General features: G+C 42.0%; 16 protein-coding genes across 32 annotated transcripts in view; 6 read left to right on the forward strand and 10 right to left on the reverse strand.

The window, feature by feature from the left end:
• Positions 1-9460: 9460 nt before the first annotated feature.
• On the forward strand, positions 9461-38128 carry tmem91 (transmembrane protein 91). 2 transcript variants are annotated; one of them, XM_039824246.1, is made up of 5 exons: positions 9461-10095; positions 14816-14894; positions 21960-23554; positions 34679-34825; positions 37875-38128. In XM_039824246.1, the coding sequence occupies exons 3-5, from the start codon at positions 23114-23116 to the stop codon at positions 38028-38030; spliced, it is 744 nt and encodes a 247-aa protein (XP_039680180.1). In that variant the 5' UTR covers positions 9461-10095; positions 14816-14894; positions 21960-23113; the 3' UTR covers positions 38031-38128. The 2 variants fall into 2 exon arrangements, with proteins under 2 accessions (XP_039680180.1, XP_039680170.1); XM_039824236.1 differs by lacking the exon at positions 14816-14894.
• A 3805-nt stretch (positions 38129-41933) lies between these two features.
• On the reverse strand, positions 41934-58238 carry exosc5 (exosome component 5). Its single transcript, XM_039824258.1, has 6 exons — positions 58088-58238; positions 51588-51701; positions 50077-50198; positions 49591-49731; positions 47751-47840; positions 41934-42134 (listed from the first exon to the last, which is right to left on the reverse strand). The coding sequence occupies exons 1-6, from the start codon at positions 58185-58187 to the stop codon at positions 42039-42041; spliced, it is 663 nt and encodes a 220-aa protein (XP_039680192.1). The 5' UTR covers positions 58188-58238; the 3' UTR covers positions 41934-42038.
• A 152-nt stretch (positions 58239-58390) lies between these two features.
• On the reverse strand, positions 58391-66133 carry bet1l (Bet1 golgi vesicular membrane trafficking protein-like). Its single transcript, XM_039824274.1, has 4 exons — positions 66055-66133; positions 63179-63264; positions 62799-62855; positions 58391-61938 (listed from the first exon to the last, which is right to left on the reverse strand). The coding sequence occupies exons 1-4, from the start codon at positions 66071-66073 to the stop codon at positions 61771-61773; spliced, it is 330 nt and encodes a 109-aa protein (XP_039680208.1). The 5' UTR covers positions 66074-66133; the 3' UTR covers positions 58391-61770.
• A 1144-nt stretch (positions 66134-67277) lies between these two features.
• On the reverse strand, positions 67278-74147 carry psmd8 (proteasome 26S subunit, non-ATPase 8). The gene is made up of 7 exons (XM_039781949.1): positions 73997-74147; positions 72620-72692; positions 72417-72519; positions 72141-72306; positions 71090-71190; positions 69795-69906; positions 67278-68082 (listed from the first exon to the last, which is right to left on the reverse strand). The coding sequence occupies exons 1-7, from the start codon at positions 74099-74101 to the stop codon at positions 67945-67947; spliced, it is 798 nt and encodes a 265-aa protein (XP_039637883.1). The 5' UTR covers positions 74102-74147; the 3' UTR covers positions 67278-67944.
• Positions 74122-76781, forward strand: nup88 (nucleoporin 88). Its single transcript, XM_039781939.1, has one exon. The coding sequence runs from the start codon at positions 74147-74149 to the stop codon at positions 76373-76375; it is 2229 nt and encodes a 742-aa protein (XP_039637873.1). The 5' UTR covers positions 74122-74146; the 3' UTR covers positions 76376-76781.
• Positions 76782-81581: 4800 nt separating this feature from the next.
• ehd2b (EH-domain containing 2b) lies at positions 81582-93886 on the reverse strand. Of its 2 annotated transcripts, none has more exons than XM_039785285.1 (7): positions 93477-93886; positions 91788-92276; positions 90697-90873; positions 88233-88348; positions 83876-84288; positions 83039-83203; positions 81582-82642 (listed from the first exon to the last, which is right to left on the reverse strand). In XM_039785285.1, exons 2-7 carry the CDS (start codon positions 92006-92008, stop codon positions 82094-82096), a joined length of 1641 nt encoding a protein of 546 aa, XP_039641219.1. In that variant the 5' UTR covers positions 92009-92276; positions 93477-93886; the 3' UTR covers positions 81582-82093. The 2 variants fall into 2 exon arrangements, with proteins under 2 accessions (XP_039641219.1, XP_039641226.1); XM_039785292.1 differs by having other exon boundaries at positions 88251-88348; positions 93477-93885.
• A 1877-nt stretch (positions 93887-95763) lies between these two features.
• Positions 95764-111900, reverse strand: bicra (BRD4 interacting chromatin remodeling complex associated protein). 6 transcript variants are annotated; one of them, XM_039786362.1, is made up of 15 exons: positions 111787-111900; positions 109062-109107; positions 108928-108973; positions 108316-108381; positions 106001-108073; positions 105680-105808; positions 103029-103646; positions 100579-100765; positions 100382-100479; positions 99277-99417; positions 99118-99167; positions 98874-99022; positions 98688-98782; positions 98482-98602; positions 95764-97636 (listed from the first exon to the last, which is right to left on the reverse strand). In XM_039786362.1, the coding sequence occupies exons 2-15, from the start codon at positions 109100-109102 to the stop codon at positions 95841-95843; spliced, it is 5610 nt and encodes a 1869-aa protein (XP_039642296.1). In that variant the 5' UTR covers positions 109103-109107; positions 111787-111900; the 3' UTR covers positions 95764-95840. The 6 variants fall into 6 exon arrangements, with proteins under 6 accessions (XP_039642296.1, XP_039642286.1, XP_039642278.1 ...); XM_039786352.1 differs by having other exon boundaries at positions 98482-98584; positions 105620-105808; XM_039786344.1 differs by having other exon boundaries at positions 98482-98587; positions 105620-105808.
• A 2710-nt stretch (positions 111901-114610) lies between these two features.
• On the forward strand, positions 114611-128876 carry napab (N-ethylmaleimide-sensitive factor attachment protein, alpha b). 2 transcript variants are annotated; one of them, XM_039786384.1, is made up of 12 exons: positions 114611-114837; positions 117474-117491; positions 117757-117836; positions 118088-118204; positions 122372-122418; positions 122564-122641; positions 122775-122830; positions 123037-123121; positions 123220-123324; positions 125174-125242; positions 128555-128605; positions 128762-128876. In XM_039786384.1, the coding sequence occupies exons 1-12, from the start codon at positions 114740-114742 to the stop codon at positions 128861-128863; spliced, it is 906 nt and encodes a 301-aa protein (XP_039642318.1). In that variant the 5' UTR covers positions 114611-114739; the 3' UTR covers positions 128864-128876. The 2 variants fall into 2 exon arrangements, with proteins under 2 accessions (XP_039642318.1, XP_039642327.1); XM_039786393.1 differs by lacking the exon at positions 117474-117491 and having other exon boundaries at positions 114613-114837.
• b3gnt2l (UDP-GlcNAc:betaGal beta-1,3-N-acetylglucosaminyltransferase 2, like) lies at positions 128870-135720 on the forward strand. The gene is made up of 2 exons (XM_039786370.1): positions 128870-131335; positions 134225-135720. Exon 2 carries the CDS (start codon positions 134369-134371, stop codon positions 135632-135634), a length of 1266 nt encoding a protein of 421 aa, XP_039642304.1. The 5' UTR covers positions 128870-131335; positions 134225-134368; the 3' UTR covers positions 135635-135720.
• A 3677-nt stretch (positions 135721-139397) lies between these two features.
• On the reverse strand, positions 139398-148764 carry bckdha (branched chain keto acid dehydrogenase E1 subunit alpha). Its single transcript, XM_039786405.1, has 8 exons — positions 148472-148764; positions 145971-146147; positions 145785-145871; positions 145590-145698; positions 143912-144073; positions 143610-143816; positions 143373-143514; positions 139398-140357 (listed from the first exon to the last, which is right to left on the reverse strand). Exons 1-8 carry the CDS (start codon positions 148580-148582, stop codon positions 140015-140017), a joined length of 1338 nt encoding a protein of 445 aa, XP_039642339.1. The 5' UTR covers positions 148583-148764; the 3' UTR covers positions 139398-140014.
• Positions 148765-155507: 6743 nt separating this feature from the next.
• LOC120549471 (tripartite motif-containing protein 16-like) lies at positions 155508-157463 on the forward strand. Its single transcript, XM_039786418.1, has one exon. The coding sequence runs from the start codon at positions 155614-155616 to the stop codon at positions 157282-157284; it is 1671 nt and encodes a 556-aa protein (XP_039642352.1). The 5' UTR covers positions 155508-155613; the 3' UTR covers positions 157285-157463.
• Positions 157464-158089: 626 nt separating this feature from the next.
• On the reverse strand, positions 158090-199487 carry LOC120549478 (E3 SUMO-protein ligase ZBED1-like). 3 transcript variants are annotated; one of them, XM_039786428.1, is made up of 11 exons: positions 199271-199487; positions 193342-193844; positions 192832-193019; positions 189301-189405; positions 188411-188603; positions 185225-185772; positions 169697-169836; positions 168362-168486; positions 167213-167293; positions 163872-164184; positions 158090-158199 (listed from the first exon to the last, which is right to left on the reverse strand). In XM_039786428.1, the coding sequence occupies exons 3-11, from the start codon at positions 192869-192871 to the stop codon at positions 158128-158130; spliced, it is 1617 nt and encodes a 538-aa protein (XP_039642362.1). In that variant the 5' UTR covers positions 192872-193019; positions 193342-193844; positions 199271-199487; the 3' UTR covers positions 158090-158127. The 3 variants fall into 3 exon arrangements, with proteins under 3 accessions (XP_039642362.1, XP_039642372.1, XP_039642382.1); XM_039786438.1 differs by lacking the exon at positions 199271-199487 and having other exon boundaries at positions 193342-193482; positions 193574-194171; XM_039786448.1 differs by lacking the exons at positions 158090-158199; positions 199271-199487 and having other exon boundaries at positions 164051-164201; positions 193342-194171.
• Positions 199488-205491: 6004 nt separating this feature from the next.
• Positions 205492-213395, forward strand: spred3 (sprouty related EVH1 domain containing 3). Of its 3 annotated transcripts, none has more exons than XM_039821774.1 (6): positions 205492-205681; positions 207360-207525; positions 207676-207844; positions 207937-207998; positions 208132-208290; positions 212376-213395. In XM_039821774.1, exons 1-6 carry the CDS (start codon positions 205671-205673, stop codon positions 213393-213395), a joined length of 1587 nt encoding a protein of 528 aa, XP_039677708.1. In that variant the 5' UTR covers positions 205492-205670. The 3 variants fall into 3 exon arrangements, with proteins under 3 accessions (XP_039677708.1, XP_039677717.1, XP_039677723.1); XM_039821783.1 differs by lacking the exon at positions 205492-205681 and adding an exon at positions 206140-206677; XM_039821789.1 differs by lacking the exons at positions 205492-205681; positions 207360-207525; positions 207676-207844; positions 207937-207998 and having other exon boundaries at positions 208005-208290.
• Positions 213396-219221: 5826 nt separating this feature from the next.
• Positions 219222-248990, reverse strand: dhx34 (DEAH (Asp-Glu-Ala-His) box polypeptide 34). The gene is made up of 16 exons (XM_039786248.1): positions 247942-248990; positions 247329-247640; positions 240115-240369; positions 239907-240009; positions 238779-238996; positions 237459-237633; positions 235168-235361; positions 234088-234189; positions 233548-233811; positions 231725-231898; positions 230922-231027; positions 230248-230354; positions 227949-228215; positions 225773-225964; positions 220368-220512; positions 219222-219499 (listed from the first exon to the last, which is right to left on the reverse strand). Exons 1-16 carry the CDS (start codon positions 248635-248637, stop codon positions 219357-219359), a joined length of 3453 nt encoding a protein of 1150 aa, XP_039642182.1. The 5' UTR covers positions 248638-248990; the 3' UTR covers positions 219222-219356.
• Positions 248991-249794: 804 nt separating this feature from the next.
• st14a (ST14 transmembrane serine protease matriptase a) lies at positions 249795-278936 on the reverse strand. The gene is given in 19 exon segments (XM_039787634.1): positions 249795-250792; positions 251887-252023; positions 253978-254296; positions 254409-254530; positions 254714-254848; positions 256306-256422; positions 256529-256636; positions 256747-256851; positions 256934-257064; positions 264900-265012; positions 265838-265941; positions 266026-266168; positions 269027-269261; positions 269722-269757; positions 269858-270024; positions 271078-271148; positions 271290-271420; positions 274247-274406; positions 278423-278936. Coding segments are annotated over 19 exon segments (2535 nt in total). The 5' UTR covers positions 278465-278936; the 3' UTR covers positions 249795-250633.
• Positions 278937-283649: 4713 nt separating this feature from the next.
• aplp2 (amyloid beta (A4) precursor-like protein 2) overlaps positions 283650-288358 on the reverse strand; it is a 109350-nt gene continuing 104641 nt past the window's right edge. For all 5 annotated transcript variants that reach the window (XM_039787683.1, XM_039787665.1, XM_039787675.1 and 2 more), the window contains 2 exons: positions 285681-285836; positions 283650-285356 (listed from right to left, as the gene is read on the reverse strand). In XM_039787683.1, coding sequence (XP_039643617.1) covers positions 285255-285356; positions 285681-285836 — 258 coding nt within the window. In that variant the 3' untranslated portion in view covers positions 283650-285254. The remainder of the gene's footprint in view (positions 285357-285680; positions 285837-288358) is intronic.

A 288358-nucleotide genomic window follows, 5' to 3' on the forward strand; every position in this document is an offset into this window, starting at 1 on the left:
ATATATATATATAGCATTAATTCAGTAAGAAAGTATTAGGTATTAGGTATAAATTCATTTTCTTTATTTGAAAGTCTGGCCGCCAGAGTGCTTAGAAAAATTCTGGAAAAAATGTAGTTGATGATCCCTGCTGTAGACTCTCTGTCCAGTCAGAGACATATATTGTGTAATTGATGTTTTCAGTTCAATTAATTAAATCCAAGTAAATGGAACACTCTCAAGATGTCACCAAAATCACTCTGTCCCATTTAAATCTTTCAGAAAATGATGTAAGTGTATCGAATTATATCGAATCGTATCGTTGGCTGAATATCGTGATATATATCGTATCGTGAGCTGAATATCGTGTATCGTATCGTACCGTGAGATTAGTGTATCGCTACAGCCCTAGTTAGGATAGGGTTAAAACGCAGCATCCAAGATGGGCATGGGCACAAGAGCACTGGCAATGCGAGACTACTCAGTGGAAGACACATGACAGTCCCTGCACCTAAAGGACTCTCAGCCTGTGAGAAACAAGATTCTCTGGTCTGATGAAACCAAGATTGCCCTCCATTACAAGCTGCAGCATAACATAATGTAGAAAAAAAAGAAGCACGAAGGCGTCTGAATACATTTGAATGAACTGTACATCAAACCCACATCTCAAGTGCAGGAACACAATCAGTGTCATAAAAAATTGCAGCGGAGTGGTTTGCAATAGAGAGGAGAAGTCCCTCCCCTTCCGTTGAACCACATCCTAGCTTTCTCTCTCGCTAAAGCTACGATGCGTGTTCCATACCAAGATATACTCACAGAAAACTAAATGATACTACGACAAACCACAAACTGACACTTTGTTGACTTGCATATTTATCTTTATAAATTGATAAACATCATGGGCCCTATTTTAACAATCTGAAACGCAAGTATCAAACGTGAAACGCAAGTAGCTTTGTGGGCGGATCTCGGGCGCTGTTGCTATTATAACGGCGGGATAAATGACTCTATCTAAAATGGGTTGGTCTGAAGTAGCTAGGTGTGGTTTGGGTGTAACGTGCAATAAACCAATCAGAGCATCATCTCACATTCCCTTTAAGAGCAGGCGCGCTTGTTCCATTGCGGATTGCTATTATGACGGCGGATTTGCCTGGCGCACGCCAGCGGGAGCTGTCCGAGATGTGGCAAAGTAACAAATGCCCGTCTTGGCCGGGTGGCGATGTTGCTGCGGCCTCTCGGGCGCATCTCCTCAAGTCTGGAGAGGATTGCTGCAGCCATGGAGCGTGGGCCTCCAAACGCACCACCTGCACCTGTTGTGCCCCTTCCTCCTCCCCCCACTCCATCTCCGTCCACCCGCTCCACCAGGAGCACATCGCGCATTGCCACTCCCGGACTCAAGTGTCCAATCCCGCCGTAGTTCAACATCACGTCTCCTTAAGTCCTCTAATATTTCCTCATTTATGTCATCAGCACATCCATGATTCATGGAAATGTGTAAAACACAACAAGCCACAAAGAATGCTGCGACTTTTTGAGGACTGTACTGTAAAGTTCCTCCTGATCTATCCAAACACCTAAAGCGTATTTTCAGTAATATTTTTCTTTGTAATTATGTATGTTTTGCAAAAATGGGAACTGCTCCGTCCATGTAGATGAGAGAAGCAAAGTGTATGCGCGTTGTGCACGCTATATATGGCCAAGCATCCTAAAATAGCATCTGAATAACGCGCCACTGACTTTAGACTAGCACCACTGACCACAGACCAGGTTTTTCCTGGTCAGTGGCGGAATTGTTTTCTGAAACTGCAAAATAGCACCAGGGAACGTTTGCGCTTGAACACGCCTCCTCTTTTCGCTGAACCGCCCCCGGGAGCGCAAATACATTTCCTAATTTACCGACGTGCGTCTGTGGAAGGAAAAGTCCGCTGTGCGTCGGGAGCAAAATAGGAATGATACATGCGTCGGTGTACAAAGGCAATTGCGCTGAGTGCAAGATAGGGCCCAAGATGTGTAATTGATGGCACCTGAAAGCCTTTCAGTTAAATACTCTAGTTTTGTTTGTTGAAAATAACCATCTCATATTGTATAATCACATTGCAACTGCACTAGCATCAATCATGATGTAGCTAGGATTGTAATGTAGTTGTAAGGTGTGACAACCTTAAAGCCAGCCTCTTCTTTTCATCTCAGGCAATACAGAATCATTTGATAGACACTTCTGTTTCTGCCATGGATGCTGTCCTTGGTTCACAGGTGTCTCTGCGGGCATCATGGTGATGAAACAGTGATCCCGCTGGAAGTGTTGACATCACAACAAGCTGCCGTTTTGACTTGATGGTCCCCAAACGCTCCTCCTCAACAGAACATCACTTTTTGCCCCCCTCACACCCTAATCAATTTACTGGTACATTCATTTCTCTCCTTCTGAGAAAACCTTGGCCTCCCCCCCCCTCTATCTCTCTCTCTTTTTTTTCTCTCTGTCTGTCTGTCTGTCTGTCTCTCTCTCTCTCTCTCTCTCTCTCTCTCTCTCTCTTTCTCTCTCTCTCTCTCTCTCTCTCTCTCTCTCTCTCTCTCTCTCTCTCTCTGTCTCTGTCTTCCCTAAGGTCTCTCTCCTGTTAATTCATACAGACCAGCGCTCCAAATATAGAAAACCAAAGCTGTAAATGATGACACTTTTTCAGGCACCCATGATCACTGAACCATGCATCCATATTCAAACTGTGTGTGTGTGTGTGTGTGTATGTTTGTGTGTGTGTGTGTGTGTGTGTGTGTGTGTGTGTGTGTGTGTGTGTGTGTGTTTGTGTGTGTGTATGTTTATGTAAACGTGCCTGCATGTGTGTGGGTTTGTGGTGATGCCTGACATGTGAATGTGCGGGGGCGTATTTGTGTATCTCACGCTGAGCTCTCTCCATTTTGATTGTCCTCGCATCCCTTTGCATTTCTTCCCTTATGTAAGACAGATCACTCAAGAGTGGAGGGAGAACATTCAAGGAAAAGATGAAAGAGTCGCTTCCCCCCACACACACACACACACTTCCTCCATCTATTGTCTTTCGGGGAAGGACGGAGTACAAAGGCTGCATTTCCTCTGTAGAGGCGCATAAACCTCAGCCATACTTTAGCACGCGCAGCACACACAAACCAGCCCTCATCAGCTGTGTGCAGCCCAGACAGGAGATTGAGCTGCTGCATTTGTATTTCGCCCAAAGTGCTTGGCACACAAACAGGATCTCTTGTTAGCCCCTTGTCTGTAACAGAGATAATAGATCACGTCTTGCTATAATATTGATATGTCCCTCGGGCCTGTTTCACAGCAACAACAAACAACCGCGCAGGCTTGAGAGAAGAGCACCCCGGACACTTCAGCACACGTTTTTCATAACTGAATTGAATAAATGAAATGTTATGTTATAAGACAGCCACGCTTTCTAGCAATAATTATGTTTTAGAGCTCCAAAGTGATTGTGTTTCCCCTCCTCAGTGAGTATTGGATTAGCTGTGTTTTCCCTATTGAGCTACTTACCACCTCAGGCATTCTGCTAATACTACATCCCCCTACTCCCCCTCCTGAGGTGGCCATTCATGTAGAGCTGTTGCAGCCACAGCGCTCCAAAAGGGGGAAAACACAAGCTTTCTGCTTACTATGAAGCCTTGCTCTATTTTCTTTTTTTCCATCTCATCAAGAATGCTGTATATATGCATTGCAAGGTGGTTGTTTCAAGTCTCAATCTCAATCCCCGGTTGGCTCATTATTCTCTAATCGGTTTATAGAAGATGATTGACGGGAAAGGAGATAAGGGTCTATTCTTACCTTGTGACACGTCCCTCAACATCAGACAGTGGCATGCAGCACATGCACGTACACACGCATACACACACACACAGGACTCAGACTTGTCCTTTTTTGGACAGTGATGGATGATTAAGGCCTTCACAACAGCTAATTACTGCAGATTATTTTGAGACAAGAAGGAAAAAGTTAACCTGACGCGCCAGATGTTTTCTTAAAGTTCCAGTGTGTAACGTTTTTAGTTGTTCATTATCAAAATCTGTGTTGCCCGTTTACAAACTTGTATTTTTTCATGAATATTTACCACCACCATCAATTCCAAGTATTCCTATGAAAATTTCTATTGAAATTTTACATTTGCGTTTGTATGAACTGTTGGCTTCACGCGCCATCTTGAAATACGTTAGCCGGTAAGGGACATACAGGATATACTGCTCCACCTTTCGCGTTTTTGCTGTCACATGCTGCCGTGCAAGGTAATAAAAATAATTTATTTGATATAGCACCTTTCACAGACAGAGTCACAAAGTGCTTCACGTGATAAAAATTTGTACAAAACATAGTAAGTTATACAACTAAAATGACTAAAAACAGTCATTAAAAGACAACATTTTACATACAGGAATCAAAAGCAAATTTAAACAAGTGCGTCTTCAGCTGCTTTTTAAAAGCTTCAACAGAGACTGCAGAACGTAAGACAATAGGAAGAGCATTCCACAGGTTTGGAGCCACCGCTTCAAAGGAACGGTCACCTCTAGTCTTTAAACGGGTGCGTGGGACAACCAGTAATCCCTGGTTAGAAGACCTGAGGGGCCTATTCGTAGTGTATGAATGGAGCAGGTCCGAGATATACGCCGGAGCCTGATCATGCAAAGCTTTATAAGTCAGAACCAAAACTTTAAATTTGATCCTGAAGTAATGAGTATAAAATCGGAGTGATGTGCGACATCCTGCTAGACCTGGTTAGCAGCCTTGCAGCAGAATTCTGGACTAGTTGTAAATGGTCCTGGGACGATTTGCTGAGACAGGTGAAAATAGAGTTGCAGTAATCAAGCCGAGATGAAATAAAAGCATGAATAATCATCTCAAGTTCAGAATGTGAAACAGCTCCTCTAATTTTGGCAATGTTTCTTAACTGAAAGAAACATGTGCGGGTCAGAGATTTAATATGTTGATCCAAGTACATGTTATTATCAAATATTAAACCAAGATTTTTCAGTTTGGACTGAACAGCTGAGGACAAGGAGCCCAGCAGCTGACTAATCTTGGAAGCTATAGTGTCCGGAGCAACAATAAGGACGTCGGTCTTATTTTCATTGAGCTGTAGAAAGTTGTTTGCGAGCCAATCCTTGATCAAATTGAAACATCTAAGCAATTTCAACACTTTGTCAGTGTCTTCTGGCTCAAAAGAGACATACAGCTGGATGTCATCTGCATATAAGTGATAAGAAATATCTCCAACTTGGCTAATTATATGTCCCAGGGGTAGCATGTACAATGCAAATAAAAGCGGACCTAACACAGAACCCTGCGGCACCCCAAAGGTAAGGAAAAAGACCCTTCATCTCAAGAATAGGGACCAAAACTATGGCTTATAAGAGCGTCACATACTCTACTGAGTATGCTAAACTACTGAATTGGGAGGAACAAACTATCAGTACTTTTTCGACCCGTTCACATTATTTCACCTGTATATAAAAGAGCGCTGTAGCGTAATGAGCAATGATGAGTGATGGCGGACGCCCTAACAGCAACGCTGACCCAGTCACCTAGAAGGATGTTGACGCTCTACTCAGTAAACAGCGAGATAGCATTAAAGAACACTAAAGCACTTTTCCCGCTTCGGTCCCCCTACAGGTTGGAAGCGGAATTGTCCATTACTGCTGTCGTAATGTCTCATTATGTCTCATTCGAACTACAGATCCGCTTCCCGATCTGGCTAACTTGCATAATGTAATTTAATGGACAATTTCGCTTCCAACCTGTAGGGGGACTGAAGCGGGAAAAGTGCTTTAGTGTTCTTTAATGCTATCTCGCTGTTTACTGAGTCTACCACAAAATGAAGAAGAAGAAGTTTAAGTTCATTTCCGCCCAGTATTTCTGCTCTGTTTGCACACGACAGGTGTCAACAAAGACAGATGTAAGTGGACGAATGAGGAGACGAGAGACTTTTTGAATTTAATTTACGAGCAAAATATAATGGCTATTTTAGATAGCAAAACTCTAAGAAATCAAGTTCAAGTTCATCTATTTATATAGCACATTTAAACAGCCGCTAGACAGACCAAAGTGCTTTACAGAGCAAGCATATAAGAAAAACACAAAATACAAACAGCAAAGATAAGAGCAACCTTAAAATACAGACAGAAGTGTAAAAAAGAAGAACCAACCTAAAAAGGAGATCAATATGCTAATGAGAATAAATAGGTTTTTACCAACGACTTGAAGATAGCAAGGTTGGGGGCCGTTCTAATCTCTATAGGCAGGGTGTTCCACAGACGAGGCCCTGCCACCGCAAAAGCGCTCTCCCCTCTACGCTTTAGTCTGACACCAGGGACTACCAGCAGAGCCTGGTCGTTTGACCTTAGGCTTCTGGGAGGAGTGTACGGATGAATAAGTTTGGATAGGTAGACAGGAGCTAAGTTATGTATAGATTTAAAGACAAAGAGAAGGATTTTGAAATCTATTCTCTAGAAATGCCATTATTTATCAGGAACTCGCGAAGGAAATGACCAACAAAGGTTACGACAAGCCGTGGGACGTCCTCCGGAGTAAATGGAAGGAGGTCAAACAGTGATACATGTCTCAAAAAAGAGAGTTGGTCACAGCGGTGCCGGAGGGAAAATAAAAGGCAAGTTCCACCTTTTTGATGAGCTGGATCAGATCCTCGGCCAAAGGCCCATCGGAGCTTCCTCGGCTTCTTATATTAACCACAACTACTTTTGTCTAGCAAAACTTTGTTCGCAAAAGTTTGCTTGAATGTTATGCGATTCAGTGCGAAAATGAATGGAACACCTTAAAATGTCTCTAATCAATTCGATATACCAATTTAATCGCAAAACAGCATGTGACGTCATTACACACAGGTTTTTATTCGCTTTAAAGCTGTTGGATGGAAACACACTTTCACCAGCTTTATTTGCATGAGTTTTTTTACCGAACTTCAGATAATTCGATTGACAAGTGGATGGAAACTTAGCTAGAGTTGCTTTACAGCTGACATTGCTATCCAGATACAACAATCAACAGAATCCCATTCGTGTCCCGTTCTTGTCCCGTGTGTCACTGAAACGTACCTTTGTAATCCCACCCACCATCTTTCCCTAAACCTAACTGTCCCGTTCCTGTGCCCCATGTACGTCCCGACCCCAGAGCGTCACAAAGTGACGCCAAGAGCCCCAACCAAGCGCGTCTAAAAGTGACGCCAAAGGGCTGGACGCTAAAGGAGACTTTCTGTGTTGCTTTTTGATGGGAAGCTTTAAACGTTGTGTTGACACCGTGTGCAGAAATGGTTATTTATTCCCAGGACGTCAAATAATGAGGAGGAAAACCAAGGACAGTATTGCCTTTGCATCCTTATTAGCACATTGAGGAATGTTGTTTGATTGAAAGTCACCATTTGCCCCCAAAGCATCTTTATTGCTCAAAGACATAATCAAAATAATAAAATAATTAAGCCTTGAGAAAATAAGTACAACTTGAGGGGCTTTGGGGACATTTTAATCAGTTTGTGGCCCTATGATTTATTACATAGTCAAACAAAAATGTAAAACCAAAAAGGTCCTTTACTATATGTCCACTGTACCTGGTAAATTAATAAATTAATTTATCAAAAATGAAAGACTGTTTGATTTTGTCAGTCCTTCTTTTGTTGAAATTTTTGGCGACATTTTCTTCTGACAGTAGCTGCACCTCTACGCACGTACACATTTATGGTTCTGTCTTTAATATCATTCATCTTTAATATCCTTTCTATTTTGTCTTAAGCAGAACGGTGTTCATGTGAAACTTACATTTGTCTGCTCCATTAACTGACAACATAACATGTTGCCAAAGTATTACAAAACATTACATTTGGAAGTTGGAACAACACTGAAACCATGAAAATGAAATTGTACTGCAGGTTTTTATGTGTTTTTGGTCAAACCTCAATCATATCAGAGGTGCACAACATTGCTTTTGTGTTCACAACGATCAATACCAGTCCGACATTAACAAAGCCATACATCGGACATCACCCTGAGCAACATCATTAGTGCCCTCATTTCACTTTCCCCTCGCCAAATCAATCCTCCTATCTCCTTCCATGTCCTCTTTTACGCTGGGGGTGGGGGAAGGCAATAGCCGGAAGAGAGAGGGTGAGAGAGAAGGAAGAAGGAAAGAAAATGAAGAGACGCAATATAGAGTGATGGGGGGGAGGATGTGCACAGACTAAGGAGAGTGTATCGATCCCTCCTTCACGATGGACTGAGAGGCCGCTTGTCACTCTGACAGTCAAAGGCAAATGGACCATCACATGGGGCAGCTTTGCGGCTGTGCTGACCGGCTGGAAAGAACAAAAAAAACAAAAAAACAACAACAACAAAAAACCAGCCCAAAGGTTAAAGCGTTTCTGAGGGAGGGGGGATTCTAGCTAAAAGCAGTGCACCTCATTAAATACTCAGCGTAAGCCCTGTGGATTTCATTGATTGCTGGTGTCCAGCGATGCCTGAGGTTTATCCCCCCCCCCCCGAAAGAGGCAAAATGAGCATGAAGCCCGAAGCGGGGATGATTGTTTTTTGCATCTTGAGTCTATTTCTGATGTGGAGATCTTAATTTGGGCTGGCCCGGGCAGCTAAAGTGGGTCATAGGGTGAAGCAGACATGAGAGGGGCAGACGCATCTCACTGCCTCCACTCTGGTATACCACACCAACAACGCCCCTTAGTCTGCCTCATACAGCAGCATCAGTGAGATTATCATCTCATACTTCCCGCTACATCCAGTCACTGTTCCATTATTAATGTGACTACTATCGCCACTGTTCATCACACCCCCAAAACCCGGGCTCACAGAACAACGCCTACCAAGAGCCTGGGTCTGTCCGAGGTTTCTTCCCAAGAGGGAGTTTTTCCTCGCCACTGTCGCACTGCTTGCTCTTGAGGGAATTACTGGAATTGTTGGAATTGTTGGGGCTTTGTAAATTATAGAGTGTGGTCTAGACCTACTCTATCTGTAAAGTGTCTCGAGATAACTTATGTTATGATTTGATACTATAAATAAAATTGAATTGAATTGAATTGAATACTTGCGCCTTGGTGCACACTGCGGATACTGCATGTGCAGCTTTGCCCAGAATACTAGGGATCCACTTGCATCCCAATGAACACAATTGTTGCTGAGGCTCACCTTACATCCCCCTGCTGAAGTCTTAACCCCAATCCTGATTCCAGCCCAAAGTCAAGCTCTGACCCTACTAATCCTCTTAAGGAAGTAAGAAAAGGCAAAATGTCCTCACTTTGCATGTGTGTGTTTTTTCTTTCTATCCTTATGAGGACCTTAGAGTAATTGAAATACAACACACACATGCCTCAGTCGGCTTTAGGACCCAGTATTGCCGCCGTAATAAGGTAGTAGAATTGAGGAAAGGCAAAAGGGAGAGAGAGAGAGAGAGAGAGAGAGAGAGAGAGAGAGAGAGAGAGAGAGAGAGAGAGAGAGAGAGAGCTGTGTTTGCGAAGTCGGAGAAAAGCTGAGAGTGGCAGAAGAAAGTTGACACCGTGTAGACGCAGCGCAACCGCAACAAGGATTAATCAGATAGGCTACTTTGTCCTGTCTGCGAGGACAGAGAGCGAGCCGAGCACGATGCGAGAGAGGATGCTGTGCAGGGGGAAGGGGGCTCTCTGACAGAGCATGCACACCACCACTACCACCACCCACACCACCGCTGCACAGGTGGAGGCTGAGACAGGGGGGGCATCCGCATGCATTCACCGCCGCATCAGCGCCGCTCGACGGACGGACGTTTGACTCTCTGTGACTCAGCGCGCGCATTCCCTCTCTCACCTAAACACGTGTAGGATACATATACAATCCACACACACGCGCGCACGCACACTGATACACGCACACACACATTTTGCACATGCCCACGCCAAACGCAAGCAAACCAGTGGATCAGTGTGGAGCAGTCAGCCGTGTGTGGATGGTATAAACCGGATTCCCCGTGTCTTCTCAAAGGACTCGACCCGAGGACAGGACAGGACAGGACAGACCTGAGGACAGGACAGGACAGGACAGACCTGAGGACAGGACAGGACAGGACAGGACGGATCCGTTCCCAACGTAAAGGTGAGGAAATAGTTAAAGGAGCCCATATGAAACCCTGAGCTGTGTTCTGACTGTTTTTGTTTCTTTGACAAATCTTTGACATTTCATTGGTAACGCTGCATATTCCAAATGTTTTTGTTATTGTTCCCCCACCCCCTCCTCCTTTGTGAAACAGCATTCGCAAATCGTAATGATAACTTTCACATAAAACAAAAATATGAAACGTGAAAGCAATGCTGTTACCTTCATAAAACCGCTAGTCTACCTGTTCCATAACAATAGCCTACAGATTATTGATTAGTGTAATTGCTACAACCAAGCAAACTATTCTTCTTCTTCCATTTCTTCTTCTTCTTCTTCTTCTTCTTCTTATTATTATTATTATTATTATTATTATTATTATTATTATTATTATTATTTAGGAGAGTATTGCTGTTATTGTGCATTGTCATCTCTTATAGTTCTTTAAATATTCTTTTTTTATGAATATCTTTTTTGGGTGGAGAGTGCCTACAATCCTCATCTCAAATACTATAAGATAAGATAAGGCAGCAGCTCAAATGCAAACACAAGAGACAAGACAAATACAGATTCAATGGAAATTCTAAGATAACAAAAACACAACACTTTTTCAGTTCACAGTTTCAGGTGATTATACATCTAATGAAAACAAAGTTATGAATATTATATTCCATTTCTGCCAATAGATCTCCTTAAATCCTACACCCTGCTCCTTTAAGGGGATCTCTGTTTTGACATGAAACCGTTTAATTATTGATTCAAGGCTAATGTTTGAGAAAGGGGGTTTATTCATCATGGTTGTGTTTCTGATGTCAGTAATCTAAATTGGTGTCTTTGCGAGTGAGACGCATTTTATATTACTGTAATATTGAAAAAGAGGATATGATAGCACCTACTGTACAGTGCAGAAGTGACAGCTCCTCAGATCATTATTTTATAAAACTGAAGATTCATTTTCTCTGTGTATATTTATGAATATATACAGTACAGTAAAGGATATGCTGCTTTGGAGTGGAACCCCAATAGCAGCAGAGCAACCCACTCTTTACAAACACACACACACACACACACACACACACACAGCTCTGCTCCATTGTTTATGTTGCTATTGCTATTTCCTGCTGTAGCACAAGCCTGGAGTGTAGGAATATAAAACCGACGCACGCTCATGCAGCATTCCTGAAACGTGATTGAATGTGATTTGTGTGATCACGTGTGAAATGTAAAATGTATATCAGGGGATAGTGTAGAAAAAAGCGACACGCATTCCTGATTAAGAGCAGCTCTTTTCTCCGCTGACTGTGCTCTACTTGTTTAATGACCTGTGTGTGTGTGTGTGTGTGTGTGTGTGTGTGTGTAATAGATCATCGCTCATGTAAAGATCTGTGAGAGGCTAATTGATTAATTAAACACACACACACACAGACGCACGCACACACACACACACACACACACACACACACACACACACACACACACAGGTCATTACACAGATAACAGACTAGATGACATCAGCCTTTGCATTGTTCCTGTTTAGCCTCTTTTCAACATTGTGGCAGTTCTCAGTGTTCACATACATTTCCACAGGCTTTACCAAATTACTACGATTAAACTGATATATATTCAAACAATAACAGGCTGGTGTAAGCCACCATTTTTTATAAAGAGTTTATTGCATGAATATAAGTTTCACTCAAGTCAAGAATATAGGGTGGATAAGAGATTAAGATGGATTTTATTGTCCCAAAGGAAATTTGTCTTGGACAAACAATATCTGCTGTTTAAAGAATTCAACACAACACAACATAGTGCATACATACATACATACTGTACATACATATATACATACTGTACATACATACATACATACATACATACATACACACATACATAAAGTACACAGACACAGACTGCTGCATCACTCTGCATGGACATGCTCATGTTGCATGCAGAGACTGCCACTGGCCAACAAAATTGCACACTGCCCGTTGTACAACACATCATAATAGTCGTTTCTGGCTGTACAAAAATGTCTACGTTTATTTTTTATTTAATTTAGAATTAGTCATCATTTAGCTACGGCAACTCTGGGCAGAGCTTTTTAACATTGTGTTGAAAGTGACAACAGCAAAATCTTCTTAAATGTATTACTTAAAGGCCCAATATGTAATATTGAATGACTAAACGGATGAATATTAATAACCACCTGTGTTGCAGTGTTTTACCATGCACTTTGTTGTAAATCAGCGTCATCAGATCTTAGCAATGTGTAAAACATGAAACCCTCCCAACAGAAATGTACACATGTATACAACCAGCGTTTATGTAAGTAACCGTGTATGACATGGTCAACATCCACATACAAGCATTCACATCCATCCATGGAAACCCTGGAGAGTACTGTAAACAGCAGCTGTAGAAGATACTGAAGCACACGTGACACGCACACACACTCGCACACACACACACACACACACACACGACTACACGACCAACACAACATTGTGAGATATAGCCAGTCTCTGTACAGTGTGTCCCATGATGCTCACAGATGCACATAACAGAACACTGAGTACAGCATACAACACACTCTGCAGAGATGCTGGAGCCATTTTCAACACATTGCAGATGGGTAACTTCTCTTTCCTCGGGCCTCATTACACACAGGCACCAGCTGTGTGAGCAGTTTGTGTGTGTGTGTGTGTGTGTGTGTGTGTGTGTGTGTGTGTGTGTGTGTGTGTGTGTGTGTGTGTGTGTGTGTGTGTGTGTGTTTCAGAAATGCAGTAAAAGTATGTAAAGGAGGCAGGGCATGGAGGGGTTTGTTTACTCTGTGTGTGTGTGTGTGTGTGTGTGTGTGTGTGTGTGTGTGTGTGTGTGTGTGTGTGTGTGTGTGTGTGTGTGTGTGTGTGTGTGTGTGTGTGTGTGTGTGTGTGTGTGTGTGTGTCTGAGGTTAGAGCAGGGCATACCGTGGACTGATATATGAGCTCACACTGTCACACACACATTCTGCACAGAGGGGTTCAGCGCCCGGTGTGACTGCTCTCATGTGTTATTATTATTCTGTGGAAATGATCCATCCTTTGCAGTCTAATGTGACATCGACACATCCTTACTGAAAGTCAGGGCTACACTGGAATTATCCCATCCAGTTATTATCAAGCCAAGCCGAGGAACAGTACTGAAATGGCAAATTAGCCTCTGCTTCATTTACCCTGCAGTGAGCACTCCACTCCATGGTGAATTTGTTTCCATAGGAACATGATGTTACTTTGGGCTTCACGAGCTGTGCAACGCGCTTCACGCCGCTGCCTTTTTTTTCTCGCTTATCTTTTCTGTTCAGTTTCCTCTCTGCTCTTGTCAGTCACTCCACACAGATCAAGGAGGGAGATATAGTGAGAAAAGGGTTTGGAAATACAATCAATAGCACCACTTGGCTTTTTAAAATTTGTGTTTGGCATATCTCGAAGCCTGCTCTGGTCTTATCAGCCTGACATCGCTGTTATTTTTTATTAGAGCCTACAGGCATTTGCAGCTCCAATTTCCTACAGCCACTATGCCATTTCTTTTCTTCAAGTGTGTTCTCTGTATCTGCATCGCCTTAATCTGTATCAGCTGAAATATTACAGAAATACTTCCAGCTCTGTATATCAGTGTGTACGTGCTTGAGAGGCGGTGTGTGTGTCAAAAAGACTGCAGAGTTGCTGAAAATCTATATAAGAGTCAGCAGCAACAGTTCCCTGCTTTTTGCGACGGGGTTTAAAGCAATTTTTCCACTTTGGTTGCACATTTCCACGTCTTAAGAACAAGCTTTCTTTTCGCGCAGCAAGCAGAAAATGTACAGAGAAAAACAGGTTTTAAGTTTGGTACAGTGGCTTTGCTTAAAGTATTGGCTGGATTATGAAGAACGGAAGGAGTCAGATCAAAAGCGAAAGACGAGGGGTAGAAGTAACGGAGGGAGCTGAGTAAATGTGTGGTTGGGTATGTCTATGACAAAGCACCAGACTAGAAAAGGAGAGAGATAGGGAGGGAGAGAAGAGCCACTCTTGTAAAAGTGTCGGCGGTGATTTGCAGCGACGTCCTTGCAACCTTCCCTCTACCTGACTGGATGTTTTATGAGCGTTGCAGAATCAGAAGAGTAGGCCGGCTTATAATACAGCTGACAGAAGTCTTTTTTATGGTGGATGGGCAGAGGTGCAGGAGGGAGGGTGGGCTGTAATAAAGCTGAGTGCATCTCTCCGGGAATGAAGCTGCAGCGATTGGGAGGGAGGGGGGGCGGAAGAGAAAGGGAAGGCTGCTGAAGTGCTACCAATATTAGTGAGCATGAGTGCGTGTGTGCAGTATGCACCATATGTCCAGATGTGTGTGTGTTATGAGGGGGAGGCAGTTTGCTCAGAGCGTTGGCTGACGTCAGTGTGTTGAACGATCACTCAGCGTGTTCAGTGCGAGAGGTACTAGCCCTCCATAAAGAGCGGGTGAAGAGGAGAGGGGGGTTGTTGCACGGCGAAGCAGTGTCAGCGCGCAGAGCAGAATGCAGCTCTCAGCACCACGCCAGCCCAAAGACACCCAATTATTCCCGTTTTTTTCTCCTCCGTGCTGTGCAGCGAAGCGTGCAATAACAAGTCATTGAATTGATCTGGAGCCTGTGAAGCACTCTGCCATGCAGAATGAACTTACTGATGAGATATTATGTTTGTTGAAATGACTGTTTCTAATTCCACAGGGAATGAAAAGACCCTGAACAGAGACGTTTTTCATCTCTTCTCAGTTGTCAGCTCACAGTAGAATTTCGCCACCTCTCAGTTAAGTGCTAATTTTAGATCTCCTCAGTTTGGAATAGAGCCGCAACTAAGGATTGTTTTCATTGTTGATTAATCTGTCGATTATTTTCTAGATTAATGGATTACTTGTTTGGTCTCTATAATGTCAGAAATATGTCAAATGTGTGTTTCAAATATGTTTCAATGTCAGAAATGTGGATCAGTTTCCCAAAACCCAAGATGACGTCCTTAAATGTCTTGTTTTGTCCTCAACTCAAAGATATTCAGTTCACTGTCACAGAGGAGAGAAGAAACTAGAAAATAGTCACATTTAACAAGCTGACATCAGACAATTTGGACAATTTTTGTCCATGACAAAGGACTCAAATCGGTTAAAATTGATTATCAAAATAGTTGGCGATTAATTTAATAGTTGACAACAAATCAATTCATCTTTTCGGTTCTAGTTTAGGACACAGGAAGTCAGTCTTATGTGAGTTTACCACTAGGTAATGTTTTAAGTCACTTATCACTTCTGTGTTATGGGGCAGTCAGGTGCATATGACCAACCATTCATCCATTTTCTAAGCAGCTTATCCTGTGCAGGGTCACTGGGGGCTGGAGCCTATCCCAGCATGCATTAGGTGAGAGGCAGGGTACATGCTAGATAGGTCAGCACTGCAAAGACATACTGTATACACTAAGCTGGGCAAATCTGACAACATAATTTACATGTCAATATAACGTAGCCACACTACGCAGGGCCTATTTATAAAGATCTCCATCGACACTGAAATGCCTGAATTGCAAAATGGAAAATGCCAATATGAAAACAGTTAAATCTCTTCTTCTTCGTCGTGTGATGGTGATGGCCCAGTGGATATGACACATGCCTTTGGTGTGGGAGACCTGGGTTAGATTCCTACTGCGATACATCAACCAATGTGTCCCAGTGCAAGACGCTTAACCCCTAGCTGTAATGTTTCAGTCAGCAAACAAAGAAACTGCATTGCAGCCAAGGAGTGAATACTCTGCTGAGTCTCAGCTGATTAAACCTTTTTGTGGGGCTTGTAGGAAAAAAAGCGACCGATTCTACTCTTGCTCTAAAAGCCAGAGTCTTTTAAGAACCACCGGTCACTTCTCAAAGTTTCCCCTTTACTTATTGTGTTCGTTGAAAGGCAGACCAAGAAATGAATACTCAGGATTCGTTCAGTTAAACTATAACAATCTTTAGTAAAATGATATTGCAAACAGATCTTTCATATGCATATGGATCAGCCGCTCCTTTGAGACTTTCTCTCCCTAGCCACCAACAAAGTCTTTCCGGGTCTGACACCGGACCTTCCTTTTCCCTTTTCTTTTATTCATCTTCAGGTTCCTCCTCTCGCCATTGCGTGTGGGCCGCCACTTGGTTGGATATCACTCAGACTTTCTGTCTCCGAGAAGATAGAGCAGTTGCGCGCTAGAGATTGTCTGTTCCTTTAAGAGATTTCATTAGGTGCTTTCTGTTCCAATTGTTTATTAAACAAATGAGGAGCACTCTTGCTCCACTAAATTTGAACCCGTCTTATCTTACACATGCCAGACAGGAGGAGACAGTGAGGCCATCCCAGGCTACAGCACATTCTTATTCTAAACCCAATATATTTCTACAGGCTCCAGCCCCAAATCTTTTAGGTTCTTAAAATAACTTTTTTTGTCTCAGTCTCTCTAACTGGACCAGCCAATCAATGGAGCAAAGTTCTATTACTGAGGAAATCTCGCTATTCGTTCTATATCATTAGTAACACTGTTATGTGACTTAAAAAATAGAAACGTCAGGGGGCGCCTGGTTAGCTCAGTGTTAGGGTACTCCGTGTACAGAGTCCTTGTCGCAGCAGCCGCGGGTTCCCTTCTGACCTGCGACCATTTGCTGCATGTCATTCCCAATCTCTCTCCCACTTTCCTGTCTTACTCTGTCCTATCAATCAAGGTAATAAAAGCCAAAAAAAATCTTTAAATAAATTTATAAAATTAGAAACGTCAGACAATTTTTGCCCCCTTTTAAGGTGGCAGCAGCACAAATTAACCATCCTCTCAAACCTGCTGTGTTCTGGTTTCAGAAAGATGAAGACAGTTGGAGAACAGTTAGATACAAAACAGGATGTCAGCTCTACAGGATGATTCTTTCCCTTGGCAACTATCATGTTTTCCCAAATCATGTACAGATTTTAGGATTTCCATTATCAAATGGCTTGAAAAATAGTGCCTAAAGCTGCCGTAAATGGAGCGTGCCCCTGGACCCTCTCTAGGTTTGGGCCGAATGTTTATAATGTCTGGCTCCGACCCTGCTCTGTGTCTGCTCTGGCTCTCTGTAATTTAATACACCCAAATTCACCATTTAGTTGTTCTCATTCCCACATTTCTTTGTCTCTGTTGTAAACTATTTTAAAACAGTGATATGTTGTTTTATTCAATTTTTAGTGTGCCATTTTAACAACTGGCCAATGGCTTGACGTTATCCTTTTAAGCTGTAACTGTCCCTGTAAAAATAAGATAAAAAAGTAACTTGTTCGATGTTATGATTGTCAAGTCATCGCAGAATACATAAATACAGCTTAATGCTAACAGCTGTACTGTGTGATCGCTGTACTGACATTTAGGGACCTATTTTAACGATCTAAGCGCACGGCGTGAAGCGCATGGCGCAGGTGCGTTTAGGGCGTGTCCAAATCCACTTTTGCTAGTTTGACGGCGAACAAAAGGGTCCGTGCGCCGGGCGCATGTTTCCAAAGGGTTGTACTTAGTGTCTTCATTAATTCATTGGTGTGTTTTGGGCGTAACATGCAATAAACCAATCAGAGTTGATTTGCACCGTTATATTTTTATTTGTAATCTTTAGCATGTGTGTGTGCTGCTGCGCTTCGCTGCGTGTGTGTAACAAGCATAGTGTGTGCGCGCTGTGCACGAGCCTAGGTGCATTTTACTAATTTGCTGTTAAAATAACAATGACAGGCTGCGCTATTGACTTCAGACCAGGTTTTTGTTGGTCAATGGCGCAATCACTTCCCGCTGCCTCAAGATAGCAATACGCCAAGAATGTACCTGAACACACCTCGATGTAAGACCAGCACGCCCATGGGCGCAAAGATGGGCGCAGGTGCATTTGCTATTTAAATAACGTGGGCGCTGGACGGGAAATTGACAACTGCGTCGGTCTAAAACTAGCAGACACTTTGGTCTTTGCGCTGTGCCGGGTGCAAGATAGGGCCCTTACTGTAAAATGAATGATCCCAGAGAAGTTTATTTTATACACTCTGGACATATCAGCTTTTCAAGTAAGAAAATGGCCAGCGTAGTGTAAACAGTGGGCCAAAGTGTAGAGAAAAACGTGCATTTCAACCTGCATAGTGTCAGCCCTCACTATTTCACTTCAATCAGCAAGTGCAGACCACTTTAAACATAAGATGAAATACCCGTTTGATTGTTACTGACAGGATTTCTAAGCAACCAGAATGTAGAAAAAAATTAAATGACATTTTCCATTAGAAACCTAGCATCAGTCAGTTTAGAAAGCTGTAAATGTTACATTGGCTACAGCTGCGGCATACCAGTCTTTTTGGATATCATAAATGCTCAGGCCATTCAGGCACTGCAGTAACTAAGAACACGCCGAGTTATGGTGTGTCCCACGTCCAGTGTCCCTGTCTGCCGTGACGTCAAGTTAGTTAGCAGTTCTCTGGAACATCAGGGACAGGCCTTCCTCTGAAACATACTGAGCTGTGTGCCAGGCAGTAACACTGGTACCTACTTTACTACACTGTACCTTATTATGTTGTACTCTGTATTCTGGTACTATGAATATTACTGCTGAAATAAACTACAAAAAGTTAGGCACACTCATTCCTCTGATGGAGTGCTGCTTACTGATATTATGATGATTACTGATCATATTTGTGAATGTTTTGTGTGTGACTGTATTGTCTTGCAGTGATGTTGTTTATGTAATTTGTTCAGATCATGACCTCAGTGAGACTTCCTGACCCTTGTTTTGATACATGATGCAGTTAAGCAGATTCTGCCATAAATATGATATGGTTTGAAAGGTTGCATTATATAGTAAAAAGAAATTACTTTGCAGGGAATTCATACATTAGACTGTGAGATTTGGGTCCCTATAATTTGAATCAGTGGTAGATAAGTGTAGCATTCACATTAATTAATGAAACGTCATTAGAGCCCCAGTCTGCTTTTTGTTTGCAGCGAGATCCATTGGCTGGAGGAGAACAGTTCCAAGGTTTTAAATCAAGGTAGCTGATGTAGGAAAAACAAGTTTTAACTCTTTCAGATTAACTGATTTCACACAATACATATACAATCAGGCTCCCCTGTTCTTGTATTAGTAACGTTGTGGGACTCACCTTCCTTCTGGGGACATAAAGCTGGTCCCTGCAAAGTTAACCATTTATTTTTGGGTAGTTTTCTTTTTTTCAGGTGCACTCCATATTGTTATCTCCACGTGAAGTCTTTCAAATCACACTAATCTGCTAGGTGTATTTATTAACTATATATTTCATGATCGAGCAGGGTCCACAGTTTCACACTGAGATTCCCGGCTTCAGTTTGAGAATTTCAAGCTATGGTAGGCGACGGATGTTTCTGTATACTACTCATTGAGCCCTGCTTTGAATTTGTGATATTAGTCAGCCTGTTAAAGACAATTTGTCCTGTCAGCACCTCTGGAGCTGTGCTGCCTGTAAGGTGTACCTTCTGTGAAGGGTAGAAGGCAGTAGGGATAGGGCTGCACGATTATGGCCAAAATGATAATCACGATTATTTTGATCAATATTGAGATCACGATTAATTATCACGATTATTTGTTGATTTTAACCAAAACAAAATGTATTGTCACATTGGCTAATTATAACTGCTTTTACATCCATATTGTGCTACATTCCTCTTCCTTTATTGAAGGATACTGTGAAGGAGTATGCCATTTCAGCTGTTGTGCGACCGCTTTCCACACCTGCACGTTTGCCGTGAAAGATACAGGCAACGCAATTTTCTGTTCACGTTAACGGCGCATGTGGTGCCCGGTATCTACCTGACGAAATAGCAACGCGGATTTCGGTGGCTCATTACGCGGCCACTTACATGTCTGCGTTGTGCTCTGATGCTCCGAAACCCACGTTAGAGGCAACATAAACATTGCTGAATGTCACGCTAGTAAACACTAATAACACGTTACACAGCAGCTAACGTTAGCCTACCGTTAGCCACAGTAGTAACTGGATTAAACACGGCTAAAATGCTGACAGCTAAACTGTGTAGTGTGACTGTATTTCACTGTAGAGGATTCCAACTGCGGGACGTCCAACAGTCTGCTGCTAAAGCTATGAGCTAAAAGACACAAACTAGCACTGGTCACCAGAGGTGTCAAAAGTATTCACATTCATTACTCAAGTAGAAGTATAAATACTAGGGTTTGAAAAGACTTCTGTAGAAGTTGAAGTATCAACTCAAGCTTTTTACTCAAGTAAAAGTGTAAAAGTACTGGTTTCAAAACTACTTCAAGTATAAAAGTAAAAGTAATGTCTGTTCTGTATGTTCAAAAATATAAAACAATAAAAAGTTGATCTTAAAAAAAAAGGAGCACAAGGCGACATTAAAGAACGGCTTGTGTATTGCTAAGGCCACAGGTCAATCAAATGAGTTATTAAAAATATAATAACAATAACTTATAACAATAACTTATTTCAGGCTGAGTCTGTGTTTTTCAGACAACGGCAGCTACAGTCTGGTGTTAGAATCCTCCACAGTGAAATACAGACACACTTTTACACCGTTTAGCTGTCAGCATTTTACCCGTGTTTAATCCAGCTGCTAGCTAACGCTAGGCTAACGTTACCTGCTGCCAACTGTAGTGTTAACTAGCGTCCCGTGTGGCGATGTTTCAGTTTCCTCTAACGTCCGTTTTCGGAGCATCAGAGAGAAGCGCAGGCATTTAAGTGGCACCTAAATAAGGCACCGAAATCCACGTTGCTATTCGGTCGGGTGGATAACGTTATTAACGTTGTTAAGGCACCGGTGCCGTATTAGCACCGGGATTGTGCAGGTGCGATGTATCAGTAGGGTGTCGGAATGGTATAGCTATGTTTATACTTCTCATCCAACCACAATCAAATTCACTCTATCCGGATGGCGCGATTTATCTGGATAGGGTTTTTTGTGTGTGTGTGTTTTTGAACGATGACAAGTCGGAATGATAACAAGCCGAACTGAAATAGGACTAACGAGGCTATTTTTAAAATGTAAGGAGTAGAAAGTACAGATAATTGCGTGAAAATGTAAGGAGTAGAAGTAAAAAGTCTGCTGTAAAATAATTACTCTAGTAAAAGTACAGATACCCAAAATTTCTACTTAAGTAAGGTAACGAAGTATTTGTACTTCGTTACTTGACACCTCTGCTGGTCACTGCTGTTGTCTGAAAAACAAAACAGACGGGACAAAATGTTGCATTTACTGCTAAACTGGTAAACATCGTGACCAACTTATGATGACCGACTGCTACCCGTTGTGGATTGGCTCATGGAGGCACGTGATCAGACAATGGTTTATGGAGCGTTAGATTGGCTTTGCAAAAACTTTGATAAGGAGCATTCTATGAACGCAATGACGCATTTTAAATATCGCTCAATCACGTAAATTTGATCGTGGGAAGCCAAAATTGATTAAAATTCGATTAATTGTGCAGCCCTAAGTAGGGATGCACAATATATCGTTTTTTTATAGTCATGGGGATATCAACTGGCGCAATAAACATTGTGAAAGGCTGTGACATATCGTGAAAGACACTCAGAGATTTTTTGAGTTAGTTGAAATAAAATATCAGCAGAAAACTGCACTTTATAATGAAAATGCCATTCTTCAACTGAGAACACTTTAATATCTGTTTATTTATCGCAATTGTGATATTCAACAGCGTTATCGCATATCACATATTTTCCTCATATCGTGCAGCTCTAGAAGGCAAGCATGTGTGTGTGAGGAATAATACCTCTCTGGTCCAAACTGGAGTTAAGCTGTGAAGTCTAAATATTTTGTGTGACCTTTTTCTTCTCTTAACAGACCTCATCGTCCTTGTCACACTGGACAAAGAGCTGGCTGACTCCTCGTCTGTCCCGAATGGAACCCTCTTAAGGTGGATGGGGTACATTGAAAATACATGTCCCAAAGGAGCGCTGCCGCGGCAGGCAACAAACCCACGGCCATAAATCAACAGTGGAGGACTTTGATTTCTTCATTATCGCTTCCTGCAACAACAACAGAGGACAGGCATGTTGGCAGGCCGGCTGACCTGCCGATGTGCACCATAGGATTCTATTTCTGGAGCTTCATTGCTTTTACAGATTAACTGCCCTCAAATATGGCCCCAATCCGTTCATTGTGCCACTAGTTTGACTGCTGCCGGAGGTTGTGCATATTCAAGCTGCAAAACACCCCACTGTGCATCACTACAGTCATTTGAAGACGGGCTGCCTTTGGCCTGTAAAAGTCAGTGCAAAAAAACAACAACACACGGCTGTATGTCACAACAGACTGAAAGTCATTTTTGTTTTTCTCCTTACAATCATTTCTCAACTCATTGGCCATTTCCATCCAGAACAGTTGCAGGGAAAGATTGACATCCTGAGCTTTCATGCTAATAACATGACATTGTGCTTAGATTAAGACTTTACATGTGATTGCAAGAGACATTTTTCATGAGTCGCTGAGGGCAAATCACACTGAAAATCCCATTGCCCAGTGTTTTCATTAGCCTGTCTGGGGCTAATCAAGGTCCTCCATCATCGGAATTGACATTTCCATATTGAATGAGAGAGAAAGTAGCCAGCATTAGCATATTCATGAACACTGACGCATTCAATCATGTGAAATGAAAGACGTGGGGCGGCCATCACAGCCCTGAAACAAATAGTTTATGACTTGAATCCCCTTACACAATTTCAGCACATCCCATACATAGCACACTGGAGAAAGCTACCACTGGATATTTTATAAACCTGGCGTGTGTTGTTGGCCTCTTGACCAAGGCCTATAATAACATGAAAATTAAGGAACAGGATTAAAGATGGATTATCACTGAAACACTAAAGCCACCAAAGCAGCTGCCATTGCATAAATCCATTGGGCGCTCTTTAGGGAGACGCTCCACACATTGATTTGAAGATTACATTTTGGTTGTTGATGTAGTGGCCTCTTGTTGGTATTAAAAGATAGGGATGGAGAATTTAGATGAGGTGGAGCACCCTCTTTTGGGAGAAGGCCCCAATAACAGCTGTTCATCAGCTCCGGGGATGGGGCTGGGCCCCGTGACCGGACAGGCCCCTGGCGGGACGTTTAAGGGTGTCTTGGTTAGGTGTGAGGAGGACAGGGCCTACCCTCCGTTAGCGTGGAGGAGCTATTGTGGACATCCTCCGGAGCTTCAGCAGCAGCAGCTACTGGACCCTTGCTCTTTACCTCGCACACTGGAGTCCTTCTACCCGGCGGCCCCCATCTGGGGACACTCAGACTCCCTGCTCAGCAAAGACTACCTGGAGACCACCTTTGTGGACATTCGGCCCGGCTCCACCCTGGAGAGGAAGCTGCTGGCTGAGACGCAGGACTTCCACAGCGAGGCGTACAGCGTGGACGATGAGGATGACCTGCTTCCCGACTCTGACGTAAGACATCCATCCCACTGATGTGATGTGGACCACATTCTCAAATTCCAAATTGTAAAATCAAGCATTCGTTTCAAACAAAATGATGACAATTTTGTGTAGGAAATAGGGCTGGGCATCGCCAATGATTTATGCATATGTGATTAGTACTTTATTTGACTCTGAGTCCCAATTCGATATCAATTACGTTAGGGAAAGTTCAGTTACATTACAAATGTTGCTTGGTTATAAAAGAGATTTTTAGAGAACTTAAGCTGTACATTGTACAAGCATAAATCAACGCTCAAATATTTTTACATTAAGAATTGACCACAACAAGTTTTTTTAAGTACTTTTTACTTGTACATCCATGGTTAAAAGGCATATATAAATTATTATTATTATTATTATTATTACTATTATGGAATTTTAAGATTTTATTAATTGATATCAGATCACTCAAACACATTTTTTTATTGGAGAATAATTTTTTTTTTAACCGAGCCCTAATAGGAAAGCAGTGCAACCCTTTCCCTTCCTGCAGATGTTCAAGAGAAAGACTAGTAACACATAAATATTGTTGAAATTACCAATTATTGTCTTGCCTATTAGGCGTCAGGAAATAGTGAAAAACTACCAGTATAATGTCCCAGAGTCCAAGCGGACATCTTCAAGTGTATTGTTTTGAATAGGTTGGCATTAAGGATGGATAAATGACTGAAAAGATTAAATGAATTATCAAAATAGTCGCAGTTTCATTTCTGTCGATTGACTAATCAATTCACTGGCTAATTGTTTCATCTCTACACATAAATAATCATCATATCTCTCCATCTAATTCACTCACATCCTTTTTATTTTTGTTTTTTGTTTGATGGAGTTTTGCATAAAAAGCAAGTGAGATTCATATTCTCAGTACTGACTCTGGGAAAAAAATAGACATATGAGAAATGCATTTCAAAGGTAGGCAGCACTTGAATGCTTGCTGTCAAACAGGCAGATTACATAAAGCTGCTCTCCTGCTGCGGTGCAGGTCAGGACACTACAGCAGCGATGGAGGATGCCAGTTCTATTTCATAGATCACTGAGCAAAGCCCACCCTAGAGTGAAATGTAAATTAGCTTTAAGACTCACTACAGTGGTCATTTGATGTTTTGGGGAAATGAGAACGTATATGCTGTAAATGGCACAAGTAAGTAGCCGCTGGTTGTTTAGATTATTATGAAAAGTCTCTCCGCAAGGTTGTATCAAAAGGTCTAACTACCCACTGTGAGCTAAAAGGATAAAAACTGTTTTACCATTATTACTTCGATTTAGTCTCACATTGCCAGCTCTATCTCCACAGCGTTGTGGAGTAAGGTCTGGCTACACCACGGATGCATTTTGGGATAGTAGAAAAAAAAACACTCCACTTTAAACCAATCACAATCGTCTTGGACGGCGCTAAGCTCCGGACGTAGTGACGGTGGCCCTGCAAAATAGTCTCGGGAAGGAACTTGTTTTGGTGGAACGTTTGCACCCTGAAAAAGAAAACGCCACATACAATATTAAATGTTAAAGTTAACTGTTGACCCAATACAATAGAAAGAACCAAGCAGGCCTGCCTTGTTGCACCATCCAAATTCTCTTCTTTTCAAAATCATCTTCTATTTGTTGCTGTTTGTGACATTTTGATGTCAAGCTTTATCCTGGAAATGTACTTCCGTTGATCCAGACTAATTTGATTAAGAACACAAGCCAGTGGAAAAACAGTAGTACCGAAGTACCGCAAACCATTCAAATCAAGAGGCTGCTGCAAAGTTCACGGTTAGGAGTTTGCTCCACAAGGACAAAAGAACAGCACATGAAATACCAAGCTCATTGTGAATGCTGGCAGTAGTGCAGGGAAGCACAGCCGCAACCCTCTGGGAATAAAACTTTGCAGTGACCTCAAAGAGTCACAACACAGCATCTCCTTCTCCTTTGTTTCACTTCAAACACTTTAGTCAGACGACTCAAACTGGAGCCCAAAACGGCTTCATCGCGTCATTCTGTGGAGCTAATCAATACGATACGATGCCAAGGCAGGAGAGAAGACCTTCGGAGTCCTGAGTGACTTTACATATTAACACAGTGGGCCCTATTTTAACGATCTAAGCGCACGGCGTGAAGCGCATGGCGCAGGTGCGTTCATGGCGTGTCCAAATCCACATTTGCTAGTTTGACGGCGAAAAAATAAGGGTCCGTGCACCGGGCGCATGGTTCAAAAGGGTTGTACTTAGTGTCTTCATTAATTCATAGGTGTGTTTTGGGCGTAACATGCAATAAACCAATCATCAACTCCCATTCCCTTTAAAAGTCAGGCGCGTTTGGACCTTGGCGCATTGCTATTATGATGGCGGATTAGCACCGTAATATTTTTATTTGTAATCTTCTGCATGTTTTGCAGCTGCGCTTCCCTGCGTGTGTGTAACAAGCATAGTTCGCGTGCGCTGTGCATAAGCTTAGGCGCATTTTACTTATTTGCTGTTAAAATAACAATGACAGGCTGCGCTATTGACTATAGACCAGGTTTTTGTTGGTCAATGGAGTGATCACTTCCCGCTGCCTCAAGATAGCACTACGCCAAAAATGCACCTGAACACACCTCCCTGTAAGACCAGCACGCCCATGGGCGCAAAGATGGGCGCAGGTGCATTTGCTATTTAAACGACGCGGGCGCTGGACGGGAAACTGACAACTGCGTCGGTCTTAAACTAGCAAAGGCTTTTGGCTCAATTCGAGATTTCACTGTCGACATGAGGACTGCATCATGTCGACAAAAAAATGCTCCAGAAAGATCACTCCTGATCAATGGTGGAATGTAGCTAAGTACATTTACTCAACTACTGTGCTGAAGTACAAATGTTGAGGTACTTTACTTGAGTCTTTTCTTTTCCCGCCACTTTCTACTTCTACTCCGCTACATTTCAGAGAGAAATATTCTACTTTTTACTTATACAATGCAATGTTTCATTATAAATGAAACTAGCCAACAATATAAGGGCCTACAAGTCCAGCTGACATGATTCGACCATTAAACACACAACTGTTTGGCACTTCCGGTTTGGCGTTGGTAATGGCAGCAGCATAGAGTAACAGCTCTCCGATTAAAGTTTTAAAATACCCCCTCTCAGATTGGAAACATCAAAATTAGAATATTATAGGAAGGGGGTAAGAGCATGACAAGAGGGAAAACAAAGAAGACTGGAAACAACACTGGAGATATGGGAGACGTCGAAAATCAGTCAGGACTAGCAACGAGGCAAACGTTAGCCGAGGACGAAGTTAACGTTAGCAAAGCCACGAGCAAAACAGACGAGCTAGTTCGGCAGAATTCATCTAATAATATGGCAACTCTGGACATTGTGCTGCAAGAGATCAGAGATTTTCGCAGTGAGAATGGCGGAGCGGCGCATAACGGAGTCAGAAGACCGGATTCAAAATATCGAGGACGCCACTTTGGAGCTTTTAGAGTTACAAAATCAGGTTGCAGCTAAACTGACGGATCAAGAGGGCCGCATGAGAAGGGACAAACATCAGGATTCACGGATTAAATGAAGGAGTGGAAGAGGGGGCTCAGTCGATGGTCGCTTTCATCGAGACCCTCCTGAGAGAAAAGCTCGAATTACCGCCGTCACTGGAACTCACCATTGAACGAGCTCACCGGTCGTTGGGTACGTTACCCCCAAAAGACGCACCACCAAGATCAGTAGTGGTGAAGTTTCGCAGTTACAGATGCAAGGAAGTAATCGTGAAGACAGCATGGCAGAAAAAGGGATTCGAGTATGAAGGCATGAAGATCATTATAGATCAGGGCTATTCAATTACAAATTCAGTTGGGCCAGATTTTCAAACCGAGAAAGGTTAGTTGGGCCAGTCATTTCAGCGGCGAAGCAGCTCGTAATGACAAATTTTAAAACCAACACAAACAAATTTATTGAAAAACATGTAAGGTTTATTCATTGTTTCTCTTTTAACTTTGGTCAGTTTGCACAGCAAAAGGTGCATAGAAAACAATAAAAGAGCTAACTGAACAGAATCTGAGGTAGCTCCTACTTTTTCCACTTACAAAAGAAAAGAAACTGACCTAGGCACCTCTTGCCTACATATCTGACCTATCTGATCACAAAGTGCATAAAACAAAATAGTGCACAGTAGGCAATTCGCAATAACATTAAGTTTCCTTTTGAAATAAAATAAACATCTTGCTCATATTTGACCCATGCAGGAACATCTCAAAGTGCATAAAAATAAAAAGTGCACAGTATTCACAACTATAACTAACTACACAAGGTGTACTACTGCACATTGAGGGAAAATATTTTAAATCACCACCATGTGTGATTATGCATGCCTTTGTTACACATCCCACATTATATTGATGTAGGTAGGCTACATTTACGCTGCTGACTTAGTGGGAGAAGTGACATTTTTGTTTTGAACTAGAGCAGTGACGTTAAGCTCGTAAGTTGTCAATGCAATCCGAAGGCATTGATGGAGAGTACGGTCAGTCAGGGAGCAACGAGAGTTGCTTTTTATGGAGTTCATGTGTGAAAAACTTGACTCACATGTGTACGTTGATCCAAACATACTGAGCATGACGATCGCTACTTTCTTAATGTTAGGGAACTGATGTACGTTGACATCAGTCCAAAACATTGCAGGCCCGTTAGTGCAAAGCTCCTGTGCCATGGTTACAGATGACTGCATGTCAACAAGTTCGAGTGTAAATTTCCCCTCGTCAATGGAAGGGACCACTTCCTTTGCTCTGGCGGATAAGTCCCCTTCTATTGCAACAGTGAACGGGTCTCTGGCAAAAACGGCCACTTCTGTGGGCAGAACAAGCATTTGCGGAGTGTCGGAAAATGCAGCATTCGGCCTGTGCTCAAATCAGTTGCGAAAAGGTCCAGTTTAACTTGGAATGCGCGCATCTGTCCCACAAGGTCGATGACAGTTTTGTCTCTGCCTTGTAGTCCCAAATTGAGATCATTCAGGTGTTTGAATATGTCGCTCAGAAAGCAGGCATCAGCCATGAAGTTGTCGTCCAGTATGCGACTCAAGTGCTGTTCTGCCTTTTTTTGCTTGCTGCTGCTGCTGCGGAGGAGGAAAGTTATGATCTCCTCTCTGACACCACAGAAACGCTCCAGTGCTTTGCCTTTGGACAGCCACCTCACGTCATTATGCAAAAGCAGGTCTTGGTGCTCAGCAGACATTTCTGACAGCAACATGCGGAATAAGCGGTGTTGGAGGCTTGATGTGGAGCGAATAAAATTAATTGTAGCCATCACGCTGTCCATTGTCGTTTTGAGCGTCCCGCTTAGTTTTGCGCACAACACCGCCTGATGCACAATGCAGTGTAAGGAGATCAACTGAGGTGCTACAGCGGACCAACGTGCTGCCAAACCATTCACTTTCCCTGTCATGGATGGAGCCCCATCTGTCACAAGCATGCACACACGCTTCATATCCAGACCATTGTCTTTAAAAAAAGCAGAAATTTTCCCAAAGACTATATCGCCAGTTGTGTGGCCCTTCTAACGGCAGTAGAGTGAGCAGCCCTCTCGGAAGCATTTGCCGTCCAAAAACTGACATATATGCACAACTGAGCAGTATCAGTTTTGTCTGTGGACTCATCTACTGCTATAGACATGGTGTCAGCTTTCCTCAGGTCTCCTAACATCGTTTCACACACATCTGCAGCAAGAATTTCAACTCTCCGACTGTTGGAAGTATCTGACAGGGGTACGTTTTTATAGCAGATGCCACGCTGCGTTTTAATTTTATCGTCATTTACCACCTCATCCACGATGGCCAGCATACAGTCCTTCACGGTTTCAGAGTCTGTGAATGGCCTTTTCTTTTGCCAATATCCAGGAAACACGAAGGGATGCCGCGGTAGCTCTCTTTGGGCTGTAAATGACCGTACCATGGTAACACTGCTCCGGTTGTAAGATGCAATCAAACTCTGCACTTTTGCAGCCCTCTCTTGAGATCCCTCGGGAAAATTGGTGCGGAAAGTCTGGTGTTTCTCAACGTGGTGCCGCCGCAGATTGTAATCTTTAAGTACTGCAACGCACTCATTACAAATTAAACACATCGGTTTGGCATTTGGATGTGGCGGTAAAATAAACAAGTATTTGTCAGTCCAGGCAGGGTTAAACTGACGGTTTTCATTGTCAATTTTACGTTTCAGTGTTGAGAAAGACATATTGATAGTAATGTAGGCTACTACCGGCACAGCACGCTCTGCATTGTTTACATGTTGGTAGTTTTGGCGGGACGCAAAATTACCAATCCCACTATGGCCACGCTAAGACCCGCCCTACGAAGCAGCTCGATTGGTTGGGGTTAGGCTTTTCTCCTCGAGTGGTTAAGGTTAGGGTTAGGGGATTGGTCAGGGGATAGGACATCTGGCCAATAGTAGTGTGTGAATGCTATTGAAGGGCGGGTCTTGGCGTGGCCATAGTGGGGGAAAAAATATCGCTGGCGGGACTCTATTTTCCCTTTTATACTGTCTATTGCGGGACCACGGGCTGGGCCACTCTGAGGTTGCTTCCAGGCCGCATGTGGCCCGCGGGCCGCCAAATGAATAGCCCTGGTATACGTTAAACGCACTGCAGGGGCTCAATTTTCTTAACTTTCTAGGGGGCGCTAGCGAGCTAGATATAGATATTTAGAGATATTTAGAGGAGAACGATAATGGGGAAGTGTCCCCACCAGTACTATGGGACGCGTGTAAGGCGGTGTTAAGAGGGAAAATAATTGCCAAGGCTGCTTATTTAAAAAAATTTAGACAAAGGAATCGTGCTGCATTACAGTTGGACCTACAGAAATTAGAACAGGAACATAAAGAAAGGCCGAATGATAAAACTTAAAAAAGTTACTGTTCACAAAACAACGGTATTATGAAACAGGTAGTAAATCAACAAAATTACTGGCATACAAGTTAAGAAAGCAGGAGGCCAGAAGTAATATATATAAGATTAGGGACTTTCATAATAAAACAATAAGGTATAAGACAGAAGACATACAAAAATGCTTTGAATTATATTATAAACAACTTTACGACCAACCATTCACTGATAAAAAAAAAGAGACATAGAAGCCTTTTTAGATACGCTTTCATTACCAAAGGTAACAGAAGAACAAAATTCATGCTTGATATCAGAGATTATCGCTCAGGAAATAAGATCTGCGATTTCAAAACTCAAAGTGAATAAGTCTCCGGGAGCAGATGGATACTCCTCAGAATGGTACAAGTTGTTCAGGGAATCATTAATCCCAGTGTTAGGAAAAACGTTTAACTGGGTGTTAAAGAAAGGGGAAATACCATATTCATGGCGGGAAGCTATAATTTCAGTAATCCCTAAAGAGGGCAAGGATGAATTGGACTTTTCCAGTTATAGACCTATTAGTGTCCTGAATTAGGACTATAGACTTTTCACTGCAATATTGGCTAGGTGTATTGAAAAACTCTTACCGAGTATTATTCAGTCGGACCAGACGGGATTTATTAAAGAAAGACAAACGCAAGATAATATAAGAAGGGCTTTATATGTGTTGCAGCATATTAAAGAAAACCATACTGAAGCATGGTTATGGGAATGGACGCGGAGAAAGTGTTTGATTCTGTCAGGTGGGATTTCCTTTACAGTGTGTTAGAAAAATTGAACTTCCATGATATAATAATTAGGACAATAAAAGCCTTGTATACTGATCCAACGGCTAGGATTAAGATTAATGGTAGTTTATCAAATTCTATTTCATTAAGGCGCGGATGTAGGCAGGGTTGTTCGGCTAGCCCCCTTCTCTTCGCAATTTTTTTGGAACCACTTAGCCAATCCATAAAACAAAAAGCACAAATACAAGGCATAGAGATAAAGGGTACATGTCAGAAGCTTGCACTTTTCGCAGATGATGTTCTAATATTCTTATCTAGTCCTGATACATCCTTGCCAGCACTCATGTCAGAATTTGCAAAGTTTGGTCAAATGTCTGGATACAAAATTAATGTACAGAAAACACAAGTTCTCACTTTTAACTATAGCCCCTCCGAAGCTGTTTTTTATTATGATATTAAGTGGAATTTAAAATCAATGAAATATCTTGGAGTTAATTTAACAAAAGATATTGGCCAACTGAAATCAGCAAACTACGACCCATTAATTTCCAAAATAAAAGAAGACATTACAAGGTGGAATTTAATCCCCTTTATGACTCTTACAACTAGAGTAGAGGGGATCAAAACCAATGTTCTTCCCAGGGTGTTATATCTATTTCAGAATCTACCAGTGGAGATACTGGACAAGGAATTTATAGAATGGGATAAAATTATTTCAAGATATATCTGGCAAGGAAAACAACCTAGAATAAGATATAAAACACTACAACTGTCTAAGGTGAAGGGGGGACTAGCTCTCCCGTGCTTAAAGAGTTATTATCAACCAGCGCAAATAAAGCCTTTGTTGAACTTATGTAATCCCTCCTACTCTGCTAGGTGGAAAGAAATTGAATTGAAAATGTCAACGGAAGCTCCAATTCAGGCATTATCGGGGATAATAAACTCAGGCACCAATCGGAAAATATACCCAATCCTTGGATTGACATTTCACTTAAAGTGTGGTTTGAAATTGTTACAAAGAATAACTTGACACAAAATAATAAGCTGTTAAGGTGGATAGGATATGATACAGAATTTTCCCCTAATAGAAGAGATAGTAGATTTAAAAATTGGGAACAAGGCCCTCATATGTTTTGGGAACTATTAGAAAATAAGAAGTGTAAAAGTTTTGAAGAAATCAAAGAACAGTTTGGTCTGGTAAATCAAGATTTTTATAGATTTTTGCAAGTGAGGCATTATTTAGAGCATGATATAAAAAAGGAAAATTTTGACGTTGAGTTAAACATTATAAAACTCTTTATTTCTGCATACCAATCTAAACTAAACAGGAAACTAATTTCAAAGATATATGTAGGGATAGAAATTTTAAAAGGAGACGATACACACTACATAAAACAAAAATGGGAAAAGGAGGCAAATATAAAATTGATGGATGAAGAATGGGAAGATCTCACTCAACAAATATGGAAAGTGACATCATCCTTAACTTGGAGGGAACATGGGTGGAACAACTTAGTGAGATATTTTAGAACTCCAGCTCAGACAAAATATCGGGATACAAGCTGCTGGATGTGGGGAAAAGAATGCAAATCATGTTCATATTTTCTGGAGTTGTCCTTCGATGGAGAAATATTGGATGGAACTCAAACAATGTATGGACAAGATATTACGGATTAATCTCCCTTTCAATTTTGACACATTTTATTTGGGAAGGCAAAAAGAATCCGAATTGTAAAATGTTTAAAATGATGCTACTAGCAGGAAAAAAGGGAATTACTTGGAAGTGGCTAAAGGTGGATGTGCCAAGTAAGGAAAATTGGGTGGATGTGATGCATGATATATACATTATGGAGAAACGGACGTTCACTATTAGATTTGAAATGGATAGGTTTGAGAGGCAATGGATTCTTGGAATTTATTAGGCCAATAAGATCGGACTTTGTGTAAAATAGAATACCCGGGACACTCCCCTATTTTGTTCTTGCTACCAGTATATTTTAGTTTAATCTTTTTTTTTTTTTTTTTCTTATTGTGGGTGGGGTCGGGGGGGTGTTCATTTAGTTCTGGGGGAAAAAGAAGACGTTGTAGGACAAGATAAAAAATATGTATTATATGACCAAATGTGTATTCATGTCTTGTAACATCAATAAAAAAAAAAAAAAAAAACACAACTGTTTGGATCCTTTCCACTTTCTACAATGGGAGGATTTTTCTGCATTGAGAACTTTTACTTTTAATACTTTAAGTTCATTTTCGTGATGACACATACTTTTACTTAAGTACCATTTTAAATGTAGGACTTTAACTTGTAACAGTATTTTTGACAGTGCGGTATTAGTACTTTTAATGTAGTAAAGGATCTGAATACTTGTTCCACCACTGCTCCTGATATATGATAATAATTCCAGACAGGAAAAATCAGAGAGAACAGGCCTATGGAGTGAATGACAACAGGAAAATGAAAATCACCTTGTGAACTAATCTTTAAAGTACTGTGTGTAATAATAATGTGCTCTTCTTTAATGGTTAAAATCAGAGAAAGATTTTATTTTTTATAAATTTTTTTAAAGGGTGCAGGTCTTTGAAGCATTTGCTCAAATGTTACGGGAGCATCTTTGGAAAGAAAAATGCACAATTATTTCACGCACAAAATAAAACAAGCAGAGTAATATGACAGGGTCGGAGTGAGAGAGGAAGTCAGGTTGAATATGCAGCTGTTTCAAAAAAGATGCGTGAGTCACGTATGGCCTGCGGTCAGCAGAGCTAGTGCACAGCCACACTAACCCCATTCAGTCACATTGTCTTACAGGCACCAGCAAAGTTTTACAGTTGTTGTGGAGGACATGAACGCAACAAACCAAACAAAAATCACATTTTGAATGCTTCCGTAAAACAGCGACTTAGTGTTAGAGCATATTATCTTTGTATGTTTAATGCAACTTTTAAAATAAATAATACTCAACACTATGAGTCCAATTACAAAAAATTTCTCACTTATCCTTATAGCGGTATCTAACTATCGTTTTGACTTTGCTTGTTTTACCTCGATAAAAGTGATACAAGCAAGTGGGCAAACTCACAGTATTATTAACTCTACACGATTCAGATGAAGAGCAATGGGCTGCCACAAAGTTGAAAGGAATTTTAAAAAATGACATTTTAAAAATGTAGCATATATTCAGCATGTCTTTCCGGGAATCAGTGTCCCAGTTACTCTGGATAGCCCATAGATCTCCGAACTGCTTTGAATAAAATATGTAAAATGGTTTGCAGTGTGTTATGTGGAGTGTCTAGAGTTAGGGGGACATTTTTTATGTTTTTCTTTTAAATATGATGTTCAATTGCTGGAAAATCAATCTCCAATTCATTTGTGTGGAGGCAAAAATGTTAAAACCCGGGCAAACAAAAGCCAAACTACCTGCATAAACAGGTAACATTAACATTTTTTGGGAATGTTAATATAACCTGAACTCAACCTAATATGCGCTCTGTTTGAACCCCAGGACTCGTCTATTGATGACTTCAGTGATACAGACAGTGAGAGCAACTTCCCTCTGATGATCCCTCAGGACTACCTGGGTCTCGCCTTCTTCTCCATGCTCTGCTGCTTCTGGCCCCTGGGCATCGCTGCCTTCTACCTTTCACAGAAGGTACACACACAGACAGAGAGACACACACAGACAGAAAGACACTCACAGACACACACAGAGACACATGCACACACAGACACACACACACACAGACAGAAAGACACACATACACACACACACACACACAAACACACAGACAGAGAGACACATGCACGCACACACACACGCATGCATGCATACACACAGACAGAGACACACGCACGCATGCACACACACACAGAGACACACGCACGCACATGCACGCACGCACGCCCACACACACACACATACACACACATGCACGCACACACAGACAGAGACATACACATGCACGCACGCACACACAGACACACCCACACGCACCCACCCACACACACAGTCTGTCCTGAGCTGACATGATACAACGTGGCACTGTAGTTCACAGCCACGGGGGATTTCTTCCCCTCTGCAGTGTGTGTGTAGACTAACGGGTCCAGTTTCTTAAGTGCTGCGCAAGTGTGGCCATGGAGTTGGGTTAGAGTTGAGACAGGGAGGATTACACCTAGATTTGAAAGATTATGCCACAAGAGCTTTCAAACAGCACAGAGCTGTCCAATATGCATCGAGGAATTTTTTTACATTTACATTTTAGAATCACAGTCTCTCTGTCCCATAATTCATACTGAGTGTTCATACATAAGCTTCATTTAGATGTTTAAAAAAACTAGGGCTGTCCTTGATTAAAGAAATTCTTAGTCGGCTAACACTCATATCATTTTGTCAACTAATTGATTAGTTGATTTAATCGACAGATCTGCAAAACTACAACAACAAAAAAGATTGCAGATTTTTTTTTTTTAAACTCAGAATGTTAACATATCTCCACCTCAAGCAGAAAAAACGCTAAATGCCGCAGATTTTCATTCTGGTTCACATCTGAAAACTGTAAAAAGAAAAAGAGAAAAAAAAATAGCAGATTCCATTTGGGCCTGCTTATAAGTTTCATGGAAATATTACATACATACATTCAGCATGAAAAAGAATAAATAATGATTAATGAACTAAAGAAATCTTAGCCGACTAAGACCGAAACGACCAATAGTTGACTAATCACTAATATAGAAAACACAATTTATTGTCTACATTTGCAAAAAAAAAAAAATCATTAGAGATATACCCAACAAAGAATGTTTTTTCTTTTTGTGTTGGGGTTTTTCAGGTTGACAGAGTACGTTAGTACATTTGAACCACAATTCAAAAGGAAACAGTCAAGTGTGTCTGTAGCAGATCCAACTTCATATTTAAAAATTGATTTAACAACAATCCAAAATGATGGCTGGAGCCCCCTGGTCTATACACCGGCCTACTGATGTAAACCCCAGAATAATGGGAAAGATATGGTTAATAACAGTATAATTGTTTTGTCATTAACAGTATATTTCCCTTTATTCTTTGGTTTCCATCAGAGAGTGATTCAGAGACGGAACATAATGTGGGCATCATGCTGGAATGTAACTAAGTACATTTACTCCAGTACTCTACTTAAGTACAAATGTTGAGGTACTTGTACTTTACTTGAGTCTTTACTTTTCATTTCACTTTCTACTTCTACTCCACTACATTTCAGAGAGAAATATTTTACTTTTTAAACCACTACATTCCTCTGACAGCTTTAGTTACTAGTTACTTTACACATTAAAGGTCCCATGGCATGAAAATGTCACTTCATGAGGTTTTTTAACATTAATATGAGTTCCCCCAGCCTGTCTATGGTCCCCCAGTGACTAGAAATGGTGATAGGTGTAAACCGAGCCCTGGGTATCCTGCTCTGCCTTTGAGAAAATGAAAGTTCAGATGGACCAATCAGGAATCTTCTCCTTATGAGGTCATAAGGAGCAAGGTTACCTCCCCTTTCTCTGCTTTGCCCGCCCAGAGAATTTGGCCCGCTCATGAGAGAGAGACATCATGGCTTTCAAACGAGCAAAGTGGCAGTTGGTCAAGGCCACACCCCCACCCTCCACCTTGCCCCCCCCCCCTCCTCAATAGCTACAGACACAGAAATGGCACATCCTAAGGAAAGCTCATTGTGGGACTGGCTCTAGTGGCTGTAGTTCTGCACCAAGGCTGAATTTCGGGAAAGAGACTTCAGATACAGTATTAGGAGACCACTAAGGTCTATATAAAAGAGACTTCAGATACAGTATTAGGGGACCACTAAGGTCTATATAAAAGAGACTTCAGATACAGTATTAGGGGACCACTAAGGTCTATATAAAAGAGACTTCAGATACAGTATTAGGGGACTACTAAGGTCTATATAAAAGAGACTTCAGATACAGTATTAGGGGACCACTAAGGTCTATATAAAAGAGACTTCAGATACAGTATTAGGGGACCACTAAGGTCTATATAAAAGAGACTTCAGATACAGTATTAGGGGACCACTAAGGTCTATATAAAAGAGACTTCAGATACAGTATTAGGGGACCACTAAGGTCTATATAAAAGAGACTTCAGATACAGTATTAGGGGACCACTAAGGCCTATATAAAAGAGACTTCAGATACAGTATTAGGGGACCACTAAGCATCCAAAAAGAAGCATGTCATGGGACCTTTAAGATTTTTGCACACAAAACACATGTAGTTATAAAATCTGATGTTTTATTATAAATGAAACTAGCCAACAATATAAGGGCCTACAAGTCCAGCTGAAATGATTAGACCATTAAACACACAACTGTTTGGATCCTTTCCACTTTCTAAAATGGGAGGATGTTTCTGCATTGCGTACTTTTAAGTACTGTACATTTTCCAGATGATACTTAAATTCTTTTACTTAAGTAACATTTTCAATGCAGGACTTTTACTTGTAACAGAGTATTTTAACAGTGTGGTATTAGTAACCTACTTTTACTTAAGTAAAGGATCTGAATACTTCTTCCGCCCCTGGTGGGGCTTAGCGTGTGACAGGAATGAGTGGAAGAGGAAAGTGGAGGCCAGGGAGAACAGTGACAATTGATGATGAATGCCCCTCTCTCCTCTTCTTTTCCCCCCGTCTAATCCTCATCTCCCTCTCCTTTCTCCTCCAGACCAACAAGGCCTCGGCTCAGGGGGATTTCCAGGGCGCCAATGCCGCATCTCGCCAGGCTCTGTGGCTCTCAGTGCTCTCCATCGTGTTCGGAATCATAACGTACATCTGTGCCATCGCTGCGTTGATTTCCTACCTGTCTGGAAAGCCATTATAAAAGCAACTCATGCACACACAAAAAAATAAAAACAGACCTCATACGTACATGTCATATTATCAACACAACGTATCACCTGTAAATGTGAAATAATCACAGTCTTTGTCTGTTGTCATGTTTTATCTACAACGAGCTGGAAAAAGAAATTGAAAACAACTGGAGAGCTGGTGTATAGAGCTCAGCAGCAGACTGATCTCAAGTAGTGGCGTATGTATGACACGCCAATTCGTATGCCATTTTGGCTCGTTAACAAGACGCATAATCCCTTTTTAACGTGTTTATCAACGCCATTTGGCCTCTATTGACTTACATTACCTTGCGATTGCGTAGGGAGATTGGTTGGGGTGGTGGATGGGTCAAACACAGGACTTTCACCCAGGAGGCCAGGGATCGTGTCCCGCGTGTCACGTTTCCTAATCCCAACCATCGCTTTCTTCTTTTCCTAAACCCAACCCTGTTCGCTGTATACGGATTTGGATAGCTCCAAATGCAACGTCCCGTTGTGGCATAGACATACACGCGGACAGCTCAAAATGCGTACAGATAACTCCCCACTTGGCTTTAGAAAAGTGGTGTGTATGTTTACGCGAAGCCATGATATCACTATATCGTTGCAGAGTAATAGCCCGTTCATTTTCTCCAAAAAGGATTTTTAATAATTAGCCGTAATGTCTAAACCATCCGAGGTGGACCAGCCAGGAAGCTGTGAGGTTGGGAAACAAAGGTTTCTGTTCCTGTCGAAGATAGAAGTCCGAATGAAATCAACCTTGTTTATTCGCGAAGTCACAGAGAAGTACTACACTACCCACAATCCTAAGCTTAACAGTGATGTTTTTGCTGCTCCCACTTAAGCTTATGATCGTTTGTGTACACAGTAAATACCTTTTGCCTTTTTATCAGTTTTCAAAATGTTTTTTTTTTTTTAACCCTAATCAAATAAGCATTTAATGAAACGTCAATGGAGCAATTGAACAGGGGGAAAAAAATCACTTTTGGAACCTGAGCGGTTCAAAAATTGGCCGGTCAGTATTGAGATCTATAGATTATAGTCACTTCTTATTGGATAAGGACATAATTCAGCTCAGAGGACATTCCTGGCACGTTAAGGGAAATTATTGAAAAAGAAGTTATACAGTATCACTCCATTATAGAAGATACAGTCTGTGAATGTGATTTGTTTTGTCACCCGAAGACTTCAGTTACCTGCCATCCTTTACATCTGTGTTAAACGTTACTGAAGTCAAAAACAAAACTGTGGCAACAAAATGCAGATGTTGTAAATACACTGGAGATATCACTGACACAATAACAAAGGGTGGATAATGAGAAGCAGAAAAGAGGCCGCAGCAAGGAAGCGGCAACAGCTAAATCCTGATGGACCTTGCTGTTTGGAGCGCCCGAGCTGCCGCGGCCGCTGTGGGGTGAAAAAAGCTGGGAAGCCCCTGAGCGTCTGTTTTTTATTTTATTTTTTAAATGAAATCGAAACAATATTCTCTCAGAGGACCCAGAATTTCTTGCTAAACCTCTGGCCAGAGCAAAGGACCCACATGGAAACACGATTGGTTACGTACTCTAAGCGAAGAGACAGGGGCTTCATCCCGGATTTTAAATTGCATCCCCGCTTCCTCCACTTGCTTCCCTTCCTCGAGGAAGCACGGGAGAGACTCGAGGTAATCACGCGAGGAGAGAGGAAACGAGGAAATGTGTTTTTAGAGGGAACTGACGTCCTTTCCTCTGAAGCGTCACGTACATTTTTATTTTTCATGATATTTTGGGGCATTTTAGGCCTTTATTTGATACAACAGCTCAGACATGAAAGGGGAGAGAGAGAGGGGGAATAATGTGCCGCAAAGGGCTGCAGGTCGGAATTGAACCTGCAGTCGCTGCAGTGAGGACTGAGCCTCTGTACATGGAGCGCACGCCTCTACCAGGTGATGAGCTACTCAGGCGCCACCCTAGCGTCACGCGATTTGTTCCGCTGTATGGGCGGCGTTAGCAACGGCTTCCAGCTGCACGGCTTCCCGGAAGGCTGCTCTCTCCTCGCTCATAGCTCCTCGGAGATCCCTCCTCCATCCTAGCTCCTTGGGGCAGGAGTAACAGCTTTGAGACGGCCTTCGCGAAGGAGGGCCAAGAACAGCTCCCAGTTTCAAGCGAAGAGATATCAAATAAGAGAAGTGAGATCCATCTCTCCGGCTTTTAGGCCGCTCGGAGAAAGTTCCGGTCTAGCTACCAGTGATTCCACCACGCCAGTTCTATAGATAACCATGGGGGCGTGGCCGGAAAAGCCAGTGTGTCCTAAAGAAGTATCCACGCACCTGACCTCATTGGGGATTATTCCCCTTACATACAGTGGAGAGACGGTCTCGATACGATAGAGAACTGCACCTGTGCATCATTCATCCATCCTGATTTCACATTCAGCATCATTCATTGTTTTTACCTGCAGAAAGGACTGATTCTGCTTTGTTTGATGCCAAGTTCAGTACCTTTATGTTGAAATACACAAAAATACATATAGTGCCATTATATAACAAAATTAAACACAAATGAGGGGTTTTCAAATGAAATGCAAGGTTGTGATGTGAAACACTGGCTCTAGATATAGAAATAAAGGAGCCGCTTCTGTATACAGTGCTAGGACATCATGACATGGGCGAGGAAAAGTGCCAAAAAAATATGGGGAGAAAAAAACTCAAAGAATGAGCCTTTTATGAGCTGTTCCATTAAAAGAAACAACCAGGCTGCTACTTCCATGCTCTCCAAATATAGATTCTGCTGGTTTCTCCTCCCAAAAAAATATTTCAGGAACTTGCTTCTTGCAGTATGGGCAAACTTGAAAAATGAAGTTGTCTCCTTCAACTTATGTAGGCAAACACAGTTTGCACACTTTGTGCAGACGAGCAAAGGGGGGTTAAAGAAATGTTGCAAAAAGTAATCTGGCAAGACATCTCAGTGCTCAGCCCGTGATGCATGAGTCAGCAAAATCTCCATTTGGGTCACGACAGAAACCTGCACGGCCAGTTTGTAGTTTGCCACGTACAAACCTGCTCCAAGCTTCGATCACTTCCTTCATTTGGTCCTGGATTATTGCAAAAAAAAAAAAACAGCTTTGATAAAAGAAGGAAAAAGAGAAAACTCCGGCCATATTGGTTTGAGCTTAAATGTGCCAATAACAAAGCAGTGAAAAAGTAAATATAAAAAAATAAAAAAATAAAGATAAAAGTTGCCATTTTCTATTTAGATATATAGTTTTTATAAAGTCCCCAGCTGAACTGCAAATAACTCAAATACTTAGTTTTCTGCTAACCCAGTGTTGTATCAAGACTGAGCTGATAATATGTTCTGGGGACTCTAAGTGGTGTATGTAGAGACACCTGTGCTATCTCAGTGTCTAACCCTGGTCAGCTACAGCATCACTGCTGACGTGCTGTGATCCAGCTGCACTGACTCAGTGCTGACAATCCACTGAACCATCCTCTGTCTCCACTGGACAAATGACTAAATGACCTCTTTGTTGTCACAGCTGTCCCCCCCCCCCACCCCGAACCCCGATTAGTGATTTACGTGTGATCATTTCGTGTGGGTTGCCTCGACGGGACTCCGGTCGGATCTGTCTCATCACTTCTTTAGGTAGTCCATTAAGGTTAAAAAGGTTTAGGAGATTTATTAGTCCAAGAGATATTCAGTTCACATTCTTGTATTAGATGTAAATATTAAACTGAAAGAAGAAGAAGAAAAAAAAAAAAAAATCAACGAATCCCAATAAATGCACTTGTTTGACATTCATCTTTCCTCGTTGTATTTCGCACCCTCACTTGACTCATTCAATCTGGTCTTCTGACAAATGTCCAAATGTAAACCTCACTTCACCACACAACAACTGAACTGAAGCAAAGGCAGCCCAAAGTGGTTACTTCACATTTTATTAAAACATCAGTATTTGTATGCATCGTTTAGAAAATACAAGTGAATAAAAAAAAAAAAAAAAAAAAAAGGAGAGCTGCTTCTTCAGAGGGTTTTGGAGTATCGCCGGCGGACTGAGTCTCTGTAGAACTGGAAGATCTTCTCTGATGCTTTCTGACTGACTGCTATACACTGCTGCAGCTGGAGGAGAAGAAAAACTAAAATGTAAGACTTCAGATAAAAGACCAAAAATCATCACCCATCACCCGACCTGAAGCAGATCACTGACGGAGCTCGCACAGTGACGACAAAAGGCAACTTTCCTGGAACAACAAATCTGGAAAACACATTAGACAAGATCACAAGCCCTAATTAGGGCTGGGCGATCCATCGATATTTGACCTTATATTGATATATTTTCAAACGAGATATGACATTACACAATATGTTATATCGATATAGTCCATGGCATAGTCCATAAGGTCCCATGGCATGAAAATGTCACTTTATGAGGTTTTTTTAACATTAATATGAGTTCCCCCAGCCTGCCTATGGTCCCCCAGTGACTAGAAATGGTGATAGGTGTAAACCGAGCCCTGGGTATCCTGCTCTGCCTTTGAGAAAATGAAAGCTCAGATGGACCAATCAGGAATCTTCTCCTTATGAGGTCATAAGGAGCAAGGTTACCTCCCCTTTCTCTGCTTTGCCCGCCCAGAGAATTTGGCCCACCCATGAGAGAGAGACATCATGGCTTTCAAACGAGCAAAGTGGCAGTTGGTCAAGGCCACACCCCCACCCTCCACCTTGTCCCCCCCCAGTGTTGTAATGTAACGGAGTACAAATACTTCGTTACTGTACTTAAGTAGAAATTTCACGTATCTGTACTTTACTTCGCTATTTAAATTAATGTCAACTTTCACTTTTACTCCACTACATTTCCACTACATTTCCTAGATAAAATGTATACTTTTACTCCGTTATATTTCCACTAAGCATCTTCGTTACTAAAAAATAAAATTAGAAGAAATGTGTGTGACTGCAATAAGGGAGGTTTGGCGAATCACTGCTCCTAGATTGCATTACGCGCTCCGCCGCATCTATTTCATTACGCTTGTTTGTTGCTAAAAGAGGAGGACGACAACTTAAACCGCCGTGGAAGCACGAAGCACCTACTGGAGGACCTCCCGTTATCGTAGACCGACCCGGCCGACATAAGCAATGGCCCGATGGCCCGGGGCCAGAATAAAGCATGTCGGGCTGGTTGCAGCCACAGTCACTGGTGTTATGCGTTACTTCACGCAGCACATGTACTGAGTGGAAACGTTACCGGGATTATTTACGCCCCGATGCGCGCAGATGAACTAACGCTACACTCGTTACTGTAAGAAGGTAGCCTACAATAAAACCTCCATAATTAAAGAGTCAATACTTATCAATAACCCACCTACCTGTTCTACAGGCAGAAACACGTAGAAACCATATCTCAGTCGCGCTGCCCACTCTCGTCCACCGGCTGTACCCCAAGCTCTACTCTGCAAATAGCGACTTTACAAACGAGCTAAAATGAAAGAAGTCAGTTTGTAGTCTAACTGTTTGTCTTAATTTGCAACCAATCTTGAACTTTGGACAAACTCTTGTAAACGTAGCTGCTGTCGCAACGCGCCATCCTCTCCGCTGGAGCGGTATGGATGTATTATAAGACCAAAACAAATACACGTGGCTACTTAATATGCACGTGAATGACGCAGCGTTCTACATTCTTGACGATGTTGCCGGTTGTATTATTTAGCAACAGAATTGTCTTATTTCAAATTAGGCATACAGGACTAATCGGAGATCATTTTCTAGTTAAGTAGCCTATCTAGTTATCATTATGGATTTTCCATGTTTTTAGGGGTTTGCTTGCTAATGTAAAAAATATAGCATTAATTTAGTAAGTAATATCAAACAAGATGATGTGTATTAGGTATAATTTTATTTTCATTATTTGAAAGTCCGGCCCCTGGAGTGCCTGCTTAAAAAAATTCTGGCCCTTGGAAAAATGTAGTTGATGACCCCTGGTCTAGCTTTGCTGCTAATGGCACAACATCCAGTGGCAGTGGCTAGCTGGTTAGAACCATTTTCTAAAGCATAGGTGCAGCGTATATTTTCCTGCTTTTTTATCCTTTTCCAATCATACCTATGATATTTCTTTCAGGGCCAGTAAAAATGTAGAAGGGGCCAGCAAAACTCTGATCTACTGGCCCCGGGGGCCAGTGGGGATTTTTTTTTATGTTGAGCCCTGCGACCACCCCGACGATAGTGGTGAACTCGGTGAACAGGGTAGTGGTGAAGATAACGTCATACACCTGTGTTGCAAGAAATGTTTCTGTACATTGATGTCAGCTCTAAAAATCTGCTGTTTGTTCTTTGAACTTAAGATAATTGTGCCTGAAAAGTCCTAGAAAAGAATGTGATTTTGATTTGATGAGTGAGATTAAGAAGATATGGGAACCCTGAATATGCTTTATGCTTTACTATAAGAAAGCCACAATAAAAGTTCTAACCGCTTGCTTTTAAAAAAAAAAAAACTTTTACTTTTACTTCAAATACTTAAAGGGGTGATAGAATGCAAAACCGATTTTACCCTGTCATAGTTGAATAACGACAGTTCGGTGGGTAAATGGGACATACATAGAAGCTCAAAATCCCATTGACACCCCTTTACTATGAAAATCTCATATTTTGAAACTGCCGCTGAAAACGGGCGAATCTCAACAAAGCTGGAAGTTGACGTCAACCTCCCAAAAACCGGAACCTTTGTCAGCCCATGGGTGTATTAAGAGAACAGTCACGCCCCAACATTTACATAGGCTACACAACTGACCTGAGATCAGGTAGTCTTCTGAATCTAGCTAGGTCACGCAGATCTCTGCTATTCCATTACAAAATTCACTTCTGAAACTGTTTTATGCGAGAAAATCAACCATATAAAGCTCAAATATGGGCCGCTTTACGAAAATGGATGGCTAGTTGCAAATTTTCTCCGACTGTGTGTCAGAGTTTAGTGCCGGTGTTGGTGCTGCCTGGGTTGCTACATCGCCGCCCTGACCGCAGTGTCAGCGAGCTTGTTACGCCCGCAATCTTTTACCGCAGCCCGCAGGTTCCAGTTAATCTTATAATGGGTATGTGTGTTGAGTTATTTAAACAAACAATCGGGGAAATAAACGCCTCTTGTCCGCGAGTCTCATTGAGAGCTAGCTAGCCTCCTCCTAACTCTGACATTCACAAAAATACATTCAATTGAAATCCGAAATCGGACAAGTGTTAGCTAAGCTTTGTAAGACCTTGAGGAACCTGTAATATTCATGGCGTGACGAAATTCAAACTGTAAATATACTTTAGTTATGCGAAAGTGAGCAAGCTGCGATATTTCCCCATTGTAATGAATGGGATATATAGCAAGCAGCTGCTGGTCCTACAAAGACGCCTCGCGTTCATAAAAATGCCTTAAAATCAAATCGGACACAACGGTTAGCTTTATAAGACATTGGGGAATGATGTTATATAAGTGGCGTCGTAACATTTCAAACCGTAAATATATTAGTTATGCCGGCAGCTGGCCGCGGAGCCCCGTAATGCAGTATCCACAAAGGGTGACTTTGCGCTGGGTATGGAGGCCCAGCAGGCTGCCGCTTTCGTCAGACTGTGTGGAGCTCCTAAAGTCCGACACGTCTTACCAAATTTGCAATTAGCCATCAATTTTTGTAAAACGGCCCATATTTCAGCTTTATATAGTTGATTTCTCGCTTAAAAAGTCTCAGAAGTGAATTTGGTAATGAAACATTGCAGTGTCTGGAATATGAGATTCTGTCGCCTCTAATGTATGTGTATTGGGGATTCGCTCAACCAATCGAGCGTGTCTCTAATGTCGGGCGTATGGCAAGTCGCTCAACCAATCCGCAGCGCCAGCTCATCTAAATATTCATGACCATACCATATTTGGAAGAAAAGCTCTTGTTACAAATAGGGCCAAAACACAGGGATGCATAAGGGCCAATAAAATATCAACCAGGCCATTTTCAGCCCAACCAATGTTACATACCCCATTAGGAGACCATAAGGGACAGTGTGAAATACCCTATATAATCATTCTATCACCCCTTTAAGTACATTAAATATCAGAAAATTACTTTTGATACTTAAGTACAGTATATATCAGATACTTTAAGACTTTTACTTAAGTAATATTCTAAAAGGTAACTTTCACTTCTACCAAAGTCTTTTTCTAGTATGATACTTGTACTCAAGTATTGCTTTCTAGTACTTTATACAACACTGGTCCTCCCTCTCTCCTCCTCAATAGCTACAGACACAGAAATGGCACATACTAAGGAAAGCTCATTGTGGGACTGGCTCTAGTGGCTGTAATTCTGCACCAAGGCTGAATTTCAGGAAAGAGACTTCAGATACAGTTTTAGTTTAGTTTTAATGTTGCGTTACGTGACCCATTTCTTCTGTAAAGTCTGTGTGCATCTCTCCTCTCACACGAAAACGGAACACAACAGTTACTGGATGCGAATATCTTCAGTTCTAGAAGTAATAGTGTGTGAGACGGCGCCTGCTGGACCCGGGCTAGAGATGTGACCCCCATGGCCAGATCGTAGTTTATAAAAATGCAGCGCAACGACGATACATACATTACATACACGTAGTCTCGCTTTACCAGACCCTCGCGCTGGAGGAGGGCCTGGCTACTCCACACAGCATTCTGGGATGGGAGGAAAACGTGCTCTGGTTTATTGGCATTTCTTTAAACCAATTGCGATCGTCATGGGCGGTGCTAAACTCCGCACAGAGCCGCTGCAAAATAGTCTTGCAACAGAAAACTCAGATTGGACAGATAGTCTAGCTAGCTGTCTGGATTTCCCCTGCAGAGATCTGAGGAGCAGGTAACCATAGTCCTCACAAATCCACCGCAGTTTAGAACGCCAACACAAAGAAAGAGGAAGGTGATGGAAAATACACGCGTCCGGAGCAAGTGGAACACTGTTAGAAAAAAAAAACTCTTCTTTTTTCTCTGTTAATATTAAACGGTTTGCGTGATGGAAGTCATAATACTGCTGACATTCTCACGAGAAAAATCTTGGGAGCCACTTCCTGACTTTGTGGGAGACGACAGCAGCATTTCTTATTATGACTTAAGTTGTACTCGTAGAAAGCAGCTGTAGAGGGTTTTCGTCAGTCATGTTTCTGTACTTTGCTGTAAAAATTTGAATGACGAAGCGCATTCAACTCGCGCTGGACACGTTCATAATAAGTCGGCCGTCACTCAGTGAGTAGAGACTCCAGTGGATAAACCAGAGGATTGTACTGTAACAATGGGCTGCATGATCAAAGAGAGCTGTTGTATCATACACTTCAGACCATCGGACTTCCTCTGTCGCTCTTTGAATCAAGTCTGTTATTGTTGTTGAAAACAGCTACAGGATCTGTCTGAGAGATAGGGCTTTTTTTTTTTAATATAGGCTATTTAGTTTAGAGGTTAGATGTACTGCAGCTGTATATTTTCAAACCTATTTTCAAAAGAAAACCCTGTCTTTGCATTTTATTTTGATTACAGTCTGTTTTAATAAAAGTGCGTGTGACATCTCACATGTGGCTTTGGCTGAACAACTGAACATTTAGCCCACTTTGTAAAAAAAATAATAATACAGAGATACATATATTGTGAAACGCCATTCAGATGAAAAATACTGAGATATGATTTTTTGTCCATTTTGCCCAGCCCTAGCCTATATTTGACAACGTTGTACATTTGCTCCTTCATTTACAGACCTCGTGAACGGAAAATGATCCTCTGGTTGATGACATCATCACTCGGCGTTCTGTGGCGTCAATGGCAAAGGTCATCAACGCTCGACTTTCCTGGAAACCGATGAGAACACAAGTTAACACATTGAGTGCGCGTCACAACAGTGCTGACTTTACTGAGAGGACATGCACCACAGTTGTTGCAAAAGTTAAGTCATACAAACACATTCCCACAAAGTGACTAATTCAGTTACAGGTCACCAATCCGTCATGCTCGCTGTATTCCACGAGTCATTCTGTTATGATGCATTAAAGTGTCAATGTTGGTACATTTATTGGTGTGGCCAACTTCCCCTGAATCTGCCTCATCTGACTCCATTTCAGGTAGACTTCTACATGGACTCCACGTGTCTCTTCACATGTAGCACACAGTGGAGTAATGCAAGGTTTAGACAGAGTTAAATCCACAGTTTTTTAGTATTACTTTAAAGCCCTTTTCATGCGGAAATGGGCTTGGAGTAGACTGGCCGTGAGTGAGAAGGCTATCAAACTCATTTTAGTTCATGGGCCACACACAGCCCAATGGGATCTCAAGTGGGCCGAACCAGTACACCCACTCCAGCAGGGTGCAAAATCCTATCTGCCACAGAGTCAGTGGTGGAAGAAGTATTCAGATCCTTTACTACTTAAGTAAAAGTACTAATACCACACTGTAAAAATACTCATGAAATACTAAGTGAAAGTTCTGCATTGAAAATCTTACTTAAGTAAAAGTCTGTCAGTATCATCAGGAAAATGTACTTAAAAGTATTCAAAGTAAAAGGACTCAATGCAGATAAATCATCCCACTGTAGAAAGTGAAAAGGATCAAACAGTTGTGTGTTTAATGGTCTAATCATTTCAGCTGGACTTGTAGGCCCTTATATTGTTTCATTTATAGTAAAACTCATAAAAATCTGATTTTATAAAATACGTGTGTTGTGTGTGCACAAATCTTAATGTAGAAAGTAGCTAGTAGTCTATATCCTCGACGTTCCACCGGGATTGCTCCGGTGCTACAGGAAATTCCACCGGATGCATGTCTTTTCGTTGATGTCCAGTTACCTTCCTCTTTCTTTGTGTTTGCGTTCTAAACTGCGGTGGATTTATGAGGACTATGGTTAACTGCTCCTCAGATCTCTGCAGGGTAAATCCAGACAGCTAGCTAGACTATCTGTCTCGCACGACTATTTTGCAGCGCGGCGCTTAGCACTGCTCAAGACGATTGGGATTGGTTTAAAGAAATGCCAATAAACCAGAGCACGTTTTTCTCCCATCCCGGAATGTTGTGTGGACTAGCCAGACCCTCCTCCGCCCGGCAGCGTGTGGATGGTCTGGCAAAGTAACTAAAGCTGTAACAGATGAATGTAGTGGAGTAAAAAGTAGAATATTTCTCTCTGAAATGTAGCGCAGTAGAAGTAGAAAGTGGCATGAAAAGAAAAGACTCAAGAACAGTACAAGTACTTAAGTACAGCCCTTGAGTAAATGTACTTAGTAACCTTCCACCACTGCTACAAAAGGAATCGATTTATGTAACTGTAGTTCCTGAGGAGGGTTCTACAACCACACTTAGTTACATTCCACCACTGCACAGAACACCTCGTCAGGCTGATGTTGGCAGAAGCCAGTCGCTTGTCACGGCACACTGCAGCCTTCAGCGTGTCTTCACAAACTCACCCTCAGAGTACGGCTCTGATGCTGATGCCATTTCCTTAGCTTTAAAAGGTTGCCAGCTTTCACAACTGCATCAATAATCTCTAGGCTACGACTAAAAACAGACTGATGCACCTTGACATCAAGACGCAAACACAAGCCTCGGACGTACCTTTTCCTGAGCTGCGGTGGGGTCTGTGATAATTTGACCGTCTGCGTCGATGGCACAGGTCACCCCGCAGAACAGGCGACTCATGGGCAGGCCCGCGTCCATCAGAGCCACACAGGCAGCGTTCAAAAAGCAGGACAGGAGCTGAGGAACCGGTCAGGAACAACATTCAAAAAGTATACATTTTTAAAAAGTCCCTGTGTGGACCAAATTACGGAGTGTGGAATGGTAGCTGAAGAGATGCCAGTTCACCTCCTGGACACTGCCAAGGTGCTCTTAAGCAAGTCACCGACCCCCCCCCCCAACTGCTCGGGGCGCCTGTCCAGCAGTCGCAGTCCCCTCCCTCTGACATCTCTCCATTAGTGCATGTATAGGACCTGAGCATGTGTGTGTGTGTTTTAGGCCTGTGTGTGTAGTGTGCTCCAACAATGAATAAAAAATAATTATGTTTCTTAAAAAGGATAAAAGTCTACATTTAGTGAAGGATACTGAGCCGTCATCATGTATCAGCTGAAGAATGAGAGTGAGGGAGGAGCGAGGGTGAAGGGACAAGAGCAGAGATGCCTCACAGGTTTCCCGCACACATTGCTCTTGCGCTCGCTCCCTTACGCCTGGGAAAATAAAGAAATGTTGGGGTCAGACTGGAAACAAACTGGCACACTCATTCCACCTTGTGGTGTGTTGTGGTATGGCAGCTTTTGCACAGTAAAATTGGAACAGCTGTAAAATGAACAACTACTAGCCTCCTAAAAGCCCAAAGTGGGAAAACCTGTTGTTTTCCCATCAAGAAGCTTGTAGAAACAATTCTTTCTGACCTGCATAGCATGTTTTCATGTATATTATACACATGCTTTATAACTACAGCATTCAACTTATTATGGGTGAAATGGACCTTTACCACAGCAGACATTCACCGGGGGCGGTGACAAAAATCCGCTGTCAAGTCGGACAGTTTCCAGCTGATTCCAGCAGCCTTCAGGCTGAACAGGAAGTCACAGAAACACTGTGGTCCGATTCAGATTTAATAAAATGTGATCAGACCCATATATCAGCTTGTACACAGTCTCCAGTTGTTTTTATTATGACAGAGTAGCTCTCAAAATGCTCTACGTGCGATCTGTTGCTGATTTTAATTAACAACACACTGTAGATGATCCGTAATCTGAACAGATTTTGTCTCTGACTTCTAAACATAACTATCAGCCACACAACACGTTCTGTACAGAATAAGCCTTTAAATCAGACAAATAGCAGTTAAAATCCCTCCAATTCAAAATCAATAAAAAGTTTATATAAAACGTCATCATGTTGAGTCGATTCTGAACCAATCAGCTGTTTGATCAGCTGAGAGGCCGGCGTTTCCCAGCATGCCCTGGGTCTTGCAGTCGGTGAAAAGCAACCGCGCTGCCCGAGTCTCAGAACTGCGGCCGCCTTGATCTTGTGAGGTTATCGTTGCCCACGTGTGCATGACGTCAGAGCAAGTCGGGATCAAGTCGGACACAAATCTAACCGGCATGCCTTGGGCGGCGATCGCTGGTGACCGATTCTGCACAGACCTCATCTCGAACGAGCCCATTTTGACTTGTCATAGTAGGAGAAGCACAGCTGAAACTGATAACCTTAACAATGGCTCAGTTCCATGAAGTGTCCCAGTAAGATATTTCAGTGAGTCAGCATGCACAATACCAGGACCTCTCCTAAGTGGAATGCAGCCATCAGTAATGGTTTTGAATACACCTGTGCTTTTCCTACTATGACATGTCAACATGTCTGCCGTGAAAAAGGTCTATAATCAAACTGGACATTAAATAGTTCATGTTTGCACCATTACATCAAAAGAAAAGTTCTACATGTCAGGTGCCAAATAAATATTGTACGCGTCAAAAGTACTTCTTTAACAAGGCTACAAAATGCTAGAACAGTAAAGAATAAATGATCGCTGCATTGGAGTCCCAATAAACACATCCAATAAAAGCTGATAATGAGAGATAATCACTTACCTGGCAGTCCCACTTTGGGCTGTATCAACACCTCCAGTGTTGCCCGGTCATAGATTTCTTTACTGACTTTGACCTCCGCTGGTCCGTACGCTGCAGCCAACACACTTGTGTCTCCTTCACATGACAACAAAAGACAGCGTTATGCACCTGGACATACATCATTGATCCAGATGGGGAAATTATAGTTTGTCGTGAGCGCAACTTAAAAACACCATTATTATAGACGGTAACAAATAATAATTTAGAAGGGAGAAAAGCACAGAACAGCGGAAACTTTTCACTGTTTATTGCGCTGAAAAGGCCTGCCACTGAGGAAATAGTCTCGCGTTGCCAGACCTTCCTCTACAGTGCTGCGGAGGAGGGTCTGGCTAGTCCACACAGCATTCCGGGATGGAAGAAAAACACGCTCTGGTGTATTGGCATTTTTTTAAACCAATCACAATCGTCTTGGGCGGTGCTAAGCGCCGGACGGAGCCACAGTGCCTCTGCAAAAATAGCCTCGGGAAGGAACTTGTTTTGGTGGAATGTGTGTACGTTCAAAAGTTGTTTTAGTCGTGCGACAGAAAACTCAGATTGGACAGATATATTGTAATTCAAGTGGACTGAGAGAAAACGAGACTTCTGCACCCACTCTTGGCTGTTTTCAGGCTCTCAAAATTCTAGCCGTGACAGGAGACTTACCGTGCGTTCATGGACATCAGAGAAACGTTTTTCCGAGTGAAAACGTCACCATTCACGTAACGTCCTGTGGGAATCAGAGGAGGGAAACTCGGGCTGGATTTTGCTAACCGAGTTTCCCAGTTGGTGACGCGTTGTTGACAACTGACGTTTGATGGAGGCCACTTTGGTTCACTGAACATATTTCAATGACAATAAACTGTTTATTGTGGACGAACGCCTCTGCCAAGAAACATACACAGACATGTTTAAAATTATTCATAAATAGGCCTATGTATATAAAAAAAAAAAAAAAAAAAAAACACACATTATCCGTGTCTTTTCCCGTTGGTTGTCCTGCAGATAACACAAACCAACACCTGGTGATGTGCTGTTTGGATGCTTGCATAACAAAACAGCAGAAAATATTTTGTTATTGTGGCCTCCATGTTTTCACACACCTGATGCTCTCGGCTACGGCCAACCGTTGGTGGCAGTCATGCAAAAAGTTGTTATGCCAAACGCCAATATAACAGAAGAAGAAGAACGCGCATCCCGACCATGTGAACGCTACCAGTCGGAAAAACAACGTAACCAGATGGGCGGTGCCTGTTATTCCGAGGTGGCATGAACGCAGCATTAGGCTAATCACAGGTCATGTCAGCGAGAGAAAGAGCGTTCTATTGGCTGTTCTGTGCATGCATTGCCCATGTGTTATTTGCTTTCTATCTTCTGTGATTTAAACATTTAAAAACAAGTTAACATTGAAAGCCAAGGGTTTTACAAAATATTCCAGATAAGATGAACTGAAACCACCTTTTAGGACATTTTCCTCTACTGCTTTTAAAGTGATGGTTCGGAGTAATTTCACCCTAGGGTCCTTTGCACCATGACCTCGAGCCAAACACCCCCCCAGAAGCTTTTTTCACCTGGGTCGAACATTGGGAAAGTTAGCGTAGAGTAGCGTTATCAGCTGAATAGCTTAGTGCAGGGGCTAATGGATCAAGGTGTCATTACTTTTACCCACTAATAATGCCCGAAATGATACCAAACGTCTACAGTAGTACAAATAGGTTATGCACTCATAAAACGATGGATTTGAAAGTTTGTAAGTACACCAGAAGTTTATGAACACTTGCCTGCTGGCTTCTGCTCTCTGCTGCTGCTGCTGCTACCTGCAGTTAGACGAGTGCTTAGGGCCGTCTACAAATTACAACACCGAAAAGAGTTACAACAAAAATATTTATTAATTTAATGATTAAATAAGGTAATGTCTCCAAACTTACCTCAATTATAACTTGTCTCCTGCTAGTTATACTACAGCACTTACTTAAAAAAAAAAAAAGTTAAATTAAAAAATATTTTTGTTGCATCTCTTTCGGTGTTGTAATTTGTAGACAGCCCTAAGCACTAGTCTCACCAACAGCTAATAACAACAGCAGAGAGCAGAAGCCAGCGCAGGCAATTATTACATAAACTTCTGGTGTACTTACAAACTTTCCAATCCATAATACGTAACTTATTTGTACTAATTGTAGACGTTTGGTATCATTTCGGGCATTATTAGTGGGGTAATTTACGAGATACAAACGCGGATCCATTAGCCTCTGCGCTAAGCTATTCAGCTGATAACGCTACTCTACGCTAACTCTCCCAATGTTCGACCCAGCTGAAAAAAGCTTCTAGGTGAGTGTTTGGCTCGAGGTCATGGTGCAAAGGACCCTAGGGTGAAATTACTCCGAACCATCACTTTAATACCAAAGTGAACTCCAGTCATAGTTATACAAAATATAAACCAACTAATAAATTATGATATATTATTATAGGTTAAGCTACCCAGTAATATACAAATTAATTAACATTAGCTCCACCTTTACCAGCTGCAACATTAAAGTCATGTAGCCTACACATTAATGCATCAATACTTTTAATCCAGTAATATATGAACATAAAATGGGCCATTCTGCATAATGATTACTTTTGGTAATTTAAGTAGATGCACGACTTTGAACGTGAAGTTACTTGTAACAGAGTTCTCACACACACACACACACACACACACACACACACACACACACACACACACACACACACAGATGGTAAGTCATAAAGACTACTGTATCTGGCTGAGGTTAAGCCACATTTGGAGTCATTAGACAAATATTAGGGCTGTAGCGATACACCAATCTCACGATACGATACACGAAATTCAGCTCACGATACGATATATATCACGATATTCAGCCACCGATACGATTCGATATAATTTGATACACTTACAACATTTTCTGAAAGATTTAAAGGGGACAGAGTGATTTTGGTGACATCTTGTGAGTGTTCCATTTACTTATATTTAATTAATTGAACTGAAAACATCAATTACACAATATATGTCTCTGACTGGACAAAGTCTACAGCAGGGATCATCAACTACATTTTTTCCAGAATTTTTCTAAGCACTCTGGCGGCCAGACTTTCAAATAAAGAAAATAAAATGAATTTATACCTAATACTTTCTTACTGAATTAATGCTACATTTTTTTATTTTTATTTTACATGTATTAGTGTGAGCAAACTCCTAAAAAACATGGACACTCCATAATGATAACTGGCTCTTTAACTAGAAAAAGATCTCAGACTAGGAGGCAGTTCACTGAGGAGTGATGGTTAAAGTCTGTGATTATGGAAAAATTATTGTAGTATGCAGCATCCTGATTGGTGGAAAAGGCTTGCAGAAAGAAAGGCTGTTGTCAGGTAAACATGTCACTGTCAAAGAGGCTGAAGCAAAAAGTTGACATGGAAAAGCCCAGCTTTAAAGGGGTGATAGAATGATTATATAGGGTATTTCACACTGTTCCTTATGGCCTCCTAATGGGGCTGAAAATGGCCTGGTTGATATTTTATTGGCCCTTATGCATCCCTGGGTTTTGGCCCTATTTGTAACAAGAGCTTTTCTTCCAAATATGGTATTCTCGTGAATATTTAGATGAGCTGCGCGCTGATTGGTTGAGCGAATTGCCATACGCAGACATTAGAGACTCTCGCTGATTGGTTGAGCGAATCCCCAATACACACGCATTAGAAACGCACAGAATCTCATATTCCAGACACTGCAATGTTTCATTACCAAATTCACTTCTGAGACTTTTTTTATGCGAGAAATCAACTATATAAATCTCAAATATGGGCCGTTTTACAAAAATTGATGGCTAATTGCAAATTTGGTAAGACGTGTCGGACTTTAGGAGCTCCACACAGTCTGACGAAAAAGCGGCAGCCTGCTGGGCTCCATACCCAGGGCAAAGTCACCCTTTGTGGATACTGCACTACGGGGCTCCGCGGCCAGCTGCCGGCATAACTATAATATATTTACGGTTTGAATTTCGTCACGCCACTTATATAACATCATTCCCCAATGTCTTATAAAGCTAACCGTTGTGTCCGATTTGATTTTAAGGCATTTTTATGAACGCGAGGCGTCTTTGTAGGACGAGCAGCTGCTTGCTATATGTCCCATTCATTACAATGGAGAAATATCGCAGCTAGCTAGCTACACTTTCGGCATTACTAAAGTATATTTACAGTTTGAATTTCGTCACGCCATGAATATTACAGGTTCCTCAAGGTCTTACAAAGCTTAGCTAACACTTGTCCGATTTCGGATTTCAATTGAATGTATTTTTGTGAATGTCAGAGCCATAGGTCTCCTTAGGAGGAGGCTAGCTAGCTCTCATTGATGGACTCCAGCTCACCGCGGCGGACAAGAGGCGCTTATTTCCCAGATTGTTTGTTTAAATAACTCAACACACATAACCATTATAAGTTTAACTGGAACCTGCGGGCTGCGGTAACAGATGGCGGGCATAACAAGCTCGCTTACCGCACTCTCAGTCACTCACCGGCTGGCCGGTAGCAGGAAGAGGGGAGGGAGAACAGCGAGCTGCAGGCCCTGGAGCTCTGTCAGGGCAGGGGCGTGTGGTAGTTCCAGTCACCCAGGAAAGGGTGAGTTTCCGCGGGTATTGAGCACTGGGCCGCCGGCCGAGCTCAATCGAGCTCACAGCAGGCCGGGGTCTGTGACGGAGGACAGGCAGGGCGGCGATGGAGCAACCCAGGCAGCACCGGCCGCTGAACTCCGACACACAGTCGGACAAAATTTGCAATTAGCCATCCATTTTCGTAAAGCGGCCCATATTTGAGCTTTACATGGTTGATTGTTCGCATAAAAAGTTTCAGAAGTGAATTTTGTAATGGAATAGCAGAGATCTGCGTGACCTAGCTAGATTCAGAAGACTACCTGATCTCAGGTCAGTTGTGTAGCCTATGTAAATGTTGGGGCGTGACCGTTCTCTTAATACACCCATGGGCTGACAAAGGTTCCGGATTTTGAGATGCTTACGTAAGCAACTAGCTTTGTTGAGATTCGCCCGTTTTCAGCGGCAGTTTCAAAATATGAGATTTTCATAGTAAAGGGGTGTCAATGGGATTTTGAGCTTCTATGTATGTCCTATTTACCCACCGAACTGTCCTCATTCAACTATGACAGGGTAAAATCGGTTTTGCATTCTATCACCCCTTTAAAGATGAATGGACTGATAAGCAGGCTATGCACTCGTCATGTATGCCTCATTTGCAATGAAACGATGTTGTTGCAAAATAATACAACCAGCATCATCATCATCACTCGAACATAACGATCGCGTCATTCACGTGCATATTAAGTAGCTCCAGATTGTCCGCTCTAGCGGAGAGTTTGCTTTGTTCAGCCAGCAGTGAGGTTTACAAGAATTTGTCAAAATTTCCAGATTCCCGGTGTTGTGCCGAAAAAAGACTGCCTGCCGGTTAATATTGGTGCACATAACTATTTAGACTGACCAACATTGCCCTCTAGCGGCGTGCAGTCGTATTTCGGCAGGCAGTCTTTTTTCGGCACAACACCGGCAACCTAAGATAAACAGTTAGACTACAGACTGTTTGTAAAAATTTGCTATTTGCAGAGTAGAGCTGTGTTTGCGTAAAACAGCGCGGTGGACTGAGCAGATTGAAATATCGCTTTCTACATGTTGATGCCGGTCTACACAGGGGAGTGCATTGATTAGTATTGACTTTCTACTCACGAAGGTTTAATTGTAACCTATTTACAGAAAAGAGTTCATCTGCCCCAGCGGCCGTTGGTAACTCTGTATCGTTCCCAGTCAGGTGCTGCGTGTTTTAACGCACACACCTCTCGGCTCAGCTGTGTGTGTGGAGCTCGGGCATCGCTGTACAGAATCCCGGCATGTGAATAGGGATGTAAATACAGGGGGCTGGGTTTTTGCTCTAAATGCTTGAAATGATAAATAACAGCACAAATTTCTCCTCTTTACATTTTGTGAATTCATGATTATTCTGCGGGCCAGACTAAAAGCTTTGGCGGCGGGCCGCCAGTTGACGTTGGCTGCTCTACAGCGACACTAGCGGCTGGCTGACCAAATCGCTCTTCCTGCAACGTGAACGAGGGTAAACCCATTTGTCAATGGGGTAAACACGGGGGATTTGAATGGGACTTATGTATCGATACTCGCGGCTTAAAAATCGATACTTTCTTGGGGGGGGGGGGGATATCGATTTATATCGCAGAATCGATAAAATTACTCAGCCTCAACCAATATAGGGTTGAATAAGTGTTGAACTACAGTAAACTAACGTTACACAATCTTCTGACTTGAGTGCACACATGCTACTTCTGCTTTGCCTGACGCCGTTCGTCATTAAGCATGCTAACAACAGCCAGAGTCCGGCTGCTAGCTGCTGCCTTTTACAGCCGGAACACCGAGCGGCTCGGAGTCCTGTTTCTGAGTCGTTACCTTGTATGAAGGAAGCTGAACCGTCGGGTCGAGACAGTAGGCTCTGTTCACTGCCAAACTCTCTCAGAGTGACATTTGAAGAGCCGCACACTTCCATCATGCTGCCTACTGCGCTGCGAGATTACTATGTCGCTGGCAAGTGACGCAATCTGTTTTCCTACTTAGGGCCCTTCCTGATGACATAAGAAGAGGCGGTCTTTGGACCAGAGAGCTCAGAGAAATGAGTAACTCTCATACACTGCAGTTTGTTTCTGTAATGACATTAAACCTACTAATCATTTTTTTTGTAATGCAAGACAAAAGTCAAGTCAAGTCATCTTTATTTATATAGCACATTTAAACCAGCATAAGCAGGCCCAAAGTGCTTTACAATCAGGTCAGATGGGGTGAAGTATGCCTCGATACATAGATGAAATGGGGTCAGCCCTGTGTCCCCACAGCCCAATGTTCCCACCTTTCTAAGAATTTTTTTATTTCACTGAAAATTAGGACCTATGTTCCCACATTTCTAAGAATTTTTATTTACACTGAAAATTAGGCCTTATGTTCGTTCCCACAGTCCTATGTTACCACATTTCTAGGACATTTTCAAAATTAGGTCTTGTGTTCCTACATTTCCCTTAAATTTAAGCCCTCTCCTCCCACAACATGTTTTAGGGTTAGGGGGATAAAATCTGATACAAATTTAGGAAAAAGGAAATGTGGGAACATAGGGCCTAATTTTGGAAAAGAAATCTTTCCAATGTGGGAACATAGGGCTGTGGGAACATAGGGCCTAATTTTCAATGAAAAAGAAAATTCTTAGAAATGTGGGAACATAGGGCTGTGGGAACACAGGCACGCTCCCAATGAAACAACATCAGGCTATAGTACATAACAAACACAACATGATAAAACAACTTGCATGGTAAAACCAACATCAAAAAAGAACAAAGTTAGAACAGTGAATTAAATGACCAATAGCTTAAAAGCGGTATAGGGAGTAAAAAAGACGGAACAGGAGGTGGCTTGACACAAGCCAGGCAGCCAAAGGACCAGGGCTCGTCTTTTTTTGTCTCTAAGTTGCGAACCTCTTGTCATGATGAAATTTGCAGTTGGACAGCTGTAACAACTGATAATGATCATTTGTGTGTGTTTATTTACATAATTAAGAATAATGAAATAAACAGTGTGGTTAAAGGGATTGTACATCTCTGTTGGTAGATCAGTTATTTAATAGAGATGACCTTATCTGTAAAGTTTTTTTTTGTCAGAATATAATATCCCTGTAACGCCTCTGGAGTCTGTATAAATCTCAGCCGAGGTAAAGCTTGTTACAGTATCTCCAACATATACTCTGATGGGCAAAATTGGGTTTTCCAGTTATTCTAGAAATAACAACATAACTATAAAAACTCTTTTCCAAAGCGATATTACCGGTACATTTGTATATATGTCATTTCATATGGGAATCCATTTGTGTACGATGTGGCATGGCAGAAGGCCCTGGCTTCTTGCAAACCAATATTTAAATCACCAATAAAGTTGAGAATTCTTTTAAACTCATTCATAAACTCTATCCAGCTGAAAAAAACGACATTAAAAAAGAATATGAGAGACATTGATTTAAATTTCTGTTGTGGTTGTCAAGACACTGTTGTGCATTTATTTTTGGCGTTGCCCAAATTTGAAGATTTTCTATCAAAATATGCTGAGAATATTGGTGAGTTTTGTCTCGCTTTTGGAGCAATGTGTTGTTCGGTCTCCTGGAAAATAATCCACCGAAATACATATGATAGATAGTTAGATCGTTTTTTTTAATTGAACACTGTAGCATAAATGTGCAAGTCATAAATTATTGTTAGTAAACCTCACATAATACCTAGAACCTAAATGAATCATGTAAAAAGGAGCAATTAAAACCATGTCCAGTTCCACAATTAAAACCATTTGATACTTCTGTATTAATGATAATAATAATAAATGTATGCGATGTCTGATTAGCAGTCCAGACTGGAATGTTAACTTAAGATATATAAACTCTTTTGAACTCTCTTAAATCTCCTCCAGTCCCTTTCGGCAGTGATCTGCTGTGCACAATGAGACTGAACGTGGGATAAAAAAATGAAAATAAAATACAAAATGTGATCATTATACAAAATGTCAACGTAACGATAGGTCCAACATTTAATATGAAACAGACGTTACACATACTGAACTAAAACTGCTCATCAAACTAAAGTAAAACAACTGGACACAGTGATGTTTAGGGGTTAAAAAAAGAAAAAAGGAGAAACAGAATCATGTGTTACAGTATGCGGTGTAACAGTGCGTTCCATTTACCTCGGAACTCGGACCGGAGCTGGGAATGACGGCACACCCGAGTTGAATGCGTTCCATTTAATAAGTTGATGAATAAAATGTATTAAAAAGAGAAGAAGAAAAACTAACAAGTCAGATTTTTTATTGTGGGGTTGCTGTATCCAGGTTAGCTATTCTAAGCAATACCAGTTTATAATAACGCATTAAAATGCAAAAAACAGCATACCAACATGTCCACAGATACAAGTTGGACAGGACTGTGTTTAAGACACAGCCTTAGCGAGACTCAAAAAAAGACCGAAGTCTTAATAAACTGTATGCTATACCGCTTTTACTGCTGTTGATGCACGGGGCAGCCATGTCGTCTGAGTTCCGGGCTCAGAAATCCGAGTTCAGGGGGCGCGTTCCCGACTTTGACCTCGGCAAAATCCGACTTCCGCGTACAAATGGAACAGTATTTGCCTGTTGTCAATCGACTGCAGGAGCAATAAAATGAGATGGTAACAAGAGCTATCTGCTAACGCAAACAATAAGACATGAAGATAAAACAGTTGACTGACAGTCCTTCAACACATGGTGACATCACCAGGTGCTCCGAAGACCAGCCAATAGCTACTCTCTAATGAAACTGATATTTTGGGGGCAAGTTTGTCTTGATTGACAGGTTCATCAGACTATCACACTCGAGCTGGGATGAGTGCTTCCTCACCGCCACCTTCTCTTTGCCCATTTTACCACTTCCTGGAGGCATCGGACGTTAGTCTCGTTCGAGATGAGCTGCGCCTCGCCTGTTAAAGCGGACGGGAGATGATCGGTAATCTGAACGTATGTATGGAACATCCCCGTCAGGCACACAACATGTGTTCTGTTAACCCTTGCGTTTTCCTTGGGTCAAATTTGACCCATTTAACGGTTTTTTTTAATATCAGAAATATGGGTTAATTTCAACCAAATTGCCAAAAAAAATAACATGGATGCATGGGTGTACGTTGTATGGAAGCCATTCAACATTCTTCGCAGGTCAAATTAATGATTACTTTCATTGCATTTTGGGTGTTTTATTCATCGATTCTGCGCAGGCCTGGCTCATCTCCAACGAGTCTAGTAACAAAGGTGGTGCAGAGTGGAAAAGCCCAGGCATTTAATTTTTTTTTTAAATAGACTCCAGCATCTTTGGTATGAACACGCCCACCCCCCGTTTACCCCCGCTAAGGCCGACACCCCCCTGCTGGTCACTTTCAATGCTTCAACTAAATGTTTTCTCATGGGGACGCAGAGAAAAAACATCTTTTCCCTGTGCAGGACAACCACAGAGATGATTTCAACCTATCAGATATGAGTCTCTAGTCTCAGCTCCTGGCTGATCCTGGGTTTCCCCCCCATCAGCGTTGAATCCTGGAGACCATGTAGTAAAGCAGGAAGAAGACCAGGACCAGGCCCACGGAGACGTAGCAGAGGATGCGGCGGTTGTCTCTGCCGGACCGGACCATGGTCGAGAAACGCTTCACGCTGCCGCTCAGCAGGCCCGTCGCACTCAGGAAGTTTGAGTCCTGGAAGGAAAAGGACAAAAGAGAGGGAAAAAAAGATAATGAAGGGACTGTTAGAAACCTTAACTGGAGAGAGAGATCGGCCTATATTTGAGACAACCTGTTATTATTACATCCTATTTAGCTTGAACATAACATAACCCTTTCACATATTTAAAAACTGCATTCAAATCCAGAGGAGCTGTGTGGAAATACGCTTTTTAATAGAATAGAATACACTTTATTGTCCCAAGGGAAATTTTGTCCTGGGCATAGTGCTACAATCTGTTGCCTCACAGCACAAACCATACTAAAATAGACATAAAATCAACATACGACATCTTAGGACACGAGGAAAGGACACATATGTCTGTACAGACAATACAACACCTTAAAAAGTGACTGTAAGAATGAAAGTGCTGCGTGCAAAAAGGGCTGGTGTATTTATTGCACAAATGCCAGTCACTTCTGACAGAAAGGATGCACTTTTACTTTATCATATTTAACAATCCACACAGACTCAAAACACGTCACTACTCCTTTTTCACCGTTTAGATGTTCTCTCCCTCTTTACACACTCCAGTCTTTATGCTTTTTATTGTCTAGTATGGTCTGAAAGTCACACCTTGTAGACAGAGGCTTTTTTACGAAGATAAAAACTAAATTATTTGGTTGCCATTCAACAACTTCATCTCCTATGAGGCTTCAAAAGTGTACTGATGAATCATGGGATATGTTGTTGTGGTTGAAATGCTAAAAAAAAGTCAAATCCCCTGAGAGAAAGTACAGATGATGCATATGATTTAAATGGACACCTGTCAGCCAATCAGAAACCAGCCCTCTATATATCTATACGTATATCTTCATAGACTGGATGGACTCACCATGCTGTCCAGATACTCGTTCTGATCGTCAGCCTCTCTGTCGATGTCGTACGCCAGCTGTCAGAGTCAGACACACGACAGAGCAGTTCAAATGGCAGTTTTCATTATTGTTTTAGAAATAGAATGATTAATGACATTAAATTAATCTTTCCATCACCTCAGGCTCAATTACAGACAGAAGAGAGGACATTAAAAGCAGATTTTGAGAAAGAAACATACAACAATGGATGGTACAGGATAGAAAAAGCAGAAATCTGCCTCTCTGTTGGTCACACTGAATCAACAGTCTGAAGAATCCCTTTTGACTAAAAACCATTAACAGGTGTATTAGAAGTGATGAACCTGCTGGATGACGAGAGGGACCGTTTTCTGGGACTTACAGATTTCAGTCTGGAGACTTTGGTGGCCAGGTTCTCAGCCAGCCGTTTGTTTTCAGCATCCAGCAGGTCGTCCACAGAGCCATGACCTGGCAACGCACAAACACATTGGCTTAGAAAGGACATTGGAAATGTGGTTGGTGCAGAGATGCTCACAAGTCTCTGAGCTAGAGTCCAAGTCAGGTCTCAAGTATCTGAGTCAAGTCTCAAGTTTTTGAGCTAGAGTCCAAGTCAAGTCTCAAGTCTCTGAGCTAGAGTCCAAGTCAAGTCTCAATTATCTGAGCTAGAGTCCAAGTCAAGTCTGAGTCAAGCCTCAAATCTCTGAGCTAGAGTCAAGTCTCTGAGCTCTGAGTCAAGTCTGAGCTCTGAGTCAAGTCTCAGAGCTAGAGTCCACGTCAAGTCTCTGAGTCAAGTCTCAAGTCTCTGAGCTCTGAGTCAAGTCTGAGCTCTGAGTCAAGTCTCAAGTCTCAGAGCTAGAGTCCACATCAAGTCTCTGAGTCAAGTCTCAAGTCTCTGAGCTCTGAGTCAAGTCTCAAGTCTCTGAGCTAGAGTCCAAGTCAAGTCTCAATTCTCAGAGCTAGAGTCCACGTCAAGTCTCTGAGTCAAGTCTCAAGTCTCTGAGCTAGAGTCCAAGTCAAGTCTCAAGTCTCTGAGTCAAGTCTCAGAGCTAGAGTCCAAGTAAAGTCTCAAGTCTCTGAGTCAAGTCTCAAGTCTCTGAGCTAGCGAGTCCACATATTTTGAATTCAGCCATTCTTTTGTTTGGGCCCTGTTGTGAAACGTTTTTAAAGCCAAAGCTTCTGATGAATGGCACAGCAGCTGCCGATGTAGCGCAGCAGATACAGTGTTACGTTTTAAGTGTTACATAGGTGGGTTTACAGGTTACCGTGAGCTCATCAGACGTTTCCTAAAAATAAAGACTGTTTACGAGTCCTGCATCAAGGGTTAGGGTTATCTCATTTTATCTTCAGTAGACTTAACCACTTTAACCGTTAGTCATGCTTTCTGTCCCCAGTCAGAACTGAACATGGAGAAGCAGCGTTCAGCTTTTATGCTCCACATATCTGGAACAAACTCAGTTTGGACTGAGTAAAACTTTATTTATAGTAGTCAAAACCGGTGTGATATTAGAACAGCTAACCCTACAATAGTGGACAAACAGCTGAACTCCTCAGCTAACGCTAGTTAGCTAGCTAGATAAGACCATATGATAAGACCAAGGTTCAAAATTAGCACCATTCACTAGCCAAACGCTGGTAAAATATGCAATTGGTTGGTAGATTCCCTTCACTCACCAGTCGAAAAAACAAACAATGGTAATTTCTTAAGTAGCAGGTCAAATTTAACATTTATTAGCCATTTGACTGGTGGACCAAAAAAAGTTAACTTCGAACTAGGGCTGGGCGATATATCGATATAAACAAATATATCGATATATTTTTAAATGAGATATGGAATTAGACCATATCGCATATATCGATATAGTTCAAATGTGATCCTTGCTCCCATAGATATGTCGCCGTGAGGTTCTAAACATACGTCAAAACCCGCCGCCATCTTGGAACAGGGGTCCGAAGCATTCAGATCAACGCTAAAGATGCCGGACTTTTGTACTGCTTAATTATGTTCGATAGAGGAAATGAAAAGAACAAACCGCATGGATAACATTTAACAGGTGACAATTTGTGTTTTATGATTATATATGCCGCCTTCGACCAGCAATCTGAGCTCCAGCGGAGGCGGAGAGCCCCGGGCCGGGCCGCAGCGTCTCTTCCCCGGGAAAAACACAGCTTCGCTGCTCGGGCTGCGGGTCCCCGCTGATCCAGATCGGACCAGCCAAAGACAGAGTGGTGATCGGTAGGATCTTACACGTAGTCCAGGACGAACTGTATGTCGATATCGGGCGGAAAGTTCCACTAAGTTTGCCGGGCGGCAGGCGGACTGAAAGAAGCTACAGCGGGGCAGCGAACGCTGCGGCTGCAGGATCTGGAGCTCAGTGCCCGTTAAAATTACATGTAACGCATAAATACATACAGAAATAAATAGTGGAGGAATGAGCCTGGACATTTCAGTCTGTTTAAACTTCACCTTGAAGCAGAAACTCTTAGTTCAGAAGGGTGAAGTTTCCGTTTGAACTCAGATCTGTGAACCGATCATAATAAATATTCTTTGTATTAACACATTAATTAGTTTCTTTGTTTTGTAGTCGATAGTTCATCTTTTAGTTTACTTAAGTGGAAGCAGTATCAAGTGGAAGAATGGGACTATAACCTAGGCTTACAGGCATGAGGCATTACATTTTGAACAAAGTAGATTATATTAATATCAAAAGCTTAATTGACCTTTGGAACGAATCACAAATAGCCTATGGAGCTTTGATTTCAAAAAAGTTACTCCTGTTATACAGTATTTAGGTTTACATTTTATTGTTATTTGAACAGCTGAGCATTTAATCATGAACCAGGTGAAGAAACCGGTTTATTATTTATTTGATTTTGCAACTGTTTCTATGAAACTACTTGTGACATGTCATATTTGATTTGGGCTTTGACTGAACATTTGCTCTCACTTCGCGGAAAAAAATATCGGGATATATATCGTATATCGATATTCAGCCAAAATATAACGGGATATGACTTTTGGTCCATATCGCCCAGCCCTACTTCGAACCCTGGATAAGACTAGCTAGCTAGCTAGCTAGCTAGTGTTGGCCTCTAAGTGAGGTAACGTTGGCGTACGTTAACGTTCGTTAAACACTCGGCTGGTCTGATGGGTGTTCAGGTTATACACTCCGTCACACCGCTGTAATTTTAAGTATGTACTGCTGGACACTGTTAATGGCTGAATATTTACAAGTGAGTACGTGTCAAAAGAAAACATACCTCTATTCCAGTCCGCCATGTTGACGAGTGACGTCACGATCAGCTGTGTACCGGTTTGATAGATTCACGTGACTTCGGCCACTCCCCCCCCCCCCAACACCCTGAGAACAACCGTTCCAGTTTGTCTCCGAAGTTTCTCCATCACATCCAGTCAGCATATCTCTAGTCAGACTCAGTTTTCGGATTTAACTAAGCAAGTACATTTACTCAAGTACTAAATTTAGAAAGGCGACTTGTACTTTACTTGAGTCTTTTCTTTCCATGCTACTTTATACTTCTAGGAACCTTCCTTAGGAACTGCAGTTACATGTTTCTTTTTACAAGTGGTGGAATGTAACTAAGTAGCTTACATTTACTCAAGTACTGTACTTAAGTAGGCCTACAAATGTTGAGGTACTTGTACTTTATTTGAGTCTTTTCTGTTCATGCCACTTTCTACTTCTACTCCACTACATTTCAGAGAGAAATATTCTTTTTACTCCACTACATTCATCTGTTAACGCTTTAGTTACTAGTTACTTTACACATTAAGATTTCACATTAAAAACACATGTAGTTTATAAAATCTGATGTTTTATTATAAATCAAACTAGCCAACAATATAAGGGCCTACAAGTCCAGCTGAAATGATTAGACCATTAAACACACAACTGTTTGGATCCTTTCCACTTTCTAAAATGGGAGGATTTTTATTCATCAGAGTACTTTTACTTGTAATACTTTAAGTACATTTTCCTGATGATACTAACATACTTAGTAGTTCCTTGGGTCCTCACAGCAAGCTATCAGGCTCCTCCCCTGTGGAACCAGCTCAAAGTTTCAGTTCGGAAGGCAGACACCGTCTCCACATTTAGGAGTAAACTTAAAACTCTCATCTTTGATAAAGCTGCTGTGGTCCTGCTCAACGCCCACTGCTACAATTATTATTCGTCTGTTCTATAATAACTGCTATTATTATTGCTAGCGTTCATAATGCCCCATTATACACACTGCTATGGGTATTAGTCATAGTTCTTAAATAGTTATTATGGTTGCTGCGTACTGTATCTTCCCCTCTCTAACCGGTCACGGCAGATGGCCGCCCACCTAGAGCCACACTTTGTTTCGAGGTTAGTGCCTGCACCAGCTGCATGCTGTTGTAAATTTATAAGTTCCTAAAAACTGATTTGCTTCCTAGGAAAGTCAGTCGTAGTGTAAACACTTGAAACGAGTCGTTCAAAAAGTTTATTTTAGGTATTGTTTATTGCAGACAAAGCTTTGCATTTAGAAAATTCGGTCAGTTGCTAGGATACATGGCAAGGGCAATACATTTATGTGAGCTCTACTAAGGACAAAATAACTTTGTATACAAAAAGAGTTTGTGTGACTTTGGAGAGTTGATGGTTTTCTGTGACACAGAGAGTCACATGGTGGGATGTAATTAACTTCCTTCTTCTTGTTTAAAAAAAAAAAAATAAAAAAAAAATACTGAGCCCCAAAGGTATTAAATGTAGTAGCTGGACTCTTGTTTTGAATAGCTCATAAAAAAAGCCTCAGATTTGATGTTGTACAGATGGCATCTTGGATGAAATAATTAACTAACATTGAAACCCTTGAATGTATTCAATAATGGCTGACGTGTAGCAATTGCTGAATGGTGACCTGTGATATCACATATTTTTAGTATCGTTCCCCATCTTTAAATTAAAAGCTAACTTCCAAACAGGAAGACCTACAGATAAGTGGAATACAGGAAAAAAAAAATACATGTGGATTGATTTCTGAGGTATGGGCAATAAATCAACCACCCTGGTTATCAATAAAGTCCTATTCCTCAGAGGAACTGCATTTGAGCTGACTGGGTGTATGCTGGGTCAGCGGCGTGTGTGTTCCGGGAGGGGGGGTGGCGCGTTACACAATCATTTCCAGCTGTCGTGCATATTCAATGACCTGTTGAGCCAGCTCCGTGGATGGGATGGTCACCTCTTCTGTCCGCTGCTGCTGAGTGGTGAAAGAGTAATAGCCATCTGGGCTCAGACTCCATCCCCTCTGAAATGAAAATGAACAATCAGTTTGGGCTGTTTGGCATTTTAATTCTTTGTAGGCAAGAATCAAGAATGGAATGTTGCTTCAATTATGGAAATTAAATGACAATAAAAACTTGCTTGAGAACAGCTGAAAGTTAAAGGGCTCATATTGTGCTCATTTTCAGGTTGATAATTTTATTTAGAGGTTATATCAGAATAGGTTTACATGGTTTCATTTTTTTTTTTAAACACCATATATTTGTTGTACTGCACATTGCTGCAGCTCCTCTTTTTACCCTGTGTTGAGCTCTCCGTTTTAGCTACAGAGTGAGGCATCTCACTTCTGTACCATCTTGTTGGGAGTCGCACATGCGCAGTAGCTAGGTAAGGACTACTAGCCAGTCAGAAGCAGAGTATGAGGGCGTGCCACGCTAGCAGATAGGCGCACGCACACACACTCTATCAAACTTGAATTTGAGACCAATATAGGTCTTCCTGAAGGCATTTAATGGTCAAAATATTATTTATATACCCCAACAGGCTGTTGCGACTATTTTTCACATTTGTAAAATGACACGTATTCAGGTTCTGCCAGCACAAGGTAAATACAAATTGTATCTGCTGTATACGGAGTATGAAAAACCAATTTTAATGACACCTACAAAGTGAAATCTTGCTAAATTGGACTCAGTTTGCATTAAATTGTTAGTGTGTTTTAGGGACCAACCCTCATGATAACCTGTCATTTCTTCAGATAAATAAAATCCCAATAAGTCAGTTGCCTATGACTGAGAATATAGGTGGACACTAGGGATATTCGGGCACCGAAAATTTTCGGCCGAAAATGGCCCAAAAGGGCATTTTCAGTTTTCGGCCGAAATACTTTTATCACAGAAACAATACGGCCGAAAATGTTGTGATGATGCAAACAGAAACCGCGACCTGCACGTGTGTCAGTACCCGATCCGTTCCACCTGCAAAGCGTCTCCTAGGCAACGCGGTTGAGACGGACCACGGAGTGAAAACAATGAAAAGTACGCTCTTAGAGTCTGTCAGCACACGTTTCACTGAGATCTATTCGGAAACTCTGCACTTCATCGCAACTGTACTTGATCCGCGTTATAAACACCATTACTTGGATGCGGAAATAAAGCAGGGCGCACGAGAAATGATCCAGGCCGCGATGGATGCGGAGAACCCGCGTGGAGACGGAGACGGGCGGCCGCCGAAAAGGAGTTCAAAAAAAGACTTGTCTCTCTGCACCAGATGAGGGGCATGCACCCTCGTTGTCTGATATGTTCAGTGAAATCCTGCAAGAAAGTGCCTCAAATAATAATAATAATAATAATAATAATAATAATAATAATAATAATAATAAGTAAGCTATTCTGTTCTTAGGCTACTATATACTGTATGTGACTATCAGATTGTAGCCATATTTCTGCTAGATATTTCTTTAATTAAACTTTAATATTAATTTATACAATTGCAATGCCTTGATTTTAGTAAAGTTAGTAGCCTACACAGTCATAGCCATAAATGCAATGGTACTAATAATTGGCATAATTTATTTCGGTGTTTCGGTCTTGTTTCCTCTTTTTCGGTTTCGGACAAGAATTTTCATTTCGGTGCATCCCTAGTGGACACAATTTCATGTTTTCTTCTTGTAATCTCTGCATACTACTTAAAATAAAACATAATTTATGTTTGCTTCCCAAATTCAAATATACATACCTTCTTGGCATACTCTGTCATCTTTTTTGGGGAACTGAAGAAAAGCACACGGGTGGCTTCACTGAACTGGATCTGCTCATATGCTTTCTCTATGCAGCCTGCGATCTCATCACTGCAATTGAAAAGGTTAGTTTTAGTTCAAGTTATCATTAGAAGATAATGTCATTTTATCACGTTTTTTTACACCCTGCTGATTACAGCAAAATCATGATTAAAGATAATAAAATAAACAGAGGTGTCCTTCCTGATAAATGAAAATTACTGAGATAGAGTTTCCTTCGCAGAGTCCATCATGTTCTATATCAAGACACCTTACCACTTATCATGGGAAAGAAAACGGACACTGTATTTCAATTGGCACCCATTTGTTTTGGTCAACATGTTGAGTTAACTAGTAGGGCTATGTTCACACTTGAAAAAAAGTTGACTAGGGCGCTTTTGTAGTGAGAAAAAAAAGCTGGCAGTGTTTTTATTCCAAAAAGCAGCAGAGAATGTCTTTTGTTGCTATAACAGCTACTGCTACAGAATCCTAGCTAGAGCGCTACGTGGAGTGCTGCTAACGATAGATAAAACAAAGTGGTGGAGCGAGCTAGAGAAAGAACACAGAGACAGACAGACAGACAGACAGACAGACAGAGAGAGAGAGAGATGCTAACATTAGATAAAACAAACAGTTCCCTGAACAGGGAGCACCCGGTCATATCATATAACTCGCTGTGCTCCGACTCCATTTTTTCTTGTTGTTATAGAAACGACAGGTCTGGCTACTCCGCTTGTCATTGGTCGGCTGTCAAAAAAGTACTTGACATAGGGCGTTTTTTCAGAAAAGTTGAACGTTTTTTTAGCTTCAATAACACGCTCTGAGCTGCAGAAAAGAAGTCTGCTTTTTTGAAAACACGGTTTACTCCACAGGATTATAATGTAAAACAGACGCTGGCAGCTTAATAAAAGACGCCAAGTGTGAACATAGCCTAGTAAAGCATAAACCACATGTTCTGTTGCCGTGGTTACCTGCAGCTAAGCATTGTCACAAATTTTGAATGGTGTTTAAACTGCTGACCATAACTATGCTGAAGGTGTCCCGATATAGTTTTCGTGGACTGTCGGCCAATCGTGACATACACCAGTATGTATAAAAAAAATAAAATGTCAAAACCACAAGATGTTTTTGGACTTTGACCAAAATATACAAATTAATTAATTTTAATTAATTGGCTATAAAAGCACACGTAAATGGCTATCAATGAAACCAGTGCAGAAATGATAGTAGGCATGGTTACCATACTGATTCTTACCGAATTGTGTCGAGCAGAATATCTATAAAAAAGTTGTAGCTCTCAGCAGGGATGTTGCCTTTGGCGAGAAATACCTTGTTGTAGCTTCCCTCCATCAAGTACTGAAAAGGCCAGGAGAGGATATTAAACATCATGCGGGTATTTACACAAGTTATTTTTTGACACAAAGTTCATATTATATGTAAATAGAGAATTCCACAGAGCCCTGCCTACCTCTGGGGGGTAAATGTTGATAATTTGTGGCGATTAATTAGTAATTTGAATTAATAATTTATGAGTAAAACATATCACAGATAGCAACATCAATGTATCTCAGCACAAAGTCAAACTGTAATAAATTTTAGTGACCCATTTAGATTGTCTATGACCAGATTTTCAACATTTTGCAATGCATTACAGAGGCATGTCTACATATAGCAGTCAAACATGGCCCGCTAAAGTAAACATGGAGTACTGAAACGTCGGGATGTGAGGTTCAACCATGTATCCAGCTAATTTAAATAACTCACGTCACTGTATTGTGTCAACAGTTAACTTAATTTAATATTGTAAGTGGCGTTTCTTTTTGCGGGGTGCAAATGTTCCACCAAAACGAGTTCCTTCCCAAGACTATTTAGCAGAGCCACCGTTGTTGCGTCTGGAGCTTAGCGCCGCCCAAGACGATTGTAATTGGTTTTAAAGAAATGCAAATTCCCCCGACTGTTTTTTCTCCTATCCAGGAGTGTATACTTCTATTGCTAGACCTTCCTCTGCAGCGCTGTGGAGATAGGTCGGCCACTGCGGGACTAGGGTGATGTGATAATTTGAAGGAATGAATTCCATAATCTGAGGGTAGCCTGCCAATAAACTTCTAGGTGCTCCCCACCTAATCGACTGGACACCCGACAACCAATTCCTACTGCACCAACAATGTGAAGATACTGATTTGAGGGTACAAATTACTAACTGGATGCACCATTTTCATTTTACCCTTGATTCCCCGGTCACAGCAGAACAACAAGGCAATATCAAACGCTGAATTTGTGCTTTGTCGAGGGGTAAATTGCAGCACCTGCTCTAGGGACACTGGGTGTCTGATGTATACGTTGGTCTGAATATCTCGTGCGCTCAGTCGCTCCAGTTCTGTGTGAAACTCAGACACGCGGTTCTGTGAGAGCAGGAAGAGCAGGTTGAGTCCAAGTAACTGGTGCATGTAGGCAGCTTCAGGGAGTTCTTCCCTTAATGACAAAAGGAAAAGAAAGAGCCATGTTAGAAAAGCCCAGTGAGTACTCCTATGTAGCTAAATCCCAAACTGTACACATAAAAAAAACAAAAAAGGTGACATTACTTGTAATCAAAGTAGTAACATTTTAGCTGGGCCATGTATCTTTCAAAGGACGGGATGTCTTTCTTGAGGATACTCCACAAGGCTCCAATTTCAAGGACATCACCTGGAACACAGACACAGAACGGTCCAAATTAGAGACATCTTCTCCTACGCCAAACACTTATACATGATTAATATGAATGTTGTCTGTCAGCTTTACTCACGAGCTAAAATGAGCTGCTGCTTAGTGAGCGCGGACCCACTGGTAGGTAAGAAGTTCAGCTCCAGTAATGAAACCTGTAAAAATAAGTTTGACATCATTTTCTACAAATCTTAAATGTGTCGCTTGTGTTATCTGAATTGTTTGTCATCATAATTCTCCATCAGTGGTGGATGGTAACTAAATACATTTAATCAAGTTTTTGTACTTAACATTTTGAGGTACTCAAGTTTTTTTTCCCCCTTCTAGTTAATGCTACTTTCTACTTTTACTCCACTACATTTGAGGCAACATTTTTACTTTTCACTCCACTACATTTGACAGCTTTAGTTACTTTACGGTTTCATAATATTAATACAAAATGAACTAATGAATTATGATATACTGTATATATTGTTTGGGTTTTTTTAAGATTATTTTTTGGGGCTTTTCTGCCTTTAATTGATAGGACAGCTAGGTGAGAAGGGGGGAGAGAGAGGGGGAAGACATGCAGGAAATCGTCACAGGTCAGACTCGAACCCTGGACCTCTGCGTCGAGACATAAGCCTCGAAGTATATGCGCGCCTGCTCTACCCACTGAGCCAACCTGGCCACAATTATGATATTTTTTTATATAAATGTAGTTACCCAGCAGTGTATTAAGTAATTAAAATGACCCCCACTATTACCAGCTGCAACATTTAAGTGATGTGAACATAAGGGCATCAATAATTATAATACAATAATATATTATTCTGAAACAGGGTCAACTTTATAATGAGTACTTTTAAGTATATTTTGATACTAATACTTAAGTACGTTTATTTAAGTAATAACATTACGAAAGCAGGACATTTACTAGTAAAATACTATTTGTACACTGTAGTACTGCTACTTTTACTTAGCTAGAACTGAATATTTGTCTTTCATAACTGAATCAAACGTGCTGTCAGCTCTTCCTTTGACGGCACGATGTTTTGGAAAATAAAACATAATCTTAACAATTTCAACAGCAATTATCTTACGCTAAGATGTCAGTTCCAGGTTGAAACTAGTTGGACAATGAATTATCCAACGGTACGTTAACGTCACGTTAGCAACACTGACTGTTTTCTGACTGTCGTGACAGAAATCTTAAAATCATTAAATTGACTTATCAGCCAAACACTAACACGTAGTTAACAAATGGAAACGCATTGTTATCATCCTGAAATTAATAGTATTGTAGGTGTCTAAAGTTTAACGTTACCTAATAGAAAACTCTACACACAACGTTAGCATGGCTAGCCTAAGTTAGCTAGCTTAGCCAGCTACATTTGCTAACAGCACTGGCGCTTCTAAATAGGCAGTGTTCCTGGTTGGACTCCTAGAAATAAAACGACGATTTGATGTGAGACTCTACCTTAAGTTTGCTCAGAAGTTCTCCACATTTACTCAGGTTTGGGGTTTTCTTGTTCCACTCTGCTTTGAGCGTCTCATACAGCCCCGCAGTCTCTTTCAACGCCATGGTGATTCTGCAAAATATACGACACCGGCCACCGTAATACGTTAAATGACTGTCGTGAAGCACAGTTGTTGCTATGGACGGACCGGTTTACTTGAGACCAGACGTTGGATCAAGATGGCGGCAAGCAGCACGGAACGGTGGTTGAACGACTTACCAAATCATACTATTTTCCAAAAAATACGAGGGAAGTTGGATCCGAAAGCCAACGCAAATGAAAGAGGGTTGGCTAAAAACCTCACCTTTTGTTTGGGTGGGGACTTGTTCGTGTGGGACGACACAGACCGCGTGTTTTACACGACCAACTTGCGACAGCTGAACACAGATGAGAGTCTCGGCAGCGGGAACTACCAGACCTTGCTGTGCATCAACCCTCCTCTCTTCGAACTTTGCCAGGTGTTGCTGAGTCCAACTCAGCGCCACGTCGCGCTAGTCGGCCAGCGGGGCGTCTCGGTGCTGGAGCTTCCTCAGCGGTGGGGCAAGAGGTCCGAGTTCGAGGGCGGACGGAGCCAAATAAACTGCAAGACCATCCCGGTGGCGGAGCGCTTCTTCACCAGCTCGGCGTCGGTGAGTCTGCGGCAGGCGGCGTGGTACCCCAGCGAGACCGACGAGCCCCATCTGGTGCTGCTCACGTCCGACAACACCATCAGGTTTTACGGCTTGAAGTCGCCCCAGACGCCCGCCAAAGTCCTGTCAGTGTCCCAGTCGGATGATGACGGCAGCGGTCAGCCTCCGGTCCGCTCCTATGCTGCGTCTCTCGGCGAGATAGCCGTGGCGTTCGACTTCGGGCCGATTTCGTCCCCCCTTCGGCAGCTGGCGGCGCAGCGCTCCAGAGAACAGCTGGTCTACCCGCTGTACATCCTCTACGAAAACGGGGAGACCTATATGAGCTACACGAGCCAGGCAAATGGTGTGAGTCTAACCAAACCCGTCGGACCCCTCCCGATGTATCCCGCGGCAGAGGATAACTATGGCTACGATGCTTGCGCCATCCTCTGCCTGCCCTGTGCGCCCAGCATCCTGGTCATCGCCACAGAAACGGGCACGCTGTATCACTGTGTGGTGCTGGAGTCTGAAGAAGAGGAAGAGGCAGGGGCGGTGGAGAAGTGGATCCGAGGCACAGAGGCAGTGCCGGCCCTCTATGTGTTTGAGTGTGTTGAGCTGGAGCTCACCCTCAAAGTAGCCACAGGGGAGGACGAAGAGCCTCAAGAGTTTGATTTCACCTGCCCAATCAGACTGCACAGAGACCCCCTGTGCCAGCACCGGTATCATTGCACCCACGAAGCAGGCGTGCACAGCGTGGGGCTCATCTGGGTCAACAAGCTGCAAAAGTTCCTCCAGTCAGGCGAGGAGGATAAGGACAGTCTCCAAGAGCTGGCTGCTGAGAAGCGCTGCATTGTGGAGCACATTCTGTGTACCAGACCGCTCCAAACCAGCCAGTCGGCTCCAGTTTGCGGCTTTCTGATTGTGTCCGACCTTTCCTTGGGTGCCACCATGGTCTGCATCACCAGCACCTACGAGTGCATCCTGTTGCCGCTGCTGAGCTCCATCCGCCCTCCTTCCCCTCCCCTGCTCTGTTCCCATCCGGGTCCGGGCTCGGGCAGCTCCCCCCTGCGCGGGATGGCCGACGACTCTTTCGAGCAGCACATCCGCAACATCCTGGCGCGCGGCTCCACCAACCCTCTGGTGCTGAAGGCCGGGGACAAGGACACGTCGCCGCCGCCCCCGGAGTGTCTGCAGCTCCTCAGCAGAGCCACGCAGGTCTTCCGCGAGGAGTACATTCTCAAGCAGGACATGGCCCGCGAAGAGATGCAGAGACGGGTGAAGCTCCTGACGAGCCAAAAGGCCAAGCAGCTGGAAGAGTTGACTGTGTGCAGGGAGGAGAGGAAGAGTCTGAGAGAGGCAGCGGAGAGGCTGGCTGATAAGTACGAAGACGCAAAGTATCGCCAGGAAGCCATTATGAAGAGGGTTAAAAACCTGCTGGGCAGCCTGCAAAGCCAGCTGCCCATACTGTCAAACAGTGAGAAGGATATGAAGAAGGAGCTGCAGAGCATCAGCGATCAGCTGAAACACCTGACCAACTGCATCAGACAGGTGAACATGAAGATGGAGTACCAGAAGACACAAGTGGACAAGGATTCACCTGCGGCCAGGACCACAGTGTCCCTCAACGCCAGCCAGAAGAAGGTTGTTCAGGATGTCCTCAGAGAACAGGGACAGCAAATTGGGGATATGATGAAACAGATCAAAGACATCAAAAACCATTTCAGTTTCTAAGTGCTGGAGAAAACCCGTAGACATGCATTGCAGAAACATAGGGAACATAGCTCAAATGTTATTAAATCCGCCTTTTTGTGACAATGTGACAAGAAGCTGGAGTGGGTGCCCCACTCGTGAGTTAATGTGCCACGTGTGGAATGCAGTGTTTGCATAGAAAGATATTTTATATTCGCTGATATAACTTTACCTTTGATACTACGTGTTTGTCTCTTAATAGGGATACGATCAGTTTCGACATGTTGCATATTTCTTACATCACTGTTTCTAAATGTTAACGTTTGAGTGCTTTATCCAGAGCAGAATATGCCATGGATAGGCTGGTACAATGGGACATGTTTTGAGCTTTTCAACATGTATTGCTTACTTTTTGGATTAAATAATAAAAAAAAAATTAAAGATCTCAGTAACTGTCTTTACTCATTTGTGACACATTACTCCAATAACTATTGTACAAGTGAATTTAAAACACCAAAAAAATCAGAGAAAGGAAGGTTGAAGGATAGGTAAAGACCTAACCTTCAACCTTTTTTCAATCAACTTTTTTAGTCTTCCAGTTATTTTGAATTGCTAACAATGCATGCGTGTGTCAAAATTCACAAAGTAAGTGAAACAGTCTGAGTACCAACCTGTCAATCATTTTTATTGGTTTCACACAAACTGCCTTTTAAATGTCCACATTTACCAAAATCCATGAACTCTTTTGGCATTCGTACTCCACCACCTGCAGCACCTTGTTCAAATGCTAACACACTGCTTTCAAATTGGTTAAAACACACATACTAAATGATTGCATTTTTTTCATTAAAAAAATATATAGAACATCTTAGCAGAATATTTACAATCAAATGAAATAATCATTCCAAGCAGCTGGTTTCAGCTGTTAGAGCAGAGGTAAGATGTGACGCTGATGACAACTTGTGGCTAAATGCAGATGAGAGGGAGGAACCCTCCCAGTACTGAACAGTATCAGTGCTGAGACTATAGGCTACATGTTAATGTGGTTTTTTTGCAGCTATTATTGCAGGTTTGGAATTTCAGGAATAATATTTTTGGTTCAAGTTTTTATTTTTTTCCACAAATAAATTGCTATATGCACAGTTACAAATAAAAAAAAAAGCATATTGAAACAAATTTCTGATTCATTCTTGTTCCATATACTTTAGTACAGTCAAGGTGAAAAGGTGTTATTCATGTTCTATAATGAAATACTGATTTGTGTGAACAAATCATTCAAACTTTAAAGATAAAAGTAGATCATTTATGTAATGCTCCCTGTTGTTAGTGTTTCTCAGGTCAGTAGGTTGTGAGCATAGGTGTCATTTTTTGGAGGGGATGAGGGGGTTAAAAAAAAGAAAAGGAAGAAAATAAACACTCAGACAAAGACACTTCATACATATATTCCTAAAATGATATAACAAATTACTGCCTAGCTGATCCAGTTTAAGGTGATTTCCTCGTTTCATAGGTTTAACTGACATAAGCCACAACAATGTTAACATTAGTCACTACTCATCAATCCTCTTCATCTACTAGCTCCATACTTTTCACAAACATATGAAACAATCCCCAAACCTGCTAATAAAACAAGGCTTGCTTCCCTTTTTGTTCATGTTGTTTTTATCCCGAGGAGAAGTTGTTAACATTTTCCAAACCCAATATGTGTATGTGCTGGTCTTCTTCCGAAATAATGCAATTGATTTTTTTTTTTGCATGCAAAAGACACATATCTATCATGATTTGTCCACTTTTGGTGTACTTGTGATCAGTGGTGGAATGTAACTAAGTACATTTACTCAAGTACTGTACTAAAGTACACATTTGTACTTGTACTTTACCTGAGTCTTTTCTGTTCATGCCACTTTCTACTTGTACTCCGCTATATTTCAGAGAGAAATATTCTACTTTTTACTCCACTACATTCATCTGTTACAGCTTTAGTTAGTTACTTTACACATTACGCTGCTTGTGATGTTTTGGAGTCCTAAAATAAAAAGTGAACCTATCCCTTTGAAAGCACACAGCTGCATGGCTCCAGTCTGCCATCTACAGTTGGACACTGCTGTATACAGTTTAACCCTCCTGTTGTACTCGGGTCAAACGTTTCTAGAGTAGAAAGTTTTCTTTCAACCAAAATGTATAAAAGAATAAGATGGATGGTTCCATGCTACGCTCTTTACAAGTCAAATAAATTATCAGTCCACTACTTCTATTGAATGTGGGTGTTTTATTCAATTTTATAACAGTTGGAGAGAAAAAAAATTATAAAAGAACATTGAAAAAAGTGACAAAAATGAAAAAATGTTGGCAAAGACGCAGAAAAAAAAATCATCCAAAAAATGGAGAAAAAAACAAAAAAATGGACAACATTGCGAAAAGTGACGAAAAAACTTGAGAAAAAAAATGACAAAAACGTCAGGAAATTCTTTAAAAAAAACATCTGGAAAAGTGACAAAAGCTAAAAAAGAAGTTGCACGTTCCACGGGAAGACAACACAAGGGTTAAGTTGTTTGCCGTGGAATCCTGTCTCCACCAGATGTCTTGGTGACCTCAGTTTGTCTTCCAAGGCAGGTCTGCTAGTGAGGAATTCCCCAGTAAACACTGAGTGACGTATATGCGGAGACCCTGGTTTTGTTGAGTAAGCTACATTGTTAGGGACGCCTGATGCTGATCCCCCACCCCAATCGAATGTGGCAGCACCATTGAGCAAACAAATAGTTGAGATGGTCTATGACTCAACACAGCCTAATTATGTTACAGGCAGGCATCACTTAAACTGCTATGGGGATTTTATTGATTTTTTTTTAACTCTATACTTTCAAAGGCTTTTGGTAGCAATGATTAAAAAAAAAACACCCCAAAAAGCCACCACAAGTGATTTTCTATTGAATTTTACGTCCTTACTTGACTTTTCTTCACATATGATTTATCTCTTTATCTCTCTCAGCACACACACACACAGTGTGAGGTGTGGTGCGCTGCAGGTCTAGCTCAGGAATTTCCCAAATAGGGGGCTGTTGTTTAAGTCTTTCATAAAGGTACAGTGTCTAGATCCTGTGTAGGAGACTGAGGAAACTTAGCCGACCCTAGGAAAGGAGATATTAATAACTCTCGGGCCAACCCACCGCATTCTTCACATGTGAGTCACTGTAAGCCAGAGAGCAGGGAGGAAAGGGCTGCAGCGCCTCTGTTTCTCATTTGTGTTTCTTTCCATGGAGGAGTAGAGCAGGGAGGCCAGCCCTTTTTCTTCTTCTACTTCTGAGAACCTTAAAAGCCCTATGTGAAACACACACACACACACACACACACACACACACACACACACACACACACACACACACACACACACACACACACACACACACACACACACACGGCTCTACACGGGACACATATATTTCTGCTTATACAGCATACTGTACCCTGGATCAAACTAAAACCTTTACAGGCATGCTGGTGAGGACGTGAATGCAGAGCCGAACAGGGATAAAGCGGGACGGACTGTTTAACCGTGTGAGGGAGACAAATAGGCTTCAGATGGTGGGAATGAGAGGGGGAGAGAGCATCGGAAAATGGTGGTATGGGTACTTGGCAGCGGAGAGTGTGACTCACTGTTTATCTGCTCCGTCATAGAGACCAAGTGAGCTTGATAGAAAAGAAAACCTTGTTAAAAAGAGTGCCGTGCAATGCACTCAGCTATTAGTTCTGTACCATGCACTTCATGTTTCATTTTAGACTTTTTTGTTTTCCAGTTACTCAATGCTTACTAACTCCTTATTTCATTTACTTATAAATAAATTTATAAACTTATATTAAGCCCATCTGAGGGTTTTTAACAGCATCTCTCCATCACATATTTCATTGATTATGTGTATATTTATCTGTAGTATTTGTGTATGTGTAAACCAATACACTAAACGAAACTAAAAAGGTCACTAAAGAGACAGAACACAGTCAGGGAACTTTATTTGGGTTAACATAAGAACAGTCGGTGGAGCGGTGTACAGTAGTCAGTAATATATCAATCAATCAATTAAAAGTTCATCTCAGAATGTCATGTTCTTGTATACAACTGAGGTCTCGCTCCTGCACATAAAAAAAAAAAAACGACAACAGCAACAATTACAAAAATAATATGTAAAGTTTATGCACAAAAGTGTGGCATGTGAAGCATCAAAAGTGAAATGCATTCAGGCTATTAGTTGTGTGCTGCCAGTTTAAGTAAAAAAAAAATAATAAAAACCCACTATAAACAAATCATTTAAGCAATATGATACCCTCACTAGAATGACCAGACTCGAAAATGGCATTATCCTACAAATGATCACCAAGATAACACTGTGCCACTCCAGTCTAGTCATTGAAGGAATGTTCAAATTTAAAGGTTCTAATACAGAAAAGTTAAGCTCTGTATTCTTTCAAAATATATATGCTGAATACTGCTCATTTAAGAGGGCGCCGGCCTTTATTTACTTCTGCTCTGCAAACACAAGTAGATATATTTTGAAAGCTCGCCATTAAAAGCTAACTTTGAGGAGCCAAAGAGAAGAAGCAACCAGACCCGTGTGACTTCTTAATACACAATCTTTTTGCAGTAGGTCCTTGTAATAGTCTCAAAGCACTGACTTACACTTTGATACAGTATGTTCCATTGTGCGAGACCGAAATCAGTCTCAGAGAAAATAAAGTTGAACGCATTTAGGGCTGCGACTAACTATTTTCATATAGTACAGGCCAAAAGTTTGGACACACCACCTCATTCAATGCATTTCCTTTTTATTTTCATGACTATTTACATTGTAGATTCTCACTGAAGGCATCAAAACTATGAATGAACACATATGGAATTATGTACTCAAAAGAAAAGTGTGAAATAACTGAAAACATGTCTTATATTTTAGATTCTTCAAAGTAGCCACCCTTTGCTTTTTTATTAATAAGGGAAAAAAACTTCCACTAATTAACCCTGACAAAGCACACCTGTGAAGGTAAAACCATTTCAGGTGACTACCTCATGAAGCTCATTGAGAGAACACCAAGGGTTTGCAGAGTTATCAAAAAAAGCAAAGGGTGGCTACTTTGAAGAATCTAAAATATAAGACATGCTTTCAGTTATTTCACACTTTTTTGTTAAGTACATAATTCCATATGTGTTCATTCATAGTTTTGATGCCTTCAGTGAGAATCTACAATGTAAATAGTCATGAAAATAAAGAAACACATTGAATGAGAAGGTGTGTCCAAACTGTTGGCCTGTACTGTAGCTGAATCAATCTGTCGATTATTTTCTCGGTTAATCGATTAGTTGTTTGGTCTCTAAAATGTCAGGAAACGGTAGAAAAAATGTCAATCGGTGTTCCCCAAAGCCCGACATGACGTCCTCAAATGTCTTGTTTTGTCCCCAACTGAAAGATATTCAGTTTACTGTCACAGAGGAGAGAAGAAACTAGAAAATAGTCACATTAAACAAGATGGAATCAGAGAAGTTTTCATTTTTTTTCCCCCCATAACAAATGACTCAAACCGATTTATCGATTATCAAAATAATTGGCAAATGACTTAATTAGTTGACACAACTAATCGATTAATCTTTGCAGCTCTAAACGCATTACATACAAACGTTTTGACGTGGGTCTGGGGAGAAGACAAGAGCAATTACAAACGGTGGCACAGCCCGTAGAGAAGAGTCTCTCTCAGCTCCAGGGACTTGTGTCATGTCTATGCATCCGAACCCTTCTGCCTGCGTTTGGAGGGCGGGATCAGGCGCGTGGGAAGCTCTGGGGGCAGGCCGTGGCCCTCCAGCTTCACCTCGATCAGGTGGCTGGCCAGGGCAAACTCTTCGTCATCCAGCATGCCGTCGTGGTCCACGTCGGACAGCTTCCAGATGCGACCCAGGACCGAGTTGGGCAGGCGGGAGCTCTCCATCCAGTCCTTGGCCTTGTTGCCGCTCAGCTTCCCCTCGCTGGGAGCCAGGTTGTAGAAGATCTCGTCATACTTGGGCTTGTCTTTGGTCACCACCCAGTCTTCCTCCTCCTCGCATCCCTCTCCGTTCTCCAGAGTGAAGGGGTCACCCTCCCCGAACGGCCCGGCGCGGGTCCCGATGAAGGCCCCGCCCTGCACGCCCGGCTGCTCGCCTGCCTCCAGCTCCTCCTGCCGCAGCAGGGGCATCAGCTTGGAGATGTCCGCGGAGAGCAACTCGTCCAAGGCCATCATCAGATTGGGCTTCAAGGTTTTGAACTTGGAGAAGTCGTGAACCATCAGTTGCTCCTTTAGAAAGGGGAATGATACAAATGTGTTAGCCAGTAGATCAGGGGTCTTTATTGGGTTATTTTAAGCCATGGACCCAATAACTGAAAGAGAGACAGAGCAGGGACCCCCTACTACATATAGCCTATTATATACAATTAAACTGGGCCTACAATAATGTGTAGGGCGGCTTAAAGCCTTTATACATACCTTTTTAGTGCATGGAATACACTATTAAAATAATAGTTGTTGGCATGATTTTATAAAACATGTTTCAGTGTTAAACATCTCTGCTCTCTGAACTATTCAGACTTCAGGGCCAACGTGCCTGTTTATTTAAGCAGGAACTGCCCTCACAGTAGTTTGGGAGAAGTATTTCCGTCATTGGCTCCCAGATGTGCCCAGACTCGGACTAACCTGCATCTTGGCACAGTCTGGGAAGTCTCCGGGAGAAATGTTGTGCTGCAGCTGGATCTTCGAGAAAATCACTGGCAGCTGGTAGATCAGATTCTTCTTTTTGTTGTCCTTCCTGAAGACAGAAGGCATCTCCTGCTTCAGATAGCTGATGATGTGGGCATGGACCTGGGAGCAAGAAAAGCAAAGCATACGTACCAAGGTTTTTAACCAGGGGCAGAGCCAGACATTGTAGACATTTGGGGCTCAGCGCAAACCTGGGGGGGGGGGCAATTCTCCATTTACAGCAGCTATATGCACTATTTTTCAAGCCATTTGATAATAGAATGCATGAAAATCTGTACATCATTTTGAAAAAAACATGATAGTTGCCAAGGGAAAGAATCATCCTGTAGAGCCTTCATCCTGTTTTGTGTCTAACTGTTCTCCAACTGTCTTCATCATTCTGAAACCAGAACACAGCAAATGTTGAGAGGATGACTAAATGTCAATGCTGCCACCTAAGAAGAGGCAAAAACTACCTGATGTTACTATTTTAAAGTTACATAACAGGTAGGGTAGGAATTCGGCGTTAACAGCATTACTGATCTTGAAACCTATCTTAAGCAGAGTTCACAGAATGAACAGTGCTATTTCCTCAGTAACAGAACTTTTTCTCCGTTGATTTGCCGGTCCGGTCAGAGAGACTGAAGGGGAAATGACACAAAGTTGTAAGTAATTTTAAAAAGCCCCAGAGCCCCGCCCCTGGTTTTAACACAACTAACAGGGTTAAAGTGCACTGATGTCAACCTGTCCATAAACATTTAGTGAACACATGTTGCCGTGCCAATAAAAACCCACCCTGACCAGACGCGCCCTCTTGACCAGGTCATTGAGCTTGCGTAAAGCTGCGTTGCGAGGGAGGTTTTGGATGTCGGCGAACAGATCCTCCTCCTCCAGCTCAAACAGCTTCCGGTTGTCGGCCACCATCAGCGGCTCGGACCAGAAGGAGCCGATGTAGACGCGCAGAACCTCCGGGGTGCCAAACACCTTCCCCAGGGACCACATGAGTGCGCCGTACACCCTCATCAGCTGCTGGGTGCCCACCATGTCGGCCTTGTTGAGCACCACGCGCAGCTTGTCCTCGTTGCCTTTCAGGGCGCCGATAGCCTCGGAGAACTCGTCCGAGATCTCCAGTTTGTGGGCGTCAAACAGCAGGATGATGCGGTCCACGCGCTCGGCAAACCAGCGCAGCACCGCCGGGAAGTCGTAGCCTGTTTTGGATCGGAAAAAGGTTGATTAGAGCTGCACGATATATGAGGAAAATATGCAATAACGTTGTTGAATATCGCGATAACGATATTACTTGCGATAAATGAACTTAAAGTGCACTGAGTTCTCCCTTTCTGCTGCTTTCATTATTCTGCTACAAACAACCCATTGCTTGTTGAATTTAAAACAAATGAAAGGAAATCATTTCTAACGTTCTTTTTTGGAACAAATTAAACATTGAATTGAATTTAAAATGCAGCACTAAAAAAAAAAAAAGAATGACTACTGATATTTCTACTGATATTGTCTTTCAAATGACAAAAAATCTCGGTGTGTCTTTCGCGATATGTTTATTGCGCCAGTTGATATCGCGATGACAATAAAAAAATTATTTGTTGTGCAGTAGAGGATGGATACCCGACCCGAGCCTGACGGGACCCAGCGGGCCGGGCCGGGCATCGGACAGATATTTAGAAATGATGTTTGGGTTTGGGTTGGGCTCGGTCACATCAGCGCAGTAAGGCATTCAACATTTTAAATTTAAATTTAAATTTTAAGCGAGAAATAGGCCGTGCAGTTGCTGAATCTGTCTTCATTTCAGATCAACAAAGGTCAGTTTAAAAGATTTTCGTCAGATTTTGAGAGACTCTAGTCACGCTCATTCCACTCCCCATTTCAGGGTTAGCACTCCACCAATCAGATGGGTCATTTGAGTCCGACTGCCGGCAGTGCCCGCCCCGCTGATTATACATGTCAAATTGGCCAAAATGAAGGCCGACGGCCCCTCGGACGGACGACGGCACGGAACACACTGAACAGACTCGAGTCACCGACCTCGCCGGACTGTCCAACGACCGATTATCGGCTTGGTGCGTCTCGGGCTTTAGGCTACATGTGGTAGCGCAACGATGGAAGACGTTAAAAAGAAGTTGGCCTCAAGAGATTAACGTGGCTTGTTGCCCCGTGTGCGCTGATGCGCTCATCTGTTGACATTTCCGAATGCCTTCCTACAGTTGGTTAATAAAAGCGGGATTTCCACACAAACAAACGTACATGTGTCACTAGCATGAGATTTTAACTGTGTCGGGCTCGGGTCGGGTTCAGTTACCGCTCTGTCGGACGCGGGCCGGGCTCGGACAGAAAAACACGGCCCGATCCGCACTCTAATGTGCAGCCCTAAGGTTGAATAACTAAAATATTCAGAAAACCTAAAGCAGAAACAAAAAAGAAGCAGGAGAGGGGGTGGGGGGAGGAGGTCGACACAGACACAATCCCTTCACAACTCTTCTTATGTGTGTGTGTGTCCAAACCAGCTGTATGCTCAGACACCACCAGGGCTCATTAAACATTAAACTATCCTTTATGGAAAAGATCAGTCTACAAGTCCAACACTGGAAAGTAACTAAGTACATTTACTCCCCAGCACCACTTGACAGGTCACCCACATTTTCAGGCATTCATTTCTTAATGTTTTTTTTTTTAATGTAGAGGATTAAGTTTTCCACACAAGTTTAGCTTGATGATTACATTGCACAGGCACAGATGTTTAGTACTTTTTTCACCAGACCAAATACACGCAGGAAAAATACTGAAAATGCGTGAAAAACTTTCTGACCAAAAGAAAGAGAGAAAGTCAGTGGTGTAATGTAACTAGGTACATTTACTCAAGTAGTGTACTTCAGTACAATTTTTTAAAAGGTACTAGTTTACTTGAGTAATTCAATTTTATGCTACAAATACTGTACTTTTTAGTCCATTTGATAACTTTGCATATTCAGATTGCTAATACAGATTCTTATCAACAATTACAATATGATAGTGTTATAGATTAAGCTATACAGTAGTATAAAAACTCATTAAATTAGCCCCGCCTTTAGCCGCTGCAACACAGTAGCGATATGTACATTCATCTATCAATAATTATCATCCAATAATATGATGTATTATTCTGAAATGGGCCATTCTGCATGATAAGTACACATAGTTTTGGTACCTGAAGTACATTTTGATGTTTTTTTGTACATACAGCACAGGCCAAAAGTTTGGACACACCCTCTCATTCAATGTGTTTCTTTATTTTCATGACTATTTACATAGTAGATTCTCACTGAAGGCATCAAAACTATGAATGAACACATATCGAATTATATACTTAACAAAAAAGTGTGAAATAACTGAAAACATGTCTTATATTTTAGATTCTTCAAAGTAGCCACCCTTTGCTTTTTTGATAACTCTGCAAACCCTTGGTGTTCTCTCAATGAGCTTCATGAGGTAGTCACCTGAAATGGTTTTACCTTCACAGGTGTGCTTTGTCAGGGTTCATTAGTGGAAGTTTTTCCCTTAATTAATAAAAAAGCAAAGGGTGGCTACTTTGAAGAATCTAAAATATAAGACATGTTTTCAGTTATTTCACACTTTTTTGTTAAGTACATAATTCCATATGTGTTCATTCATAGTTTTGATGCCTTCAGTGAGAATCTACAATGTAAATAGTCATGAAAATAAAAAGGAAATGCATTGAATGAGGTGGTGTGCCCAAACTTTTGGCCTGTACTGTACATTTAGAATGCAGGACTTTTCCTAGTGTATGAACAGTGTATTTCTACAATGTGGTATTGTTACTTTTACTTAAGTAAAAGCTCGGAGTTCTTCTTCCACCACTGTACAAGTCTAACAAAACCAAGTTTGATATTTCTATGTGATCAACATGATTATCCTCAAAAGGTCAGTTCACCCAAAATGACAAAAGCAGCATATTTTCTCACCTACCTTCTGTGGTAGAGCCATAAAAGACTTTTTTTTTTTTTTTATCTATCTAGGTTTTAAGATATCCATCTCTGAATTGTCCTTCTAGGGAAATTGTTGGGTCTTTTGTAAATGATAGGGTCTAGACCTACTCTATCTGTAAAGTGTCCTGAGATAACTCCTGTTTATGATTTGACACTACAAATAAAACTGAATTGAAATGCTGTTTGTGGTGCTCACAGAGCGGCATCATCTTTTCAAAAACAACGTCCCAGTTACTCTGGATAACCAACAGACGTCAGTTAGCAGTTGGACCTGGAACTACTTCTTACCAAAGAAATAATTTCGGATTATCCAGAGAAACTGGAAAAAAATGTTTTTCTGGAAAGACATGTTGAAGCTGAGTTTTTAATTATTGCATTGCTGTGAGCACCACAAACCACATTCCGTTCACCTCCATTGTATGGGGGGTGGGGGGGAGAGGAATCTCACAGACAGATATTTTAACACCTCTGCAGATAAACCCAAAACCATCTGCGAGATCCCACCAGTGGGTAAGTGAGGAAATATGTTTTTCACAGTTTGGATGCACTGACTCGTATTAATTGCTCATGCAGATTGACTTGAGTAATAATGGGTTACTTAAAGCGTGGATGAATAGAAAAGTGGAAAAACTACTGTGAGATGATGATGATATTATTATGTTATTTCGGTTACACTTTACTTGAAGGTATCTACATAAGAGTGACACGACACTGTCATGAACGTGTCATAAACATTATAAACAAGTCATAAACATTGACATAAAGCTTCTGATGACATTAAGTGTCATTCGGGTTTTTTCATAACAAGTTATGGTTAGAGTTAGGGTTAGGGTTCATGACAGTGTCATGTGTTCATGACAGTGTCATGTCACTCTTATGTAGATTCCTTCAAGTTAAGTGTTACTCTTATTTCTCAACAGAACATTCCTTCCGATATGCTGGCAGGCGTTTTCTCTGTACCGTCTCTGTTCCTGGTTAGGGTTTTATGGCTGCTGCTAAGCTGTTTTCTTGCCCCGGCTGCCAAGTGTTATTGTGACAGAGTAGACCGGTCCCATGGGTTAGCCAGGCGTGCCAAGGAGATGAGTTTGTGAGCCGACGTTGGAGGATGTGTGTCTCTGCAGGCTCCCCCCGGCCCCCCCATTCCCTCTCCTCACCTTTGTCGCGTCTCTCACCTCTGCTCACTCTCTGCTTGGCCCCGGACAGGATCCCCGGCGTGTCGATGATGCTGATGCTCTCCAGGACCTGGTTGGGCATCTGGGCGCACTGGAACCTGGTGTTTCCATCAGCACACAAGGAGACAAGCGGCATAAACTCGTGGTTCCCAAACTTTATTCATGTTAAAGATTATATTTTTGCGGAGGGCATTTTTGGCCTTTATTTGATAGGACAGCTTAGACATGACAGTGGAGAGAGAGAGAGGGGGAGTGACGTGCACTGCGGCGAGGACTGAGCCTCTGTACATGGGGCGCACGCTCCATCAGGTGAGCTACCCAAACTTTTTCACGTCAAGGACCCATAAGCTGCAGACCACGGCTCCCCATTTCAGAAGATTTCGTCCCAGGGCACCGCACCTGATAGGAGTTTGCTTTTGGATGTTTTATTACAGAAAGTATATATGAAACCCATGACCAAACTAGTCATACGTTCTGCCATTGTGTTACTTATGGATGGAATTGGAGTTAAAGGGCTCATATTATGCTAATTTTCAGGTTCATAATTGTATTTAGAGGTTATATCAGAATAGGTTTATGTGGTTTAATTTTCAAAAAAACACCACATTTTTGTCGTACTGCACATTGCTGCAGCTCCTCTTTTCACCCTGTGTGTTGAGCTCTCTGTTTTAGCTACAGAGTGAGACATCTCACTTCTGGTCCATCTTTGTTGGGAGTCGCACATGCGCAGTAGCTAGGTAAGGACTACTAGCCAGTCAGAAGCAGAGTATGAGGGCGTGCTACGCTAGCAGTTAGGTGAGCATTATAACGTGTGTTACAAAGTGACGAGCATTCATCACAGAAGTAAAGGCTGGACTACAATAGAGCAGTTTGGAGCAGTTTGTGAACAGTGTTTTCTGTTGGAGATGGTCAGTGCCTTTGGGGGGGACTTTGGGCTTTTTCACTTTGGAAGCCTATTATGTGCACAAAAAAGATATATAACACAATAAAGGAAAGGGCAAAAGCCAAAGAGCATAATATGAGACCTTTAACAAATGATTCCCTGTTTTGCTGGGGACTTGCTGGGACCCCTTCAAGTAGAGTTGGGCGATATGGAGAAAATGAAATATTGCGATATTTATGACCAGCGGTGACGGTTGACTATTTGTGCTTTCTTAAAAATATTTACACAATGAGATTTGAGATAAATAATCATCAGTAATGTGGATATAATGACTAAGTGGGTAAAAGGTAAATAACAGAACAGCTACAACAGTCTGGTAAGTTCAGAACATGACATCACTTTACTGTAACGCAGCTCTTTAAAACCAGGAAAAGACAACACTTGTGTCATATCACGATATTATGATATCCAAAAATCTAAGGCAATATCTAGCCTCATATAGCGATGTATTGCTCAGCCTTACCCTCAAGGACCCCTGGGGGGTGGTGGTCCCCGGACCTCATTTTGGGAACCAGTGTCATAATAACATTAAAGACTCAGTTCAGAGAGGTCCGTTTTGTTTGAAAACAGTGCAGAAGCAAATCATCTAAATCATGTGAAAAATAGTTAACTCTTATCAAAGAAGGCAATGTGATCTAGGCAGCAGATTGGAAGCTGCCCTCTCCACCCCCGCAGGCCATTGTGTTCAAGCAGGCCTCTCATTGCGGAGGGCTTCCTGAAGGAAAATGAGCACCACTGCCAGAATCAAACAATAAGACCCGCTAACGATGTACGGCTTACAACAACAACACCACTTCCTGCGACTTATGTGCTTAACGAGCCCGCCGGTCCCAGAACGGGAAGTCAAAGCAAAAGGAGAGACGCAACTGCATTCACGAACACACCCTGCGGAAGGAGCGAGGGACTCTGGAAAACTGGCATCACACATTTCACGTTAGAGCTCCATCAATAGTTGGACTGTATGTTCACATCTAGCCTGCGTGTCCATGTGCCTAACAGGTAACAGCCTGTTAACAAACTTCTTTTTTTTTTTTTTTTGTATAAACATGTGATTTCTCTTCAGTGGAAAAACATACACAGAAATCTGGCAGCCCCGACAGTAAACAGAGCAGAGGAAAGAACTTCAATGTTTTCATTCAATGCTTTCTCGGGTTTCCTGAACCTCACAGAGTCTGTGACTTCATTTGTTTGTCTTTGCCCCGAGGGGCTATGGAAGCCCTCTGACCTCGTCTTTCAACTATCTGAGTACATTAGCTTTCATCACCCTCTCGGGCAACGTCGCTCCCTTTCTCCATTTTTCCACAAATAAGGCAAGAGCCTCCCCGCTCTGAAATTTGGCACAAGGACTTGAAATTCCAAAGAGCAAAAAAAAACAAAAACGTTCCGTTATCTCTCCTTCTTGGGTTCTCTCACACATAGTCTGTCCATTTGATGCAGATATCTCTCTGGCTCCCTGAGTGGAATCATTACACAACGCGCTGGGAATAAAAGCCCTGCTCTCACCTGTTGAGAAAGGTGTTTCCGAAAGGGTTGAGTTTGCGGAAAGGCTTGTTGGGGTCTACGATGAGGGCGTTCCCGGGGATGACTCCCTCCACCTCCCCGTGCATGATGGCAGTGAAGCAGTCGGTGGTGGGTTCGGGTCCCACCCTGCTCCCAGGAATATCCTGCTCCAGTAGATACCTGTCAATCACACATACAGTATATCTTGAGATTATTTCGGTACTGGTTCTTATATAAATTTAGCAATCGCACACAATGTTAACAGTGAACAAAGTGGTCGATGCAGAACTGTTATATTTCCTCGCCGCTGTCGCACGAAATGCTTGAATTGCATCGAAGTATTGAAAGCTTTAGTGCGTAACTTTTTGATATTAATGAGCGTCCGTTACATTCAAGCCATTGCCAAATGAGTTGCTGCAAAGCTAATTAAGACCATCAGCTCCACACAACTCTCTCTGGATTTCTCAGTATGGATGTGTTCAGAAGATTGTGGCGTCCGGCGACTTTCCCGCGCAGAAACTCGAGTGAAGATAATGACCTCTTCTGAAGAGTCCAGCATGGTTTTTTTTAATCCTCCGTGTCCTCCTTGGCTACTGCTGCTGCTGTGCCCGATCACGGAAGGCTTGTATCATGTATCATGTTTTGTTGTCATTAGGCTACTTAGAATTCCTCATGGGAGTGGCAGAAACTACACACTATAGATTTAATTCCAATTCCAAATGTACCACTTTAATCTCAGAGAATATCAGAGTTCTTTCTCTGTAAATTTACGACTTTAATCTTAGAAATTCTGAGTTTTTTCTCTGAATATTACCCCTCTCTCCCAGGTCCGTAACATTATCTTTTTTCCTACTACGGCCTTAGGACACTGTCGTAAAAGAAGCAACTTGTGTTTGCCAACATCAAGCTGACAAGAAACTCTTTCTGGAGAGGTTTACTGGTCTGGCCCACTTGAGATCAAATTAGGGGGAATGTGGCCCATCAACTAAAATGAGTTTGACACCCCTGGTCTAGACCTACTCTATCTGTAAAGTGTCCTGAGATAACTTCTGTTAGAATTTGACACTATAAATAAAATTGAATCAAAGTCTTACTTGATGAACGTTGTCTTTCCAGTGGAGTACTGTCCCACCACCAGCACCATAGGCTTGTTATCGAAGTCCGCGTCCTCCAGACTGAGAGAGTGGAAGTCATGGAAACCATAGTACTCCTCCAGAGGCAGCAGCTTCTTGCGATACAAGGACTTGAGCCCTTCTGTCACGGTGCGGATCACCTCAGGGGCCTTCTTCACATCTTTTCTCCCCCAGCGGGACATGTTGATTGAGCTTCTTACAAAAAATAAAAAATAAATAAAAAAATATATATATATATATATATCAGTGTCAGAGTGCGTCTGTTGTTTGGAGCTGTATTTCCTGTGGCTGGAACCTTGGAAAACCTTCAGGTGTTTCCTGTATTTGTGTGAACGCTGCTCACTTGTCCTTGAAACCTCCTGCGCACACGCCGAGAGGAACGATAGGGCCGATGTTCTGTTTCAAGTCTCTCCCTTCGACAACAGTTGCCACACTGATCACTTTTAGCCCCTGTAATGTGGACAGAAAAGTAGGCAGGTTGAGGTTAATCCAAACAGAAAACGAGAGAGCGAAAGAGAGAGAGAATCTAGTTGACAAAAAAAAGTTGCGTAGGGTTCTTGCACCTGGTGATCAAAGTCTGTCACAACCTAGAGTAAGGATGTGGAATCTGGAGTGAGCTTCAGCCCACCAGGAGTCGGCCAAGCGTCGTCAGTGCATGCCTGGAAAAAGTTGGTGTTCAACGCTGGAAACCCTGCAAACCCAACCCTGCGTCAGGATTTGCACAGGCGCAGCCCATTTTCTTACAGTGAAATGAGTAAGACATTCCACTTATCCCCTGCAGTTCCTTTTAGTGGGACATGGAACGTGCGCATGGCTTAATTGTTCATTTAAGGGGGGGGGGGGAGAAAATCTCATGGGAGGGTGGTCAATACATGGAAAGACAACGGTAACCCTTTTTGTTACTGTAGTCTACATGAATGGAAAACACCGGATTAGGAATTGAAGGCACAGCTCATTATGAGAAGCAGAATGACACAAAAGGCAAAAAAGGTGAGATACGTGTCAGCAGACAATCACTCATCTGTGGAGAGCTTCCCTCTTGCAAATCCCTTTTAAACAAAAAAAATTAATAAATAAATGAATCTGCCCAGAGGAGAATAGGCAACACAGTCCTGACATGTCACAAGACCAGTGTGGAAAGACTTCTTGTCAAAATGGCGAACTCTGAGATATCTACAGGAGAGAAATTAAATGTGGTTTAACCACCATGACATACAAAAAGCACAGTGCCAGCCAAGCTGTACGAGTTAAAAAGTTGCTCTACGGGCTCCCGGTGAGAATCAAAAAGGTTTTGGTTAAGGCTCTGGATCAACTTGGAACGTTTAAGGGTGGTGGAAAATGCCTTGTGGGTTTGTGCACCACAATTGCAACACAGTGTTGGCCTTAGAACCAGAAATGTAACATGCAGGAGCAACAAGTAGCACGGGAGTCATACTTTAATATCCAAATGAAGAAATGAAAAAAAAAAAAAAAGCTGTTAAAAAACTTAAAACTCATTAATTCCGCAGCCAAGTTGTGACATTTGCACACAAAATAGAATCGAGTCTGAGTTTCCACTACAGTATACCAATCTGGATAATATTTGAGTACAAGGCCAAACACAAGCTGATTATTATAGCCAATGTTAAAGTTAAAAAAAGGAGTATTTACCAAGTTATTATGGAGAAAGCACAGCCTTCAAGCGTCTTGATCTCTCTCTCTGCAGTCCTGCCCTCTGGAGCTTGGAAAATATTTGGACTTGAGGAGACAGAAAACAGTCTCTTGGAGGAGCTGCTGCTACATGTATATACACCTCTTTGACGGCAAATAGGAACCCTCAGTGGAGCATCAACGCAGCCAGATTACAGGCGATCCTTCTTCTCCAGGGGTTTAAATGGATTTCAGATGAGCTCCAAATCTGGCAAAAGGTTCCGTAAGAGCACAAGGAAAACAGTGAGACACAGACACACCACACTGAGGCCAACTTCTTCACTCTCCCCTGGCTTGCTTCTCCAAATTTAATGCACCTCCTCTTCCAGGGATGCCTGGCAACACTGTGGGCAGCACCAACACTCTGCTCAGGGCAGGGATGAGCACAGCTGTGGTCAGAGGGCGGGGACCTGGAGGAGGAGGAGGAGGAGGGGGGGTTGAATAAATAATTTGGGTGGAGTTGTTTTTTTCTCTCGTTTTTTTAAACATGACATACCTTCAAGTGTTCTTATGCGTATTTTGAACGATAACACAACCTTGTGATGCACCCCTCCAGTTGTAGCCTCGAACTCTATGATTTTCATTTGGGTTTTTTCCTACCAGACCTACTGTAACATGTCATACGCCTAAAAGATGTGACACTATTCCCCCCCCCCCATCAGTCTAACCTCTCTTGCTCCTCCCAAAACTCTGAACCTTCAGGCGATGAAGCGCACAAACCAGCCCTACTTTTCCACTTGCATGCTCCGCCTGCTGGCCGTCTGTTAGAAAACACACCCGTCCACATCCCCATCACACAAGGCACTCCTCGGTCGTCATTAGTCATTCAAAAGAATGTAACCCTGAAGCTAGACAAAATGACTAGAGGACGTGTGATGTTTCATAAAAGAAGCAAGGTTTAATTTACAGTTTTACTAAATGTACATTTCTTTTTAAAAAGTGTCATTATACACAATAAATACAATACAAAATTAATCTGTAATACTATACTTCAAATTCTCTTACGGTCTTTTTGTACATTATTATTGTTCCTTTTTTTCCATTTCAATGCTTGTGCTGCGTTTGTGTTTGAATTGTCCACCAGGCTTAAAAAAATAATAAAAAGACACAAAAAAACAAACAAAAAACCAAACAGATGGGAGGCAGGGATACAATGGCAGAAAGATGAAACAAACTGAGAACATAGAAAATCAACAGTTAAAACTGGCCTGCCCCCTGCTGACTGAAAGCATAAAGTCCTAACCTGGCAACAAAAGCAACAGGGGGACAGGTCTGTCTGTGTGTGTGTGTGTGGTCTAAAAACAAGAACCTGGAAAATCGTCATCAGCATTATAAGCAGAGAAGAACTGAATTTCCTTACAACATTTCATTTACATCTTGACAGCACAGTACGGCAGTACCCAAGAGAAGTCAAAAAGGAAACCAACTTCACAATTTTTCAAAAAATGATTTTCTCGACACGTTTTACTTTAAAAAATGCATGCGATATGAAATGCAGGTATGATGGAGGTTTGCGGCTAATTGATTTTTAACAGACAAAGAAGAGTTGCCTTGTGAGCAGTGTAACTACGGAAATGGATTCTCGATAAAGAGGTGGCTGGGTCAATTTAGCGTGTGCTGTTTACATCTGTAGGGCAGCACTATCTTTGTGACAAGAGAATCCCATTTGGCTAGTAAGGGCAGACACTCTGTATTATGCCGTTCTGCAGTATGAACCTGGTCGTATTCCCTTCTGTCTCTCAGCTGCAGGTAGCCAAGTTATAAAAGAATAAAAATTTAAATAAAAAAAACGTTGTTGACTTCTTAACTGTTTAAATGAGCTGCCGGATGCTCATTGAGACACCGTTTAAACCAGCAGATGAACCGCTGTGGATAAGAGACTGGTGCTCAGGCCACATGAAAGGAATGTAGGAATACTAAATGAGAATGAGAGAAAAGAAAAGATCCAAAACTGAAAAAGGAAGAAAGAAAACGAGAACAACTTCCTCTGACAATTACTGACAATCTTGTTAATCGAGCTTGGCTGAGGGAACGCATACAAAAAGCCAGGCGTCTTCAAGTCTGCAGTTCATAAATACAGTTTTACCGTTGACCACCCTTCTCTTATCATCTTATTTCATCACGGCTCTACCTTCGGGCTGTAAATGACAAAGAAATGTCTGGACAATTCAAATGGACAAACAAAGCCAACACAACTTGACAGAGTAGTACAGTGATACTGTTTTCACAGTGCCCCCCCACCCTCCCCATCCCTCCTTCCCCTGCCTCCAACATCTGTCTCTCAGTTGCTCCCCCTTGTCAGTCTGGCCTGGGGCTGAGGGGCTGTTATCTGCTTTGAGTCTGGGACACCAGGCTGCCATTGTGGCCACGGCCACCGACCTGAGGGTGCTGGGCCAGGGAGGAGGACGCGGAGGCAGAGGAGGGTGGTGGTACTGAGGGTCTGTGGGATGAGGCTGCCGAGCCCCCGGGGCGCTGGCTTTGGTGTTGCTGGGACCTGCTGTGGCCCCCTTTAAGGTGGTGGCCGCGGGCGGAGGGCTCCTGCTGTAGGTTCAGGATGCTGTCGATGGCGCACTGCAGGTGCTCGTTCAGAGAATCGTCCGGGGGGCTGCCGCTGGAGAAGCTGGCGTTGTCCATGTCGGGGGAGTCCGACTTGCAGCGTTTGGCAGGAAGCAAAGAGTCTCGCGTGAAGGAGGACTCTGGGGAGGGAGGCCCCGGGGCATGCTGGTCCATTCTGAACGTCCCGCTGGCCCTATGTCTGTTTTTCCCACTCGCCCTCTTGTATTTACTTACATCTGTCTCTTGGTCTGGGCACTCCTCCCCTCGCTCCCTGGCCCCCTCCCGGTCAGGGAGCTGTGGGTGATGGTGGTGCTGTGTGGTTTTGATACCACGGGTGAACACCTCGTCCATTTCGTCCAGCCCCTGCATTGCACTCCTTAAACGGCCCGTTTCGTGGCCCGGCTCCGTGTGAGCGTGCGAGGCGTCCCGGCCTCGTTTCTCCACCTTCACACTGGCTATAACTGTCCGCTCTGAGGGGGGGGATGAGGCCTCGTGCTGTGGGGGTGACGGGGTGGGCCTCGGGTAGGACAAACTTTCGTCCCCTCCCCCTGGGACACCAGGTCTGACCCGGGGACTAATGTTCTCCCGGTAGGTTTTCCGAAGGGGGAGACGGCATGTCGTCTGCGAGGGCATGGCAGTGGAGGCAGAATTGTGTTTGACCCCACCCCCGTCGTGGTGATCCAACGACCCATTCACTTGAGTGGAAGAGGAGGAGGAGGAGGACAACGACGACCAAGTGTGGGAGGAAGAGGTAGAGGAAGATGGGGCTGCGTTGGGGGGAACGTTACCTCTCAGTGGCGGGTTAGACTGAGTTGTTGCTGTGGTGACCAATGAGGCAGAGGAAGCAGTGCATACGGGAGACTGAGTTCTGATTACTGTGGGAGGGGGCGTTGACAGGGGGCGGGGCTTTGGGTGCAGTGCAGCAGCTTGGCCCTGGGGCTGAGTCTGAGGCTGGGACGTGGACTGGCCGCTCTGCTGGGGCTGAGGTGTGTGCACGGGGTCTAAGGCAGTGTTGTGGACCACCTTGCTGAAGCCAGTCTGGTCCTGCTTGATCTTCAGCTTCAGGCCAATTCTCCGGCGAGCCTCGTAGGTCTTCATAGGCGGCTTGCTGGTTCTCTGCGGGAGGGCGTCGTCGTCGTCGTCGGGCGACGCCGCCGGAGCACGACTGAAGGAGGAGCTCTGGCCGGCGGGTTCGGCCAGCCTGCCTGCCGCAGTCGGAGGCGGGGGGCCGCCGCTGGACCAGGACACAGATGCTCCGCCGCCGCCGTGCTTTATTACCAGTTTGGTAGGGGGGAAAGGGGTGGCGGTGGGGGCGGGGGCGGGAGGAGGCGCCGGAGCTGAAGCCGGGGCAGGGACCGGAGCTGAAGCAGGCGATGGGGACGGGGTGGGAGCAGGAGGAGGGTTCGGGGCGAGGTTTGGGAGAGGGGCTGGGGCCGGAGCTGCAGGCGCCGGAGCAGGGGAAGCAGCGGCTACGCCTCCACTCGCTGACGTGGGCTCAGCAGGAGGGGCTTTCTGTTGGGATGAAACCACACTCTCCAACATGCGCGCATTTGCCACAAACTCCTCTGCAATGAAACAAACAGAATTCATATCGTTAGCATACACCGAATTTAGATCAAGACAACCACAAAACAAGGGTTGGGTATTTCTTATTTTCTCCCCCCCCCGATAGCAGTGCTAAACAGTGCCTGAACCGACACTTACCAAAACAAAAAAAAATAACGAGAATGGCTTGTTCATTGCTAAGGCCATAGTAAGCCAAAGGGTAAATCGCCATTTCTACCACAAACGCTGTGCTTGAGCTATGTTACTGGTTGCACGGCGTTCGTCGTTCGACTGGTCAGGACTGTTTTCCTTAACGCATGTAAACCTGAACGCTACGGTCTTTATAATCTGTCTTTTTAATAAACCGTCTGTACACAAAGTTGTCAATGCTTCGGTTTACATGTAGGGACCATCATTATGCTACCGTGGAAGTGTGGTGCTATTTTGAGCCTTGTTAGTGGTGTAGGTATAGCTATTTACCCTCTGCCCCTAAAGGTAGCGTTGGCAGCTAATCACCGGTTGGCGCTAGCTTGTTTCAAGCTAGAGACACATTCGATTAGCATGAAAACATGTCCCAGAGAACGGTCGACTCAGTACACATATGTTATTAACACCTAGGTTCATTTTGTGCCTGAATTGTCCTTTAACTAGCGTCACATGCAGTGATGCTTCTGTTGCCTCCAACGTCCATTTCGGAGCATCAGAGGACAGCACAGGCATTTAAGCGGCACCGACATTAGGCAAAGAAATCTGCGTTTCTATTCGGTCCGTCGGACGTTTAAGAACCATAACCAATATTGGCGCCGGGTTTCGCTACCCAACCCTACACAAAACCAATGTATGGCCAGAAACAGTGCTAGGGTACCTGGTCTCTCCTTGGCCAAAATCCTGTCCTGGCTCAACGCAATCTTCTCCTCCTGAATGAACATCCGGTCAATCATCACCATCTCTGCCGAGGGGCCCAGTCTCTGCTCAGGTTTAAACGCCAAAAAACCCATCGGTTCAATATCAATTCAGGACAAAGAACGCTACAGGAATGCGTATGGTGAGAAGGCTGGTTTATAAACTTACTTTTGACTCTGCAAAGAGCAGGTGACGATACTTATCCAGCATTGCCTGGGTCCTTTTCAGCAGATGGCAGGAGACCGTCTCAAATTCATCATCCACTGTGCGAGAGAAACAACGTGTTCATGAAGATTGTGATATAGGGAAAATATGGTACCAAACTGTTGCACTGGAAGCTATGGAGTGCATTACCTTTCTGATAGTCTTGAGAAGAGTTGGCAGTTCCCTGGTAGAGATGGTAAGGCAGCAGTCTGTGCATCGTGTCCTCAAAAGAGCAGAAAGGAGCACTGTAGTTTGGGTGAAGCACTGAACCCTGCTGTTTCCTCAGCTGTTCCAGCATCCTGCAGTGAGGCGTGTATGAAGAAATACAGTTTACAAAAACTGCGTTGCGAGACAGGGTGATGTTAGCCAATAAAAATGCATTCGCGGCACACACCTGGCTTCTTTGCTGGGCTCTGCACTGAAAGGCATCTTCATTGCTGTGGTCTGTGACGTGAGCAAACGTTAAACAAAGAGATTACACCTTCAGGCTGAAGCTTAAAAGTGGGAGGCAGTTTTCTTAGGACCTTGCTAACATGCAGTGACAATCCTTTACCTGAGTTTGCACTGGAGCTGGAGCTGGGGGCTGTGGAGCAGGCATTTGAGTAAGACTAGTACCTAACACCTGTATCTGCATCCCACCTTTCCCCAGAGTCATCCCTCCCACTGAGCTGATCACCCCTGGCTTTGGCTGAACCTGCAGGGGAAAAGCAGGAGGGTTACGACACTGACGAAAGCACACATTTCTAAAAACCTTTTTAAATTCAGTATTGAATGGTGGGAGATTGTAAAACAGCTAGCACACAATGCACAATGACCACCACGTAGAGACGGGCAATATATCGATATTATATCAATATCGTGATATGAGACTAGATATCGTCTAAGATTTTAAATATACTAATATGGCATAAGTGTTGTTTTTTCCTGGTTTTAAAGGCTGCATTACAGTAAAGTGATGTCATTTTTTGACCTTGCCAGACTGTAACTGTTCTATTATTTGCCTTTACCCGCTTAGTCATTATATCTAACCTGACTCCGCCAGATGGATTGCTTCGCATTTGCTCGGCATATCCATCTGGGAACTTTCCGTTGCAGAACTTTTGGGAAGGGGTGAAAATACTGGTTAGCTGATTGGATAAACCATCTGTCTATCACCACCTATGTTGGTGATAGACGGGCCAAATCAACCAATCAGATCAAACTCTTGTCGGGAGAAGAGCAAAAACATCTTTTCCTCTGAGAAAAGCCTCCACTGCCGTTTTTTGCTCTTCTTTCAATACTTACTAATTCGGATAAAACCTGCGCGATAGCTACGCTCATCTCATCCGTGGAAGCTCCCATGTTGTTTAGACTAACAGTCGCTTCTCGTTGCGTCACACCTAAACCCGCCTCAAAACCAACGCTGATTAGTCGGTCGTTTGGCGAACGGCTCCAAATTTTCTCTATCTCAAGATGCCAGACTGATCTGCGAGTGGAAAACTGGAGCTCGCGAGATCAGGACGGTCTCACAAGGCTACATTATAATCCACAAAATCGTTGAGGTATCGATATCTAGGTATTTGGTCAAAAATATCGTGATATTTGATTTTCTCCATATCGCCCAGTCCTACCACCATGCATGGCCTAGAAAGGAAATGGCTTTGAGATGTGATTTGTACCTGTGCAGGCTGGGTAAGGCTGGCAGGAGTGACAGTCTGATTCACCATTGCTCCAGCTGGCCCTTGGGCTCCTGAGAATACCTGTAAGTCACTTGATGCTAAAACAAGAGGAAACAAGCCATTAAAAAAAGGGAAATACTTCAAGGCGTGCACAGGGTCCTGCCGTTAGGCCTCGCTGGGGATCAACTGTGTCTAACCTGTAGCAGGAGTTTTGACGAGCACCGACATCTGCTGCAGCACTGGGGGAAGCTGAGCAGGCGGACCAGCGCTGGCCGATGACGTAACCGCCACTTTATCAACAGGCACATCTTGCTGGGAGCTGAAGGGACCGCTGGCTTGAGGCTGAGCAGCCTGCTTGGCCTGCAGCACGATGCTCTGCTGCACCTGGAAACACATCGGGACAGTTTGGTACAAAAGAAAATCCTGGATGACCCAGTTTGGTTTCCTAAAGCCTATCCGTCTCTCCTGCTTTGTACTGGTAAGTTGATCAAGCCTATCATCAGCTGGAGATGATGCTCACTAGGGCTGAACGATTCACCATTTTCAAATCGACATCGCGATTGGAAAGAATGCGATTAGCTAATCGCGAAGACCGTGATTAATCGAATGTGAATTATTTAGTTGAATGTTTGGTGTAACATTTGGTTTAACATTTTTTTATTCCTCTTTTCATTATCATGTCTACTGTTTTTTCATAAGATAAATGATGGAATAATGTTACATATCACAGACGGTTTACAGAAATGTCCTATTTTCAGTGGCTCTTTCAATTATTTTGTATTGCTTGATTTAACATGATCGTAGAAGGTCTAATATTTAGATAAAACACAAACTGAATCGTAATCGCAATATCTGGCAGGAAAATTGCAATTAGATTTTTTCCTCCCCCAAATCGTTCAGGCCTACATCGCACCCATTCTTTCTATTATACTACACTATTTTAAAGATGCAGTAGGTAAGTCTTATAAAACTAACTTTCTGTCATATTTGCTGAAACTGACCCTATGTTCCAATAGAACTACATGAATTATGTAATATAAAAAAAATCCAACTCTGGCACCACCAACAGCCTGTAGTGCGATTGGCAAAATTCCCCCGCTCCCGGTTGATTTTCTCCAATCAGGGCCACAGGGGGTGTCTATCCGCCTGTCAATCACTGCTCAGGCACGCACACACATATAATAGGGTTCTCCCCTCCCCCTTCCCCACGCACGAGCTGCAGAAAGGTTTCCCAAAACTCGGGTGAATATCATAGGAGTGGCTTTTCAGAGGTGGCGTGAGCTCCGGGATTTTAAAGATCTGAAGAACGATGCAGATGTAGCCACATTTCTTCTTGACAGGTAACATAATTACCATGAATGATTTATCTTTCACTTGGTTATTAGTAGTCAAAAGTCCACAAAGCTAGGTTGGTGAGGATAATGGTAATGTTTGCACAGTGGTCGGTCAGATATGATGCTGAAATGGCTAACGGTAGCCTGCTAGTTAGCATCGTTTTACTGTTGGTGAGTAAAGTTAACATTGTGTTTAGTTATCGAAAATGTTGTCTGACATGCCGGCCGGCAGTTCTGTCAAACTCCCTTGTGTGGGAGGCGCTTAGGAGACGGTTTGGGCTGCAGCAGAAAGGGGGGGAGGGACTGAGAAGTTGTCGATGTTCAAATTTGTTGGCAAAGTCCTGGATCTTCACAATCTTACCTACAGCAGCTTTAATATGTTTCATTGACCATTGCAATATATTCTGTTATATTAAGATTATATTGCAGTATATCTGCGGCTATTAATCACACCACTTTTTCGTGTCACCTATCTCCAAATGCTCTACATGGTTTATAGTTTGTTTTTTATTCTATTCTATTTTAGTTTATGTTCATCTCAATATTTATTGCCGTTTCTTTCTATACTTCTGAATTTATCTCTGCTGTTTCTGTCGTACTGCTGCAACAACATCCTAGTGTCCCCCTCTGGACACAATATACGCGTATCTTATCTGATCGCCGTAAAGGAGTAGGAAAACATATCAGGTATACTATCCTATTGCAAGTAGTAATTTATGGGATGTTTTTGACCTCTTTGCAATATAAAGAAACTCATTTGAATGGTGGAAAATATACACAGCCACATATATGCATTGCATGTATTACATTCTACAACAGTACGAGCTGTATCAGATAAAAACACACTGTACAGTTAATGTTCAGAATTTTTGAGTAATTTTTTAATGAAAGAAAAGTTAAAATTCTCTGATTCCAGCCTGTTAAATGTGACTATTTTCTAGTGTCTTCTCTCCTCTGTGACAGTAAACTGAATATCTTTGAGTTGGGGACAAAACAAGACATTTGAGGACGTCATCTTGGGCTTTTGGGAAACGCCGATCCACATTTCTCACCATTTTCTGACATTTTAAAAACCAAACAACTAAATGCTTAATCGAGTAAATGATCGACAGGTTAATCGACAAAGAAGAGTCATCGTTAGTTGCGGCGCTACCGCGCACATTTACTGGCATATAGCAGAGATTAATCAACTGGTGAAATACAGCAGGGTGAAAAAGCAGCATGGGAAGTCAAAATACACAAGACTATTTTACTGGCAAGACCACTCATTGCATGCATATTCCATAACAAGTTTTCATGAACTGGGACAATACCTGGTGTAGCTTGTCCAGCAGCTGTTTCTGCTGAGGCGAGGGCTGGCTGATGGCCGACAGCGTCTGAATCTGCGCAGCGACTAGTTGCAGGTGGTGCTGGTGCTCTGCTGTCAGGCCCGGGATTGGAACCTGGGCTTTGACTACAGCAGCGGCAGAAGTGCTGACAGGAGGAGCAGTGAACTGGTGTGGTGCGGGCGGCGCAGGAGGAGGAGGCTTGGGCGACTGGGACAGCGGAGGCATGTCTTGTTGATAAGGGGCGGGCTGAGAGGCCGGCCGCGGCTGAGGCTGCAGCTGCAGCTGAACCTGAATGTGTGTGTGCTGCGGCTGGCCCTGCGGAGCCGGCTGGGGGGACTCCGCCATCTGGTTGTGGACAATAAAGAGCTGGGGGTGAGAGGAGGGGGTGCATGAGCGGGAGGGCGTTTGGGACTGTGGCTGAGGCTGGGAGGGAGGACGCGACTGCTGCTGATGGTGCGGTGACTGGATGTGCTGGCTCAGAGTGAGAGGAGAGTGGGAAGGCTGCGGGCTGACCGCCACTGGGGGCGCCGAGGCGTGAGTGGACAAGGCCGGGGAGGGGGACATGCCCTGGATCAGGGACTGCTGATGTCCACTGGAGGGCACCTGAAGAAGTGGAATTACTTGTTTAGCTCAAGAATGCAGACAAATCTTTTAACACAGGATGAAATCAGAAGATCAAGCGCAAAAATCACACACTCCAAGTTCTGCATGCACACAGTATATAGTAAATATGATTAATAGTACATGGTTCAACATTTGACTAGATACTTAAAGGATAAATCCGGCACAAAATGAACCTAGGGGTTAATAACGCATGTGTGCCGAGTCGACTGTTCTCTGGGATAGGTTTTCATGCTAATTGAATGCGACCAGTTTTAGCGCGAACTGCTAATTAGCTTGTAATGCTAGTCGTCGGGGCACTGGTACAGTAAAAAAAGAAATCGCTATTTCTATACCACTAACAAGGCTAAAAATAGCACCACACTTCCACAGTAGCATAGTGAGGGTCCCTACATGTAAACCTATACGTTTATTAAAAAGATAGTTTAAAAAGATGTATACAGGCGGGCGCGACAGTCACGACCAGTCGAACGCTGTGCTTTAGCTAGATTACGGATTACCAGTTACACGGCGTTCGAAGTGTGGTGCTATTTCGAGCCTTGTTAGTGGTATAGAAATAGTGATTTCTTTTTACTTTCGCGTGGCCCCGACAACTGGCGTTGTAAGCTAATTAGCGGTTTGTGCTAAAACTGGTCACATCCGATTAGCATGAAAACATATCCCAGAGAACGGTCAACTCGGTACACATGTGTTATTAACCCCTAGGTTCATTTTGCGCCGGATTTGTCCTTTAATAGGGCTGGGCGATATGGCGCAATATCAGAATCTTAACTGGAATCAAAATATATTTTGCATGATTATATGTTAAATTCCTAAAATGATGTTTAATACGATGACTAAACACTCCATTGTTATGCATTTCATAAGACATAACTCTTGACACATGTAAAACAAACCCCTCAACTTATTATTGTTGGGGTGTAATCATAATTTGCTTCAAATTGTTGATTTTGCACAACGGTAAAACGGTAACACATGATCAATATTACCACAATTCCACTGAAAATCAATATATGGAATTATCGCCCAACCCCCGATAGAAAAATCACACAAACGTGGGTAAAACGACACCAAACAATACAAAAGCAAAGTGTTAGACTTTAACATCTAGTAGTTCCTGAACTAAAAGTAGTAAAAGCCCACTGATGTTTTTTTTCCTAGCGTTTGAGGAGGATTACACATAAAAGGGGAGCGGTGATCAGTTGGCGAGCCAAAAAAGAAAAACAGTTGACAAAAGCAAGAAGTCAAGAGATCTGCGGGCCTGTGATGGTGATCTGAAGACTTCAGGGACTGGGGGCAAGGAGCGTGAATTATCGTTTGGGGGTACAACACTAGTCCGACTAGAGGTCACAAGGGGGAGTGGCACTGTGAGCACATGAGAGTCTAATCGATGAGTGCGGGGTTGAGAGGTGTGGTTGATTGATCAGTAATGCAACAGATGAAGGTGAGCTGATTGATTCTGATTGAGCAGAGTGTTAGTAGAGAGGTGAAGGAGTTGCACTTGGCATCTTGGGAGCTCTACTATTAAAAGCATGAGCATGGTTTTTGTGTTCTGTTACAAAATACATAAAGTAGAATGGATGAAAAACGTACCAAAATTAGTTTAACAATTTCAGTTAAAAACAAGAACTGGAATTTGATTGACAGTTCCACATTCTATAGGATGTGCACACAGCTATATGTCGAAAAAGGACAGAGACTGACACACAATACATGTGGAAAATTGGAATGACCATGCCTTTACATATAACAGAGCGGTGTTAGAAACACACAGAAGCTGCAAGCGAGACATTTTTGAGCTTAGGAATTGCATAGCAACTGTGAGAGCCATGGAAGCAATGACTGATGCAGAAGAGAAGGACAGAGCGATGACAAGGAAAGGTAAGATGCCCTAACATTGTGGCGGCAGCAGCAGCAACAAGTGGGTGGGGCTTAACATAAAGGGGCATTTCTACCTGCTTTACCACTGCTGACATGTGGGAGGGGCCAGGGGAAGGGCTGTGGCTCTGACCCACCCAAGAGTCAGTTAATTGGCTGTCATGGACAGAGGGGGCCGGAGCAGTGACGCTGTTGCTGCTGACGATTACAGACGCTGGAACGCCAGCAGAGGGGGTGGACTCATTCTCTGTTTGGTGGTGCTGCTCCTGATAGGAGTACATTTACCATTTCAGGACGAGGGAGGGAAAGGAGGAGGGGGATTGGAGGGAAGGGGGGGGAGTAAAATAGTAAACCAAAGAGGGTCAGACCAAGATAACACTCCGTGCATGTTATTTTATTTAAGACAATGTTAAAACTGTACACAATTAAAGCACACATGCAAAGAGTGGAACACCGACCTGTTGCAGGAACATCTGCAGAGACTCCTGGCTCAGGATCATACTGGAGCCCTGGTTGGTGAACAGTAACCTCCCTGGACTGTGCTGAGCCTGATGGGGGACCAGCCCCACTGCTGTGACAGAGGACGAGGTGGGCACAGAGATGGACGGAGAAGAGGAGGGTACTGTGGTAGCCGTGGACACAGAGGATGCCGTTTGCATGGCGAGGATAGAGGATTGAGTTGCATGCTGCTGGGTGGGATGAGCAGCCTGGTCCGTGGAGCTACCCAGCACAGTAACGCACTCTCCGGGCTGGCCCGGAGCCATGGTCGCTGCTCCTGTGCTGCTGGGGACTCCGCCTGGCTGAGGCTGCAGGGCTGGCTGAAGGCTGACTGCGGGGCTCAGCCCCTCCACCTGACTGAGCATGGTCAGGGAGTTCTGGATGGGCATGCCCTGTATGACTGTCTGGGCATGACCTGAGACAGTGTGGGTCTGTGTCTGGCTTTGACTCTGGGCCAACGAGACGGGCATCTGAAAGAGGGTGGGCGTGCCCATCTGGCCAGGCTGGAGCTGGATAGATCCAGAGAGGATGTGGGCAGCCCCGGGGTGGCCCTGTGAAGTCAACACCTGGCCCAGGTTGATGTTCTGGTTTGCAGTCAAAATCTGGTTTGCAATGAGCTGTCCACCAGGACCCTGACTAGTTATGATGTGCCCCCCAGGGTGCTGGGTCAGGATCTGCCCACCTGCTTGCAGTTGTGGCAGGAGAAACTGGTGGTTCTGACCTTGCAGAACTGTCTGAGAGGGAATAACGATGCTGCCCTGTTGGTTTAACAAGTGTACACTAAGAGGCTTGCCCGATGGTTGTGCTGCTTGTTGCTTGAATAAGGTTTGTTGAAACTGAGGGCCTTGTGTTGAGGCCTGAGTAGTCAGGACAACGTTAGAACCTGGCTTTCCTGTCAGGAAGGCTACATTCTGAGCAGCAGAAACTGGAATTTGCTGCAGACCTAGAGCCTTGTGGGCATCGTTTTGCAGCGGTTGGGGTGCTGTTTGTGGCTGCTGCTGCTGTTGTTGCTGTTTGAAAAGTTTCGGTTGGATGGCTCCCCCCTGAGGGGGTTTAGGCTGAATGGGTGTTGGTGTGCGCTGGATGATCACGTTCTGCATGATTTGGCCTTGGGTTTGCGTCTGGTGTCCAATTCCTGAACTTAGAGTGGTGCTGCCAAAGCCCACAAGCCCAGCAGGAGTCATTGTGCCGCCGCTGCTGCTGTTTGTGCTGCTGACACAAACAGCCGGTCCATTTAAAGCTGGAGATCCCAAAGTGGCCTTGTTACCTTGGATCAGAAGTCCACCCCCTGAGCCTCCAAGCCCCGCCTGAGAACCAGCACCTGATACATCTGGCCCAGACTGGTGCAGCTGGTAACCACCCATGGCCTTAGCTAGGATTGGCTGCCCAGACTGATTGATAGTCATGACTGTAGGCTGACCCACAACCTGAATCTGTCCGATACCCAAATGTCCAGACTGACTCCCATTAGGAAGAGCTTGGAGACTTGAAATGGGCTGAAGTGTCACATTTCCCAGGCCCACAGGCTGCATAAATGGCTGAACACTAATGGCCTTGTTCATCACCTGGGATTGGAGTTGAAGGCCCTGCTGAGCAAGCACTGACCCCAGCATGTCAGCTGCGGCATTGGGAGGCGTAGCAGTGGTGCTCGGGCCTGACCCAGGGAAAATTGCTGCTGCTCCCCCAACACCTATGCCTACACCAACAGCAGCGCCTCCAGCCCCAGAGAGGCTGGGATCAGGCAGTGTCTGTACCACCTGCGTAAGGCCTGGAATTCCAAAGGAGCCCAGGTCCAGCTCAGCCTCTGCCTCCTGTAAGCTTTGCTCGGTGATGTTTGCTTCAGCCAAGCTCTGCTGCAGGATGTCGCATGGCTCGTGATTTGTCCCAATGCCATTGCTCCCACCTTCACCACCAGGGGATCCTCCCAGGATGTCATCATCCTCCAGGAAGTCCAGGTCAACACTGACTCTGGGTAGGCCGGCCGGCTCACTGGCCGACAGCTGGACTGCAGGCTGGACCTCTGGAACATGGCCCTTAAAAGGAAAGCAGGAAAGAAGTGAAACCAGGTGACAGATGAATTTGATGGCTAGATGTGATGGTGAGAAGTGTACCTGAGTCAACACAGAAATGCCGACATGAAACCCCCACAAAAAACCTCTTGCAAATCAAAGCTTGTAGAGTGTAGATATGTTAGTGGAAAGGGAGGGTATTTGGAGATGCATGCTACACAGATGGATAGAAAACAGAAGGAGGAGGATTGGGGGATTTTACTCACCCCAGTGGTAGAGAAGAACGAGCTGGAGGGGTCACTCGAACCATCCAATAGGTCGTCAGTGTCCAACTACAGACACACCCACCCAGGATAGGACAGACAGAAACCAAAGGCACCCAAACCAGCAGGCAAAAGCCACCAGGACAGAGAAACATACAGACCATCAAACAGAGGAGGAGGGCAAGGAAAGGACAGAAAATGGTCCAGAGAACCCAGATTGTAAAGAACCAGTGAAAAGATAAGCGACAGAAGGGCAAAATGAAAGGAATAACACAGAGTTGGGAAGCGTTAGTATCAGCATTTCTCATTTTGTGAAGTAGCCTTATAAAAAAGGGAAGGCAGGCTGAAACCATAAATGGTGCAATCAAAAAGCAAAGACAACCATTAAGCCGAGGAAGCAGTAACAAAAAGAATAAATGAAAAAGGCAGTGAGGGAAGTGGGTTTCAGGGTGCATCATGTAATCCCGAAAGTGACTTAAATACAAAGTCATGGAGCCCCAACTAAAATGCACACAATTAAGACTCCTCATCACAATTACAAACCCATTTTATGAACCTATAAATCACAAGCCTAACGTGTCTTTGTTCAGTTTTTTCTCTCTCTCTCATACTCACATGGGTCTCAGATCCATGAAGAAAGTCATTGAGAGCTTCCGGGTCACTGCAGGAGACAACAATGCGATTCACAACGGTAAGACACGACTGTTAAATATAAAACTGAACTTGCAATGCATCACACAACAACTTACCAAATTACATCTAGAAGGCACCTGCCATCTTCATCATCCATGACAACTGTTAAGGATTAAAAAAAGGTTTTAAAGTCCATTGACAATTTGTTTTCATTATCAATACTTGAAAAACACAAAACATTACCCCGTCCCCCGAATTAATATTTCCAACTAGATGTTCACAGTTCTATTTCTATCATATTACAATTATATATTCTAACACTTTTTTGTGTGCTAGTCTAGCTAGCTCCATATTTAGTTATTTGGTTGTTTAGTGGGACAGTTAGGTGCTGATTTAGAAAGGAGTTACCCACATCTGATGATGAAAAACAAAAAAATGATGATGAAAAACAAAAAAAACTGCTAATGCTCCTCTGTCTCAGTGTGACAAGGAGGGATGTCACATGGTTATACATGACCAAAAATCATTTTATAGTCAAGAATTAAAATGACATTTGTTGGATTCTTCACGGAAAGTTCTGCACAATACCATTATATATCATCATCATTATTATTATTTTAGCATGGATGGTTTTCTTTCTGTTGCTATGTTGATGCTATACTGATCTTGTACTAGTAGAGCTACAAAGACGAATCGACTAACTGTCAACTATTAAATTAATGGCCAACTATTTTGATAATCGATTAATTGGTTTGAGTCATGTTTTATGAAAGAAAAGAAAAGTTAAAAAAACTTCTTCTAAAATTCAAGATTCTAGCTTGTTAAATCAGAACATATATTCTAGTTTCTTCTCTCCTCTGTGACAGGAAACTGAATAGCGTTGAGTTGAGGACAAAACAAGACATTTGAGGACGTTATCTTGGGCTTTGGAAAACACTGATTGATATTTTTTTTCACAATTTTCTGATGAAATGAAAATAATCATTAGTGGTAGCCGTATGTACTAGAACTACAAAAAAAACACCCAAACTACCACAGAAGACGATATTATGTTCGAAATAACTTTTAATTAAGCTTCTTAATTACTCTTAGATAGTATGGCGTACCAGTAGGTTAATTAGCTGATACCAAGTACCGATCTGATACCAGTGTTTAATTAATAAGCTTCAGTGTGTGGAAGTGACTGGGACAATTCTTATATGTGTAAGGCAACATCAGGCAATGTTGCCTTACACATTCACACTTTCCAAAATTTGTAAAACAAAATGTAACAAATAAAGATATAGACAAATGTACGGAATTGTAATTTATTATTAAAATAATTTACTTGTGCACCAGAAAGTTGCTATTTTTTTCAAAATGAACAGGAATGATAATTTAACAACAAATTGTTCAAAACTTAGCCAGGAATTAAAATTCCAATATACAAACATAGAATTGAATAGATCGGCCCATTGTCACTGATATACCCGACCCCAGCTATTTGAGTCGGTATCGGCCCAATATCTGATGTCAGTATCGGATCGAAACATCCCTAGTTTATATTTTGTTTATTTGTATCGTTTCCCACTTTGTACCGAAACTGCTGTAGGCCTACAATTATATTTTTTTAAATCCACAACTATGTTTTTCACATTCAAAAGATGAGTAATAATGACTCAAAGCATTACATCACGTAGGGCCTACTGCTGTCACACATCTCTGGAGCTTGCAGTATGTCTTGTGAGAATTAAGCAAGGAAAAGAGACAACTATGCAACCACATGAACACGTATAATTGTTGCAGTAAAATATTGGTTCAGATTTAACACCTAAGACCATCTTTATCATCAGTTGTAAGTTAACATGTATTTCTTTGTATGCACACACTCAATAACAAGAAAACCTTCTAAACAAACCTGCTGTTATGAACTCAAGAGATCAAGCAGCAGTTTTGTTTGCTACAACTGAGAAAACAGCGGCTGGCAATAGACAACAAACTGAAAACGCGCGGTTTTCACACAGCCTGAAAATATTTAGAGTGCGGGCTCTCGCTTTATTAAACACCAAGTCTTAACAACTGGCCATAGCACTCCCAGCTAAACCAAGACAACAACATGCCCAAACACAAACATAACCGTGGTTATGAGGGGGGCACATCCCTAGTTGCCGCTCTAAAAAGGCAGTGGATTGTAGCCATTACTCGGTCAGAGCAGTCAGTGCGCAGGATATGAATGGATACTGCAAGCGGCTTGCTACATGCTAGCTAGTGTTTTCAAAAAGCGTTTGCATGCATATTTTGCCGATTCGTTACAATACGCAGTATATAACGGCTACGCGACTGACTTAAGACTCTAATTTGATTACACGTTCAATTTCAAAACCCTGTTTCACCTCCATTTCCAGCATTTTGATGCATCTGGGTTGCATTTCGTTAGCCTAGCTAGCTAGCCTGCTAAGCCAACCCAGCTATCAACAATATTCAGACGCACAGCTAGCTTGAGCCTTTGACATTCAAAACAAACCACCGAGTGACACAATTTTAACACTCGTATTGCACAGCGGCACCTCGATTCAGCCGAAACGCAACAGTACTGTTTGCTTAGAAGTGTAAACGCAATTGCGTAGCGAGCTATCTCTCTCCTTGCAAGCAAAATATGAGTAAATGTTGGAATAGTCTTGGATGAGGGGGTATGCTTGGGAATTCGGTTGAAAATGGCTATGTTTGCCGGGACGTGCAGCAACGTGGCGTTTCGGTCGCGATAGCGGTGCAGTTTGCGGCGTCGCTGCAGTGCGCGAATATTGCAGCTTTGTTACAGTTATTTGGATTAATAGAGAAATCTCTACATTGTAACAAACTCACCCGAGACGATAGAGGTGCAGGCAGCGCGGGGTCTCCAGGACAGCCTCGCACGGGCTGCTGTACAGGACCCAACTACAGGCAGGAAACAGGAGACTTCCGTTTTGCCTGAGTGAAATCTTCTACTTCTTCTGCCTTGGGTTTTAACTGTAGCTTGCATCCTTAATGTTGCACTACTGACATCTTCTGGAGTTAGTTAACTCGTACAGTGTCCAGTCATAATAAATCCATGGTCCAGTATGTCAGATTCCCCTCATTATGAAGCTAACCAAACAGCTTCTGACTTGTCCACTTTCACCACACCCAAGTAGGCCTATGTTCTTTCCTCTGCTCCTGTTTTCCAAATAGTTTCATTTCTTCCAACATGTCCTGTCTTTTATACATATTTCCTGCAACCAACAATCTCATGCTCTGCAGTTTCTGTAGAGTATAAAGCCCAATATTTCTCTCTGAAATGTAGCGGAGTAAAAGTGTAAAGTAGTATACAATAAAAAAAATACCCAAGTACTGAAGTACAGTACTTGAGTAAATACAATACATTCCACCACTGACTTTCTTAGAAAGTTTTTCATTCATTTGAATATTTGAATATGTTTTAAGTGAAGTTGGTCTGGTGTGTTTTTTATAGAATGCTATCTGAGATAAAAAAAAAAAATACAAAACATCTGTGCTTGTGCAATGTATTGTTCAAATTATTTTGATACCGATACGATATTTTTCCTGCATGACTCTACAACGTGAAATGTTAGCCAATCAGCAGAATTATTAGATCTTGGTAGAGGCATGCTGCATGCTTATTGGCTCACTGACACTGATGAGATTGACTCCTTAGGTATATTGACATTTGGTATTCAATGACAATATGTCAGATACTCGATAATATGGAAGCAATTTGGTCTGTGAAGTATCGGAGTTTCGTACCCAGCCCTGTAACTGCCAGGCCTTGTTTGGGTTCCCTAATCAATGGTAAAATGTCAAGACATTATCATCAAAGAGGACATTAAATATGTTTCTGAGAAGCTATGGGGACAAACTTGCACATACAGCACTTAGGACGAAATGCTTGCTCAGTTTTTAAGTCTTTGTGGACAAACTGTCCAATTAGACAAGGTTTGGGACATTGGAAATTTAGGGACTTTTCCTCATGATGGCTGTCAAGCTAATGATAGTGTTTAAAACCATAACAGACTGTACACTGCCTGCAGAAAGTCATCCTGATCCAAAGCTTAAACTGGAGTGTTGAACAACAGAGGCTGGCCAGATAAGTCAGTACAGGCAGCTTTTTAAAGACAGCATGACTTGTGTAAGATTTTGCATCTCCAACTATTTTGGAAATGCTTTGCCGATCAGCACCTGATGGAATCATATGTTCAGGAAAAGTCTCCTTTTCATGCTGGAGGGTGACTCAATGCATGTCATCTGGTAAAAGGCCTCCATAATCTATACTACAATCACAATTTCTGGTCACTTTCAGAGCAGGAAAGTATTTGGCCATCTGACACAAAATACAACAAGATCATGTTTGGTCCTATGGCATCAATATATTAGGTATGTTGTGACAAGACCCTAAATAACCCGATGATGCTTAAGCTGAAATGGTAGGCCTACAACAAACATATTTGACTACACTGAAAAATATCACGATTATCATTTAAAAGAATCACAGCACAATTACGAATCAATGTAACAAATTATCCTTAACCAGCAGGTGCTTTGCAGTCATCACTTCTGATCAGCTGTAGGAGGCTACATTTTGTTCTCCCCTTTGACTTTGTTTGACTTCTTTACATATTTTGTGCATAAAACGTAACTGTTGTAAGATGATCTCCCTATATAGTATCATAATGGATTATTAAGCAGGGCCGAGAAACAATAACCCAAAGTCCCATAGATTCAGCAGAGTTGATAAGCATCCTGAGAGGAAATAAAGACAACGTAGTCTACTTCTACAACTGTCTTTAAATATTTTACTTATCCAAATAATCATTACATGATATATAAGCCTAATAGGACAACTTGAATAATATTACAGTTTAATTCACAACAGGAAGGTTGGGGTTGTCAGCCCTGTCACTGACTCAGCTCCCCGCAGCCTTTCAAAGGGTAAGCAGGTATATAGCCAATGGCAACTCAAAGACAAAATATAAAAGTATAAGCATAACCATGAGAACAAAGCATAAACTACAAATATAAAAATACAGTAGCCTAGCCATCAACACAATGTACAATAAACTAAATTCATACTAGGCTCTATATCCTTTTTTCTTGTCCTTTCTCACAACAATTTTGGACGTATGCGTATTACAATACCTAGTATTACCATATACAGCTTAATAGATGTCTTATTTTATTTGGGAAATCTTAACAGCCATATATCTTCTGTAATTAATACAGTATGTGTAATAGGAAAGCATCATATCCATATACTGTATGTACTAAGTGGAAAAACAGAAAGCCTATTCCATTGGGTTTATTAATAAAATAAAGCCATAAAACTACTGCAAAACTTGGAGGATCACATTTTGTTATAACTTATAAGAAGTCATTTCCCAGGATGTGAACTGCTAAATATCTTTTAAAAGGCTATGTGTATGTATATTTCTTATATGCTTCATATAGTCCCCTGTAATTTTAGCTTATTTTTTATATAGTTTACTTACTGTTACGATTTTCTTTTAGATATGTTATATGTGATGATTACATTGTCATCATTGTTTTTATTGTCCCAGTCATGTTTTGTTCTTAAATTAAAAATTTAAAAAAACACAAAAAAGTCCATTCACCAAACATTTACGAAGAGCACCTGAATGCAGCAGCAGCTTTCGTGTGAAATGACAGGACACGTCAGGTGACGTGACAAACCAAAACCCGCTGCTGCTACTAGCACCGATTAGCAAGTTTGTTGACTTTCGCATTTTCTCGTTCTTCCCCTCAACATAACAGCAGTGACACGAAAATGGACAATAGCGGAAAAGATAAAGAAGCAACGGCTTTAGTGGCCGAGGCTGAAAAGAAAATGAAATCTTCGCAGTCGTTTTTCGGAGCGATGTTTGGGTGAGTATGTCCGTTAGCTTCTGTTTAGCTCATTTCGTCAAAGCTAAAAGGCCAACTAAGTGGAAGATAGCTAGCTAGCTGACCGGTTACCACCAGATACGGAGGCAGCAGGACCAAAACAAATGAACGCCACTGTACCACTGGGCTTCTTCGTATCTAACGTTAACGTCAAGTTGTTGTGGTCAGTGTTGTGCCAGTGTGGTCAATGCTGCAGTTTATCTATCTTGATATGTGTAACGTTAACGTTATATTCGTTCAGCTCACCGCTGGACAGAGAATAACTTAGCTAACTGTTGTAAGTCTAACAAACGAAAAGCGGCATGCAGCAGGGAACTAGGCTCAAATGCCAAGTGTTGACATATCTTTATAACGCCGGGTGCTGATGAGGTTGTAATCGAAATGATTCGTGTAACATTTCAAGTAATTCGCACTTAATGTACACTGACTATTCGCTTGAGTGATGCTGCCATAGCGCCATCTATTGGGGAAAATCTTGCAAGGTCACTCAGTCTGTAGGTGCAAATCACATGTCTGCATCGCATTTGTTTACAATAGCAGAGAGAGAAACGGGTTTGTGAGTTGCATCAGATAGTAAGTTAAGCCCTCACCCACCAACACAGCTGAGCGTGGATGTAACAATCCAGACTCAGATTCAATTATTACAGTGGGTTTCTGTTTAACTCCGAAACGTGCGCGCATGACCAGAGTTAGCTAAGATAGAAGATAAGTCTTTATTGATCCCCATCAGGTGTTGCAGCAGCACAAGGACCGAAGTACAGATAGAGGAGTAAAAAAAAGTCTTCAACAGACACCAGAATAATATATAGTGTGTTTAAGGAATGATACCTAGTGATGTCTATATTCATATCAGAATTAGAATCCGGTTTGTTGCCAAGTACTGTACGGCCGTTTTCACATACAAGGAATTTGCTTTGGAGTTTTAGTGCATAACATAAACATATTAAGAGAAAAGGAAATTAACAATAAAAGAAAGTAATGCAAAAGTAAAGAGACATAGAAGAGAGAGAATAAAAAAGATGAAATAATACTATAAAACGTGTACGAATTAAAATGAAGGCACTGTGCCGTTTTTAGTAGTAGTAGTAGTAGTGTGAAGAAATGTGCAAAGTTGTCCATGGAATGTGCAAAGTTTCACAACATAGTAGAAATATAAGCAAGTAAGTAAAATGTATTTATAGAGCATTTTTCACAGGTGAAACTTACAATGTGCTTTACATAAAACATACAAGATGATACATAATAAAACACAATTAAAATCCCTAAGTAATACAGAAAAAATAAGTGCAGACAGGTCAACCAAAGGCCTGTGTAAAAAGGTAGGTCTTTATCTGATTTTTAAAAGAGTCCGCAGAAACAGCAGGTCGTAGGGATGAGGCAGAGCGTTGCCCAGTCTCGGTGCTGCGGACTCAAAAGGTCCATCACCACGGCTCTTAAACCGATTGTGTGTGTAACACTCAGTAGGTTTAACCTAGGTTTAGACCTAGAGAGTGTGCGGACGGTGTGTGGTGACAGTAGGTCGGCCACATACTGTACGCAATGCTCTGTGTGTTAGCGTGAGAATTCCTTTGGTACAGTCGGTATAGTAATGTGTAATATATAGGCTAATGCTACCAAGCCCCGACGTACGTAACCGCGACGTGTTAAATTTTTCGAGGGGTGCACGTCAGGCTACGGCGTAGCGTCCGGCCTAGGTTTGTGTCTCTACGTACGTAGCCACGGTGTAGATTTTACGCAGAAGTGTAAATCACGCTTAACTCATGCCATGGATCTTTTTCACAGCAGACATTTTGACTTGTCATAGGAGAAGCACAGCTGAAATTGATAACCTTAACGATGGCTCAATTCCATTCATACTACGTTTAGACGTGGCCGGCTATTTTCATAAACTGACATTTCAACCTCTCCGTTTTAAAAAATAACATCGTGCACAGCTGTCAGTTTTCAGAAAAGTGTTCGTTTACACGTACCCGTGTATATATGCCGCCAATGCCTTCAAGAGCACGCCAAACCTGTAGGTGGTGGTGTAAACGAGAAGCTCAAGCCCACGTTAGCCAATCAGAATCCCGAAAATAGCAACAACAGCAACGAATCACTTCCTCTTTTTCTCTCTCTCGGCTGCCCTGCCTAAACCTCCGTTTGTCTCAGTTTACATGCTAAGAACAAAGTTTTCCAAAATCTCCACTCTGGCCGGAGGTTTTTAGAAAAGAATTGTTTTCAGAGGCACAAACGAAGGGAAATGTATCCGTTTTTCAAAATAACCATGTACGTGTAAACGGGGTATAAGTGTCCCAGTAAGCTATTTCAGGGAGTCAGCATGCACAATACCAGGGCCTCTCCTAAGTGGAATACAGCCATCATTAATGGTTTTGAATACACCTGTGCTTTTCCTACTATGACATGTCAACATGTCTGCCGTGAAAAAGGTCTATTGCCCGTGACTTAGGGACTGGCTGTACAACTGGAGTTGGTCCCCGGGCTATGGCTGCCCACCACTCCTAATTACTTAGGATGGGTTTAATGCAGAGAACACATTTCACTGCACATTGTACTGTGTATGATTGTGTGTGTGTGTGACAAATAAAAGATTTCTTCTTTCTTCCTCTTCATTACATCAGAAAAACCTCTTCACAACGGTAAAACAATAACTTGAATAGAATCATAATTTTTTTTTTCTTCAAATGATTAAATTTGCTCAGAATGATTCATTTTGGACAACACAATTGTGAGTTAAATCCTACAACTTTCTGAACTTATTTGGACTGTTTAAGCTGAGCGAACAGTGAATGCCCAAATAATGATCAATATAGTAGCTATTAACTGTTATGGCACTTGCTATTTGTCAATATCGCCCAGCAATCGTCTGCACAAGTCTTCTTTAATCGGTGTGCTGTCCCACAGGGGTTCCTCCAAGATGGAAGAGGCCTGTGACATGTATGTGAGGGCAGCCAACATGTACAAAATGGCCAAAAATTGGTGTGGTAAGAATAATTATTACAGGTTAAATAAAACCAGTGTAATGATTGCTAGGGCTGCCCAGTATATGGGCAGAACCAAGTACAATTTAACATCTGTTTATGTACCGCAAGTAATATCGTTATTGTGATATTCAAAAAACATTATCGCATGTCAGATATTTTCCTCATACCGTGCAGCCCTAATGATTGCCCTTTTTCCTTGTTTAGATCTTTACTGACTTTCAATCCTCTAACATGCAACGTTTTCTTCTCAGCTGCAGGAAACGCGTTCTCCCAAGCCGCACGCCTTCACCTCCAGATGCAGAGCAAACACGACGCAGCCACTAACTTCATAGACGCTGGAAACGCATTCAAAAAAGCAGACCCACAAGGTAATCATTGCTCATCACCACCCTCGGGAGCTTGTAATCCCCGTTTTTACAAGCCGCTGCACCGCTCCCACTGGACCGTGCACACAAAGCCAGTGTCATTTGATGTTGCTAGGATCTTCCAGATGAAGAGTTTTAACAGCATTACTCACGGCTCCTTCTCACTGTCACTGTGTAGCTCCAAAACCGGGAATGTGGACAAATACTAGGGTTGGGTATCGTTTTTTTCTTTTTTCGATACCGGTGCTAAAACGATATTTTTTTAAACGGTGCCGGTGCCTGAACCACAATATATATAATATACGACGACCCGCGACCCGACACCAGATAAGCGGAAGAAGATGGATGGATGAATATTTATAATGTATATAATATAAAATATAAAAAAAGGAGCACAAAACGACGGTTGGTGACATTAAAGAACTGCTTGTTTATTGCTAAGCCCATATGGTCAAAATTAAATTATTTCATTAATAATGTAATAACAATAACTTATAACAATGACTTATTTCACCAGTAAATTGCTGTTAAATGACAAAAACAAGCACCAGATGGGAAAAGGGTATTTTACAATAACTTTGAATGTACCACAAGTAGGGCTGTGCTGGATTGAAAAAATTCTTAGTCGACTAACACTCATTCAATTGTATCGACTAATCGATTAGTTGATTTAATCGACAGATCTGTAAATCTGAGTTTCTCCGCAAAGAGTCATGCAAAAGCACCACTTTTATTCTTGTGTTTAACAGATATGTGCTCGTACGTTTCTTGGAAATAAGTCATTCAGCATGAAAAATTTATCAAACATGACGAATCGACTAAAGAAATCTAAGTTGACTAAGACCAAAACCGCCCGATTAGTCGACTAATCAACTAAGAGGGAGCAGCCCTAACCACAAGGCTGGCTGTGTGTTCTTTTTCCGACAACGGCAGCTGTGGACAGGCTGCAGACTGTTACGTCCTGTGTTGGAATCTTCAGCAGGGAAATACAGTCACACTTTCAGACCTGCCAACCTTGAAGAAATTTTATGAGTACACACACCCCCCCCACCCCAAGATTTATTAGTTACTCCATAACCATATACAAGTAGACCATAAATGTTATACAATTACTGCTATCACTCCTAACATTGAATTGAAAACAAACTGTTGTACAGGAGGCATAGCCCATGGAAACTTCTTCCACCTGAAAATACATTGTTTGGCCTTCTAGATTACAATAAATTATTATTACTGTGTAGAGGAGTGGATGAATGGCTGTATGTGTAGAGAAACTACTATAAAAATGTTTTCTTATATCCTGTCCAATATTTTGTGCCCATATATTTGTTAGTCTAACCAACAGGAGGCAGAGAGAGCTAATAAATATGCCTAAGTACTTCTTAGTACTTCAGTACCTCTGATTACTGAAGGGAAATTAAGTAGTTTAAGTTATGATTTACTCATAAAGCAACTTTAAATAGGCCTAAAGCAACTACTAAAACAGCACAGATTGAAGCCTGACAGAGACACAATTATAGGCTAATAAATAACATGGGTCAGATATTTTCAGATACACTTTGCATTATGTCAGTTGCCATCACATCACATAAATAGCCTAACTGTTACCTTTATCTTACGTTAATCAGCACCTGGCCTTTCTAAAACCTTTTAGTTTTCTAGCCATTCCACCACTTTTCTAAATGCCCCCAACTAATGGGAAGGATGGCAGGTGTGATAGGCTAGCCTATTGACACCAGTGTTGGGCAAGTTAATTCCAAAATGTAATACATTATTGGTTACTAGTTACTGTCATTTGAGAGTAACTAGTTAGATTACAATATTACTGTCTCTGAATTGTAATGGTTACACTACTTTTGCATTACTTTTGAGCAACAAAGTCTCATCTTTATCCACTTTAATACATCATAATTTATTCATATTATTTTGTATTATTAATCTGACGCTGCAAAGTAACTAAAGCTATAAAATAAATAGTTATGTAAAACGTTCAATAGCCTACCTGACTCTGAATTGTGGTGGACTAGAAGTAGCCTAATAAGTAGGATTAAATGAAAAATGCCCAATTAAAATTGAATCAAAGTAGCCGACGGTAGGCTATAGTTACTTTCCACCGCTGATAAAATGTAATATTACGTGTAGCAAGACTAAACATTAATTCTCGACATGTTATCTGTCAGTTGCTCGGTCACATTGCTGTCATCACTGACAGGACACAGATGTTGTCAGTTACCGTCTCTGGCTCTGACCACGGGGAACAGTGACGGGACAGCTCGCTTCAACGCAGCGTAAAAAAATCAGGAAAATAATGTCCGTGTCGCAAATGTATCCGTCTCTGCAGTCATTTCAACCACTGAATTGTAACGCGTTACTCCCATCACTGATGGACACTATGAACGTTTTTTTCTTATCATCCATTTATTTTTAATATCATTATGTTTCGGGGGGTGGGGAGTATTTGTTTATGGGACTGTGTTCGTTACCTGTTGCCCCTTGGTGACTGATGTCGATGTCTGTCTTGCACTCGGTGCAGAACGCGTGATGAGGTTCTATATACTGTCTATGTGAGGTAGCATGGACATGTGGAGGCAAGGCCATCTCTCCCGTTAAGAAATCGTTCCGAACCTTTTTTTGAGGCGGTTCAGCCATGGCATGCAAGCCTACAGTTATCCAGACAGCCTGGCTTGCTGAGGCACTGAATTGAATTAAACGTGCGAAGCATTTGGCTAGGAGGGGCAGGTGGGCGGAGGGTTAAAATGCAGCGCATTGATTGGCCGAAAGCTTTTCACTCCACTGCTCAGCGGCAGAATCAACGTCATAGATGTAGATTGCATAGAAACTGAAACCAGAGAAATGCGAGATACAACAAAAGGCGTACCTAGAGAGCAGCGAATCGTACAAGCGTACTTAAGGGTCAAAATGCGTGCCGAGTACGAAAAATGCGTACATGTTGGCAGGTCTGCACTTTATACCGCTTAACGTAAGCTGTCAGCATTTTACCCATTGTGTTTAATCTACTAGCTAATGGTAACGTAGTGTCCCGTGCAGCGATGCTTCTGGGAAAAAAAAAAGGCAGGCATACACCGGAATGAGACACTGAAAGTTGTTATTCGGTCTTGTTACTACCATTTACGTCGGTACCCAACCCTAACAAATACACATGCTTTGCACCGGAGAAGATAAAATAAGTAAATACCCAGTGGTCTCCCTCTTTGAGGCACAGGAACATTGGCTGAATATTAGGGCTGGGCCATATGAAGAAAATTAAATATCACGATATTTTTGACCAAATACCTCAATGTCAATATTGTGGCGATATTGTAGAGCTCACAATTGGTGCTTTAACACAATATTTTCACAATGAGAGTTTTGATAAATAAACATCAGTAATGTGGATATAACGACTGAGTGGTTAAAGGCAAATAATAGAACGGCTAGAACAGTCTGGTAAGTTCAGAAAATGACATCACTTTACTGTAATGCAGCTTTTAAAAGCAGGAAAAGACAACATTAACGCGATATCACGATATCCAAATTCTAAGGTGATATCTAGTCTCATATCACAATATGGATATATTGCCCAGCCCTACTGGGTATCGTTCAAAGATTTCCGGTACCGATACCAACACCCTTGACTTTGATACCAGTTCCTAAACAAACAAATACTTTTTTGGATACCAATTTTATAAAATCCATTTTAACAAAAAGAAATTACATAAATTTTTTATGTTCCAGCTCCTACTGCGTGAGCCCCGTCTCTGTGTAACGTAGAGGTTTTCCTGTGTGCCTCTACAGGCCAATCTCAGACCTTATTAGAGCTTGGTAGAAGCGTCCTGCGTGCTGATTGGCTCACTGACGCTGATGAGATCTACTCCTTAGGTATTGAACTTTGGTATTAAATGATGAGGCACTGTTCAATACTCGATACCATAGAGAAAAATTCTGTAGTTGTGTAAGAAGTGTTGAATTCAGTACCCAGCCCTACAGGAACATCGTTAAAAGGACCCTTGTCTTGAACCTTCTTACAACTGGTTGCTTCTTATTATGTTGATATTGCAAGTTTTATTTTTTACTTTTATTCTTTTGTCGGTGTGAATTCCCTGAATAATTGCACTGACGTGGGTGTATGTCATGTCTAAATATATTTTTTTTATATATATTTCTCAACAGAGGCCATAAACTGCCTAAACCGAGCTATTGAGATCTACACCGATATGGTGAGTACACAAACACGGAACTCTTCTTAGTTTTAAATGATTACATGTGAAGCGATTTACTTCTGTAACATGTAACTCCCATGTTGATCTCTCTCTCTCTCTCTCTCTCTCTCTCTCTCTCTCTCTCTCTCTCTCTGTGTTTTAGGGGCGCTTCACCATCGCAGCTAAACATCACATCACCATTGCTGAAATATATGAGACAGAGATGGTGGACATCGACAAGGTCAGATATCTGTGTTTCATGTGGATTATTTTATGTGTTAATTCCAGGGCAGATTCATCAGAATCCCGATACTTTATTGATCCCCTCAGGGAAATTGTTAAGATTCTTATGTCCAATCTGTTTCCCATCCCAGGCCATTGCTCATTATGAACAGGCAGCAGATTATTACAAAGGTGAAGAATCCACCAGGTGACTATTTTAGATAAGCAACATTTTCTCTGGTGTAATGTTATGTCTGTTATAGTCTATTTTTTTGTTTATATGAATGCAGTTTCCTTTCATTTTACATCTTTTGTTTTATGGTTGCCAAGTTAGGAAACGTGGTGGTCTTTAAGCCTTGATGAATGTTGTGAACTGAGAAGCTTCTTGATTTATTTCCTTTTTTTCTTTTTCAGTTCAGCAAACAAGTGCCTTCTGAAAGTAGCAACCTACGCCGCTCAGCTGGAACAGTACCCAAAAGCCATTGAGATCTATGAACAGGTGAGCTAGTGCTCACCAGCAGCCTCCATCTCAACATGTTATTCAGTTGCACTGTTGTAACAAAACAAATCTGAATTGTACTTTTTGTGAACTTTTAGGTTGGAACCCACGCCATGGACAGTACCCTCCTGAAATACAGTGCCAAGGATCACTTCTTCAAGGCAGCGCTCTGTCACTTCTGTGTAGACATGCTGAATGCAAAAGTAAGCTGGAACACTCGAACCTGGGTCCACGTACAGCCAGCATAAAGGGCTGTCCGCACCAAGAACGCTAACTATAATCTTAACCATGCCTTCACACTGCTGAATGACAATGTTATAGAAACGGTGGCGTAAAGCAGGGCTGCATGATATGAGGAAAATATGCGCTATTATTATTATTATTATTATTATTATTATTATTATTATTGAATAGCGCGGTAACAATATTACGCGCGATAAATAAACCGATATTAAAGTGTGCTGCACTTCTGCTGCTTGTGAAAAAGAATGACGGTTACATTTTAAAGTGCAGTTTTCTACTCTCAACTAACAAAAAGAAAAATCACAATGTGTTTATTTTGCAGCAGTTGATATTGTGATGACGATAAAAAAAAAAAAATATATATATATATATTGTGCAGCCCTAGAGTAAAGCATGCACGGCACGCTCCAGCTGATGATAATACATACCGTAATACACTAATAGAGGAATATCGCTACACTTTTTATGAACCAAAAACATATAAGGTTATTGTCTACCGGCGGTCCTAGGGGACATGGCTGCCTTTTTCTAGAGAACAGCGGTGCACAGTGCTCCAAAGATCCAGGGATAAGAGCAGGCGGTCAGGCGGGGGTCAGATCTGTGCAGAGCACCGGAACAAAAACACCGACACATCACCGACAGTCTGATAACCATCCAAAGCACAAGATTCACCCTCAGTAGTTTCTGTGACCCGAGGAATTCTTTCAAAGTACCAATGTTTAGAAGTAAGAAAATACACAGAGGATACCTAAATGATCGCCCCACCAAGAGGAAATGCCACACCACACCACTGGCCTACCTGTGTAAAACAAATAGACCATCTGTTGGGCAAATCCTCCGTGTGTCCCTAAAAAGGGTACCAAAACCTGACTCAACAATGACTCTTCCCCGCATATTCTTAAATTGGTTTTACACCGATCCTACACAAGAATCAATGAGACGATAGCATTATTTAGAACGAGTACGTTTTTAATTAGTCAAGCGGGAGAGTTACAGACACAGATCTGCGGATCACAAAGCAGAGACCAAGTTTCCCTAGCACGAGACAAATAGTCGGAGCTATTTGTCTAGTGCTCCGCCGAGTGAGCCTCGTTCTATCTTTTCCCTAAACTCTTATTCCCCTCGCTCTGGGGGGTTGTCTTCTTGTCCCGCACCGGGACTGTTATCTTCTTGGGGCCGATCAAAATTTTGATTGGCTGTCAGTGTTTCTATCATTCACTAAATTGCTCTGAAAGTGATCCCAATGATATCGTTCGCCACTGTCGTTGTCATTCTAGCTGGGACGTGGACGCCTGAGTTTAAATGATTTGTAAGACTATATATAAGTTACAAGTTATTGTCCTAGTTATCGTTCTTGGCGTGGACGGCCCATAACGCGAGCTTCCTTTTTCTAATTTCCATTAGGGGTGGGAATCACCAGAGGCCTCACGATACGATATCATCCCGATACTTATGTCACGATACGATATTATTGCGATTTTAAACATATTGTAATATTCTGCAATATAGCGCAATGTATTCCCTTTTTTTCCAACTTCAGATTTTTCCCGATTTTAAAATGATGTCCCGAAAGGACAGTTTTGTCAACATCTGTTTTATCTAAAAAGATACATTTCTCTGTTTGTTCATCTCACTTCAATTTTATTGCTGCAAAATGTGATTGTCAAGCAGAGAAACTGACCAACACATGTCATAAAAGATCGGTACTTGGTGTCTGTGTATCGATACAGTATTGCCACGAAAAATATTGCGATACTATGCTGTATCGATTTTTCCCCCACCCCTAATTACCATCCTCTTGTCACCCAGCTTGCTGTGCAGAAGTATGAGGAGATGTTTCCCGCCTTTTCAGACTCTCGAGAATGCAAGCTGGTGAAGGTAGGCTTTGATGTTATTTTGGCTTTAAAATCCATGTACAAACGACAATCTCTGTTTGTTTCCAGTCCAAACTGTTGATGACTTGCTAACTTCTACATGTTAGTAATTGAAAAGGAAAGTTGGATTGTAATTAGCCTCGTGCAAAATGTTTCTCAAAAACATTTCACCCCCCTCCCCCAGTATCATATAACAACAGCCCCAGGATGCTTAGGGCAGTTAAAGCCTGCTCCCAACTAGGGTTGGGTACTGAAACTCGGTGCCAATAGGGAACCGTGCCGACGTAAACGGTAGTAACGAGACCGAATAAGAACGAAAGTTTCGGTGCCTCATTTCAGTGCTTGACTTTACACTACACCTGACAGCATGTAACGTTAGCCTACCTTTAGCTAGCAGCTGGATTAAACACGGGTAAAATGCTGACAGCTAACGTTAAACAGTGTAAAGTGTGACTGTATTTCATTGTGGAGGACTTCAACAGCGGGATGTAACAGTCTGCAATGCAGCGCAGCAGCTGCCGTTGTCGGAATTCATGTCAGTACCCGATCCGTTCCACCGGCACAATCCGTTCTGCGCATGCGCAAGATGTTCACGCATGCGCTGTGGTACGAGGATTTACGACACTACCCAATCTGTTCCCACGCTAGCTAACGTTAGTTTACCTAATAGCTAATTCGGCGGACCGCTAGGTGATTATAGCGGTCTGCCGTTAGCCTCCACCGGGAAGCTAACGTTAGTTTAGCTAACGGTTAATTTGGCTAACCGCTAGCTGATTGTAGCGGTCTGCCGTTAGCCTCCACAGTTAAGCTAACGTTAGTTTAGCTAACAGCTAATTCGGCTAACCGCTAGCTGAGACAGCATGTAAACTTTAAAAGACCCTCAAAATAAAACTTGAAAATAAACGTTAACATATATAACAGCTGTTACGTCAGTTCTACTTGTGCTCATTTAAAATACAATCACTCAATACTTGTCTTTATTGTTATTACTGTAAAGTCTTAATTTAGCTGTAGCCTGCTTTTCCCATTATGTTTGACTTCACGTTATTTTAGACTGAATCTAGCTGTCCGTTCTGCCTGCACGATCCGTTCTGCGCATGTGTTATTTTAGACTGAAGGCTGTCGGCTAGCGGTTAGCCGAATTAGCTGTTAGCTATCCCGGTGGAGGCTAGCGTGGAACAGATTGGGCAGGTCCAAAGAACTTCTAATATACCAAGAAGTTCCACTCCCTCGTTACTTCCGGGTTCTGAACTGGTTGCAGTTCCACCAGAGTTCCATATAGGGGGCGCTCACAGGCCAGTGCAGAATGAATGGGGCTCTATGGAGCTATACCCCTCAAAACCCACTTTTCTCAGGATATAATTTTTGGTCTAGTAATTTGAATGTTGCATTCGAAAGGGGAGGCAGAGAAAATACACACTGCTGGGTGTTAGATTTTTTTAAAGTCGCTTTTTTGTTCTAAAAAGCCTTTTAAAATGTCAATGACGTCATACACATATACGGCCAGAGATACTGCTTTACGGCAAGCTCTGAGTGGCTTCCTTTGTTCTCTCGAAGCATCGACAACACAGCTAACAGGTAAGGCTCTCCCTGTTAATACACGTGCTAGAAAGAGGTTTGCTAATGTTTTAAAGACCTCGCCGAAATATTCACTCTGACATTCTGGCTCTGCTTTGGATGCCGTCAAGCTGGCTCTCCGATCATAATCAGACCTTCAATGACCAATCAGCATTCATTAGCAGAATGCTAGCGTGTTATGGGCTACAACGACTCACCCTGTAAGAAATCAAAAGGACATAAGTACTCGTTCATTCAAATTTCCCATGTTGAACTTGCAAAAACTACAATCAAATCTGAGGTTTCTCAACGACAATCAGGCGAAAGAGCCACATTTAGCCGTCTAGCTCCATAGACTCCCATTCATTTTGCACTGGACCGCGATCACCCCCAGTGGAACTCTGGTGGAACTGCAACCAAATTCAGTACAATGGGGCTGAATAGGGAGTGGAATGGCTTTCCGTAGACCGGCTTTGGCAGGTCGTAAAACGGTATTATCATCTGCGCATACGTCATGGCATACGTATCATCTTGCACATGCACAGAACGGATCATGCCGGTGGAACGGATCGGGTACTGACAATTCATAGATATACAGTATGTTTATATGGTCGGAATTAAACAACACAGACGGTGCTTTCACTTGCAGCTGCCGTCGTTGGAATTAAACAACACAGACGGTGCATTCACTTGCAGCTGCCATTGTCGGAATTAAACAACACAGACGGTGCATTCACTTAAAACAGGTAGCCTCGTGGTGCATTCACAGTAATTGTAAAATACCCTTTTCCCATCTGGGGTTCAACAGCAATATACTGGTGAAATAAGTTATTGTTATTGTTATAGTTATTACATTATTATTAAATCTTTAATTTTGACCATGGCCTTAGCAATAAACAAGTCACTGACTGTTGTTTACTACCCTTATTTTTCTTCTTCTTCTTTTTTTTTTAACTTTATTGAAAAGTACCGGTTCAGGCACCGTTTAGGCACCGTTTTAAAAGTTTCGATTTAGCACCGGAATCGAAAAAAAAACAAACGATACCCATACCCTACTCCCAACAAAGGTGATTGGTGTAAGAATGCTGCTGTTTTTAAAAACTACGATTTTTGGCTACTAACGATAACAAAAACAATGTAATCGAGAAAAACAATTATTTGGCGGTTTTTCCCCCCTGTACAGCTTTCACACCCCCCACCCCCAATTACGTCTCAACTGGCATGGGAAAACTGAATCTGCACATAGAGATAGTTTACTGTGGCCTTGTACTTTTATCAGTTCAGACAGTGCTCACATTATGTTCCAGACAAAGCTAAGTGAGAATCAGAATCTACATGTGGGAATGAGAAACTCCCTTTCAGCATTGTGAGAGAAACAAAATATAAAGAATCATGCTTAAATGTAATTTTGCCATTACCACTCTTATTTTGTCTTGTGTTCTGATTGAAGAAAAAAAAAAGTTCAAACAGGAAAAGTATAAAGGGAAATTTCACAGTTCAAGGTGTTTGCACTATTGATTTGTTCTAACAGCTTCACTGTTTTTTAATTTAAAAAATTGCAGCATCTTTCCAAAAGTCAGTGAATGAGTAATCGTGTTAAATATGATTTTTATTTATTTTCATAATCGAGCAGCCCTAGCAGACAGTGTATTATAGTCTGTAGTTTGGGCATCTCAGTAGTTTTCTTCACCCCCACGGTGTATTTTGGTCTGTAGGCAGCCTTTCTAATGTTAAAAAATGATTGTTTTTATCCAACCAGAAACTTCTAGATGCCTATGAAGAACAGAACGTGGATGCCTATACTGACTCGGTGAGTTTTTTTTTTTTTGTTCTTTTTTTAGCATAATAAACAATTCTCTGCAGCAGTAAATTATAAAAAAAAATCCTGCACCGACACCAGTGTCCTACAGTGTTTGCGGCTGTATGTGATTTAGTATTTAATGTTTGGTAACTGCTCATTTCTCAGGTGAAGGAATTCGACACCATTTCACGGTTGGACCAGTGGCTCACCACCATGCTTCTCCGCATCAAGAAAACCATCCAGGATGAGGAGAGCGACCTGCGCTGACCCCTCCTGCTCCGGACAAGTCTCAAGCCCTCTACAGCCGACTTGCAGCCTTCTTCTTTTTGCCTTGAGCGTCTCCCCTTTCCTAGCAGCAATCATAATTGTTTGACCATTAGGCCCTTATATTCCCTCTCAGATGCTGTGTTTCTTTGCCACCATCTGCAGTATTTGTTCTTGCCTTTTTAATCCGCTCCGCTCAATGCTCCAAAAATGGCCCTTACAGGTATGAACACTATTTTCCCCCGTGTGCATGCCGCACACAGTATGTTAGTTGTATATTGTTTTGATCCAGGTGTTGGCCCAATATCAGTTAAAATATTCATTATGGGCTGCAATACCTAATACTCATACCAGCACACTTGTGTAATAAAGTTTTTATTTAATTAAAATTAAAGTCTAAAGTATCTAAAATCTATAAAATCTCTAAAAGTATAAAATGGATGAGAGGATGCCAATTTACTCACTTTGATCAACAAAATATGTTTTCCAGAATGTGCTTCAGAATTAACTCGACTGACCAAAATGCCAATATAGACTAAAGCACACACACACACACACACACACACACACACACACACACACACACACACACACACACACACAGGCTTTTGGTACTTTTGGATGCTCGAGTGTATCAGGGCACCTGTAATAAAACAGCACTTCATGTCAGCTGCAGAGCTTCTCTCCAAGCAGAGAGGCCCAGCGACAGTTTCTGAGGTTATTCCATGGCAAATACCCACTTTGCCTTACACTGCAAAGTTCTCAGGACGTGAACACCTAGATTTGATGAAAAAAAGAAATCATGCTTTTAGAAGTGTTATCAATTAATTTGCTACTTGTTTCTGTCATTCCCATTTAAAGTGCTTTTATTTCACAAACAAAGGTGAAAGAAGCTCATCACTTTTGTGAAAATTTGCATGGTTTGGTAAGCATGAGAAAACTAGAGCAGCCGTTTTCCAGTGTATAGGAGTTATTTCTTAAGTGCGTGTTTTTTTTTTTTGGAAAGTCTTTTGTTTTCTGTCATAACTAACCAGGCTGAAAAAAAGGCCTGCATGAAATACAATACATTGAAGAAAAAGGAGCTTTACTGATCTGAACACTGTGCTCATTTACCCTCCGGTGATTTTTCATGAGACATTTTTACTTAAATAATGTGTAAATCAGTGATGTTTCCTGTCAAACGTTTGAATAAACCTGTCTCAGACATCCTGGGCGTGGCCTCCACCTGCCTGCAGACCTGCAGTGATTCCGTTATCAATTTGTATATAAATTAGAATTCAAGTGAAATGTAATCCTGTCCGTTCCTACTAAATTTATAAAAAATGATGTTGGTTCTTGTGAATTATTGCGGAACATTCGTGCAGATGGACTTGAATTTCAGCATATAAACATGTAGCCTAAATACAGAGGCTTGCAAAAGTTTTCATACCCCTTGAAGTTTTCTACATTTTTGTTACATTACAACCACAAATGTAAATGCATTTCATTTGGATTTTATGTGATAGACCAACACAAAGTGGTGCATTATTGTGAAGTGGAAGGAAATTCAAATTTTTTTACAAATAAAAAACTGAAAAGCGTGGCGTGCAAAAGCATTCAGCCCCCTTTACTCTTATACCCCTAAATAAAATCCAGTGCAACCAATTGCCTTCAGAAGTCACCTAATTGGTAAACAGTCCACCTGTGTGTAATCTAATCTCAGTATAAATACAGCTGTTCTGTGAAGCCCAAGGAACATACCAGATATTAGCTATTTTGCAAAGAAGAATGGGCAAAAATGTCAGTCTCTAGATGTGCAAAGCTGGTAGAGACATAGACCCCGAAAGACTTGCAGCTGTAATTGCAGTGAAAGGTGGTTCTACAAAGTATTGACTCAGGGGGGGCTACTTTTGCACGCCACACTTTTCAGTTTTTTTATTTGTAACAAAAAAAAAATATATAATTTTCCTTCCACTTCACAATTTATGCGCCACTTTGTGTTGGTCTATCACATAAAATCCCAATGAAATACATTTACGTTTGCGGTTGTAACGTTTATCGGTGTGTTTTGCCGAAGGCACCGCTGCCTGGAAGGCACCGTTGGGAGGCACTGGTTATGGTTAGGTGCCTTCCTATGAGGTGCCTTGAAGGCAGCGGTCGCAGCGCTGCCTGGAAGGAGCAGTTGGGGGCAAAAAAACACCATCGAGCGGTTGTAACGTGACAAAATGTGGAAACGTTCAAGGGGTATGAATACTTTTGCAAGCCTCTGTATATAAAGGCCGTCGGGAGAGATGATTAGGGCGAGAGCGGCACTGAAAGACTAGTGGCAGCTGTTCATGGACTAGCCTATAGCCTACTGTTACTGTGACTCGAGCTCATTCCACTTCTGGAAGGAGAGAAGGCACCTGCGTCCCTGACACACCTGGGCGAAGTTTGGAATCAGAAGCATCCGCACGTTTAAATGGCTATGTGGAGCTGCGCTGAACCTAGCTTCAGGTAACCTAACCGGTCACTTCTCTATTCATTTTTAAAAAAAAAACAACGGGACCACGGCGCACGTGGACACTTGCCAGGCAGCCTCGCTTCTTTCTTAATTTGTTGACGAAAACGGAACACGGCAACGCGAGTAATTCGCACAGGACCCGGTGTGCTAGTAGTCATGCTTTTAGAAACTGCTCAGTGGTGTTAGAGTAGTCTAGTCTAACCCACTAAGAAACCTCCAGGATTTCGATATAGATTATACCGCTTTAAAAAAATGCCCAATGACACGCAACAACATACTTGCCGTTATATTTTTGAAGGCTTACGTGCAGTTTAGCGTCACAAATTATTTCCCAAAAACTGAGTGTCCCAAATGATGAGGGTCTTATTTGAGACCGGTTAGGGGTAGTATTAGGGTAGCACAGGTGGTTTAGCAGGCTAGGATTAGGGGGTTAGCTCGCCCCTCCCTCATCCCGTCCCCTCCCCTTCCCTTCTGCGCACTAACCCCCCAACTCCCACTCCCAAATCGTTCTTGTTTGTTGGCTGGAACGCTGTTTGTTGTGTTTGGTGGTGCAGGTCGGCGCAGTTTGTTTTTATTGCCGTTTGTGGATCCTGGGCTGTCTCCAGAGACCGCGTTTTTTTAACAGTGTGTTCAGGGGACAGGCAGCTAGCGGATAGTGAGGAGATGTTGCTGTATGTGACAAAAAATGTTGTCTAAAAAACACGTGACATCGCTTAGAGCACCTTTAAACAACCATATATAACAATAGCCTTCTCATCTCATTGCATTTAAGCATTGACTATTCAATTCAACATTCACAGCTTTAAATCGTCATGTAGTTTAACTGCAGACATACACCTTTTCCCTTTACAGTATTTCAGAGACTAAATTATTAGAATTATAGTCAAATAATGGTGCCTTCTAGGGGTAGGAATCTTCACTGGGTTCAACGATTCAAATCAATTCGATATCACGATGCGTCACCTCCTCAATATTAATATATATTACTTTTCATCAACAAATTAAAGCAGTCAGATATGTCTGAACTCTCCATTTTTAATGTATCTTCTCTTAAAAAAGACACTTCCTGAATGTATCGGAGTCTGAACACCGCAGACAACAGACAAAAGGCAGAAACGACAAAAGCAGTGACCGGAGAATCAACAAGCACCATCAGTGGGCAATAATCGATTATGTCTGTCACTGCATCGATGTCCGGGTCCGCATCGTGATGTATCGATGCAATGATTAATTTCAACACCCTTAGCATGTAAGGGTAATACAGGGTTTGGATTAATGCATATATTTCCCCATCAAATGTTACGGTTGAAAGTTGTTTGTTTATGCTTAATAGCGTTTGTAGTTTGATGTGGCAAACACATTTGACAGATTTTAGCAATAGTAACAAGCTACAAAAGGTAAAGTGATAAAGATGATGTTCCCCCTGATTCAGCAGAATCTCATCAGCTGAGCAGTAGTTTGGATCAACATTCCCAAATAGTTGGCTGCATTAAAAATGCTTGGCAACAGAAGCTTGGGTCTCAGGAGGTTAAAGGTTTCAACCGGTGTCTTTGTAACTCAGTGTGCTTAAGTCTCGGCAGGTTGATCCAATTTTACAAATAGGCCTTTAGGTTGCCATCCGTAATGGCCTGTAACTTGGTAACCATTTGCATTTCATGTTTCCAACTTATGCTTAAATTCATACACCTCAGAATGTATTGTGAGGCTGTTTAATCAGGAAGCCCCCTCAGGGCTCACTGTAACTGCTTATTTGTACAAAGCCGGTTTGCTCCTAATTAAACCCCTGGGAGAATGGTGTTTTCAGGTGCGTCCCATCAGAGTATAGCTTCAGGCTACCTTTTTGCAAGACCACATAACCTGCGGCAAATTTAGACACCACCGTGACATTTAACTGTAATTTTACATATCAGTACTAAAAGCGGCTCTGTTTTTCTCCAGAAAGTGCCAGGGGTTTGGGATATTTTTGCTCACCTCATACTGAAAACAACGCAACCTTGAAACAATGAGATTATTGTTTAGAAGGCATGCCAGTGTTGATTATGTGCCTCTCTCAGCATTTAAAAATGTGCTAAATGTCAAAGGATGAGAATAAAAAAGCAGCCAAACTCATTTACTTTTAAAGGTCCCATGACTTGGTGCTCTTTGGATGCTTTTATATAGACCTTAGTGGTCCCCTAACACTGTATCTGAAGTCTCTTTTATATAGACCTTAGTGGTCCCCTAACACTGTATCTGAAGTCTCTTACCCGAAATTCAGCCTTGAGCCAGTCCCACAATGAGCTTTCCTTAGGATGTGCCATTTCTGTGTCTGTAGCTATTGAGGAGGAGAGAGGTGGGGCAAGGTGGAGGGTGGGGGTGTGGCCTTGACCAACTGCCACTTTGCTCGTTTGAAAGCCATGATGTCTCTCTCTCATGGGTGGGCCAAATTCTCTGGGCGGGCAAAGCAGAGAAAGGGGAGGTAACCTTGCTCCTTATGACCTCATAAGGAGAAGATTCCTGATTGGTCCATCTGAGCTTTCATTTTCTCAAAGGCAGAGCAGGATACCCAGGGCTTGGTTTACACCTATCACCATTTCTAGCCACTGGGGGACCATAGGCAGGCTGGGGGAACTCATATTAATGTTAAAAAACCTCCATTAAGTGAAATTTTCATGCCATGGGACCTTTTTAATATGTAAATATATGTGTATAATTTAAAAGAAAATAATGTTTAAGTGTGGTTTGACAAAACAATGGGAACATCTGGCAGTATAACTCACAATTTGCATTTAATGCTATACTTATTGAAGCTAATTGTAAATTTCTATTGAGGTTCAAAAGCTGTGAAGTTTGCAATGTGTTGATTTACATGAAGGTGTCGTATAATTTATTTCTGTTTGCAGGTACACACAGTGTGTCGCCTGTTGACAGAGACTGTGTAATGTGGAGACGATAACACGCCAGGTCCCAGGGCCATCTCCCACGAAAGATGATCCATTTCTAGGAACGGCACACCAGATATAGCCTGGTGTACTCCCCTCGAGCCAATGAGACGTATTAAAACCTTAAGTGTCGTGGTTGTCCTGGCCACTTTGTTCCTGATCTACTTCTACTCGACACTCCACCTGGAGACGGCCTACAGCCGCAGGGCTGGACCCGGCGGGCTCCAGAAGCATCCCAGCCGCCAGGTTCAAGACAGCGATGTGAAGACACCATCCTCCACCACACCTCACCCTGATGTCCACGATGTGTCCGTCTCTGATGTCCTCAGAGAGACCATCCCTCGCAACGGCGCGTACTGGAACCGCCTGCTCTACGCTGCCCTCCGGAATCTGGACAAGGGAGAAGATCCTTTCAGACGTGACACCAATTGGTCCGGCTGCAGGGAGACGAATCAAGAGCTTCTGCAGAACAACGTGCACGACTTTGCCTCCTACCCAGTCTTATTCCAGGACTTTTTGCAGGGCATGAAGTGCAGGACCCCTCCAGTCCTGCTCAATCAACCCAACAAGTGCATCTCTGGCGACGGGAAGGGAGACAACCAGACCTTCCTGCTTTTTGCTATCAAGTCAAACCCTGGGAACTTTGAGCGGAGGCAGGCGGTGCGGGAGACCTGGGGGCGAGAGGGGACGCATCAGAGTGGACTGCGAGTGCGCACTGTGTTTCTGCTGGGTAGCCCCCCGCTGGACGACCCCCACCTCGCCCCACTGCTGTCATTTGAAGCAAGCCACTTTAAGGACCTGGTGCAGTGGGACTTCCACGAGTCGCTCTTGAACCTGACGCTCAAAATGAACACGTTCCTCCAGTGGCTACTGAAAACCTGCCCCAGCGCCTCCTTCGTCTTTAGCGGGGACGACGACGTGTTTGTGAACACGCCGGCGGTACTCGGCTACCTGCGGTCTCTGGAGCCTTCCAAGGCCTCTCGGTTGTATGTAGGACATGTCATAAGCACAGCAAATCCCCTCAGGGACCCTACAAGCAAGTACTACGTTCCCCTGAGCTTCTACGACGGCCCATACCCTGCGTACGCCGGCGGGGGCGGTTTTCTGATCTCTGGAGCGTTGCTGCAACGCCTACACTCAGTTTCACGCGTCATTCCTTTTTTCCCCATCGACGACGTCTACACTGGGATGTGCATTAAGGCTGTGGGGGTTTCTCCGGAGGCAAACAACGGCTTTCAGACATTTGACGTCAAGGAGGAGGATCGTGAGAACCTGTGTGTACATAAGAGTCTTCTTCTGATTCACCAGCGCTCCCCACAGCAGACCAAGAAGCTGTGGAAGGGCATTCACAGCCCCTTGTTGACTTGTTGAATAGCAGTGTTGTATAAAGTACTAGAAAGCAATACTTGAGTAAAGTACAAGTATCATACTAGAAAAAGACTTTGGTAGAAGTGAAAGTTACCTTTTTAGAATATTACTTAAGTAAAAGTCTTAAAGTATCTGATATATACTGTACTTAAGTATCAAAAGTAATTTTTTTTTTTTTTTTAAAGCAAGCGGTTAGAACTTTTATTTTGGCTTTCTTATAGTAAAGCATAAAGCATATTCAGGGTTCCCATATCTTCTTAATCTCACTCATCAAATCAAAATCACATTCTTTTCTAGGACTTTTCAGGCACAATTATCTTAAGTTCAAAGAACAAACAGCAGATTTTTAGAGCTGACATCAATGTACAGAAACATTTCTTGCAACACAGGTGTATGACGTTATCTTCACCACTACCCTGTTCACCGAGTTCACCACTATCGTCGGGGTGGTCGCAGGGCTCAACATAAAAAAAAATCCCCACTGGCCCCCGGGGCCAGTAGATCAGAGTTTTGCTGGCCCCTTCTACATTTTTACTGGCCCTGAAAGAAATATCATAGGTATGATTGGAAAAGGATAAAAAAGCAGGAAAATATACGCTGCACCTATGCTTTAGAAAATGGTTCTAACCAGCTAGCCACTGCCACTGGATGTTGTGCCATTAGCAGCAAAGCTAGACCAGGGGTCATCAACTACATTTTTCCAAGGGCCAGAATCTTTTTAAGCAGGCACTCCAGGGGCCGGACTTTCAAATAACGAAAATAAAATTATACCTAATACACATCATCTTGTTTGATATTTTCACTTTCTTACTAAATTAATGCTATATTTTTTATATTAGTAAGCAAACCCCTAAAAACATGGAAAATCCATAATGATAACTAGATAGGCTACTTAACTAGAAAATGATCTCCGATTAGTCCTGTATGCCTAATTTGAAATAAGACAATTCTGTTGCTAAATAATACAACCGGCAACATCGTCAAGAATGTAGAACGCTGCGTCATTCACGTGCATATTAAGTAGCCACGTGTATTTGTTTTGGTCTTATAATACATCCATACCGCTCCAGCGGAGAGGATGGCTCGTTTAGACAGCAGCTACGTTTACAAGAGTTTGTCCAAAGTTCAAGATTGGTTGCAAATTAAGACAAACAGTTAGACTACAAACTGACTTCTTTCATTTTAGCTCGTTTGTAAAGTCGCTATTTGCAGAGTAGAGCTGTGTTTGCACAGCGCGGTGGACGAGAGTGGACAGCGCAGACTGAAGGCCTTTTTATAGTTGTGCGTAGAATCGACGGCGTAGGGTCCGGCGTAGACGCAAACCCCTCTGCGTCTACGCCGGACCCTACGCCGTAGCCTGACGTGCACCTCTCGAAAAATGTAACTACACGTAGCGGCGACGCACGTAGCTCGGCCGTGGCTTGGTAGCGTTGTATTTCTCCCGACTCATTTCCTGGTTCTCCTTCTCCATAAACAACATGAAATCAAGGAGAGGGTTAACTTTTCCTGCTACAGATTTCCCACCGTGGTCAGAAAGAACAGAGGAGACACTTTGTTTCTCTCACTAGGACTCTAGAGTCGCTACTCGCTCCGAAGGTAATCGCCGGCACTCTCTCACTTCTCTCTACCACACACTCCCCACACACACACACACACACACACACACACACACACACACACACACACACACACACACGCAGCTCGACGCACACACCAGCGCACAAGTATAAACATCAGGCCACTTTTTAAGGCTACGGCGAGAGCTCTGCGTGGAGCCGACGCACAACTGTAAAAAGGCCTTGAGATATGGTTTCTACGTGTTTCTGCCTGTAGAACAGGTAGGTGGGTTATTGATAAGTATTGACTCATTATGGAGGTTTTATTGTAGGCTACCTACTTACAGTAACGAGTGTAGTTCATCTGCGCCATCGGCGGTAAATAATCCTCGGTAACGTTTCCACTCAGTACATGTGCTGCGTGAAGTAACGCACACACCAGTGACTGTGGCTGCAACCAGCCCGACATACGTTTTTACTGGCCCCGGGCCATCGGGCCATTGCTTATGTCGAGCCTGGTCGTCTACGATAACGGGAGGTCCTCCAGTAGGTGCTCGTGCTTCCATGGCGGTTTCAGTTGTGCGTCCTCCTCCTCCTTTAGCAACAAACAAGCGCTGAAATAGAGCGCGCGGCGTGCGGAGCGTGCGTAATGCAATCTAGGAGCAGTGATTCGCCAAACCTCCCTTATTGCAGTCGCACACATTTCTTCTAATTTTATTTTTTAGTAACGAGTAACGAAGATGCTTAGTGGAAATATAACGGAGTAAAAGTATACATTTTATCTAGGAAATGTAGTGGAAATGTAGTGGAGTAAAAGTGAAAGTTGACATTAATTTAAATAGCGAAGTAAAGTACAGATACGTGAAATTTCTACTTAAGTACAGTAACGAAGTATTTGTACTCCGTTACATTACAACAGGAAGGAGGTTTAACAAACTCTGAGTCTAACCCTGATCTCTGAGTTGATTTACCCTAAGATGGGGAAACTCTTGAGTTTTCGGTTCCAGAACAGCTGATTTGAGTTGGTTCAATCAAATCGGAGTAGGTTGATTCAGAGTTAAGCGCGTGCACCACCACAATAAAAAGGCAGCACGAATGGAGCCATGATACTACGATTCACCATGGTCACAACCACAAACAGGTCGGCGGAAATACTCATGCGCACAAACAGCGAGTTTGAATATATATTTACTTAAAAAAGCGACACAGGGGCTGCTGCAAAAGAGAGAGAATTTGCATGGGAGAAAATTGCTGCTAGAGTAAATGCGTAAGTTCCAATATAGTGTATTAAAATCATATTTAATCATGAGTATAATATTACTGGTGAAATGGTATTGAACCTATACAATTTTATTTATACTATCAGTTCATAACAAGAGTTATTTAGAGACACTTTACAGATAGAGTAGGTCTAGACTACACTCTATAATTTACAAAGACCCAACAATTCCAGTAATTCCCCCAAGAAGATTAATCATTTCATTGAGGTGCAATCCTGCGGGCGAAAAAGTACTAGTCCTATTCTGAGGCTGCAGCACCATCATTACCAGAATTATAATTCATAATATTTTATTTCAAAGGGTTACACATGGATGTATTTAGGGTTTACATCATTCACGTTTCAGAGCGAGTCGCTTTGCTATACAGTGGCTTTGCTAATATTCTCCGCATCACCCACGTTGTAAAGAAAACTGCCGTTTGCAAAAAAACGTAATGCGACACCTGATATGCTGGGATGTAGAGCATGTCCACGATGGGTGACGTGAGTGATATGAGGACGGATAAGGTTATGTAGCCTAGGCTACATAACTGATAGACTGGGAAGAAAAACGATACCCCTCAAATAAGAAGTTATCTGGAAATGAAAATGCATCTATAGTCGGGGCCTCAATATCATCTCCCGACGTATGCTTAACTCCCTGCGAAGTAATACAGCTTCTTCATCAACGGGATCGTCGACATAAGGAAATGCCATGTTTTGAGATCATATTTAGTTTTTTATATAATCTGCCTAATACAGTTAACAAACCAACCCTGTTTATTTTATTTATGCAGATAAACTGCGCTAAAATGCGCCTGATCCAGACTGAATGAGGAAATGAGAGAGCGCTGTGTCAGAGGGAGGAGACAGAAGAAAACCTGCTTCCATTATTGTCCATTACACTGCCACTTAAAATAAAAAAAATAAAAAGAACTGAATCAAGAATATTAAAGTTTCATAGTTTATTTTTTCACAAAACACCAAACATGATTGTACAGTTCTGGGATTTAGAATAGTGTGTAACAGCATTACAGCATACAAACCCATCTAAAATCTGGGTGTGTATACTAAAAACCATTCAAATAGTTTTTTTCTTTTTTTTTTTTTTAAACAACAAGTTTGTCAGTCACCTTAATGATACACAAGGAAATGTTTTAAATACCAGGATCACTGGAGAGGACAGTTACAGGAAAGGGAACATTAACAACATGGGTACAATTCTAACGATTATTGCTCGATTTGTCAGTTTCAAACTGCACCAGCTGTTTTTTTTGCTGCTCTGCAAAAAGAACAGTGGTAACTTTGGGAACGAGAGTGTGATTTAATAATCATTAAAGAGCTCTACTATGGACAGCAAATCTATTAACTTAAGGCACCAAACCCAGAGGCATGAAGGACAATATTTTTCGTTCTTCCTAAGTTGTGCAGAAAGAAATGACACACGTCATATCAAAACTATATTTGTATGAATACAGTAAAAGGTGTGCAACAGTTTGTTAGTCTCAATTGTCACCCACTCCCACATTTAGTCAGCAAATTGCAAGTGGTTCCACCCTGTGGATGCAGTTATTTATCGTACAGGTCGAGTGGGTAGTGCTCTTTGTATTGCTGCACGTGCCTCCACATGGATTCTCTCTGCTTGTTCAGACCGGGCGTCATCTCCTGGTACACGTCGGTGAACATCAGCTCTACGTTGGGCTTCAGGCGTTTCTCGGCCCTCTCGAATGCCTCCATCACCGTCTTGCGCGACTGCTTCCGCCAGCTCCTCTCGTCGTCCTCACTCCACCAGCCGCGGGCCGTCATGTAGTGTCTCAGCCGGGAGATGGGATGGTCCTGCTTGTCCCAGTAGTTCACCTCGTCCACCGAGCGGTACGCCGAGCTGTCGTCACTGGTGCTGTGGTGCCCGATTCTGAGGAATGCAAATAATGATCTTACTTCAGTCGACTTCCCATACTACATCATTTTAGGGGTAGGTACATTTTCAACAGTTCTTTAAAAAAAAATCTCATTGTCATCGTGTTGTTATAATTGCAACCCATTCATTCAAATCCTGCCACCTCATCCTCTTTATTTCATAAATATCAACTCCTAATTTTAAAATATGAATACTATTAAATCAAAATTACAACTTTACCAGATGTTAAGGAAACATGCTAAGTTGAAATACTATCTTCTCTGACAACAATGCTAAAGCCAGTATTTTCTCTTTTTGAAACGTGCCATTTAACTTTGGGGAAACAAAGGAGCCTGTTCAGCGGCTGTAGCCGACAAATGATGACTGCGACCTGGGCACGGACAGCCGCGAGGTCGTGTTGTTTTAGGCGATTGTTGCAGTAAGGTTTAGCCGAGAAAAGGTGGGTGTCAGTCGAGTACGGAGCTCCAAGAAAGCACAGGCTTTTTTAACGTCAACATAGCCAGCATCTAGACACTCAGATGCGCTGTTGAGTAATATCTGGCAATGCGAGACTAGTAACTAGCTAACAGTGACATTGTGGGAAATTGGGTTCAGCGTTCTCAACCTGGCAACCCCCGTGAACTTTGAATTGGGGAGGAGGGGCGGACTCTCTCCAGTATTTTGAATTTGGACTGCGCTAACCATTTTAAATGCTGGCTGTCAAAATTAATATCAGAAATATCGGTTTCTTAACAACCAAATGCCCCAAAATAACTTAGATGCATGCATGTACGTTGTATGGAACCCAGACAACATATAAATCCATGCATCTATGTTCTTCGCCGGTAAGATTCATAATTACATCCACTGAATTTGGGTTGTTTTATTTAATTTCATGGCATTTGAAAAAAAAAATATTTAAATGGTTTCAAAACAGCATCCTGACTAAACTGACATACCAGTCTCTGATTCACTCAACATCCTCTGATCTTAAAACTTAGCACAATAAGTAAGGAAATTTGTGTTTTTTGTGATTATATCTCTGTGGTAACAATGCTTTTTGGCTATAAATCATATAGCGTTGGAAAGCCTGCTTAGTTCCCTTTCAAATGGTGCCGCATTTGTAAGGACCACGCATTTGTGGGATGAGCAGCAGCGCACTGCTGTGGGATGAGCAGCAGCGCACTGCTGTGGGATGGCATCCCATAATTCAACCAGCATTTGTCGCAAGTCAGCCAACGTCGTCGTGTTGGTCACTCTGACACGAACAGCACCAGCGGCAAACCCATATCGCCACAGTCTGGGACCGAACTCTATCCTCCAAGATGACAACGCTCGCCCCCACAGGGCGGGGTTTATCAGAGACTACCTCCAGAATGTGGGAGTGGAGAGGATGGAATGGCCTGCCAGCAGTCCTGACCTCAACCCCATTCAACACTTGTGGGATCAGCTTGGGGGTGCTGTTCGTGCCAGAGTGACCAACACAACCACGTTGGCTGACTTGCGACAAATGCTGGTTGAAGAATGGGATGCCATCCCACAGCAGTGTGTGACCAGGCTGGTGACCAGCATGAGGAGGAGGTGCCAGGCTGTTGTGGCTGTGTATGGTTCGCATTTTTTGTGCATGCATTGTTTTAGTCCGTTGCAACACCGGCAGTGCCGCCGCTAGTTAGCTTAGTGTAGTGAATGGAATCCTATGTTGCCGGTTAGCATGTTGTGAGTAAAAGTGAGCCAACAAAAGACAAAAAAACAACCTAATTACTTACACTGAGACAAAAAATGTATTGGCCCACCTATCTACAGCCAGGGTAGACCGTGATAAGCACTATTTCAACAAACGGTGGCGTATTCCTTTAAAGACACTGAAAGTTGTCTGAAAGGTGGCCATTCTGTGTTTAATGACAAATTCTATATACATATTGTACATCTGTTTTGTAATTTGTCAATTCTGCATTCACCTCAAACTAAAGAGGTTTGTCATTTCAACTAATTTTAAAAAGGAACATAGTGACTTATTGGGAATTTAGCTTATTCACCATAACCCCCAGAGTTAGACAAGTCGATACATACCCTTCTCATTTCCGTGCGTGCTGTAAAGCTGTCTGACAGCTCCAGCATTAGCTTAGCCCAGCACAGATCCTGCAGGTAACTGGTTCCAGTAATCCTACTGCACCGAATAAGTGACAAAATAACGCCAACATGTTCCTATTTCCATGTTGTGATTTGTAGAGTCACAGCGTGTACAAAAAACAACGTAACATGAGACACAGCCATCTTCTAACCGTAAACAAACTGGGAACTATATTCTCAGACAGGCTTGCTGCGAGCATATCACTCCGCCCAAGTACTATATTCTTCCGCCTGAGAATATAGTTCCCGGTTTGTTTACGGTTAGAAGATGGCTGTGTCTATGTTTGTCCCCTACAAATCACAACTTATGGAAATAGGAACATGTTGGCATTATTGCTTATCACTTCGAGCAATAGGATTACTGGAACCATTCACCTGCCTGTTCTGTGATGGCCTGATGCCGCTGGAGCTGTCAGACAGCTTTACAGCACGCACAGAGATGAGAAGGGTATGTATCGACTTGTCTAACTCTGGGGGTTACGGTGAATAAGCTAAATTCCCAATAAGTCGGTGTGTTCCTTTAAGTAGCAAAAATCGAACATGCCGGAAAAGAAGATTCTGAAAACCACTGATGAGAAACTTCTGAAATATTATAGCTCATAGGTGTGAGGAGAAATAAAATGTTTATGTACAGTATTTCATGGCGAAAATCTGAAAAATACGGAGTCTTGGATGTTAAAAACGTGTAAAAAAAAAAAAAAAAAAAGTCTTTATATATTTCTAAATAAAACCAAAGCCATGCTTTTATTTGTGCACTTCTTGAGCTGCACCTGATATTCTTATTGCAGCATTTCAGTTATTGTTAGTTAGTTATAATAACCACAGTACAATGAGCTGTCAGCTTAAAAGTCGTTCTCAGTGAAAATGCAGAACGGTCAAAAATCCCTCAAACAAACTAACCTGTAGGTCATCGCCTCGATGAGGAAGGGCTGGTTCTCCGCCACGGCTCTGCGGCGCGCCTCCTTCGTAGCGTTGTACACGGCAAACACGTCGTTCCCGTCGACACGGATGGACAGCATGCCGTACCCCGGACCACGAGCAGCTGTTCAATCACAGGAAGAAGGAATTTTGTGTTCATACGAGCGGCTGAGAATTCCTAATACATGGGTCTGAATACAGCGGAGAAACGCATCTTACCAATGCCATCTCCCCTGTACTGCTCGTTGGTGGGGGTGGAGATGGCGTAGCCGTTGTTACGACAGAAGAATATCAGCGGGCACTCGAGCGTCGCAGAGAAGTTGAAGCCGGCATGTGCGTCCCCTTCGCTGGCCGCGCCCTCTCCGAAATAACAGATCACAGCCCGGTTCATGTTTTCTCTTTTGAGGGCATATGCAGCTCCGGCCGCTGAAACAAAAACACACACACAAATATATATATTTACAGGTATATGTATGCACTTAACAGACTGGAGAGCTTTACACAGGTGCACAGCAGCTCACCCTGGGGAATCTGAGTGGCCAGAGGAGAGGAGATGGTGACAAAGTTCAGATCTTTGCTGCCGTAGTGCACGGGCATCTGCCGGCCCTTGCCCAGGTCATCGGCGTTGGCGTAGCACTGAGCCATGAACAGATCCAGAGGGAAACCCCGGTACATCAGCACTCCTGCAGGGCAGCATAGGAATTATAACACTGTTACTCCCAAGATAAGAAACCCTGGGCAACTGATGGTTATTACTAACGCAATAGGCTTGCAGGAGGTAATGTATATGAGCCAGAAGGTTGGAGGGTAGGAATTAGTAAGGAGGTTATATGGAAAGGGGGAAAAAGCAGTGGTTAAAAGGGGAGACAGGGGCAGGGGGGCATCCAAGGGTAGTATTAAATTAATTGCCAACTACTGTTTTTTTTTTTTAAGATAATTATATTATAAGTTTTTGGGGCATTTTTAGACCTTTATTGACAGGGCAGCTGAAGAAATGAAAGGGAAGAGAGAAGGGGGGGCGCAGCAAAGGGCCGCAGGTCAGAGTCGAACCCGGGCCCGCTGCGTCGAGGAGTAAACCTCTATATATGGGCACCTGCTCTACCAACTGAGCTATCCGGGCGCCCAATTGCCAACTACTTTGATAATCAATTAATTGGTTTGAGACATTTTTTATTAAAAAAAAAAAATAAATTCTCTGAGGTCAGCTTGTTAAATGTGAATATGTTCTAGTTTCTTCTCTCCTCTGTGACCGTAAACTGAATATCTTTGAGTCGTGGACAAAACAAGACATTTGAGGACATCATCTTGGGCTTTGGAAAACACTGATCCACATTTTTTCACCATTTTCTGACATTTTAGAGACCAAACAACCAATCCATTAATAGAGAAAATGATTGACAGAGTAATCAACAATGAAAATAATCTTTATTTTCAGCCCTATAAGATTAACTATATTTTGTTAAAGACGCGTTATCTGAATGGTCTATTTCTATATATATATAATATATATATATAATTTTTTTTTTTTGCTGCTGCTTTACGAAATGTGATCTACAAATATAGACTGCCTTTCTGATTTTTCTGAATGACAGAATGCTGACTGATGCAGTTGGACATGGGTGTGTTGCTGACTGAATGAAGCACTGTTTGCCTCAAATGTCACCGGTCGCATGATTGTTGTGATCACTGGCACACCTCTTTAGATAAAACTGCCTAACAAGCTTGGAGCAAAGCTTCACTGTGCCTGAGTGTGTGTGTGTGTGTGTGTGTGTGTGTGTGTGTGTGTGTGTGTGTGTGTGTGTGTGTGTGTGTGTGTGTGTGTGTGTGTGTGTGTGTGTGTGTAATGGGAGGGGTAAGGATTTTGATTGCATAGCTTTGTTGGGAAGGGTTGGGGGGGGACTGGTTTTAGGATGTGGGAACGATTGAGCCCATGATGATTTTATTGATGCAACTTTGCACATTTGTATTATTGTAAAATTAGGTGTGAATGTGTTTGTAAAATTGTATATTCTGACGTTTTGTACTTCACTTGCATTGAATATTTATTGTTTGACTTACCTGCCCAGGGACTATGGGTGGAAAATACAGATTGTGCAACAACCTGGTGCAATGCATCTCTCCTTATTTTTTTATACAAGGTTAATGTTTAATTGTGCACTGTCCCTGTTTAAATTACATTACATGCTGTCTGATTCTTACCAGCTTCTCTGTATTGACCGAAGACTATGTCGGTTGGGTCAAGAGCAGCAGCACTACCAATATGTGTCCCCTCCTCACCATAGTTGGTCATGTAGAAGGAGATGCGACCCTGTAACACAAAAAAAAGAAGACTTTTCAACATTGTTGAACATTGTTGCGTCACTGTTACCAGGAAATGCAAGAGGAAACACTAACCTGTCTCTGGGACTCATAAAGAATGCGGTCCATGGTGTTCAGCAGAGTCATCTTCTGGTAAAAGTTCAAAACGGTCTCTTTGGAGAGCTGAGCAGGGGAGAAACATACAAAACCACCAACACATTAACTGAGTGGAGGTCACGGTGCCTCTTTTAATAACCGGGGGCGCAGGCAGGCGGACTCTACCTGAGGGTCTTGAGAGGGGTTGATGATGTTTCCCTGTCTGTCCATCACCCGATACACTGGGATCCCAGAGATGACGTTGGGCTGGATGAACTCAAGCTGATCCACAAACTCGGCTGAGGCTCCGGGGAACTGGGGCTTTTCCAGTGTCGAGTCAAAGGGCTGCTGCCGCAGCACAGCCTGGAAGATTCATGCCAAGCATTATTTGTTAAAAAACATCCGTGTGGTGGCCAGTTTAGCTCAGTTGGTAGAGCAGGCGCCCATATATAGAGGTTTACTCCTCAACGTAGCGGCTGCGGGTTCGACTCCGATCTGCGGCCCTTTGCTGCATGTCATTCCCCCTCTCTCTCCCCCTCAGCTGTCCTGTGGAAATAAAGGCCTAAAATGTCCGAAAAAAATAAATAAAATAAAACATCTGTGTGGTCGCCCCGGTAGGTCACTTGGTAGAGCGTGCGCCCCATGTACAAAGGCTCAGTCCTTAGTGCAGCAGTCCAGGGTTCAATTCTGACCTGCAGCCCTTGGCTGCAAGTCTTTCCCCTCTCTCTCCTTTTCCTGTCTACAACTGTCCTATCACTTAAAAGGCCAAAAAGATATTCTTAAAAAACATCTGTGTGACAAAGCAAGGCCCTCTCTAAAATAGACACCACACAAAGGGGATTCAGCTTTCTCTTAATGTCATCCAAAAAAATGTTGAGACTGAAAGGGAAACTGACTGTTTGCATGTCACATTACAAAAGGTGATTTTACTGGAATACGGCTCCATTTCCTGTTTGAAAAACTTCCTGCAATAGGTGTAAATAAAGTTTATTCAGCATTAAACGGGCTTTCATGGGATGTTATCTTAATGCCTCAGCAATACTGTTTTCTTTTTGAAGCTGTCCCCTGGAGCGGTCACATTTCTTGTATTTTTTTATTTTTTTATAGCTCCAGTAGATTCATATCCAACACTCTTAATGACTGGGCAATTGTAGTATTCATGTTGGAATTTATATTTTTATATAGTGTAGGAGTACACAGGTTTGATTTAAATATTAAAATATAATTTGACTCAAAATGTATTTATTATGCAAAGCAGATTGCCAGGAAGTGCAGATATCCTAAATGATCACTAGAAGTATACAAAGTATTCAGTGAAAGGATCAATACTTAGTACAGTGTTAAAATCATAGACTGTAAATACCCTTTAAATGTACAACTAAAAGACCTGCATTCAAAGTACAAAAGTATTAGCATCAAAATATACTGTTATAATAAAGTACCAGAAGTAAAAGTATTTATTATGCAGAATGGTCCATTTCAGATTAAGATCATATTACTGGATTATAAATTATGCATTAACTGCATCAATTTAATGTTGTAGCTGATAAAAGTGGGGCTTATTTTAACTACTGTATATACTGCTTAAATAGCTTAATTCATAATAATATTCATATTATTTATAGATTTACATTTTGCATTAATAATCTAAATCTTCAAACTATTAACTAAAGGTATTAAATAAATGTAGTGGAGTTAAAAACTACCACATTTGCCTCTGAAATGTAGAGGAGTAGAAGTACAACGTAGCATAAAATGGAAATACTTGAGTAAATTACAAGTAACGTTAGCCTAAGTACTGTACTTGAGTAAATATACTCTGTTACTTCCCACCACTGCTTATTACACCGTGGCCTATTGATAGTGAAGTGAAACATGTTAACTCTATATTTTTAAGTGATATGCTATCATTATTTATACAATACAAATATTAACTTTAGTGACACATCTGGCATAGACAGCATATTGACAGAGCACAACAAATAACACAAGAATATACAATATATTTCATGGGAGTCGACAACAAAACTTAACGTGACTTTTCGACTTCATTTATTTTTATATTTTTTTGATATTTCGACTTTAACTTGAAGACGGAAGTTTTATCCTACGCCCCTTTGCTCGACCAATGGCAATGCAACTAAGCTAAAGCTTTAGCCGGCTAGCTAGCTAACGTTACCTAGCTAAGCTTCAGAGTCACAACGTCCAACACAAGGTGCACTAGTGCCATTCAAGTTGCTGATTAAAACGTAATACTATATATTCACAAACATTTGGGCACCTACAATTTGACTTCATATACTGCGTTGGAGAATCGTTACATAATTTACTCTACGTTAGTTTCTGCAAGGTTGTCAGCTAGCTCTAACGTTAAGCTAGCTGGCTCACAACCCATCGCGACAACTGGAGAAGTCAAGCAACGCGTTCTTGTGAATCCTTGATGGGTCCTCAAAACCAGACAGCTCTAATCATAACAAGTTTAAACTTCATACCTACAGTTAACGTTAACTATCTCGTGGCTGAATACTTAACTTGACATCGTAAGTTTTAATAGTAGGCCATTGTCAGACCACTTTTTCCAACAACCCTGTGGATGCTAAAGCGACCTTTCGTGTTACTAAGCTAACGTTAGCTACCTTATCTCTAACAGAACAATACAGCAATGTTTAATTTTTTTATGAACTTACACCGACTCTGAAGGCTCTGTGTTGAAGCAGCCTCGATGCCTTCAGTCCTGCCGTCTGACGAACATGGAAACATACTCCATACATTTTGTTTATACTTCTCACAGCCGCCATCAGGACCGTCCACGGCTAATAGCTTGTCAGGAATGTTAAAATTCTTCTGTAAATATGTAAGAATTATGTGACAAAACTAGCTAACAATAACCGTTTGAGCGCTTTTCAGTCTTCAGCACTGATATCCACAATCACACTTGTCAGGCAGGTTGAATAGCTACAAACGTCGTGTCAACCACAATCATAAAGATGACATCCGGTCCGCCTTCAAATTAAAAGTCAAAGTGACCAAAAGTACAAACCTTTATTTAGCAAGGGGACCGCAGACTGTGGTAGAAGAAGTACTGAGAGCTTTAACTTGTATAAAAGCTCTCTGTTACAAGTAAAAGTCATGCATTAAGATCTAAATCTGAAATTAACTAAAGTTAGCAAATTGGAGTAAAATAATATTTCCCCCTAAATATAATAAGTTGGCTACTTCAGTAAATTTAGCTTAGGCCTACGTTACATTCCAAAGTGCGATGCTCAGTGCTCAGTGTTCTGCTGCTGATGCTCTGTGCTGCTGTAGTCACTGTGAATTTCATCATTGGCTTTAATACAGTCTGGTATACATTGGCTTTAAAATAAGGGATAGGTATTCATGCAGAGAAAACATTTAAACTAGAACACAAAAGACAAAGAGAGAGATTACAAAAACAACAAACACAAATGATGGGAAATATGACATAAATACCTAAACTTATAAATACCAAATGATTATTATTATAATAATATAAAATAAGTTTTGAATGTTAGAAGTGAACCTTTGATCCTGACAGTGTGCAGATGTTCCCTTATCGTTTGTATTAGTATGTTGTGTGTCTGTGTGTGTATATATATATATATATATATATGATATAATATTGTATATATATTGAGTTAGTTGATCTTTTCTTGATGTTGTTGTGGATACGTGTGATTATAGGGATCACTGCTTCACTGTTGGGAATTCACTTTTTAACATTACTGTCACCTAAGAGTTGTATTATAGATCATTTTACCTTTATGTTAACTATCACTTTATGTGTGTGTGTCTCTGTGTGTCTGTGTGTGTGTGTGTGTGTTTGTGTCTCTATGTGTCTGTCTGTCTGTCTGTCTGTGTGTGTGTGTGTGTGTGTGTTCCAGATGTTTTATTTAAAATCTAAAGATTATGTGATGTTTTATATTATATATGAAGGAATATGAATAGTCTTTAATGCATTTATTATAGTTGGCTCTTGCAGTGTTGTCAGTGTTATAAACTTGTTATTATATCTTGGTCAATATCTCTCTATAATCTATCGTCTCTACAACAAACATTATTAATGAACAATAAAACTTGGGAACCAGTTTTTACTGTTTTGATTGTGATTTCTGATTAATTATTATAAGCAACATATCTCTTGGTCTGTAAAATGTTTCTTATGTTAACTTTAAGTAAGTAAAGTTTATTTCTAGAGCACATTTAAACACAGATTAATCTGACCAAAGTGCTGTATAAAAGAACATTAAAATGTAAATATCAAAACACAAAAAGAAGATCCCAACGAGAACGAGTAGCAGTTCCCAAACACAGAATGATAGACATGATGAGAACAGATTGAGAGATTACAGACTTAAAACAGAAATGGAGGGAGCACATTATCAGATGTATATATATAATATCATATATATATATATATGATATTATATTGTATATATATTGAGTTAGTTGATCTTTTCTTGATGTTGTGGATACATGTGATTATAGGGATCACTGCTTCGGGCTGCACCCTGACCCACAGGAGGGGGGGTGGGGGGCTTTATGTTAACTATCACTTTGTGTGTGTGTGTGTGTGTGTGTGTATGTGTGTGTGTGTGTGTGTGTCTGTGTGTCTGTGTGTGTGTGTATGTGAGTGTGTGTGTGTGTGTGTAAGTAAGTAAGTAAAATTTATTTATAAAGCGCTTTTCACAGATAAAATCACAAAGTGCTGTACAAAAGAATAGGTAACACAAACAATATAAAATGTATATACATATGTAAAATTAAAGTGACACTAGTGAAAACCCATCAACCAAAAGCTTTCCTAAATAAACATGTTTTCAGATTCTTTTTAAAAGAGACAACAGAGTCTGCCAGACGCATGGACAGAGGCAAGGCGTTCCACAGTCTGGGAGCAACAGACTCAAAAGACAGGTCCCCTCGAGGAGTCTTATAACGAGTCTTTGGGACTAAAAGCAGGTTTGGGCCAGCGGACCGAAGGGTCCGGCCAGAGGAATATGGCTTCAAAAGGTCCAGAATGTACTGTGGGGCCTGACCGTTTAAGGCTCTGAAAGTCAGTACTAAAATCTTAAAATCAATTCTGAATTTCACAGGGAGCCAATGGAGAGCCGACAAGACTGGAGTGATATGAGACCTTCGAGGAGCACCTGTTAAAAGCCTAGCAGCAGAATTTTGAACAATTTGCAATTTGTTCAGGGCAGACTTATTCAAACAAGTAAAAACAGAATTGCAGTAGTCAAGTCTTGTTGATATGAAAGCGTGAATTATCATTTCCAGATCCTTTTTTGACAATATTTTGCGTATTTTACAGATGTTCCTAAGATGATAAAAGCAATTTCGGACGAGCTGCTTTGAGTGTGTCTCCAAAGACATGGCTTGGTCAAACACAACCCCCAAGTTTCTGAGGCTGGATTTGACAGAGAGGCCCAGAGAGCCAAGGATCTTATGGTCTGGAGCAAAGATCAGCGTTTCAGTCTTGTTTGAATTTATCTGCAGGTAGTTAGTGGCCAGCCAGTCTTTGATGGAGGACACACACTCTAGGAACAGAGACAAACGATGGAACTCAGCATCATTAAAAGAACAATACAACTGGACATCGTCGGCATAGAAATGATATGATACATCCTTGAAGCAACCAATAATTTGACCAAGTGGCAAAATGTACAGCAAAAACAAAATAGGACCCAAAACTGACCCTTGTGCCACTCCCCGAGGACAAATTGGTCACATCAGACTGTACATTGTTTACAGCAACATTCAAGGTTCTGCCATGAATATAGGAAGAGAACCATTGAAGTACAGATCCTGATAGTCCCATCTCATTTTGAAGCCGATTGATCAGTATACTGTCATCCACAGTGTCAAAAGCAGAAGTCAAATCAAGGAGTACAAGTACAGTGTAGCGGCCAGAGTCTGATGCCATCATCACATCACTAGAGACTTTGATAAGGGCTGTTTCAGTGGAGTGTAATTTTCGAAAACTGACTGAAAAGTATCAAACAGGTTGTGCTGCTCCATAAAGGAGGTCAGTTGGCATGCCACTACTTTTCCCAAAATTTTGGAGATAAATGGAAGTTTAGATATGGGCCTGTAGTTATTAGGTTCTGAAGGGTCAAGATTGGGCTTTTAAGGATCGGGTTTACCACAGCGTGTTTTGAAGTAGCTGGGGACTGAGCCAGATCTAAGTGACAAGTTAATTATTTTTTCCACACAGGGGCCGACAATATCAAACATTTTCAACAATAAAGTTGTTGGGACAATGTCAGCGGGGCTCGAAGACGGTTTCATAATTCCTGTTATGGTCTTCACATCCTGTAGGCTGACAGGAGTGAAGGACGACCAAGACGACACCGGTGAAAACTCAGTAGAACAAATACTGATGAGTGGAAAATTAACACTGGCCCTAATGTCATGTACTTTGTTCAGAAAAAACGACAAAAAGTTGTTACAATCCTCATGTGTGTACACAGGCACAAGAGGAGCCAAGAAGTGCAGTAAGATTTTCAATGGTGTCAAACAAGACTTTTGGATTCTTCTTATTTCCTGACACAAGGTTAGAAAAATAAGCTGAGCGAGCCTGCTTTATCAATTCATTCAGATCCAGCATCATGTCTCTTAAATGGAGGCGTGTACCACTCTAATTTAGTGGCTTTCCACTGACGCTCCTGTCATCCGACATTTTCTCCTAAAACTACAAATGTTATCATTTATCCATGGGAGGGCCTTTTTATGTGACCCTGAAATCTTTTTAACAGGCGCTACCATATCCAAGACCGACAGACAGTGGTTGTTGAAACTTTGCACAAGTGAATCAACATCATCACATTCAACAAAGGGGCGAGAGTCAAAAGAGGCAGAGAACTCACTAGGTGTTGTCTCACTAACGATGCGTTTTTGTATTTCAACATTACAGACAGTAGGCATCATGGTAAGCCACAAATTAAAAGAAATACAGCAGTGGTCACTAATTTGAAATTCTTCAACACTCAGTTTATCAATGTTTAGGCCACAAGAGAATACCAAATCTAACGTGTGGCCTTTTTCATGCGTGTCGCCAGAAACATGCTGTACAAAGTTAAAAGAATCCATAATAGTCAACAGTTCAGCTGCAGTTGAACAAGAGGGATCGTCAACATGCAAATTAAAATCCCCAAGGACTAAAACGCGATCTAGTTTAATGATAGATGTTAAAAACTCAGAGAACTCGTCAAGAAATGAACGTGCAGGACCAGGAGGTCGGTAAACTAAAACACAGTAAAAGGGGTGTATTTTCCCAACCTTACACATCTGCAGCTCGAAGGAGTTGAATGAAGCGGTGTCCGTCAAACTGCAGCAGAAAGAATCCCGGAAAACCAGCGCAAAGTCCCCACCTCCACGGGCGCCGCGTGCGAGTACCAAACACGGAGCAGTCCGGGGGGCATAGTTCTTTAAGATGAAAGTGCTCGTTCTCCAGCTGCCACGTCTCCGTAATGAACAGAAAATCCAAGTTCTCCTTAGTGAAATGGTCGTTCAGGGTAAAAGCCTTGCTCGCAATGGGGGATTGTAAAGTAGCTATCCCTGGTAAAAGCGGCGTGTGACAAAGGGCTGGCCTGGGACATGCTGGATGGCATGATCCGTCCGACAGGTAACCGGGTACAGGACACGCTGGCGGGAACGCGATGGCAAGCAGGCCGGGTTGGGAAGATCCAGTCGGAGATGCTCCAAACAGGCGATGCAGGAACACCGCTCCGATCTGACTTCGCAGAACGGAACCGGCCTCAGGCACCGCTCACTCCCAGGAGCACTGGATCCGTTTGGCCCAGATGAAAATCCACGGGATCGCCACTTTCTCCTCCAGACTTGGACCCCAGCCCTGGATCCCCGCTTCCTTCTCCTGCCGCGGCGCCGGGTAAGCAACAGGTATTCCGCGATGACGCGCGGGCACTCCAATTTTGGAGGGAAAAACTCAGAAAATCGGTCCCGGGTAATACAAAAGTCCTGCATATGTGCCTTAATGCCGAGCAACGCAGCCCGATCATACTGTATGATTGCAGAGACATAACTGGTAGTTGATAGGGTTGACACAATGAAAATCACAAGGAAGATTAGAAATGTATGAGAGAGCAGAGAGGTGACCGACGCATAGCCAAACACAGGCGCCATCTTTACCAATTGTGTGTGTGTGTGTGTGCGTGTGTGTCTGTGTGCATGTGTGCTTCCCCTCTCTCTCATCACTGCTTGTTTCCTCTCCTCTCTGAATAATGTGTGTATGAAGACCCATCAGCCTCTGTGGTTTTAGACTTGTGTAAAGGACATTGATTACTGGATAGAGAGCTGATGATGCAAAGTTTCCTCCGATGATGAGATAAAGAAGTCATGTTTGATAAAAAAAATAATAATAAGAGAAGCTGCTGATGATGGTTGGCATGGCGATCTGACGGCCTTGAAGGAGCCAATGGGATAACATTTCACTGGAACTGTACTTCTACCATTTCATGTGACAAATTAAATTGATAGTTTTCCCATGATGTCACGGCACTATGAGAGCGCCCAGCTGGAGGGCAAACAGAAGCAATCAGTCAGCTCAGCTTTTACCACACGGTAGCCAAAACATCAGATAGTTGTTGTTCAATTAGATTCACAAACGGAAGAGAGACAAGCCCGGTCTGTTTCTCTACAGAATCCTGTGTCAAAAGGAAAACCCAGACATGAAGATATTGTGGATTTGTGCAAATTATACACGCCGTACTAGCGGACTACACTGACACTGCAACTAACCACGCATGCAACCAACGACTGCGGTCGAGCTAACGTTAGCCGTATCTCCCATCTCTAGGAGTGGGGGTGTGACCTGGTGAATAAGTGCAGCATTATGATTGGCTGTGTTTGGAGAAGGAAAGAAAGTCACTTCTTGTTAGATTTTTGTGACTTAGGTAGAGAATTGTTATTTGATAATTGATAAAAAGTGTTTCATGCAAATGAAAACTGAGTGAAAGTCTGACAAATAACTCATGGTTTTGGAGATTGGGTGTGTAGTTTTAGTAAGAGGTTTCAAAAGTCATGTTAGGCCTAAATGTAAAGATTTAGTGTGTAAACAGTTGTAAAAAACTGCAATATGCAACCCCACTGTACACTACTGACTTACTGTTTACTTCTACTTCAGAGGAAAACATTGTACTACTGCATTTACCTGACATGTAACTGCATGTTACTGGTTACGTTGCAGATTCACATTTTAGTCTCAAAACATCACAATTTAAATGTAGAGCAATCACCAGCGACGTACTGGGACAAAAGTTCAGCACAGGACTTTGAGATGGAGCAGCCAATCATACTTGACCAACTAGTTTTATTAGTTTGAATGCATCCAATAGTGAAATACAGTTATCATTAAAAAATGTTAATCAAACTGTGTTTTAGGAAAACAGAAGAGCCGATTCTGAAAACTGGGGTGCCTTGTCAACCCTCTGATTCTAAGAAGAGTTTACCTCCTAAAACTAAAGTGAGCAGAAATTAGCTCTACTATATATATATATATATATATATAATGTGTTTATTAACACAATATCTCTCTAAAACTGCTCCTTTTCTTGGAATGAATCATCATAACCCCTCCCTCCTGTTCCTGCTCTCAAACACAGTGAGCACCACTCAGTTCAGGTATTTCCTTGTTCCCTCCCCTTCAGATCTACAGTTTGAAGAGGGGCGTAACCAACATGTTGAGCTGGCAGGCCCCATTTACTGCTGGAACACATGCTGTTTAGATCAGAGCTCAAACTAGTTTCAATTCTCAGGAAGTCAAACTCAGTAAGGTGTGTCATTGAGAGGTGAAATGGCGCAGAAAGGAGTTCAGCTGAACCGGGAAACCTTCTCTTGTTCCATCTGTCTGGATCTACTGAAGGATCCAGTGACTATTCCCTGTGGACACAGCTACTGCATGAACTGTATTCAAGAGTTCTGGGATGGAGAGGATCGTAAGTTCATTCACAGCTGCCCTCAGTGCAGGCAAACCTTTAGACCGAGGCCTGTCCTGCTGAAAAACACCATGTTAGCAGATTTAGTGGAAAAACTGAAGACTGGACTCCAAGCTGCTCCTGCCGATCACTGCTCTGCTGGACCTAGAGATGTGGCCTGTGATGTCTGCACTGGGAGAAAACGGAGAGCCCTCAAGTCCTGTCTGGTGTGTCTGGTCTCTTTCTGCGAGGAACACCTTCAGCCTCATTACGACTCCCCTGCGTTTGAAAAACACAAGCTGGTGGAGCCGTCCAAGAAGCTCCAGGAGAACATCTGCTCTCGTCATGATGAGGTGATGAAGATTTTCTGCCGTACTGATCAGCAGTGTATCTGTTCTCTCTGCTTAATGGATGAACACAAAGGCCACGACACAGTCTCAGCTGCGGCAGAAAGGACTGAAAGGCAGAACAAGTTTGAGGGGAGTCGACTGAACATCCAGCAGAGAATCCAGGACAGAGAGAAAGATGTGAGGCTGCTTCAACAGCAGGCGGAGGCCATCAATCGCTCTGCTGATAAAGCAGTGGAGGACAGCGAGAAGATCTTTACCGAGCTGATCCGTCTCATGGAGAAAAGAAGCTCTGATGTGAAGCAGCAGCTCAGATCCCAGCAGAAAAGTGAATTGAGTCGAGTTAGAGAGCTTCAGGAGAAGCTGGAGCAGGAGATCACTGAGCTGAAGAGGAAAGACGCCGAGCTGAAGAAGCTCTCGCACACAGAGGATCACAACCAGTTTCTACACAACTACCCCTCACTGTCACCACTCAGCCAATCTACATCCAGCATCCACATCCGTCCTCAGCGCTACTTTATGGACGTGACAGTGGCCGTGTCAGAAGTCAGAGATAAACTACAGCGCATTTTAAATGAGAAATGGACAAACGTCTCACTGACAGGGACTGAAGTGCATGTTTTAACCACAAATCCACAACCAGAGCCCAAGACCAGAGTCGAATTCTTAAAATATTCACGTGACATCACACTGGATCCAAACACAGCAAACCCACAGCTGTTATTATCAGAGGGCAACAGAAAAGCAACAGTAATGAGAGAACAGCAGCCTTATTCTAGTCACCCAGACAGATTCACTGGATGCCATCAGGTCCTGAGTAGAGAGAGTCTGACTGGACGTTGTTACTGGGAGTGGGAGTGGAGAGGGAGAGGAGTTGATGTAGCGGTCGCATACAAGAACATCAGCAGAGCAGGGAGGCCGAACGAATGTGGATTTGGATTCAATGACAAATCTTGGGCGCTAGAGTGTCAGAGTAACACTTTTATCTTTCGCTACAACAAAGTCCACACCCGCGTCTCAGGTCCGGAGTCCTCCAGAGTAGGAGTGTACCTGGATCACAGTGCAGGTGTTCTGTCCTTCTACAGCGTCTCTGAAACCATGACTCTCCTCCACAGAGTCCAGACCACATTCACCCAGCCGCTCTATGCTGGACTTGGGCCTTATCCTGTTGGAGCCACTGCTGAGTTGTGTAAACTCAAATAGAGTTGTCCTCCTTTGACCATGCAACTTAGTTTTTCTAGGTCAAAATTTTAAATTAACGTTTTGGTCGTCTTTTTCGACACTTTTGTGGCTTTTCTCGATGTTTTTGTCACTTTCAACGGTTTTGTCGACTTCTGTGCCTTTTCCCAATGTTTTTGTCACTTCTTTTCAACGTTTTTGTCGACTTTTTCTGTGCCTTTTTAAAGTTTTATGGGCTTTTTCCAAGTTTTTTGAGCTTTTTTCAAATGCAAAAAAATTTAATAAAACACCCAAATTCAATGTAAGTAGTGAACGTCCACGTTACATTTTTTTGAAAATTTGGTTGAAAGAAACCCAAATTTCTGATAGGCCTATAGAAACTTTTTGAAAATAGGTCACATTTGACCCGAGGACAACAGGAGGGTTAACTTATTTTGTTGCTGAGAGCTGATTGTTGTGGCGTGTTTTCACTGCACAGAGATCAGCTGTCAAGCAAACATTCTTGGTGTTACTTTGGCATCTGCAAATCTGTTTGAATTCATTTTAGGTGGCGCTCCCTCCTGTGTCTGTTTAGCCATGGAGGCTATCACTGCTCGTAATGAAGGTTATTGTCTCTTCGACTGCACGGGTCTGAGGAGAAATGCACTAGACCTCCTTTATTGTAGATATTTAGTTCTCACCATTTTTTTTATAAAAAGAAAAAATCAATAAAACATTTGCATTTATTTGTGTATCAGGATTACTATGGTAATAATCAATAATGAGCTCAATTATTGTTCTTTTTTTTTTAATCTGTACATGAAATAATTTAAGAAGTAGAAGTCATTGAACAGACTTTAATGATGGGATGTGTGAAAAAACTGATGGTTAACATGATGAATAAACTAACGTGAACACAGTATTTTCTTCTTCGTCTTCATTCCAGGGTATCATACAAAGCTGACGGAGAAAATGTGAAATTGATATGAGAGGCACTTTTCCTCCTGAAACAACCACAAAGTACAGTCTTCATGTTTAGAGTCAGTCTCTGTCCTTTCTACTTTCCTACCTAAAACAGCATTGTCACAGAGAAATGAGCAGTTTTCTATCATTTGTTGCTTTTTACAGCCAAAGTTTTCTTTGTGCCCTGCGCCAATAGATGATTTATTACACAGAATTAAATGTCCTGACACACACAAGGCAACATATATTATGAAGTTCATTCTTTACATTTGGTTTCAAGTATCTATGTTGTTCAATCAGAATTCAAGAAGTCAGAGACACTTTACCATTTAGCCTCAAATCTCACATTCCCAAATGCTATTGAAAATAGAGAGATAAAACTCTTTTCTCCCATGTTTCCCATGTGCCCCAAATGCAGCCTATCATTTACTACTATTGTAAACTATTAGATAATAATAAAAATAATATGAAGGGTATATGGAATATACTAAATAGTATTATAAGAAAGGGCACGAAACAGTCTAATTATCCCCAGCATTTTACTTGTAATGAAAAGAACATTAATAATATGGAGGACGTGGTCAATAATTTTAATAAATATTTTGCAAATGTTGGACCAGATTTAGCTGAAAAAAATCCTATTCCGCAGATAATCGATAACAGATACAATGATCTTATTGAAAGAAATCAATGCTCAATGTTTTTTAAAGCTGTAGAAGAAAAAGAAATAATAGACATTGTTAAAAAATGCAAAACTAAAGCATCCACTGATTGTAACGAAATAGATATCAAGACAGTAAAAAATGTAATTGAGGGGATCTCAAAACCATTAACTCATATTTTTAATTTGTCATTCCAAACTGGTAAATTTCCAACTAAAATGAAAACAGCAAAAGTCATACCTTTGTACAAAACTGGAGATAAACACCACTTCACAAATTACAGGCCGGCCTCTCTACTGCCACAATTCTCAAAAATTCTTGAAAAACTCTTCAATGACAGATTGGACAAATTCATAGATAAATACAAATTACTTACTGATATTCCACAGACAAAAAGAAATATGGAGTTGGGGTATTTATTGATTTGAAAAAAGCATTTGATACAATTAATCATGAAATATTAATTAATAAATTGGAACAGCTCGGGATTAGGGGAATAGTGTTGAATTGGTTAAGCAGTTATTTAAAAGACAGGCAACAATTTGTGAAGTTGGGAGATTATACATCTGAATGTTTGGACATTGTGTGTGTTGTCCCCCAGGGGTCAGTATTGGGACCACAATTATTTATCCTCTATATAAATGACATATGTAAAGTATCTGAATTACTGAAATTTGTATTATTTGCAGATGACACAAACATCTTTGGTTCTGGTCAGAATTTACAGCATCTCCAGGGGCCTCATTTATAAAACCTGTTACGCAAGAAAAAGTTGCGTGAAGCAGGGTGAAATTTTTCGGCGCAACATTCCTCGCAATAGTCGGGATTTATAAAGAATTTCCATGCGTAAAATTGTTCCCAGTTTTCCCCAAACTTTTGACCACACGTGTGATCGTGCGTAATGCTCCCAAGGTTTTATAGACTGCATTTTAGTGAACTCCGATGGTATGCCCGTTTTCCAAACCTAATCCAGTTTTTGTTTTCCTGAACCCAACAATCCCGTTCTTGCTAAACCGCCAGCAACGGGGAGAGGCAGGGGCTCCTCCCACACCGTGCAGCGGAGGAAATGCGCTTTTCCTCCGCTGCTCTCCCCTGCCTCTCCCCGGGAAATGCGTTGTTTGTTTGATGTGTATCTGTGTGTACGTGTGTGTGTGTGTGTGTGTCTGTGCGTCTTTATGTGGTCGTGTCTGATTGTAGGTGTCTGTGTGTGGGAATGTTGTCTTTCTGCACCTGCTATTCCCAAACAGTTACCATACAAGTTACCAAATTGTCACATTTCAAGCACTTTCCCCTGTTTTGCACCAATAATGATCCAAAATCTTGTTTCTATTTTTTCACCTTTTTAATAACTGAATTTCCTTTCTCACAAAAAACGAAAATGATCATATGATCATAAATGTGATCCCACAGGGGTAAATGGCAAATATGAACCATAAATGATGTATGTATCATTGGTAATTGAGCTAAATCTGTTAAGTATTAAGGCTGTGTAACAACAATATGAACACTACACACGGGTTAAGGCTTCCAAACAGGATTTAGTTTCGCTGTTCTACCTCTGTTAGGAGCACATCGATCTCACAATCACTGAATCAGGTTTTTTCCCCATTTTTCCGTTTCGTGATTGGTGATCAAGGGCTCCTTTCAAGGCTGGAATATTCATTGATTGATTAACATGGACCTTATTAGGACAAATATGGGACGACCCTGGGAGGAGCGTGAGGCTCGTGCTGCGAGCGCGCATAAAGGTAACGCACGTCCGTATTTATAACGAGAAGAGTGCGTACCGGTGTGCGCCACAAGGTGTTATAAATCAGAATATTGTTTTTGCATACGAAAATTCTGATTCTAATCTTTCAGAATAGAATCTACGCACAGTTTTATAAATGAGGCCCCTGGACATAATCACTTCAGAATTCAGAAAAATAAAACAGTGGTTTGACACGAATAACATCATTAAATGTGAGTAAAACCAAATTCATGATATCATAAATCAATTAATCATGTAAAGTTACAGATAGAAGGTGTCAATATAGAAAGAGTATTTTAAATGAAATTTCTTGGAGTGATTATAGATGACAAGATTTGCTGGAAATCTCACTAAAATATATCCAAGCAAAACTGTCTAGAAGTATTTCAGTCTTGGCTAAAGCAAAGCACAGTTTAGACTACAAATCGCTCCACATTTTGTATTGTTCAATGGTGTTACTGTATTTAAATTACTGTGTAGAGGTTTGGGGTAACACATATGACAATTCATTGAAATCGTTAATTATTCTTCAAAAAAGAGCAATAAGAATAATTCATAACACTGGATAATTGGAACACACCAATTCACTATTTTCACAGTCTAAAGCATTAAAATTACTTGACCTAGTCGAATTTCAAAAAGCTGTAATTATGTTCAAGGCGAGAAAGAATTTATTGCCTGGCAACATACAGAAAAGATTTTCTGAAAGAGAGGGGGGCTACAACTTAAGGGGAAAGTCAAATTTTAAGACTCCCAGTTTTCGCACTCCAAGGAAAAGTTTCAGTTTATATGTCAGTGGCACTAAATTGTGGAATAAACTAAGTAATGAATTAAAGCAATGTCTAAACATATTTCAGTTCAAAAAGATGTTCAAAGAAATTATATTCCAGAGGTATAGATAAACACAACAACAATTAATTAATAACCTGGGCTTACATTGAACAATTTGTAGTATGTGTATAATTATTGTTGTGTATGGGTAAATATATGAATGTGAATAGAACTTCTGAATATATATTTTCATTGATTACAGATTTATTATCTCTGTTGACTTATTGTTTTGTGTTGACTTAACGCATTTAATAGGAAAGAAAGGGTATAAAGGGGTAGGAGTACAAAAGTTTTACTTCTTCCTACTCCTTTTTGAATGTGTAAATAGAGGTCTTTAAGTACTGGAAATTATGGAGTTTTATTGTGGCCTTCTCCAACTGCCATACTTCACTCGTATGCAAGCCATGATGTCTCTCTCTCTCATGGGCGGGCCAATTTCTCTGGCCGGGCAAAGCAGAGAAAGGGGAGGTAACCTTTCCCCTTATGACCTCATAAAGGGAAGATTCCAGATTGGTCCATCTGAGCTTTCATTTTCTCAAAGGCAGAGCAGGATACCCAGGGCTCGGTTTACACCTATCACCATTTCTAGCCACTGGGGGACCATAGGCAGGCTGGGGGAACTCATATTAATGTTAAAAAAACCCTCATAAAGTGAAATTGTCATGCCATGGGACCTTTAAAGTGGGGTAGGTAGATTAAAGCTACAGTGCGTAGTTTCTGTCTCCCCCGTGTGGAATTCTAAGTAATGACCACAAAACTGTTGGCGCGTCCACATGACACAAGCCTTACGTGATCGCGCACGCGCCCCCACCCCTCCTCCACGCAGTTGCTAATAACCAAGGAGGACATGGAGGATTAAAAAAACATGATGGACTCTTCAGAAGAGGTCATTATCTTCACTCAAGCTTCTGCGCGCAAAAAGTCACCAGACGCCACAATCTTCTGAACGCAGTCATAGTGAGAAATCCAGAGAGAGTTGTGTGGAGCTGATGGTCTTAATTAGCTTTGAAGCAACTCATTTGGCAATGGCTTGAATGTAACTCATTAATATCAAAAAGTTACGCACTAAAGCTTTAAGGTACCTGCAGCCGTCAAAAGTACGTTTTCTGTTACACATAACCTTTTCCGCATTGCTTTGTCTCTTACAAAGACACATCCAGTGACATTGTACAAAGTGTAAGAACATTTTAAAAGCTGCGAGAACACCCTGCAGCGATTTTTCAGCGGTGGAAGAAGTCCTCAGATTGTTTTTTAAGTAGCAATACTTAAAAACTTAAGTATATTTAAGTAAAAGTACAAAAGTATTGGCACAAAAATGTAATTATAGTAACAAAAGTAAAAGTATTCATTTTGCAGAATGACCCATTTCAAAAGTAACAAATATGAAATAGGCCTAATTGGATTATAATCATCGATCACATCGCTTCAATGTTGCAGCTGGTCAAGTTAGGGCTAATTTTGAACCACTTTATACTTCTGGATAGCTAAATCTATAATCACAAGTATAACAATCATCATCATCAGAATACATCACTATTTGTTGAGTATAATTTGTATTAATAATGTGAATCTGCATGTAAGTAGTAACTAAAGCTTTCTAATAAATGTAGTGGGGTGAAATATTTAGTATATAGTGGCAGAAACTGGAACTACTCAAGTAAAGAACAAATACCTCTAAGGTGTTTTCCTCAATTATTTGAAAGTTTACTATTTAAAAAAAAAAAAAAAAGCTCTTTACTGCTCTTTTGTGTTTAAACTCTCATTGGGAAATGAACTGATTGCAGCACAAATATTACTACTACTTGACAATGACCGTGCTAAACCAGGGTTTGAAACGAGTGCTAGAATATCCTACTCATCTAGAAGTTTGCTTGGCTTACATATCATAAAATTGTAGTAAGATTTATTGGGGTGAAAACTCCTGAATGACTACTGCATGAAGAGTAGGACAGGTTACATATATTAGGGTCAGGTTGAGGTTCAAAGAGAACAAAGTCAAATTAAAGCTGCAAGCAGCGATGAACAGGCCCTCGCCCCTCCCAGAAATGGGATTTACTTCAAATTGTGCACACGGCCTCAGAGGAGCACGGGAAACAACTGTGCCGAGGTCCGTCTAATTCAGAATAACTGTTGGCAAGATATGCAACGCTCCCAGTTTGGACTGCCACCTATATAAAGTTGGTCTTCTATAACGTGCACATTTTTTTAACTATCAAAATTCTTTTGATAACGTTTTGTCATGAGAGTCCACCGTAAGGCCTCGTGTAGCAGCAGCAACTCCACTCTGCCATTCCAAAAAGAAGAATGCTTCACTTAAAGTATATTTCTATCAAAGTAGAAATATTCATGTTTTGGAAATAACTTTTACTTTACTTTGTACTTCCAAGTTTTAATCAATTTTTCTGTAGAAAAATCTGCATATCCACCTGTTCTGGTAGAATGTGTGACCCGTCTCGGCTGATTGTGTCCCCTGCTGTGGAACACACTCTCTCACGAGACGCAGACGATGCTTGGATACACAGGTATGAGTTGGAGAGCTGAGACAGGAGAGGCAGCGAGTCCCGTCTCTTCCACCACCAGGCCAGAGTGTCCTCTGATGTGGGCACAGCAGCCAGTTTTCTGTACAGCTGGATTTCTCTCTGGACTCGTTCAGGTATTGGGGTCTTCTCTGCTGCTGTAACGCTCTTCAGAGCTCTGTCCTCCTCTTCAAAAAGCTCCTCCAGGCCGGTTAGCCTCGGCCTTTTGGGACACAGAGTCTGATGAAAATGCAAATGGAAATAGAGCAAAAAGAAATTGTTTGGCAAGACATCTTGGATTAACCCTCATGCCCTCCTTGTCCATTTTTGTACATTTTTCTCAAGTTTTTTTTTTCATTTTGTGATAATTTTTGCTGTGTTACTGCTTATGGCATGCAATTTTGTAGGAACCTTTCTTTTCAGCCAAATGTTTTAAATCCAGTGTTTTTTACTCTTACATGTCTTTTATACTTAAATGATTAATTTTGTACCCTCTGGACACCTTCGAGGCAAAAATGTCCACACACACAAAAACTGCTATTAAATCATCATATATCAATATTTCTTTCTGCTTTAAATGCCAGTTTATGTATTTGAAGTATGTCATTATAAAAAAAAAAAACACAAAAAATGATTTTTTTTCCATATAATGAATAATATGTAGATGGGGCTTTGGTGGGGATTAGAGGCTTGGATATGTCAAAGATAAGCAACAAAAATTAATTTGATTGTAGAGTATTATTTTTTGTAGTTCCAGATACTCCCTTTGGACACCTTCGAGGCAAAAATGCCCTCATTGACTTCCATTATAACCACATGTTTTGATCTCACTGCCTTTACAGTATAAAACCATGCATTCTGTAATGTCAGCATTTCATTTTGTACAAAAGTGGTCATATTTGAAATTTTTACAGTATTTCACCAGATTCAACCATTTTGCCCTTGTAGGCCGATGCATGAAGTCATTGTATTTTTTCCAGTTATATTATGGAGCTGTGTGTGTGTATATTTGTGTGTGGGTGGGTGGGTGGGTGGGTGTGTGTGTATGTATGCGTGTGTGTGTGTGTGTGTGAGAAAGAGTGTGTAAATCTGTAATCAAACAATGATAATTTTAGTGATGAAAAAAGCGCACCTTACTTTTGCCAGTTATATTATGGAGCCGTGTGTGTATGTGTGTGTGTGTGTGTGTGTGTGCATGCATGCATGCGTGTCTGTGTGTGAGAGAGAGTTTGTGTAAATCTGGGTGAAAAAAGGGCTTCTTTTGAAGGATGCATTTCATGTGTCTTTGAAGACGTGCTTGAATAAAAACATTGTCTCCTGCATTTGTTGTAAACAAAACCAACTATTAGTGTGTTGATGCACCTGGCTCTAGAGAAGGAGAAAGACCTGGAGCAAAGAGAAGGAGCCTTTATCTTCCAGCGAACTGCAGGACTCATCTGAAGATGACACAAGTTTCGGGAGTCTGACACAAAATGGTCACTGGTGTCCTCCAATTCTGTGAGTGCCTCTAACCCTTCCTCTGAAAGTGGAGAGGACACAGAAGATCCTGTCCATCCTAACATTGAATGGACAGTGAAGGCCTACAAGGGCAAAATGGTTGAATCTGGTGAAATACTGTAAAAATGTCAAATATGACCACTTTTGTACAAAATGAAATGCTGACATTACAGAATGCATGGTTTTATACTGTAAAGGCAGTGAGATCAAAACATGTGGTTATAATGGAAGTCAATGGGGGCATTTTTGCCTCGAAGGTGTCCAAAGGGAGTATCTGGAACTACATAAAAAGTACTAATGCAATCAAATTAATTTTGTTCATAATCTTTGACATATCCAAGACTCTAATCCCCACCAAAGCCCCATTCCCCTACGATTTATTTTATGGAAAATAATTAATGTTCTGTTGGGTTTTTCATAAATAATAATTATTTTAAAGAATTAAACTGGCATTTAAAGGGTTAAAATCCTAAAATAATATTGAATGTTTGGTAGGTTTGAACAAGTTAGAAGTTGTTTAAGTGATTTATGAAAAAAAAAAGCCGAAAAAAATATTCATATATGATGATTTAATATCAGTTTTTTGGACATGGACATTTTTGCCTCGAAGGTGTCCAAAGGGAGTATCTGGCACTATGTAAAAAATACTAATGCAATCAAATTAATTTTGTTGCTTATCTTTGACATATCCAAGCCTCTAATCCCCACCAAAGACCCATCTACATATTATTCATTATATGGAAAAAAAATCATTTTTTGTGTTTTTTTGTAATAAAAAATGAAATACTTCAAATAAATAAACTGGCATTTAAAGGGTTAAAATCCTGAAAATGATTGAATGTTTGGTAGTTTTGATTAGGTTAGAAGTTGTTTAAGTGATTTATGAAAAAAAAGCAGAAAGAAATATTGATATATGATGATTTAATATCAGTTTTTTGGACATGGACATTTTTGCCTCGAAGGTGTCCAAAGGGAGTATCTGGCACTATACAAACTCTCTCTCACACACAGACATGCATGCATGCATGCACACACACACACACACATACACACACGGCTCCATAATATAACTGGCAAAAGTAAGGTGCGCTTTTTTCATCACTAAAATTATCATTGTTTGTTTACAGATTTACACACTCTTTCTCACACACACACACACACACGCATACATACACACACACCCACCCACCCACCCACACACAAATATACACACACACAGCTCCATAATATAACTGGAAAAAATACAATGACTTCATGCATCGGCCTACAAGGGCAAAATGGTTGAATCTGGTGAAATACTGTAAAAATTTCAAATATGACCACTTTTGTACAAAATGAAATGCTGACATTACAGAATGCATGGTTTTATACTGTAAAGGCAGTGAGATCAAAACATGTCGTTATAATGGAAGTCAATGGGGGCATTTTTGCCTCGAAGGTGTCCAAAGGGAGTATCTGGAACTACAAAAAAAATACTAATGCAATCAAATTAATTTTGTTGCTTATCTTTGACATATCCAAGCCTCTAATCCCCACCAAAGCCCCATCTACATATTATTCATTATATGGAAAAAAAAAATCATTTTTTGTGTTTTTTTTTTATAATGACATACTTCAAATACATAAACTGGCATTTAAAGCAGAAAGAAATATTGATATATGATGATTTAATAACAGTTTTTGTGTGTGTGGACATTTTTGCCTGGCATGAGGGTTAAATATGACAATTGTTTGTGTCATGCTGTTGTGATTACCTCATCTGAAGAAAAAATTGGCTCCAATTCATCATCAGCATCACTGTCCAGCAAAAGCCCAACTTCCTCCTGATTTGACATCTGAAGAAGAAGAAGAAGAAGAAGAAGAAGAAGAAGAAGAAGAAGAAGAAGAAGAAGAAGACATGCCTTTATTTATAAGGGGAAATTCACATGTTCTGTTGGTACAGTTGCAGTTACACACATTGCACCCAGGCCTACACACATGCACAGGACCTATACATGCACTAACGGAGTGATGTCAGAGTGAGGGGGCTGCCCATGGATGAGCGCCCCGAGCAGTTGGGGGTTTGGTGCCTTGTTCAAGGGCACCCTGGCAGTGCCCAGGAGGTGAACCTCTCCAGCTACCGTCCCGTGCTTTGGTCCGTGAGGGGGTTTGAACCAGCGACTGTTGTGGGAGTCGTGTTAAGTTACTGTTGATTAAAACTAACTCAACATTTTCTGATTGTGCGGCTTTGCAATAAAAGCTTTCAAATAACAAAATGACAATGGGATTTTACTGTGAAGAAGTTATAGGAAATTAAATCTGTTATATCAAGGAATTAGCACAGCTTTGTTAGCGGCTAGTCTTCAATAAAACCAAGGGGCTGAAGCACAGCTGAGACCTACTGCTCTCTCCTCAACAAAGAGCGTCTAGTACGGGCCCTGCCACCATTAAAAAAAAAAAGAATATATAAAGAAAGGAAAAAAAGTTTCTCTCTTGCACCAAGTGCCATTTTGGATGCGCAAGAACAACGTTATAGTCGCGTGGGAAAATATCCGATCACTATCCGATCGAAGAATCAAGGGTGGACGCTCGTATGCGGACACAGCTGAGTTCCGATCTGGCGCATCCGTTCACAAAAGTTACACTGAAAAGACGAGTGTAACTCCGGCCATGGATGAGTCCAAAAACGGAGAAAAAGGCCAACACGTCACCTCATAACCTGAAGCTTTGACTTTACAGAGACAAAAAAAACACAGTAAAAAAAAAAAAAAAACTAACTACTTCAACTGAGAGTGTATGAGATAGCGAAGGGCAGGAAGAGCCTTTGAACCTATACTATATAGGGTCTTATGAGTGAGCACACATATAATTGCAGCATACAGTAGAACAAGTAGAACACTGAAAAAGAAAAGAGAACACTGCACCTCTGTTGTGTTTGCAACCCTAACTGCTTTCTCACTCCGCACCAAATCTCATCCGAGTCAATTCTGTTCTTGAACCTTGGATCCATAGCGCTCGACTCCTGTAGGAACTTCCAGGTATCACCATCCTGAAATAAAGCATTCAGAATTTGTGTGAAATGAAAACAATACGAACACAGCAGAGTTCAGTCAGACCGGGGGAAAATTCTGGGCCCTGTAGAAAGGCATTCTCTATGGGCCCCTCCCCACATCCACAGCTATTCATTCCAGCATCTTTTTGGGCCCTCCTCACATGAAGGCCCTGGGTACTCAGTCCAACGCCCCTGCCGGGGGATACAGCCTTTACTGAAACTTGTGACCACTGATTTTCTGTCTATATATATATATAAAAAAAAAACTATTCTAATGTAAGATACTTTGGATATTTCTACATTACATCCCCTTCAAACCCTGCACACTACCAAGACACTTTCTGTCTTGGTGCAACCTTATCAGTTCTCATTTTTTACTTGCATATGGCATTCTGTCTATCATAGCAATTTGAGGTTTGTTGCTAAACTGGAACCAACTCTTCAACTGTGCAATACTAAGGGTTGCCTAGAAGATGTCGCCATCTGACTGCATCAAACGCTTTGAAATACGTAACCATTTTCCAGTCACTAGTTTGGAATATTACTTTATAGGTTTGACTACTTATGCATTGTTTTTATTTGCAACTTTTCCTGCTGCTGTATTGGCTGGGTCTACCTTGCAGACTAGAAAATCTAGGTTAGATAAAATAAAAATACTTTATATGGAAGTTAAGTTGCTTCAATGAAAATCAACCCAGAGAACTAAATAAACTAAACACTAAATAACTAGAGCTGAAATGATTAGTTGATTGCTTGAATTAATCTGAGTCAATTAAAGTGCTCATATTATGCTTTTTGGCTTTTCCCCTTTCCTTTATTGTGTTATATATCTTTTCTTGTCCACGTTATAGGTTTACAAATTGAAAAAGCCCAAAGTCCACCCCAAAGGGACTTACCATCCCCAACAGAAAACACTGTTCACAAACTGCTCCAAACAGCTCTATTGTAGTCCAGCCTTTACTTTGTAACACATTATAATGCTCGCCTAGCTGTTGTTACCCAAAATATCTGGCTACAGGTTGGACTCTCATCAGCTGAGACGCAGAGCGAAGACGTATACAGGGGCTTCATGGTCCTGACAAACTCCTCTGCTTTTCGGTGATCATCATTTGAGAGCGTTTCCAGCCTTTTAAACAAAATAGCAAAACATTTTATTCCAAGACAATTGACAACACTGCATATTAATTTAACTATTAACTTCCCTTACCTTTTCCTCTCCGCAGACTGTTTGATCCGTGGGTCTATGGTGGCGGCCTGTACGGCAGCATACTGCTCTGCAAACCGCTCCATCATGAGGTACAGCGAGTCCCACCGTGTTCGGACATCGAGCACCAAAGAGTGGTAGATCTGAAAGACAGACACGACCTCTTACAGTCAGTGTTATTGCACTTGAAAATGTAACTGTCAAACCCTTTTTTGGTGCTGCTTTTTATATTCAATTCAATGTTCAATGTGTTCAATAAAAGAATGATTTCCTTTCATTTGTATTAAAGGGGTGATAGAATGCAAAACTGATTTGACCTTGTCATAGTTGAATAATGACAGTTTAGTGGGTAACTAGGACATACATAGAACCTCTAAATCCCATTGACATCTCTTTTCTCTGCAAATCTCACTATTTGAAACTGCCTCTGAAAACGGGCGAATCTCAACGAGCCCCATAGTTGACGTCAACTATTGCGGCTCCTCCTCATTTGGCTCTAGTCTCTCTCTTTGTCACGCCCCAACATTTGCATAGGCTACACAACTGACCTGAGATCAGTTATTCTTCTGAATCTAGGTCGTGCAGGTCTCAGAAATTGTATACATTGTTCATATGCTATTTTACCATTAAATTCACTTCTGAGACTTTTTTATGCCAGAAATCAACTATGTAGAGGTCAAATATGGGCCGTTTTATGAAAATTGATGTCTAATTGCAAATTTGTCCGACTGTGTGTCGGAGTTCAGATGCTGGTGCTGCCTGTGTAGCTGCCTCGCCGCCTGGCCTGCCTTCCTTCACAGACCCCGGCCTGCTGTGAGGTAGATGGAGCTCAGTCACGGCTGGCAACCCACAGCACTCCATACCCGCGCAAAGTCCGTTTTGGGCTAATGGACTACGAAACGCCGCTGCTCTGACAGAGCTCCAGGGCCTCCAACTCCCCTCTTCCTGCTAGCTAAATGCCTATGGGATTAGTTTTGTGACTTTAATTCCAAGCAAAACTTCTCAAGTATCAAACAAAAAACACTAACTCAAGCAAAAAAATTGTCTCAAAGGTAAAACTTAAAACTTGCAAACAAAACATTTGTTTAGTTGTAAACTATTGGTCTTTTATTTGTTTGATATTATGTCCTTTTGTTTACAGTTCCCTCTGCTTCTTTCTCAATGATCAGTCTTTTGCTCTCTCCATCACGTTTGCAGTCATGCTCTTAGCTTTCTCCTTTGCGCTCCCTGAGTTTTTGCTTGAGATTCTGACACAAACATCTCGCGTGGGCGGGTCTTACAGGGGTGCGTCCCCATTGGCTAATGAGTGTTAAGGGAAAGTTAAGGAAAAGTTTGAGTGACAGCTCAGCCTCAGTGCAGGTAAACTAACGTTAGAGACTCAGAGTCTGGTCTGGAGGACACACAAGCCACTCCACAGCGGATTACTACAAGATTAATAAAGTGTAAGTATTGATCATATATATTATCTGTGATCTACGTTGCAAGCATGGTTACTAGACATTTGTTGTTTCGTTGTGTTAAGTTACTAGCTAGCTAGCTAGTAAAGCTTTTTTAAATTAGCATTTAACGTTAGCTATATTGCTAACGTTATCTAAAACTTGTAGCCACCGGCTACCTTACTGAGCTAATTTACCATGGGAATCATGTATTCTTCGTGAGGCCTTACTCAATGGAGCTGTATTAATTATCGTCTTCTCTCTGTAGAGACCTGCAGGACCCGAGCAGAGCTACGATGCTCTCCCATGTAACCTTAGGTTAGTAACGTAGCTATATTATGGTCTATTAGGAAAAATTATTACTAACTACTAATTGTTGTGGTTGCTATTGGCCTGATAATACACAATGCTAGGGTATTGGTTAAGTTGTACAATGTAGAAGCTATGAATGTACTACATTACTATGGAGTTATATTCCTATCTTTAATCAAGAGCGCATTCTTTCAATTTGAGAGCATTTCTCACTGATATTACATTCAGATTTTGTAATAATTTCCCTCAAAACCTTGCTCTCACACTCAAATAGTCACTGCTCGCGCTTGGATTTGCTCTGCTTGTGCTCAAAGTTTGTGCTCGCGCTTGGATTTTCTCTGCTTGTGCTCAAAGTTTGTGCTCGCGCTTGGATTTGCTCTGCTTGCACTCAAACTTTCTGCTTGGACTCAGATATGTTGTTGTTTGGACAGATTTCCTGCTCTCAGCTTTGAACCTTCTCCTCACACTCAGGCTGATTCTGCTCACTTGCAAAGTTTCTGCTCTCGGATTTCTCCTGCGCGCTTGGATTTTTGTGTGTGTATAACCCTATCAAAAGTCAACAACCAATAGAATGCCAGCTGTAGTGTTGACCAATGAAATGATCCCAACCCTGTTGAGGGTGCGTTCACTTTACTTTAGAACGTCTGTTGAGGGCGGCTGCTCTGTAACCTGACTGTAACCAAGTTTATATATCCCCGCGCCGTTTATAGCTTTATTATAAGTATATGTCAACAATGTGCACAGAATGGTCGACGCACTTTCACCTGCACCCGTCAGGAAACGGGAGAAAGCTTTGAAGTGGGACGTATGAAGTTATGTCCACAACTACGAGGGGTAGTAACATAACTTAAGCACCTAGCTAGCTAGCTAGCATATGGCGCTAGCATATAGCCTAGCTTGATGTCCAGAAACAAATATATGTTCTTTATTGTATAGCTAGCTAGATTGAACGACATATGACGGACAGTGTGTGTATATGTGATGACCCTACTTTGTATTTTTTCCTCGTTTGGTTAACCATTGTTCCTGGAATTTGGCTAATTTCATGTTAGAGCCAGTAGTAAAACATAAACTGTAATATAACTGAAAAGAACACAAGAAACTGGATTGTTTGTGTCAGTTTTTGCATCACTGTTGTTTGTTGTTCATCAGAATTTAGTCTTCATTCCTTCATATAACATTAGTTTGAAAATAGATTCATAGCAATCTGTATAAAACGTAATGTTAAGTTCAATTTTATCACTATAATAAAAACAGATCTAGAAATGATATGGTTTCTTATTTGCTCCTTAAATAGCAGTTATTTGTTTAATTGATACAAAGCAAACTGAACTGAAAAAACAAGTATTTTGTTTTACTTTCTTTTCATCCAGGTGGGGCTGAGGGGTTTGACCCCTGTTGATCTGTGTGTCATATCACCAACCCATGATAGCTAGAATTCACCCTGCTACTCCAGATCTACCTACTGTACGGCTGGCTACAGACTACAACCATCTGCTCCTGATCTACCTGCTGTACGGCTGGCTACAGACTACAACCATCTGCTCCTGATCTACCTACTGTATGACTGGCTACAGACTACAACCATCTGCAAGTTTTGTTTGTAGTGAACATCATCAACAGCTGCACTTAAAGTCTCTTGGGTTCATATGGGACTTGGTTGTTCTCCATACTGCATCAAACACTATTATTTTTTTGTGTTATATTAGTACAGACAACAGTAAGTATCATTACTTAATCACAGTATATATTATTCTGGTGTACACTGTTGACTTGACTCCATGCTATTGACTATACTTTAGCTTGCCACCTCAAAACTTTACCTTAATTGCTCTTGTATAGTTAATTTATCTTCTACTAGTTGTACATACCTCCTATTTAATTGAATTATTCTTAATTTGTGTTGCCATACCTGAATCATCCCTCTTGTGAACACTAGGCCTATCTTATCTTTATTCATAACCCTGCTCACAAACTCACCTGAACCTGGGTCATCTGTTTGCCAATATCAATGTTCCTGCTACAGTAAATCCTATAGGCACATTGTACTGCTTCACCGTAATTATGAACCATATACTTTTAAGGTTTTGTGTCAAATATTGTGCAATTTGTTATGAATTACTCATTGTTTTGACAAGGTAAATTAAAGCTATTTACCAAGTGTCAGCTCTGGTAAATTTAATTGTACTGTTTTTTTTTTTATAAATGTTATGGAACATGAAAAAACAATTTGCCTTGATCAGGGTTTTAATTTGTTGCAAATGTGAACATGGTTTTAATAATCTGTATCTTATTGCTCTGAAAAACTACAATGATTTAAGAAATAGCAGTGATACTTATCAACATTTATTGAATTGATTGAATATATGGACAGACATTACAGGCACCTATTCATGTCAACAGAGAAAACAATAATTTGTTCTCTCTTTTATCACTTTGATTATAGCTGATGGTGCAGAAAAGGGTGCAGTCCTTGTAGATCTCTGGCACTTTGAGGACAGACCGATCCAGGAACTCTCCACTGTTGTCTTTGTATAGTATGCTCCTATTAAAGACAGATTCATAGACATCAACACGTAATATATTAGGTGTACATAGCTTGCTTTAACATCATTACTATCTTACCTTACCTTCTCTGATTTGGTTTTGTGGACATCAGTAATTTTCTCTCCCAGGCCTGGTTGTGCACCCTGTGAATTTAAGCAAGAAACATAAGTGTATGTAACATGATTTTACTATTATATTATTATTATTTTTACAATTGCATTATTATCAGACTTGCCAACCTTCTTGGTTTGTGCTACTGCTGCCTGTCCTCTGCACACAGGTGAGTAATGTGCTGACTGGCACAGGTCCATGCACATAGTGCAGCTGTGATGCAGCTCAACGGGTACTTAAGTCACACCTGGAAGAAGAGAAACAAACCAACAAAATACTTGTTCTTTCTGCTCAGTTTGCTTTGTATTAATTAAAAAAATTACATTTAAGTTGCAAATAAAGCATTATTAGTGGTGAAATTGTACTTAACAGACTGGGTCCGTGTACTTTTTCGTTCATTTGATTTTCATTTCATAAACAGGTATTAAAAAACAAATGGTTATTTGATTTTCGTTTTAAATCATGGGGATCAGACCTCCGGTGCTGGGTCTAATATTCTAATATTAGCTGCTGCAGCTAGCTAGCAGCTAGCTACCAGCCCTGTGAGCTTGGTCCCCGCGGTTCGCTCCCCGGTGCTGACTGACTCTGGTCCGTCTGCAGAGCTGCGTTACCGGCTCTAGCTGACCTGGGAATCTACCGCTCGTATTTATTCATATTTTATTTACTTTGCAGTGATATGCTATGCACTGATGTCAGGCAGGCTTGCTGCTGCTTTTAGTCTGAGCCTGTGAGATAACTAAACTTCCTTTGAATATAACGTGCATATAAATAGACGGAATAAATAAAAGTCCCCGGAAATAAATATAAGTAAAACATATGTATTTAGGCTATTGAACTATAATGACTAATGCCTATATATGTATTGCCTCATTTATGTATTTCATGTTCCATTTCATAGCCATATTTATTATGTAAAGGGGGCAAAAATGGACGATCGGTCGCTCAGGAAGTTATAGACTACAGTTTCCCTCAACAGCAGCCGGGACATTAACTGCGTCATCGTGAAAAAGCTTAACGTGGTAACTTAATGTACCTAAACAATGATCAATCAGATATCAATCAGTTATCAGTCACATAACGTCCATAATAATTGGACTTTGGGTTAGATTTTTTTGACAGTTTTCAGTGGTTATGAGGAGCAATATGAGAGAGAAATTTGGTAATCATTGATCATTGTTTAGGTACATTAAACCACCTCTATTTGTTTCTGGACATCAAGCTAGGCCATATGCTAGCTAGCTAGCTAGGTGCTTAAATTATGTTACTCACCCTCGTAGTTGTGGACATAACTTCATACGTCCCACTTCAAAGCTTTCTCCCGTTTCCTGACGGGTGCAGGTGAAAGTGCGTCGACCATTCTGTGCACATTGTTGACATATACTTATAATAAAGCTATAAATGGCGCGGGGATATATAAACTTGGTTACAGTCAGGTTACAGAGCAGCCGCCCTCAACAGACGTTCTAAAGTAAAGTGAACGCACCCTCAACAGGGTTGGGATCATTTCATTGGTCAACACTACAGCTGGCATTCTATTGGTTGTTGACTTTTGATAGGGTTATAACACACAAAAAATCCAAGCGCGCAGGAGAAATCCGAGAGCAGAAACTTTGCAAGTGAGCAGAATCAGCCTGAGTGCGAGGAGAAGGTTCAAAGCTGAGAGCAGGAAATCTGTCCAAACAACAACATATCTGAGTCCAAGCAGAAAGTTTGAGTGCAAGCAGAGCAAATCCAAGCGCGAGCACAAACTTTGAGCACAAGCAGAGCAAATCCAAGCGCGAGCACAAACTTTGAGCACAAGCAGAGAAAATCCAAGCGCGAGCAGTGACTATTTGAGTGTGAGAGCAAGGTTTTGAGGGAAATTATTACAAAATCTGAACGTAATATCAGTGAGAAATGCTCTCAAATTGAAAGAATGCGCTCTTGATTAAAGATAGGAATATAACTCCATACATTACATATAGAGTTCGACACATACATTAGATAATGTTCCATCTGTACACACTGTTTCTTCTTTCTTTGCACTACCTTAAGATGGCAGATAACGGACGTATTTTTTGTATTTTTTAGCGCTGTAAATGTCAACAATATTTAGAATTAATGCATAGTGTTACTACTGTCCAAACTATCCCAGCTAACAATTTTTGGTTCCCAGAACGTTCTGGGAACGTTCGTTTTTGGTTGCGCGAACGTTCCCTGAAGGTTAGGTTTGGTTGTGTTTTGGTTATTATGGAAAGTTTGTTGAACGTTCTGGGAACGTTCGTTTTTGGTTACATCGAACGTTCTCCGAACATTGTCAGAACGTTCCCAGAATGTTGCAACCTTTAGAGAACGTTCCCCTAACGTTGCCCTAACGTTTCCCTAACGTTGCAACCTTCAGGGAACGTTCCCTTAACGTTCTTTTTTACATTCCCCTAACCTTTAACAAACTTTAACAACAATGATACTAATTTTATTATTACTTTAAACCGTCTGCATGAGCAGGAATGAATTATTATATATTAGCAGGAATGAATGAACAGGCAAACTTGATGGGATTTAAAACTTTAATTTACAATATACAAAGAAGAATAAACTAAATACAAAATAGATAAGGATGTAGAGTGCAAAGTAATAGTGCAAATGTATTGTGCAAGATGCATATTGGAATGATAAAGTATGTAATGTGTAGATGAATGGCCAAAGTGGGGATGAGCCCACTTATCAGCAGTTCAGGAGAGTGTTGGCAGTGGGAAGCTGTTGTTGTGTCTGGTTGTTTGTGTGCAGGGATCTGTAGCGCCCGCCAGAGGGGAGGAGGCAGGAGGATGGCAGCAGTGTAGAAGATGGCCAACAGCTCTTGCTTCTGCAAAACAATAAAAAATAGAGCTCCATGGTTTTGAAGGCTCAGTCCTTCTCAGCTGACCTAAAAAGAAAGAAACAAAAGTTTGATAGGTCATACTAAGAATAAACACATTAACAAAAGCAAGACAAATTGCCTGACTAACAACCCTGTTTTTATTATGATCACAAATATTGATAGTTTTTGATTATTATACGGTAAATTATTATTACAATTTACCGTCTGTGTGGGGCAAACTTCAGCCCTTGCCCAATCAAGTCCTCCTTGTCTACTGCAGTCAGCGCAGGGAAGTTTTTCTGGGATACCGCTAGAGTAGAAGTCAAAATGAAGCAACGTTACAAGTCAAATTAAAACCTCTTAGTAGCCAAGCTAAGCATAATACTGATGTGAACAATAAAACAACACCTGCCTGTTATAACCCTGCAGGTCGTCAGGTCCTGGAAGGCCTTCTTTCCCTTTCTGCCCCGCAGGATATACAGTTTTAGAACATCATTAGTTGCCACTCGCCGTAGCATGCGACGGATGGCAGTACCGCCGGTCGAACCCTTGGGCTTGTCAGGAAAAGTTGTGGTGTTGACTCATCTAAAAAGAAAGTAGATATGAATATTGGTCAGTTCATTTATGGTAGGTTTCTTGCAAATGCCATTGCATAACTACTCTGTTACATTAGACAATTGCAAAAACTACAACAACTTACATGCAGGTGGTGGAGGCAGTGATGTCTACTGACCTGAAAAAAGGCAGGAAGAGACAAACACTTGTATTGTAGCCCAGAGACTTTCTAATGGGGAGACACAGCATCCATAGAAATGCATGGGGTTAGTTTGTAAAGCCAGTATGGCAGCTGTGTAGCCTACACATATTCCCTCTATTCCGGTATGCTTCCCCATTCGCTTCAATAGGAAAATAGCTTGCCGATAACTGCCCAAAGTACGTTGCAAGGTGGCCGCCGAGTGACTTGCCTAAAATGACTGATTGTACTGGCTATCATGTATGTACTGTACACTAAAACTAATTGAAAGAACTGGTAGGTGTTATTTGTAACAACAACGCAAGCAGGTTAACACGATGACACAAAACATACAATGCGGCAAAGCATACATATCGTGCACAGCAGCAAACAAAGCACAATATATATGCAGTCCATTTAAAGCGTAACTCTCGCCACAATGCAACCTAGGATCTTTTTGTGAATGTACCCGAGTCAAATTTCGTTTAAAAGCATAATTAAGACGGAAACGCCACTTTTAAGATTGATCGTATTGTCGTTTTCAGGTCAAACGGCCTTTTGAATGGGAGAACTAGAGGCTACTTTTATCGCATCAAAATCACTATATGTAAAGGGCTCGACACAACATGAAACTTTGCACGAAGTCTAACCAGGGGATTTACACATGAACTCGAGCATTGAGAAAATTGTTTGTGCACAAAGAGTTTACCAAAAAGACTCAAACTCGCTGCTTGACTTGCAAGATGGCGACGAGGGGAAAAACAAATGCTGAAGTGAGTTGTTGAACCTTTTTTGGTCAACCTTATCAAAACCGGAATATAACAAAGCACTACGAGGGAAAGGGCTTACGGTTAGACCCCAAACCGTTGCATTACAACCATAACATCATGAAACTGTAACGTATTTCACTTACTTTTTTGTGAGATCGTTTGGCGAAGCACATTGAATCTTCTTTCTTTGTCCGTGTGATCATATCAAACGCAAATGGTGGTCAGGAGGACAGAACTTGAATCGGTCACCTGAGAGCAGAGGCACGGTCTTCCCCTACTGGCGGGGGGGTGTAACGGTTGGATTTAAACACTGAACTGATTGAGCCACTTGTTAGAAGTGAAATGGAAGAAGTGAATTGTCTTAGTTGTGAAAATCGATAGATTCTTGTTTTAAGTATTTTCACCTAATACAGTTAAAAAAACGAAATCAAGCACAAAAGTATAGTTTTTAGCAAAATTTATATCAGCCTAAAAATAAATATATTCTCTTGCTATGTTGTTTATCTTACTTAGATTTTATAAGACCAATAATTTTTGAGTGAATCTAAATCAAGTGACTGCAAACCTTTTATATGCTACTTCAAAAACTTAAATGGAGCTGGTTTAAATAAACATTTCAAAACCGCACTCAGAACAACCAAAAACAACCAAACGGGAAAGTTGTGTGGAGGTAACAGTGCAACCACAGGAGAACGTTTCAGTTGGTTGGTTCCCCTAACGTTTAGGGAACGTTATAACCCCGAGGGAACGTTCCCTAAACGATAGTTTTTGGTTTGGTTCGAACTAACCTTTAGAGAACCAAAAACTAACGTTCCCCAATGTTCCCTAAACGTTCTGTGTTAGTGGGGATGTACTTTAACTAACACACCAGGCCCTTGACAAATACTTTGCTTAGTGATCCTTATGGTTTGATGTGATGTGCATGTGTCCTGGTGGCTGGCCATATCTTACTTTACACATGTATTCAACGTGGAGGTAGGAATCTAGAAGTGTGATCAATAAAATTCCAGAAATAAGTGTTCCAGTAGTTTTCAGAAAAGCTGAATACACAGCTGAATGTTTCTAGAGTGCAGGCTTTATTACAATTATTTATTATTGAGCTAATTTCAAACACTTTTTATCATCCAATAAGGTACTTCAAGCTTTACAATAAGAAGTCAAGGAAGTGAAGGACTACAGCCACATCCCAGCCCTTCAGAGAACTGTCCGGCAGAAAAGGCTGTCGTCCAGACTGGAGCGGTGGGCCATCAGTGAGCTCAGGAGACCAGATGATCCCAGGCATCCAGGAGTTGTGTGTGATATTCCTGCACCTCCCTCAGAAGTGTTGTTGCAGACACAAGTCAGCAGAGAAATACAGCTTGCCTTAGGTGAAACTGAATATGTGAAACATATACATAACCCAATTACTCAGTATGTTTGTGTATTGTTGGTGATGAAAAACTGACCCTGACCTGTGATGTACTGCAAATAATGAGTTCCAGCTTCTTCTACCACCGGGGCCCCAGCAAAATATGTTCAAATATCCATTATGTATGTGAAGTTTTATACTGGACTAAAAATAAAGCATTATAATAGTCTCAACCTTATTTCCTGTTTTATATAATGAACCAAACAGACATGGGTGAATGTAAAAAATGTTTTTTATATATTATGTGCATTTTAAAATATAATTACAGTAAGACAATGTAAACACAAATTAAATTACAGGACAGTATACTGTAGTAGGATAAATTTACATACAATGGACTAAGAAACTACAAGTACACCAATGAAAACTTAAGAAAAAGGTTATTGTAAGTGTTAATTGAGTATCTGAGCAAAATATGATCAATACATACGCTATTGGTCTATACCCTGGCTGTTTGAAGCCTTAGCACACAGTGTTTCCTCCACAGAGAGACCGAAGGCTCCTCTCCCTCTGCTGCTCCACGTCCTCCTGGTTGGCGCCTGCTGCCCTGATGTGAGCTGTGATAGAAAATTATAACAAAGTTTCTTACACAAATCAAATGGTAACAAAGTTCTTACTGATAACTGAGGCTTCCAAGGTTGTGTGATTTACAATTAAAATAACTTGCTTTTAAGTAGCCATTAGCAAATGTGTAGGCTTTAAAAACACTATGAACACTTTCCTTCTGCTGACCTGCTTGCAAAACAGAAGACATGTAATTAGAGTTAGGATAGCCAGTCTTTGTCTTAACTAGGAAAGTACAGATGAGCACAAAACTATAAAGATGAACCAGTTAAGCAGTGCTAACACTGCATTTGTACTGTACAGTATGTGTCGACCTCTAGATATAATACATTATATTCACAGCTTCTACATTGTACAACTTAACCAATACCCTAGCATTGTGTATTATCAGGCCAATTGCAACCACAACAATTAGTAGTTAGCTGGATAATAATTTTTCCTAATAGACCATAATATAGCTACGTTACTAACCTAAGGTTACCTGGGAGAGCATCGTAGCTCTGCTCGGGTCCTGCAGGTCAATTAATACAGCTCCATTGAGTAAGGCCTCACGAAGAATACATGATTCCCATGGTAAATTAGCTCAGTAAGGTAGCCGGTGGCTACAAGTTTTAGATAACGTTAGCAGTATAGCTAACGTTAAATGCTAACTTAAACAGCTTTACTAGCTAGCTAGTAACTTAACACAAGTTTCCTTCCTATGACACACTGAGCTGCTCTCTCTTCTCTACTTGTTACTTCTGTATGCATCCTGTCCCAGAATTGCTTGTTACTAATCTAGCTCTGGGGAGTTTACTCCCCGGAGCCCTTATGTTTCTTCTTCGCAGAGCTATGCTCTGTGATTCTCTGCAAATCCCGGCCGCATCCTGCTGCATCCTGCTGCATCCTGCTGCATCCTGCTGCATCCGCCGCATCCACCCATGCTCTGCAGCGCCACGCTACATCCCGCAACGCCCTGCTGTGATGTTCCTATGCACAGAGTAGTCTGGATCCGGTATAGGGGACAGCACTACTCAGTATGACACGATGTGCCCTGCTATGACATGAACTTCCACGATAACCTTCGACGTCACTGTGACCTTTAATGTGACTATTACGCCACTGTTCATCACACGCCCAACCGGCCCGTCAGACACCGCCTACCAAGAGTTTTTCCTCGCCACTGTCGCGATAGCCACTGCTAATGCTTGCTCTTGATGGAATTACTGTAATTGTTGGGGTTTTGGAAATTACAGAGTGTGGTCTAGACCTACTCTATCTGTAAAGTGTCTCGAGATAACTTTTGTTATGATTTGATACTATAAATAAAATTGAATTGAATTGAACGAAACAACAAATGTCTAGTAACCATACTTGCAACGTAGATCACAGATAAAATATATATATATATATATATATATATATATATATATATATATATATATATATATGATCAATACTTACACTTTATTAATCTTGTAGTAATCCGCTATGGAGTGGCTTGTGTGTCCTCCAGACCAGACTCTGAGTCTCTAACGTTAGTTTACCTGCACTGAGGCTGAGCTGTCACTCAAACTTTCCCTTAACACTCATTAGCCAATGGGGACGCACCCCTGTAAGACCCGCCCACGCGAGATGTTTGTGTCAGAATCGCAAGCAAAAACTCAGGGAGCGCAAAGGATAAAGCTGGGAGCATGACTGCAAACGTGATGGAGAGAGCAAAAGACTGATCATTGAGAAAGAAGCAGAGGGAACTGTAAACAAAAGGACATAATATCAAACAAATAAAAGACCAATAGTTTACAACTACACAAATGTTTTGTTTGCACGTTTAAATTTTTTTGCTTGAGTTAGTGTTTTTTGTTTGATACTTGAGAAGTTTTGCTTGGAATTAAAGTCACAAAACTAATCCCATAAATGCCCGGTGTATGTGAGTGAAAGCGCGGTCAGCGAGCTTGTTACGCCAGCATTCTCTTACCACAGGTTCCAGTTACTCTTTTAATGTGTGTAATTATAATGTGTTGAGTTATTTAAACAAACGATTGGGGAAATAAACGCCGTCCGCGGAGTCTCATTGATAGAGCCTGCGGCGGGATGGAGCTCTATCAATGAAAGCTAGCTAAGCCTCTCCTCTTAGAATTCCTCTGGAATTCCACAAAAATACATTAACTTGAAATCTGACACAGTTGTTAGCTTTATAAGACATTTATTTAGATGTTGTGTAAGTGGCGTGATGAAATTCAAACTGTAAATATACTCGAATTACGCCGAAAAGGAAGCTAACTATCCGTGATTTGTAGCTAGCTACACACAGCTAGGATTGAAGGGACAGTCGCAGCTAACGAAACACCTAGTCTTCACAAATATTCATTAACTTGAAATCGGACACAGTTGTTAGCTTTATAAGACCTTTAGTTAGATTTTGTATAAGTGGACATGTGTGTAACATGTGGTAAGAGATTGCTGGTGTAACAAGCTCGCTGACCGCCGCTCACCCTCCACACAACGGGCCATTTAGCTAGCAGGAAGAGGGGAGTTGAAGGCCCTGGAGCCCTGTCAGGGCAGAGGTGTTGGTAGTCCCTGCTGTGGGCTGCCAGCTGTGACGGAGCTCCAAGTACCTCATAGCACGCCGGGTCTGTAGGAAGGAAGGCGGGCGGCGCAGGCAGCACCGGGCGGCGAGGGCAGCACCAGCGGCTGAACTCCGACACACAGTCTTACCAAATTTGCAATTAGCCATCAATTTTCGTAAAACGGCCCATATTTGAGCTTTATATAGTTGATTTCTCGCTTAAAAAAAGTCTCAGAAGTGAATTTAATAACGAAATAGCCCGACAAACAATGTATAACTCTGCAGTGTCTGAAATATGAGGCCTGCTGCCGAGTCTCCCATGTGTTTCTATGTAGTTTGCTCAAACCAATCAGCGCATAGCTCATTCTGAATATTCATTAGCATACCATATTTGGAAGAAAAGCTCTTGTTCCAAATAGAGCCATATTCACAGGGTAGTTAAGGGCCTAATAAAATAGCATTTGGGCAATTTTCAGCCCAAACAATGTTACATACCCCATTAGGAGACCTTAAAGGGGTGATAGAATGATTATATAGGGTATTTTACACTGTTCCTTAAGGTCTCCTAATGGGTTGCGACTGTCCCTTCAATCCTAGCTACCAATCACGGATAGCTTCCTTTTCGCCTTAATTCGAGTATATTTACAGTTTGAATTTCGTCACGCCACTTACACAACATCTAACTATATGTCTTATAAACCTAACAACGGTGTCCGATTTCAAGTTAATTAATATTTGTGAAGACTACGTGTTTCGTTAGCTGTGACTGTCCCTTCAATCCTAGCTACAAATCACGGATATTTAGCTTCCTTTTCGGCGTAATTTGAGTATATTTACAGTTTGAATTTCGTCATGCCACGTATACAACATCTAACTAAATGTCTTATAAAGCTAAGAACTGTGTCAGATTTCAAGTTAATGAATTTTTGTGAATTCCAGAGGAATTCTAATAGGAGGCTAGCTAGCTAGCTCTCATTGATAGAGCTCCATCCAGCCGCAGGCTCTATCAATGAGACTCACTGACAAGCGGCGTTTATTTCCCCAATCGTTTGTTTAAATAACTGAACACATTATAATTACACACATTAAAAGAGTAACTGTAACCTGTGGTTAGAGAATGCTGGCGTAACAAGCTCGCCGACCGCGCTTTCACTCACATACACCGGGCATTTAGCTAGCAGGAAGAGGGGAGTTGGAGGCCCTGGAGCTCTGTCAGAGCAGCGGCGTTTCGTAGTCCATTAGCCCAAAACGGTGACTTTGCGCGGGTATGGAGTGCTGTGGGTTGCCAGCCGTGACTGAGCTCCATCTACCTCACAGCAGGCCGGGGTCTGTGAAGGAAGTCAGGCCAGGCGGCGAGGCAGCTACACAGGCAGCACCAGCATCTGAACTCCGACACACAGGCGGACAAAATTTGCAATTAGACATCAATTTTCGTAAAACGGCCCATATTTGACCTCTACATAGTTGATTTCTCGCATAAAAGTCTCAGAAGTGAATTTAATGGTAAAATAGCATATGAACAATGTATACAATTTCTGAGATCTGCACGACCTAGATTCAGAAGACTAACTGATCTCAGGTCAGTTGTGTAGCCTATGGAATGTTGGGGCGTGACAAAGAGAGAGACTAGAGCCAAATGAAGAGGAGCCGCAATAGTTGACGTCAACTATGGGGCTCGTTGAGATTCGCCCGTTTTCAGAGGCAGTTTCAAATAGTGAGATTTGCAGAGAAAAGAGATGTCAATGGGATTTAGAGGTTCTATGTATGTCCTAGTTACCCACTAAACTGTCATTATTCAACTATGACAAGGTCAAATCAGTTTTGCATTCTATCACCCCTTTAAGGAACAGTGTAAAATACCCTATATAATCATTCTATCACCCCTTTAAATTCAACAAGCAATTTGGTGTATTTTAGCAGAATACCGAAAGCAGCAGAAATGCTGAACTGTGGCCGGGTTAGCTCAGCTGGTAGAGCAGGCGCACATATATATAGAGGTTTACTCCTCGACGCAGTGGCCCTTTGGTGCATGTCATTCCCCCTCTCTCTCCCCTTTCATGCCTTCATCTGTCCTGTGAAAATAAAGGCCTAAAAATGCCCCAAAAAAACCAATCATATTATATCTATCTAGAAATATCGCGATATTCGACAACGGTATCGCATATTTTCCTCATATGGTGCAGCCCTAGTCAGTATATCCTCTTACTGACACACTCCACGTATCTAAGCAGCCAAAAATAAAGACAAAAAGAAATCACGTACTCACCCAAAAGCTGCTGTTTCTCCAGAAGAACTGTTTGCGCTGTGGAAGACCTTTTGATCCACACGACGATAGCTCTTATCTTTGATGCCCATCTGGTCACAGTGTTGCTGGTGTACACCTTCTGTGCAGCACGGCCGAGTATACGGGCAAAACACCTCAGCTTCCTAAACTGCCTTTTAGTGATGGCAATGTCCATGCCAAAGGCATTATCCACCGTCACGGCGACCACTTTGTCCCGGACCCCGAACTCCTCCAGCACGCCGCCGAGCTGCTCTGACACTACCGTGTCTGTCTGAGCATCGTACACGGGCTTCGTACGGAGCACTTTCTGCTTCATCTGGCCTTTGGTTATGAAGTGTAGCGTGACTGTCAGGTAGAGGTCGTGGGAAAAACTGGTCCACCAGTCACACGTCACTGCCGCCTCGGACACTTGTCGCAGCTCTCTGATGACACGTTTCTTCTCGACAGAGAACCAGGAAGGCATCAGGGTGTGTATGAGCTGCTCTCTGGAAGGCAGGCGGTACTTTGGGTTAAGCATCTTAATCATCTCTCTGAGGGAAAGCAGAAATGAAAATGTAGAGTATCGATGGCGCTGTACTTGAGCACATTAGTGCAGAGATTTTCAGAGATCTTCTTCTTCTTCTCGGGGTGGCAGTAACTCAGTCCGTAGGGAGTTGGGTTGGGATCCGGAGGGTCACTGGTTCAAGTCCCCGTACGGGCCAAAGTAGAGAGTGCGGACTGGTAGCTGGAGAGATGCCAGTTCACCTCCTGGCCACTGCCAAGGTGCTCTTGAGCAAGGCACCATACCCCCAGCCCAAACTGGCGGCCCACTCACTCTGACATCTCTCCATTAGTGCATGTGTGTTTCAGAACTGTGTGTCGATTTATGTGTAAATTGTAATTCAATCAATAAAAAGTATAAATTAAACAGTGGGTACTCAGAACCACTGCAGGATGGGACACCAAATGATTGTTCGCTTTTTGAATTTTATTTTTCAAAAACAAAATTTTCATGAATCCAACAAATTATTAGCGAATTTAATTTTTTTGTGAAAAACAACATTGATAGCGTTACTGGTGTAGTCACTAAGGTAGCCATCTACAGATACAGGTAATTCTAGGGATTCACTGTGCTACATGTACATGTATGTTTAGTATTAAAACCTGATTTATAAAATCATGCCAACAATTATTTTAGTATTTTATGCACTAAAAAAGGTATGTATAAAGGCTATAGGCCCCTACACGTTATTGTAGGCCCAGTTTAATATGCAACTTAATTTTATACAATATTGTAGGGGGTCCCTGATCTATCTCTCTCAATTAAGGGGTCCTTGCCTTAAAAAACGTTGAAGACCCTTGCATTAGTGGATCCAGAGTCTGAGGCTATTTCACAAAAGCAGAGTTTAGAAATCCAGGAAAACAGATAAAGGGAGGCTTGACCTAGTCTGGTCAGAGCATCCTGTCTTGGGTGCATTTAAAGTAGGCCAAGTCATGCTGAGGAGGTGCAACTATTATAAACCAGGTGTAAGTAACTCAGATTAATGCGCGTTCACGGCTCTCCTCAACAGGCCACGAGGCTGAGTCACAATTTACTAATGCTAAAATGGAGAAGACATGTTGCATGTAATTTACAGCCAGTGAGCAAAGGTAATAAGCTAAAAAGAAGTAAGCATGAAGCTTAATATGTAAAGAAGGAAACACGGCCGCTGTAAACAGAGAGGGAAAAAAAAGGAAGACAATAGTGAACTGACTAAAGGTGTAAGTAGCCTAAAAATATACATTTACTGACCACTGCACTTAAATGAAACCGTCATAATTGTACCATTCAAGGAGTTAGACTACTTGTCATTTGCACAAATTAGCAAATATTATCTTTTGCTCACTTTTAAGTGAGCAAAACTAACATTTTACTACGGAAATGTATCATGAAAATAAATTACAATCACTAATCCGCAATGCGCAAATCTCTTATCTTTCTCATATGGGCTATAATATATACATTATATATACATTACATTTCCTGAGTAACACGTTAACTTGCTGCTCACTTTTAAGGCAAAGTGTAAAACTGTTCATTTGTGCAAATGACAAGTAACCTCTTGAATGGTTTCGGTTAAGAGCAGTGGTTCGTAAATGTAAATAGGTGCTGTCCATTTCATAACGCTGTGAAGAGAAATTCATGTGGATTTTGAAAAGTAAATATTTAAAGAAACTTTAAGGTGTTTAATTGACAGAATTTGGTGTGGCGTGTTATTAATCAAGCCTGGCTGTTAGCCTGGTCTGGAGCAGGCTAGCTGCACAGAATACACAGACTGATCTCATGAAGTGGCGTATGTATGACACGCCAATTCGAATGCCATTATTGGTGTGTTGTCAAGACGTATACTGGCTTTTTAGCATGTTTATCAACGCCTCCATTGACTTACATTACCTTACGATTGCGTGTGAATTGACGCGAGTAGTATGAAAGGGCGAAAATCCATGTAGGGAGATTTCTCGGGGTGGAGGATGGGTAAAACATAGGACTTTCACCCAGGAGGGTGGGGATCGTGTCCCGCGTGTGATGTTTCCTTCCCACGTTCGTTCTTTTCCTAAACCCAACCGGTTCTTCTTTTCCTAAACCCAACAGGTTCTTCTTTTCCTAAACCCAACCGGTTCTTCTTTTCCTAAACCCAACCCGCGTGTCACGTTTCCTAAACCCAACCCCATTCTTCTTTTCCTAAACCCAACCCTGTTCTTCTTTTCCTAAACCCAACCAGTTCTTCTTTTCCTAAACCCAACCGGTTCTTCTTTTCCTAAACCCAACCGGTTCTTCTTTTCCTAAACCCAACCCACGTGTGACGTTTCCTAAATCCAACCGTAGCGATAACACGTAGCCTTGCGATAACCACGTGGCTTTAGAAATTGCCACATGGCGTGTATGTTTACGCTGTGACGTTGCAGACTGCCATCCGCTGTATACAGCGTAGACATACACGCGGATAGCTCAAAATGCGTACAGATAACACACCACTTGGCGGAAAGTGGCATGTATGTTTACGCAAAGTCATGATGTCATGTTGGAATACATCTCCATGGTAGCTTGTGTGCCCCTGCTTTCATGAAACAGAGTCCCGGCTGAATAATTGGAAAACCCCAACTTAATCCACTATCTAGGTTTGGTGAAATAGTTTAATAAAGACCTACCTAAACCACGGCGACTCCACTGTGGACAATGGAAGTAGTCCTTTCACAAGATACCTGGTCATGGACCTGTGACACTCCTCCGTTCTTTGTTTGCTCAGCCTCTTTCTTTCAGCCAGGGCGGAGGAGGTTGCGCCTGCAGACACTGCAGCGTCTTTAAGGTTACCGTCTAAGGTGGCTACATAGGCAGAACTTGCTGTATAAAGAAACGATACAAAGGACAAAAAGATGAGCCATTTCCTGTAGGACTGCTATGATTACGTATAAAACAAAAACCCCAGCGGACATCTTCAATTAGCTTTTTTTAAAATCTAAAACCAAAATTATTCGCTTTACTATCATAAGCTGCAGACTATTCTCTCAATGAAGCGTTTATTCCATAAAATGTCAGAAAATAATCAAAAACATCCATCATAACTTGCTAAAGCCCTACATTGCTTGTTTGATCTGACCAACAAAATATTCACTTTACTACCATGTATGACGAAGAAAAGCAGCAAATCCTCACAATTGGGGAAAATTGTGAAACATTGGGCATAAAAACTACTCAAAGATTAATTGATTATCAAAATACACAAATCTTTTTACTGTTGCAACTAATCGATTAATTGCTTTAGCACTAGTTTGTTGTACTAAGTGCCTGCACTCCAGCAGGCCAGGCCTAATGTCAAACTAAACCCATTTGATGAAACAGATTTATTTTTATTGTTCCAAATGGCACAGTTTGACACATTCAGCTGGAAGACCACAGTTTCAGAGCTTCAAAGTAATGCTGAAGGTAATATTAACATTGCAGGACTGACATTAAGAGTACAGGTACATTTGTGTAAAATGTAAAAATGACACAAAAATGTCAACTAGATTCACAAGTCTCCGAATCAAATTACACTTACGAGCCAGCAGGCTGCTTCTTATGATCTCCATGCACGCTGAATCCCAGAATTCCTCTGCATTTACTTCTTCAGTTAAGGATTCAGGCAGGCCCTGAATCTCAGTCCCTACAAAAACGATTGTGTGAGATCAAACACAAATTCTGCTGTTCACCCATATGATGATAATGGAGTTGGAAAGTAGAAATAATACTATGATGAGGATACCAGAGGATCAAAATTTAGGGTCGACCAGGGCCGATAACGATACAGATGGTAGTTAGTGAAACCGATACCCGATTCATCGGTTTTGCCGATAAATCGGTACCGATAGTTGATTGGTGGAACTATCGTTATTTTTTTCTGGTTGCGTCCGTTGCTGGAGCGGCTGAGAAGCGTGCGCTTTCGTTCATTACACAGTACGCGAGAGCTGAGAAGGGTCTGCTGGCATCATGCATTACAATAGCTGCTTCTAGAGGCGAAATAAAAACTATCACTGATGCGTCGTGTTGTTTATTTTCGACACGTGTTACTGCGCGCTGCACAGAGAGCACATGCTGTGCGGAGAAAGCTGACATCAGATGCGCGTTTAAAGCATCGACAGGAAAAAGGTATGTATACAGTACATTTTGTCGTATCATTATAAAGTTATTAATTTGTTGAATATAGGGCTGGGCGATAAATCGATTTTATCGATTAACTCGAATGTGTAGTTAACGTGGATTTGTTTAAATGAAAAATTGATTTTCTCCTTAACATCCGCCGACGCTCCCCTCTGGGCTCCCGTAGCTCCGAACGGGCTCATCCCTCCCCCCGCGCGTTTGCCATAGAGATACACAAACAACATGGCAGCGACAGGGACTAACATTAATTATTTTCTTAACCAGTCGTTTCATTACTTACTTATCTGTAATCTCCGCCGAAATAACGCGGTGCACTGTCCCCGGCTGAGAGTTACGTATTCTCGGATAACTGAACCACCAGCTACAGCTGACCTGAAGGAGCACCATGCGGGGCACCAGAGGTGGTGTTGAGGAACTCTTTTGCGGCTCAACACATCTACTAAATGCCGCTGATACAATCGAGCTGTGATGGAGGTCTGTAGCGGCTTAAACAACTTGCAATCGCCGCTCTGTAGCACGGAGCTCCGCTTCGACGTTTGTTTTGATCGCTACGAAGGAGCTTGCTACAGGTATGCTACATTCAAGAGACCATGGGATGTTAACGTACGTTACTGAGCAACAGGTGAAAATAGGGGCAAGGTTGTGCAATAACGTTAAAATGATTTGAACTTTTAGCGAGGAACGAGAAGTGAATTACCTGTATGTGTTAAAACAGCTTCATCTCACGCATCCGTTTTGTTGTTGTTGAATATATAGCCCCCCTCCCCAAAAAAAAAACCTCAATCCAATTTATATTTCCACAAAATTGGCATGAATAATCATAATGGTATACATGCCCCATGTGTGTGCGTGTGTGTATGAGTCAAAACAAAATAAAACTTGTTTTGAACATTTTCTTTGTCATCTGCAGATTGATTTTAAGTAGAGGGAGAAAAAAATCGATTTAAATCTTAAAGCGCCCATATTATGCTCATTTTCAGGTTCATAACTGTATTTTAAGGTTTTACCAGAATAGGTTTACATGGTTTAATTTTCAAAAAACACCATATTGTTGTTGTACTGCACAGCTCTCTCTCACTGCTGCAGATCCTCTTTTCACCTGGTTTCTGTTTTAGCTACAGAGTGAGACCTCTTTTCATCTTCTTCTTCTGTACTATCTTTGATTGCACTCGCACATGCGCAGTAGCTCAGATGTAGAGCATGTCAGCTAGCTAACTCTAGAGACAGTAAAAGAAAGCCTGTTTCTCCAACTTTGGTCAGTTACAAGGCAGGATTAGCTGGGAGACTTCTAAATGAGGGCGCAAATGTAAGTAGTTCTTTTGGAGATTATGGTGAACTTGTGTGTGTTGTAGCAGTGCTTTGCTATTGAGAACGACGTAGCATGCTAGCGTTAGCGTTAGCCAGCTAACGCTAACGCTACGAGCTAACGGTTGTGGTTAGCCAGCTCATTTCGGACTGTGACGTCACAGTCCGAGGCCGATTTTGAACAGCTCACTAGGAGACTGAAAGCAGGACACATTCAGAAACCGTATCTCACTCAAAACAGCATGGATGGATTTTTTTCAAAGTTTGTATGTGTGTGGAAGCACCAGAGACACAAAAGAACACCCCAAATCCCAGAAAAAGTGTTTTTTTCATAATATGGGCACTTTAAATCAGATTTATTTATTTTTTTTAAATCTGGGATTTTTTTTTTTAGGCCATATCGCCCAGCCCTAGTTGAATAGATATAATAAACGGCACCTCTGATTCATATTTAGATAATTTAATTATTAAACGTAGAGACTTACTGATTGCTGCAGCTAAAAGCTAACGAATTAGCCGTCACGGGGGTGTCTTTGGTGTCTTTCTAGCCTTTACAGGTGATTTTCTATCCAGCCTGGAACTTGTGCCTTTTTTGGGCTTGTTGAGCATTAAATCCAAACTGTTACATCCAAGATTTATCCACTTGATGTCCATAATTCATCACGTTTTCGGTAATTTCTGCCGCTAACTCCGTGCTACCGACAAGGGAATCTCCCATGATGCCTTGGTATATGTTTTAAACCAATGGGAAGGCAGGTCCGTCACACATTATGCCTTATATGGGCATCCAAGCGAGAACAGAGAGTATATAGTGGGAAAGATAGATCTCTCCAGGTCAGAGATCGTCTGTTACCGTTCTACAGAGAAGAATGGCGTCACCGTTTTGAGATTTGGCATACATTTCAGCCTTTTTTGAAGAAATGTAAATAGTTTGTCATTTATATGAATTATAATGCTCATTATTTTTATTTTTGCACTGGATGACTCCAAATATGTAGGAGAACTGTTTTAGACAACACACATGCTTGTGTAGCATTGCTGTGGGTGTATCAATTCTAAATACTATCGGTCGATAAATCGGTTATCGGCAAATACGGCCCAACCTAGCTATCGGTATCGGTAAAATCCTTCGGTCGACCTCTAATACCCGATATGCATTTACAGTAAAAATGAAAATCTTTTAGTCAAAATTAACATTTTGCAATGTTACAAGTAGCAATGCCACGGAGTAAAAATACTGTGATACAATTATATGTCTTGCATAAAAAAATTTAAGTAAATGTTAACAAATAAAAAATATCAAATATAAGTACAATTAACATCCATTTCAAAATAATATATAACTACAGAAGTGTTGAGTTAAACCAGAGCAAAGGGACAGACACAGAGCTGTAGTGGAGCCAAAGAAGCACGCTTTTTAATTCATTATAAATAAAACCCGATACAGATAATCTGCACGGCCCGATAATCAGCCAGGGCCGACATTTGGTCTATCCCTAATGAAAATGCAACCCTCTTTTAGCTGTTACAAAGAAAAGGGTTAAAAGCTGTTTAAAAAAACAATACATTTATTTGGAATATTTAGTTCCCAGTACATGTTCCCACAGAGATACCAAAAAATACTCACCTGCCATGTTGAAAACCCCCTTTCGATAAAGATCCATCATGACTCCAGACTGACAGTCGTGACTTGTAAGAGCTTCAAAGTGGAGGTATGCCTGAAGCACTTCTATACCACATGGAGACTTGACTCCTACTGTCCGCTCCAGGACATCCACCACTCCATAGACATCAGTGTGATTCTAAAAAAATTTTCTTGAAAAAAGACAGACATGTTTAGGTTATAAATGCACTGAGAAAAAAAAAAAATAATAATCCCCCAAAACCAGACAGCCTTTTGACTTTGTTTTTTTAAGACAATTTTTGCCATTTTAGGCCTCTTGTAGACAGGACAGCAGCTGAAGACAGGAAAGGGGGGAGAGAGAGGGGGAATGACATGCAGCAAAGGTCCACAGGTTGGAATCAATCCCGCGACTGCTGCAACAAGGACTGAGCCTCTGTGCATGGTACGTACGCTCAATCAGGTGAGCTACCCAGGCACCCCATATTTGACTTTTTTTTCATGAAAAACGAGTACCTTGATTGTGTTTTGCAGAAGAATGCACAGCTGCAGACTCAGGATGATGTGGTCATTGTAATTGTAAAAGACCCTCACTCCACTCCTGGTAACGGTAGACCATTTCACACGTTGGACACTTTTTGAAAAATTTGCAATTATCTGGAAGACATACAAATATCTTTAAAAAGGACTGCCAAATGAAAAAAACAAAGACTTCAGTGTTTAATGTGTGCATGTGTTGCAGACACACCTTCCATCAGTCCGGTGAAGGTAATGACTCTAGCTTTGTTGGTGATCAGCACTGGCTCTGTTAAGGAAACACGACCCGTGCACTCTTGGCAGACAGTCTGAGCTGGAACCAAATGCTTCGGGAACTGTATTTCAGACTCACGCCGGGTGATGTTTTCGGGCAACGTGGAGGGTAATTTCTTTCGGTTGTAAATGTACTTTGCCATTTGTTCTCGTCCTTCTTCTCCTACTAGTCAGCTGCAAATATGGTGAAAATGCCTTTCTCCTCTGCACTGCAGTTGGCACACGTGAATATTGAAATATGACTCACATTGTTGGCCTTTGTCATGTGTTAGAAATCTTTCTAATGTTCTTTTGACAACCCCATAAAATGACACTGAGCATGTGTATATAGAGAATAAGACATTTGTGCTGTAATATACACTACTGGTCAAAGGTTTTAGAACACCCAGTCTTTTTAGTTTTTTTATTGAAATTTGAGCAGTTCAAGTCCAATGAATAGCTTGAAATGGTCCAAAGGTAAGTAGTTAACTGCTTGAGGTTAAAAAAATAAGTAAGGTTACTCAAAACTGAAAAATAATGTACATTTCAGAATTTTACAAAAAGGCCTTTTTAAGGGAACAAGAAATGGGTTAACAACGTAAAGCTGTTCTGCAGCAATGGAGGTTGATCAAGCTTTGAAAGTTGGTGCTACCAATTCCCACAGGTGTTAACACTGGTCTGGGTTACTTACAACCCCCTCTGTTTGTATAAAAGTATTGTTGGAACACATTGTGGTACTGTACCCTCGTGAGCATTGTATGAACAGTATTGTACTGCAGAAAGTAGTGTGTTGCAATAAAAATGGTAGGAAAAAGAAAATTATCAATGGAAGAGAGACATCACTTAAGAATGTTGGTCTTTCCTACAGAGAAATTGCAAAGAAAGTCAAGGTGTCAGTGAGTACAGTATTCTTCACCATCAAAAGGCACTTAGAAACTGGGGAAACTGACAGGAAGAGGTCTACAGAATCAGAAGACAAGTTTCTGAGAGTCAACAGCTTGCGTGATAGGCGGATCACAGGACAACAGCTTCAAGCTCAGCTTAATAGTGGTCGTAATAAGCAAGTCTCAGTTTCAACTGTAAAGAGAAGACTTCAAGCTGCAGGTTTGATAGGTCGAGTTGCAGCAAGAAAGCCATTGCTAAGACGTCAGAATAAGAAAAAGAGGCTTGTCTGGGCCAAGAAACATCGTCAATGGACTACTGTAGACTGGAAGAAGGTGTTATGGACTGATGAATCAAAATTTGAAATCTTAGGTTCATCACGCAGGAAGTTTGTACGCTGTCGAGTAGGCGAAAGGTGAAAGGATGGTTCCTCAGTGTGTGACATCAACTGTCAAACATGGAGGAGAAAGCATGATGGTCTGGGGCTGTTTTGCTGGATCCAGGGTCGGTGATTTGTACAGAGTGAAAGGCACCCTGAACCAAAACAGCTACCACAGCATTTTGCAGTGCCATGCAGTACCCTCTGGTATGTGCCTAGTTGGTCAGGGGTTCATCCTACAGCAAGATAATGACCCAAAACATAAGTCCAAGCTATGCCAGAACTACCTTAGCAAAAAAGAACAAGATGGTAAGCTTAAAAACATGGAGTGGCCAGCACAGTCACCAGACTTAAACCCCATTGAGCTGGTTTGGGATGAACTGGACAGAAAAGTGAAAGCAAAGCAACCTACAAGTGCCACACATTTATGGGAATTTCTGCAACAGAGTTGGGAAGAACTTTCTGAAGAATATTTGATTTCCATTGTAGAAAGAATGCCACGAGTGTGTTCAGCTGTTATATCTGCCAAAGGGGGCTACTTTGATGAGTCCAACATTTAGAATATATTTTGGTTTATAAATTGATTCCATGATTTCTTTTTTAACTTAAATTTGTTCTATTCTTTCATTTGAGAGTACAATAAGACATTGAACTGCATGAATTTCAATTGAAACCTGGAAAAATTGGGGTGTTCTAAAACTTTTGACCATAGTGTACATTTTGTTTTTTACCCACCACACGGAGGAGGGGTGTGGTGGTGGGGGGTAAAAGTAATTTAAGTTACTTTTGGGTGGAATAACTTTTACATTGAATGTCAAGTCTGTGTTTTAGCAAAAAAAAGGCTATGTGTCCAAAAATGCATACTAAATAGGAGTTACATATGCTAAATCGTTTACATCTCTGATTCACCCCAAAAAAGATAAAACCTTACAGTTATCTCACAAAATGTATTCCATAAGTATGTCATCATGTCAGTGCAATTTAGACAAGTCCAATGGATTCATAGACCCAGAAAACATGGGGTTAGACACCAAGATTACTTGGCTAGGTCAAATAATGAAGGAGTTAGGATATTTTGAGGGCTTCCTTCCCATCTTGGACGCCATCTTGAAAATTACACTTTTATAGTGGTCAAACTTTGGTAAACTTTTAGTATGCTATTAAGGACACCTAATACTACAAAAAACAGCTGAGAAACCTTTTGTTAGAATTTTTTTAGGGTTTAGGTTTTTTTTTCATATATGCAGCCGCCTATACTGGATACACAGTTCCAGTTGGATGTTCTGCAGAATCTTCCATTATTTCAGAAATGCTTAATGGTGCATTTCCTTTGGCATCTGAGGTGAATAACTCTCTGTTGGTTTGGAAGAGATACCATTTGGCTATGCAAGCAGGGAATTCTCCCTTGCGAACAACTGCAATGCCACAACCCTCTCTTTACAGTATATGTCACGAATAGTCTTCCTAACCTGCTGTACTGTGACACCTTGGGCTCAAACACTGACAAATATAGGCAATGACTTCCACCGAGATCCCTTAGAGTAACAAGCGGGACTCTGTTCTGACTCACTTGCTCATGATGGCTAAGGCACTTGGCCCCCCATGTCCTTTCCAATTAATTTACTGGAAACCAGTTCTTCCAACACGCTAGGCTTCAAGTCCACTCTTTTTGCACGGGTAAAACAAAGATCGACAGACTGTAGATGAGGGCACTGGCTATCAGGCAAGCCGCTCCGCCTTCCAAAATCTGCAATAGCCTCGCAGCGATCTTCGTCACACGCCATTTCGTGTGTGCTGCCTGATCTCTTTTTCATGACATGGACTGGTACGGCAGTGGCCTTGTAAGACTTTGCCACAGCGTACAGCCCATTATAAGGGTCAATACACTGACTTCTAAGATGGTCCTTGGCTGTTATGTCCTTCTCAGAAATGGACTGACAGAAGTGTCTCCTGAGTTTATGTTTCCTTAGATTTTTTTTATTCAAGTACAGGTTGCACATGGGACATTTTATTTTTCTCCCTGCTGTTCGGAATATTTGACCTGTTTGCTTAACATGTTGGTCAGTTAAAGTAGAGCGGTGGTCCATTGGGACAGGCCGGTCAAGTGGAGCAGCAGGCTGGGAAGCCGTAGGTGTGGGTTCATCAAGACGGTCAAGTGGAGCAGGACACTGGCCTGATTTAACAGGGGGGTCTGCTGTGGGTTGAGGGTGAGCAGAGGGCTCGGGTGGAGCAGGACACTGGCCCATCCTGATCGTTTGCAGGAGAGGGGGGCTGATGTTGAGCAGGAGGATGGCTGTGGTAGCTGGCTGAGATGGAATGCTAGGTGGAGCAGGCTGGACGCCTGTGGCTGCCGCTGTTGAACTTTGCGTCCCCACACATTTGTCCATGTGACTTTCAAACTGTTTCCGGTTTATAATTGTCCTTGAGCAGTACGGACAGTGAAAATGCCTTTCTCTTCTGCACTGCAGTTGGCACATGTGAATATTGAACTCTGCAAAGAAAAAACTAAATTCATAAAAAGTGGATATATAATGTCACAGGATACACTTTCTATTCAATTCAATTTTATTTATAGTATCAAATCATAACATAGGTTATCTCGAGACACTTTACAGATAGAGTAGGTCTAGACCACACTCTATAATTTACAAAGCCCCAACAATTACAATAAGTCCCTCAAGAGCAAGGAGTGGCGAGGAAAAACTCCCTCTTGGGAAGAAACCTCGGACAGACCCAGACTCTTGGTAGGCGGTGTCTGACGAGCCGGTTGCGGGTGTGATGAACTTTCTGTAGCTATATATTTCAGGCTCCAGTAGCATCTTATAATCTGACCTCCATGTTGCAGGGCCCTCATTCTGTGGATTTCTACATGTGTCCAAACACTGGCATATTCTCCTTTTGGCTTGTAGACGGATGGCTGGCAGAAGGGACAGTGGTAAAGCGTGCACTCTGTGCACAATGAAACCGGCAGGGAGTAGGCCCCCCCCCAACATGTTAAACTGTCCATGCTCACATACAAGGTGGTGTACAAGCAATCTTTTCCTGCATTACCTTATTAAGTTAGATGTTATCCAAAAATGGTGATAATGACATCTATAGAAATATGCGACCCTTAAAGTGTATCTAATTTATCATTTAGAGCTGCTGGTACAAACCTCACCTGTCAATTTGTTCATCAGTCCTCTCATAATTAAATATTTAGTGTCAACAGATCTGATGGGTCTTGGATCAATCCCCACGCTGTGTCCTCAATGCCCCTTTTGTAAAATATTAGGTCACAGTGGTGCTTTATTATTATTATTCATTGATTGTGGATTACATGCCAATATATACTTTTTACGTTTATTTTGTAATATTATTATGGGCTACCATGCAATGGCTGGCAGAAGGGACAGTGGTAAAGCGTGCACTCTGTGCACAATGAAACCGGCATGCGGCTATCTGATTGCCTGCGCACCGTGACATGCAATTTCCTGGAGGCAAAGGTGGGAAAATGTAATATTGTCATGACAAATGTCACAGTTATGTACAACACAAAACTGAATTTGATTTACACATTGGAGGAATCAACCTAGTTTACATAAGAAAAATGTCTATTCAGTAAATAGAGTTGTTGGTAGTAATATATGCTATATTATTATTCATGCACTGTTATTGGTATTGTGCTCATTTCTGGGCCTTCGTTACTGCTGATGGGTTGAATTTATTTTACAGGAAGAAAAAGTATGGATTGCCTATGAAGTCATCCTATCTCTGTACATCACTGCTAGTTATGTTAAAACTTAGTGAAACATTGGTCACAAACAAAAGCTTGCTTAGTGGCTTAGCAAGGAACTTTAGGGTTAAAAGATACCATGTATGTTCTTGTTCTCAAATATTTATGATATCACAATATGGCAGAGTTAAGTCAAATGAACTTGTATTTCATTTAAATAAGAAAACAGTGAATTATATCTCAATATGAAAACGTTGTCACGACGAGATGATATGAAGAGGAAAATAAACCTGTAGACTCCACAGGTGACGTTAATTGGCTTTAAAGGGTCAGCTAGCTAGCCCACATGACAAAATGTAGGAAAGTAACGTTGCGCACTTTACTGTAACTCAGAAGAAGGATTTAAACTTTACTTCTTACATACGAATTATAGCTAGTATGCACGGTGTGAAAAAGCTCCTGACGTTGTGAAGAAAGAGTCACCAACTGTTATTTTGAGTTAAGTGCAGTTTGACAACTTGACTCTGATAAACGTTAGCTAACATTAGCTTGCGGTTTGTCGACATTGCTTGCGTTTGAACCTTTTTTGTTTTTTTTTAACTACCACCGTAATTACTATGCCTATAACGTTCAGCCAACATGTGAAAAGTGCTGATTTTGCATTGGGTTAAATCACTCACCCTTCAACACACCCAGAAAGATGCTCCCGCACCCCCTTCGTCCCACAACACGCCCCGGACGCATTCGCCATCTTGGCTGCAGCTTTCTGAAATTCTCCAGAAAGTATTAGAAATTCTTTGGTCTTAGCAAAGAATTTGTGTTAGCTAGCTATGGTTGTAGCCATTGACAGTCTATGGTTGTGGCCCTCTGGTGGTCACAATTAAGAACTGCAGCACTTAAATCGTCAAGTCACGTCAATGCAGACATCATTACTTCCGGTAAATAGCTAAATTTTTTAGGTATTTATCCTTTTCTTTTACCAATGGAAGTAATATAACCTATATATGAATATGATTCAGTAATATTCTTTAGATGTATCAATATTTTACTAATATATATGATGTTTTTGGAACTGTTGGATAGTGTAATCTACAGAAATGCATCGTATTCTATAAAAGCATATGTTTGTAGCGTCTATAGAAATATAATTGGTTTGTTGATGAGTTTGTTTTATAGTGTGGAGTCACAGAGTAAGACTAACTAACCGATGGAGGCAGCGGTAGACCAGTAACTCCCGTGTTCTGCCAGGTAAAATGACTGTTTTTGTCAAAGGAGTCCGGTGACTTTGAAGAGAGCAATGGCTTCAGTTCCCCGTCGGAAAGGGTTGTCTGAGGGCAAGGTGAAGTAAAATATTCTATGTACACTTAAACTTAAACTGATATTTAAGTGGGCCTTTTATAAGTTAGCTAAAATACATTTGCTGCTGCCACCGTCCACAGCAGTAGGCCTTGATTGATAGTTTGACTGACTGACTGATTGATTGGTTAATTGATTGATTGATTGATTGTGTGACTGACTGACTGATTGATTGATTGAAACCTTTATTTAAACAGGGCAGGCCAATGAGAGGAAGCTCTTTAAAAAAGGACACCCTGATTACAGTATATTTCATATACAAATTAACATATACAAAATAACAGACGTCAACATAAGGGACATAATCAATTAAAAAACACATGCATTCACACTGCTGAATGTCAACCAAAGGGGATATAAATTGATCAAAAGGGATAAGCTTATCTAATTTGACATGCCCCCATGGAGAGGGGTATTGTAGGGGGTGCTTCCCCGGAGACATATTTGGCCGTAATAGCCCAAATTTGGTTGCCTCTGGCACATTCTAATGCAACTATTCGATCATATACACCGATATTAATCATTGCATATTTTAATGAGTTTTCCTCCCTATATTTTTGTATATATTTTATTATATATTATTTTATTATTGCCTATTTCTATATCACTCTATATCAATGAACTGAAGCAACGAGTAACGTGCACTCACACCTTCTTATGATGCGTTCAAATTAATTCAGACCTGTTGTAAGTGTGGGGGACAGAGGAGACCGACATGGAAAGTGTGGGGGACATGTCCCCCGTGTACCCCATGTACGCTATGCGCTTGATCCACGGTACCCAACTCTGAGTAGACTCTTAGAAAGTTAGAAAAACTCTTTTGTTTGTTAAAATAAGGACTTTCATCCTTATGAAAGTCCTTGGATTTATGGATTTATGGATTTGTTTGTATTGAAGATCCTATGTTAAGTAAAGCCTGAAGATGCTTTTCCTAAAAAACAATATCATGGATGCATTAAAAGAAGGAAGTGCGACTAACGATGACCTGTTTTTACTAATTAAGTCAATCGTTGCTTAGTGTCCCCCTCCCTCCATTAAAGCTGACTGACTGAGCTCACATCAGCTCGTTTGCTGACAAACTGAAACACTTCTGATTAAAACGAGCTCGTCTGAACACCGACGTCAATACTTTACAGATTAGACCCTGATTATTGATCAATCACCTCGCAAACACTCCTTTATTCCTAAACAACAACTGCAGAGGGCATGTCTATGAAAGTAAAGAAGGAAACATTGGTCTTTTTCGTTATTATGTCATTACTCAAACATTTTTTGGATATCATTTTTATGTAGAAAACGTCTATCTGTGTTCTACTTTTTAACAGTCATCAAATGTTTTTCCAAGCAATGGGAGTCACAATACTGATTGAAACAATAGAAGTCAAATGTTACATCTGGCCCCAAAGGACTACTGTAAACGTCCAAGAATATAGATAGAGTTAAAACAATTTAATATCATTGAACAAGTAATTCCAGTTGAATTTAAACAGCATAAATAATTATATAATTTTGCAAGTCTTGGCAGAAGAACTTTGACAAGTATGAGACATCAGTTTTTACAGCCTATGGTTTGTCTGTTGGCAGGCCGGAAGGGATCAGCACAGAGCATGTGCACGTGCAGAGTTTCATGGCTATGTCACGTTTCGGATTGTTGCAATTTGAGATGTTATAAAAATAAAATGTGTCAACATGAAATGGCTCCAACCAGGTTTTGAATCTGAGTTTCATTTCTGAGTTTCAATACTAGGGGACTATCACAAACCAAAAATAATAGTTGGAAAAACATGTTGATTTTCAGCCAATATGACAGTATTTAAAGTTAAGACAATTTCTGATTCATAGACATTGAAGATTTTAAAAGCATGAGAAAATGGCTCTTGACGGGAATTGAACATGGATCACCAGATTAAGAGGCAAAAGACTTAGTCACTGGACTATTCCACAAAATATTAATACACTGAGGATACAAAGACATATAAACTGAACACAAAAAACCTTTTTAGCTAAAGTTAAGGTAGCTAACGTTAGTTCTAACCATTTGCTGAAGTTCATGCTAAGTTGAAATACTATCTTTTCTAACAACAATGCTAAAGCCAGTATTTTCTCCTTTCAAATTTCCATTCAGTGACGGAATGTCTGTTTTTATTTTTGCCTGTGTGTTGTTATCGGTTGTGTCTGTCAGTTGGGTAGAGAGGACGCCGAGGTAAGGATGTTTTAGCGGTTGTTGCAGTAATTTTAAGCTGAGATAGGGTGGCTGTCTAACGTTAGCATCTAACGTTAGCTACTCCGCTGTGCTGTGGAGTAATGTCTGGCTATGTGAGAAAAGCGTCAAGCAACATTGTTGTGGATGCTGAGCCTGGCAACCTCCGTGAACTTAGAGTCTGGGGAGGAGGGGCCCGGGGAGACGACTCTCTCCAGTATTTTGAATTTGGACTGAGCAAGAGTAACTATTTTAAACGCTAGCTGTCAGTATTACAATTGCACCTTTAAGTTATTTAAGAAAACCAACCTATGTGGTCGGCCAGACAGTCTGCAGGGCAGTGGGCTGCATTAACGTTAAGGGATGGCTCCTGCAGGGATGTAGAGTAACAAATTCACAAAAACATTTTGATGTTTGAGAGAGAGTGAAAATGTTTGTGGAATAACGGTCATCAGTTCTTCCTAAATGATCTGTATATTACAAACTGTTGCTGAGTTAGGAAGTTCAGGTATATTGCCACAGCAGATGTTTACCAACAGGGCAAACTAGGCATCTATAGGCAACCGCCCCAGAGGCCCCAAAAGCCTCCCAGGTTTACTGCATGCCAGCTGATTTTATGTCTACTCTATCAGCAAAGGTGGGTCCCACTTTGATTATTTTAATTAATATTGGTATGCATATTGCTAAATTAAGTATATTGTTTAACCGAATTGCCTCAAACGAACAGGCAAGCAGAAAACCAGGCGTTTCGTTTGAAACAAAACGGTTTCTGGGTGGAAATATGATGAAGCGGCCGTGTTCATTGTGCTGTGTGCACTATTCTTGATGGTAAATTGGAGGTGACAGGGTACATACAAAAAAAAACGAGTGTAGGAGGTTGTGGTGGAGGAGGAGGAGAAGGGAGTAGGCCCCCCCCAACATGTTAAACTGTCCATGCTCACATACAAGGTGGTGTACAAGCAATCTTTTCCTGCATTACCTTATTAAGTTAGATGTTATCCAAAAATGGTGATAATGACATCTATAGAAATATGCGACCCTTAAAGTGTATCTAATTTATCATTTAGAGCTGCTGGTACAAACCTCACCTGTCAATTTGTTCATCAGTCCTCTCATAATTAAATATTTAGTGTCAACAGATCTGATGGGTCTTGGATCAATCCCCACGCTGTGTCCTCAATGCCCCTTTTGTAAAATATTAGGTCACAGTGGTGCTTTATTATTATTATTCATTGATTGTGGATTACATGCCAATATATACTTTTTACGTTTATTTTGTAATATTATTATGGGCTACCATGCAACAATTTATGATGATTTGATGACAGAACCATCTAAAACTAGCTGTTTGTGCATGTGCAATCGTGTTATTAAGGAGCTGTCCTTGGTGCTGAAATATACTAGGCCTTATGTCCTCTAATTCAGGGGTCTTCAACGTTTTTTAGGCAGAGGACCCTTAACTGAGAGAGACAGACGTGAGGACCCCCACTACATATATTGTATAAAATTGAGTTGCATATTAAATAGGGCCTACAATAACGTGTAAAGCGGCCTAAAGCTTTTATACATAATTCTTTGTGCATAAAATAAAAAATAAGCTATTAAAATAAGAATTATTGACATATTCATATTTATAAATCATGACTTAATGTTAAACATGCATGTGACACAGTGAATCCTTAAGCTTAACTGTATCTACCTTAGTGGCTACCTTACCTATAGGCCAGTAAGCCTTAAATAAAGCTAATTATTCCTATTTTGTTGATCTGTGTTAGGGAATTCTTCTTTTGAATTTGTCGCCTTCCCTGGGGTCTAGAGTGAAGCCACGGAACAGCAACTTGACCTGGATGGTGTTTTTTTCCGGTATTTAGCAGGCTTTTTCTTTCACTTAAATCAATTTGTTCAAAGACAAACTATGATAGACAAAAAGCGAGCTCGTCGGGGATTTGAACCCGAGACCTCTCGCACCCTAAGCGAGAATCATGCCCCCAGACCAACGAGCCTTGTTCCTGTCTACCGACGTCGCAACTCTACACGAGAATGGCTAGCTGTGTTCGTGCCGCCCGCGGGGCGGGAGGTTGGCTGAAGTTTGAGCAGTTACTTTATCCCACTTTTAACCCACTGTGCACCATGCCATAATGTTTGGTGCTGTGTCCTCATTGTAGCTTGTAAGCTACTGTTTACATTTATGGTGGATTCCTGCTACAAATGTGTGGAATTCCTTAAATGTAGAGCAACTTTAATGTTTACAGGCGAGTCAGGGAGTCCTATTTCCAGAACACTATGTCTAAAAACAACAATAGCCTACAACATCGCGACAGCAATGCAATGTCAGGGTTTGGGTTTGTATATTTTTTCTGAATGAAGTAACTACAGTTATAAGTAAGTAATAGCCTATAAAATAACTTACACTTAGTTTAGAGTGACGCACACGCAGTTTTATTAAAGTAGGGGCAGTGATTTCACCAACCGGAGCCAAAAGGACCTGTGGTCGGAGAAATGTTTTATTTCTTTTATTATTATTATTTTTTAACATTTTTACCTGCTCTTTAATGTTTTAATTTGTTTTTTTAATCGTTTTCTAACTGCTCTATGATGTTTTATGTAAAGCACTTTGAATTGCCCTGTTGCTGAAATGTGCTCTACAAATAAAGCTGCCTTGCCTTGCCAATGAATGAGCCCCCAAATTAAACGTCGAAATCCGTTGTTGCTGTCCATGGTGCTGAAACCTCTGTCTCTGCCAGCACCAACGCTAGGATCCATACGGGACACCTGTTTGTGTTCTTTTCCACACAGTTACAGGGACACAAGAATAAGCCAAAGTTATACTTGTGTCATTTAAAAAAAAAATTGCCAAGATGCAATGAAGGGCACATTCATTTGACCTGTATTTGATATTTGCCCTACGAAATCAGTTTGTCCCGTGACAACGAGGGGGATCAACCGGAGGTCATTGATGGCTTGCCCAGCGTTTCATTTACCACCCACGTCACTGCATATATTACTCAGGGCTCGAATTCAGTCATTTCAAATCACATGGTTACACCGACAAACCCTATAGCCCACCGAAAGACACGACGCTGTCAATGATTAGTGCGAATGTGTTGGCACAGGGCAGGTAGAGGGAGAGAGGGAATAAGCGAGGGAGTGATTTGGAGAGAGAGAGAGAGAGAGAGAGAGAGAGAAGGAGGGAGGGAGGGAGGGAGAGAGAGGGAGGATGCTGCCAGCGGAAAATGGCTGCTGCAACCTCAAGCCTATATCCTGATACACCGAAACGACATCAAGGTGGAGAGAGAGAGAGAGAGAGAGAGAGAGAGACCGAGAGGAAGAGAGAGAGGAAGAGAGAGAAAGATTAGGAAAATGAGAGCAGATAGAGAGAGAATGTGAGTGAGCCTGTGAGTGTTTCCTGAAAGGAGGATAAAAAGAGAGAGAGTCAGAGAGAGAGGGAGAGAGAGAGAGAGCGAGAGAGAGAGAGAGAGGAGACCCTGGGGTGGGCTGCTGCAAGCGGCGGGCAACACCGAGCCATGGAGGGCGAGTAAGTCCTTACATTTTCATTTTTAACATTGCACACATGTATTCAGCCATTCGCCACATCGGGTAGAAAGAACGCCACCGCCATCAATGTTACACCAATCCAGCAACATGCACTATTATCACAATCGGTCTTCTACAGTTTAGCAGGCTGCCGGGAATAAAAACAATAACCAAACACCATTACGTAGTCTTGAATCAACAGCATACACCCCATTTCCGATATGTCTATATGCCAATATGTGATAAATGTTAAGCCACCTACATGTGGACCTGTGCTTTTTACACGACTGGCACACAACCTACACGCACACAATTACAGCAATAATAAGGAAAACATTTTAAACAAACAGAAAGCTATGCAACAACTCTGAACTGAATGCGTTGTTAGCGATTGGTAAAAACCGTCACGAAAATCAGTCAATGTGTAAAATGTATGGGGGGGGGGGGGGAGGCGAAATATGGCGAGTTTGGGACCAGCATCGCGTCATTCAAGACATGGCTACAGTAAAACGAGGGAGGGATGGAGGCGTTGTGATTTTTATCAACGGTGTCTCGGGGTTTCATTATGATTTTTTAAAGCCAAACTTTATGAATGAAATGTGATTTTTTTTTCTCGCTCTCCCTCATCCTCACCCCTCCTCTCCTCCTTACCTTTTCTAATCGCTCCCCTCCCCCCCATCTCTCGTTTCCTCTCCATCCTCTCACCCACTCGTTCCTTTTTTTCCTTTCCCTTTTTCACACGCGATTGTATTGTATTTAGGCCTTGTACATTTTCCGGCGAAATATCTCACGCACGGTGCGATGTCGAAGCCAGTCTCGCTCTACCCCATTCATAAAAAATAGAACATAATATCGGGGGTTCTTTAATCAGTGCGTGCAGCAGGGGCGGAATTGCAACACTTAAAATTCAGTGTGATTTGAGAATAACAAAAAGACGCGGCTGTGCATGCATCACATGCACATGTCCAACTGCGGTGCTGAATTATTCAGCCGACTGGTGAGGGCAGAGCTTCTTTTTTTTTTTGCAAGAATGCCGGGGCCTCTGATGGCGAATGGGTGCGTTCATTGATACATCTATCTGGGAAACACTCATTCTTCCTCCCTCCCTCTCTCCCTCTCTCCCTCCCTCCTACCATTTGGCCATTTCTCTCCTCCTCAACGCTGGCTTTCTTTCTATCCATTTGATCCATACTTCCTTTATAGCCTACACTCAAGTCAGTCCCAGTTTTGATTCTCATGCTCCTAAGCAGCAGTAATGTTTAAATAACGCCAAACCACATTATCCAAATATTTCATGATTTCTCATATTTGTTTAGCCTCACCGCATGCAAATTAAAATCAGATTTACCTGAGTAAAAATTGTATGACATGCCTTTGAGCTGTCATGTTGCAAAACATAGGCCAAGCTGTCAATTCTGTCTTCTTTGTGTGGATTTCATCATGCCATCTTAGTTCAACAGAGCTGAAAACAGTTGCCCTAGCATCATATTAGTACTGCATTTTTGTCTTATGGAAGTTGATCTTCTCTCTTTTTCCCCCCCAACCAAATGTGCATGTCAGTGTGTGAATGTCTGCGGGTATTTCTGTGTGTGTGTGTGTGTGTGTGTGTGTGTCAATGTATATCATCACGTTGTTTAACCAGCCTGGGCCTGTGCTCACTCTCTTGGCTTCCCTGACAGTGTGCGTGTTCGTGCAGTGGTGATGACGCGTGACGACTCCAGTGGCGGTTGGGTGCCCCTTGGAGGTGGTGGCCTCAGTCATGTAGTCATATGTAAAGGGCGGAGTCCTGACGGCAGGGGGCGGCGAGAATACATCATACGCGGAGAGCGGCTGCGAGATCGAGCAGTGAGTGTGTGCGTGTGTGTTATGGCTGCCTTTGGTGTCACGTTGCTCCTCAACACCACCTAAAGACTGTAGCAGAGTGCATGTTTTGAGCAAAGGAAACCATCTTGGTTTGACTTCTTATGTTGCTGGGATTGCCCTTTGTGTCTTTAGCCAGTGTTGGAGTGTGCAGTGCAAAGGGGGTTAGTGTACAACAAGGTGAACCCCATCTTCCATCACTGGCGAGTAGAAAATCGGAAGTTTGGCCTTACGTTCCAGAGTCCTGCCGATGCCATCTCCTTTGAGAAAGGGCTGCAGACGGTCCTAGACAAGCTCGACAGAGGTAGCAATACACCATCGACACTTCCATCCGTTGTGTTTGAATTCTAGCAGAGATCTAGCAGAGCCTAAATCCTCTCTATTCATGTTCTCAAGGCTCTGACTCGCCCTCGTCCTCCACACCAGAAGAAGCCGACACCGAGGATGACGGACAAGCTGTGAGTATCTGAGCAGTTTGTCGGTTGAGCGTTTCTTTTTTTCTCTAAGAAGGGCTCATTGACGTTGCCTACTGGGGCCCAAACGCAGTTATTGGTGTTTTTGTCTTGTGGGATGACACGTAGCGTCTGCCAGTCTCATACAGGAAGTGAGTCGTCATCCAACAGCAGAAAGGAGATGCTTCCCAAACCCATCACCATAGTAACGAGCGAGTCGTCGTCTACCTGCTTCGTGCGGCCGGAGGAGTTTAGCTTCGGATCCAGCCATGCTCTCATCACTCAGACACCTGCTCAGGTAACGCCAACGCTTCTGCTCCAAAGTCCATCATGCTACTTCATTGTGATAACACGATGCTTCAAGGAACAGTGTGTTCTGGTCACACTTGTGACTGTGCTCTAAGGATGACTACTATAAAGGAATTCAATTCAATTCAATTTTATTTATAGTATCAAATCATAACAAGAGTTATCTCGAGACACTTTACAGATAGAGTAGGTCTAGACCACACTCTATAAATTACAAAGCACCAACAATTACAGTAATTCCCTCAAGAGCAAGCATTAGCAGTAGCTATTGCGACAGTGGCGAGGAAAAACTCCCTTTTAGGAAGAAACCTCGGCACTCTTGGTAGGCGGTGTCTGACGGTGTCGGTTGGGGATGTTATGAACAGTGGCACATAATAGTCATAATAAAGATAATGGAACAGTGACTACATTGGTAGTCGTAGTAGTTCATGTCATAGTAGGACACAACAGGGCGTTACGGGGTGTAGTGTGGCACAGTAGAGCATGGGTGGACGCAGTGGACGCAGCAGGACGCAGCTGGACAATGCAGGGAATCGCAGAGCGTAGCAGGGTGTAGCAGGTCCACAGCGACAGCTGCACCCAAGACCCAGGTCTTGGTGCCACCCTAATCCAAGGCAATATTCTGGGCGAAGAAGAAACATAAGGACTCCGGGGAGTAAACTCCCCAGAGCTAGGTTAGTAACAAGCATTTCTGGGACAATGATGCACACAAAAGGAAACAAATGAAAAGAGAGATGAAAGAGCAGCTCATTGTGTCATAGGAAGGAAGGAACTTCCCCAGCAGTCTAGAATTAAAATAGCATAACTAAGAGAGGCAGGTTAAAGAGAGGTGCCGGATCGGGCTGTACTGGCCTGCCTCCCTCTACACTCACTATATTGAATATGTGATAGGTAGGTCTGATGACTATGAAGAGAAGCACAGAGAAGCAGGGGTGCTGTGTCTCCAGCTATACACCCTGCCCCGCCGGTCTAGGCGTACGCTGCAACTCCTCACTCCCTAGCTATAAGCTTTATTAAAGAGGAGGGTTTTCAGTTTATTCTTAAATGTGGTGGCGGTGTCTGCCCCCCCGAACCCAGATTGGGAGCTGGTTCCACAGGAGTGGAGCCTCGTAGCTGAAGTCTCTGGTTCCCATTCTACTTTTAGAGACTCTAGGAACCACTAGTAGCTCTGAGTTCTGGGAGCGCAGTGCTCTAGTGGGACAATAAGGTACTAAGAGCTATTCTAGGTATGATGGTGCTTGACCATTTAGGGCTTTGTAGGTCTTGACCTAAAGAAGGATTTTAAATTAAATTCTGGATTTTACAGGAAGCCAATGCAGAGAAGCTAGTACAGGAGAAATATGATCTCTTTTCTTAGTTCTTGTCAGAACACGTGCTGCAGCATTCTGGATCAGCTGGAGAGTCTTAAGGGACTTATTCTAGCAACCTGATAGTAAGGAATTACAGTAGTTCAGCCTGGAAGTAACAAATGCATGGATTAGTTTTTCAGCGTTGTTTTGAGATAGGATGTTCCTGATTTTGGCAATGTTACGAAGATGGAAAAAGGCTGTTCTTGAGGTTTGTTTTATGTGGGCGTTAAAGGATATATCCTGATCAAAAATAACTCCTAGATTTCTGACAGTGGTGGTGGAGGCCAGGGCAATACCATCTAGGGTAGCTATATCTTTAGATAATGAAGTTCAGAGGTGTTTAGGGCCCAGCACAATAACTTCAGTTTTGTTTTGAGTTTAACATCAGAAAATTGTAGGTCATCCAGGATTTTATATCTTTAATGCACGCTTGAAGTTTAGCTAACTGACCGCTTTCGTCTGGCTTAATTGACAGATATAATTGGGTGTCGTCTGCGTAACAGTGAAAGTTAATTGAGTGTTTCCTAATAATATTGCCTAGAGGAAGCATATATAAGGAGAATAGAATTGGTCCAAGCACTGAGCCTTGTGGAACGCCATGGCTAATTTTAGCGTACTTGGAGGGTTTATCGTTAACATTAACAAATTGGGATCGCTCAGAGAAATAGGACTTAAACCAGCTTAGAGCGATTCCTTTAATGCCAACTAAATGTTCCAGTCTCTGTAACAGGATGGTATGGTCAATAGTGTCAAATGCAGCACTAAGGTCTAATAAGACAAGTATGGAGACAAGTCCTTTGTCAGCAATAGTTTGAAGGTCGTTAGTAATTTTCACCAGTGCCGTCTCTGTGCTATGATGCATTCTAAATCCTGACTGAAATTCTTCAAATAGACTATTTCTATGTAGAAAGTCACATAGAAATTAGTAACTACCTTCTCAAGGATCTTGGACTCTTGACTTTAAGCACATTATTGGGACCATCTCTGAGGAAAGCTAGGTGAGATTTTGATACAGTAAGAGGGAAGACATTGATGATTTCAACATTCTCCTTTGGCAAAAAAAAGGAGAATGTGTATTGCCATCTACAGGAACTTATGGGCCTTTTTAGCACATGAAGATGTAAATATTACAGAATATCAATTGAAATAACTTGCATTTGTCAAACTTCCAACTTCAGTGTAGCTCTTACAAAAATTTATCCTTTAAAAGAAAAAGAGAGGAACTCTTAAAGCTCCGTCTTTTGAATAAGTTAGAATACATTAAACATAAAAACAGTTTACATTGTTAGTTAATTTCCTATCCTGGCCTGGGCTGGGACAAAGTGGTTTGATAAAGTACTTATTGGACTTATCATTGCACTTACAATAATGAGCGTAGCTGTCAGGTCCTCCTGTATACGTCTCATCTCCATTTTTTCCTGCATCCACCTTGTGTGTTTGTGTGTGTGCGTGCGTCAGTCGCGGGGAGAACTGAGCAGCCCTGCCTGCTGCAGAGGCCCGACAGGATCTAAACAGCAGCTGCTTCAGCGACTTTAGAGTGAAAAAACGTTACAGTACATTGATGTTAAAAAGTATACAGGTTGGCAGGACAGCCTGAAATGTTTTGCACGGTCTTTCGCTGTACGTTTTGTTGGTAACTTGTCCACACTTCTTCTTTCGCGCGAAAGGGAAACACAGCTGTCTGAGGTTACATACGGGCACCTGATGGGCACGAGGCTACATTGCGTATGCGTCGAACCGTGTGGCACACACACGCTCCGAACCAAGACAAGCGGACCGAGCGGTTCGGATGTTTTTTCATGAACCGTACCACCCCTAGCCATCTCCCAGAACAAATAATCTCGGACTGAGTGGAACCTGGGTCCCTGCAATCCCACATAGGTTGTCAGGTCTAAAATTCCTGGACCATATCACAGGAGCATAGGACATGAAGTAATTGGCCGTCCAATTAGTGGTAGTTTTAATGTATTATTAGACATTAGAGCAATAAAAAAACATGGAAGGTTGGCTGGTGATTTTTCCCCTCTGTCTCCACCCTTAAAGGTCTCATATTGCAATTACTGAGATTTCCTTCTCTTTTGATTATAAAGCAGGTCAAGGTGCTATATAAATACTGTAACAGTATCAAAACGCTCAATCCACAGAGAAACGCCCGTATTCAGAAACTGTGCCTTTAAACTAGCCGTCAGGACTTCTGTAAGGTTGTGATGTCACAACTATACTATATATATAGGTAGAAAGTGCCGCTACAGTGCCGTTACAGTCATTCCCTGACTGCAATGGCAGTGCAGAGACTCAGAGAACACAGATGCAGGAGTTTGGAAACGCTGACCAATCAGAGCAGACTGGCCTTTTTCGGGAGGGGGCCTTAAAGAGACAGGCGCTATAACGGAGCGTTTCAGACAGAAGGTACATACAGGTATATTCAGACAGACAGTATGAGAAAAAGAATGTGTTTTTTCTGAATATTAAAGCATGTAAACATGTTTGAGTATAAAAATACTAGTATGAACCTGAAAAGTAGCATGGTATGGGACCTTTACAGTAAGTCCACACCTCTACAGACATTTATTTATTCTACATGAAGTAAAATTGGAATTAAAATCAAATGAAAATTGGATCATTTGTGCTCCTATTTGAGCTATCCTAGCTAAAACCTTGTGTAAGTGCTGCCACAGCACACACTGTTCCAGCCTCACTCTGTAATTCTATCCCCTCGCCACAGATCCACACCAGGCCGGGACAGCACCAGCTCTCACAAATGACGGCTGTATTGAATCCACCGGCACCCCCGCCTCCACCTCCTGCTCCACCTACTCCTCCTGTGGGTCCCCCGGCCTCATCTCCTCTGTCCCCCCTCTCCCCCACCATTTCGCTCCTGGAAGAGGGAGACCTGCACAGTGTAGACCCTTGCAAAGACCTGTGGGGTTCTCGAGGTTATGAGGATTACAGACGGGCGGGGGCCACTAGGACTATGGTCGGGGGGCTGACCGGGGGTGTGGTTGTCGGTGGCGGGGGGAGCCTGCAGGACAAGTCCGAGCTGTGCGTGGTTCGCTTTGAGAAGGAGCTGGCAGGAGTGGGCACAGCCGGCTGCGAAGTGACGGTGAGCCTGGACAGTAAAGCCTCGCAGCGGCTGTCCACGTCGTCGCCCACCTGTGTGTCCACGCCCAACGCTGTGTCGGGCGTGTCCTCGTCTGCCGGCTCGCCCCAGGAGACGTGCAAAGGCTCGCCCTCTCCCTGCTGCATCCACACCTCATTGGCCACGCCCCGGTCGCGGACTCGTAAGAGAGGAGGAGGAGGAGGAGGAGGAGGGGCCAGCAGTGGCGGCGACCCGGCGGCGATCTCCCCCGACGACGACAGCCCATGTCCTCAGGCTTCGTCGTCGTGCTCGTCCCGCTGCGTGTACTGCCGCTCTGTGTTCAGCGCTTCGGAGAACGGGCGGGGCCGCTGCAGAGATGCCCCGGACCCGGCCCTGCACTGCCTGCGCCAGTGGACCTGCGTGTGGTGCGCAGAGAGTCTGCTCTACCACTGCATGTCAGACTCTGAGGGAGAGTTCTGGGAGCCGTGCTCGTGTGAAGACTCGCTGGGGGGCCACCCGCACCCCCTTTGCTGTGCCCGCTGGTTGGCCCTCCTGGCCCTGTCGCTCTTCGTGCCCTGCATGTGCTGCTACGTGCCTTTGCGCGCCTGCCTGCGGTGTGGGGAGAGGTGTGGCTGCTGTGGGGGAAAGCACAAGGCGGTCCGATGAGGCCAGGCTAAGGGGGGGTGGGAGGGGTTTCCATGGACCAAGGAGGTTTGGGGCGTGGAGAGAAGGGAGCACCCGTTGGGACGTAGGAGGTGGAGCTTAGCAGGTGGAACAGTGCTCCCAAGAGACCCAGACCTCTGACATGGCCCTCTGAAGCCCTACACCCTTCCACTGCATTCCACACTCTCTCTCTTTTCAACCCGAGGCCTTCCTCACTGCTCCTCGCTGGGGGGGTGCGCTGCACTCAGACCAGGCTCTGTGGGAGTCATCTGGAGCCCTAACCCCGTGGATTTCCTGAGGGTCGGCTGATCAAGAATGAGCGGTCAGAGACTTTATCACAGGAAGAGAGTGGCAGAGGCAACGATGATGTGTACACTGTTTCAAATGTCTGTTTGTTTGTTTTTTATTTAGAAAGAAAAACACAAACAACTAAAGATGTTTATATATATGATTGTTATAATTTTAATTGTTATATTTTATTAAATGTAAACATATTGACAGAATCCCCCAATGGCACACACTGTCACAAATTCACAAACATGAGATCTTGGGGGAAAGTATTTTTGTTTCATGTTGGCCTGTTTATCAGTCAGATGAACAGATGTCACCCTTTACCTCTAATTTTACCTCAGATGTTACTCAACCCTGGTTAGGGAATGAAAGGGGAAGGGAAGAGAGGTTTGGAGAGAGGGACCAGAGGGAGCGCAGTCTTCAAGGAAAGAAAGTATGAGCATCTGAGACCACTTAGTGATGTCTTTCGGTTAAAGTAGTAGACCACGGTGGATAAGAAAGGTTATCAAATGCAAAGGGACAATTCATGTTAAGGGAAGTTGCAATGACAGCCACAAAGACTTAAAAGTCATAATGTGATCCATTATGGTCCTTTGTAACCAAACACGAGCTTATTTTTGTTTTCAAAAAAAAAAAAAAGAAAAAAAAAAAAAAAAGGAAATCAAGAATGTGTGTTGAACATTAAACGCCCTCACTTTACACACATCTTTTCATCTTTGCGTGCATTTTCAACATTGAATCTTAGAAAAACATCACATCCCACCACTGTACTTGTTGAATCAGTCAAGGTGCTTACAGCCGAGGCCTCTGAGTGAGTCTATTCTACCTAACGTACACTCCCAAACCCCAAAGAAAAAACAGAGCTGGACCCCGTGCTAACCAATGTGTAAGATGTGTCTAGCTTGGTCTTTGGATGAGATGCCACCAAAAGAAGGAAAGAAAAAAAACGAAGTGCAATGAACAATGTATTGAAAGAGTATTTTTGTACCGGTCGCTAAATCGAGAAAAAAAAAAAAAGTGTTGGAACGGAATACTGCGGTGCGTTATTGTGTTGCGATATCAAACGGTAACACAAAGTTGTCTTTGAGCAGCAGCACGCGGCTCCCAGGTGTGCCATCTAAACGTGCTGCTGTAGACTGTCGACCCTGTGATAAGAAAAGAGACACATTAACTTGAAAAAGACCAACGGCCGTAGGCGGGTCTTTGTTTGGGCACAGTGGTAAATGTGTTTGCTGAATGTTGCTTTAAGTATGAAGTCTAAAAAAAAAAAAAAAAGTCAAAAAAAGCTGCTATTTTAAGTCCTGTCCTAACCCGATTCAAACTTTCCCGCTGCCTCTTAGCAATCAATGAGGATGTGTGGCAGAGTCACACAATCCTTCCAAGTTCTCGTTCCACTCAAAGGTGCTGAGGAGGCTAAATGTTGTGCGAGGAAGGTTTTTCTTGTAAGTTTATAGCTGAGCTTAAAGATAAATAACCCCCCAGGACATTTCTTTAAATGCTTCTGGTGATGTACCTTGCATTTCTGTGTCTATTTTGCTGGTTGGTGATATATTTTTCTACTCTCAGTGAATAACTGGCCAAGGGTACATTAACAGATTTTGTTAACATAATGGTTGACAAAAATCTTAATATGTCGACATAAATGTAAAGGTTTGTGTGTGTACATTCCCTAGATTCAAAGAACAAGGGCCTTTTGTTCAGCCTCCTATATATTAGATATTAGACACCAGTTGCTCGACCGAAATTTGCCTCTTGAGCAAAAATGCAATGCAGCAACAAGATTCCTAAGATCACAATTTGTGGTTGACCGAAAAAAAAACAAAAAACGAGGCTTTAATATCCCTGTAACTGTAGTTGTTATTGGTCTCTTCACCGACATGGAGAACCATTTACTGGGCTGGGTTGTTGAAAAGATTTCCAAGTAGATCTTGTAGGAGTAAAAACAAACAACAAATAATCTCAAAATAACTCATGAAATGCACTGAGCATCACCGAATGATGATATCCCAACAGTATAAGAGAGTATGTGTGTGTGTGTGTGTGTGTGTGTGTGTGTATGTGTGTGTGTGTGTGTGTGGGTGGGGAGGGATCTCGGTCTTTTAAATCCTTTAAAGGTCCCATGACATGGTGCTCTTTGGATGCTTTTATATAGGCCTTAGTGGTCCCCTAATACTGTATCTGAAGTCTCTTTTATATAGACCTTAGTGGTCCCCTAATACTGTATCTGAAGTCTCTTTTATATAGACCTTAGTGGTCCCCTAATACTGTATCTGAAGTCTCTTTTATATAGGCCTTAGTGGTCCCCTAATACTGTATCTGAAGTCTCTTTTATATAGACCTTAGTGGTCCCCTAATACTGTATCTGAAGTCTCTTTTTATATAGGCCTTAGTGGTCCCCTAATACTGTATCTGAAGTCTCTTTTATATAGACCTTAGTGGTCCCCTAATACTGTATCTGAAGTCTCTTTTATATAGACCTTAGTGGTCCCCTAATACTGTATCTGAAGTCTCTTTTATATAGACCTTAGTGGTCCCCTAATACTGTATCTGAAGTCTCTTTTATATAGACCTTAGTGGTCCCCTAATACTGTATCTGAAGTCTCTTTTATATAGGCCTTAGTGGTCCCCTAATACTGTATCTGAAGTCTCTTTCATATAGGCCTTAGTGGTCCCCTAATACTGTATCTGAAGTCTCTTTTATATAGACCTTAGTGGTCCCCTAATACTGTATCTGAAGTCTCTTTTATATAGACCTTAGGGATCCCCTAATACTGTATCTGAAGTCTCTTTTATATAGACCTCAGTGGTCCCCTAATACTGTATCTGAAGTCTCTTTCCCGAAATTCAGCCTTGGTGCAGAATCACAGCCACTAGAGCCAGTCCCACAATGAGCTTTCCTTAGGATGTGCCATTTCTGTGTCTGTAGCTATTGAGGAGGGGGACAAGGTGGAGGGTGGGGGGTGTGGCCTTGACCAACTGCCACTTTGTTCGTTTGAAAGCCATGATGTCTCTCTCTAATGGGCAGGCCAAATTCTCTGGGTGGGCAAAGCAGAGAAAGGGGAGGTAACCTTGCTCCTTATGACCTCATAAGGAGAAGATTCCTGATTGGTCCATCTGAACTTTCATTTTCTCAAAGGCAGAGCAGGATACCCAGGGCTCGGTTTACACCTATCACCATTTCTAGCCACTGGGGGACCATAGGCAGGCTGGGGGAACTCATATTAATGTTAAAAAAACCTCATAAAGTGAAATTTTCATGCCATGGGACCTTTAAAGGTCAAAAGCATCCAAAGAGCACCATGTCATGGGACCTTTAAAAACTAAAGATGGGAACACTGAATTATGGCAGAATGAACCTTTCAGAAGCTTCACCAGATTATTTACATTTTAGGTTTAGCCAAGAACGTTTATCCAAAGTGACTTAAAGTGAGTGAATGGAGACGATTAGACTGGGGCTCAGAGTCGGGACACACGACTGCTGATAAACACGACCCCCTGACCTCTCCGTTATGGGACGGTCATCTTCACTACTAGAGGACAGCCTGCCAACAATGTTGGCCCACTTAAAAAAATAAAAAATAAACTAAAAAAACACATGCTGTCACAATGGCAGGAAACACAAATTCAGTCGGTCACTAGACTGCCATCCTCCGATCCTAAAATAACCCTTTGTCCCCAACCCCCTCCTCACACACGCACACACACACACACACACACACACACACACACACAATCCAATCCCCACAAATCTGCAACGCATAAACCTGCACACAGACACACGTTAACTCGACAGTGCAGACAAACTGAACTAGTAAAGCCATTGCACACGATTTGCTACTTCTGGTTCAGAAATGGTGTTAGAGTACAGTACGGACAGTCATGCGGTCACTATTGCAGGCCCCATTCTTACATCTTAATAAATGTGCCTTTTGATTTCAGTAATCAATACCTTATGATTTCTAAGTAACTCTGTGTTAAGTACTATTTACTTTTTGTTTTGGGTTATTGATTTTTTTGCCAATGTGCATATTTTCAAACGTACGTATTTATTAGTTTCAAAGTAATTAATGAGATATTACCTGTTTATTTATTTATCGAGATATTTATTCTGATTCTTTATTTTTTTGAGACAGGTTTTTATCTTCCGTGCTGTCTTACTTCTGACTTTGTGCCAATGTGCTGCTTTGAGGTGTTACATATCGTGGGTTTGTATCATTATTAAACCCTCACTCTATTTTAAATCTGTGTCTACTTCTCTCTCACGTGTCAAACACTGGATCAAAGTTGTGTTCTAGAATTATTCTAAGCTAATAAGGTAGGGTCTCTCAAACTTTTATTATTATTTAACTTTGTCATGAACACATGACACTGTCATGACACATGAACCCTAACTCTAACCCTAACTATAACTTGTCATGACAAAAACCGAATGACACTTACTAAAAGAAGCGTTAGGTCATAAACGTTTATGACTTGTTTATAATGTTTATGACACGTTCATGACAGTGTCATGTCACTTTTATGTAGATACCTTCAAGTAAAGTGTAACCAAAAACTCACAGACCACCTAACTGCAAAAATATCCCCAAAACAATAGGGGTCCTACTTCAACAGTATGTTACAAAGTAAAGCCAAATTAAATGACAGTTTTACAAAAGAAGTTGACCTACTCATGGTCTCTGTTGCCATCTTAATGAGGAAGAATGGTGCAGCTTATGCTGCCATATCACCAAAACTATGTCTGTGCAAACTAAAGCTTTAGTGCATAACTTTTTGATATTAATGAATGTCCATTACATTCAAGCCATTACCAAATGAGTTGCTACAAAGCAAATTAAGACTATTAGCTCCACACAACTCTCTCTGGATTTCTCAGTATGGCTGTGTTCAGAAGATTGTGGCGTCCGGCGACTTTCCCGCACAGAAAATCAAGCGACAATAATGACCTCTTCTGAAGAGTCCGTCGTGTTTTTTTAATCCTCCGTGTCCTCCTTGGCTACTAGCAACTGCGCAATCACGGAAGACTTGTGTCACGTGGACGCGTCAACAGTTGTCATTACTTAGAATTCCTCATGCGAGAGACAGATACTACGCACTATAGCTTTAAGCCATCTTGCCAGTTGACAGTAACAGTAAACTTTAGAGGCAGTGTCTCAAAACAGTCGGCTTCATTGCAAAATTCCGACAAAACATTTTTACAACAAATTTACATACAAGTTTCTTTTAATATTGAAAACAACACATCTATGCTCCTCACTATTAGGCTTTGGAGTTGGCTGCAGACAGGTTCAGAAACACTGTTTTGATTTTAAATTAAAAACATGATATTTTAACCATTATTATTATCTACTCGTGGACCACTTTTTGAGGAATACTTAAAAAATACCTGAATGTGTTCTTTTGTTTTCAGCCTTTGACTAAGTTGAATATGTTGAAATAGTGGAACTATTATTTTAGGAAAGTAGATTTTACAAATGTGTATTTCTCCTATTGGAACAGAACAATGCACAGGGCTACAGCAAATACATCCAGTGACCATTAGAGGGAAGCAATAGCACTTTAATAAAGTTCCTCAAGTACAAAAGGGAAGGAGAGCGGTGAAACAAATGAAACAACAACTTTGTTGTACAGTATAAACTCAAGTCTGTCCTCAACAGGACAGGCTGTTGTCCTTTACTTGACAGAATACATGTGCTGCCTTTTATGTTTGAGGATCTCAGTGGAGGTGAGCGACAGATCTTCGTCGCAGACGTCGCAGTGATAAACTCTGGTAAGACTGGACACGGAGGATGAGCTCGCCTTCCCACCTTCTGGCTCTGAAAAGCACAACACATACCCCACAATCAGTCTCAAGTTATTAATCTCTTAATACAGTGGTGCTCATAAGTTGATGAACCCATGCTAAAGTTGACTAAAAAGAGGAATAAAAAAAAAAATATCTTTTGGAAATTTATCTTAATGCCTTAATTAAAAAAAATTAGGAAAAATCCAATCTTTAAGGACACCAATTTTCTTTGTGAATGATGTATCGTAAATATATAAATAAATGTTCTTCATTAAAATACAGGGGGCATAAGTAAGTACACCCCTATGTAAAATTTCCATAGAGGCAGGCAGATTTTTATTTTTAAAAGGCCAGTTATTTCATGGATCCAGGATACTATGCATCCTGATAAAGTTCCCTTGGCCTTTGGAATTAAAATAGCCCCCCCACATCATCACATGCCCTTCACCATAACTAGAGATTGGCATGGTTTTATTTCAGTTAGCCTAATAGCTGGTTTGATTTGCATTGAGAGATGATCTGATGGAAAGTACCCCATGCCAATCTCTAGTTATGGTGAAGGGTATGTGATGATGTGGGGGGGCTACTTTAATTCCAAAGGCCAAGGGAACTTTATCAGGATGCATAGTATCCTGGATCCAAAAATCTGCCTGCCTCTATGGGAATTTAACATAAGGGTGTACTTATTTATGCCACCTGTATTTTAAGGAAGAACATTTATTTATTTACAATTTTTTTTAATCCTCGTTTTAGTCAACTTTAGCATGGGTTCATAAACTTATGAGCACAACTGTAAGTGTTGAGACAGCTGCTGAATGAGGCAGCTGTTGCATGCGTTCAAGCAATCAAACCCCAACAGATAGCTCAAAAAGACATATCAACGGAAGGAGATTCCTGACCTTCCTCCGGTTGCTGCTGTTCCCCTGCCGGCCTGCAGGAGGCCTCGTGCTGCATGCGTTCCAGTGGAGTCAGAGGCATGTACAGGTCACAGTTAGGACAGGTCCAGAAAGTGCGTAAACACTCACTGTAGAGATCCTTTGAGTCCTGCAAACACAAGGATCCATGACACTTAATACAGTACCATTTAAACGTTTGGACACACTTTCTCATTCATTTGAATGGGAAATTATATTTCAGTTATAAGTTAGACGCATTTAACAAGGAAGGCTGAATGATCTGATTCCAAAATGATATATATTCATTTACGGAAGAGAGATTTAGCTTGCAATTATTTTGTTAAGGAATTAGTTTTTATTTAATACTAGTCTAACATTGCCAGACCTTCCTCCACATCGCTGCGGAGGAAGGTCTGGCTAGTCCACACAGCATTACTGGATGGGAGAAAAATGTGCTCTGGTTTATTGGCATTTCTTTAAACCAATCACAATTGTCTTGGACAGGACCAAGCGCCGGATGGAGCAGCGCTGCCTCTGCAAAATAGCCTCGGGAAGGAACTTGTTTTGGTGGAACATGTGTACATTCAAAAGTTGTTTTAGTCGTGAGACAGAGAACTCCGATTGGACAGATAGTCTAGCTAGCTGTCTGGATTTACCCTGCAGAGATCTGAGGAGCAGTTAACCATAGTCCTCACAAATCCACCGCAGTTTAGAACGCCAACACAAAGGAAGAGGAAGGTGATGGACATCCGGCCGAAAATGAGTGACATCCGGCGGAATTTCCGGCGGCACCTGAACTATCCCGTTAATGAAATGTCGTCGATAATGTCGTTGATATAAACTAATTTAGTTGTAACCTGGACTTGTCGGGAAAAGTATGTCGCCACGTGACACTCTGTTTTACAGCTGTTTTCAGGCAGCTTTGTTGGAGCATTTGGGTTTAGTTGTTTATGTAAAGTAAAGCTCTGAGCACTAACCTAAGTTACGTCTAGGCTCCCTTTTTATACACCTTTACACTCAGAAAGAACCGGCTATTTGATAGTGGCTGTGATGAGGTGACAAATAATGTGGGAAGGGACAATACAGTGTGCAAAAGTTCACAAATGCTCTGGATGTCATCTGTGACAACACCTGGACCCCCTGGATACAAACAACTACCAGCAGCAGGGACACAACCATGGTGTCCAAGGTAGGAGTCAACAACAAGCACAAAATACATGCTCGATGGTGTTTTAAGCCACCGCCGTCGACTTCAAGGCAGCGCCGCGACCGTCGACTTCAAGGCACCAAACCTTAAAAGGTACAATATGTAACATTTCTGCTTTAAAATGTCTAAAAATGACCATACCTATGTTATATATTTTTATGAGTTGTGTTCTTACACTATCCCAAATGTTTCCACCAAATGTCAAACCCAGAGAAATCACCCTCCAGTTACTCTAACTTCCGTCAGAACACTGGCACCAAGATGATACGTTCCGGGAGTAATTTTAAATCATAAAATGTCACAGAAAAAAATACTTGTAACCGTAATACTGCTTTTTTGGCCATAAAGCATCATTTTGTGATTAATTACATCCCACTTTTTAATCACAGTAATACAACAGATACCTTATTTATTTTGAAAGTTCAATATCGACAAGTAGCTAACATTGATGCTAATGCTTTGTGGGTAACATTATGAGGTTACAACATCATTCAACACGCTTTAGTATGACTGTTTCGACCACAGTTAACAGGACAGGGCTAACCCACGAATAACTTCACTAGCAACGTTAACTGTATAGATAGGACGATTAATCTAATGCTAATTTAGCCAGCTAGCACACCCCCGGTCTGTCTGCCTCACCCCCGGCGCAGAGAGACTCAGTCCGGGATGACAGCTGACAACAGCCCCGGACATATAGCTAGCTAGCTATCGTTAGCCCCCAGTCAGCTATCAGCCAGCTACTTTTATTACAGCAACCCCCGGCCAGAACTTATCTCCAGTGCCTGGTGCTTACGACGCTAACGGCAGTTTAATTAAACGTCGGAAACGGACCATATCAGACCAGGCACCGAGTCACAACAGCGGCCATCCATAGAGTTAGCTACATCTCCGCCGCTACCGGTGTATGCATAGACATAATGGGTGTATGTGCTGAAAATCTCCTCCCTGCCGAATTTCTCCCCTCTTCGCGTTGCTGTCTTTACGGTTAGCTAAATTAACCTGACAAAAGGTGAGTTAAGCACCAAAACGAAAAGTTAAGATTACTGAAAAGTGAAGGGGAGATCATTCCGGCAGCTGGGAGATGTTCTGCTGCGGCACAACCGCATCGAACGTCCTGGCTCGCGGTCGGGAGATTCCCCGACCAATCCCCACCCACACCGTCTCTCAGCCTCGTTTAGTAGCTAGCTAGCGTTACAACAAACCCCGTCCGCCCGGTGTTGAAACGATCCAAAAGGTGACACTGATATGTGAAATATTTTGTGTTTTAGCTGCTGGCTACTGTTAGCTTGCTGGCTCACGAGCTAACTGGTCAGCTACAAATAAAAATCTAATCAAGAAAAACGTAATTATGTTGGGGAAACTGCAGCTATTTTATTAGAATGAATAAACGTAACGTGAATAAACTTGAAGGGTAAACTCGTCCGTGAACTGATGCATTCTAACTGGCAGCGAAGGTGTTTAACACTTAAAACTCCCATAATTCCACGCAACTTCCCAACGTCATCAAAAGTCCAGTTTTACCGTCCATTGTTTTGGTTGAGAGACCCCTAGTGGCAGAAAGTTACATATTGTAAGTTTAAAGGTGCAATATGTAATATTGTATGTAATACTGGCAGCTAGCGGTTAAAATAGTTACTGCACTACCAATTCAAAATACTGGACAGTCGTTTCCCCCGCCCCCTCCTGCCCAGACTCGAAGTTCACGGAGGTTGCCAGGCTGAGACCGCAGCATTCACAACAATGTTGCTAGATGCTTTTCTCACATAGCCAGACATTACTCCACAGCACAGCGGAGTAGCTAACGGTAGATGCTAGTCTCACATAGCCAGACATTACTCCACAGCACAGCAGAGTAGCTAACGTTAGATGCTAGTCTCACATAGCCAGACATTACTCCACAGCACAGCGGAGTAGCTAACGTTATGCTGGCTATATCGACAGTCATAAAAGCCCGTGCTCACGCGGAGCCATAGATATACACACGACGCGGAGCTCTGTAACCAACTGACAGACACACTTTTTCGGCTTAAAATTACAGTATGAACCGCTAAAAACACAACAACCTCACCGTCCTCTCCACACGCCAGTCAGGCACACTTCCTCGGCTTAGAATTACAATACGAAACGCTAAAAATACCACTAGCTACCTTGCCGACGGAACACACTTCATTGGCTTAGAATTACGGCAACAATCGCTAAACACACTGCAAACTCATAGTCCTCTCTTCCCGATTTACAGCCCCCCTCTCGTGGCTTAAAATAACTCACCGTTGTCGGCTCCAGCTGCTGAACTACCCGTTGTAAACAGCCATGGCTCGCTTGCCTGGTCCTCCCGGTAACGTTAGCAGTTAAAAGGGTTAGCATGGCGGTGTTAGCCAGGACCAGTCGGGATCACTTTACTGGCTATGTCTCAATTGTTTTTGCGAGTAACCAACTCGGGTACTCTAGCTATATAATTCAATGTGAGAACACAAATGTTGAAATGACATAAAATGCCCGTCCCTAGTGGCTGTGATAAATTAGCCTGAAGCTATGCTTACCTGTTCAGGAGGAAATAAGCCAATTCTGCGTCCTTTTGGGATCTAAGCAGTCTCCATCTTTCAAATACATCTCCAATATTTACCAGGGGGTTGTTACGTCTCTGGTCACGCAACTGTTAGAAACATGCAGTTTACTTTTTTTTTTTTTTTTAGGTCCGGTAGAATCTATCTCCGTTGATCCTGTTCGTTTGTTAGCTGCTTTCATGGCTGTAACAACGTTACAGCTGTAGCTGGGTTTACGTTTTTACAGGTATATCTGGCAACCCGGCCTGGCTGTCAAACTGGGCCGTTGATAACAACACACAGATCAAAACATAAACATAAATTCCGTCAAGGAATGTAAATTTCAAAAAGAAAAAATACTGACATTAGCATTGTTGTCAGAAAAGATAGTATTTCAGTTTAACATGTTTCCTTAATATCTGATGAGGCATTGGTGTCAATTTTGGATTTATTACAGTACAAATATTACATATTGGACCTTTAAAGGCTCTGACACACCAACCCGACGGCCGACAGTCGGCAGAAAAGGCAGTCGGACTGATCAGTCTGCTCCCCAAGGTGAAAAAAGTAATCGTATTTTCTTGTGTTCAGCGAGTAATGACAACAACGGTCCTTCTTGACTACTATCAACACTCTCTGATGAAAACAATGACAGACGACAGCGTGCTCTGTTCAGGTGTTCCGTCATTTCCGGTTTTCATTTTTTGGGCGACAATACAGATTAGCACTGCCTGCTGTTATGGAGACTTATTACGTCTCGCACACGCGCAGAACGTACGCTTGTAACAGTTCACCTGAAGTGACCTCTACAAATATAAACAGAACAAAATAAACATTGTGGCCATTTTAGGCCTTTATTTTAATAGGACAGCTGAAGACATGAAAGGGGGGGAACGACATGCAGCAAAAGGCCACAGGTCGGAGTCGAACCCGCGGTCGCTGCGTCGAGGAGTAAACCTCTGCATATGGGCGCCCGCTCTACCAAGTGAGCTACCCAGGCGCCTGACACGGCACGATTTCTCTAGCTGTTGAAACATTGATTTTCCATCTCTGATTGCGTCTGAAATTCCACACTAACATGCTATTTAGTAGCTAGAACAGCATGTGAGATTTGTTAGTACGTCCGAAACATTAGTATGAAACCAATAGTACATGAATTGCATACTTTTCCGGTGAAATATTACAGTACGCAAAGACTGGACACTACGCCGGCAAGTATCCCACAACGCAATGCGATAGCAACGACAACGTTCGTAACAGACAAGCGGACAGAAACCAAGGAGCTCTGTAACGTCAACAACGCTCTAATTTACATTTCTACATATTTACCTGCGACTGTTGGTCTACTTATTTACCCTTTTCAGACATGTTTAAGCATTATCTGGCGATGCCGTTAGAGCTGAGGTCGGTAGGGGTTACCATGGTTACGTGTCACCAACCAGCAAGGAGGCTCTCAGGAAGTGACGTTGAAAATTACAGCTCAGTGTGTCCGAAAAGATACACACTGTTTATTTACACAAAAGTATGTTGAACGATAGTATATATATTTGGTACATAGTGCATTGTCTGCGATTTCGGACGCAACCTCTGTGTAACTTTAAGAGAATGCTCGTCTAGGTTGCCACGGTTTCAGACAGACAGACAGACAGACTCACAGCCAGACAGTTGTAGTTGAAGAAGCTGGTGACACGCAGGCCTCCTTTAATGGGGTCCGGCTTGGCCTCGACTCCTGGAAACAGCGGGTTAACATCTGGAGCGCTGGTGTGAGACAGCTCCGACTGAGACGGGGGGCCGATGTACAGGTTCTGGGTCTGGAACGCTGTGAGTCGCCGCAGGCTGTAACTGACCTGGGAGGCAAGGGAAGAAGAAGTACACAGGAAGTATATTAAATGAGATTGAAAAATGTGATTGAGTCACTGAGAATGTCTGGAAAGTAGAAATGAACAACAACAACAACAACAACAACACCACGGACACACACAGTTCACACATAAACAGAATTATTATATCAAGTCTACATGTGTGAGCTACTTTTCAGGCCTGTTTTTGGGGTGAGTTATACTGCATGGGTACCTCAGTGTAGGGCTGTGCAATTAATCCAAATTCTAATCGTTTTTAAATGATTTTGGCTCCCAAACGATCACAAAAACAAAATAATCGGAGGAGAAAAAAAGGATTATTTAGCACATTACGTTTTGCTAGTGAACTCTTATTTTGTCTTGTGTTCTGAATGAAGAAAAAAAAAATAGTTCAAACGAAGGGAAATTTCACAGTTTTGTTTTACCGTTTCACTGTTTGTTTAAAGGGGCGCTATGCAGTTTTGGCAATTTTTTCGCTGTTTTCTCACTTTTTGCTTGCAGGTTTCTCTATAGAGCTCCCCCTACAGCTTCGGAATAGATATTTGGCAACGCTGTTGTAAAAATTCGTTGGTGACTCTCCCCCCGTTCCATCTTCTCCCTCTGGTCATGTGCATTTGTTTTCAAAGAAGCCGGCGAACACACGGAGCTGTGTCCACTGAGGTTTTTCTCGAAATATTACCCTTCTCTCTCGGGTCCGTACAATTATCCTTTCTTCCTACTACGGCCTTAGAACGCTGTCGGAGCAGAAGCAACTTGCGTTTTCCAACATCAAGCTGACAAGAAAATCAGTGCAACAGCAAGAACACCAGGTCAGCATCGGATTTGCAGGCTTTTGTTTGTCTCAGTTCTCGCCATTCTGAAAACGCAGGTCCTACGTTTACTTGTGTCTGACTCCTCACTCAGTCAGTCTGCTGTTTCCTCTTTCTCTGGTCCTCTGACAATGTTTTCCTAGCTTTCTGCTTCTTTTTTGCCGGCTCAGTGTATGTGTGCAGTGCTGTGAAGCAATTCGTTACATCGCGAGACCTGATATCACGCGATACTTCCTGACCCAAAGTTGCAAGGGTGGTTTTTCCGCTCCTAGGCGCTAGGGGGAAGCGAGACGGCCACCATTCAACTCGAAAAAAGTCACATAACCATTCCAATGACTCGGAAGCTGTTCAGTTAAGGTAAATTAAGCTAAAAGAACTGCATAGTTCCCCTTTAAAGTGCCCATATTATGAAAGAATCACTTTTTCTGGGATTTGGGGTGTTCTTTTGTGTCTCTGGTGCTTCCACACACATACAAACTTTGAAAAAAATCCATCCATGCTGTTTTGAGAGAGATACGGTTTCTGAATGTGTCCTGCCTTCAGTCTCCTAGTGAGCTGTTCAAAATCGGCTCGGACTGTGACATCACAGTCCGAAATGAGCTGGCTAACCACAACCGTTAGCTCGTTAGCATGCTAACCGTTAGCATTAGCATGCTAACGCTAGCATGCTACGTCGTTCTCAATAGCAAAGCACTGCTACAACACACACAAGTTCACCATAATCTACAAAAGAACTACTTACATGTGCGCCCTCATTTAGAAGTCTCCCAGCTAATCTAATGCCTAATGCCTTGTAACTGACCAAAGTTGGAGAAACAGCCTTTCTTTTACTGTCTCTAGAGTTAGCTAGCTGACATGCTCTACATCTGAACTACTGCGCATGTGCGAGTGCAATCAAAGATAGTACAGAAGAAGAAGATGAAAAGAGGTCTCACTCTGTAGCTAAAACAGAAACCAGGTGAAAAGAGGATGTGCAGCAGTGAGAGAGAGCTGTGCAGTACAACAACAATATGGTGTTTTTTGAAAATTAAACCATGTAAACCTATTCTGTTACAACCTTAAAATACAGTTATGAACCTGAAAATGAGCATAATATGGGCGCTTTAAGTTCACTAATTGCAACATATTTCCATTTTTTTTCCTCCATAATGGAGCAGCCCTACCTCGGTGTAAAGCAGGAAGCGGACCAGGCCTTCACTCAGCTTCTCCATGACTTTGCGGGACACCCCCTGGACTGCTGCTCCCCCCATCGTGCTCTGTCCCAGCTGGGCCAGCAGGAGGCGCTCCCACTCGGCCCTGAGGGTGAGAGCGGTGGACAGCACCTTCAGGGCGTCCTCCGCCTCCCGCAGCTCCAGCTCCAGCCAGCCATCCACCACCAGGCGCGTGCAGTCAGCGTTACTGTCCACAGAGTTGGCCACCAGCAGCAGAGCCTGGGGAGCACACGGAAACTAGAGCACTAGAAGATTGGGAAAGTACCAGAGCTTTCTGGAGGGCTCCTAGGAAGCTCTGTGCTGGGGAGAGATGTGTATGATGGGTCTTATGGTGCGGTCATTTATCCATATCTTTATTTGGTTTATAGTGTGTATATTTCGTTATAATTGTGTTGTATGGTCTTGAATATTGTAGTTACGGTGTCATCTTTTCTTGATTCTTTCAGAGTTTGCCTGGGGTTCGCTCAGAGTTGGAGAAATATCACTCCGCCCAAGTAGCAGTGCTTTGCCTTCTGAGAATATAGTATGTATACGGTTAGAAGACGGCTGTGTCTCATGCGACCTTGTTATTTGTACACGCTGTGACTATACAAATCACAACATGGAAATAGGACCAAAATGGAGACCAAATGGAGCCGGTTACCTCCAGGATCTGTGCTAAGCTAGGCTAGCGTTGGGTGCGCCAGACAGAGTTACGACACGCACGGAGATGAGAAGGGTATGTATAGACTTATCTAACTCTGGGGGATACGGTGAGAAAGACAAAGTCCCAATAAGTCGGCGTGTTCCTTTAAAGGGATACTTCACCGATTTAGCATTCAGCTTCGTATCAGTAGAAACCCGATAGTATTTCTGAATGACCGTGCCTCCCTCCCTCATGTCCCCCTGAGACGAGAGATTTCTGCATTTGGGGCCTGGAAAAAATCTTCCGATGACGTAAAATGACGATTTTTGCGTCATTGGAAGATTTTTGGGCCAGAGGCAAAGGACTACAGCCAGTAGTAGGATCTACTTCCGTATGTTTTCAACACGCCCACAGGAGGTTGGACTGCCGAGTCTGGCCGAGGTATTCCGAATGAAAACGACTGTCAGCCATCTTGAATCTTCGCTAAACAGGCTTTCGGTTTTCAGCAGAAAACATTTACAACAATTATCTGCATTCAAACTACCGGACGTGTACCACCGGGATACATCGGTTAAGATCGGAGAATATGGAGGAAACGTTATTACAGACGCAATACTCGGCACACTACGTGAGCTTCGCCTGCACGGAGACCAGCGGTGTCGCTCAATGCCGCTAGCCGGCTAGGGGACATCCTCCTCGGCTAGGTGGAAAGCTAACGCTAGCTGTCCACCTGTCCCAGCCATCCTGCTTGCAAGTGTCTGCTCATTAAACAACAAGCTGGACTACATCCTCCTTCAACGACACTCCAAACGTGAGTTCAGTGACTGCCGTGTTTTTGTTGTTATGGAAACCTGCCTGAATAGTGTACCGGACTGTCCAGCTACCAGGCCTGCTAGCCCTCCGAGCTAGAGATGCTCTGTCACCAGGTAAAAGAGGTTGGCTGTGTTAACACCGAGTGGCGCAGAAATGTGGTGATTTGTATCCATTTAACTGCTAACTGCTGGTGGAGTTTGTGACTGTTAAATGCCGACCATTCTACATTACACACTAATTCACGGCTGTGTTTATGATCGGTGTTTACAGCCCACCAAGCGCTAATGCTAGTATGCGTTAGCTGAACTTTACGGAGCCTATAAAGTGTGTGTACTAAATGTAGCCTGTTTCGTATGTCGTTTTTATATAATGTCGTTTTTATATATGTTAAATGTGTAACACCACTTGAGTCACGATGAAACGTTGTTTCGTGTATATGGTTGAAATGACAATAAAACACGCTTGAGTTGAGTTGAATGCCTCTGTCGGTCTGTCAAGCGGTAGGCGTGGCTTGGGAGTGGACTCAAAGCAACGAAGCAGGTGCATTCTGGGATTTGGTGTTTTTCATCCATATAAGACCAAAACACATTTTCTGGCTTTTCTCGGCTTAGAAGGCACCAATTTCAATTTTTTTCTTCACATTTCTACTACATAAGTGACCCAATTTAAAGATATATTCAGCTTTCCAGCGGTGAAATATTCCTTTAATGTAGAACAGAACTTTATCAACTTTATTAATAGTAGAGAATAAAAAAATTCTAAAAAAAAGAATTCTACAATTTGTGATGGGAATATTCCACATCTGGTACTAACTTGCAGCGCTGGAACCCGCACACAGTTGGACAAATATGGCTTGTTGGTCTCCAACAGAGTGACGAAGGCTAGCAGCTGGTGTCTGCTGCTGTCCCTCTTATCAGGCCCTGCAGGCAGGAGACCAGAGACACAGAGACATGATGAGAGGCAGGCACAATAAGAAACATGAGACATGTGAGGACAGCAACAAGACTTCATCAGCCGAGAAATATGGTTTTTGCAACATGAAGAAAAAAATGTTTTTGGGAAATGGTCCTGAATTATAAGAAACACCATCACAAATAACAAGAGAAACTTCCAGGAAGACAAACTGTTGGTCAGTAGCTGATTAATATATCAGCCAATGCTTTAAAACATTATTTAGAAACCAAGTGTGAATTTAAATGTCTCATAAAGGTGGATTTAATAAGTTCCCACGATTTATCTCCAAATGTCATTTAAATGTGTTTTTATCTTATGAACAGTAAACATTTATTTAATCATGACCTTATACTTGTTACATGCATTGGCCTCTCGTTACTGCTGTCCATTTTCTTTTCCCATGGGATAAATAAAAAAAAAAAAATGTTTATTACTTTTAAATGAACTAAGTCAATCAACCATACCACCACGCCACCATTTCTTTTTAAAAAACTACATGTAGTACTTGTAAAGAAGTTATTCCAGAGGTTTACCCATTTCTCTGGTGTCGTCCTCGGGCACTTGTAGCACCTCTGGGTCACTGGCAAACACGCTCGTCGGGTGAATTACCACTCCCTGCTTATTCTTTGTGTGAAACACCTAAACAACGTCAAATCACAACATTAGTTAGTGGAATATTTCATCGCTACAGTCACTATAGAAACGAGGGATGCACCGAATCCAGATTTTTGGGGGTTTGGCCAAATACCAGATCCACAGGTTAAGATTCTGCCGAATCCGAATACCGAATCCTACTCCCCGTCTGGTTAACATCAGTTTTTAGCTGTGACTGTCCTTCCTTTGCCGTACCTAAAGTTGCTGCATTTTGGCAGGTGTCTGTAGATTCCTTCATGTACAACTCGTATTCTTTTGGATGTTTCATACGCAAATGTTTTAACAGCGGCGATGCTAAACAATTTTAGGGTCCTCGCCACCACGAGACAAATCAGCATTGCAAATTGAACATGTAGCTGGACTTGAATCGTCTTCTTTTGACTGAAAGTACTGCCAAACAACACTTTTTTCCATTTTCACTTTCTCACAGCCTACGTAAACACTTTCCCGCAATCAACGGCGGCGTCATTACCTCGACCAGCGTAGCGCAAGCGTAGGGTTTGGCTCGGTGGAAAAAAATTCTAAATGTTCGGCAGAAACCGAACCCCGTCAAAAAGCCCAATGTTCGGCCGAATCCGAAGCCGAATCCTGGATTCGGTGCATCCCCGATAGAAACACAAGTTTTCCCCTTTATTGTACCACTAAAACTTGTATTCTGTGGTGGGTGCAGCAGGAGCCTGACCTGGTCCGAGTCCTTGCGGGCGGTGTTGTGTTCGTCCGGCAGGGCCAGCTGGGGGTAGAGGCCTCGGCACAGCAGCAGCTTGAGCAAAGCCTGCTGGCGGGAGGACATGTCCTGACTGACGCTGGCCGCCTCCTGCAGCTCCGATACGTTGTGACGCAACTTGAACTTCACCTCCTGTTGCAGGACAAGTGCATGTTACACTCAGAGTGTAGACACAAACAGATCCACCTCGGTGAAGATGACTAGCCGTGATACCATATGCGCTGGCCTTTTTACACAGATCTGTCAACCTCCTTGTTTTCAATTCTACTTATTACTTCCAGAACCCACAGAACTTCCCTTCTTTCTGCAAACAGCCGCAGCTCAACGGATGAATCTAACACAAATATAATCCACAAAGCAGCACTTGCCTCTATAAATGAAAAAACTTTGAAGTATTAAAGGTCCCATATTATGCTCATTTTCAGGTGCATTTAATATATTTTGGGTTTCTACTAGAACATGTTTACGTGCTTTAATGTAAAAAAAACCAACAACCATTATGTTTCTCATACTGTCTGTCTGAATATACCTGTATTCACCCTCTGTCTGAAACACTCCGTTTAGAGCCTGTCTCTTTATGCCCCCCCCCCCTGCTCAACACTGACTGGCCAGCCTTTCCAGGTCTTCCACATCTGCCTTCTCTGAGTCATTGCAGTCGGGGATGATTGTAACAGCACTGTAGCGGCACTTTCTACCTATATAAGTGCACTTTATCCATTTTTTTTAATCTCTTTTCAAACTATTAATTACAACTAGAGATGTTCCGATACAATTAAATTAAATTTTATTTATAGTATCAAATCATAACACAAGTTATCTCGAGACACTTTACAGATAGAGTAGGTCTAGACCACACTCTATAAATTCCAAAACCCCAACAATTACAGTAATTCCAGAGGTATCGGCTTCGATACTGCCTAAAAATGCTGGTATCGGTAAGTACTGGAGTTTATGCACCGATCCGATACCACGTAATAAAGAGTAAAAGAAAGTTCTGTGGCATTCTTTGTTTGTGTTTGTTCATGTTTCACAAAGAGTTTAACCTGAGCCAGACCGACAACAAATATAAAAATAATATCACATCCATACAGGGATAGTAGTATACAGTTTTTAAAACATAATAAAATATACTGTATGACACACTGGTATCAGATTGATACTCAGTATCAGCTGATACGCAAGTTCAGGTATCGGAATCGGGAAGCAAAAAATTGTATCGGGCCATCTCTAATTACAACTTTTGTATTGTTTGTTTTAGCTTTATTGTTTTATTCTCCTTTTTTATCCGTTGTGTAAGGAAGACTGGCAAAGCAAGCTTTTCATTGCATGGGGTAAGTTGTCTTTACTGTGCATATGACAATAAAACCTCTTGAATCTTGAATACATAGTATAGTTGTGACATCACAACCGTACAGAAGTCCTGATGGCTCGTTTAAACACAGTTTCTGAATACGGGCTGTGTGCGTTTCTCTGTGGATTGAGTGTTTTGATACTTTCACAGTATTTATATAGCACCTCAACCAGCTTTATAAATCACAAAAGACATGGAAATCTCACTTATTACAATATGGGACCTTTGGGACTTTTAAAGATTGCAGGAATAATAAGACAGATCAATAACATTTTTATTTCTTCTACTTAATGGATCATACGAGTACCACAAAAAAGCACACAAATAATGATTGGACAGGGTTTCAAATTGAGGATTAAATGCTGGTGTTGAAGTTTAGGGCTGCTTCTTGGCAACTTTTTTCCCACGTTATGCTATACTCTGAGTTCACCTGTATGTCCACGTTCTGTCCCGATCCCTCCTGGTCCTTCTTGCCTCTGCCGCCTCCCTCGGTGTCGGATCCTGAGGAGAACTCTCCGTCCTGGCCCTCGTCCATCCTCAGGACTTTACGCCTGCTGCTCTCCTGCTGCTCGTGATCTCTCTTCAGCTGATGCAGCTTCTTCCTTTCTGCTAGCCTCTCCCTGCGCTGCCCGCGGTCACCGCCAGAGGGAGAGCTGTGCTCGGATTCCAGCAGGCCATGGCTCCTCAGCAACTCCTGCTAACCACAGAGGAAGCTCGCAGAGTAAAATCTTGTTTCTCACTTCAAAAACCTGTCAAACAAGGTTCAAAATTTACTTTTTTGTCCACCAGCCAAATAGCGAGTGAATTTGACAACACATTACCAATGTTTTGGTGGCTTGTGAGTAAAGCAAATCTTCCAGCTACTGTACTTGCCTATTTTACCAGCATTTGGCTGGTAGATGGTGCTAATTTTTAACCCTGCTGTCAAATGTTAGTTTTTTTTCAGTGTGATCTTCTGTCAGCAGCTTGCCTTGAACTGTCTGCGTAGGTTGACCATCTCGTAGAGCCGCTGCTCCTCCAGGCCTCTCCTCCTGCACCACTTCCTCGAGCCACCACCTCTCTCTCCCTTCACCTGTTGAACTCAAAGATGAACAGTTTTATATACAATGAAGCAGGGCTGGGCTCTGATTCAAATCGATCTTCATTTGAACGATCTGATATGGATTCATAAAATCCTGAGATCGATCTTTTAAGAGTGACGATATTGGTATCAAAAACGGCCGTGGCCATTTTCACAGATGCAAGGCCTTATACAGTCTCTGAATCACACCGTCTGCACTAAAGAAAGCACTTGCACTTTTTATTTCTGTCTCTACGTAACTGCCTGGAAACCCTGGAAATCCAGAGTTCTTGCGAGAGCACAATTTGAATTCGCTCAGCGAGTCACTCTGGCATTGAGTAATGATGCTCATTAACTATGCCCTTGTAGCCGAGCTGCACCAATCATATCGGTGTATCTGATATAGGCGGGCCAGAGGCGAGCTAAACAGATGACGACAGTTTAATCTACCAGTTAGCTCCGCTGACAGCTAAGAGTTTAAGCTACCAGTTAGCTCCGCTGGTAGCTAAGAGTTTAAGCTACCAGTTAGCTCCGCTGGTAGCTAAGAGTTTAATCTTCCAGTTAGCTCCGCTGGTAGCAAAGTGTATGGGGCTCTGGATACGTCACCCCATGTATTGTTGTGATTGGTCGTAGTGTTATCCAATTGCGTGCATTGAGATTTTCAAATGCATGCTTGGTGCCGCCCCTCGAGTTGGGCCATTTTCATTACTCAATGATTCCAGGATTTCCAGGCTAGGTTGGAGAGGTACAATTTTCAGAATTACTCCTTACTGAGAATCTCTTTCATATCCAATCAAAATTGGAATGGAAATATGCCTGATCGAATTGATATTGAATGGAATCAAATCGGAAACCTTGTGAATCGGAATCTAATCAACGCAGGGAAATCAGTGGCGATAACCAGCCCTACAATGAAGAACATCTTATTCCAAATCTGTCTCATCCGTTCATATCAAATAGCCGCTGTCTAATAAAGTATCCATTACTGACCTCCACCCAGGCATTGAAGGTGTTGAGCAGGGTAAAGGGGTCTCCGTGGTTGCTGTTCAGGGGCTGGCGGGCGGTGGCGCAGTCCGGGTTGTGCTGTGCGCTGCGCAGGAAAGGCGACTGAACACTGAGGGCCGCTGCCACCGTCAACACGGGATCCACCAGCTTAAACAAAGAGCCCAGCACCAGCATCTTCCCTGAATCGACACAGACATGTTTCCTAAATCTAGCTGCTACTGGGTTTGCAGCACTTTTAAACTCCAGGATGTCAATCAATCAATACAGTTATTATTTTGGGCTTTTCCGCCTTTATTTGAAAGGACAGATAGGTGAGAAAGGGGAGAGAGGTGGGGGGAAGACATGCAGGAAATCATCACAGGTCGGACTCGAACCCTGGACCTCTGCGTTGAGGCATAAACCTCTCAGTATATGTGCGCCTGCTCTACCCACTGAGCCAACCCAGCCACTCAATACCGTTATTTGTCACGTGAAATCATATAGAAATGCCATTGCCTAATTCAGTGGTTCTCAAACTTGTTACACCACGTACCACTTCAGAATATATATTAGGCTCTCTAAGTACCACCATTATGGCACACGTTAAAATAGAGCAGCACAGGCCGACCCTGTTGAGCTACAGACAGTTCATGCAGGAGGCAGGTTTATTCCTAAAAACATTATTTGTTCACAGCCACGGACATGCTGGACTTCCTTGGGGTTTCTGCAGCTTTCACCAAGTCAAATGTAAGACCTTTTGAGACCATTTTAAGACCATAATGAATGAAATTTAAGAAAAAAGTCAGATGTCAGAGTCCACAAACGTTGTCTGAAACAATTCCCTGATTTCCCCATCGGCATTATAGGACCGGTGTCTAGTCACTACGTGGAGGACCCAGAGCACCTCCGCTCATTCATTTGTAGTCGTGATATAGTGAATTATATTTATAACAAACTGGTGAAAAGGGCTAGCTCTGTTCTGGTCTGCCCTCTCGACACCATAGAGGAGGTGGGGGTGAGGAGGATGTCAGCCAGGCTAGCATCAATCATGGGCAACACCTCTCACCCCCCCCCCTACATGAGACTGTGAGTTCCATGAGCAGCTCCTTCAGCAGCAGACTACTGCACCCTCAGTGCAAGAAGGAGCGCTACCGCAGGTCCCTCATTTAAGCAGCAGTCAGACTCTTTAATGCAACATCATAATGTAGCACTGCTAGCTGTTTCTGCAACATGAGCCATCACTGGACAATATTCTGCACTATGCACATTTATCTATTTATTACTCTGTGTCACCTCCAACTGTGCAATATGTCATCTCTACTTATCCGCACCTTACTCATCTGTATATCTGTGTTTATATACTGTCTGTTTATATAAGGTTGTGTGTAAATATGGTTGTTTTATTACTATTATTATTATTATTATAACTAATTATATTCTATTTTTCCATTTCCTATAGTTTATGTATATTTTCTTTTCTCCTATGTCTAATTAATGTTTATTTGTGTTATTCTGATGTGTGTACATTTTTCTTTTGAGCTGCTGTAGCACAGGAATTTCCCCAGTGTGGGATTAATAAAGTCTATCTTATCTTATCTTATATTTGGACCAGCAAAAGAAAGAACTACAATACTACAGAATAACATTCTATTTCGCTGCCGGAGCATTTTTATGAGCATTAGAGGTAGCGTTCCATGGATGTAGCAAAATTAAGACCTGTTTAAGCAGTCTTAAAAAGTCTTAAACCAGCAGGTTTAAGACTTTTTAAGGACTTAAAATTTTGATGTAGAAATTTTTGACTTTTTAAGACCCCGAGGAAACCCTGTTCCTCCGTCCCTCCAGCTCGTAACTAATCGTAATGTATGCACGCTCCGTTCATGAACGTGACCACGTAGCAGGCTGATATCGAAACAAACATATTTACACATAAGGAAACACTTCATTTGCATGACTTCTAACTGATCATAGTTTAAGTATTATTATTCAAAATGTTGTAGTGTTTCTATAATACTGTGTTTTTAAATTTATTTATTTCATTTTTTTCTAAATTTATCAGATTCCATCCACGTGCCACTAGAGGGAGCTCGCGTACCACAGTTTGAGAACCAGCGGCTTAATTTATTATATTTGGTATAATGACTTCAAGTACCAAGCCTAAATTGATCCTATTTAAAGTTTATTCAACCTTTCGCCACCGTGTTGTGTTTCAGTTGTCAGATTCATGAAAAAGTTATGAGATGAAAAACAAACAGACCTGCCACATACTGTACAACAGGAGTTTGGTGTAGGAATCTTACCTATGACCACATCCACAGGCAGCTGTGCCAGCAAACTACCTATAGAGGTCAGTTCTCCGCGCCCGTCTAGCGCCCCCTGCTGCTTCAGATAAGTGACTGCCGTCTGGATACTAGCAGCTGGAGGCGGGTCGATGAAGACGAAAGAAAGAGGGTCTCCAAGACACATGCTCTTCATCTGCAGGAACAAAACCGCATGAATAACACTAGGATTTAACTACGGGGTACTTTCAGAATCTCTAGTTCATTTAGAGAAGCACTCTCCTTCTCTCCCTGTTTTACAATGGTTCGCTGTAATATCCATCTTCAGTCACATAATTTAAAGGTCCCATGACATGGTGCTCTTTGGATGCTTTTATATAGACCTTAGTGGTCCCCTAATACTGTATCTGAAGTCTCTTTTATATAGACCTTAGTGGTCCCCTAATACTGTATCTGAAGTCTCTTTTATATAGACCTTAGTGATCCCCTAATACTGTATCTGAAGTCTCTTTTATATAGACCTTAGTGGTCCCCTAATACTGTATCTGAAGTCTCTTTTATATAGACCTTAGTGGTCCCCTAATACTGTATCTGAAGTCTCTTTGATATAGACCTTAGTGGTCCCCTAATACTGTATCTGAAGTCTCTTTGATATAGACCTTAGTGGTCCCCTAATACTGTATCTGAAGTCTCTTTGATATAGACCTTAGTGGTCCCCTAATACTGTATCTGAAGTCTCTTTTATATAGACCTTAGTGGTCCCCTAATACTGTATCTGAAGTCTCTTTCCCAAAATTCAGCCTTGGTGCAGAACTACAGCCACTAGAGCCAGTCCCACAATGAGCTTTCCTTAGGATGTGCCATGTCTGTGTCAGTAGCTATTGAGGAGGAGGGGGGGGGGCAAGGTGGAGGGTGGGGGTGTGGCCTTGACCAACTGCCACTTTGCTCATTTGAAAGCCATGATGTCTCTCTCTCATGGGTGGGCCAAATTCTCTGGGCGGGCAAAGCAGAGAAAGGGGAGGTAACCTTGCTCCTTATGACCTCATAAGGAGAAGATTCCTGATTGGTCCATCTGAGCTTTCATTTTCTCAAAGGCAGAGCAGGATACCCAGGGCTCGGTTTACACCTATCACCATTTCTAGCCACTGGGGGACCATAGGCAGGCTGGGGGAATGCATATTAATGTTTTTTTATAAATGTTTTTTTCATAGTATCTTCTCTGTGATATGCAGGCACTGTTAAAATTTGTGTATTTGTTTAATCAAATAGCATAATAAAAATATTTGAAGGAAAAAAAAATATATAAGAGTTGCTATCTTGCTTTCTACGGGATGCTGTTACCTGAAGAATGAGGGAGTCCAGTGCCACTCTGTGGATTTCAGGGACAGGATATGGGGCGAAGGCATCGTAGTCCGACTCTGCGTACAGGCGGTAACACACTCCTGGACCCGTGCGACCGGCTCGGCCTTTCCTCTGCTCAGAGCTGGCTCGGCTGATCCAGAACTCCTGCAGACGTTGCATCTTAGCCTTAGGGTCAAAACTCATTTCCTTTACCTTCCCTGTAAAAGAATGAATAACAAAACAATCCATTTATAAGGTTGTTGCATCTTCTTCTGGGACATGTATTCTTTCTTGCCCTTGTTTACTATTTCAATTTCTTTAAATTTACAAAACAAAATACAGCATGACAGATTTGGTATCTTTTGAACCTTTGGGATCCTCACTAGATTTAAAATGGAGAGATTTTGAACTAAACTTGGCTGCACAAAATTAGGTTTGTAAGGATTAGTCTGGATCAACGGAAGTACATTGTGTTGCCGTTCTCCAAAATCCCTTCGCGACGGGAAACAACGAGACCTTCCAGCTAGCAAGCTACATGCTGAAAATGTCAAGTTTAAAAAAAAAATCTGGATGGTGCAACAAGGCAGGCCTGCTTGGTTCTTTCGGGGAATGATTGTAAAGATTAACAAAGAATAAGTTCACGGCATTTCCTCTCTAACTGGGAGGTTTTGGGACTGATTGGTGGGATTGCTGTGGACAAAGTACACACGGAGATACACTGGTAAGAGCCAATGAGGTTTAACCATGTATCCAGCTAACTGAAATAGCTCACGTTACTGTATTGTGTCAACGATTAACTTCATTTAATATTGTATGTGGCGTTTTCTTTTGCGGGGTGCAAATTTGGTTCCACCAAAACAAGTTCCTTTCCCGAGACTATTTTGCAGAGCCACCGTCGCTGCGTCCGGAGCTTAGCGCCGCCCAAAACAATTGTGATTGGTTTAAAGAAATGCAAACAACCCAGAGCGTTTTTTTTCTCCTATCCCAGAATGCATCTGTGGTGTAGCCAGACCTTCCTCCACAGAGCCATGGAGATAGAGCTGGCAATGCGAGACTAGTAAGGAGTGGTAGGTATAGCTAGTTGTAAAAAGTGAATCCCCAGAAAAGAGTGTACTCCAAGTGCCATACCTGAGTCTACAACAAAGCGCACTCCATCTATTGTCACGGAGGTCTCTGCAATATTGGTAGAGATGATGCACTTTCTCACCCCCGGAGGAGAAATGTCAAACACCTGAAGAATAACATGACAGAGGATTAGTGATGAACCCTAGCCAACATATATCCGACTAAAACAATGTAGTATTGTCTACTCTGATCCAGACGAAGCAGGCCGTGCCTTATCCTGCTGGGCCAGTGACAGGGTGCTGTGTAGCGGTAAGACAATCCAGCGGCGTGTGTGTGTGCCATAAATCTGACAGGCCTCCTGGATGGTGGAGATCTCTGCCACACCGCTGAGGAAGATAAGCAGGTCGCCGCGCTCCTCTGGAGGGTAACGCTGATCGATGCCCTGCAGGATGCGCAGATATGGCCGGGGATCCAGTTTCTCTGAGCGCGAGGGCTGCTCCTCAGCTGGAATGGGCTGGTATATCACCTTAGTACAAGAAACAGAGGGGATGCCATTTAAAATCAAACCCTGAAAACACAGAAAATGTTACTTATGGAACATAATTCCCTAATTTAAAGCTTCAATTTGTATTGCAGGCGACAATTTAAAATAGAATCAGTTCAGTGAAGAATATATTAAACTGACATACTAAAGTGTAGGTGTTTTTGTTAAAGCTACATTGACAACCAACCGAATATTACTTTGTAGCCTCCCCATTCTGATCGCGTTTTAACTGCTACGTTGGACGAACCCAAAATGATCTCTTAGTATCGGCATCGTTTACACGCAGCTGTTCTAGCCACTCCAATATTAACTTTGGTCTTGTTGCTTTGCCTGTCGCGTTGTCGTTTTAATTCTCTTTTTCGCTTCCCTGGCGAGTAATCTCCCCCTGGCATTCGGCACGGTGCCAATAGGTGTAAGATGGCGAAAGGCGGAGGTATGTCCCTCTTTGGCTAATGTATTTTAAAGATGGAGGCGCTACATGCCGGCTGTCATTCGAGCGACTCGCCCGTATGTATTCTGAACGTCAGATTCTACGCTTACGAGAATACTTTTATTATTTGGCCGAAGTAATTACACATGAATGAGCACATATTTGTGAAAGAAAAAAGGGCTTTTTTTAAACAAGAATACACTAATTAAAAGTGTCGTTTGCCAGTATCAGAAAAGCCTCAGATACCGCCTAAAATGCTGGTATCGGCGAGTATTGAGCATATTTTCATCCCTCCAGACCTCCCGACCCCTCCTCCACACTTCCTCCTCTCCCAGTTTAACCCAGTCACTCCTCCTGAAATCTCCAAACTCATCAGCTCTTCCAAACCCACTACCTGCTCCCTTGACCCCCTCCCTACTCCACTTCTGAAGTCCTGCCTCCCGGTCCTATGCCCCTACCTCACTAACCTCTTCAACTCCTCACTGTCCCTTGGAACTGTCCCCTCTGCTTTCAAAACTGCCGCTGTCACCCCAATCCTTAAAAAACCTGGTCTGGATCCCTCCTCTCTCAACAACTACCGCCCAATATCCAACCTCCCCTTTCTGTCTAAAACCCTGGAACGCATAGTCGCCTCACAACTACAAACCCATCTTCTTGCCAATAACCTATTCGAACCTCTCCAATCTGGTTTGCGCCTACACAGCACAGAAACCGCTCCCCTCAAAGTCCTCAACGACCTCCTCACCTTTGCTGACACCGGTTCCCTCAACATCCTTATCCTCCTCGACCTGAGTGCAGCCCTTCGATACTGTGAGCCATAACATCCTGCTCACCAGACTCAAAGACCTCGGTATCGACGGTACTGCACTCAGCTGGCTCCACTCCTACCTTTCCAACAGATCCCATTTCATCTCTCTCCACAACCACACCTCTGCCACAGCCACAGTCACTCAAGGTGTTCCCCAAGGCTGCGTACTTGGCCCCTCCTCTTCATCATCTACATCCTCCCTCTTGGTCAGATACTCCGCCACTTCAACCTGGACTTCCACTGCTATGCTGACGACACCCAGATCTACCTCAGCACCAAATCCCCCACAATCCTCCCCTCTCCCACATCAACTCCTGTCTGTCAGCTATTAAAACCTGGATGCAACACAACTTCCTTAAACTCAACAGCGACAAAAACAATTCCTTCTGATCGGCTCCAAATCCACACTCAGCAAAACCAATAACCCCACCCTCACCATCGACGGACCATTGTCTCCCCCATCTCCCCAGGCCCGCAACCTTGGCGTTATCTTTGATTCCACCCTCTCCCTTGAGCCTCACATCCGTCAAGTCATTAAAACCTCCTTCTTTCACCTCCGCAACATCGCCAAAATCAGACCCTCTCTCACACCCCCGCTGCTGAAAGACTCATTCACGCCTTCATCTCCTCCCGACTGGACTACTGCAACTCACTTCTCCCTCGGCATCAGCTCTACCAACATCAACCGACTCCAACTGGTCCAGAACTCAGCCGCCCGCCTCATTACCTGCTCCAAATCCTGGCACCACATCACTCCAGTCCTAAAACAACTCCACTGGCTTCCCATTTCCCACCGGATCACCTACAAAATCCTGGTCCTCACCTATAAAGCCCTCCACCATCTGGCCCCCCCATACCTCACTGACCTCCTCTCCCCCCTTACCAACCCTCACGGTCCCTCAGATACCACCTCCCCCCGTCTCATCTCCCCAAAAGTCCAACCTGCGCTTGTTTTGGGGACAGAGCCTTCTTCAGAGCAGCTCCAGGCTCTGGAACTCCCTCCCCAAGAAGAGAATCCGCACGCTCCTCTGAGTCCCTCACCATCTTCCAGTCCCGCCTCAAGACCCATCTCTTCACCTCAGCCTACCCATAGTCCACCTGCCCCCCTCCCTTTTTCATCAGTATCTTGTTTTGTTCTACTTGTTTTGTTTGCTCGTTTTGTTTTGTTTTTATAATCTACCCTGCCCTGTAAAGCGACTTTGAGTCCATGAAAAGCGCTATATAAATTCAATTTATTATTATTATTATTATATTTTAGCATATTTTAGCCCCGAAGAAAATCTACTTTAAAGAAATGTATTTCTGTTCTTTTTCTGTTATGACTAGCTGTCAAACTAGATAATACAATAAAGTTCTATGGCATTCATTATATGTATGTACACATGTTCATGTTAACAAATACTTTAACCTGAGCCAGACCACACAACAATGATAGCAATCATATCACATCATATCCATAAAGAGTTAGTAGAATACAGCTGTTAAAAAAATATACAGTATATATATATATACACATATATATATATATATATATATATATATATATGAAAGCACTGGTATCAGATCTTATTAAGAATGTCTATTACTCAAATGTATTAAGAGAGGATGTTTTTTGGGTCCTTTGTGGATTCATTAAAAATCTGATAACGTTAATCAGCACTTGTTGCTTTGATTAAGGTAAGTCTTGTCTTCTGGTGAGATGCATGTTGTGGAATTTTCAGAAACACCATGTTGTGGTATGATGAGACTAAAGGGATGCTTAGATAACATCAGGTCATTCATAGGTCACAGGTCAGGGCATGGGAATATTCGGCCAGTTTTTAACAATTGTTTGTCTCTCTACAGATTCAAGGTAGTGTAGACAGCTGCATGACAAGGGAATGTTTTGTTTCAGGACTGTCTCCTTTTGGAGGTCGGTGGGCCTGCCACACTTTAGCATCTGATACTGCCCAGAGAGAGAGAGAGAGAGAGAGAGAGAGAGAGAGGCTGAACTAGGCTTTAGCATCTGATATGGCCCAGAGAGAGAGAGAGAGAGAGAGAGAGAGAGAGAGAGAGAGAGAGAGAGAGAGAGAGAGAGAGAGAGAGAGAGAGAGAGAGAGAGAGAGAGAGAGGCTGAACTAGGCTTTAGCATCTGATATCGGCCCAGAGAGAGAGAGAGAGAGAGAGAGAGAGAGAGAGAGAGAGAGAGAGAGAGAGAGAGAGGCTGAACTAGGCTTTAGCATCTGATACGGCCCAGAGAGAGAGAGAGAGAGAGAGAGAGAGAGCTGAACTAGGCTTTAGCATCTGATACTGCCCAGAGAGAGAGAGAGAGAGAGAGAGAGAGAGAGAGAGAGAGAGAGAGAGAGAGAGAGAGAGAGAGAGAGAGAGAGAGAGAGAGAGAGAGAGAGAGAGAGAGAGGCTGAACTAGGCTTTAGCATCTGATACGGCCCAGAGAGAGAGAGAGAGAGAGAGAGAGAGAGAGAGAGAGAGGCTGAACTAGGCTTTAGCATCTATGTTCAGGCGACTACAATATCTTTGTTTACCTTATAGGGTCAGCTAAACGTAACGCCTCCAGCATGAGTTTAAATACACCTTCAGGAAGGTCCGTGTACTTGGCGGCCAACGGATTTTCGTTTTGAAAGGAAAAAAACAAAAACGAAAAACGGCCAGTTTCCCAATTACCATTAGTAAATAGGAAAACAAAAAACGGAAAACAACTCATTATCCGTTTTTTGTTTTGATATTAAAAAACGGAAAACGAAAAACTATCTCGTTATCCAATTTTCTTTGATGTGTTTGTAGATGGAACTCGGAAATTAAATTGTGTGTATAAATCTTATTCCTCATTAATTTTTTTCGTGACCCGGAAGCGATCGTAGGTAGTAAGCGGCTGCATACCCGGAAATCATTTGGACATCAATGAGACCATGGACAGTTAGAATGATACTGGACGTAAAAATGTTTTTAGACGAATATGCTAGTTTTATATTAGAAAAGCGAAAGAATGGGATGTCTTGTGGTGATATAGCAGCTGTGCTGGGTTCACAGTTTGGAACGATACGGGGGTTTCTGAGAGGAGTGTGCGGAGGTGGTGTGCTCAGCAGGGACTTGTGGCGAAACACAAGTTGACTTTTATTATGAAGTGGTCACAGGAGATTAGCGCTGACTGCTCTCATTCATCAAAAATGAGTCTACACAACAAGACAACCATCATAGTCTAATAATAATAATAATAATAATAATAATGAAGCGAAAACATTTTCAAAATTTCTCATTTTCATTGCCATTGCTTTGGCAAATATCTGTCAAACAAACTAAAATCGAAACCATGATTTGGCTTTCCCTTATCAAATCGATCAAGGAAATACAAAGTGAAGTGAAACAGCTGCTGCAGGCTGAACCAGTCCGTCAGCATCAAAGATGAATAAACTCCAACTCTCATGCTTTGATAGCTTTACTAAAAAGTCATTTCCTGTCATAATCCTGCAGGACTGGTTTTTGCATTATTAAACATGCTAAATGTTCAATGTTGCATTCACAGTGCGACACGTCCGGAGCAGAGACCTCACTAGGATTTAAAGACAGGAGGTGATTAGCCCCCAGGGTATTTGTAACTTGCGTTTTGCAAAATCTTTGCACTCACTTCTTCTGTTACTTCATTATTGCCACGAAAGGGGATTCCCTGTCTCCCTAACATGGAAGTGACCGCAACAATTCGCCTTAGATACTCTCTTCTCTCCGGCTATCTCACTTGCTATCATCTGTGCAATGTCTCCCTGTCCCTCTCATTCATCAAAAATGAGTCTACACAAGCAAGACAACCATCATAGTCTAATAATAATAATAATGAAGCGAAAACATTTTTCAAAATTTCAAATTTTCACATAAAAGGTCTCTAAACGTTGTTTTGCCATGCCATTGCTTTGGCAAATATCTGTCAAACTGAAATCGAAACCATGATTTGGCTTTCCCTTATCAAATCGCAAAAGACTCGATTTAATACAACAATATCTGTCAAACAAACAGGGCTATAATTAGTATAAATATAAAATCAATATAAATGTGATTTTTGGAGGTTAAAAAGTAACTAAGTAACTCTACATTTTAAATTAGCTACTTTTACTAGTAATTTTACTTGTACTTGAGTAAACAACAAAGTAACAGTACTTTTACTTAAGTAGAACATTTTTTTACTCTTTTCACTTCTGCTGATTTATTTAAATCTAAAAATTGCATAGACCTAGCCCTGGTCTGCATATCGCTTTTAATATGCAAATATTAAAATCATTTCACTGGCGAAACACAAGTTGACTTTTATTATGAAGTGGTCACAGAAGATTAGCGCTGACTGCTCTATTTCATCAAAAATGAGTCTACACAACAAGACAACCATCATAGTCTAATAATAATAATAATAATAATGTGCGGAGGTGGTGTGCTCAGCAGGGACTTGTGTCCTGATGGCCAACTTGAAGTTGAAATCGCTGAAGGTATTGCTGAGGCAAGTTTTTTTTTTTTTTTTTTTAATCAATCGCGCGCACGCTTTTGTTAAACATACAAATGAATGCTACTCTTAAAGTAAATAAAAAGCTGACCACAGCTAGGCCGATATGCAGACCAGGGCTAGGTCTATGCAATTTTTAGATTTAAATAAATCAGCAGAAGTGAAAAGAGTAAAAACATTTTCTATTTAAGTAAAAGTACTGTTACTTTGTTGTTTACTCAAGTACAAGTAAAATTACTAGTAAAAGTAGCTCATTTAAAATGTAGGCCTACTGACTTAGGTAGTTACTTTTTTAACTTCCAAAAATCACATTTATATTGATTTTATATCTTATTTATACTAATTATAGCCCTGTTTGTTTGACAGATATTGTTGTATTAAATCGGAGTCTTTTGCAATTTGATAAGGGAAAGCCAAATCATGGTTTCGATTTTAGTTTGTTTGACAGATATTTGCCAAAGCAATGGCAATGAAAATGAGAAGTTTTGAAAATGTTTTCGCTTCATTATTATTATTATTATTAGACTATGATGGTTGTCTTGTTGTGTAGACTCATTTTTGATGAATGAGAGCAGTCAGCGCTAATCTCCTGTGACCACTCGGTTTTCTAATATAAAACTAGCATATTCGTCTAAAAACATGTTTACGTCCGTATCATTCTAACTGTCCATGGTCTCATTGATGTCCAAATGATTTCCGGGTATGCAGCCGCTTACTATCTACGATCGCTTCCGGGTCACGAAAAAAATGAACGAGGAATAAGATTTATACACACATTTTAATTTCCGAGTTCCATCTACAAACACATCAAAGAAAATCGGATAACGAGATAGTTTTTCGTTTTCCGTTTTTTAATATCAAAACAAAAAACGAATAATGGGTTGTTTTCCGTTTTTTGTTTTCCTATTTACTAATGGTAATTGGGAAACTGGCCGTTTTTCGTTTTTGTTTTTTTCCTTTCAAAACGAAAATCCGTTGGCCGCCAAGTACACGGACCCAGGAAGACAGGAACTTCAGAGTTCGGACGGCACTACATGATAACACATCGTGGTTAAACTGTACTGCCTGCTTAATTGTCTCCTATATTGAGTGTTCATTAAATGCTTCTGTGTAATTCATTTTAATCTCCCGAACATTCTTCCCGTATGTGAAATGAGTTGTGCTGCTCCTGAGTTATTCCTTAACAATGCATATTCACATCTGTGATCCCCGCTGCTTACCTGTATGGGAAACAGGCGGCCCGGCACCTGCAGCACGGGAGCACCGTTGAAATAGTCGGAGAAGAGTTTGATGTTGATGGTGGCTGACATGAGGATGAGACGCAGGTCGGGCTGCTCCGCCAGCAGAGAGCGCAGGACCCCGAGCAGGAAGTCACAGTGGAGGTGTCTCTCGTGGACCTCGTCCACGATCAGCACCTGGTACTGGGCCAGCGTCCGGTCCTGCTGGATCTGCCGCAACAGCAGCCCCTCCGTCAGGAACAGCAGTTTGGTGGCTGGGGTCCGGGTGGTCTCAAAGCGGATCTGGTACCCCACCTGTAAAACACGACTGCATTTCTGAGCCCTGCACACATTATTAGAGGTGGGATCTTCAAATGGCTTACCTGGTTGCTTACTTGCTTAGCATAGTAAAAGTTCAAAAGTACCCATTACTCAGAATGGTCCATTTCAGAATCGCATTTAGTGGGGGCTCAGCCCCTGATGAGAATGTGACATGGATACAGTGCCTTGTTAGTGCTAAAATTGCCCATGGTGTTGGAAATCAAGTTAAAATATAAATTAAAAAATAGATAAATCTATGGTCTAGTGGTGGTGTATTTGATCGTCCGTGACAAACCTTTGAGCCGTACTGATTGAGACTCTCAAAGCTGACCCTCTTGGCCAGGGAGATACAGGCGATGCGCCGAGGCTGAGTGCAGCCTATGTGGTTGAAGCCAGCCGAGAGAAGATACTGAGGTACTTGGGTAGATTTCCCACAGCCTGTGTCCCCTGCCACAACAACCACGGGGTGCTTTCGCACCAGCTCCACTAACCGGTCCCGGTACTGGAAGATGGGCAGGTTCTTCTGCTCCCGGCGAAGCTTGGCCAGCTTCCCAAAGCTCTGTCTCTGGCTGAAGTCCAGGAAGTGCAGCAGAGCCAGGCGGCAGTCTGAGATCTCCTGGCTGCCTGGAACTGAGGCTCTCTGCCGCCGGCCTTTGTGCTCGGACTTCCCCAGGCGCTCCTCCACATCCCCAGTGCACACAGACACATTGATCCTGTAGCGGGCATCGTACTCTTCAGGAAGGCCGAGGTCTAGCGCCCCGGCGCCAGTCTTTCTCCCGTCTTTCCTGTCCTCTTTTGCTCCTGCTGCAGATATGTCCCTCTTTGTTTTAAACCTCTGGAAGCGGTCAAAGAAAGCCCAGAACTCTCTGTGCTCCTGGCTGCCGGCCTGGATGTAGTCATGTCGGCGGAAAAAGATCTCGTCCAGTTGGGCTCGGCACTGCGGGCTGTCCCAGTCCCAACTCCGGCTGTCTCTCCCCCGCTCCGAATCCATGTTTACCGTGAGATACGTTACTCGCTTCCAACACCAACCAAGTTCATTCACCAACACGTTAAATAGACATTCACGGCTGTAGCTAGCAGCTGAATAAACATGTTACCTCTAAACTGGCTAAATTACGGACAAACTAACAAGGTCCCATCCGTTTTAAACCCGATGTTTTGATTCCATATGTCTAAGACAGACCGAATACACCTTCTTAGCATTGTTTTAAACGGATACATCTGAGATTATCGGACAATAATAAGTCAGGGCTGACAAAAGAAAAGCTAACTGGTGAAAAACAACTGGACACATTAGCTGCAGCGTCGACTGCTGCGAAGACCATTGACATATATATATATGGCGAAGACCGGGGGAACAATAATACGGGGGGACCGTTTCCGCTCCGCTCTCAAATATCTTCCGGTAAAGATTAGATTCGTTTGTTCTTTGTTCTGGGGTAAAATGTCCATAAAGTTGTGTTAGATTTTTGGAAAGAAGTCTTTGAGAATGATATAGTGTTTAAAACAACACATGGAATCATTATTGAAGGTATAAACATTATCATGTATTTAAAATGGGATATTTTATGCACTGTTGGTAACTTTGTTGATCTTATTGGAGAAATTTCATATTCATAAAGCTATTTTTTCAATGTATTCCCATCTTTGAAGTTCAATGTTAAATTGAATGTTATGTTTGAGTCTCTTTAATTTGTAACAAATAAGAAATGCATGTCAGTAGCTAAAAGTTACTTAATATTTTTTATTTATATTGCTTTCTGATGTAACTATTATTTTTCTCTTTGTTTGTACATTCTTATATATCTTATATTTGAGTATGCACTTTTAAGCCTACAGGAAATGTCCTAAATGCCACACCCCCCCTACAAAGAGACTCAACAGGACAACAGGGTAGTGTTTGATAGCGTATGAAACAAAATAAAAGCACAAAATATAATTTGCAGTCTGAAAAACATCCTACTGAAGAAGACACTTAGATAAGTTTTAACGAAAATATTGCACAGTAATCAAAAAATATTTAAATATGAATTCAGTTCAAATTTAGTTGCAAAGAAAAAAAACTCAAATAGGATGGTTATAAAGTAAAGCCATCCAAAAGCTCTAGATGAAATGGATGTCAGAGAATGAAAATAGAAATGCTGAAAATCCGAGGTTATATGACAAATTTTATTTAAAAACATCTGCTATCAAATACAGATTTACAACCACTAGAGAGATTCAATTGACAAGATTACAGATATTGTGCTGAATGGACGAGACCTATCATGTCATCAAATTAAACATGAAAGATTAAACTTTTATGAATGTTTAATGCTGATGGGTTTTATGCCAATAGAAAAGCAGTTCACAGCTGTTGAAATGAAATGCCATCCATGATGAAAAAGGTAATGCACATCAGTCACATCACTGACTTTTTAGGGATTTCTGCCAGACTAAAAATTACTGATAAATGTGTAAGATACCAAGCCATAGGAGGTAAGATGGAATGAGCTTGCTGTCATTTTGTTTTTAATGTACACAATTCAGAACAAAGACAACAAGGAAAAGTGGAGGGAAATTATAATTACATACTGTACTTTATCCACTAATAAAAAAATAGGCCAACAGAGTACAATGATGCACATTTCATTGGTGAACATGTGTAACCATCACACCTAAAGTCTATTACTTGTGCAGCACATAACATTGTTCTCTGTCCAAACACATTAAAACAGCAACAACAACAACAAAAAAACACAAAATTAAAACGTTTATTTACATTTAAAAACATTTCGTCAACCCCCACCCTCATAAAATCACAGTGGACACAGAATGTGTTGCAAATGCTCTTCAAGCAAACGGTGCCATTGCCACTGCAGCTGAGACTGGGAGTCGAGGCCACTGCATCAGCTGGAAAGTCAGAGTAATGAAGCAAAAATCCAGACTGTGGTCACCTGTCTGTTGTCATGTCCATATATGGCCTTGTTTGGCCACTTTGCAGTTATCTACACTCCTGTCTTTTCTTTGATAAAGCCACGGAACTTGGTGACTGCTGTGTAGATGCCAGGTTTGTTCCTGCGGGCACAGCCATCCCCCCAACTGACCACTCCTGCCAGGAACATAACTCTGCCGGACGGACTGGACAGAGGGCCGCCAGAGTCCCCCTAACAGAGGTACATGTGTTAGCATAGAGTTGCTACATGGGGGCAGAGTGGGGCATTTTCTTTTCTCTCTGCCCCACCCTCTCCTCCTTCATACTACAGTTTCACAATCATTTCTTTTCCCATGGCTGTGTAATCAATTAAATAGTAAGACAATGAGACTAGTGTGTGTGTCATTATACATTCATCATTCAGGATGTAACGATGCATCGTAAATCGTGAGTGTCCCTCTTCATCAAAGCCTCTTTTATTGCCACAACATCATCAACAACAACAGTTCCATTTCTAGCCAATTCTCAATAAAGCTGAGTATCGTTAAAAAAAATATTCAATACCAATACCGTGACTTTGATACCGATTCCTAAACGTTTGTTTTCAATACCAATTTTATAAAACAAAAATAAATGACAACATAACACATTAGGTTTCAGCTCCTACTACGTGAGTCTCTGTGTAACGTAGAGTTCTTCCTGCGTGTCTCTACAACGTGTAACGTTAGACAGCCAATCACAGACATTATTAGATCTTGGAAGAAGCATGCTGCGTGCTGATTGGCTCACTGACGCTGGTGAGATTTACTCCTAAGGTATTAAAATTGGGTATTAAATGACAAGGCCTTTTTTTAATACTCGATACTTTACGACGAAACAGAGAACTAATGAATGAACAAGAAGGAATGCAACTCCTAACAGGAATGGATTTTGTTTTCTAGTGTGGCTTTGTTTGTTTTTTGTGTTGCCGGATGTGGGGTGTACATGTACGAAATGTGAAAAATCTATAAAAACCAAAGTGAAAAAAATAAATAAAATACTCAATACTTTAGAGGCAATTCAGTCAGTGCCTAAAAAGTATTGAATTCAGTACCCAGCCCTAGTTGTCAAATTTGCCTCTTGAGAAAATAAATAAATAAATACTGATATTAGTTGTTGTGCTGTGCACTTCAAATTGTACAGTACTTTGGTCAACTTTGGTTGTTTTAAATGTGCTATATAAATAAACTTGACATGGCCTTGTTTTATAAAAAATTGTGGCAGGAAGCTGAAACCGACAGAAAGAAAGAAAGCTGGGCAGCCTGGGGTTCAACGGCTTTTTCTTACCTGGCAAGCATCGACACCTCCGCTCAGCACTCCGGCACACAACATCCGAGACGTGATCTCCCCTCCCATCAGATCGTTACACACCGTCTGGTTGATGATCCGGACCTGGGCCTTTTGGAGCACTTTGGCAGCAAATCCTGAAGCACAGACAGACAGACAGACAGACAGACAGACAGACACAGACACCATCACCCTTGTGGTCAGGTCTAAATTTAATATAAACCTTAGGGGCTCTCACAGTCATCAAAGAAAAGTTATTGTTCCTATTGGCGGACCCTCAGTAAACGGGCATGGCGTGTGTAAGCAACTACATGACATCAATCTGTAGGCAAATATAGAGCAACTACAATCAATACAGGGGTCCAGACTAACTTTTTGCCTTGGTTGCACTGGTGCGCCTAACTTTTTAAATTTAGGTGCACCAGCACAAAATTTAGGTGCACCCACATTTTTCCTCGCATCGCCGTTAACGCTGAATGCCGATACACGATATATAGCTCTGTACTTTTTTACAAAGTGGGCTAAATGTTCAGTTTTAAGTCAAAGACACTTTTCACAAGCTTTTATTAAAACAGATTGTGATTATAATAATAAATAAAATACTAAAGACAGGGTTTCCTTTACCAGTTCAAAAATATACAGCTGCAACACATGTAAATGAAAGTTATCTAAAATAAATAGCCTAGGAGAGATATAGATAGATAGATAGATAGATAGATAGATAGATAGATAGATAGATAGATAGATAGATAGATATCTCTCTGAGAAAGCTCCTTCACTTGTTTTCAACAACAATAACAGACTGTTAATTAGATTAAAAAAAGAAAGAGGACGCCCGGATAGCTCAGTTGGTAAATATAGAGGTTTGACTCCGACCTGCGGCCCTTTCCTACATGTCATCCCCCATGTCTTCAGCGTTCCTATCAAAATAAAGGCCGAAATCTTAAAAAAAAAAAAAAAAAAAAAAAACCAAAAGACAGGGGGAGTGCGATGGACTGAAGCTATGCTAGGCTACTCAGAGAGTGACGGCTGACTCATTAGCGGCGTTACACCCGTCTTGTGTCGGCTATGAAATGTCTGTATCGTCACTGCGCTCCATTTTTATGAACTATGATCCAGCAGGCTCCGTCTTACACGCTATTACTCAACCAACTGAAGTTAGTTGCATTTAATAACTTCTAATGTGTTTTTCGCCGTGGCGGCCGCAGTAACAGAGTTACCAGCGGAAACACTGGTACCAATACAGGTTTCCCTCTCATACTTAACAATATACAGCTGTGTTAATAACAATTAAAACTGTAGACAAATGTCGGGAGTTTGGACCGGCGGCGCTGTGTCTCCCCATGTTGCAGGGGAGCCGTGTGAATGGGGCAGGGCTGCGCGGAGGAGAGATCCAAACACAGGCACGGCTTTACAGAAGGAATGAGTCATGTAACGCAACATTAAACCATATCGATATAAACGACATCGCTTCGTTCGTTGAGAGGCAGCGGATGCGAGGACGTTAGGTGCACCGGTGCGACCTAGGAAAAATCTTAGTCGCACCCTTACAAATTTTGGTCGCACCCTAGAGCCCTGCAATATATTCCAGCACGTTATACAAATCCCCTATAAATCAGAGATCCAAATGGAACCACAACATTAACACCAAACCAACATATTATCACTTGTAAACTAAAGACACATTTGAATTCACAATAAATGATGTGTATAACATATATAAATAAAGGCATGTCAAGCAAAGACTAAACATATTTTTCAGAGATAATTTCATGTTTTTCTTTATTTAGGAATTAAAATTTTAATCAAAGACCTCCAGGGGATGCAATTCCATCTGTAGTAAAATCAGCAATGACTACTACTACTACTACTACTACTACTACTACTACTACTTTTATAAAGTTAGCTAGCTAGACTATCTAACAACATCAAAAACTCACATGTAAGACACTAATTGATTTGTGATATCCGTCCACTTACTGGATATTTTAGAGATTCAGCTAAAGTTTTATGATAAAATGTTTCAGTATTAGTGGCGACAAGTATTCACCAAAATGAGGAATACTAGGTTTACGGTTGGTGGAGACTCACCTCCTTCTCGAGTGGCGCCCCACCCGGTGATCCACACCGTGCTACCAACGGGGAAATCGTGTTGGGGAGCCGGCAAGCAGATGGGCTTGATGTAATCGGAGTAAGCGACAGGGCTGTCCAGCTCCATCAGGGCGATGTCATTATCAAAGGTGAATTTGTTGTAGTTGGGGTGGGGTATGATCTGCTTCAGGTTCCTCTTTACCACCGCACTTCCAACCGTCTGCTGGTTGTGAAGGCCCAGGTAAACTTCCCAAGTGCCGGGCTGCGAGTACCTGAGGAAACACAGGCGCAAAACTTCATTATCAAGTAGCCATCGTAACTGTTCGCTGTCAAAAGATTTTTGTACACGCTTCACCTTGTTCTGATCACGTTCCGCATGAATCGCCACTGAAAACAGTTTAACAAAGTAAGGCGTCTGATTTGCCGACTGCACCATTATATTAGCTCCACGACGCGTGCTGAAAACCTTTGACATGGAGGCTGACCTGCCAGGGAAACTCCCCGTCCTGACCGCCCACAATACGAGACGTCTTAAACATAGTGCTCCCGCAGTCTGCAACGTAAAAACAATCAGTCGAACACAGGGCTGACTTGTTGCAGCTTGTTGTCGTGTCTGAAGTGGGTGGAAGTTCACATCTGTGCTGTCATTCAAGCTAAACAATACAGATGGCGATGATAACTAGGTCGTGAATGAGACAAAGCTCACCCCGCCACGGAGCGGTTGATTGTGACATACCGCAATTCTGCTCGTCCGATCCGTCTGCGCAGTCCTTTGTCCCGTCGCATTCTGGGTTCACTTTACTGATGCATAGATTGTTGCTACATTTATAAGTAAGGTCCGTGCAGCTCACAGCAGGGCCCATGTCAGTGCCTGCAGAGAGAGGGAGGGAAAAAAACACAATTTCAAACTATGAGACAGACCCTGGAGGAATTCCTCCAGTGTGGGGGGAAACTCATTTGAGTATCATCAATTATGTGTTCACTAAATTGCTTTTTTTTTTATTTAAGTTTTTTTTTGTGGCATTTTAGGTCTTTATTAAATAGGACAACTTTAGACATGAAAAGGGAGAGAGCGGGGGAACGACATGCAGCAAAGAGCAACACGTCGGGAATCAAACCCGCCACCACTGCGTCAAGGACTGAGCCTCTGTATATGGGCGCACTCTACCAGGTGAGCTACCCAGGCGCCCACGTGCAAACAGTTTAAACGGATAAGGTCGTTTTACATTTGCACTGCAGTTTTAGTTGTTTGAGAAAGTGTTTTTGAAGCTGTGTTTTTTTTTGTGAAGAACTCAACGCAACAAGCTTAAAAAAAAAACGCACATCTCCTCCATATTATTTATTACCGCCTTTAGAAAGATGTTATGGCTATCTTCCTTTTAGCTGTGATTTGTTCTTTAACTCCCCTTGAGACAAATATTGGTCTCTTTAGCCCCACTATGTTTACCCATCAGTTGCCAACTTTGTATTAGAGCCTAATTTACACAGAACCGATGTATTGCTTTTTTACTTTTTTTTTGACTGAACATATGAATGTTTATTTAGTCATTTATTTTATTGGATTCTGTATTTTCTCAGTGTCAAGAACTGGGTGACAATGAAATACATAATGTATAACTGTAAATGTTCTTTACAGTTTTTTCCCCAGTCACTTTGGTCCATTTCTCAGATCACAGTTGATGCTCTTAAAACTGCTTGTTCAACCTTCACATGATCTGGTCACTTGTGCACAACATAAAAGCAATTTATCATTGTTTTGGTCAAATTGCAATTGATCATGTACAACTGTCTGCTGTTTTTTTACATGATCAATTGCTTTTGTCATGTTGATCAAAATATAATATACTGGATGTCTGTTGGTCTTTTGTTAAATATATTTTATTCTTTTTGTAATTTATCTTAGTGTGCTGTGGTCTCTAAATCCATTTTTATACATTGTTTTCTTATTATTTCTTGTCTGATGTTTTCCAATCACAGTCAATTTTTCCATATTTGAAAGGTGCTTTATAAATAAAGATTGATTGATTGATGTCAGTCGGGCTCTACTTTGGATGTCTGAAATTTGGTGCCGAGCAGATAGTGTACAGTAGGTGTCAACTACAGCTGCCCACTGCTGCAAATGGGGATGCAGTGCAACTAGTAGGGTAAATGTGCGTTAAAACCAAAACAACTGTGTAGTCCACTGAATAGCTTAATAAAGCAGTCAGCACAGGAATCAAGTGCTTGACTCCTGTGGCAAATTCTTCCACGTTTTAAGAAAAAGATGTTTTTTAAAAACATAAATACTAGATTCAGTGACATCTTTGTAGCCTGGTAAAGGAGTCTTACTTTTTGCACAGTTGAGCTCATCCGACCCATCGCCACAGTCATCCCTGCCATCGCAGTGATTCTTCTCCGAAACACATTTGTTATTCTTACATGTAAATTGTCCCGATTGGCATTTACCTTGGGAAACAAAAGAAACAGACCTATGAGAAGTATGAGAAAATGGACTGAAAGCCTTTCGCTGCTCGTGTAAAATCCGTCCCCCAGCAGTGTCGGCAGGTCTTACCACAGTTAAGCTCATCTGTGCCGTCTCCACAGTCATCTACGCCGTCGCATTTCCAGAACGTGGGCTTACACAACCCGTTCCCACAACTGATATCTTTTGAAGAGCATGCTGGAGAAAAACACAGTTAAACTCACTTTGTGTGCCAACACTGTAGAGAGTGATCCGACTGTTGATTTGGACTACTCTTTCCAAATGTCACCTGAGTAGACGGTACTTACTGCACTTTAATTCGTCGCTCATGTCTCCACAGTCATTCCAGCCATCACACTTGAGCTCGCTTTTAATGCAGCGGTGATTTCCGCACTGGAACTTGTCTGGACAAGCTGTGGATGACAGGGTTAACGTGAGGTACACTCGCGTAATGTTAGGAAATAACCATTGGCGGGGAGAAACTGAGTGGCTTACGGTCTGTGGCGTCGATGGCCATGTACGACGCACTGAAACCTCGGTCCACGTAGGAGGCGTCGGAGGAAAACGCCACGCTCATTGCGTTGGTGTTGCTGGTCACTACTACGTCTGCCATTTCTCCACACAGTCTGAGGATGACAGGCACAGATAGGGCTGAGTTAAAATAATCGATCCTCAAATTAAAATCTATCTTTGTTTGAGTGACACAAGACTTTCACCTGAGGAAATGGGGGTTTGTGTTCCAGCAGTATTACTTAACGGGGCCGGTGTTTTAACTCAAACCACAATCTTTTTTTTCTAATCTTACCTAGACATTTAGGTGCCTAAACTTAACCATCGTCGACGCAGGACAGCCACTTTTTGTCAACTGCAACTCTCACAGTGTCCTTTACCCGGCTCACAGCTAAATTTAAACTGGAAAGACCCAAATTACTGTCAATTTGTCAGAGAGAGGTCCTTTTTTTCCATTGTTTAGCATGGTATAGTTGTTTTACACTCTACTCACTGGTTGTAATCTACTGTTGCACTACACTGCTGTAGTTTGTCAATGACTCATGTTTTTCCTGTTAAGTAAAATGTACTTTAAACAATCAATTCTAATCTAAATCTTAATCCATGTTTAATGTAAACATCAACCTGGTGCAATCTAAACAGTATATGGGATTGTACCTGAAATTTATCGAAGCAAATTAAAATTGAATACTAAATGTGTTTGACTTGGGACCTTGGGAATCGGAATCGAATTGATTTGGGAAATCTTTGGCGATATATTTATTAGGGGGTGGGACTCACCAGAGGCGTCACGATACGATATCATCACGATATTTAGCGATTTTAAACATATTGCAATTTTCTGCGATATATTGCATGTTGGGGACCAAGAAGCTGGTTAAACAGTGATTTGGCTCAGATTGAGTTGACTGCACAGACAAAGGATCTTGGCCTACATGTGAATCCCAAAGCCAGTTTCACCAAACTCCTACAGGCTGCTACTTGGAAGCAGAGTCCCTAAGATGGAGATTCTACATTCAACACGTGGAGGGCAAGGCAGACTGGTGGTGAGACAAAGAACTGCTTCACACCTGTGAGAAGGTTGCGCTTTCCCATTGGCTGTCGGACCTTTGAATGCACCACCCCGCCACTAGGAGGTGGAGATACGATAAAAGCTGTTGGGGCGTGTGTTTCTTCGTCTTTCACGGTAACCCCCGGTTGCTGACAGGAAGCACTAGTCTGGACTAGCTAGCCAGCATCACCTCGCTGGTCGAGTTTGAGCTGGGACAATTTTATATCGGTCTGATATACAAAGGGGATCCGAGGAAATACTGGCAGAATATTTCCTCTATCTGCAGCGGGTTTAATCAGCCTGGATTCAAGAAAAGGACAGCGTTCTGTTTCTTGCTTGTCGACGTGGATCACGTATCGTCCCCTGCCTCTGGACGAAACAGATCGTTAAACTCTGGCGAGAGATTTAACTGACAAACAACGCACACCGTAAGGCTTTACACAGTTCTGGGCAGATGTTAGAACTAGTGCGTTTTGGTTTGTTATTAATGAGCAAAGGGTTTGCTACCGCTTGTGCCATTAATGTGATCTGATTGTAATCATGTATTGGCCATATCTGGTTATTAATCTGTTGCTGTGAATGTATAACTGATCATTATACCGTTTGATTTTGTTGTGTTAAGTAGCTGGGTTAAAACCGTAAGCGCTACCTGCTAAACCACTCCTTTCACGGAGTTAGTTACTGTCCGCGAGATAATCGCGGTGAATCAGCTGTTAGCCACTAGAGTGGTTATAGTGGCCGTTTCCCTCGGTAAATCAAAAGTCTCAGTCTGTCCTAACTACACGTGGGGTCCAGACCTGAGTGGCTGAGGGAGCTGGCCATTATCGATAACTAAGATCAGAGTGTTTCTTTTCTTCTTTATTCTGTTCCTTTTACTAACACACACACACGGCCATATAAGCTAGCCACGTAGCTCCCGAGCTAACGCTGCTACGTTAACCACGTGGGGTTTGTATAGAGCTAATAGGTGATTTAGCATATGGTATAAACGTGCGCGTTGCCTAGCAACCCCCACCTCGGCTTCTTCAGCCCCCCCTCCGTGCACCCAGCACCACTACCGCCCTCTTGAGGCTAAATGGTTTTGTGCAGCTCACAGGAGTAGCCATTTTTGGAGTTGTTTTTGTATTAGAACTACATTTCGACACCGCCCCCTCCTCTTTCACTCACTCACTCACACACACAGACACACACAGACACAGACACACACAGACACACACACACACACACACACACACACAAGACATGCTGCTTCTGTTTTTGCTTTGTTTGGTTGTGATATTGTAAAATGTATATACGTTTTATTATTGAAGGATTATTGATTGGCTACTGATAATTGTGACGTTAATAAATTCGATTATACTTAATTAGCAGTTGCTGGTGATTATTGGTGTGTTTGTTGTGATAATTGCTGGTCAAACGCGTCGCGCTCGAAATCACCCCTTCCTTTAATTCCTTTTAAAGGATTTTTACAGAAATGAGACTGTTCCACAGTTTGATTATTGGTCCCTGACAAGCAGGGTGGTGCCCCGTTTTGATTGTTTGTCGATTTGATAGTTATTAATAACCATATTCATAACTTTAATATTGATAAAACATATTTGATAATTTGCCAATGATCAAATCTGTACCCTACGTGAATCCAACATATTTGGTGCCCCGTGTGAGGCTGTTAGAACCAGCGTTGTTACAATAATTATACATAATAATCCATAATTTTTGAATATTAATTATTTTTGAAAAAAAACAAATATTTTTCTGCAACCTGCCAAGCATACATTCAGTTGTGGTCTGTGAATTTTTCAGTGTGTACATTGGTTAGTAGACAACATTTTCACGCTCTACTTGAACCCTTGACAGTAACGGCTAATACTCAACTGAGGTGTCCGGGCCTCTACGGCCACCTGACACGATCGGGTTGGTGGTAAATGGTAGTAATTAGCTTAGTTAGCAGTCAAGATTTTCACGCTCTACTCGATCTTAAAGTTATTAATACTAACACTCCGATTTTTGACAGTAACAGCTATTACGCACCGGAGGTGGTGCGACCTCTGCGACTACCCGATTGGGTTGGTGGTAAATGGTAGTAATAAGCTTAGTTAGCAGTCAACACTTAAAACTAAAGGAACTACAGGTTAAGCCTTTCACCTGCTCCTTGAATCAACTTGTTCACAGTTAATTTTCCTTTGTCACCACAAAGGAATTGAGCCCTGGTAGCAATCTCTTTACTAGAGGTAAAATGAGTCGCTTTGAGTACCAGAGGCTGGAGGCGAAAGCTTCCAAAGAGCCGACCGACACAGTCCTGCAGAATGTGGTCGCTTGTCTCATCCTAGACTCTGAAGAGAATAACCGTGATGGTTGTGGAACTACCTGCGATGAAATACTCCAGGAACTATTAGCTTACGTGGCACAGCCGTCTTGGATGCTAAAAGCTTGCATACAAGGCCTGCTTGGCCAATTGGTGCTAATCTATCAGAGCCGAACCAATCGGCAACGCGCTGTCCTCCAAGCACAGCTCGCACTGCTGCAAGACAGCTATGAAGCTGAGCAGCGCAAAACAGCCTGGCTTAGACAGAGAGTACAAGCCAGGCGTGATGAGGTCTCCCGGTTAGAGGAGAGCCGTGAGGACCTCTCGGCACAGCTCCGGCGTGCCAAGCAAAGAACAGCGTTCTATTCTCCTCCTCCTTGGTCTCCCCACAATCAGAGACACCATTTCTCTCCGCCACCTCGGCGAAAAACCCACTTGTCTTCTTCAGAGAAGAGACCGTTCTTCATCTTTTTCGTCCTCCTACTCGGAGAGACCGATCTTGTTCATCTCCACTACCTCGGCGGAGAAAACCCTCTTCCTCACCTTCCCGGAGGAGGGACCCTTCTTCTTCATCTCCTCCCCCTCGGAGGAGAGATCACCACTCCCCTGCCAAAAGGGGGAGGAAGGTCTTGCAACATCAGAGGAAAACAGGTAGAATCAGAGTTCCGTCCACTGACAAACGGTGCGAGCCACAAAGCTCGCCATCCCGCTTTGATCAGACTCCATCCCCACTGCCAAAGGGGAGATGCCGTCCTCAACTGAGTGACTATGATTCTCCTGTTCTGAACGACCCCCACCGGCTCCAGAGACATGATCTGATCGAGCCTTGGCTGCATGATACTCTCCAACTACGACAGAGTGACCGGTGTGACCGAACGGAACGGGTAAGTATGCTGACACCTTCACACGTCCAAGAATCACGTGATGCTGCCTTTGACCCTGAGCCTGACCCTCCTACCACATCCAACGGTCCAGCTGACCTGGATGAACCTACTTGGCTCCCCTCGGAGCCTCCAGTCACTTCGGTCTACTCAGAGACCACGGCTAGCAGCCTAGTGAACTCCAGTAGGGAGGTGTCAGAGCTGGTCATAGGTGAGAGTTATCAAGAGCCTCTATCGGGCCGTTTGCTGGAAACAGGTGCTCCACTCCTCAAGGAGACACCCAGCTAATTTCTGATTGCAACATCCTGCTTCCTGAAGAAACCATAACTTCTCCACTCGTTAAAAGAGGAAGAAAACCTCCAAACCTTGTGCGGTAAAAGTGGATCAAAACTTTCACCCACTGCAATGGATACTTTGTGTAGCTCAAAGCCACGCTCTGCCTGGACTCCACCCCCACGAAAGGGGGAGGGAGCTCCCGATGACTCGGACAACACGCGTCCACCCCCAAAACAAGGTCTGTATCCAGCAGAACTGTCAGACCCCTCAAAGGGGCCTGACACTGATTCGTCATCAGCAGAACTAGACCAGGGAGGGGTCCTAAAAGGAGCCCAGAGTGCTCCCCGAAACCACGACGCCTAGCGCCTCACAAACCCCTCCCTTGACATCCTGGGAAGACCCTGCCCACAAGGGCAACGCCCATGGCACAGATACCGCAGCAGGGGAAAAAGGGGGTGTGAACACCCTAGCCCTGCTGGACTGCGTCTCCAGAATAAGTCAGACACATTCTAACACTTCTGCAGAAGTCGTTAAAACAATGCTTCCCCTCAGTACACCAGTATTAGGCGTAGCATTCAGTGGTAGCATTCCCAGCTACCTGCCTGATAAACCGCCCATCACAAAACCTGTTTTGGTCGATATCATACCCCAGAGGATGACTCTGGTGCATCCTAGTCCCATCTGTGTAAGAGACACAGAAGACTTGGGCAGCGGTCACAACCAACTGAGGCCAAGCCCACTCGCTGACAGCCACCGGGGACACATTCAGGCTCAGGTCGACACCCTGAGGCCACTTGACCCTGCAGGCAGTCTGCCAGCCCCAGACGGACAAGTCACCGTCGTTCATGAGCAAATGGCCATGATTCTTCCAGAGCCTGATCCTGGCTCTGACCTTTCCTAGCCGCCGGCGAGCACACAGCCGCCGCAGTCTGGTAGCCTCGACTTTTCCAACCCTCACAGGTCTTTCCTTTCATCGCTGAACAACAGCGATGCACCGTGCCACACCTGTATGGTTAAAGGTGCACACTTTTATGGCGCCACGCCCACAGACGTGCCCATACCACTTTGGCCAAAGAATGCGGCCGTCAGGCCAGACTTGCACCATCACTTGCGCCCACCTGACCCACCTCCAGCTTTTTCACAGCAAAACCACTGCCTTTCTTCAGAGTCCCCGCAGACTCTCCTCAAGGTGGCTGGAGCAGGCGCCTTCTCTGTACTCCAGGGAAAGGGGGTCATACACTTATGGCCCCACCTCCAGGTAAACTTGATTGGCCCAGTTACCAGAACTGGGCGAGGTACCCAGTACCTCCTCATCGTCACGGCCAGCCTCACCATGTGGGTTGAATGCCTTTCAGCACCCAACTGCACAGCCGTGACAACCACGGTCCTGCTCCTGAACCACACGTTCACTCAGACCAACTCCACATGCGAACCTCACTCCCAGGAGAAGAGCAGCTTCTGCACCTGGAAAGGGGGAGGGAGGCTTTCCCCCCAAGAGGGTAAGACTCAAAACCAGTTGAGTCATAGGGATAGCTGCATGCCTCACCTCACTCTGTTGACATGCACTTCCATCCTAAAACTTTTCAAACAGTAATCAAACTACCTCAAAGCTTCGGTAGTAAAATTCTTTTCAGGATACCGTTTACTGTTAATTCCATTCTGTTCCTCAAGAACCCAGTGCATGCTTTAGACTGTCAGGTGTCACAGAAAACACAACCAGGTGCTAGTAGCGAGCGATTTAATGCGAAGCATCGGTAGAGAAGGAATCTCTTCGGTCAACAAACTCGAGCCTTGTTGTAGACCCATAAATCTGCTACTAACCGTATTGTGCGATCTTCACAGGTACATCTGACGTCTAGTCTTGGCAGTGCAATTCCAAATTTATGTAGCTCATAAGAATGAGAGATAGGACTCAATTTTATTTACCTACGCAACAGAAGACAGAATGTATACAGACTAGAGTCTGCATTGAATATTTGTTTTGACTTTAAAACATACATGCACCAGTCCACAGGTACATGTACACAGTCACATGTACATACACTGGTGAACCCCAATTCTTTTCGGGAGTGAACCTGTTAACCCCTAACTACTTCACTTTCCTTTCCTATCTTCCTTCATTTTTCTTTTGTTTTTGTTTCACTATATTTTGGGTTAATGTCATATTGAAACAGCTACAATGATTGTACAAAATTCTTACCTATTATGTTAAGGATTGATTTTGTTTAAACATTTGGTGTTTAGCTATAGTTAGAATTTTGTCTGCCCAGACACTGCCTCATTTGTCTGCCCAGACACTGTAGCCTCAGTCAACATATGAACATTATGAACTTGTGAACTGTATCTCATTCCCAGGAAGGCATGGACTATGTTGATATCAGTTTAACCTTTTCTCCCATGAACTGTATGGTCCTTGGTTTGCTCCAAAGACCGGGGACCAACCGCTCTTCAGAGCAAAAAGGGGGACTGTTGGGGACCAAGAAGCTGATTAAACGGTGATTTGGCTCAGACTGAGCTGACTGCAGAGACACAGGGAAGGCAAGACAAAGGATCTTGGCCTACATGTGAATCCCAAAGCCAGTTTCACCAAACTCCTACAGGCAGAGACGCCAAGATGGAGATTCTACCTTCACTAGTCCGGACTAGCTAGCCAGCATCACCTCGCTGGTCGAGTTGAGCTGGGACAATTTTATATCGGTCTGATATACAAAGGGGATCCGAGGAAATACTGGCCGGGTATTCCCTCTATCTGCAGCGGGTTTAATCAGCCTGGATTCAAGAAAAGGACGGCGTTCTGTTTCTTGCTTGTCGACCTGGATTACGTCCCGTCCACTGCTCTGGGCGAAACGGATCGTTAAACTCTGGCGAGAGATTTAACTGACAAACAACGCAATTTAATAAAAAAAATTTTCCCCAATTTTAAATGATGTCGCCAAAAGGAAACTGTGTCAAAATCTGTTTCATCTAAAAAGATAAATTTCGTTTGTTCATCTCACTTCCATTTTATTGCTGCAAAATCAGATTATCAAGCAGACAAACTGACCAACACACATATAATAAGATCCATACTTGGCGTCTGTATAGATACAGTACTGCCACAGAAAATATTGCGATACTGTGCTCTATCGATTTGCTCCCCCACCCCTAATATCTAGCCCCACGCATAAGCAGTGACATTAGAATTAAAATGTCTTTGTCATTGTACGGGTGCACACAACGAGATTCAGGCGCACTGAAATTTATAAGATGAAATAAATAAAAAAATAACAGTAAAGGAGTTAGTAAAAAATACGAACTGTTTACTCACATGCACACATTGTGTCCCACATACACACAGATTTAAACACGCATACACAGTATGCGTATGTATGTTCCCATATTAGACTGTAAGATATTGCACAGAAAAGTATTATGGAAAAACTGTATGTATGGACTCACTTCTTTCTGTTGACCTCCACGTAGTCTTTGGGACAGTCCGCCCTGTCCTTCCAACCAGGCTCAGCCAGGAGTAACTTCTTGAAATTCACCTTCACCCACTTACCAGCAGGGACCTGAATGATTGACAGAGACGAGTAAAAACTTGACGACACAGTGACGGAACGGAACGGTGGTCTGCCACCTTCGATTAACATGTAAATCAATCTAATTGGCAGTTTCATACATCAGTGTTTCCGGTTAGTTTCAAATAACGCCAAATTCATCCATTACAGTGTTTCCTCTAGTCACTCTCAGCAGCGTGCGCTGTGAGTCCATGAACAGGGCGACTGTGGGGAGTTCACACGTTTGTAAAAAAAGCAGGACCATCTGGTTAAATTCAGTTCAGTGGGTGAAAAAAAAAAAATATTTAAAATAACGTTGTCGGTAGCCTACCGGTTACAATCGAACATACAAACATGATTTAGTTTTAATAAAAACCTAGTCTCGCATTGCCAGACCTTCCTCCTCCGCAGTGCTGTGGAGGGTCTGGCCAGTCCACACAGGATTCCGGGATGGGAGAAAAACGTGCTCTGGTTTATTGGCATTTCTTTAAACCAATCACAATCATCTTGGGTGGCACTAAGTGACGGACGGAGCAACGTTGCCTCTGCAAAAAAGCCTCAGGAAGAAACTTGTACGTGTGTACATTCAAAAGTCGTTTTAGTCGTGCAAGAGAAAACTCAGATTGGACAGATAGTCTAGCTAGCTAACTTTATAAAAGTAGCCTTGTAGTAGTAGTAGTAGTAGTAGTAGTAGTAGTAGCAGCAGCCTAAGCCCCCCCTCTCCCCCCACCTGCCAGATCCCACTTTAACCCCTACTGAGAAGTGAAACAGAACAGAGGTCTGTGTCAAACCTATGATACGGCCGTGTAACCTGTCAATTAAACGACGATGTCTCACCTGGATCGACCACTGGCAGAAAGTTCGAGGAGGATAGTAATTTGGGAAGTTGGGAGAAAAGAAGTCGCCTTTCTCGCCCAACAGCTGGCCACCGCATGTTGTACCTGTTCAGAACAACATTTAAGTGTCGGCCTTTGCACAAATATCAAACACTCATGGTGCAGCTGGTGGCAAACGTCGGCCCCTACCTAGACTTCCGCGTGGGATTTGGGAGACTCGTGCTCTAAAACCTGGGTAGTTCAGCTTGTCATTTGTGGCCATCGTCACCAGCATCACATTACCGGAAGACAGAAAGGTCGGTTGTGAAGTGTGCGAGTATTGCCCACACAACCTGAAGAAGAAGGGAAAAAAAAACAGACGAATATATGCACTGTTCATTGATGTGATGGCATGATCCAATTTTGTTTAAATGTTTAAATACTCTTATTGGATCCAACACCAATGGAAATGTAAAATGATGCTTCTGAGGTTTTTCCCGCTAGTAATGAATTATGAATAAATTCTTATTAAATCTTGATTTTAAACACAGCACATCATATTACAGTCTTAAGCCCTCATGTGATTTAGAAATTAACCCCCCCCACCCCTGTATTTTACTCAAATTTGCAGACATTTTCCCCCACATGATGTCAAGGCTCTGTCAAAACTTTAATTTAGGATCGCCAACGCAGCCAATACGACTTCAAATTACAGACATGTCAGATTCACACGCGATAAAGATCACAGACGACCTCCGTAATGATAACAGATTAGTAGAGGTCCCCAGGTAATCCTAGTCCTATGTGAATAGCGCTTTACAGCTAGACAGTATATCACTCAGTCATTTTAGGTCTCCCGAGCAAAGAATGCCACTAATTATTTTGTCATGCACACATGAAAGTTCCTGGTTGTTGCATATTCTTTTTCCGGTTTTGAAAGAGCAATCACGGTTTAAAATTTCAGCTGAATTGCTCCCAGATTTAGAGTACACCAGGGATCTTCAACAAGGGGTCCTCAGAGTTGCTGAAGGGCGGCCGCCAAATTATTGTTCGATAGTAAAAAATAATAACTACTATGTCTGAAAATATACATTAACATGAATCAAACATTATTTGTAAAGATAAATCTTTTTTTTTGATTTACACATGATGATATGCTTATATTCAGATAGTTACACTTAAATATTCACTGTGCTACATTTTAACATTAAAACATGCTGTATAAATATATGAATAAGTCAACAATTATATTTTAATAACTTAGTACCGTATGCACCATAAAAAGCTACGTGTAAAGGCCAGTGTTTCCCGCAGCACTTTGCAGTTCGGACACTCGCACTAAGCTGGGAAAAAAAAAAAAAAAAAAAAAAATTTTTAAAAGGAAAAGGGCCAAGGGGGAAAAAAAAAAAAAAAAAAAAAAAAAACCGGAAAAAAAGGGGTGCATCTCGAAGAGTAGCGCGGACGCGCTTCACACCGCGAGCGGGCACATGTGCCACACGGCCGAAATGAGAGAAAGAAAAAGAGACGTGGTCCGTTGCTGTCTGAAGGAGAACTAGACAGTCGATATCGCGCGTGTCCGTGAGAACTGTAAGTCGTATAACGACTAACTAATGGCGACTGTTGAACACTCTTGCTCCTGTTTGTATTTTATGTGCATTATTTACATGCTACAGTAGTTACACTGCATTAAGATAATGTAATAGTGGGTTTATTGTTATTTGCTAGCATGCGCATATATATATATATATATATATATATATATATATATATATATATATATATATATATATATATATATATATATATATATATATATATATATATATATATATATATATATATATATAATTCCTATGCATTGTGTATGGTAGCCTTCCTGTTTTCTCCCTTTCATTCCATAGTTTGTATACCATTTGTTAAAATTGTTTCAGTTGTTAAGGACAAATATTAGTATATGATAGTATGGTGTTTGTAATTGTAGTAGGGGATCTCTACCCTGTCTCTTTTTCAGCTGAGGAGTCCTTGGCCAAAAAAACATTGAAGACCCCTGGACTAAACTGTTGCAAGTGTAATTGTTCTAGCACGGGCTTAAAGTGATGGTTCGGAGTAATTCACCCTAGGGTCCTTTGCACCATGACCTCGAGCCAAACACCCCCCCAGAAGCTTTTTTCACCTGGGTCTAACATTGGGAGAGTTAGCGTAGAGTAGCGTTAGCCGCTGAATAGCTTAGCGCGGGGCTAATGGACCCACGTTTGTATCTCTTAAATGACCCCCCAATAATACCCGCCGAAATGATACCAAAGGTCTACACTAGTATATATAGGTTATGCTCTCATAAAATGATGGATTGGAAAGTTTGTAAGTACACCAGAAGTTTATGTAAATAACACTTGCCTGCTGGCTTCTGCTCTCTGCTGTTGTTGTTGCGGTGATGTAAGGCGTGTTAGGGGCCGCTCCACAAATTACAACACCGAAAAGAGATGCATCAAAATATATTTTTAATTTAACTTATTTTTTAAGAGTAAGAAGTGCTGTAATATAACTAGCAGAAGACAAGTAATAATTGAGGTAAGTTTGGAGACATTACCTTATTTAATCATTAAATTAATACATATTTTTGTGTTGTATCTCTTTCGTTGTAGTAATTTATAGACGGCCCTAAGCACGTCGCCTAACTGCAGGTAGCACAGCAGCAATAGCAGAGACAAGTGTTCATACAACTTCTGGTGTACTTACAAACTTTCCAATCCATCGTTTTATGAGAGCATAACCTATATATACTAGTGTAGACCTTTGGTATCATTTCGGGCATTATTAGTGGGGTCATTTAAGAGATACAAACGTGGGTCCATTAGCCCCGCGCTAAGCTACTCAGCGGCTAAAGCTACTCTACGCTAACTCGCCCAGTGTTAGACCAAGGTGAAAAAAGCTTCTGGGGGGGTGTTTGGCTCGAGGTCATGGTGCAAAGGACCCTAGGGTAAATTACTCCGAACCATCACTTTAACCCAGGCCATGGTGCCTGTGTGTGCAGAATAAGGACCGATCAGAAGCATCGCATCTGACCAGCAGAGGGCCTTATAATACAAGATACACTCCTCTCTATCCAAATCTAAAAACATGTAGAGGGCCACTGTATGAAAATAAGAGTGCAGAAGGCTTGAAGTTATTTATCGTCTTGAAGCTGTATTTAGCAAAAAAAAAAAAAACTCACTGTTGCATAACGCGGCTCTCAATGGCCACCAAGGAGTCGTAGATTTTGACAAAGTCATTGTTGCAGTCATCCTCCAGTTTCATCGTATCAAAAACGAGCTTGATGACAGAGTTCGGGTCCGCTCTCAGCTGCCACTCAGAGAAGGTGTTGGGGGGATAAGGACTGTCAGGGAAGCCCGGGGACTGGATCTGCCCTATTTGATTGGATTTTGTACGTACTGAAAACCTGAATGACTCTGAGACAAAAACATTGACTTTTAGTGGTGTTCCCATTCGACTCTGTAAATCAGTTGTTGGAATGCAAATTAAATTATGACCAGTTTACAAACTTATTATGCCCAGTTACATAATATCATGCCACTACATTTTCTGGATATGATGAAAAAAAACTTAACTATGACTCATTAAGTGCATTCCTACTAAAATCTTGTGTTTCTCATTAGAGGAAAAACAACAACAAATTGCACGCACAAGTATAACCCATGCTGGGTAGCAAGATCAGCTGCAAACAAAACCCTATGTCAGAAAAATATTCTAATTTAACAACAGACAAGAGATGCTCATCGATAAGGGTTTCAGTTCCAGACCCTGTGAACTATGTGTAAGACATGTTTGCTGTTTTCTACCTATATTCGTAGATTAGTTGTCTAAGATAACTCTAGTAAACGAAATGATAGATAAAAGCTGAGTACTTACTGCTGAACTTTGTTGACAACATTCGGGAATCGATTGCTGCGAGATAAAAACACAAAAATCACATAACTTAGATGAGGATACTGACAGCAAAGTACGTCCACGACATTAGTTTGGCCTTCGGTTGCTTTGATCCTACCTGAAGACATCACATCTTCAAGGACCAGAGAGTTGCTAGGTCCAGAAAATGTACGCTGCACTTTGTCCACTAGCTTCTCCATTGAAGACATGGCACTGTCTACAGATGCCTGTTGGTCCGCAGGGACTTTGAACTCGGACAGGTAGTAGGCAATAACACTGCCTTCACTGAGAGCAATCAGACAAGAATTAAATAGTATACAAATGGAGCAAAGTCAGAAACAAAATGTCACTGTACTAAAAGGGTCAGACACATGTGTATGTGCGGCTATATCAAGACTCGTGTTGGTCTTATATTACTACTACTGTAAATTGGTCAATGATGTCAGTATTATAATGGCTCTTTCCCAAACACAGATATGTAAAAAAAAAAAATTTCTTCCCAGATTTTCTATAAATAATAGCTGTTAATGCAGCTACAATAATTTCATTTGTCTGTATGTTTGTTAAGTTATTTTTCTATACCACAGCTCCTTTGGGTTTATGTTACAGGCTGATACAATTTACACTGAACTGAAACACTAAGGCTTCAGTAAATCCCATCCAGTTTTTTTGGGCAAGGAAATCTTTAAAAAACCCGGCATTCAATAGCAGAGAGCGTACACATGCACAATCATCTGACTTTGCAATGCTCATACCAGAAAATGTTTGGAGATTAGTGTGCCATAAACAGTGGTGCTATTAAATCTGCATGCATGCATACAAAAAACAATCACTTGTTCCTTTACCAGTGGCACTCCAAATTTCAGTTAAACCTGCTAACCAACACTAGGGCTGCACGATACGAGGAAAATATGCGATAACGTTGAATATTGCGATAACGATATTACTTGGGATAAATGAACAGATATTAAATTGTACTCAGTTCTGAATTTCTGCCGCTTTCAGTATTGTGCTAAAATGCAAAGTATTGCTTGTTGGATTTAAAACAAATGAAAAGGATTGAATTGAATATATCAATGCACCACTTAAAATAATTGACAGTTACCTTTTAATGTGCAATTTTCTGCTGATATCTTCTTTCAACTAACACAAAACATCTCTGAGTGTCTATTGCGATATGTTGCAGCCTTTGGCGATGTGTATATTGCGCAAGTCGAAATTGCGATCGCGATTAAAAAAAAAAACAATATATTGTGCAGCCCTAACCAACACACAAGACAGACAAGTGGAATGGAAACATGAGCCTCTTGGTAGAGGTAATAAGAAAAGGATTTGTACCTGAAAGCCTGAACTGTAGATCCAACATAGTATTTTTTCAACTGTGGACTTTTGGAATAGATGGATTTGAGCTGAAAGAGACAGGAGGAAAAATCCCAACAGATCGTGAATGAAGTTTGTTAATAAAAAAAACAAAAAACAAAACACAAAAACAATTCCTGACACGCAGATGGATTCTAGCAGTGGTGTGGAGGCCTGAGCGGCAGTCTTACCTGTGATATCACCTGCTGTGCCAGCGCCTTGAACTCGGAGGTGGTGGAGTTCTCGTAGGCATCTTCGAACACCTGGTTGGTGATCCGCATGGAGCCGCTGTACATCCTCTTGAGTTGCGCATTATCACGGACTGCAGAAACACACAGACACTGTTACTGCACAATTGTCAGATTTCTTTTTGCCTTCTGTCTTTTGAGTTGCGAAGTTTTAAGTCCCCCAGGTGTACCCGTTTCCTTCTAGGTTTCAATCACTTGCATGTGCAAATGATCAGACTGAATAAACAGAATGAAGGTGCACTGGGCGCTAATTTACCAATGAACATTTCATGGTTTATCAAAAACTTGTATGCTTACGTGTTTTTGTTGATTTATCATCATGACAAGAAAAAGGACAGCAGTAAATGTATGCTTTCTCTCCCATTTGATCCATATATTACATCGCCACCAGAGAGGTCCATCTTTTGGTCCTATTTGTTTGTTAGGCATCTCAAAACAAAGTCATTAGATTTCACTGAAATACAGAGAAATCTTAAACCACCAGGGGCCAAGAAACACGTCTATTAATGTGGATCCAGTAAATAATTTTGTTTAACAAAAACTGTGCAAAAGGGCTTTTTTAAAGTGCTCATTATGCTTTTTGGCTTTTCCCCTTTCCTTTATTGTGTTATATATCTTTTGTGCACGTTATAGGTTTACAAAGTGAAAAAGCCCAAATTCCACCCCAAAGGGACTTACCATCTCCAACAGAAAACACTGTTCACAAACTGCTCCAAACAGCTCTATTGTAGAGACAGAGACAAACGTGCGTCACTTTGTAACACACGTTATAATACTCGCATAGCTGCTAGCGTGGCACGCCCTCATACTCTGCAACTGACAAGCTAGCTGTGCTGACCTAGCTACTGCACATGTGCGACTCCCAACAAAGATGGAACAGAAGTGAGATGCCTCCCTCTGTAGCTAAAACAGAGAGCTCAACACACAGGGTGAAAAGAGGTGCTGCAGCAATGTAGCCTTGTGAGACCGTCCTGATCTCGCGAGGTCCAGTTTTCGACTCGCAGATCAGTCTGGCATCTTGAGATAGAGAAAATTTGGAGCTGTTCGCCAAACGACCGACCAATAAGCGTTTAGGTGGGCAGGTTTAGGTGTGACGCAACGAGAAGCGACTGTTCAGTCTAAACAAATGGCAGCTTCCACGGATGAGATGAGCGTAGCTATCGCGCAAGTTTTATCTGAATTAGAAAGTATTCCTTCATTTGAAAGAAGAGCAAAAAAACGGCACTGGTGGCTTTTCTCGGAGGAAAAGATGTTTTTACTCTTCTCCCAACTGGTTTCGGCAAGAGTTTGATCTGATTGGTTGATTTGGCCCATCTATCACCAACATAGGTGGTAATAGACAGATGGTTTATCCAATCAGCTAACCAGTATTTTCGCTTCTTCCCAAAAGTTCTCCAACGGAAAGTTCCCAGATGGATATGCCGAGCAATGCGAAGCAATCCATCTGGCGGAGTCAGGTTAGCAGCAATGTGCAGTACAACAAATATATGATGTTTTCTATAAATTAAACCACATAAACCTATTCTGGTACAACCTCTAAATACAATTACGAACCTGAAAATTAGCATAATATGAGCACTTTAAAAAGGCTTTTCTCATCATCTACAAAAAAGGACTTATAAGGAAAAATAACTAAATCACCAAACCACAAAAGCGGTTGCTTGCCAGTTAGCACCTGTCAACCCTGTACATACTATACATGTCCGTCATATTAACTGTTCATCTTTGTCAGTTCAATGCATCTGCCATCGTGGTTTGCCGGGACTTTTCCCCTGGACTTTAATAACATGGTTGTGCTGTTCTGTATTATTTCTCTCTTGTTGACTAAGCACATACATCAACATGCCAATTACCAGATGGATTGATGGCCATTACTCACCTTTAAAGCAATTTTAAACACAATTTTCATTGTGTTCAGGTGACTTCAAAGTTTATGCGCTTTTTCAACAACTGTTTGCTATAGAGCTCAACAGCGTGGTTCCGGAAGGTAAAACCCTGTTCATTTTCTCCATAAAAGGATTTTGATGATTAGCCATAATGTCTAAACCATCCGAGGTAGACCAGGAAGGTGTGAGGTTGTGAAATGAAGGTTTCTGTTCCTGTAGAAGCCACAAGTCTGTGTGATATCAACCTTGTTTTAAGAAAAACATGTTATATTAGCGATGTCGAACGGGAGAAGTGAACGTGACCACAGATTATCAGATTCTTTCACCCCATAGTCACCAAAGTAAATATTTCAACCATTCTTCAACAAGCCACATATCTCCAGAACATTTTCAGAAGTACACATCAGGAGAAAGAGAACTTTGAGACCAGTTTCTGTCTCAGGACCAAACTATCACCAGATCTCACAGAGAAGCTAACGTCAGCTGTTTGTGAAACAAAAAAACTAATCTCTGTGATGCTAAATGTGGCTAATCATCAATCCACTACGTTCACCACACTTTCAAACGAGGCCACACCCCTTCAGGAGACAGGAAGTGTGTACCGTTTCATACCATTGGCGCTGCTTTATATGCGCTATCTTTAGTATAGAGGATGTTTGGAAATTTTCACTGCACCTGGGAACCCGCAAACGGCTATAGCAAGCTGCTACCACTTAAGTCTATGATTGTTTCTGTACACAGTCTTGTACCTTTTGCCTTTTTTTGCTGTTTCCAAAATGTTCTTTTTCTGTTTTCTGGTCACAATTCAACTTGTAGCTGGTTGACTTGGTCCCTGACTTAAAACTATTTATACAAGCATTTCATAAACTGTCAATGAAGCAATTGAAAGGGGGGGAGAGAAAAATAAATAAATAAATCACTTCCGGAACCAGAGCCGTTCAAAAAGTGGGCCGTCACTGTTGAGCTCTGTTGTGTTCTATTTGTCTAATTAATATCAAAGGAAGGAGTTCTTACAGTGGAAATGCCACACCAGCAGTCCAGTTATAAGGGCTATAACTGCAGCAAAGACCACCACGGCGATCACAGCCCAGACTCTCCTGGGACCCTTTTTCTTCTCAAGCTTTTTGTTATCCGATGCTGGCAGGAACTGGACAGACGTGTCCCAGTCTTTGTCCTGGAAGACAGAAAGACAGTGGTATGGGTGAATGGATGATCAACACATAAAACATAAGGGCCAATAACAACAGCTTCAAAATATGAATTCATTTCACAGGAGGGTGAAAACATTTGTGGAAAAGCATTTCACAGAGGAGGTTTCTTTAGTGACACTTGATTTTTTTTTCTCTACCTGAGTAGATTATCAGCAGAAAACAGCAAGTATGAACTTGTGTATTTTAGGAGTGTCCCAGCCTGGGGTGACCTACAGAATTGCATTCTCAAACAGATAAAAGGTGAGTGATGGTGTGGTTAGTAACTCAGAAGGGAACTTTATGCATGAGTCACGGCCCTGTGGTTACTCTTTGAGAGACGAGACAGAGGGGGGGGGGGGGGGAGGGAGTACAAAGTTTCACCATGTACAATCCTGTCAAACCTGCTGCCAGCAAACCACATTAGCAGATCTGAAGTGGAACAACAACTTTCTTCGAGTGCTCGCCGGACGGTAGTAGAAAATTAAAGTTCCCTGGAAAACTAGACAACATTATGGACCAACAAAAGTTCATCTTAAAAGCTTTGGGATTCCTAGGACTTTAAGGTGCATGTAGGCCTACGTTTTACAATAACAAGGCATTTCCTGGAATATTGTCTGCAGTGCAAAACTACGACTCCACTAGGTGTTTCATAAACAAAGGACAACGCTTTCCTTCTGCCTGTATAAACCTGATATCCATGCTGAAGGACTAGAATTAATTACACTGCACCTATGAGGGAAAACATTGATTTTTAAAGAGCAGCAGGTTTGACATCTGTCATATTAAATTCCTGTTGTAATGGCGCATTGCAGAGTCTGTGGAATGGATATGCATGCATGGCTCTGTTTTGTTTATTAACCAAATACTGCATTACACATTCACTGCCCAAAGTGTTTTAAAAAGCAAAGCTACAAATTAAAAAAGTTTATAAATATTATATATAAATATTAAGAAACTGAGAGAACATGTTATAATGCCACATCTCCTTATAAATAAGATGAGCTTTTCCGGGCTCCAAATCATTTTCAAAATAACCAGAACTGTAGGTCTAAATCTCTATTGAGCTTGTAAACCGTGTCCATATGGTTCAATAAATATTACTATAAAAATACACTCTGAAAAAGAAAAAAAAAAAAACAACCTCAATGGTGTTTTAAGCCCCCAACTTCAAGGCACCTAAACCTAACCTTCTTTGATGTATTTTAAATTATTTATGGTTATTAATTGTGTGGCACTTTTTAAAGCACTTTTAAACACTGCACTTACTTCTAATTTTTTAAATGTGTATATTTTTTAACCTCAAGGGCAAGTAATTCAGACAGTATTTTAGACCCTTTAAATGTTTTTATTTAAATCTTTGAGGTTAAATAATAGGTCTTTCTTTTGTATTGCGTCACCGGGCTATTTTCACACACACACACACACACACACACACACACACACACACACACACACACACACACACACACACACACACACACACACACACACACACACACACACACACACACACACACACACACACACACACACACACACACACACACACACACACACACACACACACACACACACACACACACACACACACACACACACACACACACGAAGGTGACCTTTTATTTAAAGTTTTGATCTTCCACCAGTGGTCCCCTTGTGCCCCTCGCAGCGCCCATCCCAGGTGTTGCATTTTAACCCAACCCTAACCCTTGCCTAATCCTAGTGCCTTCCAGGCAGCGCTGCCTGGAAGACGACGTTGGAACAAACTCTTCTCGTCAACAACAGAGGTGTGAATCTTAATATGCAGATATGATCATTACATGTTTTGATAGGCATTTCATTATTACCCAGTCTCACATTCAACAACGTTGCCACTGAATACTCCTCAGATTTGCTCCATCATTGTATCCTGGAGAACATATTCTCTGAGAATGAAGGGGACTTTTCACATAATGCATTGTGTTCCTCACCCAGCTTTGATGAAAGCAGAGTAATCTGGAATTTGAATATTAGTGTACAGAAGAGAAGGACCGCAGTGAACAAGTCACAACAGGGCGGAGGAACCTGGAGGAATTCAGGCGTCAGGCCCTCGATGGCTGCCTGCTTTCTGAGGAACTTCTCCGCTGATGAATTTAGGGAGGTTCAACTTAGGGAGAGAGAATCACTAATTGGAGAAGGTTTTATCCAAAGCTTTGAATTGGTGTAAAGGTGTAAGGGTTTTGGAGTATCATTTTTTTTTTTCTTGTGCCAACTTCTTGGAAATGTGTCTAGAGAGAAAAGGGGCAGGGCGAGTTCAGCTTCATAGAGCTTGTTTGTCATCTCAAAAACCAGTTACATTTACAAGGATGTGTTGGAAAGTAATACCATGGGTCAAAGAACATGACACAAAAGATTTTTATAAAAGGATTTCTGATATTTTGTCACAAACTACTGCTCTTACTTGAATAGAAAAAAACAAAAGATTAGACATAATCCCTGTATCCCATGAGATATGGCTCTTTCACAATGTGTATTGATCCTTATCTGAATGCGATTAGAGATGTTCTTGTACATTTTGGGTGTATATGCCGCCTCAGAAGAGGTATTTGCTTTCGTGAATCTAAAGAGACACTTTTTTGACATGGGATTAACAAGTTTAAAATCTCGCCCAAATAATACCAAGTTAAAGTGCTGTCACAGCCTCTAATCAGAACAGAACCTGAAGCTTTGGCAAAGAAAACAGCTTGTGGGCAATAATGTGTTGACAATGTTGAGGTTTTGAAAAACTATTTGGAAGGTTGAATGTGACATTCATTTAAGTGTTGTGCTGATGAAAACACAAGTGACCTACCTAGCCTACTTAACCCTTGTGTTGTCTTCCCGTCGACCATTAACTTGTCCATCCAGGTCAAAAGTGAAATTGAATTTTTGGTGCTTTCCAGTGTTTTGGGCTCTTTTTTATGCTTTTGACACCTTTTAAAACATTTTTGTCACTTTTTTCAACGTTTCATTTTTAAATTCATGGTCCGTAAACATAATTTATATGACATTATACCTATTTTTTTAGTTTAAAAAAAGCAGAAATTATGAATTATTTTGACTAATAGTTAAGTCATTTACCAGTAGTTATCGCAGACTGGTAAATGTCAAAGGTTGGTCACTATACTGTTTTAAAACCATTTAAACATGTTTATAAAATTGAATAAAACACCCAAAATTCAATGAAAGTAATCATTAATTTTACGTGCAAGGATCGTTGTATGGGATCCGTACAATGTACATCCATGCATCCATGTTATATTTGGGCATTTTGGTTCAAAGAAACCCATATTTCTGATATAAAAACTTTGAAACTGGGTCAAATTTGACAACACAAGGGTTAATGGCAGGTTTGCTATCCTAGGTTCATTTACCTTTAGCTCACACTAACTTTAACGTTTGTCTCTGCATCAGTGTGCTTCACGTTCTGTCTGATGCTCTCCACTGTCCCACAAATATGCACCCATGTTAGGGAAGAATGCCATTCAGGTAACACCCACATTCTTTCATAGAAACACAAACTAGACGTTCGTGTTTTTATGAACGAATTTCATAAAAATTCGTTCATAACACAAACTAAACTGTTTTTGTGAAAAGGATTTGGGTGTTAGGGGTAAAAACTGTCGATACGTGCTCCCTATATCGAGAGTGCTACTTAGCAGTTCTGCACGTGCGTTGGCGCAATATTGACAGGGATTTGGGCTATCGAAACACGCTGAAATATTAAATAAATATGTTATAATAGGAGTATCAACATGTGCTCAACGTATTCTTATATTAGACTTGTCAATTTGTAAGCAAAAACGTAAACGAAGATGTCAATAGCATAGCCTACTGACGGAAATACACGACTAGTAATGGAAACCCATAAGATAGCATTTTTCGACGAGGCAGCACAATTCGCCAGAACACCCCCACCTATTTGCATGACTTAAGCTATGTGTAGGCTGTACAGAAGTAGCTAGGCCTACAAGTTTCTTACCGGCTTTGGGGTGTATCGTAGTCCGCTGTCCATGTAGTCCATTAGGGGCCCAACACTATGGCTGCTACAATTAAAAACCAAACCGACCTCAAACACCTGAACTACTTCTTCTCTCCCAAACCTCTCCTCTTCTTCGTTTGTGTCTTTGACCTAATAGAGGTTTTTGATGCCGGCCATAGGCTGTTTCGCCCCCCCCCCACCACCCCCGAGGTGAACCTGTACGCTAGGCCTGGTTGCCAGGAGATGATCCAATTGTGTTCGTCAACGAATTCACCTGCGAGCAAAATAAATCTATAGGCCTACCAGCCGCAGGTAACGACGAAGGCAAATGTCTTTAAATAAGGCTCCTCTTCGGTCGAAATGTTGTTCACAAATGTCTGTCTGGGCCTGAATCTATCGCGCTTGACTGCGACGGAGGGAAACTCAACGAAACCGCTGAGAAAAAAACTTTTTCCGGGAGCTTCAGGTTTCTGCGGGAGTGTCACCTGTGGCAACTTCCTGTTTACCTGGCGCAGGTTTTCGACTAGGACCTCTCTCACTGTGTGATGAAGCTCTACCATTGGTCGGAATAAGTGGGACGACGTCAGTGTTGGTGTTTCAAACTGGCCCGTGACTATAGACCTTATAATGTCATTATGATTACAGTCAGGGCGTGACACTCTACCGCCCATCAATCATAATTTCCGATACATAGTTAGGATGTTGTTGTTGGAGTGTACAGTGTAGGCAACGTGTGTGTGTGTGTGTGTGTGTGTGTGTGTGTGTGTGTGTGTGTGTGTGTGTGTGTGTGTGTGTGTGTGTGTGTGTGTGTGTGTGTGTGTGTGTGTGTGTGTGTGTGTGCGCGTCTATGCGTGTATGTATGTGTGTGTGTGTGTGTGTGTGTGTGTTTGTGTGTGCGCGCTCCTCTCTGGCTTTCTCTTCCAACAAAATTGAATGTATGGAAATCCATAGGGTTCAAATTAAAAAATGTACTATCTCCAAAAGTACAATAGCATAATAATAATAATAATAATAATAATAATAATAATAATAATAACAAGGTCACCTTATAAACCTTAAAAATATTCAAAAACATGCATGGGAGGAGGCCCTGGCACCCACTGTGCTCAGCTTGATGGCTGGTAGTGCCAGTACGTACCTGAGGACCACAGGGGAGTGAGAGGGTAGGTCTGAAGGAGGTCTGGTGAGATAAGGAGGGCAGGGGCGAGGCTAGAAGGGGGGCACGGGGTTTTGGGGCTTACTGTGTACAGAACACATGTTGTGTGGTTTGATAGTGAGGTTTAGAAGTCAGAGAGACTAAATCTGTTCAGCAACAGATCACAAGTAGAGCATTTTGACAGCTACTCTGTCATAATAAAAACAACTGGAGACTGTGTACGTGCTGATATATGGGTCTGATAACATTTCATTAAATTGGAATTGGACCTAACAGGATGTGAGTGTTACTGTGACTTCCTGTTCAGACTGAAGGCTGCTGGAAAATTGTAAACTATCCAACTTGACCGCAGCTTCTTGTCACCACCCCCCTGCTGCTGCCGCCTGCTCTCGTCTCCTTTACAGGCGAGGCGCAGTTCATCTTGAACGAGCCTAGCGTTTCCATGATGACAATCTAAAAATCTGATACCAAGGAACCAGCACTGGAATTGTTTTTGTCTTTTTAACAGCAGACTGAGCCTATATTGGAGTGGCCAGGTTGGATCAGTAGGTAGAGCTGGGGCACATATACTGAGAGGTTTATGCCTCGACGCAGAGGTCCAAGGGTTGGAGTCCGACCTGTGACAATTTCCTGCATGTCTTCCCCTTTCTCACCTAGCGGTCCTATCAAAATACAGGCCGAAAAGCCCAAAAATAATCAAAAAAAAATAAGAAAATGAAAATGAAAATGTATTGTGGCTATACAATTAAAATAAAAAAAAAAAAAAAAAAAAAAAAAAAAAATTTTTTTTTTTTTTTTTTTAACAAAAATAAAATTGTGTTGTTCTATCCTATCCAATATTTCCTATATTTCAATAGTTGTTTTTATCACTAGAGTCTAAACCAGAGTTTTTCAGTCAGTCTGATTATGGTGTTGTGGCTGGCCAGTTTTTGGAATCAAGGAATTTTCAGGGAGAGCGGATGGTGCAATGATAAGTTCTTTATTCAATCAAAAGACCTTGAGTATTTTCTGCAGAAAATAACTGGCAACCCTTCAGCAGTCGTTTCTTCCATACGTAGGTAGAGTGGTCATTTGACAACACAGGCATCCAGTGGTGATATGTAACTAAGTTCATTTACTCAAGTACTGTACTTAAGTCCAAATGTTGAGGTACTTGTACTTTACTTGGGTCTGTTCTTTTCATGCCACTTTCTACTTCTACTCTGCTACATTTCATAGAGAAATGGAATGTAAAATCAATGAAGCAAAAGTTGTTACTGGGGAAATATCGCCTTTCATTCTGTGAAAACAAGATCAGTAATGCTGTTCATGCCAAATTCCTACCCTACTTATGTTATGTAACTTAAAGTGTGAAAGAGTGAAGAGTGAAAATCCTCAACATTTGCCTATGTTCTGGTTTCAGAATGCTGAAGTTGGAGAGCAGTTAGATACAAAACAGGATGTCAGCTCTACAGGATGATTCTTTCCCTTGGCAACTCTCGTGTTTTTCCCAAATGATGTACAGCTTTTTAGGCATTCTATTTTAAAACAGCTTAAAAGATAGTGCACATAGCTGCTGTAAATTGAGCATGCCCCTGGAAATCAGTCTGCATGAGATAGCAGAGGCCAGCTGCTCATGGATTGTGCTGATTTTGGAGTAAAAAAAATAAATAAAAAGGCAGAGCATTCTTTATTGGAGAGATTATTGTGCATGGAGGTTTCAGGTGGAGCGAGTAGCCTTTTCACTGTGGAGAAGAGTGTTCTGATATTCCCTTCACCTGTACTCATAATATTTGCATAATGGGCAGTTTTAGCTGCTGAGAGAGCATTTTTGTAATGGAGTATGTGATCTCTTGTTAGAGATGAAACGTTTATTTTTTGCATACTTGTTAAATATTAACATGAAAAAAAAAATGCTTTTACTCCTCATTTTTCAAATTTCACCTTTATTGTTTTTGAGCAAATGTTCACAATCAATGTGATGGCCTGAACTGTGCTAACATACCATCATATATAACCTTCAGTGAGAGTAACTTTCTTTAAAGGCATACTATGTAACTTTTCCCTCTTCGGCCCCAGCTCCGCGAGCTGTAGTTCCAGTGAGACAACCTGTAGGGGGGCCGAAGTATGAAAAGTTACTGTACATAGTATGTCTTTAAAAAGGTTAAAAATGATTTCCTTATTCAGTCCTTTTCAGGCAGTCTTTAGTGATGTGTCACTCCGCATGTTCATACTGCGTACTGTTTTTATTTTGTGTAATCTTGATTTGGTTTCATACAGCCTATTTTTAGTATCTGTCATGTGATCATATCTGGCTTTACGCTGCCTTGTTTGTGCAATGTAACTATGACTCACTGATGAATCACCTGCAGGAATTTCTCTTTCTTTTTTTTTTTTACATTCATGATGAGTCATAAGTTTCTGTTTGAGAAAACGGCACCCTCCCCCCCCAAACAGAAATCCCCTCATATTTCCAAATTGTATAGATATAACTAGGCAGCAGTACTTCTGCACTTGTTTCTGTATGCTACAAAATACAAAATACACCTTCAAAACTTTACTTTCTGAAACTTTGTTAATAAAGACATGACTAAGGAAAAGAAAACTAACCTTAATCATCTTTTAAGCCAAACGCATACACCCTTAAAAAAAAATGAACTTTTTGATAATCAAGTAATCAAGTAGGCTAATTTGTAAGAAGAATGCCCCGAATCCTCTGATTCTAGTTTCTCAAATGCCAAAATTAGGTGTTTTTGTTTTTGTCTGCTATGATATTTAATTAAAGGTGCCCTGCCACACATATTTTATTACTTTGTGGTGATGTCTGAAGTTCTACCATGGACTCTGTAACATTTTTAGTGGAAAAAAATGCCTTGGTTACCTTGTTTCAAGCCATTCTAGTTTGGTATAGAAAGCCTGCAGGAAGACTCAGCTCAATTTCTGCCAGTTCTCATTAATATTCAACAAGCTAAGCTGTTTGAATCTGATTGGCCAACAGCTAGCCAATGAGAGCGTCAGCATCCTCTACCCAGCGTAACTGGGTGAGCTCATGAATAGTAATAAGCTCAGGCAACACCACGTCAGACTGACCAGCTTTTGTAATTGGCCTTATTTCTCTGCTTATTTCTTTTCAGTGGCTAGAGCTGACAGAGAAGGTAGCAGTTCATTTTCACATTCACAACATAACACAAACACATATGGACCTAAAAGATTTCAAAAAATGCAAGTAAAAACGGTTTTGTGTGGCAGGGCACCTTTAAATAATAATTACAAATTTCAATATTTTTGGGGTTTTGGACAGTTGATGGGGCAAGACAAGCAATTTGAATATGTCAAGTCAACCCTTGAGATTTGTTTCTTCTATTTCTATTGCTTATATTTATCTATCTATTTTGAGATTTAACATACCAAACAATTAATTGAAAGAAAAAAATGACAGAATTGATAATGAAAAACAATGGTTAGTTGTAGACCTAAAATAATGTTCCCTTTTAATAGCACTTTTATCTAACTGAGACCACAAAACTCAAGCAACATTTTGTTTAATCTATCTATCCATCCATCCATCTATCTATCCAAGAAAAGACGACACATCCATATGGAAGTTGTGAGTTTATTGATGTGTACCCCCTCCCCCCCACTGTAACCATAAATCTGTTTCCATTGGTGTCAATCAAATTTCTTTTAAAATCACTAATATGCATATTATATTAGTTCCCGGTCCCTTCCCACAATCAAGCAGGCAGTTACAAGATTGAAGCCGTTTGGGTGCATAGTGAGACAGTCGCATACAGAGATACTGTCACAGGAAGAGGAAAGAATAGAAAACAAGAGAACAAACTTAAAAATATATATCATATCATTTATAAGAACAATGCACATCACAGGTAATCCTCCGGAAAAAAAGCCATGATTGAAACATCAACTATACAGGCATACAAAGACAATACTAAGAGAAAAAAAAAAAAAAAAAAAAAAAAAAAAAAAAAAAAAAAAAAAAGAGAGAAAAAAAAAGAAGAGGATTGTAGGATTCAGTTTACTCGTTTGTGTCATTCTCTACCTGTAAAAATACACAAATTAGCTCCTTTTTTCCCAGAAACCAGCTCTCCAAGCCTTGTCTTTCTATCTCTGTCTGCCTGCACAGCCCTCCAGCTCCAAGGTGTCTTCAATTGGCTTTGATCCAGGGCCGGCCCAAGCCTTTCTCGGTACCCAAATCACAAAATCCAGATTGCTAAATTTGTTACAGTTATTATTTGTAATAATCCCCTAAATTTGGTTATATTCAGACTCGTTGTTTTGGCATTTGTTGTAATCCGAGAATTAGTCATAGCATGCCCAAATCCACCAAATTGCGTACATTTTCACTTCGTTTGGGCAGCTGCTTTACAGTATGTGTTTGTGCCTCTGTGTCGGCCCTGTTTTGCGCTATCAGACTGTTCTACGCTTTATGACCAGGAAAGCCAAACAGTTGCTCCAATGACATGTGTGTACATCATCCCCCAAAAGTTTGTTTCAAAGTAGTTTTTGCTTCAGATAATTTGTGCAAAAAACAATGAACAAACCAAACTGAAAAAAAACACCACTTGTTTGTCAGTTTGTAGCATGTCATTGCCCGCTGTCACAATGTTTGTGTGGATTCAAATCAAAGCCACATAGGACCCTGTCAGATACATAGTATGGAGAAAAAAAAAAGCTTCCCTGATACATCCAACTATGTAACACATGTCAATAAGTATTTTTTTTTTTCATCATCTATTGAATTATACTGCTTTCATATTGATAAAAGGTTGTGTTTGTGTGTAGGAGGGGGATTTGTTATCACATTCACTTGGTAAGGGGTTCAGAGTAGTTCTTGCATGATGTGTTTGAGCTGGGGGGTCTGTGCACACCTTCCCCTTTCCCCGACTCTTTCCAACAGTGTGCCTGGCAAACACAACTCATGACCGCTAAGCTAAGAACCCTAAACCGACTCGTAACCTCTTCCCCTGGGGAAAAAAAGGTGGAATACAAACATCTATTCTTATATATATATATATATTTAAACTGTATATGTATATTTCGTCTGTTATCATAAACAAAGAACAGAAACTAAATAATTCATGATTTCAATTTTTTTTGTTCTCATTTGTTGTATCACTGTACATTTTAATTGGTACAAAGAGCCTTCATATACAAGCAATCTATTGAGAGGAAGAAAAAAAAAAGAACAAAAGAAAAACCATCAGAAACTGCGTGGATGACACCTTGCATGATGGAAAAATCAAAGTGTAGTGTTTGGTATGACGGTTTGATGATGGCCACTCAAAAACATTTACATTTTTGCTTGATTTGCCTTTCACTTTCAAAATCAAAGAAAACGTCTGAAGAAATGTTATACATCTTGATCTGAGATAGCTGTATCAATAATTACAGAGAAATCTGCAGAATCACATTAATTTCCATAATGCAATATGGCAGATACATCACCTTTTCAAAAGAAACATGATCAAAAAAGAGTTCTATAATACAATAGTAGCAGTAGTAGAAGTAGTAGCATTATTTAAGGATTTTTTTCGAACAAACCAGTAAATGGAGTTTGGATGTATGCAAATGATTTTAACAATAGCATATGTTATTGGTCAGTAGTATGTTCCCCCCCTCAGGTTGCCGTCCTCTGTCAGACTCCACAGAGCCCCCCCCACTCCTACAGGCTCTGGTTTAGATCTGCATCTGCTCCAGGTATTTGTAGGTGGGGTTTTCGTAGCCGTGGTTCTGCATCTTGCTGAGGTGACGTTCCTCTGGTGTCAGCATGGGGTCAACCTGTGTGACACGCACGCACGCACGCACGCACGCACGCACACACGCACACACACACACACACACACACACACACACACACACAATAGCTGACCCTAAACAAGGGCAGAACGCATTACCAACATGCTGTGTGTTTTGTATGCAAATGCTGTAGGGACAACAATCTAATTAGCCTTGCATTTACCCATGCTCCATTTCCATAACCCCTGATCATTTAATCTGAACCTGACACTTGGAACAAGATGGATAGCAGTTCACTGAGAGCACTTATTCGTTTCACACCCTCTGCCCAAATCCCCACACTCTGCTCCAAATAACGGGGCTTACCTCCACGATGCCATGACTGATGGTGCCGTATTGCCTCTTCCTCAAAAGCACCAGGCTGATCACAATAACAGTTGCTATGGCCACCGCGATCACCAGCAGGCCAATCAGTGCACTGCTCCCAAAGCTGAAGTCCTCTCCCAGGGGGCGGTAGGACTCCTAACAGGTGGAACGGGGGGAGAGGAAGACAGAGAGAGCGACAGTGAGGAGACATTCCAATAGTTGTTCTCATGCTGTTATATGACTATTTGAAATAAAGCTCCTGTCCAGCCATCTAAAATGTCCGTGAGCTCTTTAGGGCTCCCATCTTAGTTCACTAATGAGTGGTTTTGTTAGTTGACTAAGATTTCTTTAGTCGATTAGTCATTTTTTTTATGCTTTTTTTTTTAATGCTGAATGATTTATTTCTAGGAAACTTGTGAGCAACATCTCTGGAAAACACAAAATAGTTTTTTGGAAGATTATGTTTTGGGCTTTTTTTGCCTTTATTGGATAGGACAGCTTAAAGCAGGAAAGTGGGGGATGACATGCAGCGAAGAGCAGGTCGGAATCAAACCCGGGCCGCTGCGGTAAGGACTGAGCCTTAGTACATGGGGCGCACGCTCAACCAGGTGAGCTACAGTACCAGGGCGCCCCAAACACCTGATCTGGTGGTGATTTTTTTTGTGCTTTTGCATGATTCTTTGAAAAGAAACTCAGTTCACTGAGTGTTAGGTGACTAAGGATTTCTTTAATCGAGGACAGCCCTAGAACTCTTATTCTCATATTCTTAATCTCTATCTTTATGACCAATGATCATGACAACATTAACAACCACACTGAACATTTAACTTTTGCAATTTGGAAACTGTCCGACACAAAACTATCTTCTTGTGTTTGCTGTGCTTACATGCATTAGGTGGTTCTGCTATGCTGTGCACTTTTATTATAATAGCTACAGGGATTTTTCATTGCACAGCTATCTAAAAAGAAGTGTTGGCAGTTATTTCTGTGATTTGAATTGTACTCCTTAGCACGCAGCAGTAGTGACTGTGTGCACATCCCCACCGGTGAAAATAATGAGATGCCCGCACTCTGCTAGTACTCCTATACTATGTGTATTGTGCTGCAATGTTTCAACCCTGCCAGGTCTTCCTCAGGCAAATTGAAACGTTGCAGCACAATAAACATATGGGAGTATTAGCAGAGTGCCGGCATCTCATTCTTTTCAGGCTCGCACTCCTTGCCCTGATCAACATTGTTCCTCCTAAAATCTGTGCTACAAAATATCTACATGGGAGGCAGTGAGTCAATTGTTATTTTGATCAATAGTCATGATAGAAAGACATAAGCTTAAGATTTGAGATTTATTTAATTTATGAAGACAATGCAAATGAATCACCACTTCTGTAAATGTTAGCGAACTTTCAACTGTAGTCCTAGTTACCTAGCACGCACGTCTTTATTAGCAGCCAGGTTGAGACATACAAGAATTTCCCTTTAGAACAGGGGTTCTACATCAACTTTTTTTTTTAAGCCAATGACCCCTTAACTGAGAGTTGGAGCAGGGACCCCCTACTACATACAGTATATTGTATACAATTCAGTTGCATAATGAACTGGGCCTTCGATAACGTGTAGGGCGGCCTAAAGCCTTTATACCTTCTTTTTTTTTGCCTAGAATACTAAGCTTTTAAAATAGCCTAATACATGTATTAGTTTTAAAACATACATGAGGCACAGTGAATCTTCAGGATGAACTGTATCTGTGGATGGCTTACATTAGTGGCTACCTTACCTTACCTAGGCCAGTAAGCAGTGGGGATTTAGATTTGCTAATAATATGTTGGATTCATGTTACGACTTAACAATAATTTGGTGGCCCCCCTCCTGCATTGACTGTGAGGATCCACTAGGGGTCCCGGGCCCCCTGGTGAAGATCCCTGTTTTAGAATATAGGCCAGTTATTTATTTACAAAGAAAAATAAGAGTAACAACACATTTGTGACAAATAAAATTGGATTATTCTGCCCTGCAGGTAAACTGATTTAAACTTTGCCAAGCATTGATAGCAAATTAGTTTTTCCCTTTTAGAGATTCATCTTCGTCAGAGTAGCTCTGGAGGAAAATGAAGCCTTTATTCTCATGTTATTTCATAAAACCACAGTGAAGCGGGGACAAACATCTCGTTTTGGCAGAGGTTCTGTAAGACATGACTGACTTGCGCAAGTGTGTGCACACATGCATGAAATGTGTCTTTGTGGGAGGATCGTGTAATATCTTTTGCCAATTCAGTATGAATACACCACCACAGTCGCCCACAGCACACACTTATCTTCGCAATGAAATCTGGCACATATGACACAAACTAATCATATGTAGACAGCCACTGGGGGATTTTTCTTTTTTTACTGCTTATTCTCACACATAAACTGAGCGCACTCAGTTTGTGTGGATTCACATTCATCATATCATATCACTGAGATTTTCAAAATGTGTACATTCAGAGACAATCACATAACAAACATGCTCCCATGCAGAAATAACAAAAACATATTGGCCTTAACAGAATACTTTAAAAAAACTAAACAGGGAGGGGATTCGGGTTCCAAAGCTGTTTTTTTTTCTTCTTTTTTTCAATTAATTTTTTTATTCAGCTGCAGAACTGGAATCTCTGCACACTTCCTCCTCCTTTCATCTTC

The sequence above is a fragment of the Perca fluviatilis genome, chromosome 2 (genome assembly GCF_010015445.1).
Source record: "Perca fluviatilis chromosome 2, GENO_Pfluv_1.0, whole genome shotgun sequence".
Lineage (NCBI taxonomy): Eukaryota > Metazoa > Chordata > Actinopteri > Perciformes > Percidae > Perca > Perca fluviatilis.

Coding starts and splice junctions, on each gene's coding strand:
- dhx34 (XM_039786248.1), bottom strand. CDS start 248,637: ATGGATTCGGAGCGGGGGAGAGACAGCCGGAGTTGGGACTGGGACAGC. Junction 240,370..247,328: donor GCCGCCTGTTTCCCATACAG/GTAAGCAGCGGG, acceptor TCTTGTACTAAG/GTGATATACCAGCCCATTCC. Junction 219,500..220,367: donor ACAGCAGCAACCGGAGGAAG/GTCAGGAATCTC, acceptor TGTGCTTTTCAG/AGCCAGAAGGTGGGAAGGCG.
- LOC120549471 (XM_039786418.1), top strand. CDS start 155,614: ATGGCGCAGAAAGGAGTTCAGCTGAACCGGGAAACCTTCTCTTGTTCC.
- b3gnt2l (XM_039786370.1), top strand. CDS start 134,369: ATGAGACGTATTAAAACCTTAAGTGTCGTGGTTGTCCTGGCCACTTTG.
- ehd2b (XM_039785285.1), bottom strand. CDS start 92,008: ATGTCCCGCTGGGGGAGAAAAGATGTGAAGAAGGCCCCTGAGGTGATC. Junction 88,349..90,696: donor GGAAACACCTTTCTCAACAG/GTGAGAGCAGGG, acceptor TGGAAACACCAG/GTTCCAGTGCGCCCAGATGC. Junction 83,204..83,875: donor AGAGGGCGCGTCTGGTCAGG/GTGGGTTTTTAT, acceptor TCTTGCTCCCAG/GTCCATGCCCACATCATCAG.
- napab (XM_039786384.1), top strand. CDS start 114,740: ATGGACAATAGCGGAAAAGATAAAGAAGCAACGGCTTTAGTGGCCGAG. Junction 122,642..122,774: donor AGATGGTGGACATCGACAAG/GTCAGATATCTG, acceptor TTCCCATCCCAG/GCCATTGCTCATTATGAACA. Junction 122,831..123,036: donor AAAGGTGAAGAATCCACCAG/GTGACTATTTTA, acceptor TTTCTTTTTCAG/TTCAGCAAACAAGTGCCTTC.
- bet1l (XM_039824274.1), bottom strand. Junction 62,856..63,178: donor AAGTCTCCAGACTGAAATCT/GTAAGTCCCAGA, acceptor TGACTCTGACAG/CTGGCGTACGACATCGACAG. Junction 61,939..62,798: donor ACGAGTATCTGGACAGCATG/GTGAGTCCATCC, acceptor TTTTCCTTCCAG/GACTCAAACTTCCTGAGTGC.
- spred3 (XM_039821774.1), top strand. Junction 207,845..207,936: donor CCTAGACAAGCTCGACAGAG/GTAGCAATACAC, acceptor CATGTTCTCAAG/GCTCTGACTCGCCCTCGTCC. Junction 207,999..208,131: donor CCGAGGATGACGGACAAGCT/GTGAGTATCTGA, acceptor AGCGTCTGCCAG/TCTCATACAGGAAGTGAGTC.
- nup88 (XM_039781939.1), top strand. CDS start 74,147: ATGACTGTCGTGAAGCACAGTTGTTGCTATGGACGGACCGGTTTACTT.
- psmd8 (XM_039781949.1), bottom strand. CDS start 74,101: ATGGCGTTGAAAGAGACTGCGGGGCTGTATGAGACGCTCAAAGCAGAG. Junction 72,693..73,996: donor AACTTCTGAGCAAACTTAAG/GTAGAGTCTCAC, acceptor TTATTTTTACAG/GTTTCATTACTGGAGCTGAA. Junction 68,083..69,794: donor TGACAGAGTATGCCAAGAAG/GTATGTATATTT, acceptor TTTTCATTTCAG/AGGGGATGGAGTCTGAGCCC.
- LOC120549478 (XM_039786428.1), bottom strand. CDS start 192,871: ATGATGGATCTTTATCGAAAGGGGGTTTTCAACATGGCAG. Junction 168,487..169,696: donor CAGTCTGCGGAGAGGAAAAG/GTAAGGGAAGTT, acceptor GCTTTATTTCAG/GATGGTGATACCTGGAAGTT. Junction 158,200..163,871: donor CACACATTCTACCAGAACAG/GTGGATATGCAG, acceptor TTTCTCCGTCAG/CTTTGTATGATACCCTGGAA.
- bicra (XM_039786334.1), bottom strand. CDS start 109,102: ATGGATGATGAAGATGGCAGGTGCCTTCTAGATGTAATTTG. Junction 108,074..108,315: donor CGTTCTTCTCTACCACTGGG/GTGAGTAAAATC, acceptor TTTCCTTTTAAG/GGCCATGTTCCAGAGGTCCA. Junction 99,168..99,276: donor CAGCTCCAGTGCAAACTCAG/GTAAAGGATTGT, acceptor CTCACGTCACAG/ACCACAGCAATGAAGATGCC.
- exosc5 (XM_039824258.1), bottom strand. CDS start 58,187: ATGATGGAAGTGTGCGGCTCTTCAAATGTCACTCTGAGAGAGTTTGGC. Junction 47,841..49,590: donor CCACCGCAGCTCAGGAAAAG/GTACGTCCGAGG, acceptor ATCGGTTTCCAG/GAAAGTCGAGCGTTGATGAC. Junction 42,135..47,750: donor GATCATTTTCCGTTCACGAG/GTCTGTAAATGA, acceptor CTTCTCCTCCAG/CTGCAGCAGTGTATAGCAGT.
- bckdha (XM_039786405.1), bottom strand. CDS start 148,582: ATGGCGGCTGTGAGAAGTATAAACAAAATGTATGGAGTATGTTTCCAT. Junction 145,699..145,784: donor TTTATGAGTCCCAGAGACAG/GTTAGTGTTTCC, acceptor TTTGTGTTACAG/GGTCGCATCTCCTTCTACAT. Junction 143,515..143,609: donor GTACAGGGGAGATGGCATTG/GTAAGATGCGTT, acceptor GTGATTGAACAG/CTGCTCGTGGTCCGGGGTAC.
- tmem91 (XM_039824246.1), top strand. CDS start 23,114: ATGGAGAATTTAGATGAGGTGGAGCACCCTCTTTTGGGAGAAGGCCCC. Junction 23,555..34,678: donor ACCTGCTTCCCGACTCTGAC/GTAAGACATCCA, acceptor TTTGAACCCCAG/GACTCGTCTATTGATGACTT. Junction 34,826..37,874: donor CCTTCTACCTTTCACAGAAG/GTACACACACAG, acceptor TTTCTCCTCCAG/ACCAACAAGGCCTCGGCTCA.